The sequence below is a fragment of the Saccostrea echinata genome, unplaced genomic scaffold (assembly GCF_033153115.1).
Source record: "Saccostrea echinata isolate AGI-Se365-2 ecotype Australia unplaced genomic scaffold, CSIRO_AGI_Sech_v1 ptg000008l, whole genome shotgun sequence".
In the NCBI taxonomy this organism is placed as follows: domain Eukaryota; kingdom Metazoa; phylum Mollusca; class Bivalvia; order Ostreida; family Ostreidae; genus Saccostrea; species Saccostrea echinata.
Genome location: NW_026889757.1, coordinates 1607725 through 1846481, shown reverse-complemented (window position 1 = coordinate 1846481; position 238757 = coordinate 1607725). Strand labels below are relative to the sequence as shown.

Below are 238757 nucleotides of genomic sequence, written 5' to 3'. Positions count from 1 at the left end.
ATGATTTGCTCGAGAGTCCTTGTAAAATTTGGTTTTAATCCCTCCTTCAAGATTATTTTAAAATCAGCGAGGGGGAGATACATGCTATTCTTGCAGTTGACGTCAATATCAATGCAAACACAATCGACTTTTAAAATTCGTACATATCAAATATAATATATTGAAATGATTGAAAAATATTTAATGGAGGTCTATATAAACAACAGAAAACGGACAGAAAAAAAAACTTTGATCACAACTAAAATGCTTTACGGAAGTGCGCATCACAGAACACATTATGGTAACATGCTTGAAGAATTCAGACCTTTTCCTTTTAATTATTGAATTACGCAATATATACACTTTTTATGGACAGAACTTGCAATAGACTGTAACTGAATAATATTCATTTATCTGAATAAAAATTACCATTAATATTCTTATTTGAGAAATGAAGCATGAAGAAAAAAGGATGCTATAATGGTTAAGGGTAAAAATTACAAGGTAAACTTTCTTTTATAAACTTTATTTGAATTTCCTTTAAAGTTAAAATACCACAATACAAAGAGAGGGAGACAGATTTATTTGCACCATTAATGCAGATAAAAAAAGATTTTTTCGGAGTGAACTCTGTTACACCGAAAAGAGATAGCGCTCTAAGCATATGGACGATATCTCATACGAGTCGTATTAATTGTCAAGGAAGAAAATTGCAGTGACGGTTTAAGATCAGACGACACGTTCCTCAATAATATAATTTTCCAAAGAATTTGTCCTTGAAGTATTACTACTTTCACAAGTTTCCTCGCAAAAAATTGGGGTGCCTTACCAGGCATTTGTGCAAATAATCTTATCAAAAATCACTTGAATTGTCAATACAACAATTTAAGTTGTATTTATTTTCTAAGACATTTTAAGAAACAGTTTAGAAATCAAAAGATGATGTTATTAATGAATTTTTATTTTTATTACATGATTGAATATTTCCTATCTCTCTGACTGGCTGAGACCCAACAATGTTAGAAAAATACTATGGTATATTCACCTGCACGTGACCTTCCAAGTGAATATAAGGATTTATTTTCTCTACATTGGTCTAAAAATAGATCGGGAAAGTCCAAATTGATACAAATACTTTTGGAAAGCTATTTCACTTGCTACCGACTTCCACTCAGGTGAACATAACATTAGGGAGTATATAATTGGGGAGGGGGGGGGTTGCAGGGGACCCGCCCCAACACTTTTTTTCTTAACGTAAATTTTTACTTGCAATGTAGACTTTAAATATTCATTAAAAGGCTGGTCCCCCACTAATGTACCTTAATTCCCCACCCCTAATCCCACCCCAAAACAAAATTTAAATTTAAAAGAATTCTCTTTTCGTGGGGGTTAATTACAGATTTTTTTCAGCTGTCAGATTTTCCTAATGTTCCCCCCTCCCTTACTTTCAAAATTGATCCTATAAAAAAAACCCTAACCCTAACATTCTTTCTTTCTTTTTTATGCAACTAAAGTAGATTTTTTAAAAAAAAATCCTAATTAATACGACTGGAAATGTTTATTTAACCCTGCTTCTCTCATTGCATTTGGGTAGGACTTCAGCAAATGTAAACAAGTAAGATGGCATGAAGTGCTTAATGAGTTTAATTGTATCATTTAATCATTTAATCATATGATAAAACAATTGTTGTAGTTTTTTTCAGTCAATGCGATGATTTAGCCACTTCGAAGTACAATATTCACCTCGCCCTTCGGGCTCAGTGAATATTTTATTCCTCAGCTGGCTAAATCGTATTGACCTCAAAAACAGCAATAATTGCATAATATATCACGAAGAGAAACAACACAGATATTTGAGGAACGTGTCGTCAGATCTTAAAGATTCTAACTTAGTTTGGCGATGGCCATTAAAGGAAAAAAAAGATGTGTCAGGATGACACGAATGCCTCCGCTGATTTTCCAGATTTAGATATGTGCAAGTCCAAGATTGTGAAAATAACAATGGGTGGAAATGGCATAAAAATACCATATACTTCTGCTTTTGTTTTTTGAAATCAGTTGTCTATATCACAACATACTAAAGCTGCGTGAAATGATGATCACTTACAAGCAAAGTAATAAACAGAGTAAAGAACAAGAGGCCCATGGGCCACATCGCTCACCTGAGTACATTGGCTAGGAAAAAAAGCAAAAATCAGTACAGTATTGAAAAGTTTGCAGGGAGGTGGGGGGGGGGGGTGTTTAATTTTAAACTACCTGATGATGCTTCCATATCAATATAACAAATGGCTTTGTTGTTCTTGAGCAGCAGATTTTTTTCCCATATATTCATTTGTAAAAATTTGATCCCCCATTGTGGCCAAACCTTACCCCCCGGGGCCCTCATTTGAACAAATTTCATTCTACACTACCCAAAGATCCCTCCATATCAATTTGACTACTCATGGATTTTCTGTTCTTGAGAAAAAGACTTTTTCCTATATATTCCTCTATAAACTTTGATCACCCATTGTGGCCCCAACCTATCCCCGGGGTAATGATTTGAACAAACTTGAATCTTCACTATCTGAGGATGCTTCCATATAAATATGACCAATCATGGCTTCACTGTTCTTAAGAAGAAGATTTTTAAAGATATTTTCCTATATATTTCTATGTAAAACTTTGATCCCCAATTGTGGCCCCACCCTACCCTCGGGGTCATGATTTGAACAAATTTGAATCTACACTACCTGAGGATGCTTCAATATAAATATGACCAATCATGGCTTTACTGTTTTTAAGAAGAAGATTTTAGAGATATTTTCCTATATATTTCTATGTAAAACTTTGATCCCTCATTGTGGCCCCACCCTACCCCTGGGGGTTATGATTTGAACAAATTTGAATCTTCACTACCTGAGAATGCTTCCGTATAAATATGACCAATCATGGCTTTACTGTTTTTAAGAACAAGATTTTTAGAGATATTTTCCTATATATTTCTATGTAAAACTTGGATCCCCCATTGTGGCCCCACCCTACCCCCGGGGGTCATGATTTGAACAAATTTGAATCTACACTACCTGAGGATGCTTCCATAAAAATATGATAAATCATGGCTTTGCTGTTCTTAAGAGGAAGATTTTGAAAGATATTTTCTTATATATTTCTATGTAAAACTTGGATCCCCATTTGTGGCCCCACCCTACCCCCGGGGGTCATGATTTGAACAAACTTGAATCTACACTACCTGAGGATGCTTCCATATAAATATGACCAATCTTGGCTTTACTGTTTTTAAGAGGAAGATTTTGAAAGATATTTTCTTATATATTTCTATGTAAAACTTGGATCCCCATTTGTGGCCCCACCCTACCCCCGGGGGTCATGATTTGAACAAACTTGAATCTACACTACCTGAGGATGCTTCCATATAGATATGACCAATCTTGGCTTTACTGTTCTTAAGAAGAAGATTTTGAAAGATATTTTCCTATATATTTCTATGTAAAACTTGGATCCCCATTGTGGCCCCACCCTACCCCCGGGGGTCATGATTTGAATGAATTTGAATCTACACTACCTGAGGATGTTTCCACATAAGTTTCATCTTTCCTGGCCCAGTGGTTCATGAGAAGAAGATTTTTAAATGATGCCATTATTTTTTCACTAATTCCTAATTATCTCCCCTTGAAAGAGGGCGTGGCCCTTCATTTGAACAAACTTGAATCCCCTTTACCCAAGAATGCTTTGTGGCAAGTTTGGTTGAATTTGGCCCAGTGGTTCTTGAGAAGAAGATGAAAATGTGAAAAGTTTACGACAACGACGATGAAGACAGACAACGGACAAATTTTGATCAGAAAAGTTCACTTGAGCCTTTGGCTCAGGTGAGCTAAAAAGTAAATGATTTGATATTTTGAAAGTCTAAGTGACATGACTTTTGTAAAGATGGGTCAATTAATACGATCTTGATCTGTAAGTCATCTACATCAAGAGACAAACCAAAATTCAGCTCATTATCTACAAGCATAGCAAAATTAAAGTTCGGAAAACAGCAGGTGAATAATAAAAAAAAAAGTCTAAGGGCTTTATAACTTCCTTAAAAATGGGCTATAATCAACTCAGAACTCAACTAATCAGCTAAATATCTACAAGCATAGCAAAAATAAAGTCGGGAAAACAGCCAGTGAATTATTTACATAAAATCAAAATCTAACAGATCTAACTTTTGTAAAAATGGGTTAATCAACACAACCCAATGGTCATCTGAGTATAATACAACCCTGTAAAGGATCCATGGAATGGTATATTATAATACCCACGGAAAAAGGATGATCAGGGCTCAACAAAATAGTCTGGTAATCAACAACAACTCAGAAACTAATGCCTATATATGTCAGTGCTATTATATTCCAATAGTGCTTTTTGCATAAAAAGCAATGTTCACAGAGAGTATACAGCATAATGCCAATCCCATAATGGCCTCTCTTCGTCCTTGAATATTTTTAATGTACAAATATATTTTTGTCGTATTTATTCATCTACTATTTTTACAAATCTACCCGAGAATAAAAAAGCTACAAATGTACTTTGAATAAAATATTTTTTTTGTATAATTCTTTTATTCAATTTATCTATCAGTTGCATTATTTACATTGATTAATTACCATAAGTGAATAACAAAGGAATTAACTTCTCTTCTAGCAGATTTGATATTCCCATACATGATCATAATAGAGCCCCACCCTCAATCCAAAACCCCTTAATTAACTATCAAGGATTTTCACAGAATAAATGCATTTTCACTGTATGACCAATGCAGCCTCACCCTAACTCAAGAACCCTGACATGAATTTCACAAATCTTACAGAAGCACTCTCTACTTAGTTTTCTCTGCTGAATACTCAAAAGCAAGGAATATTTTCAAATATATGTATTTTCACTATTTGATCAAAAGAGCCCCTTTCTAACTCCAGAACCCTGACATAAATTTCACAATTTTGGAAAAAGGCACTCATGCTCAAATTATTCATGCAATTTGTTTGTCTGTTAAATATCCAGGAGCAGAGAAGATAATTTTCAAAAAATAAATGCATTTTCACTACATGATCAATAGAGACCCATCCTAGCACCAGTGCCCCTAATCCAGGGGCTATGAATTTCATAATTTTGGAAGAAGGCACTCTTTCTCAGCATAGCTATGCACTTAGTTTGTTTGCTTAATATTCAGGGAGAGAGAAAATTTTTGAAGGATTTATACATTTCCATTATATGATCTATAAAGCCCTGTCCCAAACACCAGGGTCTAGAATCTCTGACCCTGGGGCCATGAATTTCAAAATTTTGGTAGAGGGCTCAATGCTTATTACAATCATGTCAACAGTTTGACTGCTTGATGTCCAGAGAACAGAAGATAGGCCACTGGGTGGGGGGTGGGGGGGGGGGTGGGGGGGGTATCAGGCACAATAAAATTCACAATTTTTCCCCTTCACCCATAGAAGTTACATGCCAAAATTGGTTCAGCAGTTGTAGAGAAGCTTAAAATCTTCAAAAGTTAATGCACACCAGATGACGACAGACGAAAACAAATACCAACAGGTTACCTAAATGACTCAGGTGACCTAAAAACCCAAGGCTTTCTGTGTTAAGTACATTGTTTTACCTATTTTTCACTTTTTGGGGGTCTTTTCTATATCTTGTTCATTTATTTTGAGTTACTTCTTCATTTTATTGTACATATTCCTTTGTAAGTTTCAGTGTCTTTTCTTTACTCCAACACATTTCTCATTTGTGCAATCTTGGAAAATTTTTTATAGTTATTACCTGGTTTTTGCTCAAACTTATCCGATTAATGTCCATTTTAATTTTGTGCTTCCTTTTTCTAGAAACCATTTTTTTTCACCTTCAAGAGCGTTTCTCGCTTCTGCATATTGGCCTCATTTCTGTATGGAATCTGCTATCCATCTATCTATACTCGATGTATGGTGGTGCAATAGTGAACTACGTGCCTCTAAAATTTGGACCATATTTTCAGCCTTGTAGTTGCTGTAACAAGCTAAATGTTTGGGATGCAATAGTTGTTTAAACCTTGCAACCCTTTTTTTTATTCAAATATATGTATAGGGTATATGCATTGCAAACTACTAAATGAATCATTTTTTAAACATAGGTAATCGGAGATTACAGAATTCACCTCAACAAATGTTGTCTTTAAGCAAGGCAAAGTCCCACATTAAACTAATAATCTAGGAGTGTGCATCCCTAGATGCAATATTTATGCAATTTTGGTATGATAGGGCTTGCAGTTACTTGGGAATAGACTTATCTAAAAACTTTAAACTAGTCACTCATCCAGAAAATGCAAGTCAAATCCAGCATCTGAAGCAAGTTTGAGAGTGTTTGCCCCTTGATGCATCATCCATGCAAGTTTGGTTCAGATAGGCCTTATAGTTACTTGGAAATGAGATCTGCTCCAAAAACTTTAACCTGGTCACTCATCCATAAAATATAGGTCAGATCCAGCATCTGAAGCAAATCCAGTAGTGTGCATCTTTAGGTGTATCATCCATGGAAGTTTGGTTAACATAGGGCTTATGAGATGTGAACCAAAAACTTTAACCTGGTCACTCATCCCGAAAATATAGATCTGATCCAGCATCTGAAGCAAGTCCAGTATTGTGTATCCTTAGATATTTCATCCATGCAAGTTTGGTCAACATAGGACTTAAAGTTACTTGGAAATAAGTTCTGCTTCAAAAACTTTAACCTGGTCACTTATCTGCAAAATATAGGTCAGATCCAGCATCTGAAGCATGTCCAGTTGTGTGTATCCTTAGGTGTATCATCCATGCAAGTTTGGTCAATATAGGGCCTATAATTACTTGGAAATGAGATCTGCTCCAAAAATTTTAACCTGGTCACTCATCTGGAAAATGTAGGTCAGATCCAGCATCCGAAGCAAGTTCAGTAATTTGCATCCTTAGATGTATCACCCATGCAAGTTTGGTCAATATAGGGCCTATAGTTATGTGGAAATGAGACCTGCTCCAAAAACTTTAACCTGCTCAAAAAACATTAACTTAGTCATTCTTTAGCTGAAATTGCTGCATATGAAACATTGACTGGTACAATGAAACACACTAGAAGCATCCTCCATGCATCTCTGATTAATATAGGGCATAGAAGTACTTGAAAAAGAAAACTGCTCCAAAAACTTTAACCTTGGACGCCGACCCTAAGGGTATTACATAAGCTCCCCCAACTTCGTTGAGGTGAGCTAAAAATTTAAGTCTGTTTCAATACTATCTGTAGTAATTAATTGTACAATATAGGGGAGACTGATATCTGCTGAGCAAGAATTTAAAACCCCAAACCACAATTACACGTATATTCTTGCCTGAAATAGATTGATTTCAGTAAAGGTACTAATCCTGTATAATGGTTTCCTCTTCAAAGATGTTAAAACCACAAAAACTGTATAATTCCAATTTTTATATTAATTGACACCTTTTTGTCTCCCTTTAATCATTTGTTATTTGCATTACTGCTAAGGCATTAAAGGGAAAAGGGCTAGCTTTGCTTGATCAAACAGTCAAGAGCTTTCAGTGCTTTTAAAAAAAAGTAAACATAATTCAAGTAAAAGGAATTAGAAACAGATGTTAAAAACTTTTTCCTGTATTCATTAATTTCTAGTGATACTTTTTTCTCAAATATATTTCTCTTTCATTCCAAAGAGTAATCTTTGATGCCTTATATACAAGTAAATCTACAAATTAAAATGTAACACCTAAATAATACATTAATCAATATTTATTTTCATAATATCACAGCTCCAGCCCCTTTAAATATTGCCATTACATATGTATATGTAGCTGCAGAACTGTAGCGTTATGGTTTTATATTTTAGTCTACAGTTCTGTAGCTAATGTATATGCAGATGAACACGCAGAGTAGAATCTACAGTTCTGTAGCTAATGTATATGCAGATGAACATGCAGAGTAGATTTGAATTATGACTGAACATATGCTTCAACTTTTGTTTTTTTTACCATCACTGTGCTTAATTTTTTTCTGTAGGAAAATAGGACAACTTATATGAGGATACATGTACTTAGTACATGTGTACCTATCAGTCTGATGATGTAGTATGCCTCATACACTCTGTTTTTATTATGAATAAAGATGACTCCTTTCATGTCTGTGGTCAACTGACCACTTAGGAGGCAGATAGTTGGGTTTCATGGTGTCTACAAAATGTTGTCTCCATCGTCTTTCAAAATTATAGATACCCCCGTTTCTTCTGACATGTCGAAGAACAGCTTTGCCATGAGGAAAATACTCATCGTTGATTGTCCTGAAAAATTCACGTTTGGTTAGTGTACAAAGATTTACTTTATAAAATTATTTACTGTGAAGTTTCTGAGATAAGAGTTAAAACCTCCATGATTAGGATAGAATTAAGGAATTATATACAGGGTTGTTTTACATGTGATCTTTAGATGAAAACTTGTTTCATAACAAGCTAACAATCTAAATGATAAACACGTATCTCTCTTTATCCCAGCACTTTCATTATCCATGATAACTACGTAACTACAATCAAGATAAGGGCTCATATTTACAGATTAGGTTATCCACAATTGTGTACAAGAGGCCCAAGGGCCACAACACTTGTCTTAGTCACACTTTTTGCCTGCAAGATGAATTTGTAAATGAAACCCTTTATAACAAAGAGGCCCATAACATACTACTGTAGAATCATCATTGTTAGTGGGGGACCAATGTTTGTGGATTTTGTGGGTCACCCTTGCCCATGAATTTACATCCCCATGAATGGTTATTTTATCAAGGTATTGATTTGTTGAATCTACCATTAAAACATGTCACCCACAAAGCAGTAAAATTTTGCATTCCCACAAATATTGACCCCCATGAATTAAAATGTTTCCACAGTATGCTTCAATTTATGTGATCACTATATACATATAGTTCAAGGATTGATTGTATGTTGTTTTACGTCCCGTTCGAGAATTTTTCACTCATATTGAGACGTCCCTATTTACCAGTGAAGGGCTTCAAATTTTGACCTTTACCTGGCACTCAGGGCCATTGAGCAGTGAGGGATCTTTATTGTGCCAACGCCTGCCGTAACACAGGGCCTCGGTTTTTAAGGTCTCATCCGAAGGACCCACAACTTTCACTTCAAAGTGCCGAGCCCATGGCAAAGGAACAGTTGCTACCCATTTTTTTCTCAACTTAGGTCAGTTGCGGCCGAGATTCAAACTCATGACCTCCCGATCACAGAGCGAGCGCTCTACCGACTGAGCTACCGTGAATGGTATATAGTTCAAGGAAGATATAATGTCAACTTTGGTACATAGATTTCAATGATTTTTCCATCCTAATGTTTGAAAGAAAGTGCCTCTCCAATGATGTAGTCATTTATTAGAACAAATAATATCTCATATATTTTTCAACTGGTTGTGTCTTTTACAAATGCCCATCTGCAGTTTTGTTAATTGAAATTTTTATGAATAATGAACAATGTTACAGCCTAATAAACATCAAAATGTTAATCATTATTTTTATCTCAAATCCTTGGATATCTGGAAGTTTTCCCTCGGTCCTGTCCAGTTCGATATAACGAGGTTTGACTGTATTTAATTTGACAGATGCTATCAATTGCAATAAATAGGCCAGACTTCTCTGCCCAGTTCTCATGAGATATAGATAACACCTGCTTGGTCAGAGATGCTCTATCAGAAATCTTCTTACACTAAACTCATCAATTAATCTCTAAATTGACATATGCTCTTATCAAAATGCTCCTTGAAATGTCATTGCTTGATAATTACACCCATGGGGCAAGTCAAGCTTCTCTTGTTATTGACACAAAAGAAATTATATTTGTTATATACTGCTGTATACTCTACCATGAAAAAAATGTGTATTTTCTTGATTTAACAATTTTTGATAAGGTTACTACAATACCCTTACACCTGTTGGGACTGTGTAACTTAAAAACATTTTTTTAAGAATTTTACCTTAATTAAACGTCACATTGACCTTTAAGTAGGATGCAACACACACCTCCTACCTAAGATGCATTAATTGACCAAGTTTGATGATTCTAGGTCTAATAGTTTTCTAGTTATGAGCTGGACAGGATTTTGTCTTAAATGGCCATATCATCTTAATTAAAGGTCACAGTCACCTACTAAATGTGCAACATACCTTCTTCCCGAGATGTATCAGATGACAAAATTTGATTATTTTAGGCTTCATGGTATTTTAAAAGTTGTGAGATGGACATCAAAAAGCTAACAGACAGACAGACAGCCATGAAGGTCACCATAATATGTCCCGTTTTAAGACGGTCTTAAGATGGGCATATAAAAAGGAAATCAATACTATGTGAACAGCCCCTATGCTTTATAATATGTACTTCTATAGGGTAAGAAATGTTTCAGCAATTTGAACTAAAGTATGTTACAAGTAACTAATTGTTTAAATTTGTTGCTCTTGAGAAAGGGAGTAGTCCTCAGATAAGGGAAATAGTATCTTCTCAGGGAAATAGACAGTTTTATAGTACTAATTTAGAGTAATAACAGTAGAGGTATAATAAATCTTACTACATGTATTATGAAATCTAGTTCATGTACCCACCTCAAGACAAAATATCTATAAACCTAAATACAAACAGTGCAATACCATTAAAAGTCTGTCTTACTCTAAAGATGCATTAAAACAATATCCCTCCTATAATTTTACATCAGATTATGTAGGTTTGCTTATACTTACATGTATGTGTTAAATCTTAAAATACATATCAAAATTCATAATTGCATAATATAAGTGCCATTTTTGATTTGGTATCTAGCATCAAATATTTTTTTTTATTTACGCTAAGTTTCAAACATTGAGGCTATGCTTAAATAAGCACATCATTCAAAATATCATAACACAGTCCATTTCTTTACCACTCTGCATTAAGAATTGTTACCTGCTTACTCACCTGTGCTTACTGAATTTGTCAATTAAAATAAATGACAGTGGATCAGCTGTACCAACCATTAACTTTTCAGGTCAAGCTATATATATTCAGTTTATAATTTGGAGGTCATTATATTGATATAACTTAATATTTCATTCACATATTCAAGTTTATGTAAACTGGACATTCACTGTAATCAAAACCGACCTATCATCACATAAATCTCACCATGTAAAGTAAATATCCAATTTAGAGTATGATTTTAAGTTGGCTTTTAACATTAACTGTATACAAGAAACATCATTCTTTATTGACATAGTCAGGTAAAAGAAAAAGAGATTTCAGATTATCTTTCTTTCAATATATAATTGCACAGCAGGAGATGACATCTGACATGAATTCTAGAGACTTAGTAATGGAGAAATGGAGATATCCTACCTGTAGTCCATATCAGATGCCTCCTCTAAAAGTTCATCAGAGAGATCACTGACTCCATAGAAATCCTTTACTATTGTTCTCAGTGCTACCTTCCTCTCCACTGGAATTTTGTCCCTGTCCTTTTTTGACAATAAGGCCCTGTTTATGAAATAAAAGGTCAATTACTTAGTTTTTTTTTTTCTATGTAAAAAAAGAATATTGTGAAAAACAATTACTTCCTTCCCCTGGTAATGACAATTCCATAACATTAGAAAACATCTAAGAATTTTATGCAAGGTGGTTAGTATGTCTATTTTTAATACATCAACCATGCAAGTTTGGTGAAGATAGGGCCAATAGGTACTTTATATCTATGCATTGGTCTTAAAAATTTAACCTTTTAAATACTAAGAAGAAAATGTTGGTCAGATGCAGCATCTGAAGTTAGGCACAACATCCCTATATGCAATATCAACAAGTCTGAACCATGAAGGACCTTTATTAAGTACAATGTACAGTGAAATTACTTTTCATGGGGGTTTAATTTTTCAATGTTTTCGAGGTGTGAAAAGATCCACAAATTTAAATCCTCCTCAACCCTCAAAATGTAAAATTTCAAATGCATATCTACTAATCACTTCTTCAGCCAAGAAATTAAATCCCAACAAACCAATGTTTTTTCCTATAACCATGAAAACTTGATCCCAAAGAAATATGTGATTTTAAATACAGTACCCTGGAATGGACTTTCAAATGGCACGCTGATGAAGGGGTGAAATATAAGCTCATCTTGACTTTGTCAATGTGATATAAAACATGAGTGGTATATTCTTCTTCAATCCATCACACAGAATGTTGAATCCCAAACATCCATTGAACAATATACCAGAGATTTCTTTCAAATGAAATATGAGCTATCTACTACTAACAGTTATCACAAAGATCAAAGAAGTGCTGCAGCCATTATTCACCAGAAAAACACAAACATCATCAACAATTTATTTGTAACCTTTTAATCATGATTCTTCTAATTTTGACTGCTCTCACTAGGAAAAGGACTGAGGCATCCTTTGATTGTGATGCAACTTGGTGGGAAAAGGTTTTCATAGAATTTTGAATTACATCACTTTTTTCTAATGCATAAAGTGCAGATAAACAAGGAGTAGCATTCAATTGTAATATCATAAGACACTTCTGTTAAATGAGAAATCTAGCTTCTATATTTTCTCTACAGAGGAGTTTTAAAAATTCACAGTAGGATAATAGAAATCAGTAATTCTCTTGTTGTTGAAGCATGATTTTGTTTTTTATCAACAAAATCCCTTGACCATTTGAGTATATAATTCTCCAATTCCTCTGACACAGGAATTATTTCTTAAATGCATAATTGATTAGATAAATTATTTTGTTTTAAACACTTGTATTTAAGCTACCTGGTAAATGAACTGTAAGAAATATTCCTCTTTTCCCCTCTACCGTTTTCTTTAACTGGTAAACTGCACTATATGTGAATGGAAAATTATGTTTTGTTTTTCATCAGATTTCTAAACCTGAGCCTTAGAAACGTTGATCTGGTAAAATGGGTAAGAGCAGCACCTCTGAGATAAAAAAAATATTGATGTATTTTCTGAAAATTACGGTATATATATTATTCTGACCTTGCTGCTGATCGAACCTTCTGAAGATCCTTGTCTGCATGAACTTTGACTGATGACCCCATGTCAATAGGGCATCCGCTCTCCTCAGCTAGCTGGAATCGCAGGACTGTGTCAAACTGAGTGCTTCTCTGATGACAAGATACACACAGAAGGAGCACATCGTGTGAGGAGTGGTCCTTCAAAGATGTTGGGAAAAACCTGAAAATGTAAAATTTTAAAAATAGGTTGCTTTTTGTGCAATAAAATCATTATGAAATTTCAATATATTTAAAATATGCAATAAAGAAACTCCTTGACATTGATAAATTCAAAATCTACTTCTGAGTTGAATCATTTGAAATCCCACTAAAACATCATTAAAGTCAGAAATTCCTAAATAATATATAATTTTTCCCAATAATCTGTCATTGAAGTACTGCTACTAACAACTTTCTACACAAACAAGAGGCCCAAGGGCCTTGAATCACTCTTCTGATAAACTGTACAACCTATCACTTCTATTTAAAGCCTCTAAGTATCCTGTATATTTAGATAATCCCTTGAAATTCCAAAGGTAGGTCATCATGACCTACATTTTAGATGAAACACTCTGAGAACCCAAGATGATTCTAAGCCAATTAGTACCTGAGAGTTGGTCATGGTGACCTACTTATCACTTGTCATTCTCTGAGGACTCAAGATGCATCAACTAAAGTTGATGATTCTAAGCTAATTAATACCTAAAATATTTTTAAAATTATAAAAATAAAATTTCAAAAGTAGGTCACGGTGACCTACTTTTCAGATGACATACTTTGAGGACCCAAGATGTATTAACTGACAAAGTTTGATGATTCTAAGCCAGTAAGTACCTGATATATTTAAATAAAGCCATAAAATTTCAAAAATAGGTCACAGTGACCTCCTTTTCAGTCAACTAACTCTGCAGACCCAAGATGCATCAACTGACGAAGTTTGATGATACTAAGCCAATTAGTTCCTGAAATATTTAATTAAAGCCATAAATTTTCAAAAGTAGGTCACAGTGACCTACTTTTCAGTCGACTTACTTTGAAGACCCAAGATGCATCAACTGACAAAGTTTGATGATTCTAAGCCAATTAGTACCTGAAATATTTAATTGTAGTCATATAAATTGAAAAGTAGGTCACAGTGACCTACTTTTCAGTTGACCTACACCGAGGACTCCAGATGCATCAACTGACAAAGTTTGATGATTCTAAGCCAATTAGTACCTGAAATATTTAAATTTTCAAAAGTAGGTCACAGTGACCAACTTTTCAGTTGTATGATAAATGTGATGACTTTAACTTTTCAATCGTCAACTTCCCTTACTTATGCAGCAATATACCTTCATCACCTGCATACGTGGTATATATCTCTCAGTTGATTCGATACGCAAGAGCATGCTCTACATATGTACAATTTCTAAAACGAGGTAAATTATTGACAAATAAGTTGATGAAACAAGAATATCAGCTGTCTCGTTTAAAGTCATCATTTCGTAAGTTCTTTGGTCGATACAATGACCTTGTCAGCAAATACAATTTATCATTGAGTCAAATGCTGACTGACGTTTTTCATACTAATTGTTAGGCCATTATTTACACACTGAATTGTCGACGGATTTTTCCGTTATTTCCCGATCATGACAAGGAGCACACAGCGGGTGTGACTGGTCGGCAGGGGACGCTCACTCCTCCATGGCACCTGATCCCACCTCTGATGTTTGGAGGTCCGTGTTTGCTCTGCTCCTATTTTGTATTGTATAATGGACTTTTGAGCTTGAATACTGTTCGTTATCTCCATATATTTCATTGTTGTACTTCGAGGACCCAAGATGCATCAACTGACAAAGTTTGATGATTCTAAGCGAATTAGTACCCGAAAATATTAAATACAGCCATAAAATTTCAAAAGTAGGTCACAGTGACATACTTTTCAGTTGTCGTACTCCAAGGACCCCAGATTATTAATTAAAGCCATAAATTTTCAAAAGTAGGTCATGGTGACCTACTTTTCAGTTGACCTACTTCAAGGACCCAAGATGCATCAACTGACAAAGTTTGATGATTCTAAGCCAATTAGTACCTGAAATATTTAATTATAGTCATATAAATTGAAAACTAGGTCATGGTGACCTATTTTTCATGTGGGCATTTTTGAGGACCCAAGATGCATCAACTCACAAAGTTTTATGATCATAGATGTAAGTTTGGTGATAATCTGCCCAGTGGTTCTTGAGAAGAAGATTTTTTAACAACCAGTACTTTTGTTTCTATTTTCCTAATTATCTCCCCTTGTTTAAGGGTCATAACCCTAGTTTTAGTATAAATGGGAGCACTTGGGCCAAGGATACCCTATGACAAATTTGACAATAATTGGCCAAGGGGTTCTTGAGTTATGGCCCATATTCTAAAAAGTTTACACACAATGCACAAATAGCCATAGCATTAGCTCTTTGCGCCTTAGGCTCAGAAGAGCTAAAAATCGAGGTACCATATCAGGCATTTGTGCAAGACACCAGAAGGTGGTGTTTCCTATATAATCCTGTTTGAAATCACTTGAATTGTCAATATCACAATTTTTCAGCTCACCTGAGCCGAAGGCTCAAGTGAGCTTTTCTGATCGAAATTTGTCCGTCGTCGTTGTCGTTGGTGTTGTTGTAAACTTTTCACATTTTCATCTTCTTCTCCAGAACTACTGGGCCAATTTCAATCAAACTTAGCACAAAGTATCTTTGGGTGAAGGGGATTCAAGTTTGTTCAAATGAAGGGCCATGCCCCCCTCCAAGGGGAGATAATTATGAAATAGCAAAAAATTAATGGCATTATTGAAAAATCTTCTTCTCTAGAACCAATGGGCCAGGAAAGATGAAACTCATGTGGAATTATTGTCAGGCAGTGTAGACTCAAATTTGTTCAAATCATGACCCCCGGGGGTAGGGTGGGGCCACAATGGACGATCAAAGTTTTACACAGGGATATAAAGGAAAAATCTTCAAAAATCTTCTTCTCAAGAACAGCAAAGCTATGATTGGTCATATTTATATGGAAGCATCCTTAGGTGATGTGGGTTCAAGTTTGCTCAAATCATGACCCCCGGAGGTAGGGTGCGGCCACAATGGAAGATTAAAGTTTTAATTAACATAAAAGTATATAGGAAAAATCTTCAAAAATCTTCTTCTCAAGAACAGCAAAGCTATGATTGGTAATATTTATATGGAAGCATCTGCAGGTGGTGTAGATTCAAATTTGTACAAATCATGACCCCCGGGGGTTGGGTGGGGCCACAATGGACGATCAAAGTTTTACATAGAAGTATATAGGAAAAATCTTCAAAAATCTTCTTCTCGAGAACAGCAAACTTCTGATTGGTCATATTTATTTGGAAGCATTCTCAGGTGGTGTAGATTCAAGTTTGTTCAAATCATGACCCCCGGGGGTAGGGTGGGGCCACAATGGACGATCAAAGTTTTATGTAGGAATATATAGGAAAAATCTTCAAAAATCTTCTTCTCAAGAACAGCAAAGCTATGATTGGTCATATTTATATGGAAGCATCCTCAGGTGGTGTAGATTCAAGTTTGTTCAAATCATGACCTCCAGGGGTAAGGTGGGGCCACTATGAAAGTTCAAACTTGTAGAGAAAAAAGTCACAGTTAGTCAAAAAATCATGTAAGCATTCTTAGTTAGTGTAGATTTAATTTTGTTCAAATCATACCCCCCACTCCCTTTTAGGGGTAGGTTGGGACCACTTATGTATTTAAGCTTTTCAATACTAAACAGATTTTTCCTCTTTTCCTAGTAACAGTGCTCAGGTGAGCGATGTGGCCTCTGGGCCTCTTGTTATGTATTTATTTTCTAAGACATTTTAAAAACAATTAGAAATCACTACATGATGTTAATATTATGAATATTACAAGGAAAAACAATACAGAAGTTTGAGGAACGTGTCATCAGAACTGTTCATTAGTTTATAAAGTAGAAGTACCTTCTATATTCTTTTGGAACAACTTGTTTCTTGATGAGCTTCTCCTCTATGCCACAAACAACACAAATATTCTCTTTTTCTTGGAGATAATAGTCATCCCCACTTTCAGGACGACCTTGAGGTTCAAAGTTCAACTTCACTGTCAAGGGGTCATCACCAACTTTTTCTGTAAAAGTAAGTTGCAAGTTGAACATTGTCTCCTATTTCAGATATTTTTTAAAAAAATTCTTCATCTGCCCGTTTGCCTTCATTGCCAGCTAAATTCCAATGTCAAAATGGGAAAAGCAACAGAGTTATCTCTCTTTGAATACTAGCTACTATGTCTGGAGGAATTTGAAATGAGGCAAATCCATTTCAAGTGTTACAGAGTGAAACAAAAAAGGAATAAAAGTTTGTGATTGGGAAAGTTTTATACAGGGCATTAACTTGCAATTTAAAGACTGCATACTGCATACTGTAAATGTATTATATTTGGCCATGTATTCTTTTTAGAACCTTCGGCAAAAAGAAATTTTTGCTAAAACTCGTATACATCAAGTACATCACGAAATGCATTGTATATAGAAATTTATACCTAGTACATTCAGAATGTGCTGATGAGACTGTAGCTCTACTGGTCTGTATGTATAACAAAGAAAAGTAGCACTTGGATTTGAAACTTTGCAACATGCAACAATAAATAGAATTATGTATCTTAATGTAGTCTACTTCCGTGCCAAGTTATATTGAAATCAAACGAAACTGTTGGAGGAGTAGCATTTTGAAAGTATATCACAGAAATTTCTATTTTTAGTAACCATGACAACACCAATCACTGAAATAAAAAAACTGAAATACATATTATGTATCGTAGTGTATTATAATTGTGTGCCAAATTAGATTGAAATCAGACCAAAACTGTAGGAGGAGTAGCGTTTGAAAGGAATTTCACAGAAATTTCTATTTTCAGTAACCATGGCAACACCGTTCACCGAAAATCAAAAACCTATGCATTAAATTATGTATCTTAGTATAGTCTTCTTGTATGTCAAATTATATTAAAAGCAGACCAAAACTGTAGGAGGAGTAGCGTTTTAAAAGAATTTCACAGAAATTTCTATTTTTAGTAACCATGGCAACACCGTTCATCGAAATCAAAAACCGATGCACTAAATTATGTATCTTAGTGTAGTCTACTTGTGTGCCAAGTTATATTGAAATCAGACCAAAACTGTAGGAGGAGTAGCATTTTGAAAAATTGTTCACAGACAGACAGACAGCTAGGCAGACAGACGGACGGACGATGGACACCTTACTATCGCATAAGCTCTTCTGGTCTCTGACCAGTAGAGCTAAAAGTCAACCTCTGCTAAATACTGTACACACTAAATATGATATATTTACAGTATTCATAATATGAATGCTTGTGATAGTATATTTTTTGATAAATTTTTAAAGATACCAAGGAATTTTTTTAGAGGACTCCACAAACATAAAAAAAAAATATCTAAACAAGTACAGCTTTTGTTACATGTATCTACATGTTACAGTATTGGCATACTGGGCTAACATTCACAGGGGCATGTTGAGGTAAATTTAGAATGCTTTTTACATATTTTGATATATTTCTCAATAAATAATATTGAAAAACCACATCAGCTTGCACATGCATTATTATGCCTGAGGACTACTTTTGCTTTTGCAATTGTGACATCACAAGATTTTCCCATCTATCCATTCATAATGACATCACATATATGTACATTTAATGTCACCATTACCTGTTACTAATGTTGTAAGGATGTTTATGATCAGAAATACAGAGAAAATCCATTCATATGAGTAGAAAAAAAATGTATTGCATTAAAATATGTAATAAAAAAGTTACTGACTGAATATCAAGAAATATGCCCACCCTCATTTTTTGCGCGAATGCGTATCTTGCAAGCTCGGTCTGATTTACTGAGTATAAACCTTGGATAGGCATATTTCCTGATATTCCATTTATAACCTATAAATAATTAGACATAACAAATGGATGGCTTGAGTGTAATTGAGTTTATACACAGATTTTGAAAATTACATTTCAGTTTGTATTACATTTAGCTGTCAAAATAGATTACCTGCCAGTCCTTTCTCTATGTACCATTCAGCCTTTCTGACGTCACAGGTACACAATTGTTCTCCATCTGGAGCCAACAGGAGGCAGTTATAGTATAGAGGGCGCTTTCGCACTACATAGGCTCGACTCTCTTTTGTTTGGGATAGTTCCACTGGAACTCCTTTAAAGTCATCTTCATTCTACTTATAATATTTTTATGTATAGTTGATACAGTAGTGTAAACAGGTAGAAATAGAACTCTGGGGATTAAAAACCAGAAGTCTCTGATGAGACTGTAGCTCTACTGGTCTGTTTGTATAACAAAAGAAAAGTAGCACTTGGATTTGAAACATTGCAACATGCAACAATAAATAGAATTATGTATCTTAATGTAGTCTACTTTTGTGACAAGTTATATTGAAATCAAATGAAAACTAGGAGTAGTAGCGTTTTGAAAGTATTTCACGGAAATTTCTATTTTTAGTACCGGTAACCATGACAACACCATTCACCCAAATAAAAAAAACAGAAATACATATTATGTATCGTAGCGTATTCTAACTGTGTGCCAAATTAGATTGAAATCAGACCAAAATTGTAGGAGGAGTAACGTTTTAAAGGAATTTCACAGAAATTTCTATTTTAAGTAACCATGGCAACACTGTTCATCGAATTCAAAAACCAATGCAATAAATTATGTATCTTAGTATAGTCTTCTTGTATGCCTAATTATATTAGAAGCAGACTAAAACTGTAGCAGGAGTAGTGTTTTAAAGAAAATTTCACAGAAATTTCTATTTTTAGTAACCATGGCAACACCGTCCATTGAATTCAAAAACCGATGGAATAAATTATGCATCTTAGTGTAGTGTACTTGTGTGCCAAGTTATATTGAAATCGGACCAAAACTGTAGGAGGAGTAGCGTTTTAAAGGAATTTCACAGAAATTTCTATTTTTAGTAACCATGGCAACACCGTCCATCGAAATCAAAAACTGATGCACTAAATTATGTATCTTAGTGTAGTCTACTTGTGTGCCAAGTTATATTGAAATCGGACCAAAACTGTAGGAGGAGTAGTGTTTTAAAGGAATTTCACAGAAATTTCTATTTTTAGTAACCATGGCAACACCGTCCATTGAATTCAAAAACCGATGGAATAAATTATGCATCTTAGTGTAGTGTACTTGTGTGCCAAGTTATATTGAAATCGGACCAAAACTGTAGGAGGAGTAGCGTTTTAAAGGAATTTCACAGAAATTTCTATTTTTAGTAACCATGGCAACACCGTCCATCGAAATCAAAAACCGATGCACTAAATTATGTATCTTAGTGTAGTCTACTTGTGTGCCAAGTTATATTGAAATCGGACCAAAACTGTAGGAGGAATAGCGTTTTAAAGGAATTTCACAGAAATTTCTATTTTTAGTAACCATGGCAACACCGTTCATCGAAATCAAAAACCGATGCACTAAATTATGTATCTTAGTGTAGTCTACTTGTGTGCCAAGTTATATTGAAATCGGACCAAAACTGTAGGAGGAGTAGCGTTTTGAAAAATTGTTTACAGACAGACGGACAGACAGACGGACGGACGACGGACACCTTACTATCGCATAAGCTCTTCTGGTCTCTGACCAGTAGAGCTAAAAATCACACAAAAATATGAATTACTCCTGAAAAGCTCAATGATTTCATACTGACTGTTTCACTAAGGGGACTAAACTTAGTGTAAATTGAATTTTCAGGGGTTATTTTTCATGTATTACAAATGAAGACTTTAAAACTCCAAACTAAATACCTTTGAGAGGGAGTGTTAAAAAGAAGTGGATTTGAAATTCAACAGTTATATGGGAAAGATTTGAGTTGTGATTTTAAAAAAAAGCAAGGATCACTGTTTACTCTAGAGGAACCAAACATTTTAACCTTGTACCAAGTTTTTACATTTTTTCCTTTTAATACAAGGTTGTTTTCCTCTCCAGATAGCTGCAAAACACAGTAGCAACCAAATTTGAAACTGTGATTATCTGTTAATTCAAATTAGATTTGTGTTTATGTTGGGGATAATAAATGTACATATCAGTCATTATTATGCTAATCCTAGCTGATACTTTCACCTCCCTGGGACAATAATCAAGGACTTGTTGATGAAAGACATACATGTACATTGCAGATTAATTTTCATGTCAATTCAGTCACTGCTTTAGAAAATGTACATTTAAAATATTAACCAAATCCTTCATAAAATCCCCCTTTAGTTTAATTTTATTATTATTTTTAGATGATTATTATCCAATGGGCCTGTATCCAGCAAAATGTAAGGGACAGGGCATTGAATGGTGAATAAACATACTATATCATCTGTCAATCAGGTATGTAAATTAAGTGAAGCATGCAGGTGCATAATAAACTTTTCAGAATCCTATGGAAACCCCTAAAATTTGTTTTCTAATAAATGCCAAGTTAAAACTTTTTTAAAGAAGAAAAATTACCTTCCTACCTACCCACTCTAAATATTGTGGGCTGGCAACTACAAACAAAGACTTTTTACTTGGCCTTGTAAAAGTATATGCTTTGGACAAAAAATTCAAAGTCTTTACAAAGATTGTAATATCACAATGATTAAAATGAAGAATATACCTTGTTTGCTAGTTGTTCCTCTAATGCATGTGTCAATCTCTGAATGGATGCTGGTATTGAATTGCTGCTGGTTTTGTCAGCCATTTGCATAGCACCTCCCTTCCGTTTGTAAGGGAGGTCTACAATCCCCTGACACATTGACCTTGCAGTGGGCCAGAATTTGGGATCAATGTCATTTTTCAGCAGTGTCTCTTCCGATATATTCACTTTTCTTCCCTCAATTTTTGCCATAACAAGGTGAATAAATATGTCTACACCCACCAAGGCATCCTTTGCTGCATATTCTATCTGAAATACAAATTCTTGTGTAGGGCTGGAGTTCATTGATCTATATGAACTGTCTGTGGATGTTTTTTTTTCTTTGCAGGCAAATTTATGAACAATAATGCTAGTGGCAAATAAATAGCTGACCACTCTTACATTTGTTTAAAGCTTTAATGAAGCTATAAAGCAGGTGACACATGCATTCTTTGGAACACTCTAGTTCTTTTCATTTCAAAGGTTTTATTATTTCACTTTGTTGGGGATTCCCTTCAATAAAATGGACTAAAATACCTAATATTTTGAATTGACTGCAATATTTTGTCTTTAAAAATCACATTCATCTGAAGAAAATTAAAATTCTCTTGATTTTATGATTTAATTTTGTGAAGTTGTCTGATCCAAACTTTTTTGCCAGATGCATGATGAATTCATTTTATCTATGAAATATGTCCTACCTGAGCATCTGTGTATACTGGAGCTTCCCAGTTACTTCTGCGAACACCATCATGTTTGTCAAGCTCAATGTCTAATACTGCCCCAGCCATACCCTTTAGTCCAACAGTTTTACTTAATAAAAAAATTACCAGGTATAAAAAATAATAAAAATAAAATAAAAATGAAACTTTTTCCCACAATCACAATCAATATTTTGACGTGTTTTCTTGTATATATGCATATATTTTCTATATTTGCTCATGCACAATTTGCAATTGCAATTAATTTAGTACCAAACAGTACCAACTTGCGTATTTTTGTGAAAGTTGATGCATGAATTTTTTCTTACAATGTAATACAGTAAAACATGTTTATAGAAAAGTGCCTGCCTAGTGGGACAAACAATTTTAATTCATAATAATACTAGTAGTAACTCCTTATTTCTGTCAAGTTTAAAAAACGTTTTAGAACCATTGGAATGAAAATCACTTCACTGTAAGCATGAATTCATTATAAGCATGTTCACTTTATTCATGTTTTACTGTATACGGATATTTCATTTAATTGGTTCATTTGAATGAAAGAGAAACTAATTAGAGCAAATTGCATTAGACCTAAAGGATTTCACTGTTTGTGACGTGCTGACGCTTTGCTTGTCGAGAAGTTTAAATACTACATCACATTGTTACCACATCAAAGGAAGTAACCGAGATCGCTTCTCTCCCAGGCTAAAGTCGGTCAACTGCAATACAAATCGCCGATGTTTAACGGGTTTATAAAAGGGGACAACAGTCCAACCATCCTTTTATCGAATATTTCTTGCACAAATCTTAAACAATTGAAAATAGAGCAGTATGCTTTTTTTAGAGTCCATAATAATTGAAGTAATGCCATTGTATATATGCCACATAAAATGTTGTGCCTGATCAAGCTGGATGTATCAGTCCTGGTCATTCTGGGATTGTAGTAGTTTGTTTCAAATCACTGTTGAAAATAATGATTTTTCTTTCAAAAAATATAAACCGTGTATGCATTAAACCATGAACTGGCCTGTGGGCCATAAAACTTAGACGAGCTCACTTCTGATCTCAGTCTCAATTTTCCACTATTAATTCCTTTGGTAAAAGTGAGACTGAGATCAAAAGTGAGCTCGTCTAAGTTTTATGGCCCCGGACTTTAGAACCAAGTACATATACACATCATGTATCTACATGTATACCCCAAACAGCCTTATCATGCGCGTATCTAGAGGGGGGGGTCGGAGGTGGTCCGGAACCCCCCCCCCCTGGAATTTGCAGAGTTATCAAATTTATATACTTAACCACATAAAAAGCGGATCTGTGTTAAGTTGGTATGGAAAGGTACAAACATAAGAAATAAGAAGTCAACGACTACCCCCCCACCCCACCCCACACACGAAATAGGTTTTTCACGTTTGGGCGAGTTTACGTTATGAATACGTTATGAATACAAGAAGGTCATTCGTATTCATAATTGTAAATAATTATGTCAAAATGCTAAATTAGTATTTGTACATATCTTTGCTTAGCAGTCTGAAAAGAAAAACCCATGTCTGATAGCTTTTTTCTTCTCTCTCTCCCTTTCCCTCTCTAAGAAAAGGTTTCAGACGCTGCATACAGTCATGTATTTCACTCTACTGTATCATTATTGTGTGAAAAATAAATATATGATCTAATATTTTCATTTATTTTGATATTATGTCAAAATGGTTTAGCCTAAGGTCTACATGTCATATACACGAATCAAAAATGAAATCTCCGTGGGAAAATCGTTTTGGGGGGAGGGGGGAAATTTGGCACTCTTATTTCTTTTATTAAATAAATTACAAATTAGTTTATCAGTAGGTAAAGTTTAAGCCCATTCTCATTGCTTATAAACGATAGACTCCGCAGGTTTTTTGAGAAGGTTTTTTTTAAAACAATACTGTGCATTACGTAAGAGAGACACATTTCCGCAATCCTTTATAAAACTGAGAATGACCACAATACGTACTGAGTACTGCGTACACAGAGATTTTGCAAACATTCTCCATTGTGTGTGTGTGTGTGTGTGTCTGTGTGGTGGTGTGGGAAACAGGTGCGATTTCAGCAACTGTTGGACAACTTTATCATATATTAATAAAGTGTTTAATAATTATGCGATGCAATTTGTTTTCTTAGATCTTATGCGTCTTTTCTTACTTTATATGCTTGAATTAACTAATACGACGTTTACAGACTATGGCTTCCTAAATATTTATCACCAATTTGTACTTGAAATGGAGTATTTCTCTTGTTTTAACTCAATCAGACTATGAAAGCCATTTGATATTATTCCACATCTTTGATGTGTTACATACAGCATAGACTCGAGTAAAGGGGGGGGGGCTCTCATTTCAATCCGATTTGTTTTTATAATATCCCTTCAAGTATGTAATCAGGCACATAATATAAGAAACCCCTCCTGGCAACTTTTTTTAAGGAACTCTAAATGGCAGTTTTCTTTAGCCCCCCCCCCCTTTCACAAAAAGTTTTTTTTTCACTGTTATCATTTTTTTTTATGTATTGAAATTTTCATTTGGAGGCTTGTTTCACCAAAGCCCCCTCCCCATCATTTCTTTACAGTCCAATGTAAGCTCTTCCATGTTATTGTGCCAAAAAAGTGACGATTATGAGAAAAGAAACCCCTTCTCCGTCCAATTCTTAATTTCAAGTTCTTTGAAATTTCCTATTTTTAAAACTTATTTATGATGATAACTATTGTTCTAATTTTTGAGCTTGTCAAAGTCTTTTTAGGCTTTTTTTTTCTGCCAGCTATGTCTTCACTACTCTTTGAAATAAAAAAACTACGTATCTGGAATGAATCGTGGTTTTAAAAAAGTAGATTAAAGGAGGGAAGCGGGAAAAGTGAAAGGAAAAAAAGAAGCAGAGACGATTGTTCCTTGTTATAGCCTATATAATATATACATCTTGAGGGAAAGGGCGTAATAAGTTTTTTAGAACTTGTGCCCAATCACTTTGTAATTAGAAATTACAATAAAATATGTTCAAACCAAACCAAACCATACATCTTGAGAAAATAATACACTGCATGTCCAATTAGGGGACGACCATTTGATTTTGAAGGAGGGGGGCTGGCAAGAGTCAAATTATTTATTTTCATATCATCATTTCAGTCAAGGACAGATTATTTATTTTCTTCTTTTCTTCTACTCTGCAATAAGGTAAACAAGCAAAAGAAAAAAGGAAACTCTATTTCGGGGTGGGGGGTGGAGGGGAGAAGTACTAGTCAAGGACAGATTTATTTTCTTGCCGGTCAAGGACAGATTATTTATTTTCAATATTTTCGAGGACAACTTATCTTTTTCCAAAATCCGCCTGGCCCCTTTCTCAGAATCAAGAGGTGCATTTAAATATAGGCTTTACATTCTGTCCTTCGGTATTATTTATACTGTGAATACAAAATGTATGTATTGAACTTCAATCGATAAAATTTGAACGTAAATGTACATGCCTTGCCTCTTTACTATCTCTTTCAAATATACGCGTACAGAGTGGGCTCCATTTTTCAGCAGTAATTTGTAATAATGGGCTCCATTTTTCAGCAGTAATTTGTAATAAATTGCTACAATCTCAGAATGCATTACCTGGATTGATACTGATAAATCAAGTTAATCATGCACTACTTTTTATACGCAAATATGAAAAAGGTAAAATATGTTATGGAATAAAATAATCACCTCAACTTCAATTTATTATGGACTCCTAAAAATGCATACTGCTCTATTTTCAATTGTTTAAGATTTGTGCGAGAAATATTCGATAAAAGGATGGTTGGACTGTTGTCCCCTTTTATAAACCCGTTAAACATCGGCGATGTTTATTGCAGTTGACCGACTTTAGCGTGGGAGAGAGGCAATCTCGGTTACCTCCTTTGATGTGGTAACAACGTGACGTAGTATTTAAACTTCTCGACAAGCAAAGCGTCAGCACATCACAAACTTTGAAATCCTTTAGGTCTGATGCAATGTGCTCTATTCTCAAAGAAATTAGGCAAAATATTTTGAAGAACACCATAACAGTAAGAGATACAATGCAGGCCATATTATGTAAATAATCATCTGACATAATCTCTACTCTGGAATCTTAGTTCATAAGGGACCAATGTTCATGGACTTTGTGGGTCACCCTTATCAATGTGCATCGCCACTAACAAAATCAATTAAAAGGATCTTTTGTATATACAAGTTACCACTGACATTAAGTCCCAACAAACCAGTAAAATTTTGGCTGTTCCTGAACCTAAACCCCCATAAATTTAAAATGATTCCACAGTATGTTTATACTTTAATATTTAAGATAATGGCTGCTGAGTATTTCAGATCTAATATTGCAAGAAAACTACTGAAACTGACTACAAAGTCATTATAGCACACTTCAGTGATTTATCATGAGCCAGTCTATGGTCAAGACTTTGATTTTCTTGCTATCAAAATTGTTAAAACATTTCTCCTTTTTTATGCATGTTTATACTTACACATGGTAAATTCCTCTCACACGTCCCAAAACATAACGCAGGTCAACACAACCTTGAACTTCAATTCCATAGTCTTTATGAAGTTTGTTTCCATCATCAATGCAAGCCACACCTACTTTCAAGATGCTGCAAAAAAAGCATTTAATATATTCCAGGTATACATATATTAACAGAGTATCTAATAAATACTGGTACACAAGACACTAGTCTCCTTGACTGAAAACTTTTTTATGCACTTTTTAAAAAACTTTCTTGCAAAAATTCCCATAGTAACTGGTAAACGTGAAGGATGTGTACAACTTACCTTCGATCCTGCATTATTCTGCGCAGTGAGTCTGGAATTTCGGACATCTGTGACAGACGTATCAGTCCACAGTCTCCTTTAGAGGTCGCCACTTGTAACAGAGACACAGGAAGGGTGTGTCTTCCCTGCGTAACCCACTCACAGTCTATTCCAAGCACCTGCAATGACACAGCACCTCTGACCACTTTTACATTGACAGACATTTCATGTGTAAATCTTGGTGGCATTATTTATTTGATACAACCTAATACATGTATAAACCAACTTTTATTAGCGTGCGAGAAATATTCACGAGTTTCGCGACCTACTTTAACTCGCAAATTTTTAATCGCCACAAACCATTTATTTTGCTTTGTATTTGTAGAGAATGTATGTCTTTATATAATGTAAATGTTACTGATTTAATACATATAGAACACTCAGTAAATACAGCCACTCATAGTAGCAGTGACTTAATTATATACCTCCCTGTAGGGACTTGTATAAGCCCCAATCTTAAACCCCATATAAAACAAGGAACATAACCTAGCAGAATCTAACTTCCCTGATAAACATTTAAAAAAAAAACAAACATCATTAACAATGATATTTCAATGAAACTTCACTCCAGAAAATCGACATAATATTCTTTGGAAGGAAAAAAAGTTACAAACTTACTTTTGTACTTTGTTCCTGTAATTTGCTATAGAATTCCTCCCAGGACTTTGATGAGTCAATCAAATATACAGCCTTATTCTCTCTGTACTTCACTGGTGTTTGTATTAGTCGTCTAAGAAACCTTGTGAATCTGCTATATTTTCTTAGTTGCAGAAACAATAAAACACCCATGCCTATGAAAAACAAAAAATATTTTGAGCTGTTTAATAGGCAACTATTACAATAAATAAAAGTATAAATAAACAAAGTCTGAATGTTTGCAAATTTTCAGCAATATGCCTAAAAACTTACTAAAAACTTACTTACTAACTCAAAACCTAAGAAATTTTCAGCAATATGCCTAAAAACAAGAATTGTCATCACAAGAACAAACAAAAGCTATTTTGCAAGTTAAAACCCCGAATCAGCCGAGACAATCACTGAATGCAGGGTCTTTATTGCTGTTATCATGGGTATGGTCACTATGGTGTGGTAAAAGGCTGAAAACAAATAGCATCTGAAACAGTTCTACACATGTCATTACCAAGAAGTCCCAAACATAACAAACTTCTATGCGAGATCTTTAAATCTCATAATCATATTCATAGTAAGCACTCCTGTATGCAGAAAATTGTTGAAATATAATTTAATGTTAGTAAATTAGCTCAATAGTTTGACAGAAAAAAAGGGATATGCTATCAATAAGGAATTATATTCACTTATAGAGCATAAATTTCATTTATTTCATATATCATATATCCTATGGTTTACATGTGGCCACAAAGTTCAACCAGGGACCTATATACTACTAGTACATATGTCCCTGGTTGGTAATTCTACATTTTGCACCTGAACACCAGTACAAAGAATATAAGAAAGGTCATGAAGATAGGTAAAGGGGGAGGTGTCATCATGGTAAAGCCAACTTATGATTGTAAAGACTGTCCAGGCTCTGGGGCCATAAAACTTAGACGAGCTCACTTTTGATCTCAGTCTCACTTTTACAAAAGGAATATATAATGGAAAAGTGAGAGTACTGAGATTGAGATAAAAAGTGAGCTTAACTAAGTTTTATGACCCCAGAGCCAGATCTTGATCAAGTTAACCACAGATAGGAAGGATGAGGTCCTATTTGGAACTTTACTTTTAAGAACCAATAGTTGAATCAATATTAATATTTCAACAATCATTGGACAGAGGAGAAATACCCCACTGGAAGAATGTAAACATAGTGCAAATTTACAAGAAAGGAGATAGAACAACACCTGCAAACTATAGACCAGTATCACTCAGAGCAGTTATATCCAGAATGCTAGAGCACATCATAGTCTCTCAGATCATGGACCATCAAGACAGAAGAAACAACTTGCTGCATTCTTGCATGAAAATCAACATGGATTTCGAGCTACACAATTATCCAAACTGCTAATTACAACTGTCAGATGGCATCGCCAAACACCTAGATCAAGGAAGACAAGATGATATGGAAATACATACTAGACTTTTTGAAGGCCTTCAACAAAATTCTACACATACAACTGTAGAAGAAACTCCAATATTACAGAATATACACATGTAGCCATCATGTATGATGTATATACTGGGAACAACACATATATGGATCAATAATTTCTTGAAAGACCATCAACAACAGGCAGTAGTCAACAACTCAATGTCTAGCATGACAGCAGTAACATCCAGGGTCCCATAGGGAGCTGTGATTGGGCTAACTATATTTCTCATCTTTATTAACAACATTGCAGACATCACTTCTTCTATCTGATTTTCCCAGTGACTGTGTCATCTATAGTCCTGTACTTTTCCCACAAGACCATGAACAGTTACAGAGGGACTTGAACACACTACTGGACTGGAGCTACATCTGGCAAATGGAATTTAACACCAAGAAGTGCAGTTTGGAACTCAACAAGAGAGCCTACAGTTACCAGGTTTTTTTTCAGGTTTTGATATTAAGGGCCTGGGTCTTTCCAATTGGGAAAAAATAGCAACATTTACTTGAAATTGGGGGAAAAAGTTTCATATAAAGAAGTAGAAAAAAAAAGAAGCCTAAACTAGTGCATTCAGGTATAATTGGACTCCTTCTGACTTTCAATTTGGCCAAAGCTTACCTCATTTAAATATGTAGAGGCCAAAATAAATTATGTTTACCCCTACCAGTTTTGAGGGGAAAAATTGTAATCTGCAGGCCTGTGAAGGAGCTTTATGAACAATAAGAGCACCCTGCTTTTAATTTTTTCATTGTTTGGGAATTTTAAAGCAAAAATTGGGAAAAATACCTGCTTTTTAGCATTGGGAATGGGGCCTTATTTTGGCACCCTAGAGACCCTAAAAAAACCAAATACACCATGAAAAGGGAGCAACGCGAGATAACAGATCACCATCCATATCTAGGCATTGAACTCCGTGAAAAACTTGAAGTATGGTACAACTTACACATAGATAACATCTGCAGGGTGTTGGGATGATTTCTGAAGCACAACCTTCGACTTTGTCCACCAAAAGTCAAGGAAAGAGCATATCAGAGCTTAGTTCAACCAAAGTTAGTGTATGCAACAACAATATGGAATCCACAGCAAAAACAGATAGAACAATTACAATGTAATGCAGCAAGATTCGTTAACAACAAACCTTACAACTCAGAAAAACCTGACAGCATAACATCTATGATGCAGGAACTCAAATGGAACACCTCTGAACAGAGATGCATTTGGACTGAGGTAAAACTCATGTACAAAGTAGTCAACCAACTCATAGCAGTCCCAACAGCATACCAACCTTCTCTAGCAACAGTATGAGGAATTAAGAACAATCAATGCCTGAAGTTTGTACCATACCACTGTTAAAAAAAAATCTACCTACATTCATTCTTTTCAAGAACAATCTAGTACTGGAACATTCTACCAGAATCAGTTGTTCTATCACCATCATTGGAGCAATCCATACCCTCCAACTGTAGTCCACTTATCCTGCATACTAGATACCAACAGTGTCCTGTACACTGGTGTATATAATTAAATTATGGTAACCATTTTTACATCTAGACACTGCCATTCCACTACACACAGCCATGCATGTAAATAGTTTCTTCATCGGTAAATGTCCACAATGGATATTGATGAGTACTTACTTTGAAGTTAAAGTTGGTTCAACTTATAGTCTAGAACCTGTCTAGAGTACACAAGGTTTGGGGTTCAACAGATTCGGATTCATACATCGATATCGTGATTGTCTCTGAAAATTCTGATCTGGTCCATTGTATTTTTCCTTCTTGTTAGCTCACAAGAACTGATAGCATTCTCACAACTTATGATTTTTAACCACTGTTTCCTGGATGTATAGGTGTGAAAGATCAGCGACTTCAATCTGTGTCTACTTAATTTTTAATATTTAGACAGAGGACACAGAGGTGGGTAAATGAACATTACTTGAGTCAGTTGAGAATATTTTATATATGCAAAGATATTTGCTACGAACATTAAAATATTTTATTTTTACAATTATGACCTAAAATGAATGCCCGAAAGTGAGAATTTCCTCGTATATCTACTACTTTCGTGCGTGTCTCGTCCAATACTGTTAGTAATTACCTCCAGCCAACAAGAATCTGAAGGCTCTCGATTCTGATACTCGTGCTGTCAATTTGAGTGACATATTTAGACGCTTTCTTCACTTTTTACTTGAGATACTTATTGCACAACTTTGTCAACATGAGCGCATCCATATTTGAAGTCCCCGGATGTTAACAAAAAGTTAGAGCGACCCTTGAAATATTCGAGGAATACTGAACACATTCATATAAATTTATATATTTATTCCCCAATATCGTAAATTTCTATATCATGAATATTATGTTTATATAATAGAAAAATAAGAAATTTATATTGTTTTTTATCCTAATTAAACTGGAGAAAGTTTGTACTGCTATTAAAACTTTAATAGTTTCTCTCTTACTATCAACTTCTCAAGTTTATTTAAAAAAAAAAAAAATTAAAATTTAATTTTTAATTAGTTTTCATAAATCTGTGGTTTAAGTACAGAATTTATATAAAACCAAAAGGAGTAAAATGTGGCAACCTTACCAGGATTACATGTAATGCTACTAGAAATGAAGAAAAATGTACGAGCCTAATCTGAATTTGAACACTGGCCCGGTTCTTTGCTGCACACACAAAGAACCTTGGTGATTGACCCATCACATTTATCTACATGTGCAAATTCATTTATCTGATTTTTATTTTGTTTTTTCATGTGCATCATCAAGAAAAATCTCATGAGTGCTAACTTCTCTATATCTTGTAACTGGAGAGGAGAAAAATATTGACAGACCAGACAGGGATTCGAACCCAGCCCCCTGAACATAGTCAGGTGCTCTACCAACTGAGCTAGCTGGCCACCAGACATCCTCTGCTTGTTGGCAGAGGCAGAGAAACTGTTTCATGTGGCTTGCTCAGTTCCTTCTCCGATTGAAAAGGATAAAAATTAGAAGAAATTATAAAGATTTCATGCTGTCAACATTTACAGAAAAATAAATTGCTAGACCTTTTGATAAATAAATAAAACTTTTTAAAATGAGAAAAATTTAATCATGATTTTTTACCATACTAACACATACATACACAGAGTACATTTTTGTTTAAAATCACTAATGGAATGTCAGCAGTTTGGACAATGTAAATAAGAAACAACAAAAACAAAACTTGGCACACAAGTAAAATATTATATCCCAATTAGTGATTCGGTTGTATTTTAATCCAAAGTTAGCAAATTTATTTTTTTTCATATATTTTGTTTTATATAATTTTACCAGAATCAATCAATTTTAATAAAATACTTAAGTGAAGAGAAAGTATAGTTACATGTAACAAAGTAAAATTCTGACCAATCAGAATCTCAACTGCAAAAGAAGTTCAGGTATAAAAAAAAAAAAGATCCCTTGTTACTGGTAAAATTCAAAGAAAACTTTTTCTCTTTTTCAAAGTGATACAAAATATTGATCTTTTATTGATCTTTCCAAACAAAGGAAATTCAACATTTACACAAAAATATTTCATATTAAAATCATAGATAAATACCTTAGAAAGTGAAATATCACAATTAAATTGCTTACAATAGCACTGTTATTCATGCAAATATGGTTTAAATTACCCAATGACAAAAATCTGATGTAAATATTTTATCAAAATTAAAAGTTGGAAATCTAGCATTTGTAATTTCCTCTATCTATGAAAATTTTTCATCAATGATTTTTAGGGTGTATTGTTTCTCTTGCATGAAATGTTTGAAATAATTCAATACCAATATGTAAACATCAAATCTCACAAAGTGCAACTTGCAACGAAAAACTCCCCAAAACATTTGTCCATGTGTGCTTCAAATGCTGCCCATGAATAATGCATTCTTTGAGTGAATGTTTAAATATTCAATAAATCCACAACATAAATATGCATTGCTATAAAGCAAATACATATACTTTTAACTCATTGACTATTTCCTTTTTGGAATGAACATCAACATGATGAAAAAAAAAAAATTATTCCAAATGTATATTAAAGAGTATTTTTGGTATAACAAAGCTTAACAACATATGTAAAACCTAATGTGTAAATGTGCACACTGAGACAATGGACGTACAAATACTGTCACACTGACACAATGAACGTACAAATACTGTCACATTAACAACAACTGGTTATTTAGCACTATGGTTACAGCTCCACTCGTTATCCCTCTACCACATAAAGCCTGTCCTTGAGGTAAGGCACTCTTACACCTGTTGGAGTTCTGTGTTTCCTTCTTTGGTGACCAGTTTGACTAGACTACCATTCTCTGGACGGGAAGACCTGTCAGAGGTCCATTTCATAAACAACCTAAAAAACAAGACACAAAAATTTTCAAATTAAAAAAAACAAACATTTTAATTGAAAATTTAACAGGACATAACTGTTTAAAACTGTACACGACTGTTTAAAATTCAGCTATTTCACTTATATCACAAAATGTTTAACAGTAATCCTCAAATGAGCCCTTATTTAAAAGTACATGTAGATTAAAAAAAAAAAAAACTAGAAATATGTCCATAGGACATGAATGCCCTGCCGAGGTTATATTAGTAATGCAACATGAAAATTTGTAATAGTGTATGAAATTTGATGAGAATATCTTGAATAGTTTCTTTAAAATTGAAATCTAAAGTTGGATATAGATGATAAATTCTTGCCAAATTATGTATCAGTGCATAAACTTGCATAAATATATCTTAAATGGTTTCTTTAATATTAAGCAAAATTCAGATCTAAGAAAAGTGAGGTCAAGGTCACAGGAAAGTTCAAGGTCAAATGTTTTGATGCAGTTGAATACTTCTCACAAATACATATCAGCATATTTAAGTTTTGATAAAAATATTTTGAATGGTTTATTTAAAACTGAGCTAAACACTAATTTAAAATAAATGAAATTAAGGTCAAAGGAAAGGTCAAGGTCAAAAAATGTTGATGCAGTTGAAAAGGTTACATCAGTATGTATTAGCATATGAAGTTTGATAAAAATATTTTGAATGTTTTTTTAAAAACTGAGTTAAACACAAATTGAGAAAAGTGAGGTCAAGGTCAAAGGAAAGGTCAAGATAAAAAAATATTGATGCAGTTGAATAGCGTACATCAGTATGTATCAGCATATGAAGTTTGACACAAATTCAAGAAAAGTGAGGTCAAGGAAAGGTCAAGGTCAAAAAATATTGACACAGTTGAAAAGCTCTCATCAGTATGTATCAGCATATGAAGTTTGATAAAAATATCCTGAATGATTTCATTAAAACCACAGGAGATTATATATTTGTCAATTTAACCGAAATTTTCAGTAAATAAAAAAAAAAAATACGTAATACCTATAATAATAACACAAAGAGTGCAACCCGTTCCAGGTCACCGGGGAACCCCTCCGTTAATATCGAGGCTGCTGCGCAATCAATTTTCAATCGAAAATTATAAAACACAAACCATTCTTTTTGGAAGGAACCATTCTTTATGTCTGTTAATGCATATGATTTGAAATGCCTGTTTAACAACAGTAGCAGTGACATTTCTCAAAGACTTCGCTCAAACGTTGGTTGTCCGCGACGCCATTACGTGACGTAATACGGGCGCGTCGCTTTACCCAAAAGGAACATATAATGCCTGAAATGAACAATCATATACAATATGATACCAGAGTAAGCTTTTAACTTGTAATACGAGTACTTGTTTGTCTATTGTGAAATATATATAAAATATATGAAACATTTTACATAATAAGTTAGCAGTGGTATTTAAAAGATTTGTGGGGCATTAGGCGAGGGAGGGGGGGATCAATACACAACTTACAGTTAATAAATCTAAATTTTTATGTATAGATGGAAAAATATGTGAATAATTTGGGGGGATGACGTCATTTTCATTTTTATTCTAAAATACTACAAAAAAAAAAAAATTGCCCGTGAATCTTTATAATTGATTATTAACTTAAGTACATGTATACTAAAGTACTCCTTGTTGTCTTGACCTTTTAGACATTGAATGGGTATATGTTTTCCAACCCTTATTGAATTTATTCAATGTAGTATGTTAAAAATTAAGCATATATTAATACTAGATTACGTTTAAGGTGTTAAAAAAAACTTGAAAGCAGGAAGTAGAGGGGGGGGTTTCCAATCCAAGTTAATGTGTCTTCAATTTTGGCGAGGAAATCTTTGACAAGTAAAAAAAAAAAAGGAAGAACGAAAAGATTATTCAACAATTGTATACTTTGAGAATTTAATCAGTACTATTGCGGAAGATGGCGTACCCATCAATTGTAACGAAATTTTCAGTAAATAAAAAAACCTATTAAATACTTATTTAAAAAAAAATGTAACACTTATAATTTGTGCTCATGCTCACCTAAGCATAAGGCTCAAGTAAGCTTTTCTGATCATTATTTGTCTGTTTTTTTTAACAAGAAAAAAGAGGCCATTTTATAAGTATCTATATATGTGGGATGTATTTACTATGTTGACGTACAAGTTGTCCGGGGGGGGGGGGTCGATATTCAAGTGTTGTTCAATCGCTGGACGTGCGCTTCCATTTTACTTTTATTTATTGGGAGGATATATGATTTTTTTTATTGAACTTTATCACTCACAATTTTGTTCACATGCATGCAGTGTTACATTATTAAATAATTCATTTTACACATACGTGTACAGACCCTCGCACACTTCATGCAAGAATATCAAAAAGTGCCCAAAGCATTTTCTGAAATGATGTTTCAAATGTCAAAAGGAAATGATAATTATCTTTTAGGAGAAACGCACTGCTCAAAACATTTCCCTGTTACGTTCAAATCATTTGTCTACTGGAAGTACATGTAATTCATTTTGATTTCTTATATGTATCATTTTGTACATTTGTATTCTTCATATTATTTACACCTGTATGTAAAAACGGAGAACTGTTGAACTGGTTTGTAGAAGTTTCATATCGTACATGACCTTAAATTATCTAAATTTCCATATTATTATTCATCTCTGGCATTTTTTTTTCTTTTTTGGGTAAATCAACGCACCCATTATAACGTCACGTAATGGCGTCGCGGACAACCAACGTTTGAGCGAAGTCGTTGAGAAATGTCACTGCTACTGTTGTTAAACAGGCATTTCAAATCATATGCATTAACAGTCTTAAAGAATGGTTCCTTCCGAAAAGAATGGTTTGTGTTTTATAATTTTCCATTGAAAATTGATTGCGCAGCAGCCTCGATATTAACGGACCCCGGTGACCTGGAATGCGTTGCACTCTTTGTGTTATTATTATAGGTATTACGTATTTTTTTTATTTACTGAAAATTTCAGTTAAATTGATAAATACGTGAACTCCTGTGATTAAAACTGAGCCAAACACTAATTTAAGAAAAGTGAGGTCAAGGTCAAAGGAATGGTCAAGGTCAAAAAATGTTGATGCAGTTGAATAGCCTATATTAGTATGTATCAACATATGAAGTTTGATTACACTATCTTGAATAGTATCTTTAAAACTGAGCAAAACACAAATTTAAGAAAAGTGAGGTCAAGGTCAAATGGAAGGTCAAGGTCAAAAAATGTTGATGCACTTGCATAGCTCTATCAATATCTGTCAGCATATGAAGTTTGATAAAAATATCTTGGATAGTTTCTTTGAAACTGAGCTCTGAACAGAGCTAAGCGTAAAGTGTGACGGAAAGACAGACGGAAGGACGGAAGGTGGACATGACAAACACTATATGCCCCGGCCATATTCATGGCGGGGCATAAAAAATTGGCTATTCAATTACTCTGCTACAAATGCTAATGGTGTCCATGTTGAAAAATCAGCCTCGGACATAAACTTCCTGTTCATTGGAGTGTCAAGAGTGACTCTACAATAAAGCAATAACTCAAGATCATTAAAGATGGTAGTGGTCTGTCATAAAATCTGAAATACTGAACTCCATTACTTCATCAAGTGAGCTTAAAAATACATGTAGTTGTATAATTCTGATGTTTTTCATAATAATTTTTATTAAATATATCAGAATTAAAAGTTTGCCAAATTGTGAAAGGATCTGAGTGCATTAACAAGTATAGGCTTTATCTTACGGCAACATGGCAAGTGCTGAGCAATCCACGGGTAGGCCACTGCCTTTGGAGGCCAGGCTCTTCACTAACTGGTGGACTGCAGCTTTAGCCATCCCATATCCCATCATGCCTGTAAATCAAAGGAATTCTGACTGAAAAATTTTGTACTTCAAATATATATTTTTTTTAAAGAAAGAAAACCCCAAATCCTGAATTCTAATTGAAAGCACTATGTATATGTAAATGCCAAAAATTACCGGTATATACACTGCTTGCAGACCACTAGTAATACGAAATACAGGTGACAAAGCTTGATAAATTCTTATCATTTATCTCTGCATTGAAAGTAGACTTTTAGGAAAATATTACTTAAATATTACTTTATAAAGGTAAATTGTAAATACCTGAGGTGCCTTTAACACAGGGAGCTGCCCCAGGAAGTGTGATAATCCCTCCTTCTTTAAGGTGTTTAGCTGCCAGGGCTGCTGCAATGGAACTGGTCCAGACGCTCTGTTTCCACATCATATCAGCATTCTTAATAAAATCTGAAATAAATGTACAATGATATTCTGGACATAGTACTTTTTTAAGTAAGATTTTTTCCCTTTGCATACACTTCACTTTTTTAAGTTATGTACAGAAACCCACTATATGCATAAGGATAAATCTTTTGTGCTCTTACAATATCAAGCCCTCAACTTTTTTCATAATGACTTACTCTGACACCAGACATGCTAGAGTTTTCATCAAAGAAGACACTGAGGTCACAAATGCATTTCATCATGACTTACTCTGACACTAGACATGCAAGAGTTATCAAAGAAGATAGATCACAACTACAAACAGAGAGACAGACATATCTCCTTCATATGTGATCTGAAATAAGGCAATGGATTCTATAACTTAATTTTTTTTTTTTAACTTTTACAACCATTATCAGTGATTATCTGAAAATAGATTAAGGTTTGGTAAGAGCTTATTTACAGAATCAACTTCAGTGCCATATTCCAGCAGATATTTCATCATTACAGTAAAATACATAAAGTACTGTAAAGGTACTTTTTTCTGAGGAATCATAATTTATGTTCAATGTGCAGGTAGAAAGTTTTGCAGATTTCTTAGATTGCCTCTGAATGCTTTAAATGTACTTTAAGTACACTGCCACAAATTTCTGTGGAAAATTTGTGACAAAGTAAATTAATACCATGTGGAAAAAAGTACTTCTACAGTATTTAAAAAAGTACTGACATCACTAGTTGGTATGTTTGGTAGAAGTAATTTTTTGTTTCTGATTATTCCATTTACCTTTGGAGGCTGCATTTCCTCCTGCCCATCCCCCCGCCACACACAGAACTGCATCCAGTTTCTCACCCCCGATTATACTTTCTACCCCTTTAAGGACCTCTTCTTCCTGGCTTAACCATGATTCACTTGGTTTTACAACAACATTGGCATCAGCTTGTTCATTCGGCATCAAATCAATGGAACCAACCCACTGAAAAAATAAACAAAATTGGTTGATTGAGAGAAACTTTGATTTTGTGATGCATTTTAACATTCTTTAAATGGGTTCAAGTTTAGAGGCATTTTAATATACCTGCACTGTTAAGACTTAGTTATAAAAATGCAACAAATATATTTTGTTGTGATGTCACAGCTTAGACCAATTGAATTACATCCTGCCTTAATCTTTCAAACGCAACATGCTAAATGAAGTCTTGAGATTCCAAGTTAAAATGTATAATACATGTATATTAATTTAGGTTTTTGGTTTTAAATACAACCATGTCATACTGGGCATTATGGTGTAGAAAACATTTTTTACTGATATGACTTTCAAAGCCTCCTTAATTCTTTATTTTTAATATAATGTAAAGTTTTTTCCCAATGTATTTAAGCCACAACTGTTTTAACTTGATCACTCAAAGAAAACTCACTAAGTTGACTTCCAAGATGGGAAACAAGGGGAATAACTCAGATGGAAAAATATGTTATACAAAAGGTATCTGTTGATATTCCATTTTTAAATGGGGTCTCGGGACTCTGTCTATTATTTTACCATCGGGTGAGGCTTCAAACAGAAGCCACCACTGTAGCACCTCAATTGAATCTACACTTAAGAAAAGAGAAATTCGAACTCTAAATCAAATAGAAGAGAGTACTATGAGTATTTTCTACACAAATAATTAATGATGGTAATGCATTTCGATACTGTAATATTTTCAAAATCAAATTACAATTCATCAATGACAGACTGGTTGTTTACTTCCAGAAATATCAGTTTAATTTGAACTTGTTTAATTTGAACCATGGTATAGAAAGTCCCACAACTATAAATGATTTTTTTGTTTACAATTCTAAATAAAATTCCATGATAAGGATTTTCAATGCTGCTCCAAATTAGCTATAAATATCAAATTTACCTTGTAAATCAGCAGAGCTTTATTATTAGATGCTACTTTTCTTTATAAAATATACAAAACTTATATGCAGAAATTAAAATTTTGACCTGTTTTCCCATAAGATTTATTTCTCTGATTTGACCCTGTCTTTCAGTACTATATCAGGTCCATTGATTACAATCACTAAATTTAGCTACATAGCTTCAATTATCTAAGTAGCTGTATTCAAAATAGCTTCATTTTAAAGCAGTTTATCACAAGCTTCCTTTTTACATGTTTTATTTCAGAATTTCCCAAAACCAAATATTTCCATCAGTTATTCTGACTAATACTAAGTGTGTTCTACCAGTCCATAGCAAATTCCATCAATGTGAATAAATTTTAATATACATAATTTATGTTGTACTTTTTAAAAAAAATGGTGCTGATCTGGACTGGTCATGTCATTTTACTTGAGAAATGCAGAACATCAATATCATCCTTGTACTCCAATTGAATGGCTAAATATCTCTGCAGATCAGTACAACACAGACTGGGGGACATGACAATGGATCAGAGCACAAGTGCTAAGTAGAAAATAAAAAGTGTACTGGCTAAAGCGTTTTTGAGATTACAACGAAAATACAAAAACTTCCTTGGTACAACAAAAAATTCTGGATTGTCAAGGCATTGGTCATGCAGACTGATAGTATAGTAAATTTTTTCAACATTTCTTTTTTCTTTCAGCTTTGGTAGTAGGACCAATGGTTTCTGGAAATTGTATTTAAAATACATTTGACAAAAATTCACAATTATGTCACTACTACTATTTGCACTATGGAGTTTTTAAAAAAGTAACCCAGAGCATATATAGTCTAAACATTGCTGCCTGTAATTGTTAACCATCTTGTGTGCAATGAGGCATAGATACATATGATTTAGGGCTGTGTCAATATATCGAATATTCAATACGTATCGATATTCAGGACTGTATCGTATCGAAAAAATAACTTCCAATACGTATCGGACAGGCAGTTTTCCTTAAAATTCTATAAAAAAGTTGGGAATTTCAGTTACCAAAGATTATTTTAACTGTTTTGAATTAAAACTGGTTAATAATGAAATAAACATTAAGGAGATAGCACATCTTAAATAACTATTACAAAATACATAGACAACTATATTTTAACATGTTATGTTAGACTCACCCAGTTTTTATCAAATTTATGCATTAAATGTCATTTACAAGACATTTTTGAAAGACTTAATAAATAATCCAATATATCGCATATCGCTTTATAAAATATCGTATCGTATCGTATCGAAATATTTTGCTCAATACACAGCCCTAATATGATTACTTCACATTGTGCCGAATTGTAACCAATTAATTACCACGTTAACCAGAATTGGTCTCCTTTGTTATATCATTCAAAAAGTAACTGTTCAGTCACAAATCAACTGTTTTTTTATAGTCCCAAAACTTTTAAGAACTTTGATTGCAATTGTTCTAAAGGAGAGACACCTTGTAAAGCAGTTTTTTAAAGCATTGTTTTCAGAACCATTCAAAGTTGAAAACTATCACTGCATCAAAGTGTGACTGTTTCTAAATGACGAAAAAAAATGCTCACTACAAAAATATGTCTGATAAAGTAGCTAAATAAAGCTACTCTGAATAGGTAAATAAAGCTACGTAGGTATCATATATGTGATAATTTTCAGATCCAAATACTGTACAGGAGCCTTGAAAATACTGGAGTTTAGGTGAAAATACACTGCTCATCAAAAAATTGTACAAAATTGGCCAAAAAAATCAATGAATACAAAAGGATTTTTATTATTAAATTTTTAATTAACGAATGTCCACAGTACAGTGTACCATACGAGGCCGGGTCTTTGTCACCAGTCATCTTCATTTTTCTCATGTCAGATATCAAAACTCTGTATTACAACAGACAATACATAATGGTCAAGCAGAGCAAACAAGTATTGGATTAAATTTCAATTTATGTTATTGTCACACAGAGTTACTCTGATTCTTGTTATTTTCCCTTTGAAACATCTTTCTACGAACATAATTTTAACAAGTCACAAAACGAAAGCCCCTAATAAAACAATTCAACCTAAGAGAAGTTTTGATAAGTCTTAATTACATGTAATTATCATAGAAAATGCTTAACACCTTTGATCTCGATGTTTTGTTTACATTAACCAAGCACGGTAAGTCTTGTCAAACGAGATTCCCGGTGTTATAAAATGAGCATTAAAGAAAAATGGCAGTTTCTGGTAAACAATTTAAAATACATGAAAAAATTTCCTTTCCCGTGAATTTTGGTGTCCTGCTGTGATCCTGGGGTAAAAATGGGGTAAAAAAAACGTCATTTTTTGTACAGCCAGTACATATCACATGTATGAGGTGATTCAAGCTACATAGCTAAATATGGCAAGAAATTGGTACTGCGTTTTAAGGTGCTACTTTTGTACCCTAGGGTACTCCCTTATAAAATGTATGGACAAAAGGTTACAAAAAGGGTACACTATAAATTCCTATTGAAATCGAAAGTATATGTTTCCCAGTAGTGTGGTAGCTTAATTTAAGAAAAAATTAAACAGGGTACAGTGGTTACAAAGGTTACACTTGGGTACAGCGGGTTACAACACTATAAGAAATGGATACAGGGGTTTAGAAGGCTAAATTAATCCAAGTTAAAATTTCAATTAATTGAGCTGATGCACAGAGTACAGTGGGTACACTTGGGTATGTCCACTTATAGCCATTGTATCCACTGTACCTTGGTGACTTAGAGGTACTTTGGATAATTTGCTACTTTCATTTTCCAATGGTTTTGTGCTGTGCCCTTTTTGTAACCTTTTGTCCATACATTTTATAAGGGTGTACCCTAGGGTGCCAAAGAATGTCAGACACCTCGGCCCAATGACACCTCGGCCTCGACTGGTCGGCCCAAAATTTAAGACACCTCGGCCCAAGCAAACTTTTACTAGGAAGTCCAATCTGCGACTTCAATAAAATTTTGACCGAAAAAAGTAAACTATCAAGATTATTTTTAATAATAAAAAGACCTTCCACAAGCTACATGATTGACGATAATCAAGAAATAAAAGGACAATTAATTATAATTTTGAAAGTGCTAACAGATAAACAAACAAGATGCCGCGGCGCATCCTTTGGGAGTCTCCAGTGCGTGTCATATTGGTGGAAATGATCGAGGGAATAATTACGAGCAGGGTTAATTGTGAGACAGTCATTCAGAACATTTACATCCATTTATTTCTTAAGAATTCCACTTACATTAAAAACTAGTTCGAACCCTGATTTTTTAATTTTATTTTATTTTAAGCTATCTGTATCAAACTATGATTTTCAATCAATGAACATGATGAAACATACGATAAAGTTCAGATCAATAATGCAATTATCTTACATATGTAAACTATTATTTAATATGATTATTTATACTGACATAAGTATAAACAATAAAATGTCCTTCCTTTTTTTTTTTTTTTTTGTTAATTCAAGATTAACGACCGCAACCATATAGCAGAATTTCTGAATTTCTTCATTTATCCGATTTATGCAATTTTCCTGCAATATAGCTGCTATTGATAAATTATTGCATTTACAAAAATGTTACTGTTTAAATGAAGTCCATATATATCTTTTCACGAATTATCAACCCATCTCAGATCGTCAGAGAAGTAATGCAAAATGAAACGATAAAATTCCGGCAACTGATTCTTATACATAGTCAAGATCATAACAATGTTGATATATATAATAGTTTCACTTAAGTGTATATATTGGGGATTTTCCACAAGAGATAGATGTTAGTAAACGTGCTGATCTGATTTGCTTAGGGAAGTGAACCAATTTTCTATTATAGACCCCCCCCCTTGACTTTTATTTTAAAAAATCGTTTAACCGTCAAAAAGGATAAGTAAATAGATAATAACAATTCAGACACTGGATTAATTTTTTCATCATAAAACTTCTCCTGGGCCGAGGTGTCTTTTATATGGGCTGACGTGTCAATAATCTTGGGCCGACCTGTCAGGGCAGAGGTGTCAGACGTCACAGGCCGAGGTGTCGTTGGGCCGAATCCGGGATGTTTCACGCCGATTCTGTTTTGCACTGAGATGGTTCGCGCCTGGATGATTCGCGCCGATTTAGGTGCGAAACATCTCACGATTTATTTTAAATATTCCATGACATTTTTATCCATTTTAAAAAATTGTTTATCAATTATAAGATATACATATATAGATGTTGTGTGTTCAAATGCATGACTTAATAATACATGTATGCACTGCCAAAGATTAGGGATCGTGTTCATCAAATATTCCATGAGGATTTAATTGTAATTAGTTGTAGATCGAAAGGTGAGAATTTATTAATTGTCATGTTGGTAGTCAAACCAGCAATAATTACTTAATTAGATGGCGGTATTATAATTAGCATGGTGTTAAAATAATACATAATTATATGCTATGTATACTTCAAACACAGACATAAATAATTATGTCTCTGCTACAAATATAATCTTCTTGAATTAAAAAAAAAATGTTTCAAAAAATATCAAAATTTACACCATATAACATGTTTAAAATCTAAAATTTTGTTAAACGAACTTCAGTAGGCTAGCACATATTTGTGCAACAATGTTGGGCGAACCATCTCAGCGCGAAACGGAATGGTTGCGAAACATCGCAGCGCGAACCATGCTTAGGTGCGAAACATCCAGTTACCGTTGGGCCGAGATGTCTGTCTACCGTGCCAAAGTATCACCTTAAAACGCATGTACCATTTTCTTGCAATATCAGTTCTTTGCTTCTCTTTTCAGATTCAATTCCAAAATAAGGCACTGTTTGAGAATACGTGGTAGTAATCATCAGGTCCGTCACAATCTCCTGATTAAGGTATATAGCTTGATTTAGCTATATAGCTTTATTAAGCTATTCAAAATAGCTTGATTTAGCTATTTTATCACACTTTTTTCTCAAAAGTGTTATTTTCCAAGTATGTACAAAAAGTCGCACCTTGGTGCAGTGATGATATTCAACCTTGAACTCTTATGAAAATAATGCATGTAAAAATCACTCATCAAATTGCGTCTCCTTAAGAGACTTTGTACTCAAAGTTCTAAAAGTTTTGGGGGCTATATAAAGCAATTGATACAGTTACCTCTTCAATGAAATTATAAAGGAGGCCAATTATGGTCAACAAGATAATTGATTGGTAATAATTCAGTACAATGAGAAGCAATCATACTTATCCATGCCTCAACTCACACAAGGTATTGTACAGTTACCCAAACAATGGAAATTCATCTTTTGCTTAAAAGTATTCAAATGCTGCAATGTTAGAACTATCTTTGATTTGGGTTGTTGATTTGATAACCTATATTACATATATGAATAGTCAAATACTTGCGACTTTTTGTCTATTTTGTACAAATAACATTTTTGTGAAAACCTGCATATAAATAGCTTTATCAAGCTATTTTGAATAGCTTAATAAAGCTATATAGCTATTTCAAGCTATAAAGCTTAATCAAGAGATTGTGCCAGACCTGATCATGCAGAAACAACTAACAATTTTGAACAGTAAACACATGGTAACGAGCCAAATTCACCATCGAAAAAAACATACATAGTTTTGAGCCTTGAATGTGCTAACGCATGTGGAGCCTAAAGCACCTTTGCCACCGTAAATTAAAATTCTACCGGCACAAGACATGCTGCTTCCAAGTCGAGTTTGTCCCTTGCAGGTTCGATTACCGATGAAATCGATGTAGAATAAAGGCTTGAAACTAAGTTTTTTCAGAATTTCGATCCCGATGTATGATTCTAAAAAAAAATCAACTGCTTCAACTTGCAGCATCATTTGATGCAGTCAGAGACATAACTTAGCATTTTCTCTCCGCAACATGCACTTTCTTATTTTCTTACTAAATCATAATCGACATACAGTGTACCAGTAATATTTGTTGCTGACTTAAAAAAAAAAATTATTATCGGGTTTGTCATTTCTTTAATTTTAAAATGCTGGAAACGTTTGAAGAACTTAGATTTCCTTTTTTAAAAAAAATGTTATTTGATAGCAGAAAAATAAATTGATATAGCTATTAGGTTTGAGAAATGTACAGGGAAATGTGCTAGAACAATCTAAAAAAAAATTCCAAAATATTTTTTTTTACATGAATATGTCTCGTGCTTCAACGAGAAACTACGTGACGTCATCATAAAACCCACTTGCCAAGAATGTAACCTTGGAATTATCTGAATTAAGCTTCTGTTTGATTTACTACAATCTTTTTTAATTGTATCTGAGAGTAAAATCGTCAAATAACAAAATTGCATTGGTCTAAGAGGCCTTTTCCCCGTCTCAGTATAGAATGTCTCGTCATGAGGGTAAGTCATAATTTCTCAAATATCCAAAATGGCAACTGCACACCGAACTTATGTTTCCTTGTAAGCTGTTACTTTTAACGAAAAATGACTGAACAAAAAAAGTTATGAGTAGTGATAATGGAAGGTTTATCGATCGAAGAAATTGAACGAACACTCTATATATGATTGCCAGTCTCTGAAATTGTGGTATGAAAACGGAAGCTGTAAAACGAAACTAGTACACGACAACCCATTGCGTAGTTGTTTTTATTTAATGTAAATGTATTTATAGACCTTCTGAAAGAAAAAAGAAGGATTTATGGACATTCGTTAATATCCTTTCATGTCTTGTTGCTACTTTAAACATGTATCTTTGGGTCATTATTGTTCTGTTTAACTACATAAATGTCACATTTTGACTGATGTAAAAGAAAAAGGCATCCCAGCCATATATATGTAAAATTATATGTTGTTAGCCTTTTAATCCTTAGAGACATTGGTCATGTTTATGTATTATTGACTGAATATTTGGAAATATGCCCACCCTCAGTCTTTGTGCTGCATCTGTGTGAAGACTGAGGGTGGGCATATTTTTCCATATTCAGTCTATATCCTTTTTATTACATATTTTAGTGGTACCAATACATTTTTTTCCAATTCAAATGAATGGAATCTCTCTAAATGTCTAGTCATAAACATTCTTGCAACATAAGTAACTGCCATTTCAACGGGGGTGCGTTAAACAGTGTAGCTGCTAGGTAAAGCGGAAAGCTAGTCTAGCCACTACGTAGGAAGAGCTAGCATAAATATTTATTTCTAAGTACCAAATTGAAGATGGCCTCCTTAGTTACAACTTCATAGCTCACTAGGTTTTAATAGTATGGGGAATTATTTTCTACATCTTAGTGAATTAAATGTAAATTTACATACACATTTTTGCTTAAAATAAAATTTTTTGTTCCAAAAATACATTTTTACTGTTATTTTGTTAACCCAAATCTTAGAGTAAGACTTAGCAGTAGGCTACTGTCTGTACAATAGAGATAGATATCTATCACCTAGCTGCTAGGTTAGCCGCTACAGTCTTGAACGCAGCCCAGATATTTGTGACATCAAATGTACATGTACTGTATATACTCGCCTATAAGTCGGTCCACCTGTAAGTCGGTTGTGATTTTTGAGTTATTTTGGAGGGATTTGCCATTGACCCGCCTATAAGTCAGTACAACTTTTTGCCAGAATCGGTGGACAATTTCAAATCAATGCTCTAATATGTTAACATGTGTTTCAAATAATATTTTGAGAAATTACACCGATATTTTATCTCTCTTTTTTTCTTCTCTTATAAATTTCATATCAATACTCTAATGTATTTACCTGTGTTCAAATAATGTGTTAGGATATGACATCGGTAATTAATATTTTTATTTTTCAACAAATTAAACCACTATCATTTTAGTTTTCTTTTTATATTGTTTTGTTTAAGCGTTAAATCCCTTGTCTTCTATATTTCATACACTGATCTCGATCATAGGCAGATCTCGGTCTCTTTGTCATGGTGATGAACTATGTAACGAGTCTACCAACATTTTGATGATATTTAATTAGGAGGTGCTTAATGTCCAAGCCATATCTATAGTTTTTAATAACGTTGTGTTTGATCTATTATTGGCATTTATTGTCTCTTAATTACCTGACAGTGTATCCCTTACCTGACACCGTGTTTATTTAGTGGCACGCGCCCCGAGAAAATTGTGTACCCTACTTGGGAAGCATTTTCATAAACAATCCAGTTTTAATAGACTTCAGAATAATATTCTAATATTCTGAATTATTTTTAAAGAATATTATATCTATTGTCAAAAACATTGCAGACGGTACATATAATTATACATTAATGCTGAACGTATTATATCGGGTTCGCAATTCAATTTTACCGATAAACGATAGATCTACAGTAAGTCACAAGTTAATTAAAGGAATATTTTTTTAAATAATTAATCAAATAAATAATATACACTTGAGATCAAAATAAAATCATTAACATGTATATATTCAGAAACTTCTGACACCAGAATAAGTGCAATTTTCTAAGACATGTAAGATAATAATAATTAACCAAAGAAAAAAGCTACTGGGATTATGCAAGGATATTAGGGTTGAGTATGGATATAAACAACAAAACATATCATGATATATTGATATTCTGATTGTGTAATATGATACAGACTAATATGTAACATTTTTTATAAAAAGTTTTTAATTACAAGTTATCACTGTAATACTGTTAGGTATAAGTGCACATTTTTAATTACATTAGGATTTTAGAATCAATAGTGCAATACATGTATTTCATTTCTCATTCTGTACTGATTGACCTATGACCATAATATATTTTGACTTTATTGCAGTATGATGTAACTTTTAATTTCTTGCTTTTTAGGGGTCAGCTGTGATTCTTGCCTGAAGGGAAACTTTCGAGGTCGTCGATATAAGTGTTTGATATGTTACGACTATGACTTGTGCTCAACCTGTTACGAAGCTGGGGCTACCACCACCAGACACACAGCTGACCACCCCATGCAATGTATTCTCACCAGGAATGACTTTGGTAATCATGATTTATCAGCTCTGCAAAATCAGTTTTTTGTGGTGTCAAGCAAAGCTCAAAAGCCATTTAGGATTGTCCAATAGGATGTTAAAAAAATTATGTAACCAAAGGTTTCAGTCCTTGTATCCACAAAAAATAGAATACATATGTGTACATAACAATTTCTGTTGAAAATGAACACAGTCAATATTAACTTCAAAATAAAAGGGCATCAGTTATAAATATAGATCTACAATTCATTTAGCAGGCATGGGTTTTTTTCACTTTAAAGCGGAATTCCACTACCGGTATTCAGATTTGCTTATTCCGCTCTAAAATTCGTATTTCTTTTTTTTAAGTCTCTCGATATTTTCTGATCATACCGTTTTTGTCTGTGTTTGCTTCACTTTATCCCTACTTTATTGATTAAAAGTAACGTGCAATTTCATTGGTTATTGGATTTTAGAAACATAAATTCAACCAATGGTTGGATGTTTTACTAGAAGCATCGATCGCATGGATGCGAAAATTGTACAACGTGAATAAAGTCTAGAGAATCAAAATTGTTAACGTGGTTAAAGATGTCGTTCGAAGTATTTATTCAGCCAGTTGTTGGAAGTTTTATTGGAAATGTCACTTGTTGTAACAGATGATATTGATGAAATAACAGATGAAAGATGATGTGAATTGATTAAAAAAAGTGTCAAAGACTACAGTAAAATGTTGGTAATAAGTAACATTTGTAATTTTTTTCCTTAAAAAGAAGATAATTTCAGAGTGAAAACTAATTGCCACGAAATGCTCAGAATGCAGGATTTTGTACCATTTACCCCAGATCTTCTGGGGGCTTAGGTAGCCCCCAGATCCCTGGCCTATTTGAGGTGGTCTATAAATCCGCTTTTTTCATTCGACTTCAGAATCATGTCAGATTTATTTACAAAACACTGATACAGAACAGGGCTTATAATAACCCTGCATCCTGGTAAAAGGACCCTGTCCCAATTGAAAATTTGCTCTTTTCCCTCCAGATTCAGGTAAAAAAAATTCCCAAATTACAAGTTGATTGAAATTTTCATTGCTTTTTATATTTTAAAAAATTGAACTTTAAGGTTTTAATGATTCAGAAAGATGTGAAAAGGGAATAAGCCTTCATTACAACTCTGTACTCAAGAGTAAAACTTAATAAGACATCAGCATTTCTAAATTTTTCTACCATTCTCGATTTAAATTTCCTGATAAACAGTACAGGACCCTGTCACAGACAACAGAAAATTGTCATCTAGCTGTGGCCATTATTACATGTTTAATAATGCATGGCTTGTGGAAAAAAAAAGAATATACAATTTTGTATGAAACAAATAGCAGTAACCAGATACAAAGCAATGCACAATTTTTAAGTTCTTAAAATTTAGAAAGTATTTTATTTTCATTTTTTGTTTGGTGTGTTGAATAGAATCAGCAGGATTTTAAAAAAGTAGAAATTTGCATTTTTTTTTCTGATTCCCCTGGAATTAGGGTCAGCAGTTCTGTAATCCAAGAAAAAAAACCCAAACAACAACAACAAAAAACAAAAACAAAAAAGGCCCTGAATATATAGAGAGAAGCCTTTCAGGTAATTGATTTACATTGGGTAAATCCTGGACGGCCCTTATCCAACAGAATAATTACAATGATCTATTTTTAAAGTATTTGGAATAAATATCCAATATATAAAATTTTTATTAAAATGTTAAATAGCAGAGCATTAAGAAAGGTAAATTTTAATGGATCACACTAAAAAAATTACACCAGCCAGTATTGAAAAATTATTTTCATCCAAGATATTAATATTTAGTTTACATGGTTTAGTGGCAATTAGTGCAGTTGTATACTGTGGCTGAACTCTAAATGAATTAACTGTTACAGTTCTATTAATTGAATTAATAGTAAATTCACTTAAAGATCCTAAAATGTTTTTTTTTTCAAGGTACAGTCAACTTGCATTGCACATTCACAAATAATTTATGCAAAGCATAACATTGCAATATATTAGTGCAATATCACAATTAAAAACTGGTTGTAAAACAGATTTTTAAAAAGATTTTAATTACTTCTAAGTATCAGGTGGTAAAACAATATGATACCAAGTATTAACATGATTAAGAATGTAAATAATATAGGTTTCATTCAATTTGTATACATACCTTGTGTGATTTGTGACATTCCGTCCTTGTTGATTTATATTTTGTTGCACAGATTTTCTAAAGGATGATGTGACATATGGCCCCCGGTAAATTGACAAAAAATTAAATATCTAAATTTTATTCTAATTTTTGCATGCATTTAATCACGGATATGTATACCCTCATAAAATACTACTTTTACCGAAAATAGAAACATGATTTGGAAGATATATGTCTTTATTTTGAGTAGGGGTACCATGTTTACATCCAATTCCCATTGAATTTTGGCCCCGCCCCACTTTGAAGCCCTTAAAATATACGAGCGCAAGTAGGTACATTTTTCTCCTTTGGCTGGTCACTGTCTTTTATTGAAATCTACCTATATGTGAAAGGAGAAAAATGTACCTAACTGCACTCACGTGTTGTTTTTAAAAAAATTGTAAAATCTAGCTGGCCTTTCCCATTATGAACAGATCGCCGAAGCTATTTTTTCTGACATAAGAATAAATTCATATGCTTATCGAGGCACTGGCGATACTTTCTAACTGACCAATCAGCTAAATGAGTTGCATAACTAGTGAGTACCACAAAAATACTAAGGACATTTTATGCTTGGAAAAAAGATTGGGTTTTTTAACCTGCTTTCCGATAAACATTTTTTATGCATTTGAGTCACAGATTAGACAATTTCCCAGTTCACATTTACAAATAATTGATTTATAAATATACATAGTTAAAAGTTTTGTAAAGCGTTTGGTGGGCAATTCGCTAGGTCTACACCATATTCCCTAGAATCAGTGAATAGAAGTTTCATTCTTGATCCTAAACGGTAAACACTGCGGTTCCATGCGTATTTTTATGTATAAATAGCCTTGGCTGACCATTAAAAGTTTGAAATGTAGTAGAGATATTGTGTAAATTGACCTAAACCAGGTGTCAGTGATAAAATGTAAACATGTAGTAAACCAGCATGTTTTGTCGTTCTGTCATTGGATTGGACAATTGTTCTCGGTAAGCGACTATGTGCGAAATAATAACAATAGCCATATAAAGTAGATTCCTCAAACATGCATATCCCGCTATTGTTCTAGGACCCGCCTATTCTCTTTTCATAAAAGAACGTATTGTCACAAATAAGGCCGAATTTTGCTGTCATAGGGTCAAAAAATTCATAGATAATGCAGTAATCCTTATAATTAAAATTTGTCGGAACTATTGAAACTATTCAAAAGGCGTTGTATTTATTCACTCATGTATGAAAACTATCAATATCGTTGTAGATTAAATATAATTCGTTGTAGAAAAAGGGGCCCCAGATAGCAGTTATGTTACATCATCCTTTGTTTTGTTGAATCTGTCAGTATGTTTTAAGTGACAAATATTGATGTTTCTGTTACAGACTTATATTATGGAGGAGAAGCTTTAACAGCAGAACAACCTCAGTCTTTCACTTGTCCCTATTGTGGGAAGATGGGATACACAGATGCCACGTTACATGACCATGTCACTTCAGAGCATGGAGAGGCATCTACGGAAGTGGTCAGTATCTGAATCAAACTGTTTACCATATATTTACTGTTGACTTCAGAATAGCAAATAAATGGATTTCTGATAATTACATTTTTATGCCCCACCATGAATATGGCCAGGGCATATAGTGTTTGTTATGTCCATCTTCCGTCTGTCCTTCCATCACACTTTGCGTTTAGTTCTGTTCAAAGCTCAGTTTCTCAGAAACTATACAAGATATTTTTATCAAATTTCATATGCTGATAGATATTGAAGAGAGCTATGCAGCTGCGTCAACATTTTTGACCTTGACCTCACTTTTCTTAAATTAGTGTTTAGCTAAGTTTCAAAGATACATTCAAGATAGTGTAATCAAACTTCATATGTTGATACATACTGATGTAAGCTATTCGACTGCATCAGCATTTTCTGACCTTGACCTCACTTTTCTTAAATTAGTGTTTAGCTAAGTTTTAAAGATACCATTCAAGATAGTGTAATCAAACTTCATATGTTGATACATACTGATGTAAGCTATTCAACTGCATCAACATTTTTTGACTTTGACCTTTCCTTTGACCTTGTCCTCACTTTAATATGGCGTCGACCGAAGGTCGAAAGCCAACTAGGGATTGTCACTGGCTTTACACAACAATCGGCAATCCTCGGTTAATTCCATACAAATGTACAAGGTACGAGCAATGCGAGGAGCTCCGATTGTTTTTAAGCAACCAAAGGTGTCAGTCGATGCATCCACAAAAGAAAATAGAACATATCAAAATGAATTCAAAATAGAATTGCATTACGTATATCTACAATTAATTATGATAAAAAATAGAGATACTGTGTTTATTGTAACAATAGAAAAAGTGGCCACCTTCCTGAAAGTTGCTGCGGATTAATTTCTACACATCAAGTATAGCGATGCGTCGAATTACATGAATCATCGAAAGCCATGAAAAAAAACCGGCAAAGTGGTAAAATAATCACGAAACTATTTTAATGGACAAACAAGAAGTTTAAACTAACTGACTTTTAAAGATCAATCTTTAGCCTTACAATTTGACAAGCAGCAAATTTTATCATAAACATCGAAGGGTTGAGCTCCATCACTGGATATACCGTTATACCGATCGTATTTCGTAGCTAACTTGCAATCACTGTAAATATGTTGTGTAAGCTAAAACTATTAAAATAATGATGCTTATAGACATTGGCAAGTAGAATAGTAAAAAAAAATAAATCTTTTCTAGCACTTTATCAAACTGAAAAGAGATTAAAGCCCCCAAACTACATGTATAATTGTGATATTATATGTTTACAATCTTTTAATTTCAAATTTAATTCAAAAAGAACTTTTGAAATTGATTTTAAATGTTTGACGCCATTGAAGCCTTTCAGGCTTTTGATCTTAAATTAGTGTTTAGCTAAGTTTTAATGAAATTATTCAGGATATTTTTATTAAACTTCATATGCTGATACATACTGATGAGAGCTATTCAACTGCATCAATATTTTTTACCTTGACCTTTCCTTTGTCCTTGACCTCACTTTTCTTAAATTAGTGTTTAGATCAGTTTTAAAGAAATTGTTCAATATTGTGTTATCAAACTTCATATGATACATACTGATGAGAGCTATTCAACTGCATCAATATTTTTTTTACCTTGACCTTTCCTTTGACCATGACCTCAATTTTCTCAATTTGTGTTTAATTCAGTTTTAAAGAAACCATTCATAATGTTTTTATCAAACTTCATATGCTAATACATACTGATGTAACCTTTTCAACTGCATCAACATTTTTTGACCTTGACCTTAACTTCATTTATTTTAAATTAATGTTTAGCTCAGTTTTAAATAAACCATTCAAAATATTTTAATCAAACTTAATATGCTGATATGCATTTGTGAGAACTATTCAACTGCATCAAAAATGTTTGACCTTGAAGTTTCATGTGACCATGACCTCATGACCTTTTCTGAAATTTGCATTTTGCTTAATTTTAAAGAAACCATTTAAGATATATTTATGTAAGCTTATGCACTAATACATAATTTGTTGTGAATTTATCATCTGTATCCAAGTTTTTAGATTTCAATTTCAATTTTAAAGAAACTATTCAAGATATTCTCATCAAATTTCATACACTAATACAAATTTTTATGTTGCATTACTAATATACCCTCAGCGGGGCATTCATGTCCTATGGACATATTTCTAGTTTTCTGAAAATTTTTTAACCTTAAAAACCCATATATGTAGTTCATATGATGTAGCCAATAAACTTTTTTTTACAGGTATGTCCCATTTGTGCGTCACACCCAGGAGGAGATCCTAATTGTGTGACTGATGATTTTGCAGAACATCTCTCAATACAACACAGAACACCAAGAGAATTTATATCCTTTTGAACATAGAATGGGTTATAGAAATCTATTTATCAGAGATCATTGTGAGATTTTTTACCATGTGAAATCATTTTGAGATTTTTACCATGTGAAAATGAAAATTGATAAGAAAGTATCTGTATCTTTGGTAATTTTTCCTTAACTTAACTTACGATGAACCAGCAGGAATAAGACATGTCCGTAGAATACCACATCCTGGCCGAGGTGTTAGTGGCACGAGAACAAGAAGAGCTAACATGCATTTTTCATCAGGAGGTTCCGCACTGTCTGGTTTGTCTCCTGGCACCCGTGATACCATGGATCCAATCGCTGAGCTTCTGTCTCAGTTGTCTAGTGTTCGAAGTCGTGCTGCTGCAGCACAGAGTGTTTCTTCACAGTTACAACAACTAGAGATGCAATTACAGTCCACTAGGTATGGATACAAAGTGTTACTAAAGCAGTTACTCATATATTGGTTATTTTCTTGGTGGTTACCCTTCTTTGGATTTGATGAATTCTTTCAATAAAAGACTTGTCTTTTATTGATGCATTTTGGCAATGGTTATCAACCAGAAGGAAAGATATCTACTAGATCATAAAATATTATAATTTTAAACCTGTTAAAGTATGAGTGTTTCAGCCAAATATTTTGAAGTGCTGTTTTCTCCAAAGGGGAATTACCTTTGTTTTTAAAGTTGTGAAATTGTTATTAGAGTTTACTTATTGAAAAATGAAGTTCTACATAGACAGTACTTATTATTGGGGAAGTAGAGGGAGTGAAATCCTACATAACTTTCAATTCTGACTGTAGTTTGGAGAGCTCACAACACTCTTATCTACCCTACAGACAACAACTAGAGAGACTTCCAAATCGTCGTCAAGTGGAGTCCAGTAAAAGTAATGTGACGAATTCAGCTAATTCAGGGAGTTCCACAGATAACCAGGGAGGACAAGTTCAAGCCAGCAGTAGCAATGCGGCAAAGTCAAATTCTCCATATTTATTGGTCAGGTGGGTAAAAAAAATGAGTGATTTTAATTGTAGTAAATAAATGTCAGAGCGATAGTTTATGTTAATGATAATCTTTTATAACTACATGTAATTGTTCCATAGTCTTTGTATAATATAGTATTAAATCATTTGACATTATCTTTAGGTGTATGGAAAATGCTGAGAATTCTAGCAAGAGTGTAGGCCAGGAGGCATATGATAGGAGTATATTTGTACAAGAACTGTTGTTGTCAACACTGACAGAGCAACTTCATGTGTTAGAGGAGGCATCAGTTTGTTTAGAGGAGGAGGGTCCCCGATTAACTCCCTCAAATAACGAGGCGCAAGAGAGTGTATCACCATCAAATCCTACCACACAGAACAAAGTTCCCACTACAAAGCCATTGCCCCCTGAAAAGAGTAGTTCCACAATAGTGGCCAAGACGCAGTCAGCTGGAGGAGGTGGTGCTAATGGATCGGCAGTATCAGCATCACGCGGGGGGTCATCTCAAGGAGCCACACCAGTTCGACAAGGTCACAGTTCTCATGGAGGGGTATCAATGTATAATTCACACCCTGGGGCTAACCCAGTGTCTGCATTAGCAGGAGCCAGCATGGGGTCAAATAACCCTGTACCCCTTCCTGGGCGACCCATGTCAGGTGGACAAAGAGACAATAGAATGAACCCTGCTGCTGTTAAGAAAGCAATGTTTAAGCCAATGCCAACATCTCAAATGTCTGATCGTGAGCCACCTCCACATTGAAGCAGGCCATACCGTTTGACCTTTATTCAGAATTACTAAATCCAAAAGACAGTGGATATGTGTTAGTATAAATAATATTTATTGCTTGTAAATGATTTTTTGTTTCACTGATCTATTAATTCATTGAAAGTTTTAGTGTTACTTGTCATTATTGACAAAATTGATACACTAAGTTCTTGTATGAAACTCTTAATCGTGGCACATGGTATTTCATTTGCTACAGTGTTTTTTTTTTTCTCTAAATGTGTACAATTTATTATATCATGAGAATTCTTGTTCCCCAATATTGGATTTGCCTATCCGCTGTGATATTATAGTATGTGCTATCCATTTATGCTACATGTAGGAGTCCAGTACTATAAGGCCATTCCAAAGTTATGTTCTGTTTTTCAAGTAGCAAGAAAGAGAAGTATGTGATTTATAACCCAAACCATCAGTGCATTTGTGCTCTGCAGAACTATTTTTTTTTTACATGTGTATATCTTGTTCCTCAGCTTAATTTTTTTTTCTTTTGAGGTAAAAGAAACCTTATTGATACTTGCAATTCATCTTTGAAAATGAAAATGTAAATTTTGTTAAAAGTTCCACGTTTTTTTTTTTAAAATTGAATAAAGTATAGTCTGTACACAATTTATTTGTGAGGTCATGCTTACATATCGCTTATGGAAAGTAACATAGGATATGATTTAAAGGAGACCAGTTAATTGGAAATGAGGAATTTTCATAGATTTTTTAAAAAGTTATTTGCAATTACATATTTTACATAACATTACGGAAATGTTTCCAAAAATGATCTAACATATAAATCTATAAAATGTAAGAAACTGGAAGAAGTACTAGTAATTTTTTCTTACATACAGTGCATTAGTTGATGGCATGTATTTCCCACTTTTCATTAATTCCTACATTTGAGATACTGTAGATGACAAAATTTTAATGACACCTTATTGGGTTTTTATAAGGGAGACAAAATGTTGATGTTTTTTGATTATTGTATATATAAGCTTTTACGAAACAAAAATATGTGAGAATAAAATTTTCGCAAGCATAATTAAACAAAAATAAAGTTCTCCTGAATAAAAAGTGATGTACAGTATTTTTTAAAAAAAAACCCTCCATCCTTTTAGTAAGAGAGCAATGAATTCCTTTGGCATGTAAGTCAAACAAATGACCTTAAAATATTGAATAGTCAAAAGTATCAGGACTGATAGATCTTTGGACTGGCATAAGTACTCTAATAGTGTGTCAGGCATAATATCTGACAGTTTTAAAAAAAAATTGTGCTTCACTACAAAGAATTGTACATGTTGTACAGTTAAAAATGGCTTTTCATAGATTTTACAAACTTGTATAAGCAGGCAAGAGTATCTTGAAAATTAAAACAAAAAATAGACATATTATTAAGAAATCAATTTAAAAATTTTCAAATAAAAGTCAAATGTTGCCTTGAGAAATTTTTGATCTAAGAATACACACAATATGCATATATCAATGTGTGTTGATTATTGTTGCCTGTGATTTATAATCTTGATGGCTTTTTCTATATGTCATACACAAGGGAGATCATTTATTGTACCTATAACCCATGTTGTTGCTTTATAGTTACCTTGCATTGACACTCTTTTGTCAGCAACCAATATACATTATACAGACACATACAAATAGGCCGAACGCCAACAATGAAATCAAAAAGTTAAACCATTCAACTCTGACTATTGCTGATTGTTAAATTTGCTGGACTTCAAAACTGGTGTTATCATTGTAAAGGTAATTGTAGGAAGGTTTGTTGAAATCTTTTAGGCATATTTCAGAGCACAAGTCTTTTTTAATGAAAAGTAGTCATCAGGAATCTGTTCTGTACTGTAGACTGATAGCATGTTGTCTTGGGGAATAGTATTATAAAGTTACAATGAGCACAAATCTTGTGTCTGGGTTTAGAGTCAGTTGTGTACGTAAGTGAGTGAGAATTTCAACTGAAATGGAATAAATTCCTAATGTAAAATTATTATGTGTTGTCTGTTTTTCCACCATGTAAAACAAAATATCGGGTTATGTATGAATCTCCAGTTCTTATTTTTTCTGAGTCCCACTTTGTCTAAACAGTGACTTTGTAATGGAGAAGCATTGATCAATGTTTATATCAAGAGGGCATGGATGGACACAGAACCATGCAGGTGTTTTTCAAAAACCATGATGAAGGGAGGGTAAAACAAGTCTTCATTTGATGAAGTTGATACATGATTCATCCTGAATTTATCCTGAACATTTGTTGTTAATAAGCCAATTCCAAAACAAAACATATTGACATTTGACGGATATTTATTGGCTTAGAATACATCAATATATTTCAAACGGTAAGCGGCTTAGGATCTTCAAACTGTCAGTTGATGCATCTTGGATCCTTGGAGTACTTCAAACAAAAAGTCGGTCACTATGACCTACTTTTTGGAATTTCACACTTTTATTTCAATATTTAGGATAGTAAGAGGCTTAAGTCATCAAATTTTGTCAGTTGATTAATCTTAGGTCAACTGACTGAAAACTAAAAAATATGTCACATTCACTTACTTTCGGAATTTCATGGCTGTATCTCAATAGCTAGAGTACCAAGAGGCTTAGAATTATCAAAATTTGTTAGTGGACTCACTTGAGTCTTTGTATTGTGTCAACTAAGAGGTTAGAATCATTAAACCTTGTCAGTTGATGTATCTGGGGACCTTTAAATATATTCATAAAAAGTAGGTCACAGTGACCTACATTTTGAATTTTGCAGGTATTCATTTTTAGTGTGCATATTTTAGGCACTGTGAAGACTAGGATCATCAAACATTGTCAACCGAACAAGAGGTCACGGCGACCTTCTTTTGAAATTTCATGGCCATATATAAATATTTTGGATACTAATTATATAATGCTTGAAATCATTGAACTTTTTCACTTGATGTATCTTGGGTCCTTCAAGTGTGTCAACCAAAAAGTAAGTCACTATAAGTGAACTACTTTTTAAAATTTCATGGCCATATCTTACTACTTTCATTGGATACCAAGAGGTTTAGAATCATCAAACTCTGTCAACTGATGCACCTTGGGCATCATATACACCCATAGTACTTTTGTGAAAACTTAAGTAGTTTTGACCAATGTTTGAATTCGAATGATCATTGTGTGAGCTACCCTAACAAACGTGGTGCTTTATCTTATTTTACAATGAATATGTATAAATAAAAAAAGAAGATCAACTTTCTTGGAAGTATTTATCTTAATTAATCTCAACTGTAAGAAAAAAAGTGAAAAGTCCAATCAAGAGTGATGAATGAAAAGGAAAAGAAATATGATAATACATGTAAATACAAGAAAGAGGAAACACCTACATGTTTGTGTATTTATCAAAATCAAGCTACCGGTATTGTATGTATTATTGAGGAATCATAAAACTCCATTATATATACAAGCACTTGACATGTATTTATCTTATCTCAAAAATATATATACACCCCCATTTAATAATAATTTATTTATTAGAGAGGTTATATTTTTCGTGATAAAACATATAACATTAAGTGTCTGTGATAATATATACATGTACTACAGATTCCTTATATTTCATGAGTACATGTACTTACTAATTCTCAAGCTTGTATTAATTTTTGAAAATATAACATAGCGAGCAGTTTCCTGGGAATTAGAATTTGCAACTTTGATGCACAAGCATATTGTTACAAAAATTGTCACCTTAAACATCACCTTAAAAATAAAAATCAAAAGCCTGAAAGGCTTCAATGGCGTCGAACATGACAAACAATGCATGTCAAAAGATCTTTTTGAATTTGAAGAAAGCAAAAGTCAATTGTATGATTCAGGTAGCCTAATAAAAATTTTTGTAAACAAAATGTCAAATATCATAGTCTTAGGCCTCTATGTCATGATCCGAATAGAGCTGGGTTTGAATTCAGACCAGACACCATTCGACATATCAGACAGGCAGGCCAGTCTAAAATTCATTCTGAATATCAAACTCATCTCTTTCCATGCAGTCATTTGTAGAACTAAGAAGAATTTATATATTATTTTATAAAATTTATATAATATTTTCCTAATTGCAAATTTCTAAGCGCTGTTTTAGTAATTGCATCTATACAACCTAACTCTGTTCTGTTACGATTGAGCGTACGTGGTATATGGGTATACTGGGAAATGGATAAATACAGTAAAACAGGTCAATAACTTCAGTTTTAATGATAAAATTGGTCATTAGATTGTAAAAGCAAGTTCAGATTTTGAAATTCATTATTTAGGTCTTCTTGTATTCGTGTTTATGTAATTTTGTGAATGTTTTACCGCCTATTGGGTTGTTATCGTTCCGAAACCTTATTCATGTCATTCGATGCGCGCTTTCTTTAGAAATTCATCTGCAACAACTATCATGTTTTTCTTGTGTGAAAATAAACATAGTATCTTTGTTTTGTAACAGAATTAATTGTAGGTATAACTGATGCAATTTTATTTTCAAGTTATTATCAATTGTGAGCATGCATTTTCAAAGAAATTGATTTATAGCTACATGTTTTACTATTTACTTTTGCTGATGCATCGACTGACACATTCGGTCACGTAAAATTCGATGGCAATTTTGATCGGGGCCATAACTAGATGACGTTCAAGCTCTAGAGCTCCACGCCATAAAAATTACCTACAGTAAACAATACTGGTAGTCGGCACAAAATAATAAGTTAAATACTTCTCTTCTCTTTGTGTTGCAATTTCTTCTCTGACAATCATTTAATTTATGCATTACAAAATGACCACTCTAAATAATTTTGCCTCTGATGTTGAACGTCCGAATAAAGACAGAATTAACTACATTGTGTGTTGGTTCTAAAAAAGTGAACAGAGTTTGAGCTAACTCTACACTGTCATAAAGCACACATTTAATATTTGTAATAATTTTTCTCACTAATTCTTAAAATCTGTACTAAACATAATTATTGATAGAAATAAAAGTGAGATTTAAAATAGATTTCATGAGATGTGCTTCTTGCGATACATGTATTACTTCAATGCTTATAATAAGGAATTCACAGTATACATTTAGATGAACAAATATCAGAGACAAACTAAAGCTAGGATGCTTCCCAAATGTGCATTCATCTAGTGACTCAAGAAAAGTACACAATAATTTCAAGAGGATCTAAAAAATAATATATTGTGTATTTCCAACATAAATTAGTGAATAAACCCATTGATAATGGTACTGCCACCACCGTTACTTATGTTTCTGAAAACTTCAACAATTTATGTCAGGAACATTGAGAATTCAATATAAATGCATTATGAATGTTTTTCTTTTTACACTTCCTATTTCACACAAGAAAAAATATTTCTTTTTCTTTTAAAATGAACATTGCACATGTCATTGATATTGTGACAGTATTGGACATACCATAATTATTATTCAGATATACATGTACTGGTAATAAAAAGTAATTAATCAAACGGAAAGTATTTCTGAAGGTACATGTAGATAGCCATCTTCTATGATATCTACATGTAATACATACATGTATATGTCTTGTAAATAAAAATTCTAAAACTATGAAAATCAGTAGTTTACATGTCCTTGCATAGTTTCACATTTATTTTCATGGAATGAAAGACAAACGGTATCAATAAAAAAATGATTGTTTTCCTACAGTATATACATGTATATATACAAGTGTAGCATGTATTCTAACTAGGAATTAATCTTTTTCCTTAAAAATACTACACTGATTCATACAAATGCAAAAATTAAAAAAAAAGGTAATCATCTTTACAACTTCACTTTAGTAACAAGTTTCCGACTGCAAATAAAAAGCATTGGATTAACACTCAACTAAACACAATTTGCTCTGTAAAAACTAAGTTACATTCTTGAGGAAATGTAGATAAGGATTAATAATAATTTAAGAAATAAAAATAAAATTGCAACGATATGTACTTCCATATATTAATTTGTTTATAAAATAAAATTCTTCTGGGTCTCTTTCTTATAAAAAATACTTGTATAAAGCAGTATGGACCTCTATACAATGTTTCCTTTTTCAATTTTATCCAATTGAGCAATATAGACCTTTTTCATACTGGATTAATGTTACATAGTATACAAGAAGATGTTGAATGTTTTGTTTCACTTCATTCAATAATGAATCTGAAATCATTAATCCATTCATTATGGGTTTAAACACACCTATAAATCTCACAACCAACATGAACTCATACATCTGTCAGATCACAAAAACATTTCAGGCTTTACATAGAAAAGTTTTAAAGATGGACGTGTAAAATAAAACATGTACACCACATACCAATGGATCCTAATCACTTAAAAAATTTCCTGATTTCTTTTTTGCATTTCACATAATGCTGCATCAAAAAAATTGGCTTGATAAAAGACACAAGAGTTTGTGGACATTGTCCAGATTTTATAAATATATAAAGTGTGTGTGTAATTGATACTACAGTAAAACTCGGTTATAGCGAAGTTTGTTGACCTACAAATTTAATTTCTAATATCCGTAATTCATTATATCTGTATAACAAATTTATTATAAAAGTAGACATAGCGAATTCACAATATAGATTTTATTCATGCAAGTATGACTACCAAATGTATTTAAGGAAGTATAAAATACAAAATTTATTTTGAAGTTGAAAGTTTTCAGATAAATTGAGTTTCAATATAAATTCTTGCAAAATTAATGTCAGATCACTATTTTAAAAAATAAAATCTTTTAGAATTTGCTAAGATGTAAATGTCATTACTTCTAACTTCTATGGGACACAAAATCAGTTCTAGGGATGGGTATCGCCAAAAATTTCGTATCGCGATATATCACGATTTTTTCCCAAAATATCACAATAATATCATGATATTTTAACAAGCAATTTTTGAAATGATTTTTTATGAATATTCTTAATTTTTCCGAAAATATGCTGGAAAATATAACTTCACTTTTTTTCATTTTTTTAATTTACATAATATGAAGCAATTTTGGAGGTTTCAACATTTTTTACACTTCCTTTCATTGTAATTTGAAAGAATGAACAAATAAATGAATAATTTCTGTAATTTATAACTATGTACCTAAATACCGATATTTTACTCTCCGTATCACAATACGTATCACGCAATTAAAAATCACGATATACAGGTATACCGATAAAAGCACATCCCTAATCAGTTCGCTATAACCGTAAATTCACTATATCCAAGTTTGTTATATCTGTAAAATTTTATAAGAAATTGTAAAGAATTTTTCCAGGGATTGCAAAAAAACTTTGCTATATCTGTAAATTCACTATATCCGTGTACGTACTAAACAAGTTTTACTGTAATACTTATTTCTAATGTATTTCACAATCAACTACATTATATTGCAACATAAAACCAGAAGTCTCTGACGAGACTGTAGCTCTACTGGTCTGTACCGGTACATATAACAAAGGAAAAGTAGCACTTGGATTTGAAACTTTGCAACAAGCAGCAATAAATAGAATAATGTATCTTAATGTAGTCTACTTGTGCGCCAAGTTATACTGAAATCAGACCAAAACTGAAGGAGGAGTAGCCTTTTAAAGAAATTTCACAGAAATTTCTATTTTTAGTAACCATAGCAACACCATTCATTGAAATCAAAAACCGATGCACTAAATTATGTATCTTAGTGTAGTCTACTTGTGTGCCAAGTTATAATGAAATCAGACCAAAACTGTAGGAGGAGAAACGTTTTAAAGGAACTTCACAGAAATTTCTATTTTTAGTAACCATGGCAACATCGTTCATCAAAATCAAAAACCGATGCACTAAATTATGTATCTTAGTGTAGTCTACTTGTGTGCCAAGTTAAATTGAAATAAGACCAAAACTGTAGGAGGAGTAACATTTTAAAGGAATTTCACAGAAATTTCTATTTTCAGTAACCATGGCAACATCATTCATCGAAATCAAAAACTGATGCACTAAATTATGTATCTCAGTGTAGTCTACTTGTGTGTCAAGTTATATTGAAATCAGACCGAAACTGTAGGAGGAGTAGCGTTTTAAAGGAACTTCACAGAAATTTCTATTTTTAGTAACCATGGCAACACCGTTCATTGAAATCAAAAACCGATGCACCAAATTGTGTATCTCAGTGTAGTCTACTTGTGTGCTAAGCTATATTGAAATCAGACCAAAACTGTAGGAGGAGTAGCATTTTGAAAAATTGTTTACAGACAGACGGGCAGACAGACAGACAAACAGACAGACGGACGGACGACGGACACCTTACTATCGCATAAGCTCTTCTGGTCTCTGATCAGTAGAGCTAACTAGCAGTGAAAGCAGGTTGAACAGCTTTATCACAGATCAATGTCACATAAGGAAGAGAGAAAACTTGATTATTCTGCTCAGTAAGAAAATAAGGGTAATTGAGGACTGTCTTATTTGACTGGGACTATTATCACCATAGTGTCCAGGGGGGTTGTTGATTCATCATAAGGGGCATCCCTGTTATGTTGAATGGAATGTTAACGATGGCTCCATCCATTCTGTACTTCTCCAGAGTGGCTTTAATCATGTAGCTACAAATAGACAACTCATACACTTAATACAATATGGCCTTAATCATATACTTACAAACAGACAACTCACACTTAAAACAGTGTGACCTTAATTATGTTCCTATAAAAAGGCAACAAGCACTTGATACAGTGTGGCCTTGGTAATCGTGCCTAAAAACAGACAAATCACACTTAAAACAGTGTGGCTTTAATCATGTACCAACCAAATACAAGAGGCTTGTGGGCCACAACATTTACCTGAGTAACTATGGCCCTTCTGTTCTTCACCAGCAGATTCTTTTCCCTCTATTTTTATGTAAAACTTTGATGATATATTTTTGCCCCACACTACCCCAGTGGGTCATCATTTGAACAAACTTGAATCTACATTAACTGAAGATGCTTCCATATACTGATTAAATGACTATTCATGGCTTTGCTGTTCTTGAGAAGATTTTTGAAGACTTTTAAAGATTTTTCTTTACATGAAGATTCCTAAGTAAAATGATGTGAACAAAATAGAGTATCTACACTACCTGAGGATGCTTCCATATAAATATGACTTTTGTGGCTTTTCTGTTCTTGAAAAGATTTTTCCTATGTGTGTGTGTGGAAGGAGGGGGGGGGGGGGGGGTCATGATTTGAACTCGAATCTTCACTACCTGAGGATGCTTCCATATAAATATGATTAATCATGACTTTGTTTCTCTTGAGAAGATTTTTAAAGATTTTTCCTATGTCTTTCTATGTAAAACTTTGATTGCCCTTGTGGCCCCACCCGACCCCTGGAGGCAATGATTTGGTCAAACTTGAATCTACTCTACCTGAGGATGCTTCCATATCAAAATAACTAATCATGGCCCTGCAATTCATCATCAGAAGATTTTTATAGAATTTGCTCTATACATTCCCATGTCAAACTCTGATCTCATTTTGTAGCCCCACCCTACCCCCTGGGCCATGATTTGAACAAATTTAAATCTACACTATGCCAGGAAGGTTTCATGTACTTTTCATCTTTTCTGGCCAAGTGGTTCTTTAGAAAATTTTTAAAAGTTCACCAATTCTTAATTTTCTCCCCTTGAAAAAAGGGCATGCTGTTCACTTAAACAAACTTGAATTCCATTCGTCCAAGGGTGTTTTGTGGCAAATTCGGTTGAAACTGACCCAGTGGTCCTTGAGAAGAAGTAAAAAATGTTAAAAGTTTACAGACTGTTGAAGAGACAGACAAACACAGATAAACATATGGAAGCCCGACAATATGATTAAATGTGATCAAAAAAGCTCATTTCAGCTTTCAGCTCAAGTGAGCTAAAAATGGAAAATTTGTTTAAGAATATAAATACCTGATAAAACATATCAAGTAAACACTTAAAGTTAATCAATAAAAAAAATATAAATGTAAATGAAAACAAGAGGCCCATGGACCACAACGCTCACCTGAGTTACTTTGGCCCTGCTGTTCTTCACCAGACCCCCCCTTGTAATACTTATTGCTGCCCTGTCCTACCCCCGGGGGCCCTGATTTGAACAATTTAGAATCTACACTACCCAAGGATGCTTCCATATAAGTTTCAGCTTTTCTGGTCCACTGGTTCTTGAGAAGAAGATTTTAAAAGATTTTGCCTATGTATTTCAATGTAAAACTTTGATTCCCTATTGTGGCCCTGCCCTATCCCCAGGGGTTTGCCCTTCATTTTAACAATTTAAACTCCCCTTCACCCAAGGATGCTCTGTACCAACTTTGGTTAAAATTGACTCAGTGGTTCTTGAGAAGAAGTTGAAAATGTGAAAAGTTTACAGACGGACCGACAGACAGACAGCTAGACATACGGACGGACGATGAACAACAGGTGATCAGAAAAGCTCACTTGAGCTTTCAGAATATTTAAAAATTTAATTTAATTTTTTATTAAATTTAATTTTAATTTTAAAAATACCTTTACTTGTTAATATTTTTAAGTCATTGGATAAAACCTTCAAGTACAGTGATTTATCTAGTTATTTTATTTGACTACCCTTTTCATGTAAAGAGGGAAATATAAGAATGATTGCTCAACATTAGCACTTGAGGTCTGAATATACTATAGCAGCTGGGTGATGCCTCCCCCCCCCCCCCCCCCTTTTCAAATGTACGATATGTTAAATAAGGAAATTCTTCATCACAAAAATGGAAATTTTAAACTTTTTTTCCAAACCAGTAGTTAAAATTCCATTGATAAATCCCTGAAGAAACATTAAAAAAAAGGGACATAAAATTGCAGAATTTGAGAAAAATTACTGACTTTCATCTTCAAATTGATTACTGAAATTAGTCTGATCAGGTGATAGTAAGTACAGAATCACCTACCCATCCTTGCCCAGTAAGAAGAGACTAGGGATGTGGACCTCTCTTTCCGTGCCATCCTGTACCATCTGTATTTGTGCTTCGTCATTCTCAGCATCGTTATCGGTGATTAATACTGCCACAGCCCCGGAATTCTCGGCATTGATTGTTTTGGTTACAAAAGAACAGTCACTGCAATCATTTTAGGGACTGATTTACAACTGTAATTATATACACAAATAGTGAAATAAGTTGATTTTTAGACCATCTATGCTTTTTGATTCTGTAAAATTAATTTACAAATTACAGTTGAACTTTGTTATCTGGAACTTCGATATCTTGAATATGGGGTGTAACAATGCACTGATGTATAGTGATGCAGAAGGAGTCAATATGATACATGGAAACATAAAATGAAATCAATTTTTTTATACTTCTGGAAGCAAGTACATAATATGCATGTTTTGATCTTAAAACCTTAAGAAAATCAGATGTCTTTTTTCGTTATTATAGAGAAAACTTCAAATATTTATTTCACTTTAATCTTGGTTTTACAAAGTACTAAAGACCATAAGAAAAATTTGCAATATTTTTCTGAAATATCATGATATATTGTGATGCTTTTTTCCCTTATGATATATGGTCTTTCTTGAAACCATTTTAACCTCGTTATCGTGATCAAAGCATTATATATCTCCAAAGTTTTATTCTCAGTCCAACTGGTTTGACATAATGAGGTTTTACTGTATGTCAAAGTTAGTATATGCTCCTTTTTTGATCTCTATTGAAATTATCATCCCATGACGTGAAGTTCCCATTCAGGAATTGTACTAAGACTTTAAAATCATACTGTACATCAGTCAACCATTAATGCTCTTACCCTCTCTGTATTAGCACCACTGCTCCATCAACTTGTCTCTGATTGGCCAATTTACTACAGCCATTGTAAGGATCAGCAACAACAAGGGGTATGTGATGGTAAACTTTTTCCTTGAATAAACACAAAATCATTGATTTCACTGATTATGCATACAAGTATTTATATCATGCTACATAATAACATATCGTGCCAATTTGAGTATCACCCCATTAACACCAAAGAAACTTTAAATCATTCTTTCAACTTTCAATTAATTCTGGCTTTATGAACATGGTGAAACTGGTCCAAGGTTATAGCAATTTGATAGAACTACTGATGTACAAATCATTTGTTAGCTTCAACAACAGTTTATGTGAATTACGATGTGCTCTAATTGTTTATAAACTCTCATTAAAAACAAAACAAAAACAAAAAAGTTACATTTAAAATACTTACAAATTCTCCACCAAAGTTTTTGGCTGGTTTAATTTTGTAGATGTAGCTTATTTCTTCTGGTTCCACTATTTGCATGAAAAGGTTCTCAGAGGTGTACAACAGATTAATGTCTGGGACAGTGGCTAACTTAACATCTGAGCTGCATGCTGCAAAACACAAATGTATTGTACATAATGTGTAGGAATTTAGGCTGGACTGAGGACATCGCCTGGATAGCTTAGTGGTTAGAGCACCTGACTAGTAATGCAGGGGTCCCGGGTTTGATTCCCGGTCCAGCCATATGTTTTTCATTATATATATATTTCTGAATTTTCAATGTATATTAACTCATTCCTCCTTTCCATACTACAGATGGTGCAGTGGCCTACATGGACCTTGTTCAGGCAATATAATATGTATATGTAATTAATGTTAAGTCCTGACAGCGTGAACTTGTGTTGTGTCTTCAGGGGCGAAGACTATTTAAGGAGGGAGGAATGTAGGAATTTAGGCTGGACTGAGGACATCGGCCTGGATAGCTCAGTGGTTAGAGCATCTGACTAGTAATGCAGGGATCCCGGGTTCGATTCCTGGTCCAGCCATATGTTTTTCATTATATATATATTTATGAATTTTCAATGTATATGAACTCATTCCTCCTTTCCATACTACAATGTAAAGATTCAAGATTGTCAAGAAGTGATATCTCTAGTCTAAATATTTGTCAACTATGTAGTTTTTTTTAGGAGTGTATCTAGATACAACTGTCATGTTTATCATTTTAACAAAATCACGCAGCAGTTTGTTGAACTTAGAGTCGATCTCTGATTGATATGATTGAAAGGGGGGGGGGGTTACTAAGTTTATGTACTTACGACACTGTTCATTGCAGTTCCTGTTTACACACTACTGATTAAAAATATCTTTGTCTTTCAAAATAGCTTAGTATCAGAGTGGTCAAAATGTATATAAAATATTATTTGCGACCTATTAATTCATTTCGCCAACAGGGAGAGAGGGTTTGCTACCGGCTTATATTCAGATATATTTTTACATCAATACAAGTTTGAACTATTTCTATGATTTGCTGCGCTTTCGATTAATGATCGTCAGTACTATTGAACTGCCTTCTATAATTTCCAATTAACTTTCATTACCTATAAAACCAGTAACTGCAAAGGTGAAAAACAAACTTAGGAAACTTTTTCTCGTCATCTGCATCTGTCACCATACGTGTCCATTACAATATATTGGAGTTATCTCTCTTTGGGCTAAAAATTAGTTCGTGTCAATTTGTTTCGTTCAAATAACATAATTGTACTTAAGTTGAACAATGATTCGAGGAAATGTATTTAAGTAAACAAACTACAAATCAACCAACTACACTATCTTTGCTGTGTAATGTAATTCTATATTTACCAATACCATCAGTTGACGAAGAAATAAGGTTGAGTGATATTATACAGTTAAAGTATATCATTGAGGGAGTTAGCAAGATTCCAGTTCCCCAAGGCCAGGACTATTTCCCGAGGCGAAGCCGAGGGAAATAGTCCTGGTCGAGGGGAACTGGAATCTTGCTTACTCCCGCAATGATATACTTTTAACTGTTTTATTATACCGATACAAACGTAAGATTTAGAGGATTCAGATAGCGTGATTTCAAAGCAGGGTTTAGCTCACTGAACTAACACACGGGGATTAGTCCATTCGCATATCATACCAATGTAAAAGTAAAATCTAGAGGATTGCGGATAACCGTGAATTAGCTTCCGAAGCAGGGATTAGCTCATTTGACTAACACACAGGGATAGTCCATTCATAATGTTTTCTAAGGGAATTAGTCACATCTAACGATCTAATGTTATAAAAATCAGTAGAGGTATAATAAATAAAGATAACGAACAGTATATGGAGATAACGAACAGTATTCAAGCTCAAAGTCCATTAAAACAATACAAATAGGGAGCAGAGCAACCAAGGACCTCCAAAAACATCAGAGGTGGGATCAGGTGCCATGAAGGAGTGAGCATCCCCTGCTGCACGGTCACACCCGCCGTGTGCTCCTTGTCATGATCGGGAAAATCCGTCGACAATTCAGTGTGTAAATAATGGCCTAACACTTAGTATGAAAAACGTCAGTCAGCATATGACTTAATGATAGATTGTATTTGCTAACAAGGTCATTGTATCGACCACAGAACTTACGAAATGATGACTTTAAACGAGACTGTTGATATTTTTGTTCGAATATTAACTTGTTTGTCAATAACTTACCTCGTTTTAGAAATTGTTCATACGTAGAGCATGCTCTTGCGTATCGAATCAACTGAGAGATACACACCCCATATGTAGCTGAGAAGGGTATATTGCTGTATAAGCAAGGGAAGTCATCACGTTGTTGTTAAATTACCATTAACCTCTTTTTCTAGTAAAATATATCCAAATATGAATCAGATGTGTCAGACTTTGTGGTATCTTTTATTTCAGGCTCACTGGGATATATCATGTCGACATATAAATGGAAATAACTATTATATTGTTAATTGATAAAACGTCGTTGATATATCTAAATGTCGAGTTGAAGGCCGGAGCAAGAGATTTCTCTTTCTCATGCACTGGCGGATTTAGAAGGGGGGGGGGGCAGGGGGCTAGTTACAGCCTTGAATATGTGATAAGCAATATTATTAATAAAAAAATGCTGTTTAACAAATTTCTTTAACAAATATTTTAATATCCATGGCCTTAACTGAAAATATTTCCTCAGGGACTAGAGACTATCGTCAGATACTTAATTCACTAAACTAAATGTGCAGTCAGATGATACATTTTTTAATTTATCGTGGAGAATGGTTGTATAAGGAGTTGAAAAGTCGTAAGTTTTTATGTTATTGATTTTGGTAAAATTTTGTGATTTCAAATTTTCCAAAAGTTCCTTAGAATTTTTTAGTATCCAAATACACAAATTCTCGAATATATTGTTGCACAGTACTCTAGCTTGAAGTTCTCCTTCACTGCTGTTAATATTTTAGTGAGGAGTAAAGAAAGAGGCTTGATAGAACTGGAACCCTATGTATCTTTGTTTGTAAGGATTTTTTTAAATGAAATTATGAATCCAATATGGATATGGTAATTCAAATTCATTTTGGTTGTTGGGAATATTAAAAATATTCAAATCTGATATATGATTTTGAAGAATTTCCTCCTTAGAAAGGGAGCTATGGGTATAAGTTCCATTACCACTTGTAGAATTAAATCCCAGTTCCTCTAAAATACAATTAAAATAATGAGCCTTATAAACAAAAACATAATGTTGTTACCTGCTTTATCAGCTGGGACCAGTACATGCTGATCGTGTAGTCTATCTAAATCTTTTTTCACTTCTGAATAAGTTCATTGGAAAAACAAAATTGTGAGCAGAGCGAACACGGACCGTTAAAAACGCTAAAGATAGGATGATCAGGCGCCATGGAGGAGTAAGCATCCCCTGTCGACTGGTCCCCCCCCCCCCCACGTGTGCTCCTTGTCAGGTCATGATCGTAAAAACGGAAAAATTCCGTAGACAATTCGATGTGAAAGTAATGGCCCAACAATCTGTATGGAAAACATCATTCAACATTGGACTCAACGATATATTTTATTTGCTAACAAGGCCATTGTATCGACCATAGAATTTGCGAAATGTTGACTTTAAACGAGACCTTGTATCATCAAATTATATTTGTCAATAGCTTGCCTCGTTTTTAAATTGTTCGCACCTAGAGCCTGCTCTTGCGTATCGAATTGGGAGTCATTAATTCCATATGCAGGTGATAATGGTATATTGCTGTACATAAACACGGGACGTTGACGAAAGAGAAGTTGAAGTCATCATGTTCATCATTAAGTTTTGTTGTAAGGATGCCACTAAATAATGTTTTTTTTTTCTAGTAAATATCCAAATATGAATCAGGTGAGTCAGACTCTGTAGTGTCTTTTATTTTTAGTTCAAAGTGATATATCAAATCAACGTAAGAGTGAAAATGAATATATACGTCGACGTATCTAAATGTCGAATTGAAGGTTACAGCAAGAAACTTATTCTTTTCATGTAAAAGTTTTTGAAAAAAAATTCTACTTCATATGAATACAAAAATAGGTTTGCTAATAACGGGACAGAATTAGTACCCATGGTAATTCCAACAGATTTTTGGAAGACTTACTGGTCTCCACTTAAAAAACTACACAGATATTGTCAATCAGAAACTCATGCATCTCTTTTATATCAACTTCGGAGAACTTGTGTCTACAATCAAAATGTTTGTTAAACAAAATAATTTTGCACTTGACCATGTAAATATGAGATTTCATTTTTATTGAAAAAAGAAAGCTTTCTATGATATCAAAAAGTCTGGACTTTAATTTGTCGTGAAGAATGGTTGTATAAAGTGTTGAAAAGGCGTACGTTTTGATGTGATTGGTTTTGATGAAATTTTCTATATTTTAGTGCATGAGGAGTAAAGAAAGATGCTTGGTATAACATTCACCTGTGCAACTGATGTAAATTTTTTTCGGTAACTTTCCCTTCTGCCGTGGACGGTCAAGTAGGGCGCTCGCTTCGTGATCGGGAGGCCTGGGTTCTTGTTCACCAAGCCGCGTCAAACCTAAGACGTAAACATATGTAGTTACTGTTCATTCGCAAAGCGCCCGGGGCACTAGAAGTGAAAGTCACGTGTCTTTCGGTGAGACCTAAAAAATGGAGGTCCTGTGTCACGTTAGGCGTTGGTACACAATAAAGAAACCTCACTGCTCAATGGTTCTGCTCTTCACCGGCATACGATGACGTTTCTATATGAATGAACAATTCTCGAATGGGACGTTAAACAATATACAATCAATCAATTTTCTACCGTGAAAGAAACACGATGCACGCAGTTACATGTGCAATAGCTATGTAGAATACATCCGTTCACACCGGTGAAAACTGATTACACCGAACCATGACAAAGTGAACGGCTTATATAGGACCACACAGGTAACGAAAAAATGTAGAGTAATATGGCGGGAAAATATATATCTCTGCCTTTTACGAATAGCGTTCAGCTTAAACTCGCTATTGCAATAAATATAGCACATCTCACCCTAAATGACCCAAACGCTTTAATATTGTTGAGAACTATTTTATATTTAATTTTGCAAAATTTAAAAATTTCCAAAATTAAACTTAATTTTGTTTCAGTCTACGGCAATAGAAGCGTTTTGGAAATTTTAAAGCCCAGAAACACAGGGAGGCACTTGCATATCAATATTACTACAATATGCGTTTAAAATACCTTTAGAGGAAAAAGAGAAATCCCCCCTCCCCCAAGTTTCATTGAAAACAGACCGAAAATATCGGAAGAGTCGTGGTTTGAAAAAAAAGTTGGCAGAAAACAAACAGCTAACAGACGGATAAACAGATGACGACATTAATTCTCTGGTGTCTTACCAGTATAGCTAGAAAGACGCATCATATCAAGGCGATTTTCATTTCATTTTTTAAATTAACTAATTTTGTAATTAATTTAAAAAATTTCAAGGCTTGACTGTAGACATCTTGCCTTTAAATTAAAGCCTATGTAATAGAGATAAAGATAATGCATTTTTGAAACTGCCTTGTGATATACAACAAGAAAATACACGAATGAACGTAAGAACAAGTAAGCACATAAAGGGATTACACGGAATCCTTTTTCGGACAAATCCTTCCAAGGATATTATGACCCTTCCCGTGAACTTATTTTTTTCTCTTTCTAGCTTGATTGCTGATTTAATTTCTGAAAGTCCGCAAGGGGACAAACTTATGTTAACAATTACGGAAAATGACGTTTATGAGTTAATTGGACTCATTATATAAGCATGTTAACAACTGAGCGGGGACATACGGAAGGCAATTTCTCCAACTCGGAATCCTATTATATCCTATTATAAGCAATCAACAAATGGAGTATACTAAAAGCTTCAAAATAAAAGCCTTATTCAGGTTCATATTGAGGTCGGTCGAGGTCAACATCAGATTCTTTTCGTCGCAATAGAAATTGAATTCATTTCAGCAAAAGATGTACTAAAGACGAGAAAAGTTATTTAATGGAAGGGAATATTCCATTCATTTCCGATGAGGAGTAGTGTAAGCCGCACCTCGCGTTATCGTCTGAATAATCTCTGACTGTGTCATCTGGCGATAAACTTTCATTTTTTGGCCTCAGTTGGGAATATTGGCGATGAGAAGCAATTTACGGAAAAATGCTTTAAATGATTTGCTTGTGATGGGTTTTCGTCACGAAACGAAAACAAGGAAGGGACCCAAGACATCATGTATAGGCCCTAATCTCACATAGTCCATGGTATTCAATGCACAGTAGTGCAGAAAAAAAAAAAACGTTTACAACATGAACTTGTTAATATGGCATGTACTTTCCTTTGTACTTTTAGAGTGTATAAAGTGTATAAATTAATTAGTGTCCATAATAATTTTATCTGACACACTACCATAAGTTGATCTATGAATCATCTGGACGATTCTGAATCACAGAAAAGTGCATTAAAAATTGTCCTGATCCTCACTACATTCAATGGTTCGGCAACAAGATTAAAGAAAAAAAATCCAAATCCCTGTTGATGGGCAAATTAACGCGTTAAATATAGAATGCTTTTTATTTAATATTCAAGGAATGTGCGACATCTATGTAAACATCTTTCACATTCCTCATTGCTCTCTCTCTCTTTCTCTCTCTCAAATTGTACAGAAATACAAAGGTAAGAAATGAATATAAATATTGAACATTACAGAATATAACTGATAATGTAAAAATATGTTTGTTTGTACATCTTTATTTCCTGGTCAAGCAATCACAATGAACACTCTGGAAGCATATATAGATTTTTTTCTCTCCATTTGTGTCCCTTATGTAGCATGACAAACAGAGATAGAAAACTTTGTCCGTCGTCTTGTCCACTCAATATGGAGTTTCACACCTGAGTTTCCTGTTAAAATGCGTAGTGCGACCTAATTCTTTCAGATAATTAATTTTCCTTATGAAAATCTCATAGTATTGATGAAATGTAATTACAATCTCTTGTCCCCTTTATGTGTCTAATTCAGCATTTTATCTGCTTTGGTTTCCCAACAAACAAAGAACTAACAGTCATAATGGAAAGTTTGAGTGACAGGAGTTCGTGAGAAAGCGCGAAGTAAGACGGCCTGGTTTAGGTTTCGTATTGATTCAGATCTAACTTTTTCAAAGTAAAATGAAGAAAAGAAAAATCCTTCAACACAGCTAATTTACTTTTTTTTTTAATTCGTTGAATAATTAAAGTAGTATAAGGAAACTATTTTTCTAAATGAAAACGATTCAAAACAAATTCTTGGACATCCAAAAGATTAATGTTTGTGTCATCGTACGTAAACATTCATAATAGAGGGGATTCTAGCCTTAGAACATTTGTCTCAATATTCACTGTAGCGGCCAATTTCCTCGTGTTATATTGACTTCTCCACCCATTATAACATATGATTCTAAAAGAAAAATAGGCACTCGTTCCTCTAAGATTAAACAGTGAAACGAGCAGATATAAAATGTATACATGCAACAGTTTCAGTCAATTATTGAAGTGATTAGGCTTATAAAACAAACAATTAACTTATATCACTGACAACATCTCAAAATTAAAAAAGGACGAACCTCTAAATGGATGAAATCGTTCCTGTTTCTGTTCATTGGCCGATCGCTGAAGTGAATTGCACGACAAAAAATATTTAGGTTAGATTACAGAAACAGGTCCTGAAAAAGGTAGAGTACGGAAACAGGTCCTGAAGTGGGTAGAGTATAGAAACAGGGCCTGAAGTGGGTAGAGTATAGAAACAGATCCTGAAGTGGGTAGAGTATAGAAACAGGTCCTGAAGTGGGTAGAGAAAAGAAACAGATCCTGAAGTGGGTAGAGTACAGAAACAGATCCTGAAGTGGGTAGAGTACAGAAACAGATCTTGAAGTGGGTAGAGTATAGAAACAGATCCTGAAGTGGGTAGAGTACAGAAACAGATCTTGAAGTGGGTAGAGTATAGAAACAGATCCTGAAGTGGGTAGAGTATAGAAACAGATCCTGAAGTGGGTAGAGTATAGAAACAGGTCCTGAAGTGGGTAGAGTATAGAAACAGGTCCTGAAGTGGGTAGAGAAAAGAAACAGATCCTGAAGTGGGTAGAGTACATAAACAGGCCCTGAAATGGGTAGAGTACAGAAACAGGTCCTGAAGTGGGTAGAGTACAGAAACAGGTCCTGAAGTGGGTAGAATACAGAAACAGATCCTGAAGTGGGTAGAGTACAGAAACAGGTCCTGAAGTGGGTAGAGTATAGAAACAAATCCTGAAGTGGGTAGAGTACAGAAACAGATCTTGAAGTGCGTAGAGTACAGAAACAGATCTTGAAGTGGGTAGAGTACAGAAACAGATCCTGAAGTGGGTAGAGTATAGAAACAGATCCTGAAGTGGGTAGAGTATAGAAACAGGTCCTGAAGTGGGTAGAGTATAGAAACAGATCCTCATGTGGGTAGAGTATAGAAACAGATCCTGAAGTGGGTAGAGTACAGAAACAGGTCCTGAAGTGGGTAGAGTATAGAAACAGATCCTGAAGTGGGTAAAGTTTAGAAACAGATCCTGAAGTGGGTAGAGTATAGAAACAGATCCTGAAGTGAGTAGAATATAGAAACAGGTCCTGAAGTGGGTAGAGAATAGAAACAGGTCCTGAAGTGGGTAGAGTATACAAACAGGGCCTGAAGTGGGTAGAGTATAGAAACAGATCCTGAAGTGGGTAGAATACAGAAACAGATCCTGAAGTGGGTAGAGTACAGAAACAGGTCCTGAAGTGGGTAGAGTATAGAAACAGATCCTGAAGTGGGTAGAGTACAGTAAACAGGTCCTGAAGTGGGTAGAGTATAGAAACAGGTCCTGAAGTGGGTAGAAAATAGAAACAGATCCTGAAGTGGGTAGAGTACAGAAACAGGTCCAGTCGGTAGAGTATAAAAACAGATCCTGAAGTGGGTAGAGTACAGAAACAGGTCCTGATGTGGGTAGAGTATAGAAACAGGTCCTGAAGTGGGTAGAGTACAGAAACAGATCCTGAAGTGGGTAGAGTACAGAAACAGGTCCTGAAGTGGGTAGAGTATAGAAACAGGTCCTGAAATGGGTAGAGTACAGAAACAGAGCCTGAAGTGGGTAGAGTATAGAAACAGGCCTTGAAGTGAGAGCTGGATCTGCCTTTGGTTCCTCTACATATTGTTTTAAACATGAAGGTAATATGCCCCCTTTCTTACACCTGTTTATTTCAATTTGGAGCCAAAAAATTTTGTATTCAAATGTATGACTACCGGTCGATGACATTGTCGGACATGTCTCTCAGAATACAACCTCCCCGAAACATTCTACCCACTTCAGGACCTGTTTCTATACTCTACCCACTTCAGGATCTGTTTCTATACTCTACCCACTTCAGGATCTGTTTCTATACTCTACCCACTTCAGGACCTGTTTCTATACTCTACCCACTTCAGGACCTGTTCCTATATTCTACTCACTTCAGGATCTGTTTCTATACTGTACCTGAAGTGGGTAGAGTATAGAAACAGATCCTGAAGTGGGTAGAGTATAGAAACAGGTCCTGAAGTGGGTAGAATGTTTCGGGGGGTTGGGGGGTTGGGGGTTGGGGTTGTATTCTGAGAGAAATGTCCGACAATGTCATCGACCGGTAGTCATACATTTGTATACAAAATTTTTTGGCTCCAAATTGAAATAAACAGGTATAAGAAAGGGGGAATATTACCTTCATGTTTGAAACAAAATGTAGAGGAACCAAAGGCAGATCCAGCACTCACTCGCGCGCGTCGGTATCCCCCCCCCCCCTTTCGAGTTTTTTTTCTTTTTGGCTTTCGTAAATTATGTTTGTTAAACTTGTATACACTTTTAATTTATCAACACGAAGCGATCACGCATGTATATAGTGTCAGGCCTGATTATGAATCTACCCCCAGGAAACCCCCGATTTTCCAGTTTGGACATTTTTTTTTCCGAAGAAAACCATTTGTGTACTGTCCCCACTCCCTCCTTTCTAAAATTTTTTAATCCGCCACTGGAAACTTTACGTTGTAAAATTCTATTCTTAATTCATCTCAGATTTTGAATAAATAATAACAGCGCTATCATGCGATTTGATTAATTCTTATGTCTATATCATTTAAGATACAGATTCACTTTTCCGTCATCGCTAAAAATAAACCGTACTGTATCGTTGATATTTTGCAGATACAGTACAGTTTCTGCTCATTTGCATAAGAAACGCCCACTAAAAGTGTTCTGTATCGCAGATATTGTACGCCTAACTTCAAAGGAAAACTCACCGGGTCATGTCACAATTATATATAAATGCAAAATAGACTGATATAAGGAAGAAATGTTGCCCCAAAACAAGAGAAGTTGGGTGGTCTAGGATCACCAAAGTGTTTTCTTATCTGAATAGTTAAAAAAAATCATTCCAGGCATATTTTTTGATGGAGGTGGTTGAGGTTTAGGACCCTAAGATCACTGTTCAAACCTAAATTTAAAATAATGTTTGTTTGCCCTCTCCCGAATCAGGATGAGAAAATTAGGTCAGTACGTAGATATACTGTAGGTGAGAATTTTTCCCCCCAGAAAATCAATATCAATTCTGAATTTTCAAAATCTTTTTTTCCGGAACGCATAAAAATAATTGCTTTCTGGAGATTAAAAAAGTTTCGAGTCCGTCCATTTTTAGGCAGTTGGTCGGTAGAGGGCAACCAACCGATTTTTTTTGATGGCCCAATGCATTATTAATATATTGGCCATTAAACAGGGATAAACTAGGCATGTAAGTAAGACTTGAAAACCTCGCCAGTAGAAAAGCAGGGAAGTTAAAAATATTGCATCGAAGGTTAAGACGTACATTTATATTCTATCAAGACCCAACCTTTATCCCTAGCAAAAGTAATAACTCCTATGAAGCCTCAAGGGTTTTTCCCCCAATAAGTGATATTTATCAAATCTTGATTCTCAAAAAATCAACAGAACTTTCAGAAAATTTGAATCACAAAATTCAATAACATTAAAAATTGTACACTTTATGCAATCATTCCTCAAGATTAATTAAAAACCAGGCTTTTTGACATCATAGACAACAAATGGAACTCCGAAATTTTCATTTCTTGTGATTTGTCACTTACAAATTGTTTTTTAAAAAGTCTGATTCTACACGCAAGAACTCTGAAGCTGATATTAAGAGGATGCTAGAGTTCTTCATTAGTCAGTCATACCTATTAAATTCATATTAGAAAATATAATAAAGCGCTGCTTCCTAAGTCAGAATATCACAATGTTATATGTGGTTGTAAGAAAAGAACGCATCTGTTAGCAAGAGTCATCCTTCTTATAAATATTTTTTCATTGGGAAAAAATGTAATGCTTATAAAAATTCTACATTTAATCCTTGATACATTATTCAATTTGTAAGGGTCTTAAGACTGGATTTAAATGTGTTTTTTTTTGTTTTTGTTTGTTTTTTTTGTCAAATAAAACAATTAGAAAAGTACAGAAAGTAATATTTCCATCATGTGTTAATTAAGTTTGATCACATTGAGTAATCATGTCTCGATAATTAAACTCTGACAAGCTAAACTATGCGTAATATTGCTATTTTTTACTTGGAAAGTTGTCTTTCTTATCAGAGGGTCGCCCCCTTAATTATAATTAAAACAATCTAACCCAAAGACTACCTTCCTTTTATGCATCATAAACTATATCATTGATAGAATTTAACAATAAAAATGAAAATGTATACATTCGTCAAAGTTCAATGATTGGGATATTTCTCTGATACCCGCACCCAAGAGAAATTAATTGGAGGTCATCATAATGATCTCGATGCAGCCTAACTAAAATATGTTTTATACTTTATTATTTATTATATACAGTATTATCATGTTACAACAAATATAAAAAAGATTATGCGAATTTAAATTAGTTTACAATGACTTTTAAGGAACGCAACATGATGAATAACACAAATCATACAACATCACAAAACAAGAAAGAAACTTTCTGTACTACAGTGGCTGACTCTCAGCTTTTTTTTTCTTCTTTTTTTTTTTAAAGCTAACCTTGTTGACCATATATCTATATGAATTTGGAGACCAGGTCTTCCAAACATCTGTTGGAAATTTCGGTGGGCACAGATTGTGCCCCTTTATGAACCGATATGTTTAGGTCACCTGAGTTTACTCAGGTGACTTATTGCTATCTATTTTCGTTGTCGTGCGTCGTCCGTTGTGCGTTAGCATTTAAACATTTTCAACTTCTTCTCTTGAACCACTCAATCATTTTCAATCAATTTTGGCATATAGCATCTATGGGCAAAGGGGAGTAAAATTTTTGAAATTCATGGCCACTGCAATCTTTAAAAATCTTCTTCTTTACTCCTAGACACCAACCAGTCAAACTGTTGGCATGATTGTAATAAGCATTGAGCCTTCTACCAAAATTGTGAAATTCATAGCCCCAAGTTCAGGGGTTCTGCATGGTGCTGGGGCGGAGCTCTGTTGAATAAATAGTGAAAATGCATTTTGTCTTTAAAAAAATCTTCTCCTCTAATCCTGGGTATTAAACAACCAAACTAAATGCATAGTTATATGAGGAAGGGTGCCTCTTCTAAAAATTTTGAATTTCTGGTGATTCTAGTGTTAGGGCGGGGCTCTAATGATTATATAGTGAAAAAGCATTTATTCTTTGAAAATCTTCTCCTTTGCTCCTGGGTATTAAGCCGATGATCTATGTACAATGTAATGATGGGCAATGGTGCCTCTTTCAAAAATTTGAATTTCATTGCCCCTGGGTCAAGGGTTCTGGTGTAAGGGCGACGCTCTAATGATTATATAGTGAAAAGGCATTAATTCTTTGAAAATCTTCTCCTCTGCTCCTGGGTATTAAGCCGATAATCTATGTACATAGTTATGATAAGCAATGATGCTTTTTTCAAAAATGGGAATTTCAAGGCCCTTGGGTCAGGGGTTCTGGTGTTAGGATGGGGCTCTAATGATTATATAGTGAAAATGCATTAATTCTTTGAAAATCTTCATCTCTGCTCCTGGGTATAAAGCCAATGAACTATGTACATAGTTATGATGAGAATAAATGCTACTTCCAAAAATGTGAATTTCATGGCCCCTGGGTCAGGGATTCTGGTGTAAGGGCGGGGCTCTAAGGACTATATATTGAAAATGCATTAATTCTTAAAAATCTTCTTCTTTCCTCCTGGGTATAAAGCTTATGATCTAAGTACATAGTTATGATGAGGAATGCCGGGTGCCTCTTCCAGGATTGTGAATTTCATGGCCCTGGGTAGGGTTTCGGGGGGTAGGGCTCTAATTATAATATACTGAAAATGATATTTAATGCTTGGAAATCTGCTCCTTGGTATTAAGCAAACAAACTAAACCCATGATTTACGATGGGCATGGATGCCTCTTCCAAAATTGTGAATTTCATGGGTTCTGGTGTTTGGGTGGGACTCTATTGATAAAATAGGAAAATTGCATCAATGCTTTGAAAATCTTCTCCTCTGCCCCTAAGTATTAATCAAACAAACTAAATGCAATAATATAAATGTAAATGTATAAATATAAATTGAGTGAATTTGCCTTTTCTCTGTCACTGGGTATCTAGGAGGTAAACAGAGTACAAAATTGTAACAAGTGATGCAAATGAGATTTACTTTCCTTTGCCAAATTGTTAATCAAGAAATCCTTGAATGTAATTTAATCAACAGAGTATTTGATTGAATAAGAATACAAGAAAGAATGTTCTATATAAAGAAACAAAATAAAAATGAATGTTTGGTTTAAAAAAGCAGAGCACGCAAGTCGGATTCTTGTGTTAAAGCACTTTAAAAGATTGACTTAGAGATTATTTATTTAACAAAATGGCCAATTGTACATTGTATGTACATAGTGTGATTTCCGGTTTGACAATTGATGAGTTACTGTCAGGTAAAGTCATGGAGATCATAGTATAGTTTGCAAATATGACAATTTTTTTTATACATTATCCTAGTGAACAACTTATCAAAGAGAGCCAGATAAGTGAATAATCAAGGGACGGGGTAAACTTACTAAGTATCTCAAAGTAGAGTAAAATTTTTCTTACATGATCAATAGAGCCCTGCCCTAGCACCAGAGCCCCTAACACAGAGGTTATGAATGCTCATTACAACTATGAACTTGATTTTCCTGATAGATGCCTAGGAGCAGAGAAGATTTTCAAAAAAAAAAAAAAAAAAAAAAAAAAAAAGATTAGAGCCCCGCTTAAAAAAACTTCTACAAGAGAAGAAGACAACAGTGAACAATAGTTATTTCCATTCATATGTTGACTCAGTCCAAGTGAACTTGAAATAAAAAAAACTTCACATAGTGTGCTACATCTGTCTCAGATTTAAAAGTTTTACTGATAAAGCCAACTATCAACCAAACTGTACGAAAAACGAGATGACTTCAGCTTTTCCATTGTCATTTTCCTTATTTATGTAGTAATATTCCGCTATCACCTGCACATGGTGTTTATGTCTCCCAACTTATTCCATACTCAAGAGCATGCTCTGAGTACGATCAATTTTTAAATAGGGGCAGGCTACTCAGAGATAAGGATGCTGAACAGGAATTTCAACAACCTCATTAAAAGTCAGCATTTCATAAATTCTATGGTCGTTATAATAACCTTGTAAGCAAATATAACCTATCATTTGGTCAAATTTTGGCCGACATGTTTCAAACCAACTTTTAGGCCTTCAATTGTATACTAAATACAGATTGTTCCATCTCCCTGATCAGTACATAAGGCTCAAAGCGAGTGTGACCGGTACAGGAAATGATTACGCCTCCTTGGCACCCAGATCCAATCTCTGGAGTTTCCAGGGGTTTGTGTTTTATCCCCAGTTCACAGATTTGTATTGTTTGTCGATGTCTTTTTTTTCTTTTTTCCTTTTTTTTTTTTTTTTTAGATCGATCACTGTTTTCTTCACCTTTTTCACGTTTCTCTTTAGGTATAAATGCTATAGAAAAAAAATTGGTGGAATACTAGTACTTTATGAGAAGAAGCTGAAATTGTTCAAAGCTTACAACCGACGAACGACACACGACGACGGACGAAAACAGATACCAATAAGTCACTGGAGTGACCTGAAATCCGTATTCATCAAAATTCCTGTGTCATTATTGCTAACTGGTCAGTTAGGAAATTAAATCAACTTTATTTGAAAAGTTGCTTGCCAATTTGTAGGCAAACCCCCAATCACTCTCGCTTTGATCAAAGCTTTGAACACATTAAGGTTAGAAGACAGAAATCCAGAATATCTTTCTGTGAGAACTCGGACTTCTGTGCCTAAAAGAACTGGTTTTTGTTATGAAAGGCTTGGTTTTGTTTGTCCATGTAGAAATGATGTATTGTATTTTGCAGGCACTGTCGGCCAATTTGTCTTAATTGATGATCAATGTTATTGGAAGACGATGCAGTCATTCACAGATTACAGTCATCCATCATGGTTTGCTGTGTCAACAGAAACGAATTTCGTTTATCATTCTCCATTAAATAGGAAAATTCACGCTATGATAATGTATTCTTGCTGTAAAATAATGGTTTATATGTCAAAACTTGCTATATAAATGGTTAGCTGTTAACTGATGCCGTGCGTCGAACCACATCAAATTAGCTTTCATGTCACTGAAACAGGGGAGAGAAAAGTCTACAACATGTTTAATACTGCTGTCTAGTGTCGCTCCCTTGAGTTTGGTTCAAAATAAGAGTTAATATAAAATGAAAGTATAAAGTATTTGAAAGCAGGGGGAGGGGGGGGGGGTGTTACTGAAAACTTCAGAAGTATAAGTTTCCCCCTCAAATGTGATTTTCCCCTTCACTTCAAAAATCGCTGATGTGGCGCTGAGTATTCTGAACCTATAGTGTTAACGTTACTTAAGTCTAATGAAACAAGGACATATACTCATAAAATACTCCAGGCGTGTGTGACCGGTCTGAAGGGGATGCTTACTCCTCCTAGGCACCTGATCCCACCTCTGGAATTTTCGGGGGTCCATGTTTTACGCCTCGTTCATAGATTTATATTAATATTGTTTGAAGATTTTTGAGATCGATCAATTTTTGTTGTCTTCACATGCTGTATTTGTACCTGTACAGCATACTTACCAGGCTTAGGGCGAATTGCATTGTAAAGTAATGCATTACATTACCTTTACTTCAACAATTTGGGCATTAAATTACCATTACCATTACTCTAATTTCTTTAAGTAATGCATTACATTACCATTACTTTAGTAAAGTAATGCATTACCATTACGATTGCTTTTGTGGGTTTTAAAAATTAGAAATACAAAACTTGTGCTTTTCGTAAACATGCACCTCCCTTCAAAACTAAACTTGAAGAATGTTAATTTAAATTTAACATCCATAATTAAAAGATATGATATTTAAAACACAGATTTCAAGTACTTGTATTTATTACACTGTATATAACTTACATATCTTTTTATTATTCATAAGAAGTTCAATCTTTTTGTGTGATTATTGATTTCATAAAGCAATTTAAATTTTGGGGAACTTTATCCCCTCCCCAAAACTATCTAAATCAATAAGACATCGATTGTTTAGATCTAGTACCTTATGAAAAAAATTAAATGCACTGACAAACTTGAGAAAAGGGTTTGACAGCATGTTCCTGTTGCTCTGCTGAAAGTAGAATGCTCGTCTTCTATTCCTTTTGGATTCGTCATGACAGCTCAAACTAGACCAACTCTTTTAATGTTTTATAAACATAGTCGGGAGAAAGGGATTGGTTTTTGAGCCCTTCTCAAAACAATACTTTGTTTTAATTGTTAAACCATAGAGGCATTGTGTGTTTTGATGATACTCTATTCAAAAGATAGCAATTATCAGTTTACAGTGTACATTAATTAGTGTACCTCAAACCGGAATTATTTTTTAAAAGTAATTTCTTAAAAACCCTTTTAAATATTCTATGAAATTAAATATTATCTAAATTAAGTATGAAAATTTAATATGTGTGGTAATTGTACTTTCAACAGAATATAAAGTGTAGTAGTAAATAGTGCAAATAGATACAGAGATTTTATTTAAACAAGTTAACTTTTTTCATTCATTTCTATCATTTAAAAAGTTATTTAATCTAAACAATAATTTCCATGTCCATTTTAAAATAGGTACACGTATATACAAAATAATGCTATGTAATGCCAGCATTACTCTGGATTTGAGGAAGTAATGCATTACATTACCATTACATGTAATGCAAATATTTTGGCATTACACATTACTAGCATTACTTTGAGTTCAAGTAATGCATTGCAATGCATTACCATTACATTTAGCATTACCCCCAAGCCTGATACTTACAGTAAAAAATAACGAGTAAAATGTTCGTTAATTTGATTACCATAAGATAAAACATAATTTGTTCTTATCTACTTATTTCGGAAAGATGAAAGCCTCTGCACAATATAACACAGTACTGAAATACCGCTAGCTATATATGCCTAGACACATCCTCAGAAACAGGCTTCAATGAGAAACCTTGGCATGAATGTAGAATGTCTGACTTATTCACTTTTCATTTTGATGCAGAGACTGCAAATTGTCAAACAGTTAAAACAAAAAACAACAACAACAACAAAAACAAACAAACAAACAAACAAAACAAAAAAAAAAAGGAAAACAAAACAAATAAAATAAATGAATAAATTAATTGATTAAAAAATAAAATAAACGACTGCCTGAAGCCCTAACTCAAGCTGACATTTATAATATTATCTTGGTACAAAGCTCCTCTTCAAAATCTACGAAATAGAATTAAGACTGAATAAAGGTTGTCCCGATTTATATTGTTTCATTGGACTTTTGAGCTTGATTACTTTTCGTTATCTTCATATTTCATGTTTAATTCTTTTAAAATTATCTAGTATTTTTTTTTAATATCATGCATACAAAGATGGATGATTGGTTCCAAAATTGGAGGAAAGCTCCGATTTGCTTAGTAAACACTAATAATAAAAAAAATCTACAATTATCATTTGCATTAGTAGGTGAATTAGGATTCATTAATGAAATCACTACATCACCTTTATCATTAGAGAATAAATGTGTAGTTAACAAATCACCTTTATCATTGGAAGATAAATTTGTAGTTACAAAATCACTTTTATCATTAGAAGATAAATATGTAGTTACAAAATCACCTTTATCATTAGAAGATAAATTTGAAGTTACAAAATCACCTTTATCATTAGAAGATAAATTTGAAGTTACAAAATCACCTTTATCATTAGAAGATAAATTTGTAGTTACAAAATCACCTTTATCATTAGAAGATAAATTTGTGGTAAATAAAAACAATTTTGTCATATGTCCTTCTGGCATACAACTAAAGATTCAAGGAGACAATATACTTAAGTGATATTATTGGTACGATCAAATTTTACCGTCTTAATTTAGTAACAAGCTCAGGTCAAGGTCACCATCTTTTTCCTTATCTTTAAGGATTTTTTGTTCAGCTAATCATATTCACAGGTACTTGTGGACAGGACCCCCCCCCCCCCGATATTCAACCCCGGGGCTTGTTGGACATTTTTTTTCACAAATTATATTTATTACACTTATTCATCATGTGTACCATAGGAAAAAATCGTGAAAACCCCAAAATAATCGTTCCAAACAAAAATACCTCACTATACATTATAAGATCTCTCTTATAACGTTTAGTGGGGTATTTTTCATATATATTAAATCCTAATTAATTTCAGGTACAATTAAGATGTTAGATAGAAATACAAACAAATATCAAAACAAAAACATTGACCGTTTATAAAGGGAGAGAGATTAGCTTTTACTGATGTTTCACTCAAATGAGTTCATAAATTGATTGCTTACAAAATCTAACAAGATTTTAGTTTTAGTGTAAAATCATATTTATTCAATATACACGTATTCTTAATCTTAACACCCTTTGATAAAAATTCTATTTAGTTCAGAACATCCCTTAATACGCCGATTGTTTAGAAATATTACATAAAATCCTTATTCTGTAGTAAATTTGAATAGCAAAATATGTTATATCTTTCTACGCTGCTATTTTGGTAAAAATATAGTCCCTGTTAGATATTGTTTACCATTTCCACGTCCAGCTGTACAAATATAAGAAGGAAAGAAAAATATGCACTTTTAAACTCTGAAAATCTCAATATAGAGGAATTTATGCAAATATACGTTCAATATTTAGTCAGACCTTGACAAGAAGCTTTCCTTAATGACCGGAATTCGTAAGCAATGATTGATTGATTGATTATTGTTTAAGGCCGAGACTGCAATATGTCAGCCAAATCTCGGCGGTTAACAGCAATGAAAACAAATGAAACTTTTCTGGTGGTAAGTTCGATTAGAGATTCAAAATTTAATTTTAAACATGCCTCATTATAACAACTTCTCTTTAGGGTTTAATATTTTATTTAGATAACAGTTGGAGATTTATAACAATGTTAGTATATAGACTAATTATGCTCAATTCTAATAATGCTCAACACTAATATAAACAGAAAGATGAAAGACCCGGCTACACATTGGATCGCTCGTATATAATTATAATACAAAAATATTTTTATGCAAAATTTACTTGATACTTGATAGAGAATATATATATATATATATATATATATATATATATATATATATATATATATATATATATATATATATATATATATATATATCATTCATCATCATCAAAGCCACTATTATCTTTTAACAAATATTGATAAGATTGAAATAAAGAAGAAGTGTAGAAATTTAAAAAATGAAATAAAACGCTTCATTTCAAAGAGAACTTTGTAAGACAATCCTTCTCCTCAAGATGAATGATGAATAAACAAAATATTTCTTAACACGTGACATTGCTTATGAAAAGTATCTAAATACACAAGTCTTGAATTTATAACGTATATATAATAACACCAGTTAATTGGCTAGTATCTACACATTTTCTAATTGCGTTTTAAGCCAACCAGCATCAAATCATTTCTCATACCTTGTTACAAAAGAGAAATCTTTATATATAAATATATATATATACATGTGTAACTTTTTTTAGCTAAATATATATTCGATTGTTTGCAATTTATATGATTAGATATGTTTAATTTGCTACTGTTATGACTAGACAAAATTGTAAATGAGTATTTTTATAAAGTTTAAATCTAACAATTGTAATTTATTTTAGAAATTGGCTTTTTTTATGCTTTCCTCATTTTGATCTGCTCAAAGTAACCATCTATTAATATTTTCATGTCAAAACTTTATCTAAATTCATTTTAAGGAGCTCTCCCTCTAAAAACCGTGCTTACTAAGAACTTTAAAGCAGACAAATTAAAACATCAAGTCAGGCAACATAAATATACTTTGCACAAATATAACTCCGTAAAAAAGATGTATATTAAGGAATTTCAGTAAGACAAATAATGTTCTTCTCAGTCGATCTGCGATTTGTAGCATCATTAATCATGTACCCCTCATAAGAGATTTGAGATCACTGGTCCTCATTCCGCGCTTTTTCTATTTGAGCCTTGATATCACCTACCAATAATTGTCAAACTCGGGTCGATCTTCTAGACTTCTGCAACTGGGGATAACTTTTTTGTTACTTTGTCTTCGTGTTTGGTGAGGACAGTCATATGAAGTTCTGACGTAGACACTGCACTGGGTTCCGTCTTGATGCTATCTGTCAACGTATCTGAATACTTATTCAAACGATAATTGCTACTTTTCTTATGATCATGCATATTATCTCTCTTGTGTGAAGAAAGAGAATTGCTATGATTGACTGCCTTTCCAACTTGTTTGTAATCCAGCGAATTAGAAGTTTCAGAATGGTCTTCTTGTTTAATATTAGAAACCTCGTTAATGTTGGAGAAATTATCATTTGGGGAAGGCTTTCCTTTATAAGAAACCCCCTTTGTTTTGCCGGGCTTTTCTTTCGTTGCTGAACCATTTCGTTCTTTGTGAGGAACTTTCTGATCTTTAGAGGGAGATATATTCCTAAGACCACCATTTTCGCTAGAAGCAGTGCTGTCTTTTAGGTCCGCCGTCGAGGATGCAACGGGATTTAGTATTGATTCTAGTCTATAATTTTAAAAAACAAATACATGTATGTAATATAAAGAATATTTTTGAAAAGATTGAAACTTAGTGATATGAATAAAGTTAAGTAACTTCACTTACCCGTGATTACATCCACTGGTGGCGTGTAAGAAATACATAGAAAAATTTTGATGAAGGAAGAATAACAGATTTGTTTGATTGGTATCCAGATATTGCGCGGATTTCTAGGAAGCATAAAACCGATAACAGAAAAATTTGAATTGGCTTGTTTTAATTTTATTTACTGTACATATTATATAGTAGATAATTTGAAGCTTTAAGATATTTTGCTTTATCAAAATTAGTTTATATATGAATTATTCAGAATAGGAAAATATTTGATATATATTTCCTTATAACATTTATGAGATTTATGCAAACACTCCTATAATTCTTACAAACTGAAACATGGACAAATCTCTGTCACCTAGACCTAATTGATTTTAGTGAAGTTGTTGTGAATTAAATCTAGATCTAGACTTACTCATTTAATGGCGGGGGCTCTGGAAGAGGTTTCGTAAATCCATCTTTTCCGATCAACCAGTACGTCTTGGCCATGCCTTTACCCTATAAATTGATGTTTCTGTTTATTCATGGGTTTATGAACATGTTGCATAAAAATTTCTAACACTGTTTTCCAATACAGTTATCATACAGGTATAAAACGAGATTGTACCTTTAATTCCACCTCGCCTCGGTAGTCTATCCCATATCCTCCAAGTCCATCAAGAACAACTTTTGTCGTCTGACTGATATGTATCCTAAATGCTTAGATACAAATAGAACAACTCTGATAGACCTCAGTTAATTATTTTGATTATCATAGTACTTAAAACTAGATGGTGACTGAAGTTGGTCTCCTAAAGTTTACATACTTCTACAACTTACCTGCACCAGTAGACTCCATTCTGGAAGCTGTATTAACTGTGTCTCCGAAGAGACAGTATCTTGGCATAGTAAGTCCGACAACTCCTGCCACACATGGCCCTTAATAAATTAAAGAGAAATACTGTATTCTGAATTTCAAGATAATCGTTCATTAATAAAATGGGAAGATACTAAACAGTGATCGCTCTCAAAGTCCATTTAAACTATACAAATTCTGAAGAAAACCAACACAGGCTTCTGAAAACATTAGTGGGACCAGGTACCATGGAGGAGTAAGCATCCCTTGCGGATCGGTCACACCCTCCGTGTGACAACTAAATATGATAAACGTGATGACTTCAACTTTTCTATCGTCAACTTCCCTTATTTATATAACAATATACCATTATCACCTGTGTCTCCCAATTGATTCGGTAGGCAAAAGCATGTTTTTCCATACGAACAATTTCTAAAACGGGCAGGCTATTGACAAATAACATATAAAGATATCAACAACCTCGTTTAAAGTCAATATTTTGCAGATTCTATGATCGATAGAATGTCCTTGTTTGTAAATACAATGTAAAATCTGTCATTAGGTCGAATGTGTCTTGTCTTTCATACAAATTGTTAAGCCGTTATTTTCAAACTACATCCAAACAGATGTATCAGACTCTGTGATGTCTTTTATATCGTTTTTAACGAGATACATGGAGTCAATTTAGAAATGAAACTGAATATTGTTAATTGATAAAACTTCCTCGATACATCTAAATTTCGAATTGAAGGCCACAACAACATACTTTTTCTTTTCATGTAGAATAAAAAATTCTGCTTTATATGAATACAAAAAAAAGGTTTGCATATAACGGAGTATGACAGATTGTTGGAAGTCCTGGAATCTGAACACCAGAAAGATATTGTCAATGAGAAACTCGAGCATCTTTTTAATATCAGCCTCGGATTACTTGTGTGTAGAGACAGAGTATTTTTAACAGTATAAGTTTGCAGATGACCAATGACAAGGTATGCAAATTTACAAGTTCCATTTCTATTGAAGAAGCAGTTGTCTGAAGTCAAAAGGTCTGGTATTTGATTTATCGTGGTGAAAAGTTGAAAAAAGAGTTGAAAATTAGTACGTTTTAATGCCACTGATTTGGTAAATTTTTTGATTTCAAATTTCTGAAAGTTCCTTGGAGTTATGATTAACACCATTTCTCGAATATGTTGTTGTACAGTACTCCTGAAGTTTCTCCTAAACTGCTGTAAATATTTTAATGAGGAGTAAAGAAAGAGGCTTAGAGGAATATTTACAAGAACACACGACGTATCTTTGTTTGTAATGATTTTTATGAAGTTTAGGAATCCAGTATAGGTATGGTAATTCAAATTCAATTTGGTTGCTGAAAATATTTTAAACTAAAGAATTGATATATTAATGAAACTGTATACAAGTATACACGTTGTCAATCAGAATATAAAAGTGCCGGCGAAGAAAAGGTTAACCTATAATGTTCATTTTAATGTTGAAATAAAGGTGATTTAATAAATAGAATACTCAAAAATGTTCTTTCTATTCATTGCAGAAATTCAGAAATTTGTTTTACCAGAGTGAAGTCCAATACGCAGTCGTAAAGGAACTTCCGGCATGTGACGTATAGTGAATGTCCCGCACTGACTAAGAAGATCGAGCGCCATTGTACCGATTTCTCCGGCATGACGGTTTCCATTTGGCACTGGTATACCACTAACGACCATGTAGGCGTCTCCGATGGTTTCCACCTGTCAATGCATTGATGGAATGAATATGAATCGATTTAGTAGTACTTTTATCTAATAATGTTTGATAAACATAAATAAGCAAAAAATGAAGATCAAAATTGTCATTTTCCTAATATAACTGATCTTTTCTTCAAGGTATAAAAAAAACATAATATTGCTGATACCTTGTAGACATCGTAATTGTCTATAGTACCATCAAACATTGTGTAGAGGTCATTTAAAAGGTCAACGACTTGCATTGGTGTACTTCGTGCTGATATCGTTGTAAATCCAACGATGTCGCTGAAGTATATTGTCACCTCAGAAAATTCCTCTGCCTCTATAGGCTGTCCTAACTTGAGTTTTTCAGCCACTGTCCTACAAAAAACGGAGGAAAAAGATTACTTGCATCAATAAATGCCTTGAACGTATAATTAATTATCTTATTAGCTGTAGATATTTCTTACGGAGGTAACATTCTAAACAGGAGGAGGTCAGTCTTTTTCTTTTCCTCCTCTAACTGAATAGTTCGTTCTTTCACTATATCCTCCAAATCATTAGAATACTTCTCCAACATCCGAAACATAGAGTCAACAATGTTTGTTTTTCTGAAACCAGAAAATCTCCAAAGATAAGTCAACAAAAATTGTGAAATTTGAATTACCATTTATTTGAAATGAAATTCTTTTTTAGATCTATTTTCAAAAGAGCTAGTCCATACTTTCCCCCAGCAATTGATTTGTACTGTTGGTAGATGTCCTCAATTGAGGGTCTGAGGTCGGGGTTTTCTGACCAGCACTGTTTCATTAACATGATGTATTGTGGCTGCGCTGCTTGAGGGGACACTTTTGGACGGGTGAGGGGTGGAGGATTCCTCAGTCTTTGTATTAGTTCTACAAAAGTAAGTAAAGAATACAAATTCACCACAGTGGAGTGGTTTCCAAACACCCATTGCGGTATGGATATGTTTATATTTTGGTATGAATTTACCATCGTACCTTTTGTTTTATACTCCAGCATTGCATATGGTTCCTGTCTTAATATAACTTCCTGTGTTATAATAGAAAGGCTATAAATATCGCCCTTCTCAGACCCTTTCATTCCTGGAAATGGGTTCCGTAAATGTTCTGGAGCTGTCCAGAGCAACTCTAAAATCAATGAAAGGCTAATTACCACTTAGCTATTGTATTCAGTGTGATCCCTGCACCAGATTATCGAGTAAAATCTCAAAGTCATCAGCAATCAAGATCATTTTAAAATGCATGCACTCATTTCTGTTAAACGTTCCCATGACCCAGTAATAAACTGACACTTCCTTTAAACATTTCTCTTACAAATTCTTTACAGAGGATAAAAATGGAAACTGATCATGCAATTTGCTTTATTCTTTAAATCGTCATGCGTTTAAATTGAAAAAAAATTAACTTCACGCACGTTCTACATCGTAGTTGGCCGTCATTTTGGCACATTCTCTAAACCCTGGCATTCCGAAATCCGACAGTTTCAACACCCAACGACTATCTATGACACAGTTCCGGGACTTCAAATTTCCATGGTACCGAATGGTGGAGTTTTGGATGAATCTAAGCCCCTTTACAAAAATTATTTAGTAATACTTAACATTTGAAAAACTTTAATATTTTCTTTATCATAGTCGACAAGAAAAAAGCATTATATTTCATTAAATTTGTAACTCATTGGAAATTCTTTTGAATTATATTCTTCATCTCAACCATATTTTCATTCAAATTATGTTTATTGAAAATTGAAATTGAATTACTTGTAAAAATGAATGAATGAATAAATGATTTTGTTCCTTTTGGCAAAAACTGACCTAAGTACTGCAATGCTAAGCAATATATAGCTTCTGAACATGACATTAACGTCTTGATAACATACATTATTTCTTCAACACCGTCTTATGAACAGTAAAGGAAGCTTAAATTGTCATCTTTTCATTCAAGGGACTATCGAGGAAGAGAAATATAGACTAAATACATTCAAATTATAAGAATATTTTTAATATTTATTTGAGATATGTGTACATGGGAAGGAAAAGGGTTCTTTTATATTATTGTCACTGCTTTATTCAAAGGTGGTATTTTTCGTCGGGGAAAAGTGAAAAAAACAAGCAATGGTGACAGAGATAATCAACACAAGAAGTAAATGCACATGTCAAATCACCAATATAAAGGAAAATCGTTCAATGCAAGGCGTTTATTACGTCAAGTATTGCAGCCTTAGTGATTATATTCAATTTCTTGTCGGCATCATCAAAGATTTCTTGAATGACGTTAATATTTTTTCTTAAATTTTATTAGTAATGTAAACCCATAATTCATGTTCATTATCTCCAATTTCACTTTTCCCAGAAAAATTAGAAAAGAAATAGATCAAAATGATTTTCGATTTGCTAACTTCAATAATATTGAATTTACGTTGGACGACACATAACATCCTTGTTATTGCAGATAAATTAAAATCCATAGTATCTCCTTTTAAATATAAAGTAGAAAATTCAAAACCCGTACTAGGAGCCTATCAGTGAGAATAAGGTAACAGGGTTAACTATCTCTGTTCAATTTACTCCAGTAAAACAAAATCCTCAGGAATACAATTCAATGTACAAACATTTGTACAATTTTTTTTATGTATATTTTTTGGTGACCAAATAAAAGTAAGAAATTGAAAATTTTACAACAGTACTAGTACTTGCTAGACTGCATAACTTGACAACAATGATGTGATATTCAAATGATTAAAGACAATGGTCAACGCAAATCCTCTGGCAAAAGGTAACCTATCTGAAAGTCAAATTTGTGCTGTACTTAGAGGTTTGGATACGTTTAAGTATATAGTTTTCCCTTGTTTTAAACATGATATAAAAGTCTTTTATCATAGATTTAGAAAAACTTGTGAGCTTTCTTGTTATCGAGATAATTGGTAGGGGACGTCACCATTTAAACCTCAAAAAATTATATTTGTCAAAGAATGTTGAAAATGATTTAATATAATCTTTTGAATGAGAAAATTATATATGGAAATCATAATGGCTGACCTATTATGACTATATAGCAATAAGACACCATTTCGGTCCCTGCTGGCTGGAAGAGGCTGCTTGTACTTACCCTGACCGCGTCTGTCAATAAGGACACCTTGAAGTCCCAATCTAGTTTAATATTTTCGTTCTTCAGCACATCCTTTGAAAGAGTGTATTAGTAAAGAATCAATTTTAAAAAAGAAACATGAACACGTTTAGTAATTTAGCGCTTTCTTTTATTTCAAATCCTCAGAATCATTACTTTATTCACAATTGGACTCTTGATGGCTTACTCATTTGAAAAAAGAAAATTAAAACATAACCTAGTTATTAGAGACTGCTACTAGTAGGAAAGCAATAATTCTTTAGGATAAGAGACTATCCGTTTCTAGTTTCCAATAATCAACTTATCTAAGATAAACATATCTTGCTGGCTACGGAATACAAAATCTCGCATTGCTATTGTAGTCTATCTACATGCATTAGAAATTGTTGAGCTTTATTAAGATACGATTTCATCTGACACACTTAGAAGTGGATATCACGGAGGGAAATCATTATAGACAATTCTGAACATCATTAAAGTTGCGTTTCACTTAATTTCAACGTAAAATAGTCGAACGGGGAGAAATTTAAACTATCTTGCTTCTGCTTTCAAGTACTATATTCATGAAATTTACAGAAAGAAAACATTTAATCTGTGAAATTAGATCGTCTTGTCAAAATGCAAAATACAAAAATTGTATCAAACAGATTGTAAGAACTAGGCCTATTCATTATAGGAGCAGAAAATGCTTATCATACATGTATTTATAATCAAAATTTCAATTTTGTTGATATGCAATACATTGAATTTCATGAAGTTATATTTCAGAAGAAAATGTTCATTTCTTTTTTTATTCCAATAATTAAGTATGAGTTGACAAACTACAAATGTGGTATTCTAATGAACATCATTAAGTATCGGTATTTATTTTTTCTTAAGGTCAATTTTCATGAGTGAATATTACAACTTAACATTTCTTGGGTGACAAAACTGCGAAGGAAGAAATCTTTTCACAATTCCCCTCTCTTGATCAACAGCTGGTACAGAGAAACACTAGCGGTATTGTCATTTTCTATCCAAATAATGGCTCACATAAACATGGTATATTTATCATGTACGGTCCCAAGACCAATCACTTACCCAGAGGCTCCCCCGGCTACAATACTCTGAGACGAGAGCCGGCCTCAAAGGATCAATGAGGAAGCCGTATAGAGGATTCACGTTTTCATGGCGTATGTCTCGCAACTGCAAATGAAGGATAACTAAAGAATGAACAATGTAATTAAAAATCCGCTCACGCCTCGACTTCTGATGAACTTGGTAGGATGAAGCCATACCCTTGATTGCGGAGGTACACTGAAAGTGATTTCACGGATCGATTGCGAGAATCATGTATCATTCTTTTCCTGCGAATGTTTAATTCAAAAGGTTCCTTTAACAAGGAAATATACTCTGTAACTGCAGCTTATTGCTGTTAAATGGATTCTGATAATGAAATACAGGGAGGACATGATAAGAAACAGCACTTAAATTTTGAATAACTTTACACACAAGTTACTTTACACAGTATTGAATTAGGTACAAATGTTTATATAATACTATTTTTGTATAAAAATTTTCATCCAAGTCAAATGCAAACTAATGTTTAATGGTGTTTATAGTTTATTTAGCTGTGAAAAATTCCCAGAATAGAAGTGAAAATAAATATCAGTCTGGTTCGAAGAAATATTAATGTTTTCCAAGTTTTGGCAGGTGACAATGTCATCTCGTGATAAAAGCAAACTTTGAGCTTATTAATACGCACCATATTATTAAAGATTGCATGCTCAATTTCCGCAGATAGAAAATGGCAAAGAACCAAATAACCTTTTGGTTTTATGTTGCCACAACATGTTACAATATAGAAGAATTTATATATATATATATATATATATATATATATATATATATATATATATATATATATATATATATATATATATATATAACTCTCAAAATGCAGGGGCAAGCACAGTATTAACACAAAGTGATGAGACAAAAATAAAAAAAAAGAAAAGAACATGAAGGTGTTAAAAAAATTAAGTGTATAACGTGTTATTTTAACACAAACATGACCTACTTGAAGACATTGTGGTTAAAAACAAAATTACACTTTGTACCGCGATCTTTTTCAACCCTTCGTTAACCTTTGCAACTGATAAAGTTCATTAATTGGTTTTATTAATGGAATATCGATAAAAAAAGATACAGAATGTTTTATTCATTCATCTAAATTGCCTTAGCACATCATATTATGGTCACTCAATAACGTTTGTTACCTGCAATATCTGGAGATAAATGTGCAGCCTACTTTATAACCAATCGGCTTCAGAGGTTTATTGAATTTTCTGAATATTACCACAGAAATGACATTCTTAACGAGTTCTACATAGTAAAATCGTTATTTTGTAGACTAGAATGCTTAAATCCATTTTAATGATGTATGGGCTAAAAAACAAAGCTATTTTTTTTTTAAACTTTCAGGAGAAATCACTGTCTGAAGTGTTTCAGGATACTGTATATACCTATTTTAGATATGTTATACTTTTTACTGTAACCGTTATGAATCTTGGTAGAGTTAAGATTTAATTATTCTTGATTTAATTTCATTGGCTAGCCCATTCCCCCTCCATTTCAAATCTTTGGCTAGCCCACCCCTCCCCTCTGCCCCCACCCCCCAATCAAACTTGAAGGACTGCTATATTTTTGAGTCGATGTATATTTGTACTATCAGTTATTCGTTAGCTTACATGTAAGGCTATCTGTCCAGGTTAACAACACGTAATCAAAACATCCTGGCCGTCCGAACAAAAGTAATTTCACGAATTAATTAAGCCAAATTCAAAAAGCATAGATTTTTGTCTGAATTCGGAACACGCTGTTTTAATCACGCAAATTAAAAAAAAAATTGGTTGAGAAATATTCTAACTCTAAATACAAACACTCTGAAGTTGATTTTAAAAAGACTAGACTTCCTCAATGACTAGAACTATGTAGTCTATGGATATATTCCAGTGAATTCGTAATAAAATACACTACCACTACAGAGTCTGCCACATCGGTTTCATATTTGGATGTTTTCCTTATTATAGACAATAATGGCCAACTAAAAACTAAACTGTGTGACAAACGGGATGACTTCAACTTTTCCATCGTCAATTTCCTTTATTTATATAGTAATATTCTAACATCACCTGAAAATGGTGTTTGTGTCTCCCAACTAATTTGATACGCAAGAGCATGCTCTTAGTACTATCTATTTTTAAGTCAAGCTACTGACAAATAAGTTGATGCTAAAAGGATTTCAACAACCCTGTTTCAAGTCAGCTTTTCGTAAAATCTACATAATGTCGTTATGATGCCGTCAAAATGACATTGTTTGTAAATATAACCTTTCCTTGGGTCGTATTTTGTCTGATATATATCATACCATTTGTTAAGTCATTTGTTAGGCCATAGATTTCATATAAATCGCCCGCATGGCGCAGTGGTTAGAGCGGCTGCTCTAGAGTCTCGGAATAAGAAGTTGATCCTTAGGCCGAGGATTTGAATCCCACTGCGGGACGTGGCGACCGGTCCTTCGGATGAGATCGTATAAACCGAGGTCCAGTGTCGCAGTAGGTGCTGACACAAAAAAGATCCCTCACTGCTCAATGGCCCTAAGTGCCGAGTATAGGTCAAAATATGTAGCCCTCCTCCGGCAAGTGGTGGCGTCTCCATATGAGTGAAAAATTCTCGAGAGGCACGTTAAACAACAAACAAAAAAGTTTTCATATTAATTTTGACAACAGAATTCTCCGTCTACCTGATCAATATATAGAGCTGACGGCGGTTGTAACCGGTCGATAGGGGATGCTTATTCCTCCTAGGCAGCTGACCTCACTTCTGGTATTTCCAGGGTTCCAGGCCTTCACGATTCGTTTTGTCTACTATATCCATTTTCAACTGTCTCAAAAATCAGTGCACATTGCTTTTATATTAATGGAAAAAGAGTGTGGTTTAAGACAGTTTGTTCTCCATTTTGAGGACAATCTCTATTACAAATATGCGCTCGGCAATTTAGCAGCACCAATTAGTCAACGTCAAAGGCTATAGGAATTACTCTATCAACTAACGAGCCTTTAACCGAGAAATAAGCATTTTAGGAAAATTGCTTGTATACATGTACAATGATTTTTTTTTCAGACGGGAGGTATTGTTTATTACCTTTTTATAAATCTTTTGATTTTTACACAATGAATTAAACTCATAATAAATTTTTATTGTCGTTTATAGGAGCTATTTTTAGATGTCACTCTTTTCATTCCCTGTCTTTGCTTTATTTGGGGAATTAAAGTGTTTTAATCAGTTTTGGTGATGTGTTTCTTTATAATATATTTACTTGGGAAATACGGTCTGTCAGTATAGAATTGTTACTCTATTAGACAAATAAAGGAGTGACAAACTTCTGGTATTCTGATGTTTTCTCACTCAAAAAACAAACAAACAAAAACAAAAACAAAAAAACCAAAAAAAAAAAAAAAAAAAAAAAAAAAAAAACCAACAACTTTAACTTAAAAGTACTTGAACTTACTTAAAGAAATTATAAAACAAAGAAAAAGAAAAACTAAAATCAAAACAAATAAAAAAAAAATACATACTGAGTGACACACACACACTCTTGTCAAAAAGATACCGGTATTAGTGATTGGTTTTTATATCACTTTTTTATTTGTTGCTAAATGATTTGTCCCTCAACCTGTATTGTCCTTGCAAATGAAATTGATAAATTGAAAGAAAATCAATCGGGATTCAGGAAAAACTATACTACACTAGATTATATTTTGACATTACAGTTTCTATCAAATATTTTAATGCAAAGAAAGAAAAAAAATTATTCTGTGCCTTCGTTGACTTTAAACAAGCGTTTGATACTGTATGACGGAATGGGGATATGAAAATCTTGAAATTATTGAACGTTTGCACTTGAAGTTTTTAAAGCATGTATTTAATTTGAAAAGTTCCATGCCATCGTACTTGATCTCTATGGTGAAACAGGTCGCTTTCCTCTGTATATATCGGTATATTGTAGAATGATTTCATATTGGGCAAAGCTTTTTTCAGGCCCTCAAAATAAAATTGTAAATGTTTTATACAAACATATGTTTAAATTGTACTGTGTTCGAAACTTAACAAACCTATGGTTAGATTGCGTACAGAAAATATGTAATATGTGTGGTTTATCGAATGTATGGTACGAACAGGGTGTCAATATGAATTACAAATGTATAACTGCTACTGTAAAACAAATATTACAAGATCAATTTATTCAAAAATGGTCTAGTGATGTAAATAATTCCTCAAAAGGACAGGTTTACAGAATATTTAAACAAAAATTTGGATTTGAAAATTACATTGATAAGTTATCTCCTAAATCTAGAAAAATATTTATAAAATTTCGTACCGCAAATCATCATCTACCAGGGAGACTGGAAGATGGTATGGTATACCACTGTGTGATAGAATATGTACACTTTGTAATAATACTCAAACTGCAGATGAATTTCATTATATCTTAGAACGTAAAACTTTAGCTAATGTAAGAAAAAATTACTTGGGTAATTATTATTCTCACAGACCGAATGTTATTAAATTCATGGAACTAATGTCTACTCAAAGCGAAAGAATGCTGAACAAGATATGTTTGTGAAACACTGATGCCCCCGTATGGCAACTTATAGCAGAGGTTAAACTTTCTCAAATGCAAATCAAATATGTTGGTACCCTAAGTAAGGTCTTGTCTCGAGGAATATACCTGTGAAATATGACAGCCCTAGCAGCGATCATTGAAAAGATATGGAAAAAGTTAAAGTTTTTCAAAAGTAAGTCAAACATCAAGGTCAAATGGAAAAAAAAAATAATGGTGCCTAAGGAAAGGTCTTCTCACAAGAAATATACTGATGAAATATGAAAGCTGAAGCAGCAATCGTTCAAAAGTTTTTACAAAGGTTTAAGTTTTCCAAAAGTACGTCAAACTCCAAGGTCAAGGTCAATGGATTACAATTGTTGGTATCCAAAGGAGATCTTGTCACAAGGGTTACATATGTGAAGTACGAAAGCCCTAGCACCAATCGTTCGAAAGTTATGGCCAAGGTTAAAGTTTTTAAAAAGTAGGTCAACATCCAAGGTCAAGGTCAAAGGGCAAAGTTGTTGGTATCCAAAGGAAGGACTTGTCACAAGGATTACATATGTGAGGTATGAAAGCCCTAGCACCAATTGTTCAAAAGTAATGGCCAAGGCTAAAGTTTTTCAAAAGTAGGTCAATCTCCAAGATCAAGGTCAAAGGGTTAAAGTTATTGGTATCCAAAGGAAGATCTTGTCACAAGGATTATGTATGTGAAGTATAAAAGAAAGGTTTAGCACCAACCGTTCAAAAGTTATGGCCAATGTTAAAGTTTTTCAAAAGAAGATCAAACTCCAAGGTCAAGATCAAAGGGTCAAAGTTGTTGGTATCCAAAGGAAGGTCTTGTTGAAAGGATTACACATGTGAAGTATGAAAGCCTTAACTCCAACTGTTCAAAAGTTATGGCCAAGGTTAAAGTTGGGTAAAATTTTGTAAAACTAGGTCAAACTCCTAGGTCAAGGTCAAATATGGTGGTACCCAAAGAAGGTCTTGTCACAAGAAATACACATGTGAAATATGAAAGCCATAGCTCCAACCAATCAAAAGTTATGGGCAATGTTAAAGTTTCTGCGGACAAACAGATAAACAGACAGACAGACGGACGGACAGGGCAAAAAATATGTACCCCCGAATCTTTGATACGGGGGCATAAAAAACTATGTATGTTTATCTTAAAAATTAATGATGCTGTCTGTCCTCCTTGATATATTTTCCCCTCTTATATTATTTATTTATTTCCTCAATCTTCTGTCATGTTATGTACCTCTGACCAGTTTTGTATATAATGTATATATGTTATTAATGTACCCCATGTACCAATATTTTGGTTTGGGTGAATAAATTGAGCTTGAACTTGCCCTTTCGGCATTTCCCGACTTCTCCAGAAGCCTTTGGCTAATTTCAACCCATCTCACCTCAAAGTAATTATAGGTGAAAGAAATTAATTGCCCTAATGTAGGTTCGTGTTCCCTTTCATTGTTACATGTATCCCCAGGCAAAATGAAGCCGAACTGAAGGTCAATACTTTACATAACAATAATAAGAAAATATATTTAAAAAGATCTTGTTCTCTAAAAAGCCATGATTCTTATGATTTAAGTATTTGATAAGTATCCTCGTTTAGGGAAATCAATAACTAGTATTTCTTTTTCAAGTCTTGGCCACAGGTCAAGAATAGTGTTCCTCGGGATGGGTTTATAATGTATTACATGCGTATACAGGATTTATAAAGACATAGAAGAAATAGAAAAGAAATGTCTCACAAAATGGTACAATATGTGATTCAGGTGAGCGCTAGAGCCCGTGGACCTCTGCATGATTTAGATATGTTGATTTTGAATTATTTTGTAATGCTTACCGTACGTATATATGACAGGAGTTTGCCTTTTATTTCAAATCCCTTTACTTTGATCTCCTTCACAAAGACCACATCTCCCTAAAAAGATAAACATAGCTAGTCATATCCAGAACTACACTGTATATACCTTTGTTCAAAATATATCCAATGTATTAGTGAATAAAAAGTTCAATATACTTTGTAAATATGACGTGCGCTTTGCTTATTTAATAATTTTAGCATGATTTGCATTTTCCCTCTTTGTTTTAATAAATTGCAAACTATCAAAATAGACCAATGACATTTTTCTTTGCAATTTTAAAGTCATTTGTAGGAATATTCATGAAAATCCACCGATAATTAAAATTCGCGAAATATTTTTTATAAAGTAGAAAATGTAAAAATAAATAAATAAATAAATAAATAAATAAATAAATAAATAAATAAAAATAAATAAAATTTTATATTTTAAAATGCATGCAATCAGTTTCATTATGTAAATAATTCAGCTAAAAATGTTTTTATAAAAAAAAAAATATCCGGCAGATATAAAGATATTTTTTTATTCCTGTTGGTAATCAACGTGTTATTACTATAATAGGATTTTGTTTCTAAGACGCTATTATTTTCTTCCGGTATAATCTCGTACATTTGAGGTCAATAAATTCAAGACTATCTGTCTTAAGAAGAAATAAATTATTTTCAGTGTAGTAATTTCTTCCCACTGACCATAATAATCATGTACATGTAAATCAAAAAAAAAAAAAAAAAAAAAAAAAAAAAAAAAAAAAAAAGGTCGCGTGATCAAATTGTGAATTTTGTATATTTTTGCATTACCATATTTATTAAGAAAACATTAAAGAAATTCATGGGAATATAAAAAAAATACAGAATTACAGATACAATTGAAAGAGCGGTAATGTTTTATCGTGTTATATGTGCTTATTCAAATTGAAACGCTAAATAATGCAATTTGTTTTCCTTAAAAAGTCACACATTAAATTAAAACCAGATTTTTAATTTGTATTTGACATGGCAAGTAGTTACTATATATACTCATTTCATAATTGTGCAACACATATGTCGGTTTAGGTTAGAAATCTAATAAATTGTAATTATCAGAATTTACTTCGAAAGACTTCGTGGTTTATACTAGTACATGAACCATCAGACTTCGGCGTGTCAAACCATATTGGGTTCGGCGCAGACCATCTCTTTTTGCGGGACCAGCGTACTTTGGAGTGACAATCGTACTTTGTAGTCCTACATTTATGTATATAATTATTAATTTTGCTTTTTCACACAAAATGAGCATGGGGCATATGCATTTTTTTTATTCGGTAAAGTACAGGACCAAGAATTTTTGTGCGCCGTACGTAAGACAATACAATGTATGAAACATAAAATGCCACCTTTTTCTTATCTGAGCATATATCGATATGAAATTAGCTAAATGTATCTTGTGAAATTATATGCTAATGAGTTGTGAAAATTTTAGAGAGCAGCGTTGATTATTTTTCACTCTAGAAAAATTGTCTACGATTTTACCGGTGTCGCATAATTTACGTTCCGGATACTTCACGTTCCGGCCGGAACCTTAAATTCATAATATTGGTTCCGGATTTTACTGTAAGTTTGGTTCCGGCCATGGCTGCAATCTTCGAATCGCGGTTTCTCTCAATTATTATCTGCCAGTTTTCATTCTACACTGAACCATAGAAGTAGTTTTTTCCTTGAGGATTAAGCATGGCGCAGCGGCATGTCATTTTCATGTGGCGCAATGTTCTTTTTATAAGGCGTCATGCCCTTTTTGTACAGATATTTTTAAAAATAATTGAATGAATAGCCCAAGTAAAGATCGTGAAATACGCTTTCTGATACATATACACCGAATAAAATTTGGTCAAATGAAAGGCCTTGTTTATCTAATGCATACAAATTAAGTCCCTTTGTTTATTTAGTGCATGTCAGGTGTGAAATTCTCGCTTGAATGCACGCAGACCCGGTATTTACAGGGTAAAGAGGATAGAACATAAACTAGACTGAAATCAGAAACCTTGAAACTGTAAATGCTTTCAAAAAAAGACTTCTTAAATGTGAATCTCCTCCAAAATATTTTTCTTTTGGTGAAAAGAAAATAAACTCAATTTTAACTAGAATGAGACACAATGTGAGTCTCCTTAAGTCAGACCTGTTCAAAGTCAGGCTTTCAGATAACACTCATTGTTCTTGTGGATATACCAATGAAAACACTGACCACTTTTTTTTGTATTGTAAGAATTATGCTGAAATAAGATTAGAATTATTTCACACTATAAGAAATAACAAAGGAACAATAGACCTTGACATAATTCTATTTGGGGACTCAAACTTGGGACAACAAAATAATATGAACATAGTTAAAGCCGTACACAAATATATTAAAAAATCGAAAAGATTTTTATGAATACCCAGCGTAACCATTCTGTATCTATTACAACCCCTTTCCTTTCTTTCTTTGCACCCCCCCTCCCACTCTTTTCTTATTTCCCTGCACTTTTTTTGTATTGTACATTTGTTGGTTGTACATCACGTGTATATGTATATGTCATTTTGTTTGTGTTGGAGAGGACAATTCTAAGTTGGTAAAACTTGTGTCCAATCCTATTGATTATGTTTCAATAAAATATGTTTAAATACAAAAAATACTAGACTGAGATTACAAAAGCCTAAAAAGAAACACAATGTCAAAGATAAATTTGATCAGTAAATTTTAATTTTATAATCTGATAATACGAAATGGTATATGTATTTATAGAGATGCATTCTCTGTTTAAATGACATTACAAGTGTTGCAAATTCCACAATGTCGAGCCTCGAATACATGGCTTCCATTCCATTAGATATTATCACTTGGCATGAAAATATGATTTATATTCCATTAGAAATAAACAAACATAAAAAATTTAATTCACTGATGAAGATAGTTATGTAGTTTTTGTGATAAATTAACAAAGGATATTTTATGAATATGTGGTTTATTCTGCAATGAAACAAACATGAAAACATAACGATATGGTTTATTCCCTTAGAATAAACAAACACAATATTAATTAATGAAAATTATGTTACAGTTGTTGTTCTTTAAAGACCGTAGGAACAAAAAAAGCAAGGTTGAAATATGAAAAGTAAGGACCAGCAATGTTGATTGTGAAAATAGCAGTCAGCTAAACTGAATTAGCTCAAAGATTTTAGTAAAATCAAGGTTTAAGCAAATTTTAAATGATTTTTTTTTATGTTTTAAAGGCCTTGAAATGCACTTTTCTGTAACTTCGATGCGTGTCCTACCCACCCACTCCTTAAGATATTTTGGAAATATCTTTTATTCCTTGGTGTTTTTTGTACATAAAACGCAATAAGAAAATGACAATTTTTATGACACTTTAAAACTTTATCGTTTTATACATACCATTGTGTTTAATGAATATCAAAATTTGTGGAGAAAAAAATTCAAATATATACATGTAGGCAGAAGGCAAGCTGCAATAATGTAACACCCCTCCATTTTTTTAAAATCTCAGCCCCCTCCCCCAAATATAAAAAAAGAGGAGGTTATAACAGCTCCAAAAATTTAAAAAAAAAAAAAGTGTTAGTTAATTATCTGAGCCCCCCCCCCCCCAAAAAAAAAAAAATTGAGGAGTTTAAATTGTAGCATCTGCAAAAATGTAAAATTGTTAATTCATTTTTTTTATCATTTGCAAATTAAAAATAATTATTATTCCAGGTTACAATTTCTGAGAGTAATATCAAACATTTTTGTTTCTTGTTCATTGTATTCTACCTTATAAAAAGATAATAATAAAGTATTTTCAAACATTGTTGTAACTAATTTGTTTCTGTTCCACTTTATAACGAAGATAAAGTAGCCCGGAACCATAGTTATTGTCAGAATTAACGTTCCGGATTACATTTGCTGAGAGTATTTTCAAATATTTTTGTCATTAGGTTGTTTCTTTTCCACTTTATTACAAAGATAAAGTAGCCCGGAACCAAAATTATGGTCATAAATAACGTTCTGGGTTACAATTGCTGTGTGTTTCCAAACATCTTTTGTTACTAGGCTGTTTCTTTTTCACTTTATTACAAAGAAAAAGTAGCCCGGAACTAAAATTATGGTCATAATTAACATTCCGGGTTACAATGGCCATAATTAACATTCCGGGTTACAATTGCTGAGAGTATTTTCAAATATCATTGTTACTAGGTTGTTTCTTTTCCGCTTTATTACGAAGATAAAGTAGCCCGGAACCAAAATTATGGTCAGATTTAACGTTCCGGGTTACAATTGCTGAGAGTATTTTCAAACATCTTTTGTTACTATCTAATGCTGTTTTTTTTTTACTTTATTACGAAGATAAATTAGTCCGGAACCAAAATTATGGTTATAATTAACGTTCCGGGTTACAATTGCTGTGTATTTTCAAACATCTTTTGTTACTATGCTGTTTTTTTTTACTTTATTACGAAGATAAATTAGTCCGGAACCAAAATTATGGTCATAATTAACGTTCCGGGTTACAATTGCTGTGTATTTTCAAACATCTTTTGTTACTATGCTGTTTTTTTTTACTTTATTACGAAGATAAAGTAGCCCGGAACCAAAATTATGGACATAATTAACGTTCCGGGTTACAATTGCTGAGAGTATTTTCAAATATTTTTGTCACTAGATTGTTTTTCCTCCACTTTATTACGAAGATAAAGTAGCCCGGAACCATAAATAATGATCCGGGTTACAGTTTCTGATATTGTACTTTCATGTAAATTAGTTGAAACTGATTCGCCGAAAAGCATTTGTTAAAAAACACGATTACCCACTGAAGGTGTATTTCTTGTGACAAGACTTTCTCTAGGATACCAACAATTTTGACCTTGACCTTGGGGGGTCCCTCTACACCTATGCCCGGCCTGCACTCGGGCATCCCCTGTGGGGAGGGTAGTGTATTACATGGAAAGTCAGGAAAAGAGGTAAGGTTTGCCCAGTCTCAATTTGGCTCACCAGGGATGATGACCAGTGATTCCCTGGAGGCCTCTCTAGGTAGCCCGTGTAGGTGTGGCTCACCGAGTATGATCGTCTACATGTGAGGCCCGTAGATCCTGTAGGGCTCACCTGGGACCCTGCACCCATACAGAACCAACCTAGACTAGCAGATTTTGGTGCGCCCTCTTTCCCTGGGGATGACTTGCAACCCCGGAGCTCAATGCACTATATCTGCCCCAGCCCCTGTCAATGTTGGAGTGTCACCAGCAATGGTTCATTCACAAGTATATGCTTTAGACACTGGTATGACTGCTGCCAGACCCCAACCTACATCATTGTATGCTAGTTCCTCAAGCACACCTTACCATGCGCCCCAATCAGTGTACATCAATCCTGGGGGTAGGCATGCCCAACTCCCAGTACCCGACCACGCCCAGTCTGTGTTGTATCGAGGCGAGAGTACTCCAGCCACACTCCATGGTATGACTATGCCCAGTGCACTGCAGCACCATAGTGTTCATGTGTCAATGACTTGTAGTCCTGCCCATCCCGATACCCCAGCCTGTCATTTTGGAAGGGAGGGGGAGAGGATAGCACATGTTCAACCTAACATGTATGGGGCAGCCCATCCGGGATACTATGCTAATCAGTCAGTCCCGGCTAACCAGGCTTGCAACTTTAGTACACCAATACATTATGGCTCACCTGGTTACCAGGGCACCACACCATACCCAGGTAGGGCAGCCACGGGGGGTAAGCCCCGGTATAAGGACCTTAGGTATGATGGTAAGACCAGCTGGAAGGCATTTTTGCACAAGTTCGTTAGGTTATCTCGCAGCCAGCTGTGGACAGAGGAGGAGCAGCACGACCAGTTTTGTTTTTCCCTTGAAGGAGCAGCAAGATTATAAGATGAAAGCCTAATTCGACTAACTTGAAATGGAGCTGTGCAGTTTTAAACTGACGAAAACTACACGCCGCATTTTCGTTTCACGGGGGAGGGGGATATTTTCCATTTTCCACTGTATTATATAGCGGAAAACATGTTTTAACAGAATTACAGAGTAATCTCTTCTTCTTTCCAAATAATTATTGTTTTGAAACTTCGTTTATTCATATATATCATTCAGATATGCCTTTTGAAAATTGAGGTACATGTAAGTGACAAAACAGTTCTGAATACATGGTATATAAATCTCGGTGTTCGACATTTTAGCGGGGAAAAATGGACGTTTTATAGCGAAAAATGTGACATTTAAGCGGAAATTAAAATACATATGGACATCAACAAATTGTTAAGTAAAATATAATTATATCTATGCCTCTTCCAGTAGCCAGTCGGGCTAAGTTTTCTGCCCCCTGCGGGGGGAGGGGGTAGAATTTTGCGCAGACTTAACAATACTATTCATTTCTCAGGATTGTAAAATACAAATCTGTATCTGTATTACATTTCCTCTTCAAAGTTATTATTACAAATGCTGATACCTGCACTTACCTGTATAAATAAAAATGAGTTGAGTTTTATTCAATAGTTTTTAGCTGTGCCGTCGAAACGTTTGCTAGAGTCGAGAACTTAGAAATTTTAAAGTTCGTCATATTTTGCTGGCATTACATTGATTGTTTAAAAAATAAATTTTATCCGAGAAAAAAAAAATACACAAATTTTTTTATTGAATTATTACAGGAAATTGTTTTTCTTCATATTAATTGCATTATAATTTTTCCGCTGAAATTAATGTCTATTCACACCTTTGGAGGTCCTTCGCCCACACATCTCCTATAATGTTCATTTATGTATTGTGATTTAATTATATACGAATACTTGGCTTTACAAAAACACAATGGGTGTTTGAAAAAATATATATAAAGATATTAAAATATTATCCAATAATTTTTTTAATCCTAAATATAATTCATCTATTAGCATTACCAGCTGACCAGGGTGCCCTTTGCATAAACTCATTTCAAATTGCGGAAATGACACAGCGATTCGCATGACTGCATATTGTATCGATAGAAGGGAGTCATAAAACAACATGATGGGGTATATCAATGTAAACAAGTTTCACACCTTTGCGTTCTGTTGTTTACAAAGAAACAACAATTACGTATAATTCCATGTATTATAGTATTGGTACATGTATTATAGTATTGGTACATGTATTAAGACCATATTTTGGGACTACTTCTAAATCGATATACGTTTAAATCCTGCTGCATCGTATAACCCGTTAAGAGAAAGAAAAAATTCAAATCACTTGTAAATATTAATTATAAATAAAGTTTTTAAAAGAGTGCTTGGATGCCCGGAACGTTTATTATGGCCGGAACCAAACTTACGCGGGTCGGAACGTTTATTATAGCCCGGAACCAATATTATAGGTATTTAGCGTTCCGGCCGAAACGCTAAGTTACCCGGAACGTAAATTATGCGACACCGGACAACCCTCGTATAAAGAGTTTATAACAAAACAACTGTGTAAGATGATAATTTCTACATTTCAAACCTCACACATAAATACATGTAGTTATAGCATTCACAGTTTTGTGTTTCATTTGATAAAAAAAAATTGATTTCAGAGAGTTATAAAGATGCGGTGCCAAATGTCTCTGTCACGAAAGATCACCGACCTTTTCAAATAAATAAGTTCATTCACTGATCAAATCTTAAGGAATCTGTCTTAAAGTTCGGTCTCAATTTCCATGTGAGACTACCGAGCACGTGTCACATTCTTTGCTAATAAGAAAAGGCCATCCAAGCGGCTTATTTTCGTTATAAATAGTTATTATGAAGTGAATACTGATTAGAGAATGAGACAATGTTTAAAACAAGAGGCCCATGGGCCACATCGCTCACCTGAGCACATTGGCAAGGGGGGGGGGGCTTGAATTTTAAACTACCTGATGATGCTTCCATGTCAATATATAATTTGTTTTAACAAATGGCTTTGTTGTACTTGAGAAGATTTTAAAAAAAAATTCCCATATATTCTTCTGTAAAAATTTGATCCCCCATTGTGGCTCCTCCCTATCCCAGGGGTCATCATTTGAACAAACTTGAATCTACACTACCTGAGGATGCTTCCATATCAATATGACTAAACATAGCTTTTCTGTTCTTGAGAAGAAATTTTTTCTATATGTTCCTATGTAAAACTTTTGATCCCCTTATTGGGCCCCACCTACCCTCGGGGGTCATCATTTGAACAAAATTGAATTTACACTACCTGAGGATGCTTCCATATAAATATGACTCATCATGGCTTTGCAGTTCTTCATCAGAACATATCTTCCTACATATTTCTATTTCAGACTTTTATCCTCCATTGTGGCCCCGCCCTACCCCCAGAGGTCATGATTTGAACAAACTTGAATCTACACTACCTGAGGATACTTCCACATAAATATGATCAATCAGGGCTTTGCTGTTCCTGAGAAGAAGATATTTAAAGATTTTTCCTATATATTTCTATGTAAAACTTTGATCCTCCATTGTGGCCCCGCCCTACCCCCGGGGGTCATGATTTGAACAAACTTGAATCTACACTACCTGAGGATGCTTTCATATAAATATGACCAATTAGGGCTTTGCTGTTATTGAGAAGAAGATTTTTAAAGATTTTTCCTATATATTTCTATGTAAAACTTTGATCTTCCATTGTGGCCCCGCCCTACCCCCAGGGGTCATGATGTGGACAAATTTGAATCTACACTACCTGAGGATGCTGCAATATAAATATGACCAATAAGGGCTTTGCTGTTATTGAGAAGAAGATTTTTAAAGGTTTTTCCTATACATTTCTATGTACATGTAAAACTTTGATCCTCCATTGTGGCCCCGCCCTACCCCCGGGAGTCATGATTTGAACAAACTTGAATCTACACTACCTGAGGATGCTTCCATATAAATATGACTCATCATGGCTTTGCTGTTATTGAGAAGAAGATTTTTAAAGATTTTTCCTATATATTTCTATGTAAAACTTTGATCCTCCATTGTGGCCCCGCCCTACCCCCGGGGGTCATGATTTGAACAAACTTGAATCTACACTACCTGAGAATGCTTTCATATAAATATGACTCATCATGGCTTTGTTGTTCTTGAGAAGAAGATTTTTAAAGGTTTTTCCTATATATTTCTATGTAAAACTTTGATCCTCCACTGTGGCCCCGTCCTACCCCCGGGGGTCATGATTTGAACAAACTTGAATCTACACTACCTGAGGATACTTCCACATAAATATAATCAATCAGGGCTTTGCTGTTCCTGAGAAGAAGATTTTTAAAGATTTTTCCTATATATTTCAATGTAAAACTTTGATCCTCCATTGTGGCCCCGCCCTACCCCCGGGGGTCATGATTTGAACAAACTTGAATCTACACTACCTGAGGATGCTTTCATATAAATATGACCAATTAGGGCTTTGCTGTTATTGAGAAGAAGATTTTTAAAGATTTTTCCTATATATTTCTATGTAAAACTTTGATCTTCCATTGTGGCCCCGCCCTACCCCCAGGGGTCATGATTTGGACAAATTTGAATCTACACTACCTGAGGATGCTGCAATATAAATATGACCAATAAGGGCTTTGCTGTTATTGAGAAGAAGATTTTTAAAGGTTTTTCCTATATATTTCTATGTACATGTAAAACTTTGATCCTCCATTGTGGCCCCGCCCTACCCCCGGGGATCATGATTTGAACAAACTTGAATCTACACTACCTGAGGATGCTTCCATATAAATATGACTCATCATGGCTTTGCTGTTATTGAGAAGAAGATTTTTAAAGGTTTTTCCTATATATTTCTATGTAAAACTTTGATCCTCCATTGTGGCCCCGCCCTACCCCCGGGGATCATGATTTGAACAAACTTGAATCTACACTACCTGAGGATGCTTCCATATAAAAATGACTCATCATGGCTTTGCTGTTCTTGAGAAGAAGATTTTTAAAGGTTTTTCCTATATATTTCTATGTAAAACTTTGATCCTCCACTGTGGCCCCGCCCTACCCCCGGGGGTCATGATTTGAACAAACTTGAATCTACACTACCTGAGGATGCTTCCACATAAGTTTCATCTTCCCTGGCTTTGAGGTTCTTGAGAAGAAGATTTTTAAAAGATGCTACTAATTTTTCACCAATTCTTCATTATCTCCCCTTGAATGAGGGTGTGGCCCTTCATTTGAACAAACTTGAATCCCCTTCACCCAAGGATACTTTGTGGCAAGTTTGGTTGAAATTGGCACAGTGGTTCTTGAGAAGAAGTCGAAAATGTGAAAAGTTTACAGACGGACGGACGGACAGACAGACAGACAGACAGACAGACAGACGGACAGACGGACAGACGGACTACAGACAAAATGTGATCAGAAAAGCTCACTTGAGCCTTCGGCTCAGGTGAGCTAAAAATATGGTCATCTACACAACGTCCCTTTTAGTTTTGTAAGTCATTTAGGTAACATCATAAGAGGATAGTTCTGAATCCGAAGCTCTATAAACCAGATTATATTTCATCGACGCATAAGAATTAAGACGTGTCTACAACATAAGGCTTGTATATCAAATATCGTAAGTAAGTAAGAATTTATCAACCTATTCAAGAGATTCTAAAAAGTAGATACATTATAATAGTGAAAGTATAGCTTTACAATATACAAAGTATACTTTTGTCTTTATGGATAAAGAAAATGATTTGTGCAGCTTAAATTGAGTAAATAATGCTAATACGTATTTCATTATCATTCTGTCCTTGTATAAATACTTGTATTTTGCTAAAATATACCTTGTATTTTGCTATTTCAGAAAACTCGGAGAATTCGTGAAGGCTGGCCAATGAACGATTGGATTTCTCCGAGGTTTTCACCAAATCAGGTTTGTCAAGAAATGGACCACTGTTAATCTACAAATAAAGTAAACAGAGTTTAACATGATTAAGGTTTAATATCCAGGGTAAATATTTAAAACAACATTGTATTTATAGAGGATATTCAATGTTTTATTAAGAATGAAGGAATATCATTTTTATTCAATAAATCACAAAATTTCACTGTTGAAAATGTAATAAACGTATTTAGTTTCAAAATAACAACTTCGCTTTGGTACACATGTACACAAGAAGCTATTGATGATTTCTGGGTTTAATACAATTTACTCCGAGGACGTTCTGTTCTTATTGTCCACTAAGCCTCTACAATTCAATTCTGCTGCTGAATGTATTGCTAAATGACATACACAATTATATTGACGATAACCACCAACTCTTGTCCAATACCCCGACTTGACCAATGATGGAATAAAATGAATTACCGTTTATAAATAAATACTTGCTTTGACAGATTTTGCCTCTTTTTTATGCAGATAGGTAAGGTCGTCCGTTTCAAGAAGAATCTTATTAGGTCCTTTGGTCATGTTGATCTTTCTTTGCTTTTTCCTGAAAGTACAAGTATGAATGCAAAACACGGGTTTTTTTTTAAGATTTTGTTGCGTTTCCGTGATATTGTATTCTTAAGTTGTCAACGATAATTATAAAGATCCAGAAAAGCAAGATGCTGTTTCTGATTAAGTAACAAAAATGCACACGTCAATTAAAAAATAATGCGTCCTCCATTCATAAAATACCAATTCCTTGTGAGTTGTGTATGGATATATTACGTATCTTTTAAAATCAATATACTATATCATCTCATGAAGCAAAACAATTTAAATTCTTACCAAAGCACAATAAGTATAAATGATCCTACTCCTACAATAACTAGTAAGGTAACTGGAACAGCCACGGCAACAGCGAGATTTATTTCTGAAATAAAAAAAGCAAAATACTTTTTTTGCACAATAAAATTAATGACTTAAATACAGAAGACATGTTTTTGGACTCTTTGGTAGACATATGAAAGTTAAAGAAAATAATTCTGTAATGTGTGCTGTGCAAAATTTCGAAGAATTGAAGTGGCAAGAAATGACATTATGGACATAGGAATTTTCTTTTCGATAAAATTCACAAAACATTGTGTGTCCATCTTCTGAGGATTGTAATTAAAAGCAACAATTCAAACATTTCAAGACAATTTAACTACATGTATCAAAACGTTTTTCGACTTATGCAACTCGTGTATATATTCGTAATATAACTGTTTGTTTTTAATTGTATGTCCCAACTGGTCAATCTCTATTTAAGTGTGGCAAACTACTATCTGTACTTATTGTCAAAATAAACTGACTGGATGTTAAATATATCAACCAGTACTAAGTCTTTGCATTTGCATAGATTTACATTGTGGTCATGTTGAATATCTAAGCACTGCTTGGGAACATTGGTCTAACTTAGTTTTATTTGCATCTATAGCTGTTCAGGACTTGGTAAATCTATTGGCAATTTGTTATGCATATTATTTCGTTCCGATTTTATGGTGTTTTAGTACGGTTTTTTTTTTGCCAAGTTTTCATAATATCGAAGGGAAGATTTTAAAAATATAACTTTTCCTTTCTATACTTAGCAAAATTCTTTTGAAATTCCTCATAAAATTATTTTTACGGAACTTTGGTTTTGAAAGCATATCGTTGTGTGAACACTGTACACATTAAATGATTTTTATGGTGCAATTAAATGAATTTGCACTGGAAATCCATCATCATAAAATGAAAGACATGCATCAGTTATCAACTTAGATAATTAACACCTTCTTAATATACTTGATCCCTTTTTGTTGTCTTCATACTATTACTTTACTGAAACTAAACAACTATAGTGTATAAAAAGTTTAATATTGAAATCATATAGCGAGTATACTTCAAAGAAAATCTCATCAGAAGTCTGTGTTTGAAACCGTTTGATAACGTTTATTTTTCATGTGATAAAGAAAACTATTTGGTTAGGGTTACAATCATGCGTGCAGAGAACAGGAATATTTTTAGCAGATTAAATTGTAATATGCTTTAGGAAGGGCTTTTTGTATCCAAGTGTGTACTACACGATTTTGTTACAAGACGAAATGATACACCTGAAAAAATGTATTTGCATTCTATATTTTAGGAATGAATGTCTATTTTTATGATATTTATGAGGTTTTAACTTATACTGAAACATCTATTTATGCAAGAAGTACCACCTTTTCCCAGGTTACTTATCCTCCTTATGACCCATTAAAAGTAGACACTCTTAGCAAATTTATCATATGACTTCAAATATTTATAAGAAAAAATATCTGGTAGTGTTGATGTGTGCACCTTTTATTTCCCATGCAATGACGACTTTTTGATGAAACATTAGAAATTTGAATCAACAACTTTTTACAAAGTCGAAAAATATATGGAGTTTCATTAACAGTTGTAAATGATCATGATTTTTCATGGAAAATCTATTCATTAATATTTTTATGGCCCATAAGCAATATACAACAAAAACACTGCTAGACCATAAACATCTTTATTTCATCATTGTCGCTGGTTCTGAGGGATAGGACTCACTTATTTGCAAATAATTTCCTAAATCTGTTTCTAAAAATCCATTTGATTAAATACGATTTATGAAGAAAATATATATTATTGGTATTTAGCCTGTCATTTTCAGTGATAGCACAGACAATTAAGACAGCTATTGCATGTCTGCTTTTACTTAAATTGAGAGCGAAAGAAAATGAAAATGACGCAGTAAACCTGAGGGATAAATCTTCATGCAAGCGGCTACTTTATACAGATTAGTGTAATGTTCACAAAAGAGAACAAAACCTTTAAATTGATTGCGTTTTGCAAGATGCTCTCATTAACTGCACTTCATGCTATTCAATATTCTCGTCCTTTTCTTCTGACTTTTCCCTTCCAGTTTTTAGTGTCCATCCATTTTTTGTTTTATTTATATAAAATATTGCTTCCGTATTAACTAATTCAGGACACACAAAACTTACATTTTATATCGATTATGTCAAACTGTAAACTAGAGTAATATTTTTGCAATAGTAATACTTTTATAATACAGAAAGACTGCTCAAAACAATCACCCAATCTGTCTGTTTTAACACTTTTGTATCCGTGCGATAATTCGAGAAGCCTTTGAGCTTTTGCAGTGAAAATTTATATCACAACTATCTATGGCCTAAGATCAAGGTCTTAAATTCGTACGTTTAGTCTGTGTGTAAAACTTTCATTTCCGGACGACATTGAAATTTTATACCATAACTCTCTATAGTCCTGCCCGCCCTTCTTAATATGTCCCCCCTTTAAGATCCGCGCATGCTCATCTTTTTTTCCTAATCCCGGGGGGTAGGGGCACATTTTCTAAATTAGCTTGTTTTTTTTTATTTTTTACGCTGAACCCCTCTTAGATATCAGGCCTAAAATATCATTTACCTACTTCATGCCACCGAAATGTGTCATCATATTTTGTTTCAGTAGATATTTCTTTCTTTAATCGTGCTATTCAATTGTCCATGCATTTGACTATAATCCGGCCATTCAACGTCAAACGTGAAAAGTGCTACAACATTTGGAACTGCCAAAGTAGAAATTACGGAAGTGATGCGAAAATGACACCTAACGGATAACTCTCGAGTTCCGAGTTTTATGGAAATCAAGGTCTACGAAAAAGTTCGGGAAATTTCGATACAGAAGCCGAAATATTGATTCATAAGAATTATATTTTGCAGGGAGAAGGGGTCCTGTCCACAAGCACCTGTGATTTTCACCTAATTTTTATGGTTTAGGTCTCCCTTTTGCCATGTCGTCAAATTAATTACGCTGCACTGCAGCATATAACGCCGTTAAAAATAGTACGTAATGAAATAAAAAAGTGTCCTTTTCAAGGATTTGAATATCTGTTGTTTCAATGATTTTATCAATTTAAAATTCTACCTCGAATTTTATGTTAACAAATGTACACAGATTACTCCAACTGTAGTTGTAGTATGTCTTTTATTACGTATTCTATGTGTACGGCAAACTGGTCAACCAGCAAGTTGGTTACAAGAAATAGAAACCTATAAATTAACAGTTACTCATAGAGCAGGAAGGAAGCACTCAAATACAGATGCTTTATCTAGAAGGCTATGTTGGTCATGTGAACGACAAGAGCAAAGAAATATGCGTAGTGACAGTGAATATGAAGCAAGTGAGGTTAATCCAGAAATACAAGTATGCGCAGTAGCCGGAAGTGATGCATTAAATAATATGATTTCGCCTCATAGTGGATTAGTCCTAGATGGTTGGCAGCTCGACTCGATCCATCAGTCACAGCTAGATGACAAAGAAATTTCACCATTACCTTTGGCAAAACAGTCCAATGAGCCTAGACCAGCCTGGAATCAAGTCTCAAATAGCTCCGGTATAATGAAAACCATTTGGAGGATGTGGGATATACTGTTGGATGTTATACTATACCGACGTTTCATTCATGATGATGGTCAAACTTGTCATCTTCAACTTATTGTTACCAGTCATGGTACATGTAGTCTAGTGGTAGGGCGTTCTCTTCGTGATCGGGAGGCCTGGGTTCGATTCTCCTTCGTGCGCCGCGTCAAACCTAAGACATAGATATTGGTAGTGACTGTTCCTACGCCAAGCGCTCGGCACTAGAAGTGAAAGTTACAAGTCTTTCGCATGAGACCTTAAAAAGCGAGGTACCGTGTCACAGTAGGCGTTAGCACGATAAAGTACCCGTACTGCTCAATGACCCGTAGTGCCGAGTATAGGTCCAAATTTGAAGCCCTTCAACGGGATATAGTGACGTCTCTATATGAGTGAAATTTCTCGAATGGGACGTAACCAATATACTATCAATCAACTTATTGTTCCTACATCTCTGCGAAGTCAAGTGCTGAAGCATTTTCATAATCTTCCTTTAGGAGGCCACTTAGGTGCAGAGAAGACCCTTGACAAAATAAGACATTCGATGTACTGGTCCAAAATGAAAATGGACATGGAGAACTATTGTTCACAATGTGATCTCTGTGCAGCAAAGAAACCCTCTAGGACTTCCTAGAGTTTTTTTTTACATCAGTATTTGTTTGGAGAACCTATGGAACGGGTAGCTGTTGATATCCTTGGCCTCCTCCTCTTACAGAGAATGGCAATAGGTATATTTTAGTGATATGTGACTGCTTAGTAAATGGACTGAGTCATTTGCCATGCCAGACCTAGTATAAAGCACAATAGCAAAAGTCCTTGTAAATGAGTTTATTTGCAGGTTTCTTACCCCCCCCCCCCCTCTTTCAACTCCATTCTGATCAGGGGAGGTCATTTGAAACTAACCTATTTAAAGACATTTTGTCAATGTTTCGGGTCGAGAAAACAAGAACTACCAGTCAGCGACCTCAAGCTAATGACACTATACAGCGCTTCAACAGAACTTTGGTAAGCATGCTGACCATGTACTGCGACAAGAACCAGAGGTACTGGGATAATGTTTCACCAAAGGTGATGATGGCTTACCGGTCATCTATTCACTCTAGTACTGGTTTCTCTCCAAATAGAATGATAATAGGCAGAAATATAATAATGCCCATGGAAGCTATCATCCCAAGGCCATATGAATCCAGTGATAAAGACTTCCCTGATGCAGATGATTATGTACAGAAGCTGCAAGAAAATTTGTCAAGCATTTACAAGTTTGCCAGAAAATAGCTGAAGCAAAATGCAGATTACCAGAAAAAGCCCAAGTTAGAAAATTTGAGGAAGGAGATACAGTCTGGCTGTATGATGCATCAAGAAAAATAGGAGTACGTAGCAAGTTGACATGTTAATGGTAGGGCCTAAGGTAAGTATTATAATGAAGATAGATGACATCACGTTCTTAGTCAAGAAATTTCAGAGGCAGACGGGCGAAGTATACCACATTGATAGATTACTCCATTTTAAAGGAAAGCATCCACCAAAATGGGTTAAGAAATAGAAGGAAAACTTACAGATGCAAGTATAATTATGATGCAGATGTCCATGTATTTACCAATTTTTTTTTATCCTTGAGCCGATTTAGGGAAGGGACGTGCGCAATCTAGGGCCCACATTGTTGGTTGACACAGTGATGTGAGTGACGGATGTCTGCAGTCTATGGCCCTCGCCGTTGTAAAAAGGCCACTACATCTCAGGGTGTAACCTTAGCCGCGTATATGTATGGTAGTTTTAGGGAGCTACCTGATATAGGTGACAGGGTGATCATCTAGAAGATAGCCATAGGCTGTTGAGGTAGGCAACAATGGAAGTTGCTGAGGTTTTTTTTATTATTATTTTTTTGGTTGTCTGCATCACATTTTATGATACCTACCAAAATAAAACCATTAAAGTCATTGTTAAGCATTTTTGTTGTTTCTTATTACCATTGGTCGGTGGCGTCCAATATTCCAATATCCTGTGCTTTTCTTTTTACATCCAATAGTCGCATATCCATCCCCAATTTTTATTTTCATTACATGTTTGGTCATGTTCCATGAGAGATCCCCAGTGTGTCTTATCTATATGAATATTACCAAAGTAATTATAAAATAGATACCTGCCATTACAAATTTATTTAACAAATTCCATGACTGAACTGAAAATTTTTGCCAATGCCATGCCTATATCCTGAGAACTAATGTCAAATTTTGTCCTTATAGAATGCCATTTAATTATCATCTTGAGGTTGATGGACAGTCATGCAATAAAATCTTTGAATGTAGGCGGAAGCTGAAGAAGCACCTCTCTCCGGCACCACTACGAGGATTAAAAATATGCCCTTTCTGCCTGGAAAAAGAAATTACCTTTAACCGTAGGTACATGTGATTGATTGTATGTTGTTTTACGTCCCGTTCGAGAATTTTTCACTCATATAGAGACGTCACTATATACCGGTGAAGGGCTTCAAATTTAGACCTTTACACGGCACTCAGGACCATTGAGCAGTGAGGGTTCTTTATCGTGCCAACGCCTACCGTGACACGGGGCCTCGGTTTTTACGGTCTCATCTGAAGACCCGCAACTTTCACTTCAGAGTGCCGAGCGCTTGGCGAAGGAACAGTTGCTACCTATTTTTTTTTATCGACTTAAGTCAGTTGCGGCCGTGATTCAAACATACGACCTTCCGATCACGGAGCGAGAAAAAAACTACTTTACTGAATGAAATACCGTGACGGCTGGTACACGTAACAAAGCACCATAAGGATGCTGCAGCTGGAGTTAATGTACCATTAGACGAGTTGTTTTCAGAAAACAATGCCTTTTGAATATTCTATCAGCCCGCCCATTATCGTGCCATTGTAGATCCCACAGACAAGAAAACTAGAGCCTCTATGACACTAAGGGTCATCGTCCTTGAGGCAACGAGGAAGATTTCCTTTAGACCAAGGAAGACCCGCCAGGATTGGTTGGAAGGATGGGAGGGACCAGCTACCAACTTTCAGCAAACAACACGTGCGCCACATTCCGAGTTTAGTCCCACTTTTACAAGCCTTTTTTCAGTCACTTAAATGTCCTTGGGACCTGGAGGGATATCTCCTTTCCTTGAAGATGAAAAATGTCTATTACATGTTATTCTAAATGACACCATTTTGTTCGATGCAAGGTCTACAACAAGCCTGACAACGAAGATGGCATTACAGAAGCCTTCCACACTGCCTTAACTGGACCATTTGAATTGCTGGATGGATGGCACTCTTGGGCAAAACACCTAGCTTTTGCACTTGGAGTGGACATTCAATATCTGACTGGTGTCCTCCAACAACAAGCCAAAGGTACCTAGATCCCCAGTTCCTGAAATTGAACTGTATGCAGAATCTGACTTTGATGTTGATCCTCTGAATACTGTGGATACCCCAGTAAAACCCCCACCTATAAGCCTTCAACTACACTTCTAGAACCATCTGCTTTGCCCACCCACAGCTATGAACCACAGCAAAAGATAAAACGTGGAATCACTTGTTCAGTCCAATCTTCCCAGGTCAGATGTTTCATTAGCCTTGCCAATGAGTGTGGAGACCTCTGTCGTCCCCTGCAAATCTCCTTCACGACCTGTAGGATCCTAGAGACCCCAGTCTGTTTCCTCTTCCCAAACCTCCGGTCTAGCATCCCTGGCAGAGAGAGAGCGAGAAATTTGCAAGCAAGAGGTTGCATGCCAGTACTTCCACCTGCAAGAAGACATTGGGAGAAAGAAGAAACTGGATCTGTTAGCATTACATGGCCACCCGAAGAATTCTATTCTATATCACCACACAGAAAGTTGTTGGAACTGGAATGTACAGTTTTGCTGTTAAAGAGGAGTAGACAAGATGGTGGAGAAATTTTGGACAGGGCCACTTTTATAGACGAATTTAATTATTGGCCTTTCCTGGCACTCCCACTCTATCACCTAAGACAATTAACAAGCCACAGGTTGAGAGCAGAGTCTATCTTTATCAGTCTATACGGGACATTGCAAGTAAATGGAACCTCTCAAACTTCCCAAGATGAAGCACTGTTGGAGTTCCTAGAATATGGAACCTGCAAGAGACAACACCTTTGGGATGAACTTATTGCTGCCATCGATACTGCTGGTGTCACTTTAAGACTTAGTGATTGAAGATCAGATAGTTCTCTATTTTGCAAGTTAAGACACTGTAATTCAGGAGAATGAAGATTCTTGGGTGGGGAAAGTGTAAGACCTCTATAATGTACATATAATATAAAATTTAACATCATTTAACTCTGCCATACTGTATTTATTGTGTAATTTATTACTGCATCTTTTCTAAGTCATTATTTCAATTGCTCGTGAGGCGGTTTCTGCTTGTAAGAACATGTTTATGTATTTATTCTTTTTATAGCACGTGCTGATATGTAAATAATCTATTTTCTAATTTAATTCATTACTAGTATATCATGAACTGGTTCACATACCTATAAAACTACGTTTTTTGTGATCACATGTATTCATGAAGTGGGGTGGGATATTATAACCTACATCAACTGTAATAGCGCCATTATTTGTTCTGAATATTCTTGTATACAACCCGCTACCATCTTTGTTGAAGTGACGTACATACTAGCCAGAGTTTCGCACATTGTTTTCCTATGATTTTCTAATTGACCATTATTAGAAGTAACTCAGATTACTGCTAGAAGAATTGTTAAAAGTTTTTCATTATTGTCATACAGTCATTTGTACCTTCAATAGCTTATCATTGTGTTCGTGTTTGACAATACTTAGTTGACATCGTCTGCTATACGATTCGATCTTTTTATGACAATTATATTTCTAGGAACTGAATATTTACTGACAAATTAGGATAATATCCAGCATAATCACATTAATTTAATCAATGTGTATTTGTTAAATCACGGTATGTTTTTAATTATTTATTCTATGTGTACGGCAAGATTGTTTGGCACTGTACGGCAAAACTCATGTTCTGCGGTGCCGTACATTGTCAAGATTGCTCGAGTGTCACCGTACAGTTATCTTATTGGGTAATCCCTATCACGTGGTATCTCGGAAAGTCTATATATATATATATATATATATATATATATATATATATATATATATATATATATATATATGAGTCGATTAGCCAATAATGGCAGATAATTTTGTAAGATTATCCAGCGCCAAATACGAAATTCTAAAGGCTCTTCATTTGTCCAATTTAGGTGAGAGTTCATTATGACAAATTATCTCTCAACACACCTATGTATTATTTGGAAACATTTTTGTTATATTTAATTATTTTACTATATAGATTTAACGGTCACCTTGATGCCCCTCCCCTTTTTGCCATGTTTCTTTACGGTAAACGCCACCGACCAATCTCATGTTTTATACCTGATGCTGTGTTAATAAATTATTGTTACCTTTGAGAAACTCTCGTTCTGTTTACCATACCGAAGTAAACCAGGACTGAAGTACCACCGTACTTGTGTGTGTACAGTATGATGTTATATTTTGTAACCCCCGTTAATGAAAGGCCATCCTTGGGGAGCTTATAATACGATAGATGTTAATAACTTAAATATTTCTAGAAATATTTCTAGATATTGAATCTGACATTGAAGAATATAAGTACAGTAGTATTGTTACCATCTGTTGGGGTACAGTCTTGGCCCATGAAACACGAATCTGGTTGTACAGCTTTGTCGTCTGCCCAGTCAATATCGCTAATAATCCCTTGTATCCAGCCACCATTTTTATTCTGTTTGTATATGACCCTGCTGAATGTTAATCTTCCAAGATTTTCCTCGATGTCTAGTAAGCCAAAGTGAAAGTAACGCTCTCCCGTCGCAGAATAAGTAAATGTTTCATTACCATTTGTAAACTGTGCCCCTACTAAATCCAATACACTTCTTTGATTCCTTAGAGAAATATTCCTGTAGCTGTTGTACATTCCTTGAAATATACAGGTAGCAGCATCGTACAATGATTTGCTGACGTAATCATATCTTTCCGGTTCGTGGGTTGTTGTGTTATAAGGTCTCACCGTCGAATTGAACACTGGATATAAAACGAAAAGGGATTGATAGGTGTGAGATCCCAAATTTTGCACACCTTTATTGATAATGCTTGTGTTAAAAAACGGAGATCTGGCAGGCAGAAAGTAGACATGACCCACAGTCCCCAGGCTATCTGCAATGTCCATTAGAGACACTGCATCGGTTGGATTCATGGCCAAAATTATGGCTGAAAAATACATAAATAGAACAAAATACATTATATCTGCGATTTTTAAAATAAGAATGCAAGTTATCGAAGAGGGGAAGCAATGGAAAAAAAAACAACTTAATTCTTAGTCTCTTGTATCTTTTTTTATTTTCTCTGAGTTGTGATACCAAATTCCAATCTATATTTTCATTTTTTTAACCTAAATATTTGCATGTCTGATAGATATGTTCTGACCGTATTTCTGTACAGAGCACTCCTTTTAATTATATTTGGTTACATTCTATATTTTGCAAATATAATTAATTTTTTTTTAAGGTAATAATCGATGGAGTGTAATTACATTTTGTCACTTTTCTAAACCTTACGTTAGATAGGAAAGAAAGGTTTGGCAGTTTGAGAGGATGATTTTACAGACGAACAAATAGAGGTCATGCGAATTAATACACATTTATCATGCAGTCACAAACGCTTCCTAAATGAACCTCCTCATTCAATTATAAAAAAAGGTTGTTCCCGGCTTCATATTTTTTTAATTGGTGTTAATAATTGTTGTGCGGAGAGATATTTATGTCTGCTGTTGGATCCAATTCATATTTAATTAATAAAATATTTTTAAAACAATTTTTTTTTCGCTGGAACTAATATTGTATTAAGGAATCTCACTGCTCACAGAAGAGTTCTAATTCCTTTTAGGTTGATGCATTATGGTGATCTAGCCTTTAATGTTAAATGGAATAAAATAGAAATGTATGTAAGTGACACAATTTGAAATATATCGAAGTATTCTGAACATTATATCAGACAAAGATTTGAGTAATTGGAAACATCCTTTGTAATTTTTTTCCCCAAATCAAATAAACAACAGTGATTTAGAACTGTTCACTAATAATTCATTGCCTTTGAACATTTTTTTTCTTGGAGAAATATGACAGATACCCATGCTGAAAATAAATTAAATGCACTCAATATCTACGCTTTTATATAAATAAAATTTTCTAAAAATTTAGTGTTTAGAGCCTCTTTAAAGCCGACAAAATTTTGATAATTAAGCTTTGACATCATTTTGGGTATGGGATTTCTGATCGGTAAGGAATTAAGATGGGTTTAAAAGAAAAAAAAAACATGATAAATATGTGATAAGCGATGCTAATGATAACATGCTACTGTTTAACAAATTTTTTTAACAAATATTTTAATATCCATGTCCTTAACCGAAAATATTTCCTCAGGGACTAGAGACTATCGTCAGATACTTAATTTGCTAAATGTGCAGTCAGATGATTCATTGTGGGAATTTATATCGATTCAAGGGACACGTTGTATCATTACCTTTCTTGTAAATTAGTCATTTCACATTTCCAACATCTCTCTTATTTAATTCTTACACTGTCACAGTCCCCTGATAATATGCAATCTGTCGTGGATTTAAACAGACGATTCTACGGCTCAGAGAAAGATTAAATGGATGTAGAATGTCTGCATGATTCTGAACCCAAAGAAAATCTTAAGATAAATGAACACATTCAGTTGATTGATAAAATATATTTTGTTCGACTTCGTGTACATAAAGCATAACCATATTGTCAGAAATATCACGAATTCACCAAGAAAAGACGTTGTGAAATTGACTCAGCGTAAAATACGATATTATTTATGAGTCTTCTAAGCGCACCTGTCCTCAAGTTAATAACACAGAATCATATAAGGCCAGTAATCTTAATGCTGCAAACTAAATGTCATTGCCCAGAGCTGACCAATTCGGAGGACTTATGATGGACAAACCATGTCTATACAGGAGACCTACTGTACTCCTGGCTTAATGGATCAATCCCGGTATTTTCTTAAATACGATTATTTTGCACATTTCATACTTTTTTAATGAATCGCTTTATGTGCTTTATGTACATATACGGCTTCTATTATTATTTTTTCTTTTTTTAAAGTTTTAGTAAATATTAAATTATATTGAACGGTTTTGAGGTACTTTAGTTTACCTGGATGTCGTTTTATGCATACTACATGTGTTCCTCTTTTTGCCATTTCATGAAAAAAGGAGGCAAAGGCAAGATGAATATATTTAATGAGCTTCTACGTCAGGCTACTCAAAATAATGAATTTCTGACCAAAAGTATTATTATGTCACCCCGAACGAAGTCAAGAGGGCATAATGTTATTTTTCCTTCTACAAAATTGTCTACAGGAGATGTAGCAGATGGCTAAGTCAATATTAATGAAACTTCATAGTAATGATAAGCATATATAATGTGTAGTTGTACATACATCATTAAAAGGCCCATCGTTGCCATGGAAACTGAGGACAGTGGGTTCGGGTCGACATACTCTTTTGTTTGCAAATAGCAAAGTTTCTAGTTTTATCTTTCAATCTTTTACAGAAGCATGGGTGCCTCGAGTTTTTAACACTGGATCAGAAATGAAACATGTAGGATGTGTATAACAAATGCATTTGAAAATACCACGAGCGACATGTATTTTCATATGTTCAACATCTCTTAGTACAGGGTGTTTCATAATATATGTTACATTTTGAATCTTCAATTTGACAAACACAAGAAAAAGATACAGACGAGTGTTTTAATCAATTTGATGCATGTATCCATAAAATGTATTATGTACAATTACCAATTAAAATATTAAACACTGGACGAAATCTCAAACATTGATGAAAATTAGCGAAATTTCAAATTAACTTACATCACTTTTGTTACGTTGAATTTCACAACGTCAAAAGCCCAGATTACATGTTCTAAATGATCTCCACTATTTCAACTACAAATGAAAGTTGTTTCATGAAATTTATATAACCTTGTCACAGTGTTTTGCTTAGACACCCCTCATTTGAAGTTTTATTTTCTTTTGAGCTCATTCAGTATCTGTGGTCTAGGATTGTAGACCCTGTTCCTAAAGAACCTCTACAGAAAAAGGCCCAAAAATTGAGAATGGCAAATGCAGAGGTCAAACTCTTTCCTTGGGGTATAGCATTATTGAAAATTTGTACGCTAATATCTTCACATCATATTTCAAAGTTCAGTAGGTATATGCTGGAAATGCTGATATTGCCAGCATAAATTTCTAAAACATCCATCTGACACTTTTTTCAGGAGTTTGCTAAACTAGGAGTCTCCACTTCACCAATTAAATCTTCGGTTCTTGAAGTCCGTAGGCTTTCTGGAGCACAGTGCCCGTCCCTGTCCTTTAACTTTGTTACTAGCCTTCCTTTATAAGGTATCTTAACCTTATTTTTCTGAAATACTCTTATTTACTTCAAAAGCGAATCTGCACTTTATTCTCTCTAGCTGATGGTATATTTGAGGAGCAAGGATTATTAATACAAATTAAGTGCTTTGTGGCAACGCACTTTGAAAAAATTACACACTTAAAAAAATTATCAAAGTGCGTTAAAATCGGAACAAAATCAACGCACTTTGAGTTAAATTTGGGAAAAATTTTTTTCAAGGTGCGTTAAGAGTGTACATCAACATTTTTTACCATGGAGACACTTAACCCACTTTGAAAAAATATGTATGAAACAAAAATTCTAGACTTAAATTTTAGTGATAGAAGCATTATCTTTCGCAAAACTGTTGAATTTATCCTCATCAATCACGAGGAGAAGACAGATAGAAGGTCCCTTAACCCAACTCTTCATTTTCTACCCAATTATATGTATTTACAAAACTGGTATGACATTGATCTACAATAAATTTTGGTGAGCGTAAAATAAATGAAAAAAATTGAGATGAGCTTTCCTAAAAACACACACACAAAAAATAAACAAAACAAAACAAAAACAAAAAAACGCTTAATTAAAGAAGAGGCTCAGGGGCCATATCGCTGATATAAGCAACAATTAACAACTGACTATACTTTGGCCAAAGTCAAATACAATACAAATCAAAATACAAAAAAAAAATTAAAAATTGTGTGAAACGTATAAATAAATAATTTTTTCATACTTCTTAATACTAATCAAATAACTGTAAAAAGACCATCATATTGCGCGGGAAAATTATCTTTAATGTATACAAACTTGGACCCAAATTTGTCGCATTTCTCGTACCTCTTTGAAAAAAACTAGAAAATTCGAAATACAGTAAAAAGTATAAGGAAGTCCTTAGTAAATTGAATTTTAGTTGTTTTAAAATTGATTGATTGATTGTATGTTGTTTTACCTCACATTCGAGAATTTTTCTCTCATATAGAGACGTCACCATATACCGGTGAAGGGCTTCAAATTTTGACCTTTACTCGGCACTCAAATAAATTACCTTTTAAGACAACCCTAAAAGTTATTTTTAAAAAAGTCTATATCTCAGATCCTGAAGTGACGTAATCCCCGAAAAGTTACCCAAAAATGTTTAAGTAATTATTTATCATAATTCAAATTTGCAAGAATATTGACCAAGCCGTGCACATTTTTTTTTCAAAGTATGTTAATATGGTCGATATTAACGCACTTTCAAAAGAAATATTTTTTCTTTCAAAGTGCGTTAACTTGGTCCCAAATTTAACGCACTTTGAATTTCTTTTTCAAATTAAAGTGCTTAATTTTTCAATGTGCGTTGTAACAGTGCTCCGAATTTATGTGTGTTCGATGATATTATCCATTAAGTTATGCTCCTTTAAATTAAAATGCTACATTAGTTAACGGGGGTTGAAGCACTGTTTACATTTCCAAATTTCTTGGCTTCAGTCTCTTGATATTTTATGTTCAATATTTGGCATGCGATACACTCAACTATGTATACCTTTATTAAAATCTGAAATAAATAAAAAACACGAAAATTCATAGAAATTTGACTTTCAAAAGAGACTGATGGGGAACAACACTCACCCGAGTCACCTTGGATCTTTTGCTCTTCATTAGAAGATGTTTAAAAGTTTTTTTTCCTGTTTTCTCCCATGAAAAGTTTGACCCCCTATTGCTTTCCTCCCCAGCAACCAAACATCCCCACAATATGGAGATGCTTAAAACATGGCCTTAGTGTTCTAGAGAAGCAGATTTTTCATCAGGTTGTCCACTGTATACATGAAGATTGATTGATTTTGTTTTACGTATACCTTGAGAGAATGTTTACTCATATGAGTCGTAACCACACACCAGAGAAGGCCTTTACTCGGCATTCACGGTCATTGAGTCGCCCGCGCGGCACAGTGGTTAGTTTGCTCTAGAGTGGCGGAGTAAGGAGTTGATCCTTACGTTGCGGGCTCGAATCAACTGTGTGATGCAGAGATCGGTCCTTCGGATGAGACCGTATAAGCCGAGGTCCTGTGTCGCAGTAGTTGCGACCGGCTGTAAGTGCCGAGTACAGGTCTAAATTTGCAGTCCTCCATCGACAAATGGTGGCATCTCAGTATGAGTGAAAAATTCTGGAAGGGACGTTAAAAAACAAACAGAGCAAATGAGTAGAGAGGGTTATTTTTCATGTCGACGCCAGCCTTTAAAGGTATTATACCATGTTATAACGTGTGAATAAATTTACAATATAAATCAATTTTCTACGATCGATGTTTCAAAAAATTATTTGAAGATATTTTTCCTTGTACATTTACTTTCACATGCAATGGGTTGAACATATATACCCACTCCCGCTCTTTCTCCCTCGCCTCTTCTTTGACCGAACATGCTATTAATATACATGTATTCATTGCCAAAAACAATCTAGCCCAAATTTGAGACATATGTCAATAATTGTTTTTGTATTTATATTTGTTATGTCACCTCTGTCATCAATATCTGTCATATTATTTCACGCCTTATTGGCTTAGCCGGCGTTGATGAAGTATTAGTATTTGTCATTTTGATTATATAACTGCATAATGTCCAGCTTCACTTACACTTATTTCGTATTAAACTAGCCTCTAAACCTCTAGATTAGTACAAGAAAGGGATTCATATATAACAAACATACACTTGTATATTGAATCACGAACGTTTAATATATGTTCCTGGAAAAAGTAATTGCGCATTAAAGTTCTTAGATAAAATGAGCATCAGTACAAATTGTGCAATGCTATATTTGGTAAGAATAACATTTGTAAAGAAATTATAGTGACCATTTTGTGTTTTTGTACTTGTTTAGTACAGGGTTTATTGATTTAAACCAGAATAATGTTTATGCCCCCGTATTTGAAGATATTTTAAGCACTGAGCTTCTTTTATACAATTTTGAATTACTATGAAATTTTATCCTGAAACATTTTGGAGTTTAACAGCATAATATTCTACATCAATCATGATAAATTGTGTTGTAATATTTAGATATCACAGAATTGTATATAAAAATTGGAATTAATAAAATACATGTAAATTGATTTAAAAATCAAATATTAAAAAAAAACACTGATTTACATTGGCAAAAGCCATGATACTTTGATCTACTAGTAAATCTGAAAAACTTTAATTCAATATGAGAAAAAAAAACCCTAAAGAATAGTAAACGTATTATAAAAAGCTATAGAATAGCAAACCACAGTTTATTATAGAAAACTATAGAAAAGTAAACTACAATTTATTGAAGAAAACTACATGTATAGAAGAGTAAAACCACACTTTATAATAGAAATTTATAGATAGAATGGTAAACCATAGCTTATTAAAGAAAATAATACAATTATAGTAAACCATAGCTTATTGTAGAAAATTATAGTAAACCATAGCTTTTTGTAGAAAATTATAGAATAGTAAATCATAGCTTATCATAGAAAACTATAGAAAAGTAAACCATAGTTTGTTATAGAAAACTATAGAAAAGTAAACCACTTTGTTATAGAAAACTATAGAATTGTAAACTATAGTTTATTAAAAAAAAACTAAACTTTATTTAGAGTTTGGTTTGTCAAGGTTATCGCTTTTATGTATCTAAATAACAGATAATTTCCTTCTTATAAGAATTTTCTCTAGCTGTTATTTTTATATATATCTGGAAGAAGAAAAAACATGGAGAAACCTTCATCATGAAAAGTAATGATAAAGATAGAAAGATGCTGTGATCAATCCCTTTTCTTAATTGTATGCCAAAATATATCGACAAACAGTGTTCATAAATCAATCAACAGAGCAAAGTTAAAGAATAAGAATTCACTCCCTCATTTGTAAGTTTACGAGGCCGAACAATCTTGTTTCATTATTCTGATAAAGCAATACCAAGTTTGTTTATATTTGTTTTCGGTTTGAAACAGAAAATGCGTTTCTTTCTAATGGTTTTCTTCGTAGTTCTTTTCAATTTTATTTTTACATTTAATTTGTCACTTGTTTTCTTGACAAAAAGAGACCGTAGTGTAAGAAACGTCAAATTCTTTTCGCTAAAATAACACTTCGTAGATTTTAGTATGTAAATAAGGTCGTTACTAAATTTTTATGACGAAATCTAATATGAATTGAGTGGCCCATATACTCCAGCTAATGTTTACCAAAAAAGGTTAATAACATTATGCTATAGATTTACTAACGCTCATTTCCTATTGATTTTATAGACCCTGATGCAATTTTCCTAACTTTTTTTTAATAATAACGTGTTTTTCATGAATTTGTTTATGTATTTTCCCCTGATCTTTATGATAATCTTGATTTATCTAATTCAGTACGAAAATTAAGATGGAAAAAAGGTCAAGAAATGCCAGAAAAGTCAAAATTAATCTGTATGATTTAAAAAATAGGACCGTCACTGTAGCTCAGTCGGTAAAGCGGTCGCTCCGTGATCGGAAGGTCGTGTGTTCGAATCGTGGCCGCGACTGATCTAAAATTGTTAGCAACTGTTCCTTCACCAAGCGCTCGGCACTTGTGAAAGTTTTGGGTCTTTCGGATGAGACCTTAAAAACCGAGGCCCCGTGTCACTGTAGGCGTTGGCAAGATAAAGAACCCTCACTGCTCAATGGCCCTGAGTACCGAGTAAAGGTCTAAATTTGAAGCTCTTCATCGGTATATGGTTTCGTCTCTATATGAGTGAAAATCCTCAAACGGGACGTAAAACAATATACAATCAATCAATCAACCAAAAATATGAGTAAATCCTAAGAGCTACGGTGTAATTGATTTCATTACAGAATTATACAGAAATTATTAGAATGGCGGAGTTTAATGTCCCCTTTAAGACATTTATTGACTAAATAATTACTTAGGAAAAATAAAATTAATCATTGTATATCAGCCATAAAGGAAATCTAATGAAAAGATACTGGATGCTTACATGTTTGACTTGCGTCAGACGAAATAATGTACATGTAACTTTTCATCTTAATGTTCACGTGCTCCAGAATTTGAACTAATTAAGAGCATGGATTCTTTAGAGAATGGGAATATGAAGCAGTAGATAGATATACCGTAAGTTTAAGTTATAATTGTATTATCGCCCAGCCAATTGTTTTGAGACATTTAAAGTTTATTCATTGCATAATGTTTTATCGCAGAAAACTGGGATAAACAATATAATTACAGTAAGTAAACGTACATGTATTAATCTTTCGTGGTTTACGACTTTGAAAACGCGACTTTTTTATTCCTATTATAGTTCCCTTGTATAAAGAAATTTGTATTTTCCCTCTGTTCTTCTCTCAATTTGATAAGTTAAAGCTTGATGGTACTCTTGTAAATCATATATTCCTAATGTTTACTTTTGTAGATGAGTTACTTTCTTAATCCTTACTTTGTGGATGAGTTTCTTTCTTAATCTTTACTTTGTGGATGAGTTACTTTCTTAATGTTTACTTTGTGTGTGAGTTACTTTGATTCTTAATCTTTACTTTTGTGGATGAGGTACTTTCTTAATCTTTACTTTGTGGGTGAGATACTTTCTTAATGTTTACTTTTGTGGATGAGTTACTTTCTTAGTGTTTAATTTTGTAAGTGAATTACTTAATCTTTATTTTTGTGTGTGAGTTACTGTCTTAATCTTTATTTTTGTGGATGAGGTACATGTACTTTCTTAATCTTTACTTTTGTGGATGAGGTGCTTTCTTAACCTTTACTTTGTGAGTGAGTTACTTTCGTAATCTTTATTTTTGTGGATGAGGTACTTTCTTAATCTTTATTTTTGTGGATGAGGTACTTTCTTAATCTTTATTTTTGTGGATGAGGTACTTTCTTCTTTACTTTGTGGATAAGGTACATGTACTTTCTTAATCTTTACTTCTGTGGATGAGGTACTTTCTTAATCTTTACTTTTGTAGGTAATACGCTTTCATGAAATTATACTTTATCCTAAGTATTTTTCTTTCCTTTACGTTTATACAAGAATCACTTTCATAACTTTTATTTTCGTTTCCAAATTGCTTTCTTAATCCGTACTTTTCTAGGCAAGCTACGCCCACGGACTTTACTCTGTAGGTGATTATGTTTTAAAACCTTAACCTTTACATTTGTAGGTAAGTCTTCTACAAGACCTATATTCTCGGATATTCTATTTAATATATATATATATATATATATATATATATATATATATATATATATATATATATATATATATATATATATATATATATATATATAATTCATCAATTGGAATGGAAGCCAAAGTTATTTATTTGATTTACATCGTTTGTAAACAGTAATTCTCAGAAAATGCATAACTCTTTTTGGGGATAATATGATTAAACCTATACAAACAAAACCATATTCAGCTTTTCTGAAAGGTACAAGACACCAACATCGAATTAAATGATGCTTCTTTGTAGAGTTGGAGCTTCATTGACAAACTGATGCAAACAAAAACCTTTTTCACTTCTTTCAATGGATGTAATTCTGGCTCTGAGTTGTTTGGTAACGAGACACCAAATATATAATAAATCAAACCGGTAGTTAATTTACAAAATAATTATCCCTATGCCAGATAAGAAAACGAGTTTGTATTGAGAAAGTCATCAATATTGTGACAGTTGAATCAATATCTGCTGACCTCTTTGATAGCACCTGCAAATAGAACTGCATCTGCTCGGAGATCGCTTATAACCAACGGCTAGAGTGAATATGAATTAGCTGACATGATTATATTTAACGAGTAAGATTTACGATTTAATGAATAATATGCGTTTGCATGAGCGGGTCCGAGCACTTGTCATAGTCAGGAAGTTATTCTGTGTATAAAGCAATCGATCAATGGTTTACAGATTTTTTCGAACCTACAGAACAATTTCTAGAAATGTAAAATTTCTCAGAATCTTACAGTTTTTATGCGTATGCTCGAAGTGTTTAGTCATTATTGTTTATTATTTTAAGGTAATTCCACCCTCACAATTTTATGGGTTCAAAGTAGAAAAAGTATATTTATTTTCATTGAATATAGTCTAAATCAATAAATAATCGAATAAATGTATAGGTTGCCATAGTTTTTAAGATGTCAGACATAAATAAACAGAAGTATATGTCAGCATAAAAATTTGAATATTTTTAGTCAAAAGTATTACTAAAATTATGTAAAAACTGTTTCAAATACACAATTCTGATGCTGGGAATTCCAAAATAATTGTTACTTTATAAATATGTTTGAAATGTGAATATCAGGAAAACAATTTTACATTAAAAGTACAATAAAGAAAATGTCTGAAGAAGATACATGAGAAGGAGTTATTGGCCTTAGCATCATTTTTTTCAAAGATTAAATAACTGATTTAATAAAGAAAATATTTAATTTTGAATTCTTTTCTAAACAATATTTGTCATTATACCTATTGAAAAGCATTCTTGCAAAAGATATATTTCTATTGGGTATAAATTTAAATTAATAACATATTTTGCAAAAACCTATGACATCACAGGAGGGTGGAAATTCCTTAAGGAGGTTCGATCCTGAGCTTTTGAGCAGATTTTCGTCTGGACCTTTATTTCTAAAATTCTGCATCATATTTAAGTTATTACATGAAAATTGGATTTTACAATGCAAATTAAATTATTTTCAATGAAAAAAAAACACGATTAAATTCAATACAAATAGGATTAAGCCAGGAATTATATTTTGTGGCGGACTTTTTTTTTTTTTTTTTTTTTTTTGAGAAGAAAATGATCAATTGTTCCCTTTTGAAGTATATACAGTACTGTTAAGTTTAAATTCCTATTTTTCCATGCTGGTTACAAACAAAGCTATTTTTTGCAGTGAAATGTTTCCTGCTAGTTCTGAAATATCTATTAAATTAATTTTTATTAATTTTATCATCATATTGTGACAAATATAGTAAATATATTCTGAAAGTTCAGGAAAAAAAATTGAGCCAATTTTAGCATAAAATGAACACTTTTTTACTAATATCTAGACCCTAACTTTTGATTTTCTTTTCTGAATATATAAGATAACTTTGATCAATCTACTTAAATTCAGTAAAAGTTTAAGACTTTAAAATAATTTTCTTCCTTGTTAAATTTTTAATGCCAGAAAAATGACATTTTGTGAGTGCATAAAGGTCAAATTATTGATTCTGCGAAGCAATTTGAAATTTTTCTTTGTCACCATTTTAATGTGTCTTTTTTAAGAAGGAATAATAGTTTATTTTGTCCCATGATTTATTTGGATAAAAAATATTGGAGGGAAAACTTCGAAGATGTGATTTATGATAGAGACACAATTTCAGTGCAAAAAGGTCATATCAAATGTACCGTAGCGCCAAAAGAAGCACATTGACCCCCATTTTTTGTTCTGATTTTAATAAAGCTATGTGGGTAGATACTTAAAATATACTTGACAAAGAATTCTTAAGACTTTAAATATCAGGATTCAACCTCGTTAACTTTGATAGAAATCATTGTAATAATTAGACAGGAAAACTGGTTTTAAAAATCTTAAATATTATTGAATACAAGGTTCTTTAATTGTAATATCAGCACATTTCAGCAAGCATAAACAACGTCCCAGTTATAAAAATTTTAAAGTTGTAGTTGATACAACTCGGTAACTCTGGATACAAAATATTTTGAAAATGTACATTTATTGAGTTTCAGAATCTGTTCTCTTTCATACATGTACCTGTTTATTCCACGCAATAGATAAGGCGTTCAGGACATCAGGCTCCAGGATCATGAAAGAGACTTAGACTTAAGTCAAATTTTCAATCGCCTGTAAAATGTTTATTATTTATTGAATTAATCTCTAATTTTGCAGATAACAACACTTTTGTAAAGCAATATTGTATAAAGTAGTTTAATTCTGGCCTGCTTGATTTCTTCGACATTTTAGTACAACATAAAGATTTTGACTTAAGCTTAAGATGATCCCGGGGCCGGATTTCCACTTGTCATAATTCGTATATTGCTTAAAAGTTCTATTAAAGAAAACATTACAGTTTATCAAAAAGTGTAAATCTGTCATGTCGTTTACTACAAGGATTCTAGATGAACAAAATATATTTTCAAAATGTTAGTTTAAAAAATATCACGCCATACATGCAGTAAGCATTATTTCTCTCCTTCAAAAATCAATTTTGAATCGTCTTAAAATATATGGCGTGTTTCCCTTAGCTTACATAAAAGGGTTATTTCTAACATATTATACTACTAGCAGCCAGGGTTTTTTTTTTTAGAATTATAAAACGTAACCTATAGATATTCTACTTCCTGGTTTTATGATTTAATATCTAGTATATTTTACAGTAATCTTGTTAGACGTATCTGTTAGCTATAGCTCTAATGATCTAACGATCTAAAAATGAAATTTTATCGCAAAAACGGAAGATATTGTGATTGCTTGTAGAAGTATATCATTTTCCTGACGCTTCTGTAGTTGTCTGAAGCAACAAAGGCGCACAACTTGCATGTGGTCTGAAAGTATATCAAAACGGAGGCTTTGGTTGATTTCTTTAATATGAATATAGTCTCTATCACGTAGTATATGAAACAAAATTTTAGTACAATATCAACAATGAAGTCTATCCATTGGAACGTCAATTTGAAGGTTTCTTACGCCCTTCCCTCTCTCCATTCATCGTTCTCTATGTTATATTTTCTCACCCGCCCCATATATATATATATATATATATATATATATATATATATATATATATATATATATATATATATATATATATATATATATAGTAAGAGGTCATCACCTGGCCGAATCACTTGCTGCAATGTAGCAAATTGACATCAGGTATTAGTTGGAGACTTGTTGGGACTTTCGAACATCACCGGACCTTAAATCTTCGAAAGCCCAAAAGATTTTGAATGCAAAAATAGGCTCATTGCATTGATTTTTATATGTATATCATACAATTCTTTGTAAAAAAAAGTCTTTCTTCCAAAAGTCGTTAAAGGTAATCTAGCACTCAAGCTTTATGATAGACGTGATGACTTTTAACTTTTCAATCGTCAACTTCTTTTACTTATGCAGCAATATACCCTAATCACCTGCATATGGGGTTTATATCTCTTTATTGATTCGATTCGCAAGAGCATGCTCTACGTATGAACAATTTCTTAATCGAGGTAGGTTATTAACAAACAAGTTACAGTCATGATTTTGTAAGTTCAATGGTCGATACAATGACTTTGTCAGCAAGTACAATCTATCATTAAGTCAAATGCCGACTGACGTTTTTCATTCTAGTTTTTAGACCATTATTTACATACTGAAATGTCGACGGATTTTTCCCGTTATTTCCCAATCATGACAAGGAGCACACGGCTGGTATGACCGATCGGCAGCGGCTGCTCACTCCTCCATGATACCTGATCCCATCTCTAATGTTTTAGAGGCCCGTGTTTGCTCTGCTCCTGATTTGTATTTTTTAAATGGACTTTTGAGCTTGAGTACTGTTCGTTATTTCCATATATATCATCAAAGACTTTTTAGATGAATTTTTAAAAGAAAGTTCAAGCCCTTTTAACTAGTGACTCATTATTTCAGATACTTTATCCTTTGATTAATCCTTACCTTATATCGTATATTTCCCCTTTTCTCTTGCTATTTCTCCTCTATAGAAGAAATTCTTAAGATGCTATCAACCCATGTTTTGAAGTTAACTGCTATTATAATAATTATTCTGTTCCCTTCTTGCAAATGATTCCTGTTCTAATCAAAATATACCATTTTGCTTATCGAAAGTTGATTTCTATATTAATTTGTCTACAAGCCTTATCTTTTGGTGTCGATAAATTTATCGTGGAAAGAATTCCTTACTTTGATGACAGAGATATCCAAATGTAATTTCTTTATTAATTGGATGGTCTATTACATTCTTGGAAGAAATAATGAAATGGATCAGACAAGGTATACTCAATGATACAACATAAGCAAGCAATATATAAAATTAACAAAAGAGGATTAAAAGCTGTGATTAAATTTCCCACAAAAATTGATATTAAGAGTTACAGTGTATAATGGAATTGTCTTTTATTTAATGATAATGAAAACCATTATATAATCACACGATATCAACTGGCTTACTGGATTTATTATCCTTAATTAAACTACGATCACATGTTATTTTAGAAGAAATTAAAATATACGATGTATGACAGTTAAAGAATCAAATTCAAAATTTAGTTCGTGATAAATTAACGATGAGGGTGATGCACAAGCTTTGAAAAATGTTTAATTTATCCCCTGTTTTTTTTTAACCCTATATGAAATATGCATGTATCGCAATACATATATATATTTTTAAAAACAGTTGGAAATAAACATTTGCAATGGAGAAACATACTTATGTTCAGATGCAGCATTTCTCATACGGATATAATGCCCAGCATTGTCATATCTTAATCTTATTACCGAAGCAATAAGAAATAGATATCATTTTATGAGTGCCCTACCGGCCTTGCGGAGGAGGATTACCCCTCTAAAACATACCCTCCCCCGGAAAACTGGCTAAAGACTAGGATTTCTCACCAGAAAATAGGCTTTAGAGAAGGCTTTCTCTCACGAAAAACTGACTCTTAAGTAGGATTTCCACCCCCAGGAAATCTCTCACTTAGATTTAATTTTCCAGGGAAATTTTTTTATCCTATTCTGTTTAATAGTTAAAGAGTACAATCTAACCCAGAGTCAAATTTACACCAACTGAAATATTATTCATTTATCCAAAAGTGCATCTCTTTTTGTGTAAATTAAAACAAATATATTGAAATATCATAATCACTGGCTATTACTGCCACTAAGAAATTATCAAAATGGCCTTAGAAGTTCAATTTTTTATTATTCTTGATTTTTGATCGAGAACAATTTTTATTTCATTCGGATTTGATCTAAATTTAAAAAAGGGTGCATTTTCTCTTAAATGTCACAGTTTTATTCAATTTTCTTTTCAAAATATGACTGTCTAATGTTTCCTCTCTTTGATGACCTGTTTCATAAAGATCTTATTTACATTTTGACATATTAACAACCAATATGTATTTTTTTTTTTAGGAAAAAGTAAAGCTCCTCTGAGAAATTTCGAGAAATTTATTTCAACATTAAGGATTACATCCCTCATGCATAACTCTGACCCTTCGACGTTTTTGGCTCCAGTCTTTGCCCCCACCCCACCCCCTTTTATGCGATTCAAGTTTTTTTTTTCCCTTTTTTTCCAAACGTTTCTCGGCATGAGCATCACTGAAGAGACATGATTTATTGCAGCCCGGAGGATCGGGCTGCTCTATACATATAAGTTTAAGTGTTGGTATATGGGGATTGAGGTGGGAGAAGTTATTCAGAATTAAAGGTTTTCTAAACATTAAAAAGATTGTTAATCAGAATGTTCTTTCCCTTTATAAATTACGAGATACACAATATATTTACTTCCATAAAGTGAATATGTAAAAATATATATGTTTTTCATATTTAATATATAAAGTTGCTTATCATTTACTATCGAAAAAACGACAGGTCCCTTTTTTAGAACATCGAATTTCACTTATCGCATAAAAACGTACTTTACACAGCTCGTGTTTTATATTCTTAAGGTGAAAGACATTTTTGAAAATACATGTAGGTGATGCATGTGTCTGGTTTCAAATTATATTTTATGCAGCCAACATTTACTTGAGGAATTGATGAAGTTTAAAAGGGTATCGTTTTTGTTCGATTTTCATCCGACTATAAGTTTTCAAAATATTCTCGACTATCGTCTCCATCATTTAGACGCATGCCTTTTTCACACATATCGAAGCGGTTTGATGATCAAGACTCATTTCCGTTGTTTATTCAATTGATGGTTACATCAATGTTTTCTTGTCATCTGGTGCATAAGTGTACAAGATTTACATTGATATTATGAATTAAAAGCAAATTTTAAGTTCTACAGTGTCTTATTTGCAAATAGACTTTAACAATCTCTCGGAAAAATATTTTAAAAAATCTTATGAAATAACTAAGAGCTCATCTTAAAATCTGATTGAAATCAACAATTTAAAAAAGATGGTTTAAAGATCCATGCCAGTAAATAAAATATTGGTGTGGTATTTTCCCTTAAAATCTTAGAATAAAACTCCATGACTTGAATATATTTTAAGAGTTCATACTACCATAGAGCATTATATTAGGTTTGAACAATGTCGAATGGTTTATGATGGCTCCAAATCTTCAGATTTAGTTTTTATAAGGTTTGGGATAATCGTACTTTTGGATAGGACAGATGGTGGAAATTTGGTTCTGATGTGAGATCTTGTCAATGGGAAATTTTACTCTATAGAGCACAGATTCCGGAAAGGGGGAAGAGAAGGTGCAGGTGGCTATGGAGAAATTCTAATTTACAACACCGGTAAAACTAGAGGAGAATATTAGTTTTCTCTCCATCTGTTCATCCCTCTGTGTGTCAGTCAGTATGTCCTAACTGGTTTTACGGACTTTTCCCTACACGCTTGCCGATATTGAGCATTTGCATTTTGTTTCGCTTCAACAATTTTTGACTTTAATGGAACCAAACTAGGTATTGTAGTAGGGGACTAGTATTGCCTATGTAATTCTCTCAGAATGCTTGTTCTTAAAGCTTATTAAAACGTTCCATTCATCACCTTGACATTAATGTACTAATCTCTCGATAGGTTTCTGCTATCTAAGAGTATCACTTTATCGTCACTTTATAAAAAGGGGGTTTTGCAAATCTACTGAAACATGCATGGATATAGGTATTAAATTTGTCTCTTTTTATAGAGCAGTAGTTCCTCCCAAGAGAGTCTAAAAGGAAGCTTGGACAGATAGGACACTAGCGACTATGCATTCAATATCATTGGGTAATAATTAACTGATGCATCATGTACCTTATGGAGAAGGCATAAACACCCAATGCCGGCTGAATAATTTATATATCTTACATATCAAATATTTTCTAGCAATATAGGGATTCGCCTATATATGAAATAATAAGAACTTGTTATATATTTCTTAATGGCTTGATTCAAAAACACTGATGTTAATTTCTTTATTTCTTTCATAATGATATGAAATAATTTTTCATTTAATGAAAAAGATGACGATAAGAAACAGTGATCAGTCTCATACAGCAAAGAGTATACAAATCATGTTCAGGGCAAAAAACACGGACCCATGGAAACATCAGAGGAGGGATTAGGTGTCAAGGAGAAATAAACATCCCCGTCGATCGGTCACACCTGTTGTGAGCCCCGTTATGGCTTTTTCTACCTTCTTTCATTTTAAATTTATTAAATTTCCTAGTATGCTAGTAATACTAGTATTAAGATAATATGACTGTATTTTTTATGTACAATGTTTTCAGTCAATTTTTGTACATACTCCAGAATGTTTAATAATTCAAAGTGACAATGAGAAATAAATGAAATCAGAGAATGGATTGAATTTAAAGATATCCAGCTTTTCCAGGCAAAGATATGTGCCTATGAAGAAATATTTATTTTAGGAAATGCAATAACATTGATTATACAGACTGAATTAAAGAAATGTAATTTAATGGTACTTTATTTCAAATTTTAATGTTTTTAAGAAATGTCGGTATCCTGTCATAGCTTAAAACTAAATGACATAATAGATGAGAATTTCTATGCATTCAAACCTGGGTTCAGAATGTGTAAGTGGCAATGGTACCGTAGTATCAATTTTCCCTTAAAAATGTGACTTTTTGGGAAAACAAATATTCATAATTAACGATAAAAGATAATGATAATAAAGAACATTTTCGAGTTGTTCAGAAACTATTTCTTGCAAAATCACCTTGTTAGTGTCCTTATAATCTTATACCATGCATTAAAACTATGTCATTTTTGTTTATAGAAATGCTTCCACAGCGTCAATTATTCTAATTAAAAAACATATATGAATATTAACTCTCTGTTTTATACAAAGAACAATCATATTCTAAGAAAGACAAGTTGATTTTTCCATTGAATTGAACTCAAATTGTTATTTGAAGGACATAGAATGATAATGTAGAAAGATAAAGTACCCTGGCGTACATGAGAGTCATTACCCTCATGTCAAACAGGACAGGATGAAAGGTCTATTGAAGAAAAAATCTTCAAAACCACTTCATCAACAAAGCAAAAAGGATGCAACAAGTTACACGATATCGACAGCTGAGACGCAAAATGCCGACAGAAATTCAATTTCTAATACCTCTAGGGATTTTCTTCGAGTAAATACTGATAAGGCTTCTTCAGATGGGGTCCATAATCTCGCAAAAGCTTCAGTAATTAGACATTTTATCACATAAACATGATTTTAAACCTTACCTTTTTCCGAAGAAGAGATGTCACTGAGAATACTTCCAACAACACTCGAATCTGACAGGTTGGTGACGAGGTGAGTGCGTTTTACGTTAAAGCCTTGTTTCATGAGCTCGTTTTCAAGTACAGGTACCATCTGTCGCCAAAACATATCATCTGCTGCAATAATGGCAACATTTTGCCATCTAAACCACTCCAAATATTCCACCATGGCTTCTGAGGTAACATCAAAACCACTGGACATTGATAAAACAATGCGATTATCTTGATGAGGTAAATAATTATTGGCTAGCACCAAAGGTTTTGAGTAGTCCATTGCAAGCGTGTTCAGAACCTGAACATATTTATCAGGTACATAAGCAACCAGAACACTTAAAGACGTGTTCGAAAATATGTTGTCCAATTCATGGAGTAATCCAGACTTTCCAAAAAGCTCATAAATTTCGATATATACATTAAAGGTTACATTAAATTCATTTGTAAACGTTTCCTGAGATTTGGAAAATGACAAATCCACTAAGGTTTTGGTAACTGTAAGAAAAGACTCAAGATTTAAGATTCCAACATTAACATCGACAGACTGCAAAGAATGCAGGCAGATCAAAAGGGTTAAAATTCCTATGAGAATTTCAAAATTAAGTTTTCGGCCTCCTTCTTTGTTGTAAACCTGCGCATTTGAACATGTCATTTTTTAAGATGAGGAATGGTCTCATTTCCGAGATCATCAGCAAGTGATTGCGTTCCATATACCAAGAAGCAATTCATTTATCACTCACGGAATTAGGAGCAGAAAAATATCATTATGTCTCATTTTCTATAGCAGATCAAAACTCGTAAGTCACAGCGCTGCTTTGTGGTCCGCCCAGTGAAAGTAAACATTGGTTGTCAAAAGTCATCGTCCCCGAAGCAGCTCTTCAATATCCAATCAGCGATTAACACAGACCAAATCCTTCATCTTTTCCAACTATTTCGTTTTTCCGTGAAATGCCTTTCCCAAGCAAATAAATTGATCAAGTGAATATGGTGAATAATGACAGTCGCTTTAACAATATTACACAAAAAATACTTTTCAACAATTGGATTTTCCCAGTTATTCAAAATATCGAATAATTATGATGAAAAGATCAATATGTAAATATACATTGATTGAATTAAAAAATCAAAGCCATTAAATAATCTATATCGCCTATGGCTCCTTATCTCCTTTGTATGAGGTTAACTCCATCCATTGTTGTATATTTTTTCTCATATCTGATATTACCAATATCGATAAGTTGACACCAGTTCATGTCTTAGCAACACTGCATTTCCTGCGCAGATCGTGCGTGAATACACAGGATATGGTACAAGTTTCGTCTAAACGCCCATTTCATTAAAAGTGTCTAACGACTTCGATGACGAGAGTTAATACGCCATGAGCCCACCTTCATCATTACTCAAGAACTTCGGAGTCACGAAAGGCTCATCGGACTTAGAATTGAAATATGCTGATTAATTTCTCTCTGTTGAGGAAGAAAGGCACTGATCAAAAGCTTGTGAACGTTTAGAAATGAGTATACGGATTTAATGTATGAAAGAACCAGCGATAGTTCAAGCGAAATCAATCGATTTCAGAATCATTACGATTTTTCAATTCAATCGTAGACAATTATCGTCTCTAATGACTCTTTCTGTCTAACATTAAGATACTCATGCAATAAATCTCGTATTATGGACTCGGCATCTAATTTCAAGAAGTAAATGAGAAATGTATTGAAGAACATGTAAATCCACTCGTTATAAATTGAACGGTACCAAGAAAATCTCACTGAATTGCCATGATGCTATAAATTTTGGCTGAATTATTCATTTAAATCTAAAAATAAACAGTTTGATCAGAGAACCATAAACGAGAGAAAGCAAATGAACCCTTTCCTTTTGATAAAGAATTATATAACTTTTTTTGTCAGGCAATCAATAAAATGCAAGTGATGTAAGCGACGTTTCCCAATCGAAAAAAAATGTCACATGACTTACTATATCCCAGAAATCAGCTTTACAGAACGCCAGCAAGATTAATTCTCGACTGCAGTCAAAACATCACTATCGTATATGATTGCTTATTTGATTTGTTAATATTTAGAAATAAGATAAAATTTACTCATTTCCATAAAGGGCAATGTTTTATAAAGAAAACACGAGTAGTGAGCAGTAAATGGGATAATAAACATCGTCTTTGATCGGGTAAAAATATCAATATTAAATCAATGTATCGCGCTATAGCTTTGAAATTGGAGATTAAATAATATCTGGTTTTATCATTAACAGCAAAGTGGATTAATTTAAGAAGTTAGAAATTGGTTTTATGATTGTATAAGAAGATATATAATCATATTGAATTTAAAAGATACAGTAAAAATGATGTTGTTATAATTTTCACCCACATACATATCGTATGAAATGCCCATTTTTTTTTTTTATTTTAAAAGGTTTTTTTATGTATTAATCGAGACTACAATGTTGTAGGGAATTACTCTCAAACTGAACAGTCCAAGTAAGTAATCCTTATGTTTTCATCAATAAAGTCGTTCCAACAACATGTAGCAGCCCTATTTGATTTTACAAAATAAAAGTTCTTTCTAAACATTTTAAAAACTGAATGTGAAGGAAAAATCAGGTATTTTTAAAGCATAGTCTAATGGCTTTTGTCTTTCCTTATCAGGTTGAGGTAAAAGTTTTTGCAAACTTCCAAACGGGTGTATCACGTTTCGAAAATGTACAACAAATTTTCAAACATAAAATAATTCGAGTTACAAATGAGGTTATTCACGTCAATACAACAACATATTGATAAATACAACAATCTTATTGAAGCGGATTCAGTCCTTTTCATGTGCCAGTGCAGTTCAATTGCTTTGCAAGTGTGTCTAGTGAAATATGGCAGAGTTTCTATACATTTGTCCTTTGTCACTGTACGTTTGTTCAAACTTTAACTTGTGATTTTAATATTTCAAAAGACACTTGAACCCTGTGATATATATACGAGGGCTGTTCGGAAATTACTGAGACATTTACTCCATAAAGGAAAGAGATAAATTCACGAAAGTTCGTCAACTTTTTATCAGGAACAAATAAAACAAAAGTGCAAAATTTCTAATTAATAGAATAATTAGATACGTCCCGGTGAAATTGTGTATTGACCTGGAGCAGCATCTCTACGTCATTTTAACGTCACGCCAGCTGTAGATTTTTTCTGGACATGTTGAAACGATCGGGAAGCGCTGACTATGACAAGCCTTTCTACTATTTATTCGTGAAATAAAAAAAATCTTTCAGTTTCTTTGAATAAATGAGATATCTCTTAAGCTTAGAGAGATATCTCTTTAGCTTAGAGAGATATGTCTTTAGCTTATAGACATATCTCTTTAACTAAAAGAGATATCTTTATAACCGAGAGAGATATCTCTTTAAACAAAAGAGATATCTCTTTTTACAAGAGAAATATCTCTTTTACTTAGAGAGATATTTTTTAAGCTAGAGAGATATCTCTTTAAATGAGAGAGATATTTCTTAAAGTTAGAAAAATATCTCTTTAACAACTTTCATATCAGCCCAATTTTGAATTTTGTTTAGACAAAGCTGTAATTTTCGCTCAATATAATTCATACTTTTGGATTTAAAACAAAGAACAAAATCATCGACATATAGACTTCCATGCATATCATTTTTAACCACTTCTGCTATACTGATAATTTTTATGCTAAATAATGTGACCGATAAAATACTTCCTTGTGGTACACCCATTTCCTGTTCAAAATTGTCCGAATATGTAGACCCCAAGCGCACTCAAAAATGTCTATCATTCAAAAAATTCTTTATAAAATTGGGCAAGTGTCCTTTAAGGCCCATACTGTAAAGATCTTTCAAGATGCCATATCTCCATGTACGTGGTATCACATGCTTTTTCTAAGTCAAAAATATAGATACAACATGCTCTTTTTTTAATAAAGGCATCTCCAATATAGGTTTCCAGTCAAAAAGTAAAACCGCTTGCGTGCATTCCTGCTCCAAACAGAAAGCCCATGATGAACCACATTTGCTACTAGATGGAATCCTATAAAATAGTAAAAGAGATAAAATTTTTAGGTATTATCTTTGACAGTAAACTCTCTTTTATCTCGCATATTAAAACACTTAAAGAAAAATGTACAAAGGCATTAGATGTATTAAATGTTATTGCAAATACAAAATGGGGGGGGGGGGGCGGAAAAAATACTCTTTTAAAACTCTATCGATCTTTAGTTAGATCTAAATTAGACTATGGTTGCATTGTATATGGTTTGGCAAGAACTTCATACATGAAAGCTCTTGACGCAGTCCATCATCAAGGCCTTCGACTGTGCTTAGGAGCTTTTCGAACTTCTCCTGTAAATAGTCTATACGTTGAAGCAAATGAGCCACCGCTGAATTTAAGAAGAATCAAACTCACCTTACAGTATATTCTCAAATTAAAAGCACATATTAATAATCCTACTTACGATCGTGTTTTTCATCCGCAAAACGAAAACTTATATGATAAAAGTAAAACATGTATAAAACCTATTGGTCTAAGATCTAGAAAACATACAGGGATTTTGAACTACATGTACCTTTGGACATAATAAAACCTACAAATTTCTCTGAAATACCGCCAAGGAAATTAATTAAACCAATTGTAGACACATCTTTAACTGAATTTAAGAAATCAGAAACCAATTCTCTTGTTTTTAAACAGAAATTAGCCGAAATAAAACAATCTAAAAATTCTACAGACGAAATTTATACAGATGGTTCCAAAGACAAAAATAAAGTAGCAGCGGCTGCAGTCAATAAAAATAATGGGTTTTTTTCTTTAATGCTTCCAAATGAAGCTACAATATTTACGGCAGAAGCAAAAGCCATACAGCTTGCATTTAAATATATTAAATCTTCTAATGACAACTCTTTTACAATATTTTCGGACTCGCTTTCTTTGAACGAAGAAAGAAATCTCTATACAGTAAAGAGGTATCTCTTTTCGCTTGAGAGATATCTCTTTTGGACACTTTTGAAAGATATCGCTTTCACTTTGAGAGATATCTCTTAAGATAAACGTAGAGAGAGATCTCTTTTACTTTAAGAGATATCTCTTTAACTTGGAAAGATATCTCTCAAAGTAAAAGAGATATCTCTCAGGTGAAAGAGATATCTCTCTAATTGAAAGAGATGTCTCTTTATTGTTAAGAGATATCCCTGTTTACGAAGGAAATATCTATTAAAGGGAAAGAGATATCTCTTAAAGTGAAACAGATATTTCTCTTGTAAATGATTTGGAACGACTTTACCGATCCCCAGAAAAACGCGAAAAAACGCCAAAAAAAAAAAAAAGAAAAAAAAAAAAAAGAAAAGTATGAGGTTTTAAGCCTTTTTGAGCCCAAAATCGAATTCTATTTCGAAAAGGTTAGTTTAAAACTTCGTTTTTAAACAAATTTTTTTACCTTGTTCTCTGGAAATAAATAATATTGTTTATTCAGTGAAAAGACGACAAAAATTAAATGTCAACGAAGCGCGTGCCGCGCATGCTGAGTGCCGTTTCTTTCGTACTTAGACATTTTTTCATGCAAACAAACCAACGAGATGTCGTTGAAGCTGAATTAAGCTGAATAAAGATCTTGCAACAATACAGAAGCAACTTTATTTTTAATTAATCTAAAAGAACAAGACACTAACCCTAATCTCTCGGATGGTATGCAAGGACTAACCCAAATCTCCCGAGCGGATGCTAGACTAACCCATGTGCGAGGACTAACCCTAATCTCTCGGATGAATGCTAGACTAACCCTAATCAGTAGAAAACTTGTGCAAGGACTATTCGTAACCTTTCAGGTGGGTGTAAGACTAACCCTAACCAGTCGAAAAATGTGCATGACTTACCCTTATTAAATGAGTGACGTAAATCCTTCCTAATTATCGGACTCCTCCGGGTAACTTTTGGACATTTAAATAGCAATGTTTTAAGTAAGATATATGCCTCATACAATTCTATATGTAAAATTATCAGACTGTTTTCAGACTGTTTTCGGCCCTAACGGGCCTCAAAGTCTGATAATTTTACATATAGAAGTCTGAACAGTATTCGGCATATATCCATTACTTATGATTTTTGACACTGTGGGAGGTATTTTATGAGATTACAGATATGTACATATTAAATATGTTCTATTTCATTGCAGAAATTTAAAATCTTGAATTTAATTAATTAAGTATCTGCTAATAACATGACCAGTATGATAAAACAAGCAAAAAAGATATTGGCTTTAAATTGAAAGTTTAATACTAGAACTAATATGTTACTTATAACCATCAAATACTGTATCCATATTTTATACATTTGCCAAAAACAGACCCAAAAAAGAAGAAGAAAAGTAATATTTATTCTCAGAGGATTTTTTAAATTCTTTTTTTATATGTTAATCTATATACTAGCTATAGATTAGGCCCAATGTGTGTTTATATATATATATATATCTTTCAAATCACTAAGGTTAAATAAATTAATATTTGTAGGAGTTCATTATTATAAGGGTGAAGTAATGAGATAAGCCTATGTAACAAAAGCCCGCAACAAACGTTACGGGGCGAAAAAGTGCCCTCCTCTTGCACCCCTCCATTTTCAGATCCTAGCTGGAACACTGCTACGTCATAGTGCAATGAGCGCGCGGATCTTGCGGATCTGGAGACCGGTAAAATAAAGTTTACCCAAAGATTTATCTCTCTAAGTGAAAGTGATATCTCTCTAAGTGAAAGAGATATCTTTTCCTTAGTGAGACATCTCTTTAAGTTGAGAGATATCTCTTTAAGTTGAGAGATATATCTGTTTTTAAGAGATATCTCTCTAAAATAAGAGATATTTCTATAATTTTAAGTGAAGTTTTATTTTCCGATTAAATTGCAAAAGGGCTTGCAATCGTTGACTCTTCTTTCTCTGTCATAACATATAACAAAATTTTAGGAATATTCGTTGCGCTGCCTTGATGACAAAATTCATTTTTTCGTCGTTATGAGATTGCTATACCGTGTTTTAATTTTTTTATTATCTTCGTATCTATCAAACTTGCACGTTATGAAGCACTGATTCTCTGTCCAGAGTTCTTGTTCCCGCTACGCTCCCTGACGGATAAATGAAACTTTCACTTTTCGAGTACGCCTAGATTCCTGCCAAATTCAAGTGAAAAGCGTCCTCATTTTTTTCAGTTTATATTTGTACGTCGTACGAGGTCACCTTTGTGGCTCTATGATATATCTTTTGGCTCGTGAGCAAAAGGTGGGAAGTTTAACTCTAGACTACATTTAAACTATGACGAAATAAAAGTGTTCCAATAATCAAATGATTGTGAAAGTCATGGGAAACTGTCAAACCGAGTCATCACAAAAGTGAAATTCTAAGAATTTTCTTATATTCAACTCAACTTGATAGGTTTCTAAACCTTGTTTTTAACAACTATTTGGCATATGCCTCCATAAAATGTTTTTTTCTATATTTTTTTTATAAAAAATAAAGAATTAATTTTCTTTTTTTTTTGTAAATTCATTCAAAATTCGTTTCTTAAATGAAAGAGATGAATCTCTATGAGAGATTTAAGAAGTTAGCTCAGCTTGTGAAATGTCAATAGAGAGAAGAAAGTCAAAGCGGGATAACTTTATAAAAACTGTTTTTGTCAAAGGCATTATGGAAAATTGAAATAACGTGTCTTTTGATAAGTTTTGCTTACCTAATAGTGAATTAAATCCATTTGCCTTATCGTAGTTTATCATTTTCGTTTCTGGGTGTTTTCTCATTTTAGTATCTAGGTGTTTTATCATTTTAGTTTCTAGGTGTTTATCATTTTAGTTTCTGGGTGTTGCGTTGCTCAACTAATTATTCCAATGTAGATTTCTTATGGAATGTTTATAAAGCTTAGAATACTTACGCACTTGGTTAACTACAAAATAGCAAAAAGTACTAAACTTAAGTGTGGTTTGTTCCTAGATTATTTTCTGAACTTCAAGCCCGATACAAAATGTTGTAAAATGATCGATATGAAAAAACTCTTATACTATATAAACCCGTTCGGTTGTCTAAATATTGCAACATTTTATGTATAAAACACAAGTTACAATACTATGCATAAATTAAAAGGACTCCGTATTCTAAAAAGAATACACAAGTTAGTAACCGAGTGATTAGAATTCTTCAACTTTTTCTTTAACTAAAGATTTTTTTTAAGAAGAAAGGTAAAATGTTTAATGCATAAGTACATATCAAGTAAAAAGAAATTCTATTTCAATTTATTTGAAAATCTGTTTATTTAATTGTGGGGTTTGTCTTTTGTTGTTACGCAAAAAATTTTACCCTTGTAAATAGAAACAAAAATTTTAATCAAATAAATAAATGTACACACAAATGTTATGTCAACCTCTGCCAGTTTTTACAAATACATTTTCCTCCAAACTGACTTCCTGCATTTTCTTTTCAAAAGCCATTTGGCAACGTATTTTCAGTTTTGATTTGCATCAATAGAAACTGAAGTTAAAAGTATGAGAATTTTCTTAGTATATTGCATTGACGGAACAAGATGTACAGAGTAAAATTTTTTTTTTTCAATAATAAGAATCTTTAAAATATTGCAAAGCGCAACATTAGTGCTTGACAGATATTTTGTCAATTTAAACATTTTTTTAATTAAAAACTATAATTGCTTTCGTATGCAAATTCTGGTTAAGAAGGAATACAATGAAATCAGGTCATGATGTCAAACTTTTCTCTTTAATTCATGAGTTGACTTCTTCTTAACCCTTTTAAAGTGAAAAGATGAAGTGATATTAAATACTTGTGGTGTGACCAATGCCGGTAGGCGATTCTTGACCGTCTAAAACGAATATTAATTAGCCTTATGATGGATATCCATTCCAATGTTAACGAATCATAACGGCAACATTGCAGCTTGCAATCTTAATTTATGTTTTTCATCTATCACTTTCTTTATTTTATAAGTTTGCTGACACTTGGCTGAAGGTTAAGATTATAAATTGTGTTACAAACTTACAAAAATTTCTTCATGACAAAAACCGGTGCGAGCTAAGTTTGTGTTAACAAGAAGAAAGAGTTCAATCAGATAGACAGTAAGTAGAATTGTGTTTATTGTTATATTTTTACTCTAGTTATAAAATACCTTTAGCGTAGACATAGCAAAGCCTTGATAGGTTTTGAATTTTCTTTTATGTGAAACCCTAAGAGTCAAAGAATTAAATGACCTTTAAATCGAAATCAAAACTGTAATCTTATTTCATATATTTGCAGATACTTTTGGGAGCAATGAGGGCATTGAGGAACACCCTTGAATTTTTATTTCTGTGTTGTTTGATAAAACATGGATTTGCTGATACAGCTACTACAAACACATTTTCCGGACCGGAGACAAACTCAACCTCAACATTTTTTGATATATTACTGGATAGTTCATTGAACAATAAGAATCTAACTAATGGAGGTTCAGGGGAAAATGCAGCCCAATCCAGTAATCGATTTGATGGACTCAATTATTGGACACAAGAAAATGCAATCCAATCAATTCATGGATCAAATGGACTGTGGACACTCAACAATGCATTTCAATTCAAACCAAAAAGAAATAAATTTCAAATGTATCTAGAACTTTTACTGATGAGGAAATTGTTGGAGAGATTTGAAATGGAGCCCTTGATGATGAATTTGATGATGAATATGATGAATATGTAGATTCATTGTGAGTATCAAATTTAAACTTCAGATGAATTAAATTCAACAGGTGAATTAGCGCAATAAATTGTTCATTACGAATTGTTCTTGATTCTGTAGGAAATTATATAAATGCTGTGGAATAATGTTCGTTATCTCTATGTATTTCATTGTAGTACTCTGTATCTTTAAACAAGACAAATTTCTTTTGTAGGTAAACCTGGGATGCCTGCAAAACCAAGGGATTTCAATTTTAGTGTGTATGTTTTCTTCGTGCATCAAATGAAATATATTTTTTCGTCAATTAACATTCAGATAGTTCTTCAAAGAACTAACGATTGAGACCGATATAGGCATTATCAATCTGACTTACGGAAGAAAACTCCATTAACTTTGTAATGTTATTTATGGGAAAATCATTGTATAACACAATTAAAAATCAGTGTTTTCTAAATCAACATACTGTAAGAAAGTAACAGAATAAATCCAGTAATAAAGGTTTTTAATATTATTGCAGGATTGAATGGTCTTTATTACCTTTCCAAGTGATTGATTGAAAATGTTTTTGGATTTGACAATGCGCCGTGCATTATTTGAGTATGAAAAGACAATACCCAATAAACCACAAAAAAAAAAGCTTTGGTTTCTTCAAATGTAAAAGTTGAAGATAATGAACAGTGATCAATCTCATATATCTAGTAAACAAAACGAATAGTGAACAGGACAAAAACACGGACACCTGGATACACAAGAGGTGGATCAGGTGCCTAGTGGTAGTAAGTATCCCCTGTCGACCGGTCACGCCCGCTATGAGCCCTAAGTATATTTATCAGGTAGGTCAAAATGGTAAATTGCAATAATTTCAGTTAGTTTCCTTCTAAAAGGAATAATCTACCACGTATGAATTCCACAGGACTATAATATGCAAGCGTTTAAGACATGAATGCAAGTGCATAACCAATGTTTTATTACTCAGGGAATATGTTTTGAACTGGATATTTTATTCCTTTAATTTTAGCCACAAAACCATGACATTGAACACCAATATCCAGGTAAGTCATCAAATGTTACATGAAATGAAATGGTTAATACATGGTTCACTTGAGATATCGTATATGTTATGTATTTACCATTTAGACTTTTTTTAAAAAAAAATTAAGATATATGCATCAGGTCATTTTTCAGCCTGTCCGACCAAGTAAAATGTACTTTTCAACCTCGCGTCACCCTCATTTATTTCATGTTTTTAGTTTGTGGGGAAGTTATGTGGATGAGATTAAAAGTTTATGTGATATGCCTGGAGGAGACATATTTTCCTGACAATTGAAAAGTAAATACATTATGATTGATTTAATTAAAATGATATGACCGTAAATCAATCTTATTGAAAGAATAAAGCAGATAAGGCAATGGTACACAAAACAAAATATTTGTCCATGAATGATTTCTAGAGAAATCTTAAGCCCGTCAAAGATTACCAAAGGAGATTTTTTGTTTCACAATTTTGATACTACAATGTATATATTTTTTAATCACGAGAAAAAAAATCTGTCGTCTAATATGTAAACCATGTACTTATATAATCTGTTGGACAACAAAAGGGACATATATTTTACAGAAGACCAGGAAACGTTTCTCAAGGACTTTGATACAGGATTGATTTCTCTATTCAAATTAAAAAATCTAATTTTCATGCCAGGTCAAAATAATTTTCATGAACCTTGGTTGTAATATGATATACGAGTAGAGAAGATGCAGCAAAGTATGACGGTTTTAAAATTTTGTATACTTGGACTTCATACTGAGGGACACATTGGCTAACATCGTCTTAAAATCATTATGCAGAGACTAACAATTTGTCCTCAAAAGGCGCAAGCAAAATTTAGTTTACATAAGAAACCATGCAATGTTTAAGACAATGTACATTTTTAATCAAATTAATCAGCATTTTCTAAATGTCAGGATCATTTACATTTTAATAGCCATTCTCTGTAACCACTTAAACTTTTGTGGCACGCATAGTCATAGATTTTTTTCAAATTTGGCTGGAATTCAGCACCTCATAAACTACTCCAAAAAATATTGTTAGATCATATGAATGTTGAGTAGTTACCATGGAAACAGTGTCTAAAGTTGATTTTTTCTGAAAATATGCAATTTTTAGGAATGTTATTCAATGAAATGCGGCTACTTCAATTCATGATACTCACAGAAATAAAAAGTATGACATCTGATTTTAAAAGACATTTAAAAACATTGTTGTTATTCAGTCTATAAATATGAGAAATCTATGATTAAAATAGCAGACATTCATTTAAAAATTGAATTATCTCCCTTTGATAATTGTGAGCTCTTTAGTGTGAGAGATAAAAAAAATCATTGGACAAAACTGACTGGAAGTTGCTTACAATTGTCAACATATATCCTGGATTTCAAGTAAAATCAAGTGTTTTTTCTGTTTATTTAATGTGCATACAAATTTTAACCTCTTTGTTTATTTCCTGGATGCAAAAGAGTAATTTTGATGTGTGAACAATGGCGAAATGTACATGATAACACTATTATGTGAGAGAAGTAGGCTTTTGATTTTACCTAAATGATTAGATTCAAGCTACATTTAAATGATCATACAAAACTGGAAGTTGAAAGTTGGATAAAAAATAGACTTGGCAACAACAAAGTACAGGTGTATCAAGTTTATATTGAATGAAGTGATGTAAGTTGATGCCTGTCATTAAAGGGAGGACCATTTGATTTGTTGGGGGGGGGGGGGTGACAGATTTTAGAAACTAATAATCTGTTCTTGAAATTGTTGAAAATAAATAATCTGTCCTCTACTGACAGGAAAATAAATAATCTATCCTTGATAAGTGCTACAACCCCCACCCCCACCCCCACCCAAAAGCACTTGTTTCGGTAAATAATTTTTTTAACCCATAGTATAATAAGTATTATTATTATACTATGGGTTAAAAAAATTATTACCAAAATAAGTGCCCCCCCCCCCCTTCCCACGAAATAGAGTTTGGGCGTATTCCTTTTTTTTTTTTTTTTTTTTTTTTGGCTCTTCAGACTTTTTTTTAAGGTGAAACAGAAAATAAATAATCTGTCCAGGATCATCTTGGAAATAAATAATAAGGATTTCACTACCACGAAAATAAATAATCTGACTAGGAAAAAACAAACGCTCTTTACACCCCCATCTAAAATTAAAGAACGAAAAAGTGTATTTTATCTCTATTTAAAGGCTAGATGTAGAAAAAAATCCACACCTAAAAACCAGTTTTTAGTGAAGGATGTAACAGAAAATTTAATCTTTTTAATTCTTCCTACTGTTTGCCTTTATCTGTATCACAAAGAAAGAGAAAAGTTATGAGTGTATATTTCAGAATTTGCTTTTTTATTCAATGATTTTGAAAACATTTAGAAAGAAATTGATAATTTTGCTGAAGCAAGAATTTTCTTTAAAGGAAAGGTCTTTACCCAATAAAAAAAGAATAAATTGTTAAGGCCAATAATAAAAATATTTTGTTTGATTCCTGTCGAACAGTCAAAATTATACTTTCATTTTTTTTTGGAGGGGGGGGGGGTGCATAGAAATACAGATTGTCTGAATCATAGTTAAAGTTAACGGTTTATCATTTCTCTAGACTAAGATACATTTAGATTGAACCTTGTAGCAGTAAGATTAATTTTAAATCTGTCTAGCTGTATTTCATTTACAACGAAAACATAAATAAATTTCTGACAAGCCCCCCCCCCCCTTTCTACCAAAAAAAAAAAAAAATCATAAAATTAAATTTAAAAAATCTATACCCCGGGAATGGGGGCAGGTTGGGGTTTTGTATCACTTATGAATGAATCACTTCGGAATCCTTTAATATTTATAAATAACGCTTCTTAACGTTTTACAAGGGATTTTTTTTTTACATGGTACCTGGAAGGGATGGAGTAAGTCCTGATCATTGGTTACTTTACTATATTCATTTTTTTAAATAAAATGAAAACCGTAGGAATAAGGCAGGGACATATTATTTATTTTCAACATTTTCAAGGACTAAACTTTGGAAATTATGTTTACATTACACACCATAAGGTGTACGATTCCATCAAGCTTACCAACCAACTCAAATTAAGCAACCGACATAAATTCAAGAAAGCACAAAAACAGATTATTAAATTTTGGGAAAAAGCAGATATATTATGTGTAAACCTATGCATATTTGGGTTGAAATATTCATCATCAATGTCTCTAAATTTTCAAGTTTTTAAGAATAATTTTGCAAAGTAATTTAAAAATGGATTTAGGCTTTTTCTGTCAATTTCTCTGAAAAAAGTCACAGGAAAACATAATTTGATTGTCACTGGAAAAGTGTGGGCTGTTGAATAGGTTCAAAAATGTACATTTTAGAACAAGGACTTAGTCTACAAAAACAACAAAAGAGTTCTTACATGCATGTAGCACAATTCTCTACGTACAAGTCATTCAATATGGTAAGTGTATAGGCTTTCAATATTTTGACTTGGCTACATTTTTATCAATAAATGACCTTTAAAAAACATTCTCATAGCATTTTCACATTATGTATGGATCAAGCTAAAGGTGAGAATGTAATTTATTTACCAGTTTCAGTATAAAACAGGATACGCTTTCACAATATCCAAGTATAAATGCAATACTAACAAGCTAATTCAGAGAATCTGTGTCCCCTGCTTAAGGAAAAAAGAAGAGCATGTACGGATCTAGAGGGGTGGTGGTCGTAGGGTGGTGGGGTGGGGGACGGGACACTTTCAGAGGAGCGGGCTGGACCATAGGGAGTTATGATATAAAATTTCATTGCAAAAGCTTAAAAGCTTCTTGAGATATCGCTCGAATATGAAAGTTTTACACACAAACAGAATGTATAAATTTTGACATTGACCTTTGACCTTTTGACCTCGAAATCAATAGGGGTCTTCTTTAGTTCATAGGGAGTTGTGGTTTAAAATTTCAATGCAAAAGCTCGAAGGCTTCTTGAGATATCGCACAGAAATAAAGTGTTTAAACATACTGAATTTATGAATTCATGACCTTGACCTTTGACCTTAAAATCAATGGGAGTCTTCCCTAAGCCATAGGGATTTTTAATGCAAAATTCAATTGCAAAGGCTTTATTGTTTCCATTTCATTTCCAGGAGCTCAAACCAGTCTTTAAATATAGATTTTAAGAAATCGGTATCTTTAAAGATCACGTCATATACATGTACACGGTATAATCTGAGTTGCAGCAGTTTACGCTTTATAAACTGCGAAGCGTCAATGAAGAATGAATGCATTGAATATTACATTTTGAACGATTGTTATCCCAAAAATATTTTAAATAACGAACTTACCGGCTCTCTAATTTTGTCAAATCATTGAATGATCAATACATGAGATATTACAGCTAGGATGATTGAATTATTATGTAGTTATTGCCCACCAGAATGGTAATTTTGTTTATTCATGCTGTTTAAAACAAAAGTATTAGTTGGGACACAGAAAAAAAATGTGTTCAGTTTCCTTAAATTTCTATCTAAATCGAGCCATTTTGACCTTGACCTTTGACCTTTTGTCATGAAAATTGATTTTTCTCTTTGTTTTTGCTATTGTGTACCACATAACTAGATTTGTTTTCAATTCATTTTAAAATACTCAGGTATTTATATGGAAACTGATTGTAAATACCTATTGCCCTTGTCTAGAATTCTTTAAAAAAGCATAAGTTTGTAACCATGGTAACACGAAAACAAAATATGAATACCAAGTGTTTCTTTGCAGTTTATATTAGAACTATATATGGACTTTCAAACCAATGTATTTAATTTTTCCCATATGTCCGCAAAATTTTACACCAGGCTTTTCAAAAGAGCATAAAATCTACAATTTTTCCACAGAAAAATCCTACCTAAAAACGGGCGATATTTTTTCTATTAGGTAAAGTTACTCAAATACTAGAAATTATCTAAAGAACTATAAAAATGATGTATTTTGGTAAAAAGATGAAGTCATGTAAATATCTTGTTGTGTTAAAGACTTTTAATTAGTCAAAAAAGGTCATTTTTCATCAAAATTTAGCCTTTTTTAGGCCATGAAAAATGTATGTTGGTTGCCATGGTAACCATGGACCATAGCAACCATTTTATTATGAATTTTAGTTTCATACATCAATATAGGAATGTGTGCCAAGTTTCATAAAAATCTAAGACCTAGCGTGCCACACTCCCTATATAAGAGTTTAAATGCTTACAGAGAATGGCTATTAATTTAGTACATAAATATATGAATTAAAAGTTAAAATACGAGAGATTTTAAGCATAAATTGACCATTCAAGGCCATATTTTCTCTTAAAATCTCATAACTCCAACGACGTGTTCAAATTTTTAGGTCACCTGAGTCACTCAGGTGACCTATTGCTATCTGTTCTCGTCCGTCGGCGTGCGTCGTGCGTTAACATTTGAACATTTTTAGCTTCTTCTCTGAAACCGCTTACCAATTTCAACCAAATTTGGCATATAGCATCTATGGGTGAAGGGGAACAAAAATTGTGAATTTCATGGTCCCTGCCTCCCTGGGGCCTGAGGGGTTGGGCTAAAACCACCAAAAATAATGCAATCTTTAAAAATCTTCTTCTTTACTCCTGGACATCAAGCAGTCAAACTGTTGAAATCATTGTAATAAGCATTAAGCCCTCTACCAAAATTGTGAAATTCATGGCCCCAGGGTCAGGGGTTCTGGCCCAAGGGTGGGGCTATATAGATCATATAGTGAAAGTGCATTATTTCTTTTAAAACCTTCTCCTCTACTCCTGGGTATTAAGCCGATGAACTATGTACATAGTTATGATGAGGAAGTGTGCCTCTTCCAAAATTGTGAAATTCATGGCCCCAGGGTCAGGGGTTCTGGTGTTAGGGCGGGGCTCTATAGATTATATAGTGAAAATGCATTTATTCTTTGAAAATCTTCTCCTCTGCTCCTGGGTATTAAATAAAGCAACTAAGTGCATAGTTATGATGAGCAAGAGTGCGTCTTCCAAAATTGTGAAATTCATGGCCCCAGGGTCAGGGGTTCTGGCCCCAGGGTGGGGCTATATAGATCATATAGTGAAAGTGCATTATTTCTTTGAAAATCTTCTTCTCTGCTCCTGGGTATTAAATAAGGTAACTAAGTACATAGTTATGATGAGCAAGAGTGCCTCTTCCAAAATTGTGAAATTCATGGCCCCAGGGTCAGGGGTTCTGGTGTTAGGGCGGGGCTCTATAGATTATATAGTGAAAATGCATTAATTCTTTGAAAATCTTCTCCTCTGCTCCTGGGCATTAAGGTGATAAACTAAGTACATAGTTATGATGAGGAGGTGGGCACCTTCCAGAATTGTGAAAGCCATGGCCCCTGGGTCAGGGGTTCTGGTGTTAGGGCAGGGCTCTATTGATTATATAGTGAAAATGCATTAATTCTTTGAAAATCTTCTTCTCTGCTCCTGGGTGTTATTTAAACAAACTAAGTGCATGGTTATGATGCATAAGGATGCCTTTTCAAAAATTGTGAATTTCATGGCCCCAGGGTCAGGGGTTCTGGTGTTAGGGTGGGGCTCTATTGATTATATATAGTGAAAATGCATTGATTCTTTGAAAATCTTCTTCTCTGCTACTGGAGATTATTTAAACAAACTAAGTGCATGGTTATGATGCATAAGGATGCCTTTTTAAAAATTGTGAATTTCATGGCCCCAGGGTCAGGGGTTCCGGTGTTAGGGCGGGGCTCTATTGATTATATAGTGAAAATGCATTGATTCTATGAAAATCTTCTTCTTTGCTACTGGAGATTATTTAAACAAACTAAGTGCATGATTATGATAGGCAAGGATGCCTCTTCCAAAATTTTGTAAATACATGGCCTCAGTTTTTGGTGTTCTTGAGGAGGGGGGGGGAGGGGGGCTCTATTGATTATATAGTGAAAATGCATTAATTCTATTAATTAATCATTAACTAATCCTGTCTGCTCCTTAGTGTTGAGCTAATAAATAAATTGCTTAGCTATGATGAAGATGGGAGCTTCGAACAGAATTTTTAAATCTTGTGGTCCTAGGGTCAGGGGTTCTGGCATAACGAGGAAGGGGGGGGGGGGCTTTTGATAATATAGTGGAAAAGTGTTAATTCTTTGAAGTCCATAGTTATGATGATGAGGGTAACTCTTCCAAATTTGTAAATTTCTTGACCTTTGGTCTTGGGTTCTGGTGTTAGGGTAAGGCTTTGTTGAATCTGTAGTGAAAATGCATTGTACCTGTGAAATTCTTCTCTGCTTCTGGGCATATCGAAAGCAAACTGAGTAAAAGTTTAAATGATATAAATAAGCGTATTTCTACCAGATTTTTGAACATCTGGACAATTTGTCTAAGCATTCTGGTCCTGGACAGGGCTCTATTAATTTGTATTCTACTGAGAGAAGTTATTCCCCTTTTCCATTCACCTTTGATAATTAATCACTGTAAATAAGGTATTTGAAAGATTAATAGAATAAGATAATTATGCAAGAATGTTTATCGTATAATTCAAAAAGTACTTTCTTAGTTTTAATAATCAGGCAGACCTGTAAGTAATAGATAAATAAAAATGAGACAAAAATAACTTATCTTATTAAAAGTTCTTCAAAGACCATAAGAGAGGTCAATGCTAAAGGTCTTAATATGGGTTTAAAAATAGTACAGAAGCACTAATAGTTTGTTAATAGTCTGCATGGTGATAATTTTAAGTGGGGGGTAGATTAGAACCTAAGTTATGAGTTGATACTGAATACTAGACTAATTATTTTGTTGATCCTGATCTTCCTACTTCTCTTGCTTTAGGGCAACAAAGCTTCATCTGTCAGTGTATTTAACTTCTAAATTGTTGTATTATACTCAGGTGACCGTTAAGGACCTTGGGCCTCTTGTTATTAAGTGCTAACGCATATTACTCAAACTGGTTGCACACAACGTTACAGTTATGAGACCGCATCTTTCAAAAAATAAGTCAATGCTTAATTTACACGCTCATCTAGTATTTATCTACACTTGAAGCAAATTATGCAATGTATCCGTGGTTGAAAAAAATTGCATGCAAATCACATTTTTTGAAAATTAAATTAAATTTATGAAAATAAATTTTTAGAAATACTTGATAAAAATTCATTTTAAAAGTACATCGTTTCATAGTTGTTTTATAACATCTGCCTATATGCTTTGTCAAACATTTAACCTCATGGCCATAACTCGGTGCAAAGCATTCAAAAATGTCAATGTTATACCTCGCTCTATCAAATCATATGCTTCTGCATTTATATTTTCTTAGGCATGTATTTAAATAAGTAGCGACTATGAGTTTGTCTTGAGAAGGGAAAATATTCCATAGAAAAAAAACAATGCTTTTATAATTAATTCAATCAACACGTTTGAAGTTGTATAACAAAACAACAATTAATCCAATAACTTGCAATATCTGAAATCTAATTAATCCTGTAACATATTCATTCATTCATTTACATCTAATTTAGATACGTTTCTAAAGGTCAATTAATTTCAATTTTTCATTTCCGATTGACCACCTTTTCGTGATTTTATGTTTTGTTTAGTCGTCTAAAAGGCAATATACTTTTAATCATTGTGTTTCATTAATCTACTCTATGTTGTTGATTGATTAAGTAGACCCGATTGATTGATTAGAAATGATACTTTGACTACTTATGACCTACGTCATCTTTCTTTTTTACGATATTTTAATAAAATGTCTATCGACGTTGGAATAACAGTTCATAGGGGTGTGTAGAATTAGTAGTGGACTGACCTGAAGATACAAGAACAACGCAGCCTGCAGAGGAACTTTTGAGGTAAGTTTTCATTTGTTAGAAGTCACAATAATACATGTTATGCTTATTTTTAAAATATTATTGTCAAATTTATATTTTGCTCCAAATGGAAAGTGGTATTTATCTAGTTTATTTTTCCTGAAATCCCAGAGTGGAAATTTATTTTTAATTCTTACAAAATCTAAAATTCAAAGTTAAAATACTATCATGTAATAAAATAAAGTTAAATATTTGCATTCCAGTGCAAATGACATTGTATAACATTTTACTTACTTATGTACTTCAAATAGAATTTCACATTCAGCTTATCAATCGTGGAAAGTTATAAAACAAATATTTTAATCTAAAAGATTAATTTTTTTCTGGAGGCCAATTAAACACATACGTTTATGTATATCACATCATTTAGTTCTTGATTATCATTTGATCGCCATTATGATATATTTATCTAAAAAAGAATAGAAAACCAGAATTTGTTTTTATATAAATAACAAAAACAATTTTAAAAATATTTATAAAATAGTTCGAACGCTATTACTATAATTGCAGTGAAGAAAGATTGAAAATATTTTATAACATTCAAAGCAAAACATAATGAACATATTTCGAACGGAGTTGTTATTTTCTTTTAAAGGGGATTCTTAACAAATTACATCACATGCTTTGTTTACGCATGCCGTCCTCTCAGACTTGTATATAAAGTGAAGCAATAATATCCGGATTAAAAAACATTAAAACTTAATTAAAAATACATATGAATTAATACGATGAGAAAATACATTTGCAATTCCAATTGTGCTTTTCTAAATCACTTGCTTTAACGAATACTCCATGCTGTACCATGTCGTACGTTTCCTGCCAAACGAGCACCTTGACAAATTTCATCTTTTTTTCATTCCATGTCAGTTCTCGAAATTTTTTCTTTTTCCAGACATGTATACATGTATATCCTTGTTACAATATTTAATTTTATTATATTTTCAATTATAATTTCAATATTTTTAATTTGATTGCCATTATAATTAAATTATTTGAAATAAGACTTTGAATTATTCTTCAGCAGCAATAGGTTAGAGTGCATATACCTTGAATAACTTAAGCATGATTGTAATTTAATTATCGTTGTATATGCTCCTGTTACATGTAATATATTTTATCACTTTTAGTTGGATTACAGCAATGATAAAATATGTCAACATTTAATTATTGTTTCAGAAAGACAGGTCAAACATCTGCCGTTGGAAATTGTTGAAAATTTTAGATATTTAGGAGTAACATTTAGTAAAAGTGGATCTTTCAATTTGAATATTAAGGAAATGTATGAAAAAGCTACAAAAGCAATGTATGGCGTTCTTGAAAAATGAGGAAAACATAATCTTTCAATCGATTGTAAATTAGATATGTTTGACAAAATAGTGAAACCAATTTTGTTATACGGCTGTGAAGTATGGGGATTTTGTAATATCGCTCTTATTGAAAGACTTCAACTAAAATTTTTTAAACATATATCAAACCTTAGGTCTCCCACATCAAATTTTATGGTATATGGAGAACTTGGTAGACATCCTTTATCTATCAATGTCAAAACTCGGTATGATTTCTTTCTGAGCAAAACTTGTATCACAAGGTACTAAAATGTCATCAAAATTATTATATGTGTTAAAAAATTATAATACACCATGGTGTAATGCTGTTAAAATATTTTGAATGATTGTGGACTTGCTTATGTATGGCAACAAAACTCTGTTAATATTACATGGTGTAAAATGTTCTTGTAAATCAATTTAAGCAATCGTGGTATAGTGACCTGCATGATTCACCAAAAAGTCTTAATTATAGATTGTTTAAAAACTCATTAACTTTTGAGAAATACTTGTTGAATTTACCCTCTAAACTTTCTATGAAATACTGTATTTTAAGAACTGGAAATGCTAAGCTTCCAATTGAGGCAGGAAGATGGTATAATATTGCAAGAGAAAACAGAATTTGTCACTTGTGTCCATATAAGGAAATAGGAGATGAATTCCATTATTTATTTAAATGCACTGACCAATACATTAAGAATTTTAGACTTAAATGTTTGCCCAAGTATTATTATACAAATCCTAATGTTTTTAAGTTCAAACAGTTATATAATTTAAATAGCAAACATCAACTGATTAAACTCTGTCAATTTAATGGGATTATAATTAAGAGAGTTGGCTCTCTCAATCTATGACACTGTCGTTTTTCACTGTTTTTCACACATGCTTTATTGTAAATATTTCATGTTTGAAATATCCTCTCTATACTGTTTATGTACAGTTTATGAGAAGAAACTATTGTGTATTGCTATTTGTGCTTAAAGTAGATCTCTTTTCTTTTCTAGCTAAGAGAATAATCAATATTATACATCTTATTCATATATATATATATATATATATATATATATATATATATATATATATATATATATATATATCCCCAACTACCCAAACTCCGTCACCATAAGCGGAAAACACGTCAGGTTACTCTCTGCATTATTTTTTGATTTGTTTCATGTTTGCTACACTTAGTAATGAACTTAAACATTGTTTTCAGAAACATTTAAAAAAAATTCAGTTATTGGACTTATACAAAACTACTATAAATAGAACGCGTATCAATCCGTGTACATTACGTCCACTGAACGCTAACTCCGTCACCAGGGCCCTCTGCAATATGTCAACGTATTAATTAGAATTTTTTCCAGTTTAGAATTTTCCCCCTTCATCTTAAACTTGTAAACATAGAAAATTAGTTTTGACGATTTAAAAAAGTATTAAATTGTATTTTAGGAAAAGTATCAACAACAGAGAAAATAACGTTAATATAACGTATTTTATATGTAATAACGTCACGCTACGTTATCTCTAAGGTGTAGCGTATTAGGGATAATTGAGACGAAAAATTAAATATTTTTAGCCGTACTCAATATGGTATGTCATGTTAATCCTTTGGCAAAGACCTTTATAAATATGACTGACATGTAAAAATGAGCATATTGACGCACCTGTTGGAGGTATCGATGGAATAGCGCATAAAGGAAAAAGTACTTACTGATTTCCCATAAAATATGATAGAAACAATAGATCATGTGTAATTGTTTTTATTTTTGACGCATTCTTGAACTTGACTGTAAAAATTTATCAGCATTTGATTGTAGATTTTCAGCATGTAAAAAAAGACGTCACAATCGCATTCGTTTACAAACAGCGCGGAGTTTCCCGAAAGTGACGGAGTTAAGGTGTTTGGCGATATATATATGTGTGTGTGTGTGTGTGTGTGTGTGTGTGTGTGTGGAAACAAAAAAAATATAATTCTTATAAAAACACATTTGAACTGACTTGACCACGGCTACACATAAACTAAATTCAATCATGGCGATCAATTTATAAACTAAGGCAGGCTACTGGCAGATAAAATGATATTACAGGACATTCAACAATCTGGTTTTTCAAGTCAGTATTTCATAAATTCTACAAACAGTCGTCGGGTCGTATTTTGACTGACATGTTTCCTACCATTTGTTAAATCATTGTTTTTAAAATATCATTTTTGAATACAGATTACTCCGTTCTCCTGATCAATATAGAGGGCTTAGGGCGGATGTGATCTGCCGATAGGGGGTGCTTACTCTTCTCATTCACCTGATCCCAACTCTCTGGTGTTTCCAGGGGTCCGTGTTTTTATTTGTTCACGATTCGTATTGTTTACAGGATATTAAGAGATTGATTACCCTGTGTTATCTTCAACCTTTTCATTCCCAACCTTAAGGAAACGTGTTGATGCGATTATCATCTAGATATTATTAGTTATGTAGACACTTAGAGGGATACTACGGAAATATATGGGGTCCTTGAAAAATGCATTTTGGGTAAGTCGAGCCCAGTATACATTTTTTTTCAAGGACCTCATATGTTTTCGTATTACCCCTCTAAGTGTCTACATAACGAAATAATCCAGATTTTTTTTAAATAAAGTTCATTTTCCCTGAGTTAAGCAAACCGCTCCGTTTAATGCTTATGTGACGTCAGTTATTAGGCTCCTTGCGTGGTCAAATGAAAACATGATCTGGACAGTATGGCACGTGGAGGGGGCATGTTGATTGGATGTGTGGTGGGTAGGTCACGTGGAGGGGGCACATTAACAATGTAATGTGGGTAGACAGCATAAAATGGTTTAATACAGTATTCTACTCGAGGCAGGATAAATACATGTATACCTGTTCCTCCAATCATGATGTATCTTTAAAGTTTCTGCATTAATTCTGAATAGAATTTCAAGTTATTTTCATTATAAGTTTTTAATAAAGTTTTTCTTTATGAACAGAAATCACGAATTGATTCATTGAATTTCGTTACCAAGAATTCATTGCTTAAATTGAATTGTATCAATTCATCACTTGTAGATTCGGTACTTTCAATGTATTCCTTTTATACAACCGTAATTGAAGATTCGGGAGCATATAGTTTTAGTCTGTCCGTCTGTTTGTCTATAAGTCTGCAAAAACATTAACCTTGTCCATACCCTTTGAACGGTTGGTGCTAAGACTTTCATATTTCTTATGTGTATTTCTTGTAACAAGACCTTTCTTTGGATACCAACATACTTGACCTTTTGACCTTGAAGATTGACCTACTTTTGCAAAATTTTACCAAACTATAACCTTGGACATTAATTTTAAACTGTTTGTGCTATTGCATTTACATTTCACATTTGTATTCCATGAAACCAGACCTTTGCTTGGGTACCATTTTTTACCTCATGACCTTGAAGTTTTACCTAAAATTGAAAAACTCTAACTTTCCTTTAACTTTTAAAAGGTTGTTGCTAGGACTCTTGTATTTTCCTATGCATTTCTTGTGACAAGACCTACCCTTTGTTATCCATATTTTTGACCTCATAAACTTGGCCTTGGAGTGTAACGTGCTATTAAAAAACTTTAACCTTGCCCATAATTGTTGAGTGGTTGGTGTTAAGGCTTTCATATTCTATATGTGAATTTCATGTGACAAGACCTTTCTTTGGTTACCATTGACCATAACCTTGAAGTTTGACTTACATTTGAAAAAAAAAACTTTAGCACTTCCTTAGCTGCCACAAGGGGAGCATCAGTGTTTCACAAACACTCCTTGTTTCCATTTGTTTACATACTGTCTTTAAAGGAGTTCTAATTACAGTTTTTCTTTCCTTTTTTTTTTTACTTTTGACATGGAAGAATATTTATGTTTAAATATCATTCAAAAGATATACACAGAGACAAAAAGGCACAAAAACGATTTCATCTTAGAAACTGTTTCCTCTTTTCTAAATTACAAATGTCATCGTATACATTTGGACACAGTAGGTAAATTTCAAACAACATTTGTTGCAATTAAATTGAAATTTCCTCCTAATCTTGACAATGACGCCCGAGGGTAAAAAACATGATTGAAATGCAGTCGCTAAGATACCTATTATAATATTTTGAAGACCGAATTTTACACCCTTTATAAGTAATGTATTAACCAAGAAAATCTATTTTAGTGACAAGTACACATGCGTGAGAGGTAAATAAAGGCCACATATAGTACCTGGAAGGTTATAATCATTTATTCAATCACGAAATTCCACGGTTGTTTGGGCTTTCTTTCTAAATATATAAAACCAGTTTACTACTTGTTTCAACAATGGTTAGATGTAGATTTAAGAGTATATGTAGAGACAAGATAAATTAGTTTTATGTGCAGGTTATCGGTAAATATACTACTGAATGCGAACAGAGGCCCATAGTTCCATAAGCTCAGTAGTATTTAATTAAATGAGAGGAATTCACCTTAATATCATTTTTCCTGTAATGTAAGGTCTATTCAAAGTAGAACAACCACAGAATAATGTTCACAATGTTCGACTTTTATGTTTGTTTGTTTATTGTTGTTTAATGTCCCTCTCGAGAATTTTTCACTCATATGGAGACGCCACCACTTGCCGGTGGACAGCTGCAAATTTTGACCTATACTCGGCACTTAGGGCCAATGAGCAGTGAGGTATCTTTTTCGTGCCAGCACCTACTGCGACACGGGGCCTCGGTTTATACGGTCTCATCCGAAGGACCGGTCTCCACGTCAGAATCAATTCCTTACTCTGCGACTCTAGAGCAAAAACTCTAACCACCACGCGGGCGACTCGACTTTTATGAACTGAATAGATCAGTCATATTTTTTCTGTGTTCATAATGTGATTGCTGTAATTCTTTAATATTTAATGATATATAGAGATAAATACAAATGCTACAATCGCTTTGAGGAAAAGCTTTCTTTAAAAAGTTTCTTATAAAAATATTAAATGCAGCATTAAGTTCATTTATGAGTAAAATGCCACAGTAAGTCGCTCTTCTTTTCGCCTTACAAACTTTACAGATTAACTTTTCAAAGCTATGACATTATTTTTTAACATCTTTCCGAACACGTTGACCATCGAATTGTCAGTCGCTGACATCCACGTTTCATTTTATTTAAAATTTAAGACAAGTGCTTTTATACCTACATGTACTGGTAATGATTTATTTTGAAATTTTATTTGTAAATATAAAATTCACACATGCTTTTGTAGTTACACCTGCGTAGTAAATTCTGAATTGTATCATTGTTAATTAGTTCAGGAAATTTTGGCAATTGTTATTGTGAAAGAAAAAAAAATACTCCCTCCACCCCACCCTCCAAAAAAGAGAACAAACAAGCGAGATAAAACATTGCAAGTCTATTCAAAACACAATATATGAAGTTTTTAACTTAGAATACTACCTTCTCTAAAATATACTTTAGTGACTTTAAACCTTGACTTTAGACATGCTTTTGTATTTTGAACCATTTTTCAGATAAAATCATCAAAGCACTTTAAGGGCTTTAATATAATATGTGATATTTTCACATAGCAACACGGTCTCTCTGAATATGCCAACCAAAAAAGAAATATATAATTATAAAATAAATAAAGAAACAAAGAAATAAATAAATAACATGGATATTTGAAGTAATTGTCAATTTCCTGACATATTTTTTTACATTCTTTATGATAAATACATGATATTATTTTTACATGTGCGATATGCCGGACATCACAATATCTGTATCACCACCATGCATTACTTATGAATAGTCGTAGATTATTGAGTATAGTGAAATATTTCCATTCCAAGCAATCTTGTGAGGTCCGCATTCGCACAAAGACATAGGCATAGGGCATATTTCCCGATATTTAGTCAAAAACCCTTTCATTTCATATCTTAATGCCATTTTAAAAAAATCAAATGAAAGGAGTCTCTCAGTTTTGGTAAGAAACATTCTTACAACATATGCAACTGTCTGTACTGCGGATGATTATATTTCTGATGTCACTATTAAGTCTCCTGGTATTTATAATGTGGGCTGATATGACTTTGTCCCAGTCTCTCTTTTGAGAATTTATTGAGAAATATATCAAAATATGTAATAAGGAGTCGTAATGCCTGCCTCAGATATGTATTACGAGGCCGTAATGCATGGATGTTTGTTTGTACAGATACGCAATGAACTCGAAAGAGTTTCTTTATTTCCTATGTGAAGTACATATAAGTTGACTAGAGATGAGAAGTGTTAAACGATGCATTACTTTTGCCTTTGATGTGATAAACTATGTAAAAATTTCCTTTTTATATTAAATTTGTTACAAGAAGTTTTTTTTTTTTAGAAATGATTAAAAAATAAAATTGTACGGTATCTGAATTATTCATAGTATTATTGTTACTAAACATGTAATAAATACCAGTAATTAAGCATTGAATCATTATTTTTTGAAATATGTAGTCTCATATCTGCAACAGTGTGTGCAAACAAATTGAGTATCGCGCGTTAGCGAGATATGAAAATTTATTTGCACACATCGTTGAAGTTATGAGACCATATCTTTCAAAAAAGCTTATATTTACATTTTTAACGTCTTGCCTTGATTACAAATGTGATTTACATTTCAATATCCCTGTATTATCCTTTGGGTAGGTTACAACTAATGGAAGAGCCATTGCATTAAGCATTGAATGATTTTTTTTTTTTCTAAAGATATAGCTTCATAACTGCAACGGTATGTGCAAACAAATTGAGTAACGCGCATTAGCGCGTTTTGAAAATCTGTTGCACACATCAATCCAGTTATGAGACTATTTCTTTCAAAAAATAATCATTCAATACTTATATTTACATTTTTAACTCCTTAAATTGTCTTGACTGCAAATGTGATTTCTATTTTAAAATCCCTGTATTATCCTTCGGGTAAGTTACAATTAATGGAAGAGCCGTTGCAACAGCTTCTGTTCAATGTGAGTGTGAATTTGATTTTCGCTTATGACGTTGCTTTTCCACGGCGTTAAACGTTTGTGACGTCAATATAATAAACGCATACTTTAACCTTTTGACCCCCTTGTCGGTGTTGTGGTGTTTTGAATGCCGTAGCTTTTCTCACACTTTATAAGCAAAATACAAGTGGAATGTAAGTATCATAAAATAAAATAAAGGGTTTTTTTCTACAATCCCTCGTATCAGGTTATTGGTCATTGTTGTCTAAGGGTCATATGGAATGAAGATAGGGGAAAATGTTATGCATGTTCTCGATTTAATTGGAGTTGATACGCATTGAAAATTAGCATGTTCAATTTTTGTTACGAAATCTATAGAATAAAAATAAATCCATTTACTTATTCTTAAGATCTTATAATCTTTATTACTTTTCATGAAAAAGTGTTATGAAAACAAACTATCCGTACCTTTTATAACAATAAATATTTACAGTGAAAAACTACGAGAAACTCAGCAAAATTGATATCTTTGTTCCACCCACGTTCTCTCAAGTATACTAAGTCATAAGTTAACATAAAAATGCGAATTTTAGTAGAAATTTATGCCATGACCAACAGACATGCTGGAATGCATCCAGTATTTTGCACGAATAGTGTAGAATAGTGAATTCCACTATAGATAATAACCAGGTGTCGTGGCTGTCCGTAGAAATTTTTTTTTATAAACTTGACTTTCTGTATAAATTTAATGTTGCTAACGCAGAAAGGGCATGTTGTTAATAAGACATTAATTCGCATTCATTTTATAATTTATACAGCTCATGTGTTAACTGCTAAATAAAAATTACTTTGCTGTGTTTGAAGTCAGTTAGCTGTCATATTGTTCTTCATAAATTTGCAAAACTTAGTTTTATATACCATCTTCATTCATTCTTTTCTGCAAAAAGGTAATTTCTTAGTATTAAAGGCGCAATCATCAAACATTGCATAAAGTATTTATGTCTTTTTTCATGTTTCCGACCTTTTAAGATGGATGTTTATATACATATAAAAGGTTATCCAAAAAATCTAAAAATGTCAATAGTCTGCAAATCGTTTATATTTCTATTGGTGGGTTCTTTGCCAATACAAATAGCTACTTCTCTTTGTAACTATGTTATGGATGTAAAAAATGCATGGCCTAAAAATGCTTATTGACGTCGAAAAAGAAAAAAAATACCTTGCATATAAAATGTTTCTGAACCAAAGCTATGGTGAATCTAATCGCCTTTATAGCCTAAGACTTGACTGATTATCGCTCTATTCACAGCTATATTGTCACATGTCTACCGAACACTTTTGATAATAACAATTTGAGATATTTTTGTAAAAAGACAATTTTTTCTGAATAGTTTATAATTCTACCATTTCAAACATTTAAGGTTATCATTATTATTATTATTATTTTGCTTCAACTTAACCACTGATTTTTTTGACAACATACATCATTGATAATGTTTGAAAAAGGTTTCCATTTATTAGAACATCAACAACTGAGAAACACTACCAAGGATCTCAATGACTAGAGTAGGACCAAAGACAACACAGAGTACGCAATCGAAAGTTTGGCTTTGTCCTATCGGTGCCGTCTGAAATCTTTTATGATAGCCTTCTTTAACACAAAATATTACACATTCCCTTATTATGAACATTTTCTAATTTTATAAAAGTACAAGACAAGGTATGACTACGAGAGTTAATCTAATTAGTCAAATTCAACTCTCATAGATTTCCTAGGGGTAAAGTAACTTTACAGTAAGCTTGCTTAAGGATCTCTATTCGAGAATGTAAAAAATTAACTCGTTATAATAAAATAATCATCTCGTCATAAATAGTTAACATCTACTTAGAACAAGTTAGTATCTCGTTATAGGAAGATAAATATCTCGCTTTAACGAGTAAGTTACCTCGTTATAATGAGTTTGTTATCTCATTATAACTAGAGTTATCTCGTTATATCGAAATAGTTATCTCGTTATCGTAAGTATCTCAGTACGAAAAGCTAGTATCTCGTTATAATGAAATTGTATTCTCGGTTTGCTTAGTTAGTTTTCTCATTTTAACATGTTACTATCTCGTTTTAACGAAGTAATATCTGGTTACTTGGGATAACTAACTTGTGATCAAGAGATATTTTTTCCATTCATGTGTCGACACTAAATATCCCAGTGAGCTTGAAATAAAAGATACCACATAGTCTGACAGATCTGTTTCATATTTAGATATTTTATTAGAAAAAGACGTTAATGGTAATCGAACAACAAAGCTTTATAATAAATGGTGACTTAAACTTTTCAATCATCAACTTCCCTTACTTATGGACTAGTAATATACCCTTATCACCTGCATATGGGGTGTATATCTCTCAGTGGATTCGATACGCAAGAGCATGCTCTACAGATGAACAATTTCTAAAAAGGCAAGTTACTGACCAACAAGTTGATGAAACAAGAATATTAACAGTCTCGTTTAAAGTCATCATTTCGTAAATTCTATGGTCGATAAAATTACCTTGTCAGCAAATGCAATCTATCATTAAGTCATATGCTGACTGACTTTTTCATACTAATTATTAGGCTATTATTTACACACTGAATTGTGGACGGATTCTTCCGTTATTTACCGATCATGACAAGGAGCACAGAGGGGGTGTGACAGGTCGGCAGGGGACACTCACTCCTTCATAGCATCTGATCCATCTCTTACGTTTTTTTGAGATCCGTGTTTGCTCTGCTCCAGATTTGTATTGTTTTAATGGACTTTGAACTTGGATACTGTTTGTTATCTCCATATTTCATTGTTAAAACAAGGTAGTTGTCTTGTAATAACGAGTTTGTATCTTTTTATAATCAGATAACTAGCTCGTTATAACGATCGGGATAATTAATAATCTCGTTATAACGAGATACGAATTGCTATTGTAAGTTGATTTCTCTTTGCAAATAATAATAAAAAAAGAATACCAGACTTGGAACTAACTAGATGAGTTCATCAAATTTATTCGTTGGTCTTTAAATTGTGCATATTGAAGCATTAAAGAATATTGAAAAATGTTTTGGGGCATCCCACAAAAAATGTTCAAAGACAACAAAGTGTTAATGACCAAAAGTCACTGTTGCCTACTTAAAGAAATGAATACATGCAACGTATGTATCCAATTAATCTAACTTGGCCTATTAAAATGTTGAGAAAGCTTAAATTGATTACTGATAAATAATATTATTTAAAGGTCAATTAAATAAGAAAATCATACTAAGAGTTTTATTATATATATAATATGATAAGTATTTGCATAGACTTGTAAATAATCGATAAAATAATAGATGAAAATGTCTTCTCTTTTTACAATATTGTTCTTCAAAGATCAAGATATTATGCCAATATGGCTTAGGGAAAAGAAATGAGATGGGTTTACTAATAGTGCTCAGTCATTATTGTTTTGTTATGTCTGCATGATGAAAGTGTCAAATGGGACCAAGTACAGGCAAGTAAATAGATCTTCTTTTAGATTTGTTACTGAATACTAGACTAATGATTTTGTTGATCCCTGATCGTCCAACATTTCTTGCTTTTGGACAACATAGTTTTATTTATCAGCTTATTTTGTTTTCTTTCAAACTTCTATGGACCCTTTACAGTGTTGTATTATATTCAGGTAACCTTTTAGGCCATTGGGCCTCTTGTTCATCTAGAGCCACATACATTAATTTCACTTAAATAACCTCCCTAATTTGACATACTTTAAGAAAATATAAGCACTTATCTGCAATTATAATTACAAAGGCGTCATGTAATATACAGCACCATTATTACTAATTGTAGATTCGTTTACAGTGTATATGATTAAATTGAAGGTTGTGGGATGATGTTTTTTTAAAGAAATGCGTAACATTTGAAATCTCACATCCCCGACATTAATAATTGTGATTTCATAGCTCTGATAATTTTTATAGCTATTTTCAACCTTTTTCTTTCTCTCGGTAAGAAACTTCTGAAAATAAGGAAAAGTTTTATTACTAAAGCATACAATAAATGGTACTATAATTTTGAGTCAAATGCAACACTCTTGACATTTTTTGACCTATACCTATAACAGCCAAATTTTCATTTCTAATAATTATTCAGTTTATAGAATAACTGAATAATCATAACTTTTATTTTGACTAAACCATGTACAACTATTAAAGTTTGATTTAACGTTTCTACAATTTTTCAAGTTAATTTTATTCGCATACACTAATTTTAAAATCAAGTAATAATAGTTTTTCCCCAAATTGTATAGAGTGTTAAAACATTAAATGTTTGAAGTGGAATAATAAGAAATCAGAGATTATAATATTTTTCCGTATGTTATTTCCATTGTTTTGTTTAGCAAGATAAATGATTTTTTAAAGATTGTCGTACTAAAAATGCAACTCTCTTGACAAATGGCAGGTTTTTGGAGAAGACGGTGGGATCATTTGGATTAGAGATGTCAAGATTGTCAATAATTCATATTCAAATGTTCTGACAGAGTATTCGAACATATTCGAATAAAATAATTCAACGTTTTGAAAATAAAAATACTAGTAAACACGTTGAAAAGCAATTTATCTTAATTAATGAATTTTCTGATAATGATTTTAATAAGATACATCTAAACTAATACTTGATATTTTTATTTTAAAGTGATCCCTTTCAACAATACAAACTGACTATGGTCATAAACAAGTCAATGATCAGTCAAAGAGGTAGGTACGGTTTTGGCCTTATTGTGTCCTAAAAATATTATGTTTTCAAAAAGTGTTGACATTGGCTTAAATATGAGTTGAGTATATAAGTGCGATAAATCATAAAAGAATATGGCATAAAGGAGGACCATTCTGGAAATATGACTCATTAAATTGGTATATATTTCTAAATTTCAAACAGAAAAAGCCTAAAAATGACTCATTTCAGGGGGTATTTTCCTTCAGAAACTAGTGTCTACAGCCATCGCCCACTTCAGTATTAGAATGTTGTGTAAATTTCTTTAAAAAATGACTTTTACAAAATTGTTGAGGACGATGCATGTGGTCTATATTATCTGAACGAAAATTCCACTGAAAATTGATGTCTTTTACAACTTCTTAAGAAAATACGTTAATGACGTCACAATTAGCATTTAGGAGGTCATGTGTGAAAAACGATTTGTTTGATCGTAGTTCATGGACGTTTAACAATTCAGAAAGCATGGATTTTAATTTTTACTTCACTTAGGTATTTTAGAAAAATACTGGGCCAGATTTGTATTAAAACCATACCTTGTTCTTCATTTTAAGAAATACTCACTTCCCTTTTTTAATTAGTGTAAGAAGAATTTCTTTTTGTTTGAAACATGTGCTCGATTTTGCGTTGCAAAATTGGAATTTTTCGTATTTCGCACCCTTCCGATAAATGTAAAAGGATAACGAACAGAAATCAGTCTCATAAATCCAGTAAAAAAAAACAAATTGTGAACAGGGCAACAACAACAACAAACAACAAACAAAACAACAAAAAACTGGACTCCTAGAAACATCAGAGATGGGATCAGGTGCTTAGGAGGAGTAAACACCCCTGTCGACTGGTCACACCCGCCGTAAGCCCTATGTATTAATCATGTAGACACAATATACTTATCTACATTTTTAATTTCGTCCTGGTTTGTTAAAACTAAGGTTTTAGCCATTTAAAGTATCAGCCAACCAAATTGCAGCACACATGCATGCGAGTGTTTTCAAGAATTTCAGTACATATCATTTTGTAGGACCTCAAAATATATTTTAAATTTCAATGTTATTTGTCAGCAAAAACAAAAAAAAAACAAAACAAGGAAGTTATTGGTATTTTTGTTTCAGCCATTCAGAGCAAAGCGCACGTGCATGCGCATGAATCCATGCTAATATGTCATCTTATCGAGACCACTTATATATCTATATACTTTGAGTTGCAAAGAATTCATAAAAATATATATGTTTTACGTCCTGTTCGAGAATTTTCACTCATTTAGAGCATAAGAATATATAAAAGTTACGGCAATATCAAGTGTATCAATCATTTCGCTCATCGCATGCGCGTGCACGTGTATGCATCTGCTCGCAAAATGACAATCGTTCAGCATATCTACACAACAAGCCTCTTAACCTAATAAGGTTTCATCTCGATCGGATTAGTAGTTTGCCAGAACACTTCTGCTCGTGTAAATAAAATTCTCGTGTATAATTGTATTGATAAAGATTATATACCATAACAAGAATTCGTGAAAATCTCCTCTCGCCTATACATACCACACAACCCTTGTAAAATTAAGGTGTCGCGGGTTTTAATCTACACTATTACATTTTGCATTGAAAATAAAACAGAAAGTAAGTACAAAAAAAGGAATTATCTATTTTGGGCCAAATATTAAAACTATTAACCATTATTATATGTGCACCAAATTTCCTATTTATTGAAATGTAGGAAACATAATGAGTATTTCTTTTCCATTGATCCCTCTCCAGAAAAGGTTATTACATTTTCCATTGCAAAATGATATAATGCAAAATGCCATAATTGCTGCCAAATATCCCCCTTATTCTAACTTTTCACATCAGAACTGCCATATTCACAAGAATACAAAGTAACTCTCTTCCGTGTAGAAAACTTGCCATGGTAGGATTGTATATTTTCAATCCCATGGGAAGTCCCGGTCATTCTTGTGTGCTTTATTCTGTAATCAATACGAATCGTAAAAAAAGGCAAAAACTGCCCCTGGAATTCAGGAAACACGAAAGGTGGTAAAGTTTGCCTAGGAAGGAAGAGTAAGCCTGCCCTGAAGATAACGAACAAAAATCTATACACAATATAAATCTGTGAAGAGGGCATAAAAACGATCGAACCCTGGAAAGTCCAGAGGGGGGATCAGGTCCGTAGGAAAAGTAAGCATCCTGTGTTGACCCGTTACACCCGCCGTGAGCTCTGTGTATTGAGCAGGTAGAGGGAACATTTCGTAGTCAAATTCAGTATTTAAAAAGGCCTAACAATTGGTATGAAACACTTCAGCCAAAATACGACCCATTGATAGACTATATTTGCGAACAAGGTCATTATAAGACTGTAGAATTTACTAAAATGCTGACTTTAAACGAGGTTGTTAAATTTCCTGTAACATCAACTAATCTGTCAGAAGTCTGTCTAGGTTTAAGAATTCGTACTCAGAGCATGCTCTTGAGTATCGGACAAGCTGGAATTTGTAAACATCATATGCAGGTAATAGCGGGATATTACTACATAAATAAGGAAAGTTGCGTTTGTCATGCAATTTAGTTGTAAGTTAGCCCTTATCGTCTTAAGTCAGTAAAACATCCAAATATGAAACAGATGTGGCAGATTCTGTGGTATGAAACATGTCGGCTAAAATGGATCCAACGATAGGTTATTTTTGAAAAAAAGGTCATTATAACGATGATACAATTTGTGAACTGCTGACATTAAACGGATAAGTTTGTGTATAAGGCCCTGTCATATCAATTTATTTCAGTAGCCTTCTTCGGTTTAAATATTATTGTGCTCTGAACAAACTCTAGCGTACAGAACCAAAGAGACAAATAAAAATGTAATTTACTTACCTTGTCATTGGTCATTTGCAAAATTATTTTGTTAAAAACATTCTGATTGTACACACAAGTACTCTGAAGTTTATATTAAAAATATTATTAACAACATATTAAAAATTAACAATAGTTACTTCCATTCATATGTCGAATGGATATATCTGAATGAACTTGAAATAAAAATACCACAGAGTCTGACACATCTGTTTCATATTTGGATATTTTACTAGAAAAAGACGTTAATGGTTACCTTACACCAAAACATATTGATAAGCGTGATGACTTCAAATTTTTTATCTTCAACTTCCCTTACTTATAAAGCAATATACCGTTATCCCCTGCATATAGGGTTTATGACTCCCAGTTGATCCAAACGCAAGATTGATTGATTGTATGCTGTTTTACGTCCCATTCGAGAATTTTTCACTCATATAGAGACGTCATCACCCTAATAAAAAATACTGTAGTTAACTATAGTTAACTATAGTAAATCAAAGTGTCAAAGTTATCACTATAGTAAATCAAAGTTATCAAAGTGATCACTATAGTGTCATAGTTATTACTATAGTAAATCAAAGTTTTTACCATAGTAAATCAAAGTTTTCATAGAGATCACTTTAGTAAATCAAAGTTTTCATAGTGATCACTATAGTGACATAGTGATCACTATACTAAATCAAAGTTTTCAAAGTTATCACTATAGTAAATCAAAGTGTCAAGGTGATCACTATAGTTAAATATAGTTTTCATAGTGTCAACGTTATCACTATAGTTAACTATAGTAAACTATAGTTAACAATAGCTATTTTTTGTTAAGGCATATACTGGTGAAGGGCTTCAAATTTTGACCATTATTCGGCACTCAGGGCCATTGAGCAGTGAGGGATCTTTATCGTGCCAATGCCTGCCATGTCACGGGGCGTCGGTTTTTAAGGTCTCATCCAAAGGACTCGCAACTTTCACTTCAAAGTGCCGAGCGCATGGCGAAGGAACAGTTGCTACCCATTTTTTATCGACTTAGGTCAGTCGCGGCCGAGATTCGAACTCACGACCTCCCGATCACGCTGAAACGCAAGAGCATGCTATTGACATTCAAGTTGATGAAACAAGAATATCAGCAGTCTCGTTTAAAGTCATCATTTTGAAATTTTGCAAGTTCTATGGTCGATACTATAACCTTATTAGCAAATATAGTCTATCATTAAGTCGAATGCTGACTGACGTTTTTCATACTAATTATTAGGCCATTATTTACATACTAAATTGTCTACGGATTTTTCCGTTTTCCCGATCATGACAAGGAGCACACGGTGTATGTGACCGGTCAATAGGGGATGCTTCCTCCTCCGTAACACCTGATCCCGACTGTGATGCTGTTAGAGGTCTGCGTTTGCTCTGCTCCCGATTGATAGCTTTAATGAACTTTTGAGCTTGAGTACTATTCGTTATCTCCATATTTCATGCACATCCTCATGCAGGTGATAGTGAAATATCATTGCAAAACTATGGGAAATCAACAATCTAAAACTTCGCCAGCCATCTTTTTAATTGCATATAGTTTAGTTGTAAATGGGCTATCAATGTCTACAGTCAGTAAAACATCAAAATGTGAATCATTGAAGATGTTGAAGACTCGGAGGTGTCATATTTGGAGTACACTAGGATATATCGAGTCGACATCAGAATGAAAGTAACTATTTTAATTGAAAAAAAGTTGTTGATATATCCAAATGTCCAATTAAAGGTCTGAGCAAGTTTTTTTTCTCGTAAAATATTTTGAATAAATTCAGCTTCATAAGAATATGAAATCACGTCGGCTTACCAAGGAGAACAATTTGTACCCATTCAAATTCCAACAGTTTATTTGAAGACTTAGCCTTCAAAGGCTATGTAGATATTGTCAATAAGGAACTCCAGCATCTGTTAAATATCTTATTCAAAATACTTGAATGTACAATCGGATTGATTTTTAACATAGTTATTTTGTAGATGAATAATAGTAAGAAATGAAAATTGCCAAGTTCCATATTTATTGAAGAAGCAGTTGTTTATGATGTTAAAAAGCCTTATTTTTGTTCATCTTGGGACTTGATTGTATAAAGTTTTAAAATGTCATACGTTCGATGTTATTTATTTTGGAGAAGTTTTTTCTTCAAATTTTCTAAAAGTTTTTTTTGATCTTTTTTATTTATTTATTTATTTTTTTTTTGAGCTTTGAGAATCCACATTTAAATTACACTACTTCTTAAATATTACGTCTATGTTTCTGTCCCAGAGCAGTTAATATATTTGTGAAAGGTAAAGAGAGGGGCTTGGTTGAATATTTATTGGACCCTCCAATATATCGTTGTTTGTTAGAAGTTTAGTATAGGTACGATAAATCAAAGGAACCATACCTGTTAAATTATTAATCAAGTGAATTTACACGTGAGAACAAAAAGTAAGCTATATCAACTTTGGAATAAAAATGACTGATTATTTTACATAAAATTAACAGTTTAAAATTTAACAATAAATAATTGTTTCAGGATCAGGGAACCAGGAATTCGTTATTTTGACACGTAAGACGGGGAAAAGTGGCTACAGAGAGCAAACCGAATTAAAAAAAGTAAATAGATTAATATTATGCGCCAATTTACGTCAATGATCTATTTTTATTTTTGTGCATGATATATGTTCAGCGTATTGAATATTTGACGAAAACAAATATTCCTAGCACCACCTTGCGGATGATGACGAAAATTAGCAATGATAAAGGATATTTGATTTTTTTTTATATCTTAAAGTTTTATTTGTACATTTAGTAATATAAATATATTTGCATTCTTGTTAGATGAGGCCTCTGGAATGACATTTAAGATTGTTGAATATTTCTTAATATGACATTTTCCTGAGAAAACAGTTTGCATTATCCAAGATTATATAAAGTATGTCCATTTTTGTACATTATACATAATACATTATATATAATGAGGAGTACATTGTTTAACGTTTTTGAATGAAGTTCGTAACAGAACTCTTTTGAGATAAGTCGTATGTCGGAACTTTTTTTTAATCTTAAATATTATGATGTAAAGTTTATTAGTAACTGCTGGGTTATATATTGGAAATGTGTCAGGAATTAATTTAAAGGCTACCCATTATATAATTTTCATTCATTTAAGAAAAAAAAATGATTTTCCTTAAAAAATCGTTTCGAAGAACATGTTCTATAAAATTTACAAAAATTATAAATGTAACGTCAGGCAGATTGATACGTTTTTGACGCAAGTCATTTAGACGTAGGCAACCCATTTTTATACGATATATAGTAAATTTTTTATCCAAAAAAATACTGCGATATAACAAGAATTAAATTATTAGAGTATCAAATGGCTTACTCTTTTAAATACGCAGAATTTCGGTGAAAAAAAAGAGGACTCTGATTCAAAAATAAATTGTAGTAAGAAAATAGAAAAAAAAATACTAGATACATTTAAAATCATACAGTGGAAAGTATTGAAAAAAAAATGCCTTTCTGAACAGAGGGATCATAAAAAAATAATCGATTTATTGTAGTTGGATATGAAATTTATAACTATTTCACGAGTGGGACAGGATGTATTGAAATTTTCACGAGTGCCAAGAACGAGTGAATATATATATATATATATATATATATATATATATATATATATATATATATATATATATATATATATATATATATATATATATATATATATATATATGAAAGTCCTGTCTCATGGGTGATCATATCCAGCTACCAAACATCCAAACATTGAATTTTCTGTTTATTGCATTTTTAAATTTCCTCTTTTCCTTTGTCTTTTCGTTACGCAGTGTAATAGGCTGTGAGGTCATAGTTGAGGGGTTGTGAGACGTCATAACTAGGCGTTTGGGAGACTGTAAATGTGGGTTTAACATCAATATGAAGAATCTTTGAGAGTTTAAGTTTCTCTCAGGATGGTTTATTTACCATCACTATCTTCACTTTTATGCATATAGATCCCAAGTTTTATTATTCCTAAAAATTTCAGGTTCAAGGATTTCGTCTTTTGAAAATCCCATCCTTTTTTTCATTTATAAATATTGCATTTCATCGTTGCGATTCAAGAATGTAAAACATTAATTATATCATTCCAATTACACAATAGGTGGGGCAAAAGTCACTCATTTGCATTTTGAACGAAGTTCTGTCAATTAAGCATAAGTATGCGGTGAAAGACTAACGAGGGTTATTTATCATATTTCCATAAATATATAAGTAGGGAAATACTGTTTTTCTTACGCCATTTAGAAACGGAATACTCTGATTAAACATCAAAGGTTTGTCTCCAATTCTATTTTTTTCTTATAAACTTACTATTATAAATAATTAAACGCATCACCAAAATCTCAGAGCAATGTCACCTTTAATTTTTAGACACCCATTACATTTGAAATCATTCGTTTGAATTAGTTTAAAATTGTTCTACAATTTTTTTTTTCAAAACGAATTACCAGCAAAACAATTATTTAAAAAATCAATAAGGTCAAATTTCACAAATTCTGTACATTTCCATTTGTGGCATTCCGTTTCAGCGCTTTTGTTGAATTCATAGCTTTGTTCCCGAGTTTCTTTTGCAGTAAACAAAAACAGGGAAAGGGGAAATACTGCAATAACAAAATGCAGGTCTAAATTTTGATTTTATTAATATTATGATAATATACATTTGCATCATTTCAGTACTTAAACAAACTACTACTGTAGATTCCTAAATATACGCGAGGAATAAATTATCGCGTAATTACGCGAGGAACACCGCTCGCGAAATAAAATTACTCGCTTTTATTTTTATTGTGCTTTAATGTATGTAAAATCTCTAGATAAATCACCCATTTGCGAATTATTTTTCTCGCGATTCGACGTCATTGGGCCATTTCGCGATTTTAAGTACTCGCGTAAAATAAGGAATCTACAGTAATCACTGATAAGGTTTCACCATCTTTCACCTATTATAAATACTAGTAAATGACCATTTATCATTTAAAACCATTTTGTTGCCCAGGTGTACTCGATTTTATGTTCTATAATGTCGAAATGCTTGTCATTGTTTCATTGTATACTGTGACCTGTCGTACAATGAAAGGTGAAGAAGTCTTCGAAAACAAATTGTGACCCATCATAATTTGGCGGCAGTTCTATACCATTTTATCAATGCACTTATTGTTTGTCCGCATTCTTAATGAAGAATTTCATCATTTATGCCACTGCGACTGACATAATTTATTGAAAGAAATTAAGAGTAACATCAAAACTCAGAAGTTACCTTTATATTGAAGCGAGGATGTTTTCAAAACGTAAAACAAAACCCGATATTTTATATTATTGTAAGATGTATATATACACATTTAACAAGTTAACATGATGGCTAACAAAGCATGAATACTTTATATGAGATGTGAAGAAAACGAACAGTCAACACGCTCAAAAGTCCAGGGAAACAGAACAAATTGTAAGCAAAGCAAACACAGACCTCTGAAAAAATCAGACGTGGGATAAAATGCCATGAAGGAGTAAGCATCCCTTGTCAACCAGTCGCATCCATCGTGTGACTCTTGTCATGATCATGTGAATGAAGAAATCCGAGGTTAATACAGTGTGAAAATAATGGCCTACGAATTTGTATGAAGGACGTCAGTCAACATTCGACCTAATGACAAACAAAATTTACAAACAGGGCCATTGTATCGACCATAGAATTTGCGATATGTTGACTTTAAACGAGATTGTAGATAACTTTGTTTCATCAACTTATTTATTAGTAGTCTGCTTCGTTTTCGAGATAGTTCGCACGAAGAACATGCTCTTAAAATTGCTTTGGTGTATCAATCTGCAGGTTAAAGTTAATTTTCTCAGAGTTCTTTGGCGTTTTTAACATTCCACATTTGATAAACAGCACCTTTGAATATGTTGTATTACATTTCTACATTTACCGCTGAAGTTTCTCCTCTACTGTTGTTAATATTTTCGTGAGGAGTAATAGTAATCGGGTTGTTCGAATATTTGCTAGATAATACATAAGTGCTTAATCTTGAACTCGGGACTTAATACAGGTAACTCTTGATGGCTCGAACTTCGATCTCTCGAAGTTCTTGATCGCTCGAAGTGAGTCTCCGGTCCCGAATTTTCCCCCTATATAACTAAGCAAATTTACTCTTGATTTCTCGACCTCTTGATCTCTCGAAACCCTTGATCCCTCGAAGTCAAAATGCAGTCCCGCTATGCATATTCTATTACACTTTACCCTCGATACTTCGAAGTGGCTATGTGTATACAAGGTTATATAATTAGCACCTTAACCTGGACATTTAAATGGTCCCAGGCAGAAGACGCGGGTCTCGAGGAACGGGATGTTTATTCAGGTGACACTTATGCTGCAAGGTGATAATTTGATTTATAATTAATCATATTTTACCCAAATGCTAGTAAAATATTTATCATCGAATGTCTTACGATAATTTAGAGACTCTGTGTCAGTGAAAAGTAGAAATTGATTAAAAGACGAAACACTTATTTAATTTTTATTTCGAGTCTGCGTCAAAATTAAACGAAATATGAAAAAGCAGAAACAGCATCAATGTCAATATGACGACTATTATTGGACAAATACTTACAGAACTGCTTTCAATAATCATGTTTGGAATAGTCAATGCCATGTACGACGCTGTAAAATGTCGTTTTCATGTAACGAATGCGTAGTATGATGTCCGTATTACAAAGAATAAATAAATGTACACGAAATGACGATATACATTTTTTGCTTTACTCAGTTTAATGCAATATTCATCTAAATTGCAAAAAAATATCGTTGTTTTATACAAAGCACGAGTAAAAGGTTAGCACTGCATGAAAATCATTACGTCCGGTAAGACTATTTTTAAAACCTGTCAACAAACCCGGAAAATTCCGGACTCTTGAAAACTCGAACTCTCGAAGTTTTTCCTCGGTCCGGTGGACTTCGAGGTATCGAGAGTTATTTGTAATTATAAATCCATTTATCTCTGTTTTTTGTTTGATAACATTGTTGCTACCTATTTGATACGGAGTTCAAAATACCTTGCTGATGATATAATATCTAGACTCATAATTATTAAGATAAAGGCTTAGGGCAGTGATCTGACTTGACCTGTACAATTACTAGCATATGATATAATATCTAGAGTCATGTTTAGATAAATAGTAAGGGCAGTGATCTGACTTCACCTGCACATTTAGTGGCATTTTTTGACTTGACAAATAAACGATGTGAAAATATAGGTAATAAGCTACATTTTCGTCACCGAAACAAGATATTGGCAAGAAGTATAATTATATTTTTTTTAATCAGATTAATACAAAGCGAAGAACTATTAACAATTTCAGTATTTGAAACTTCATAAAATGCTATGCAAGGTCAATTAAAATGGTCCAACAAACCCTTATCGTTATTCCTGAGAAAGAAATCAACTGCTGTAAAGGAGAAACTATAGACTACTTTTTACTATTAGGCTAAAACATATTTTAGAAATGGTTTATCAAAACTATAAACTTTAAAAACTTTACGAAAATTTTAAAGTAACTTCTTAAAATAAATAAATAACTTCAAAACGTTTGACTTTTCAAAACTTTTTACAACCATTCCCCAAGATAAATTAAAGACAATATTTTAAGATATCGACAAATTTTCTGTTTCAGTGGAAATGGAACTCAAAAATTTTAATTTCTTGTGATTGATCAACTAAAAATTAGTCTGTTAAAAATATTCTGACTCTTTACAGGTACATGTACTCTGAGGTTGATATTAAAAAGACAACTAAGTTATACATCAACCAGGATTTTTCCGTCGTCAATTTCTATATGAAAAAAAAATTCCATAATCATATGCATACTTTGTATGTTTCCCAAAGATTCTATACACAAGAGCAGAGTATGTTCTACGCACGAGCAAGTTGCAAACCGAGTCTGGCTACTGACAATTAAAATGATACTACAGAGCGTTCAACAGTCTCGTTCAAAATCAGGCTTTCACAAATCCTATGGATGTTATATGTACATTGTTGGTATTGCATTGTTGAATCGAATTTGACGAAAATGCTTCATGCCAAGTGACAACATATCGTTTTGAAGTTTTGACAACAGATTGCTCCATTTAATTAATCAATCAAGAGGACTCAAGGGGTGGCGATTGGGTGACCCAATGACTCGTCCAAGACACCTGGTCCAAACTGTGGTATTTCCAGGTGTCCCTTTTTGTGCCCTTTTCATATTTACATTATGGGATTTGTGAGACAAATCAGTTTGGTATTTTTACCTTTTTATTATAATAACAGATAAAAAATCTTAAGCATAATTCAAGATTCATTTTATATCCAAGAAATCGCTATAATGTATCGGCTTTATGAATTACCATGTACTCCATGTAGATATAGGACAACATAGTAAATGCCAATATCGAACAGCGGTTTGTACGATATGCTTCATTTCACAGCATTTTGTTTTTGACTTGCAAGATAATTATTCAGGATCCATGAATCATTTGTTCGTGACTTCATTTCAAATTAAATATTTAAACATAAAAAATGTAATTATTGATGGGTTGTAAATGAATTCATCGCACTATGGTATATTGACGATGTTTGACTAAAATTAATTCGACAGATCTGTCAGTAAATTAATAACCTGCAGCCAGTGAAAGCAAAAATTAATGTTTTTGCAGTTGCGTGATTAATAGACATCTGAATGTCTGTAAAGGTTCTTCGTGACACTTTATACTAGGAACAAGGAAACAATTCGCTGCCATTAGAACATTTCATTGTTGGCATCACTTGACCAACATTAACCTTGCAGATTGATGCACGAATAAATTTTTAATAATTTAATTACCTATAATAATCGTTTCCTTTCGTGTACTTACTGGATAAGAATATAACCTTTAAGAATCAACATCACTTGTTCATTTTATTTTTCTTTCATAGGCAGCCGTTTCCTAGATCAGTCATAATAATGCCGAGATTGGTTCTACTTTTTGTACTTGGTTTACTCTTGGTCAGTCACATAGATGGACAAAAGAGCAAAAGAAAGTCGAAGTTTAAAGCTCTACTACCTGTCTTTGAGCCTCCGAAGCCCAAAACGAACAGCATTGCAGAGAAACCGAAAACAACAGGTACTGCATCATCATCAACCATTGAAACTGTTGCAACAATTGAAATTGGAAAAGAAAAACCATCTCAACCAAGTAATCCTTCAAAAATGGACTTACCACCAGAACCTTCAAAACCAGTTCAAGAACCAAAAGCAATCATCCAAAGTCCTCCATCAAATCAGAATCAAATTGCAAAGAAAAATGTAAAAGCTTCACCATACAGTCTGTTTCCAGAAGGGATACCACAAAACAAACGATCGAACACTCCAGTACAACAATATAAGCCTCCTACACGTGCATTCTCCATGAAGAAAACGAAACAATCAAGTAAGAGTGCTCCATCCAAACCAAGACTAGGGAATGCTAATTTCTTCGGTTTCAAACCCATGACATCATCAACGCCTACACCAACCACACCAGCCCCACCACCTCCTGTACAACAAAGCTTATTTAACTTTTTCAGTGGACAAAATGGTCCTTCTCCAACCCAACAAGCAATTCCATTCCCTCTTCCATCCATGCCACCATACCCAGGACTGCCGAACAATAACCCACAACTGAAAAATGTTTACCGAATGATTGCAACGTGGCTAGTTTCTCACGCTATGAATGGAAATAATAACGCTGCTCCTCGTCCAGTAACAACAACGAAACAAACCCCTCCAACTCCTCCGATGCGTCTTCCAAATACACAAAGACAACAACAGCAACAAAGACGACACAATTTGTTGACACCTCCTCCACAACGAAACAGAAAGCAAATGAAAGCATCTAAACGTTCTCAGAAAAAAACACAGACCCAGAGGAACAAGAAACAAGAAGAAGCATTACGCCGAATGAGGGAGAAAGCCTATAGGGAGTACATGGATGAAGTGTTTGACGTGGACGTCCCAGATACGGCTTTTGCCAATGGTCGTATTCCATCATTTCAGGCACCTTCATTTGAATTCCCTTGGTGATCCGAGAAACATTTTATAAGTAAGTTATTATAAGTAAAACATCATATCCACTTCCTCTTTTTAATGTTTACTCAATTCATATATAGGCACTTAAACTACAAAAAGTATACAGATGATAATTGGAAAGGAAAACGATTAAAGCATTTGTTGTTTTATTTTAGATAGATCGTGAAATTCCAATTGAATGGAGAATCCAGAACGAAAAAAAACTTCATATATTTATTTTCTCGGATTTACTTCATTACGAGAAACAAAACATGTTTCGTCCCTCATCTGCTTCAGGTGAAAAGAACTGCGCCTTTAGAAGATTAGGAAGATCGCAGATGAAGCAACATACATTGTAGCAAAATAAAGAGTTTTCCTAATAAATATTTATATCTCGATGTAAACAGTCAACAGATTTCAGTCCAAAAATAGTTGTACATGTATATGAAATATTCATTGTTTTTTATACTCAGTTTAATTGGCACTTTATTGCCTATTCCACGTGTTCAGAAGACATAAGGTGACAAATATGAGTAATTAAATGACATTAATTAATAAAAACTTGATTACGTTACACCTAAACCAGGTCGTACACCTATATAATGTGTACATCAAAAATGCGGATGATATTCATTATAGATGTACATGTAGCAGCTAATTATGTATCATATATAACTGTAATAAATACAATAACCGTCTTCTGGAGTAATTATTCTTCTTACATAAAGTAATGAGGCAAACAGAGACAGGACGGGAAAAACAGGGGTTGTAAATATATTGTGATATCGAGTAATTTTAGAGGTATGAAGAAAGCATTGACAAAGGCTTGGGAGAGGAAGTCATGTTGTAGGCTGGCCTATGGATCATGAACATTACTACTGGTGTGCGACTATATTTCAACACTCTCGTAGCAGATCTGTTCGATATTTTAACATTAGTATGACTTTCTAGTGAAGCAAAACAAACATCTTTTAAAAACATTGTCATACAATAATCTTACAACTGCAGTAAGACTAACATATACACCTTGAAATTTCTTACTTCATTATCTTCCAAGTAATTCTAGAAATTGTCAGAAGATGAAAATCATTTCACAATACAATTTGCAAACATGAATTATTTGTTTCATTGAGAGAAAAAGAAAAGATTTTAATGAGTTCAACATAATTTTATTTATTTATTAATTTATACTGACAGAAAGGTCCGATACATCATAAAGGAAACTGCTCAAAGTCCTAGAAGTTTTATTTGTGCATAATGTGAAACTGGAATCTATTGATATATATCTTTAATTATTTTTACCAAAAAATGTTAATTGCCTAAAAACTAAAAACTATCACATAAATATGTTGAAGGTGAATATAATAAAAGTACATTGGATATATGAAAAATACATCATATCAGTTTTACCAGCTCTATTCGAATTCTACTTGAAAATCGATTCCATTCATTCTCTCTGTGTATGCTTTGTCAAAATCTTCATTCATTTTCACAGTGAAATAATTCTTCCAGTCTCCTATCTTTCCTAAAAACAAAAACAAAAGTACATCTTTATAAGAAATCAATCAACAATTTGGTCTTATTTAAGATTCTTAGGTTACTGGTATTTTAATAAGAATGCAGTACAGATTCTGAAGATCAAGCATGATTAAAAAGGTCTTTAAAGTTTTTCGACGTGTGCGAAAATTGATATGGAACAGAGACTGCTCCAAACTACTTTGATTTATTCAACCAGAATTTACTCAAAACAAATATAATCGTGAATGATGCTATAATGAAAGTGCTACCCCATTATAAAAAACTTAAAGTAGTTAACCAAATGTTATATTTTTTTTCTCCATTCATGTTACAAAGAAATGCTGTTGTGCTCCAATAACATTTAATTACAGAGAGGCAGAAGTAGTCATGATATTATTGGCATCGCATTCAGCATTCAGAAAATAACGAAAACTACTTTGAGTTCCATTCTCCTAAATGAGAGTCAACATTTAGCTGACACTACTATTAAAAGGATACTATTCTCAGTTTTTGTTATTATAAAAATTGTGTCATTTTACTTTCTGGGTTTTCCTTTTAAACCACCTTTAAGAAAAAGAAATTATCGTTGTTTAAGTAAATAATAACAAAATATTTTAGAATTCTAGAGACCTTTCCGATAGACTGTAGGATTTTCGTTCAATTGGAGTTCATTCATTAGATCTGCCATTTTCTGGTCCTCCCTGACACTTTTGTCTGCCTGCTGAAGGTTTTGAAAGCTGCACCTCTCCGTTACCTTTTTGACAAGTCCATTTTCATCTTTAACACCCAAGAAGTTAGCCAACCTCCGTATCTCTGCTTCTGTGTTCTTTGAAGTAAGCAAAAGACACACAGACGTAAATTATCGAGTCATTATTGTAATAAAATTAAAATGCGAAAATAATCATTGGGTAATTTAAAGTAATATTAGCTGCTTTAAGGCAAAAATTCTTTTTAATACTACCTCTCATTTAAAATGTTCCAAAACTTTAACGTATACTGTAAATTTGATGTAAGTTTCAGAGAAAAAAGGCTGTGATCATCCATGATAATTGCACATTCAGTGACAAATAATGGCAACTTTTAAATTTAATAACTGAACACAAGTCATCAATTTGATAGAAGATATTTTCATTGAAGAAGACATCTCTTTCTCTTTGGAGATTCACCCTAAAAAGAGATGTATCTCTCAGTTCTAAGGATATATCATTCCAAGGCAAAGAGACGTGTCAAGAGGCAAAAATAGGGAGATTTTTAAGAAGTTGAACATCCATTCCTGCTCAACGATATAGAACTGGCGTAAGCTTCCTAAACAAGTATCGAAATGAAATGAATTATTGCAAAACCAAAACTGATTACCTTGTTTTGGAGTCGATATTTTCCTTGTTCAACAGATTCAAACTTTTTGAAAAAAAGAATTCCAATACTATTTACTTACTCTGTGAAGTTTCTCGTACTGTATCATTAATATTTGATCCTTCCGAGCAGCTGCTTCTTTGATAAACCGTTTATTGTATTCAAACCATCCCCCATACATTGCCTCTGAATGAAAAGAAAGATTTCTTTCAAAGATTAAATCAATTGCAAAGTAAAAAATAAGGAAAAGATCCTTGAAAACCCCACAAAAAATGTATTTCTAAAATTCTTACTTCGTCCAAGATAAAGCTCATAAAAATATTCCTCAAAACTGTCTTCTTTTATATATCCGCACGAAGCAAGAAATTTAAACAGAGAGACGGCCACATCTTTAGGGTTCCGCACAACGTATATTATTTTCCCGCCGTTATCCACGTGTTGTTTTGGGAGCTATTGAAATGGAACATGGGTGCTTATGTCACCATTATAAGACTGCATCTGACTCATGTCAGACAATCCCTCCACGAAAACTTGTTCTCTGGACACTGTAGAATACTCCGCTTTCCCACTGAGTAGCATACCAGTTATCTCCCATACCCAATGTGTCCCTTCAATAAACATGAACTTTAAGTATGACTTTTTGAATTTTGTTGAAATGGCGATATATTGATTAATAGTTCTAAAAAATATGACAAGGAAAAAGAATATTAATTATAACCCATAGAAAAAATCAATCTATGTTTAATGTCATTTTATTTTGAATTTAATTAATATTTTAAGACAGAATTAATTTCATCAAGTTAGAGCGCAGTAACCTCTGACTGAAAATATTTAGGTTTGATAAGTACATAAAGATATGTTTATCTTGTGATAATATTAGGTTATATCTTATTCATAACTGACTTAATACGATCTATTTTATCTCTCTCTAAGAAATGATGAAATTTTATGCTAAAGTAGATGACGTATTCTTTTACTATAGTATACTCAAATGTTTTCAATTCAGTTCATAGATGATTGAGTGTATGTTCTTTAAGGTCCATTTGGGAATTTTGGCACTTATGTCTCCTTTTCTTAAAACAAAATTGACAATAATTTATTTTAAAACAGCTGTTTATTTAAATATAAAAATTGTACATGTCCCACTTATACCCAGGCTGGATCCAGGAACGTGAACGCAGGGATCATTTATCACATTTTGACATTTTTTGTAAAAGACTTTAATTGCATATGATAATTATGCCAACATTTCGGCTTCTTGATAACCAGAAGTAAAAGAAGAAAATCGCATTTTAAGGCCCCAGTGAAGTAGAGACCATGGAATGTTTAAATGCTGCAAACCAACATTGTTAAAATGGTTTAGATGTTCCCGAAAAGAAACCGGAAATTATTACATTTTTCAACCGAGTAATGATGTACGACAACGGACGAAACGGATAGCGATACGAAGGGTTATCAAAGTTTCTTGGTCTGGCTCCATATAAGTTGTATTAAGTCGACATAGAAGTAGAAAGTTCAAAAGCTTCAGAAGACTTCATCTCAACACTATCAAAAATTCCTTTATGGTCAAATGAATTAGGTAAGTTATGATCACCTGGCTATTCGCCTGGTGTCTTGCATCGTATTAACTTCTCAAAGTGTAGTACTCTCTCTCTCTTTCTCTCTCTCTCTCTCTCTCTGTGTGTGTGTGTGTGTGTGTGCTTCCACTTTTCATGACGCATTTCCCGGAAGTTAAAAACAGATTAATCCATCTATCCAAGTCTACCGTTATTCTAGCCCACAAGAAAATGTTACTCTCTGTGGTTACAAACTCCGGGTCACCCTGTCGCGACTCATCATTATAGGCCTAATGGTGCCATGTCACATGGTAAAAGTAATAAATAAACTAGATTAAAAATGGGCATTGCAAAAGATTTCTGCATTCATTAGGTACATTTTCAGGTAGGAAAATGTCGTATATGAGGTTGCTGAGGAGGTAAATTATTTGAAAATAAGAAATGCTTGATTAAAAATTCTTAATCAATTCCCTAAATTTGAGGGGTATTAATTCCATACCCACGAACTATTTAATAACTTATAAAGTAAACGTATTCTTTCTTTATCATTCGTATGTAAGGATATGAATACAGACCTGATCTTGGAAAAGTTGCCAGAATAATTGCATCTTCTCCGAGTTTTATGTCCCTTATGTACTGTAGTGCATGTTCCGCGTCTTTTAAGAATGGCACGTGCACCAGCTTTGGCAAGTACATTTCTCCATAATTGGGCCAATCAAGATCATTTACATGTGTGCCGTCCATGGTCGTTAATCTTGAAGCTGCAGTGTTATCTCTGGGAATAATATTACGTGACAAGGTATAGCAAATAAGGGGCGCTTTATATAGGTCGTTTCGGCACAATTATTTTTATCGATTGTCAACAGATTACAGCAGTTTTTTTTTCACTGGCTTAGTAAAGACGTAAATTGTGATGTCATGAGACAAGCTAGAGACCTCTCATCGCCATGGCCAGCGCACAGTTGCTTATAGAGTTAACGTACGTTAACAGACTAAATATTTTACGGAAAGCGCGTGAGCCTTGGCTCATACATACTAATAAATAAATAAATTTTAATAAATTTTGCAAATAAACTCCGAAACACCTGCACCATAGTTTATACTTAATCCTCTATCATTCCACTAGATATGAGATGAAGTCCTTAGACTATATTCAGATTTCATTCGCATACTAATTATTATAGTAAATTTCATTAAAAGTCTACTTTCATTTTCGATAAACAGTCTTGAAATAGCAAAAAATAGAGTACGGTGGTGGTTGTGGTTGGTGGATATAAGTAACCTGCAATTTTTAATGGAACTGACGACAAGGAAGCGTTTGATTATTTGATAAAATGTCATTGAATTATTCCGTGAAAGCTTGATTTACGTTATACAGAAATTGATTATGATTACTGATTAAATCAAAGTACTGAAAGTACTGAAAGCCGGGCTTTAATATGTTCGAGTGTATTGTCTAATCCAAATTAGTACATATTTGAAAATCTTTCTTTCTGACCATTGATATTTAACAGGTAGAGTTTGTATGATTATGATTAACAATAACCCATCTACCAATAATTTACGGTCCAGAACCCAACGTTAAGACCCCAGGATAGGACTTGGTGATATTTTTCATGAAAATACATTTATACCTTTCTAAACATTAAGCTCACAATGGTTATGCATGGTAACAGTGCACTTTGAGTGGTTTTGCTGATTCATACAGGCACATATATAGTATCGGAGGAGCTAGGGGTGTCACCATTTTTCAAACATAAACTTTTACAATGGACAATGTACATTGAAAGGTTGATTGACTCTTCGCAATCAAATTTAAATTGGAACTTTCAACTCACTCTTCGTAATATAAACCAGGTATTTATCACGAGCGACGAACAGATTTACTAAAAGCAAAATGGATATAGTCTAATTTTAATTAGATTGTACCATCATTTTATTGTAGCATATTAAAAGTACGGTAATTTGGTAATGAATTAATGAAATTCGAAATGTGAAAGTAAGTTGTAGCCCACCCCTACTCCTTCTCCAACGGAATAGGATTTTCGGGTTTGGACAATTCTCCTTTTTTCTGATAATGATACTACATGCCTGTATTAATCAGAAAAGAAATATTCTTTATTTTTGGTCCTCTAGGAAACCAGCTGCACGAAAATTATAATTATCTAATCTTTATGACATGAATATGAGTCTAGTTCTAGTTCCAGGTTCGGCCATAATGGTCATTGCCTGAGAAAATCATGATGTATTCAGGTCTTTATGGCTCGTACATAGATGGCTCTTCATTCTGAACAGGAAGTTTTGAAGCAAAGACTAACCAACTTTTTCTGAAAAATTATAATGTGTTGTACTTAGATAAAGACTAATGAACATTTTTATATGTTGTTTTCTTTTAATTATATATTAACATAAACGAATTTTATTTCCGAGCACCCTTGAGGGCTTGCATGTGTTTTAAGACCTTTTTTTTTTTTTGGAATGCGCGCGCACGCTCAATATACTGTAAAGCGCTTTGGGAGCACATGCGAGATGAATCCAAGGTGAGAAGTCTCGAACAAAATTTTCACATTCAAAACATACCATTGACTTTTCACTAAAAAATTGATCTGAATTTGTAAGCATAAAAATTTTCGACGCTAAATTGATTGTTAAATGGGTATAAATAATTTATATATTATACATAAACATATTCACATGAAATTTCTATCTTAAAGTTTACATTTTTATTTATTTATATTCCATGCTTCACAGAATATAAATCTTTATCCCAGTCATTTAAATTAATACTATTAAATTAAAATATTAACCAAATGGAATCGCATTGTTTATTTCATATTATGAAAGAAAACAAATAGTTTTGAACTTCATTTACATCACCTTTACACAAGATCTTAGCCGCTCGCGTGGGGCAGTGGTAAGAGCGTCTGCTCTAGAGTCGCGAAGTAAGGAGTTAATCCTTACGTCGCGGGTTCGAATCCCACTGTGGGACGTGGAGACCGGTCCTTCCGTTGAGACCGTATAAACCGAGGTCCCGTGTCGCAATAGGTGCTTGCACGAAAAAGATCCCTCACTGCTCAATGGCCGTAAGTGCCGAGTATAGGACAAAATTTGGAGCTCTCCACCGGCAAGTGGTAGTGTCTCCATATGAGTGAAAAAATTCTCGAGAGGGACGTTAAACAACATACAAACAAACAAACACAAGATCTTAACCATCATAAGGATTTTTTTTCGAAATTATTTATTAGAAAGGAGAAAGTTATTTTAATTGCATTCAGGGTTATCGAAGTAATACCATATTTTCAAACCCTTTTCTTTAAACGCATTCAAATTTTAACTTATTTATTTGAGTAGTAATATATTGAAAACATTACAGCATTACCAGTATTACAACTGTAAGATTAATCTTCATGAATATTTACATACATACATCATTAGGCTAAAAAAAATTGTTTGTTTCCGGTTATACCCGACTGACCTCCTACACATTTTTTTTCAGAAAATTACGAGTATCCGTAACTGTCTCTTTGTTTTACGAATTCGTAATGGCGGCGCACTTGTTTGCTGCAAGTAGTCGGTGTTCGCTGTTATTTTATGCCGTTAATATAATCATAAAATCATCATCTTTTTGCAATTATTTTGAAAGGAAAAATTTAATAAATTGTCTCCTGTTAAGCCGTTTTCACAAGATCAACCCTGAAAATATCAGCAGAAATTAACACGGTATCGTACCAAATTACATCTGATAAATGACCACTGATGTTTTTAAAATTCATTATTACATTAAATTTCTTGCCATTCAAGACACCTTAATGCTATACTGATCTTAAAAAAACAATTACAGATATCACGACATTGTCAGTGAGCTTACTGTTTATACATGCATCACGGACGTAAATTCAGACTAATTATACTATAATATCAGTAAACGAACAAAAAATGTCATACAATTTTTTTTAATTCTACCAATAACATATGGCTAGTGAGGAGAATATATAAGTCATTTGTTTTATTTAATGTCACTAATTTAAACATTTAAGGTCACTAATTTTAACTTTTAAGAAAACAATTTATTTTTTACAAAAAATGTTTGTCTGTCAATTGCCAAACTTTTTTTTAAAAGAATGTTGAACCATATGGTTTGCTGATTTTTCTTTAGATATATTTGAATTAGAAATTTATTTTAAAAAATTATATTCATATTGGTTTAATAATTTATGTAATTCATAGTTAAAGAAATGCACATATTTTTAGAGATATTCTTAAAGTTTCAAACAAACAGTACTTTTATCGCCGACTAGATACACCAGATACACCATGTACAATTGTCAGGCGACCTAATTCAGGCATAACGCACATTAATTAATTCTTTAAACTCCAATTTACTTATCTATTTATTTGCTGAAAGACAAAACAGAGAATATAACCACTCACATAACATCGACGAAAACGATATGAAATATAGGCAACCTGTCGAAAAGCCCGCGCTTATTGAAAATAGTTCGCTTACAATATGCATTCAGTAGCGTATGTGCACAAATTGTTATATCACGATTACCCTAATAAAGTAAATATCTAATTCCTCTTTCAATTTAATTCTCAAACAAAAATATTGATCAATTAACAATTCCGTAGATTGAGATGTAAAAAATATTTGTTTAAGTATCGTCTTTCAATGTGACTATTTTGTTTATCGGAAGCGTCTGCTTTGACGCTGTTAGGCTTTTTGTTTACTTTTCTGAACATGTGCTATTTATAGTAAGGCAGTCGATCACGATGCCTACAGCCAGGACTTTGCTTTCAGCAAAGCCCGGCTAAAAACAAAATGTGTAAATCGTTTTCGCCAGTATCCGATCTTAGTTTTATACGTCTATATCTTCACACGGAAATTTCTAGAACATCAGATGGCATCGAACCCAATGTTAAAAAAAAACTAGGCATTAATAACACTACATGGATAATAAAATGTTTTTCATGTGAATGGGCTTGGAAATAATGGTAAAGTGTTACACCGAAACTTTTCTTTTTTTAAATAAAAACGCACGAAGTTTCCAACAAAGTTTATTTTGTACTCCCGTGTAACACTTTACACACAGGACCTGACTGAGTAATTAATTGAACACACAAATTCTACACTAAATTCTAAGAACTGCCCAACCTACAGACTGTCAATCACTGCTAAATTAACCAGTTAATTGTGAACACTATGAATTCTGCATTTTCTCATGGTCAGCACTTCAGACATTCAATCCCCCTGAGACTCGGGTGATAAAAGTCAGTAATGCTGATACAAGAGCTAAATTTCCCAGTAAAAATCTTAATGAGCGGTCATGACCTTATCACATAAACAGATCACTGCAGTCTGTAACTTACAGCAATTACTACAAATCAACAAGATTAAGATAATATAAACATAGCATTAATTATACAAACAACTTCACACAAAATTTCACTTTAACATAAAGCAATTGATAACACTACAAGTTGTGAACATATTTATATATCGAAAGACTGTTAGTAAGTTGTCGTAACAAATTTACCAGTAAAAAGTAAAATTTGTATATTCACCACTGAGAGCATCGTGGCAACAAACCCAAGTACAAATTAATAAACTTGCAGAAGAGAAAATGTCAATTAATCACCATGATGAATACGGCTTTATGGATGAATAAGCTTTTAAAAATTTATGCTTTAATCAATTTTTCTGCATACAGTCTTTTGTATTATATATATTGGGACTATACATAATACATAATTTAAGGTGCCAAAGGTAACACCCCCCCCCCCAAACAAAAACAAATTCAAGTAAAATGTGCACATTCACTTCTTTTATCTTTGATTGAAAATGGAAACAGAGCTCCCTCAAAATACAATACGTATAACATGACACATCAGGTATCAAAATAAAGTTGCTAACACGTAAAGAGAACACGTCAAATAATTAGTGAAACTGAGATTTTAAAGAAAAAAGACGGGGAGGGGGTATATCTACGTTTGCTCCTAAACCAACTGCGGGATTTTGAACAAAGTATTCTTCTTGCTATATTTCTGTAATTAATTTTCAGTAGAAACCTTGATATATTACTGGAATTATTCCGTCAGATCCAGCATTAACCACGATTTATATGATTCTAAAACTATGAAGTCTTTTCCCCCATTTATTCTTCAATAAAGTATGGATTAAATGTAAAGATAAAACAAAAATACGGTTTGAATAAAGGTAACTAACTCCTTGAATTAGGAATGAACATCTGCGAAGAAAACATCTCAGTACGACACATTTGCATTAAAAGGTATAAATTTGAAACCATCCAAAGATACCAGATTTATGCTGAATAATAACTCAATCCAAGTCAAACTGCCCATAACATCAGATGAGGTGACAGAATATCTGCTTATCCAAAGACTTGGATCGGGAACCGCTTTTATGGATACGCATACGAATGACCCGATCCCAGACACAATCATAATAAAGTAGAGAGAACTTTCCAATACAGCAGTAGTGAAAATCATGAATCCCGATTCTTAAAGTAAACAATTTTAATGTTTTTTTTTTTTTTTACGAAGTATATAAATTTTAAGTAAAACTATTTACCAAACTTTTTTACTTACTTTAACCATACATTTTTATATGAAATTATTTGAATGCTCTTCACCAGTGAATCAGTCCCAGCATGCCGTCATATAAATGCATATTGTATTTTTACAGTGTCTATCATCCATGGGTTTATGGGGAGCAGAGCGGACCAAAACCCCTTGGCTAGCGAAGATGATTGTATGTAGATTCTCAAACATTCATGATTGATATTTATGAACAATAACCTGACTTTTAATTTTGACTACCTCACAGTCTCTATAATTGGATGCAAGAAACTACCAAATAGAGTTCAGTATCACTATGAAGTAAACAAAATTAAACATTTTCCCTTCTTGTAACCGTAGCAACAGTGTTATTTTCTTCATCAAACTTTATCAATATATGATATTCAACTTTGGTTCTATCAGATAAGTACATTAAACCACTGGTACTTTGTGTCCATTGTTACACTACATTGTAATCCTAATTTTTCTTCTGCTTTCTGTGTTGCAAGGTCCTAACAATGTATACAGGTATTTGCCATTCTTTTGTTCCATATTTTTCCTTAAGGTAGTACATTAATAAAAACTTAGCAACAATGTTTTGTGGCTACACTAGCTCTGTTTCCATGGCAACCATGAACTGATTGTATGTTGTTTAACGTCTCTCTCGAGAATTTTTCACTCATATGGAGACGCCACCATAAAATTTTGTCCTATACTCGGCACTTACGGCCATTGAGCAGTGAGGGATCTTTTTCGTGCCAGCACCTACTGACACACGGGACCTCGGTTTATACGGTCTCATCCGAAGGACCGGTCTCAACGTCCCACAGTGGGATTCGAGCCCGCGACGTAAGAATGCAACCATGAAAGTCATTTTATAATAAAATTGTCAATACCTTATTACGTAATATCAGATATTTTAACTGTTTGTGTGTGTGTGTGTGTGTTAGTGATTGAGTCTGAACATGTAAAACCTTTCACAAATGAATAAAGAGTGACTTTTAGCATTTTTCAGCATTTTGAATTTCTAAATGCACTCATGGTTACCACTTACTTATAATTAGATATGTTCTAAATAGTTTCTTTATAGCATGAGTGGCAAAAAGGTAGAATGTTTTTGTAGGAGTGGTTTGTTTGATTTTCTTAGTCTTTATTAAGGTCAATAAAGATTCAAGGGGCTAAAAATTCCCAATTTTTTCGGCTGTAACTATAGCAACCAGGACACGGAAAAACCAAATTTTAGTTGACATATGTTTCTTGTGTTATTGTAATAATGGGCCAAGTTACATAAAAATCGGTAACCATCGTGCCAAAAATGTGGTTACAGAGGATAGCTCTTACTCTAAATTAGTTTAATTTACATTACATCAAATTATTTAAGGAATTTTTAAGTTTAGTGTGAAAATTATTGGTGAGTTAATCACCAAGACTTGCATCTAAGCATATTTCATAAATGTGCTGTTCTTTATATTTACACTGTACATGTTCAAAAGCAAAAATATACTCAATGTTACATCCTTGCTCTTCATAACCATGCACTTAGTTTATTTTCTAAATACCCAGAAGCAAAGAAGATTTTCAAAGAATTGATGCATTTTGACTATATATTCAATAGAGCCCCACCCTTACACCTGAGAGGCTGACCCAGAGGCCGTGAGATTTACAATTTTGGAAAAAGGCACCCTTGCTCATCATAACCGTCTACTAAGTATGTTTGCTAAGTACCCAGGGGCATGAAGGAAGATGTCCAAAGAAATAATGCATTTTCACTTTATAATCAATAGAGCCCCACCCTAATACCAGAACCCCTGACCCAGAGGCCATGAAGTTCAAAATTTGCGAGGAGGTACCATTGCTCATCATAGCCATGCACTTAGTATGTGTGTCAAATATTCAGGAGCGAAGAAGAAGATTTTAAAAGAAATAATGCATTTTCATTACATAGTCCATAGAGCCCTGCCCTTTCACAAGAACTACTAACCCAGGGGTCATTAATGTAATAATTTTGGAAGAGGCACACTTGAACATCATAACCATGCACGTAGTATTTAGTATGTTTGCTTAATACCCAGGTAGAGGAAGAGAGGATTTTCAAAGAAACTATGCATTTTCACGTAATAACCAATAGAGCTCCGCCCTAACACCAGAACCCCTGACTCAGAGGCCATGAATTTCATACTTTTAAGAGGCACTTTTGCTCATCATAACCTTAGTACTTGTACTTAGTACTCATAACCTTGTAATTAGCATGCTTGCCAAACTCTCAGGGGCAAAATGGAAGATTTTCAAAGAAACAATGATTTTTTACTAAATAATCAATAGATCTCAATCTTTACACCAGAGACCCTAATCAAGGGGCCATGAAATTTACAGTTTTGGAAAAGGCAACCCTGCCCATGCACATAGTTTGTCTGCCAAATACCCAAAAGCAAAGATCTTCAAAGAAATAATGCACTTGCTCTATAAAAATCAATAGAGCTCATCCTAACATCAGAACCCCTGACCCAGGGGCCATGATATTTACAATTTTGGAAGAGGCACCTTTGCTCATCATAACTATGCACTTAATTTCTTTGCTTAAAATACAGAAGGAGAGAAGAAGCTTTTTAAAGAACTTGAGCAATTTCATTTAATGATCAATAGAGACTCACCCTAACTCCAGAACCCCTGATCCTGGGGCCATAAATTCCACAATTTATGTAAAGGACTCATTGAATGTTGTAAGCCAACAGTTTGACTGCTTGATGTCTAGAAGAAGAGGAGAAGGCTTTTGAAAATTGCATTAATTTTGACGGTCTTGGTCCCACCCCTCATGCCATATGGAGGCAGGGGCCATGAAATTCACAAATTTTGTCCCCATTTGCATAGATGCTCTTTGTCAAAATTGGTTGACATTTGGTTCAGCGATTGATGAGTAGAAGCTGAAAATGTTTAAAAGTTTACGAACGACAGACGTCACACGTTAAAAGACGAAAACAGATTACAGTAGGTCACATGAGTGACTAAAGTGACCTAAAACGCATTTCATGCCCCTTGAGGATAAAGACCTAGACAGCCACCATCATAACCATCAACGCTTGTTACTACCATTCACATTCGCTCTCTTTATTTGAAAGGATTTGGACACAGATTTGAAGTTAATCTACTGATGGAAATTAATAAGGGAATGCATAGTTACGGTTACCTAATGTTTGGCATGTTTCGTTTGTTCGAGGCTGTATGTAGCTATTGTAAACTGAGAATGTAGAAGCTTACTTTAACTGAAAAAGAAACTGGTGTTAGTTACCTAGACGAAGTGTTGCGGCCTGTTGTTCTTCCTTTCCGCCGTAGAGTGGGCGTACATTTCGTACATTTTGAGTTTCAACATGACAATGCTCGACCCCACACGTCTCACGTCAGCAGGGATTTTCTGACATAGAACATCATCAGAGTGTTGCCATGGCTATCCAAAAGTCCAGACCTTAATCCCACCTTTGGGATGTTCTTGTACGTCGGGTGAGAGATCGTGATGCCCCACCCCAGACAGTTGATGCCATGGTCCAGGCTCTCCAAGAAGAGTGGACATCAATTCCTCGAGCTGAGATATAGAAGTTGATACAGAATGTTCCACCACGGTGTGAGGAAGTGATAAGGAAGCAAGGAGGACACACAATACTAAAATTTCACTTGGGATGCACATATTTAATGAAATATACTTCATCAAAATCCACTAACATTAAAGCAAATTCCGCCATTAATACATGCGTTCCCTTATCAATTTCCATCAGTATATTTTTAAAATTTTCAGCATAATATCATGACTTTTATGTTGCTAAAGCATGTCACGCCAAAATATAAGAAAAGCGTGTTTAGGAACTTCTTTTATCTAGAACATTTTGAAACTCCGTTTGATTGACACATATCTATGCACTTTCAAGAAGTAAACTTTATCCTCAATACTTAGGAAAAGTAGATATTTTGTTGTGTATTACTGAAAAATATTAAAACTTTAATCCAGAAAAATTCAGAGTAGAAACGTGGGAAAGCAAAACCAACTCACAAGTATTATCAATCCGCGCTCAGTGATGTGTACAGAGTAAACAAATTGAACACGCCAGGTAAAATGTAAACATTAACAATAACAGAGCTCGTGCCCTGTTTACAAACACAAATAGTTGACATAATGCGTAGAATGTCGTTGTCGTTGAATTCCAGGAATATTCATGTAAGTTCAATTCATTAAACTGAATTTATTTTTTTTTAATAAACACAGAGATTTAAAATGTAAACAATGCAACTGTGTTCAGACCCCTTGAATTTGTTGCCTACCTATAATTGTCACCATAGTACCATGGTTATAAACCAAGCATCAGTTCTACGAAATACAGTTTAGGTATTATTTACATTCCCACTACCTTGTTTCGGCGCATAATAAAGTTTATCTTCTCTGGATGAACTAGGTTATTTTGAGCATATATTTCTCACTATAGTAAGAACGATAGCTCGTTCTTTTCACAATTATGCAACTGGGCTACTTAAGGGTAACTTCCTTTTCCTGCTGAACAAGAAAGCTGCTAGGTGCCAGAAATTTAACTCAAAGAACCCTCCCCTTTCTCCAAGTTAAAACTTCTGCGGAAAAGCTTTAAAATTTGATGTTTGTTTTAACTTATACATTGTATGTACTGCTAGGCTAGTTAAGTGTTGATCGCGATTTACATGTTTGCAATATTTGTAGAAGGGAAATTTTTGGGTTTTTTTAATTTATATTTTCAGCGTCATGGACCATTACATTGATTGATCATATGCATATCAACAAAGACTGAAGCTAGAACCGAGAATGATGCGCCAATGACTGTAAAGAATGCTGTTTTGTGACGATGATTGATTGATTGTTGTTTTACGTTCCATTCGGGAATTTTTTATCGATATAGAGACGTCAAAATATACCGGTGAAGGGCTTCAAATTTTGACCTTTACTCGGCACTCAGGGCCATTGAGCATTGAGGAATCTTTATAGTGCCAACGCCTGCCGTGACACGGGGCCTCGGTTTTTAAGCTCTCATCCGAAAGACCCGCAACTTTCACTTCAAAGTGCTGAGCGTATGGCGAAGGAACAGTTGCTACTCATTTTTATCGACTTAGGTCAGTCGCGGCCGAGATTCGAACTCACGACCTCCCGATCACGAAGCGAGCGCCCTTTAAAAAAAAAAAAAATCTTTTATTGGTTTATCAAATAAGAATAATTTTACAAACATTTCTTCCTATTCTTTAAAATTAAAAAGAAAAATTTTTAAGCATAATCACAAAATAAATAATAAAACATCATTAGTCAGTTTAAGTAACGAATTTCTATGCAAAAAATTCTTTGAAAACATTTCCTTTTTCTTTTCAACAATACATAATTGATAATATTGATATGAGACGTAATGCTTTAACATGTACTTACAAAGCATTATCAAATCCATTTTATTAGAACTTTATAAAAATATTTATCGTCTTCTATAAATACAAAATCTACAAATGGATATAAAAAAGTTCACAAAAATATATTAACATTCTTTACCTCACGTAGAAATGTTAAGAGCCATTCTCTATAACGACTTGAACTTTTATATAGGAGCTGTGGCACGCATAGTCTTAGAATTTCTCCAAACTCTCTATGATAAAAGTCTTTGATACCGTAAACTCAAATCAGGCAGAAATTGGTTGCTACGTGTCATGGTTACCATGGTAACATGTCCTAAAGTTTAAAAAATGGCATTTTTTAACATGTTCAGAGTCCCCCAGTTAACGTTTGCAGCAAAGCAAACAAGTGGCAATGATTGTTTCTGAAAGTTGAAGGCCTGATGTATTAAATGCATGATAAACATGTTTGGTAAATCAACTATTACATACGTTACTATGGAACAAAGTATTCAAAAGTAATAATTTTGCTCATTTAATTTTATAAAATCATACACTTAAGAATAAAAAAAAATTATAGGTTGAAATGCAAGCAAATAATAGACAAGAGATCCTGGTAACATATACCAAGGACGAAATATGATATTTCTTACAGGTTGGCAATGGTTGCCATGGTTTTAATACCAAGAAGGGATTGAAAATTTACTCTCTTAGTGTTTAAATCTAATCCTATCTTTTTAAAAAGCATATTTTTATATAACTGATGATCAATTTTTAAAGACGTTCATGTGACCCTACTTTTCACATTTCAAAAAATTCAAATTCAATTCTTTAAATAGAGCGTTGCTATGGAAATAAGCCGAAAAAATATGCATAAAAATCTGAAAAATATTATGTTTCCTTGGATACGTACCCTTGTATGTAGATTCCCAAAACTTTTATGATTGATAATTATGAACAACTAACCTGACTTTCAATGTTGACTGCCACCCAATCTGGAACTGGATGCAAAAAGCTGGCACATAGGGTTTAATATTGATATAAAATTAACAAAATCGAACATTTTCCGTTCTTGGTTACCATAGCAACAGTGTTGTATTTTTCAACAAATGTTATCAATATATAATATTCAACTTTAGTTCTACCAGATAAGTACTATTCAAGGTGAGTCAAATAATATGTTTCTTGAATAAAAGGTTAGTAAATTCCTAAGGCAGAAAAAAATATCACTTTAAACAACTGGTACATTGTTTCCATGGTTACACTGCAAAGTAACAATTAATCCCAGTTCTTCTTATGTTGTCGGTGTTGCTAGGTCCTAAGGATGTATATGTGCCAGTCATGAATTTTATCGATTTTCCTGAAGATAGTAGCATTAACCCAATCTTAGCAACATATTTTGCATAATTACACTGTGTTACCATGGCAACCATTAAAGTTATTTTTAGAATAATATTGCCAATACCTAATTACTTAAGGTCAAATATTTTTATTGTTTTTTCTTAGGTTGTTGATTGAGTTTGATCATTTAACACCTATCATTAGTGAATATTGAGCGTTTTTCTGCATTTTTCAGCATCTAAAATGTATTCCAAATGTACCCATGGTTACCACTTACTTAGAGATAAATTCTAAATAGTTTCTTTAGAGCATAAGTGGCAACAAGGTGTCAGGTTTTTGTGAGAATGGTTTGTTTGTTTTTCTTAGTCTTTATTAAGGTTTAATAAATATTCAAAGTAGCTGAAAATCTCAATTTTTCCATCTTTTCTGGCTGTTACCATGGCAACCAAGACACATAGCAACGAAATTTTATTTGAAATATGTATCTGGTGTCAAGTTGTAATGATGGGCAAAGTTTCATCAAAATCGGTGACCATGCGTGGCAAAGAAGTTTAAGTGGTTACAGAGAATCGCTATTAACATAAATATACTTTCAAAGTCTAAACTATTGTACACACCAATATCAACGTCTTTTAAAAGTGACTCTAAATGATAAATCACAAAATTGTTTTTAAATTCTACTAATTCATCACATGTTAAAAACAAATGTAAAATATCTTCATTTTCAGATCTACAAATTGGACATAAATCTATTTCTGATATTCCAATTTTTAACAATTTCTCATATGTAAAAATAGCATTGTGATATATTTTAAAATCTAATTCAACTATATAAGGGATTTTATGCGATTCTCACAATGAAATCCACCTTTTTGAGACAATTATCATTTACCATTCGTTTGTTTTTCCAGTATGTATCTGATACAGGTAATTGAAAATGTTTTTCAACCAATATTTTATAAAATATGTTGGAAGTGCATGAATTGAACATAATTTTTTCTTGTTTAAATGAAATAATAAACTCGGGAATAAAAACATCTCTCCTGTATTCATTCTTTAAAACATATTCCTTCCAATCATCTGGTAAAATAGATAGTAGATTTGTATAATTTTCTTAATCAATGATACACTTATTTCTGAATTGTCTTCATGTATAATTTCAACTACTAGTATGCTGGACAACGGTAAAACACCAGGAATAACTTCGTATGATATATCTTTCACATGAATTATACCAGCATTAATAAAATGATTCCAATATAACATTTTGTTACCATTCATTATTTTTGGATTACAAAATAAGCAGTAATTAAAAATGTCATTTCCTTTTTCGGGACTATAAACATACTCTTTTACAGCATACCACACACTAAATAATTCTACATAAAAACTAGGTAAGCTTTTAAAATCTTTTTTGTTAAACTGTAGTAAAAATGCTTCCATACCTCCTTTTAAATTGCCAATCTTTGTAAAAAAAATAATTGAATATATCGTTCCATACAAATTCTTCTGTGTGACAGAAATATTTGGCTAACACCTTTAGTCTAAATGATAACATTTTTAAATGAATATCACTTATTTTCAGGCCACCATAATGTTTTTTTTACCAGTTATAGTTTTATACGAAACTAAGTGAGCACCAAAATTCCAGACAAAATCAGAACACTCTTTTTGAATAATTTCTCTTGCCCACTGAGGGATTGAAATAACTGTCAACGTGTACCATAATTTAGACATAAGCAAACAATTAATTACAATAGCTCTTCCTTGAATTGATAAACGTCTTTGTCTCCATAAATTTATAACTTCGTTTGATTTTTTGCACTTTATCTCCCCAATTCAAATGTTTACATTCTTTTCTATTTTTACCAAAATAAATCCCAGTATTTTCATGACATTTGTTTGAGAAATAATTATTATAATTTTTTCATGTTCGAGAATATCTCCAATTCCTATGCATATTATTTCAGACTTCTGAATATTAATTTTGGCCCCGGATGCTTTTCCATACAAATCAAAAAATTTTAAAACTTCACAAACAGATGTTTTGTCTGGGAGAGTCAATGTTGTATCATCTGGAAGCTGAAACATTAGTCCTGTTTTATTTGACATTGGAATTGGAATACCCCTTATTAATTCGTTATTGATAAAACATACAACAAAGCAGATATTGGACAACCTTGTCTCACTGAATTCTTGATTGGAAAATATCTAGTTAAAAATCCGTTACATTTTACACTACTTTATATGTCAGTATAAAAAATACGTATCCATTTTCTAAAACATGGTCCAAATCCAAATAATTCTAAAACTTCAAACAAATATTCCTGACTAACCCTATCAAAGACCTTTTCCTGATCAATTTTTACCACATAACCCTCAATATTATCCATATCAACTAAATCAATAACATCTTTAATACTAATCAAAGTGTCAGCAATACCTCTTCTCATAATGCAACAAGTTTGATTTTCAGATATAATAGAGAGGTTAAGCAGATGACCATGTACGTCTACGTGTACGTGTAGCTAGGGATATTCCCTATTTTACCGCGATTTACGTCATCAGTTTTGCATACCGCGTAATTCTACAAGTTGTACACAACGTGTAGATTGATAAGTACACGGATGTAAGAACTTGTAGCTTCTTAAACTCAAATTATAGAATATATATATTTCAGGCGGTGTTTGTTGTGATGTTGAGAGTTTATTACGTACATTTATGTATCTCTTTTAATCAAAGTTATAGAATTATTTGATACGAAAGGATTGTAAATTGACTTGTTGAAATGACGTTTTACACGTACCGGTACACGTACAGTTTGCTAAACAGAACGTGATGTTAGTTACGCGTATTTGAAAAAAAAACACTTTTAGGTTTACACGTACATGTAGATGTACACGGTCAAATGCTTAACCTTCCAAATGTTGTAATCTATTTGACGTCACCCTTGCTATTATCTTGTAATCGACGTTTAGAAGACTTATAGTCTCCAATTTTTAAAAAGTTTTTTATCACCTTTTTTTTCTTGTATAATAATGTTAAAATACCCATTTTCATTGAATGTGAAAGATTACCATGCTCTTCAGCTTCTTTGAATACCTTAAATAAAATTCCACTCAAAATTATTTTGTTAAAAAACATTCTGATTGTTCACACAAGTACTCTGAAGTTGACATTAAAAAGATGCTTGAGTTTCTGATTGACAATATCTATGTGGTTTTTGGAGACCAGGTCTTCCAACAATCTATTGGAATTCCCATGGGTACCAATTGCGCCACGTTATTAGCAGACCTTTTTTGTATTCATATGAAGCAGAATTTGTCCAAAATCTTGTACGTGAAAAGAAGAAAACACTTGCTGTGGACATTTAGATATATCGACGACGTATTGTCAATTAACAATGGCTATTTCCATTCTTATGTCGATACGATATATCCTTGTGAACTTGAGATAAAAGATACCACAGAGTCTGACACATCTGTTTCATATTTGGGTATTTTACTTGAAAAGACGTTAATGATAATCTAACAACCAAGCTTTATGATAAACGTGATGACTTTAACTTTTCAATCGTCAACTTCCCTTACTTATGCAGCAATATACCTTCATCACCTGCATACGTGGTATATATCTCTCAGTTGATTCGATACGCAAGAGCATGCTCTACGTATGTACAATTTCTAAAACGAGTTAAATTATTGACAAATAAGTTGTTGAAACAAGAATATCAGCTGTCTCGTTTAAAGTCATCATTTCGTAAGTTCTATGGTCGATACAATGACCTTGTCAGCAAATACAATTTATCATTGAGTCAAATGCTGACTGACGTTTTTCCCACTAATTGTTAGGCCATTATTTACATACTGAATTGTCGACGGATTTTTCCGTTATTTTCCGATCATGACAAGGAGCACACGGCGGGTGTGACCGGTCGGCAGGGGATGCTCACTCCTCCATGGCACCTGATCCCACCTCTGATGTTTGGAGGTCCGTGTTTGCTCTGCTCCTATTTTGTATTGATTATGGACTTTTGAGCTTGAATATTGTTCGTTATCTCCATATATTTCACTCAACTGTGGCAAAAAAGCTTTATAAAATTCTACTGTCAATCCATCAGACCCTGGGCTTTTATTGTTTGCCATTTCTTTTACTGCATTATTAATTTCATTTTTATTTATAGCATTTTCACACAATTCAATATCATTTTCATTCATTTTTCTACTCATAAATGATAAATAATGTCTTCTGCTTTCATCATCTGCTTTAACTGATGAATATAACTGTGTATAAAAATTGTATTCTATATCTAAAATTGATTCTTTGTCTGATTTTATAATACCTTCATCATCTAATAATTCTTTAAATGAATTTGGTTCTTGTCTAGATTTTCTAGGTTCAAAAAATATTTGTACATATGTCAGATTCATTCGCCCATTTTGCTTTTGACCTTAATATTGCTCCTTGGCATTTCTCTAATTCAAAATCAGACAGGTCTTGTTTTAAAGCTTCATATTTCTCTATATTAATATTCCTACCTTCTGCAATATTTTGTGACAATCTTTGAATACTATTTTGTAATCTGTAATATTCTTTATTTCTTTCTTTTGCTCTACTTTTACTAAAACTCTCTGAAAATTTTTAATCTTCTATTTCAAATTGTCCCACCATATAAGTGTTGTTGAGCTTTCAAGTAAATGGAAAGATTTTTCTCTTTCAACTATTTCAATTATTCTTGATCGGTATATTTCATCATTCAACAATAAATTACTGTGTATCCATAAACCAGGTCCACGTTCACATGTTACATTGTCAAAATATAATACAACCACTAAGTGATCACTTATGTAGTCTCAACATAACATATACTTTTAACAAAATCAGAAATACTTTGTGAAACTAAAATATAGTCTATTTTACTCTGAACCAAAAAACTTTTCTATAACTACATGTAACTTCCTAGAAAATGTTTTTACCTTACTTTTCCTTTTCCTCCATAAATCAACAACATTGTGTGTTCACTCATCAAATTATAAAGGGCTTTATAGAACTGATCATAAACATGAGTTGCCTTTCCTGACCTATCTTACTCTTAAAGAGAATTATTGAAATCTCCCAATATCAATAAATTATTAGACTGAGGAATAATGTGTGAAATAGATTGAAAAAATGCTGCCCTTTCATTTGTATAATTTGGTGCGTTAATATTAATAACATCTATGTTTTCATTATTTTCATTATAAGTTATATGTAAATATCTACCATCAAATCCTTTAATAAATTAGACTTTATCTTTTACTTCATTTCTAATCAAAAATCCTACACCCTTTGATGCTGTGTCAAAATTACTATATAGTACAATACCATTCCACAATTGTTTATATTTTTCGATAAAATCAACTTTCAAATGCGTTTCTTGTAAACCAATAATGTCATTTTTTCTTTCTCCAAATAAAGCAAATACCATTTTCATCTTATTAACATCACACAATCCATTACATTTCCAAGATGTCAAAATGAACATTATAAAGAAAGAGAGAAGAGGGTTTATTATCATTACAGAAAATCAATACATGGTCGATACGGAGTTATCGTTCTTTTGTAACGTTCGAACAACTCGAGTTCACGCGATTTGCGGAGTGTCTGTTGACAATGTTACAGTTAACTAATGTAAGTAACGAAGATGGAACCTTTTTCTCCCTTTACTGAAAGTCTTCAAAACTGTCAGTACGTTATTACAGCACGAAACACTCGCAAAACAACATTACGTCACACAACGTGACGTCATAATAGGCATTGTATGAGTGATGAAACATATATATAGTGAGAAAAACAATTTTACAAACCACAGACAATGCATAAATATTTTATCGGTGTGGTAAATTCGTTACATAGTTTTGTAGTGACAGGGTACGGGATGATACCTAGTTAGTAAATTTCATACCTGGCGAGGCGAAATTTACTAACCAGGTATCATCCCGTACCCTGTCACTAAAAAACTATGTAACTAATAATACTGTGCACTGTCAGTGTTAAAACATATACTGTGTACTGTCAGTGTCAAACATATATACATGTACTGTGAACTGTCAGTGTCAAAAATAAATACTGTGTACTGTCAGTGTTAAAACAAATACTGTGTACTGTCAGTGTCAAAACATTTACATATACTGTATACTGTCAGTGTTAAAACATATACTGTGTACTGGCAGTGTTAAAACAAATACTGTGTACTGTCTATGTTAAAACAAATACTGTGTACTGTCAGTGTCAAAACATATACTGTATACTGTCAGTGTCAAAACATATACTGTGTACTGTGTCAAACATATATACTGTGTACTGTCAGTGTCAAACAAATGTACTGTGTACTGTCAGTGTCAAACATATGTACTGTGAACTGTCAGTGTTAAAACATATTCTGTGTACTGTCAGTGTTTAAACAAATACTGTCTATTGTAAGTGTCTAAACAAATACTGTGCACTGTCAGTGTCAAACATATATACATGTACTGTGAACTGTCAGTGTCAAAAATACTGTGTACTGTCTATGTTAAAACAAATACTGTGTACTGTCAGTGTCAAAACATATACTGTATACTGTCAGTGTCAAAACATATACTGTGTACTGTGTCAAACATATATACTGTGTACTGTCAGTGTCAAACATATGTACTGTGTACTGTCAGTGTCAAATATATGTGCTGTGTACTGTCAGTGTTAAAACATATACTGTGTACTGTCAGTGTTAAAACAAATACTGTCTATTGTAAGTGTCTAAACATATACTGTGTACTGTCAGTGTCAAACACATATACTGTGTACTGTCAGTGTCAAACACATATACTGTGTACTGTAAGTGGGGTTGGCAAGGTTTTATTGGGTGATTGTTTCGGAAACGTTCTATACTATGCCCAAAACGTGTTTCCTTTAGGCCTAAATATCAAATAAGGTTGCAAATCCTTTTTACATAACAATTTATTTGAAATTATTAAAGGTAAAATGTCGACTTAATGAAAGACAATAGCATAAAATAATAGGAGTTTGTAAAAGTTATTCGTTTTTTGGTATGTTGTGAGAGAAAGATACACATTTTGACAAAGTTTTTGCACTCTATTTCACGAGTTATACAGTCCATCCGCTAGTGATGTGTCTTTCTTCTATTTCAAATTAGAAAAGGTGCCACTTGAATTAGAAATTGCATTTCAACTAATACACAGTTAAATTATTTTCGTAGCATCTATGTTTTTATTTGGATAATGCTGTACGTGTGCACTATGTACATTCAGTGAAGTTTTTTTATTATCATGCTCCTGTCAGTTTGACTCTATATAATCAATACCCAACTATTTTCGTATAATATAAAAGATATTTAAATAGCGTAAGTATACTATTCCGAAATAGTGCACGGCTGTCTTTTCTAGAGAATACCTGTTGGCACCCACGGTTGGGATCGAAGTCCCGATCCCGAGAACTTCAGTCCAACGCGCTACCGATCATGCTACAAACACCATCATTATTAATTTTTGAGTATATAAACTTTTTTCCATATATTTGACATAAAACAAGGAATAAATGAATATCATTTCCAAAAGACTATCACTAAATACTCAGTAACAACACGTACCTAAAAACAATAATAGAAATGATAAACAATAATAAAAAGTGATAGCTTCATAATTATGCTATTCAAATTCTATTTGGAGGTCGACGTCATTCATTCTCTCTGCGTAAGCTTTGTCGAATTCTTCATTCAGCGCCACTGTGAAATAGTTCTTCCAGTCTCCTATTTCACCTGAAATGAAGAAAAAAACCTCACTGTAAATAAAAACATGGCAAATATTTTCAAATTTAATGAAGTGTTCATATATGTCAACTGTTACCGACCCACTGTGATTACAAAACAGAAAAAAAAATTATTTACAGCTTGGCTGTAATTTAAAAAAGTATATATAAAAAAATCTTGAAGCAGAGACCTTCTAAACGAGTAGTTTGTAAAGAGGTAATATTCTGGTTTTTCTCCCTAGTCATCAGAAAAATAATATAATTTAATATTTTAGTTCTACAACTTCAATGATCAGATGACCATCAGGGAAAATCAGTCGGTAGAGTTCTCGCACCGCAGTCGAAAGATTTTGGGTTCAAATCCCAGCAGCGACTGCATGACCTAAGTGGATAAAAAAGTTGTAACTGTTCCTTCGACCAGCATTCAGCACTCTGAAGTGAGAGTTGCGATTTTTTCTGTGAGACTTTAAAAACCGAGGCCCCGTATCACGACAGGCGTTGACCCTGAGTGCCGAATAAAGGTCCAAATTTGAAGCCCTTCACCGGTACATGGTGACGTCTCTATATGAGTGAAAAGTTCTTGAATGGGACGTATAAAACAAAACACAATCAATCAATTGCCAGATGGTTATTTAATTTTATTCACAATAATGATAAAAAACGAATCACAATGATAAAAAACGAATTTCAAGTGGCATCATCAACATTAGAAATACATGTACTAAGATTATTATAGAATGTAATTTTTGACGTGTTGATCATTGCTGTTTTTTCCCTGAATTTTAACGATTGTCCGATGTTCTTGCATAAACATATATGATCAACTTTCCTGGCTTACCATCAAATTCCGTGTACTGTTCCTTAACTTATACATACATGTATAATGAAAACACTTTCAAATGTCCTTCATCATCGGATACCCACGGCTGATCTCGTCTTTTACTCCTCACCCGTGGGAAAACGTGCCGAAATATCGTCGTAAAATAATCTAATTTGTTGATTATGGACAACCAATCAGAAAATTGGAATTCTTCAATTTTGAAAAAAAAGTTTATTAGTTTGCTTTTTATGCTTGATATGTTGACGCTCGTTAAAAGGTGCAAATTTTCTTTTAAAACGATTAAAGACAAATCGTACCTGTAGGTCACTTACGTCAAATACCAGTAAGAAATTATATGGGAGTACCTTTCTCAAACTTCGAAATGCACCGGTGAGTAGATTTATTTGAAATCCGTGTGTTAACTACGGATAAGTTTTTGTCATTGCCGAACATACATACGTAATGTAAACTTTAATTTGTTGATTTCCCATCACAACTCTTTGAAGCAGTCAATCAAAGGACCCGCGCATATTAATTACTTACAGCGATTTTTCGGCGAGTTTGCCCACGGGTGATGAGTAAAAGACGAGATCACACGTGGGTGTCCGACAATGAATGCACTCTGTCATCTTAGTAAGATGACTGAATGCTGTTCTCACTCACATTCCTATTATCAAATATTAATCACCACAGGCAAACAGATAAACACATGAATTTTCCTCTTAGTTTATTTGAAAGGGCATTCAGAACTGAATTTACGTAACAGTCTTGAAGAGTCTGCCTACTACGGTTAAAATATTAAAAATAAATAAAGTTTTCACATACAGAAAGACATACATGTATACACAATGTATAGGACAAAAACATTGTACCCCCAATATTTCAAGAGGCATGAAAATGAATTTATACCTTTTCGATATACTGTAGGAGCTTCATTTAGTTGCAGTTCCTTCATTATATCTGCCATCTTTTTATCTTCCCTGACACTCTTGTCTGCTTGCTGAAGTTTGCTAAAGGAAGTCAGCTCAGATATCTCTGTGATAAGTCCTTCCGTACATTTTACACCCAAGAAGCTAGCTAACCTTCGAATCTCTGCCTCTGTGTTCTTTAAAGTATAGACAATTTATTTTATTAATGAATTATTAATGAAAAACCCATATTTATTCATTGTATGAGGAATATTTTTTTCTGAATTTACACATGCTTCGTGAGATATTTATCTTTTCGGTGTCCATGTTTTGTACACACCAGCTCAACAGATTTTTAGTAATTTTACTACGTCAAAAATTAAACTACTTTTTACATGTAAATCTACTCACTCTTTTTAGTTTCTCATAACTAAGCATCAAAATTTGATCCCGCCGACGAGCCTCTTGTATGAAACTCTTGTTGTACTCAAACCATCCTCCATACATTGCCTCTAAAGAGTTAATGCTAAATAACTTCACATTTTACCTTATAAAACATTTTAAAAAGATTACCTGTATATATTTGTTTTATATTCCCTTTGAAAAAATTAACAAAATGTGTTTGGAATGATTCTTACTTCGTCCCAAGTAAAGTTCGTGAATGAATTCCTCAAATGTGTTGCTTCTTATCAATCCGATTGAGCATAAGAAACTATGTATAGAAACAGCGGTGTCTTTAGGGTTCCGCACAACGTATATTATTTTCCCGCCGTTATCCACGTGTTGTTTTGGGAGCCATTCAAATGGAACATGGGTGCTAATGACGCCATTATAAGACTGCATCTGACTCATATCAGACAATCCCTCCACGAAAACTTGTTCTCTGGACACTTTAGAATACTCCGCTTTTCCCTTGAGTAGCATCCCAGTTATCTCCCATATCCAATGCGTCCCTTCAATAGATATTTAAAATCAAAGTACATGATGTACTCCTTAGAGTTTAACTTTTAATCATAGGAAAAAAAGTATCATTAAAGGATTTTTTATATAGTTTACGAAAAGTCAAAACGCACTGAGTCATTGCTACATGTACATACAAGAATTAGTACTTAATTCACTCAATGGCTCTACTTCATAAGCGTTGGGCTTAATAAGTTCAATTACAAAGTAATTGTCGTAGTATATAGATGAAAGCTAAATGAATAAATAAAATAAAAATTCATTTATGTATATTTCACAGGCACGTGGAGGCTGGACCCCCCTTTTCCTTTTTTTTAAATTTTGAAATCTGGGGTCGACACACCTTTTTCCTATTTTTGTACTCTATTATATATGCGATAATGTAACCCTTTTGTCTCAGTAAGCTGCTTTTAAATATATCGTTTTCGACCGATACATTAAAAGAGAGCTCTCTTTTATTGAGACAATAGGGTTACAGCATTGATATCAGGTAGTGCATATTACAGTACAAAAATAGGAAAAAGGTGTGTCGACCCCAAATTTAAAAAAGAAAAAAAATGGAAAAGGGGGAGGGGGATCCAGACCCCGAGTGCCTGTGGTATATTGATCCTTTTTTATTTATTTACTTTAAAAAGTCGAATGAAAACCTATAATAATTTGGTTAAATTCCTTTTGCAAAGGCATATTGATGTCTACGATTTGTCATGGTACACTGCTGAGTAAATTGGCTCACACAGAAGAGATGCTATATAACCTTTACAAAAATATCTCTAGCAATATTTCATGAAATGTTTGAATTTGCCTCTATATTTGGCACTGCAGATAGTGAGAAACTTTTGGTAGATGGCTCTAAATTTACGTTATGGAAATTAATTTAGGAGTGTAAAGTGCAGTTATTAGCTTCGCCTTCTAAACTTAATTCGATAGTGATTTGTCTAAATGTTGTTTTGTTTGTTTTAATCCAATGAGCTCTCATGAGAACAGCCAATGAACTCAAGTGATAGAATCTTGCATAGGATTATAGCTCAGAATTTGACCCAGTGTGAAAAGGAATACATTTCGGTGATAGTAATTGATAATAACAGGCCACCGGCGTGGCACAGCCGTTAGAGCGTTTGCTCTGTTGTCGCGGAGTAAGAAGTTGATTCTTATGTCGCGGGTTCGAATCCCACTGCGGGACGTGGAGACCGGTCTAGATCTTTCGGATGAGACCCATAATCCGATAACCCGTATCGCGGTTGGTGTTGGCATGGAAAAGATCACTTTCTGCTCAATGGCCGTAAGTGCCGACTACAGGTCTAAATTAGCAGCCCTCCACCGACAAGTAGTGACGAAACAATATGAGTGAAAAATTCATGAAGGGACGTTAAACAAACAAACAACGAAGATTTAAAGTTTTTTAATACTCGTACTCCTTTCCGTAGACAACGAAAAGAATACTGGATCAGGAAATTAGGCAAGGTCTTTCGTATGATTGAAACGACCACATAAATGATTTAAGGAATCTTTCAAGCCGGCAATGTGCCAATGTAAAGAAATGGGCTTTTTTAAAACAAATCTTACGGTGCCTGGATATTGAACACCCAATACAAAATCCTCGTAAGTGATCTTATTTTAACTACAGTCCCACTGGACATGTTCTACTGGTGATATTAATAAGTTGAAAATGAAGACCTAAAAGCAATCATCTAAGAAGGTCCTAAATACAGGTAGCCCCGATCTATCAACTGGCGACAGAAATTGATTCCTATTATGGATTCTGTTGACGATTACGCCAGACGTCGGGCTAAATCTGAAGGAGAAGACAGAAAACTTTTTTCAGAATGGATTTAGTGTTCTTGAAATATATATAAAGAATCGTTTAAAAAGTTAAAAGTCAATATGCGAACCATCTATCCTTCCGTTTTCACCACATCGAAGTTAATAAAAGAATTAGAAAGTCTAAATGAACATTAGTATTATGACCCCATTGTGACAGTAATATTTGTTTATTAACTTTTTTATTGTTGATGTTGTTAAACTATTGAATGCAAATTATTCCCGAGATATGAATTTACAATCGTCGCCAGTGTGGCGCAGTGATAAGAGCGTTTTCTCTAGAGTCGCGGAGTAAGGAGTTGATCCTTACGTCGCGGGTTCGAATCCCAGTGTGGGACGTGGAGACCGGTCCTTCGAATGAGACCGTATAAACCGAAGTCCCGTGTCGCAGTAAGTGCTGACACGAAAAAGATCCCTCACTGCTCAATGGCTCTAAGTGCCGAGTATAGGGTCAAAAATTAGCAGCTCTCCGTGGTGGCGTCTCCGTATGAGTGAAAAATTCTCTCGAGAGACGTTAAACAACAATAAACAAACAAACAATTGTCATGTGTATTGATGTTACTTTTTGTGGTACTATACTATAGTGCAGGTAAACAATGTTTGGACAATTCTTGTATCCAACTAATTCAACAATTTGTTAAGATGTTGCTTTTTTTGCTGTACTATACTATAGTAAATGTAAACAATGTTTGGACAATTCTTGTATCAAGCTAATTCAATAATTTGTTAAAAGTGCAAAGACAACTATTTATATCGCTTGATTTCAGACAGGTACAGAAGGATTCACACACTTTGAAAAGACTGAAACCTTTTCCTTATAGAACAGTTGGTCATTATCATACTACCACTGGTGTCAGTTTATTTGCATTTGCGATTCAAATGTTATTGGCCGCCTGCGTGGCGCAGTGGTTAGAGCGTTCGCTCTAGAGTCGCGGAGTAAGGAGTTGATCCTTACGTCGCGGGTTCGAATCCCACTGTGAGACGTGGAGACCGGTCCTTCGGATGAGACCGTATAAAACGAGGTTCCTTGTCGCAGTAGGTGCTGGCACAAAAAGGTCCCTCAATGGCCCTGAGTGCCGAGTATAGGTCAAAATTTGTAGCTCTCCACCAGCAAGTGGTGGCGTCTCCATATGAGTGAAAAATTCTTGAGGGGGACGTTGACGTTTTTCATACAAATGTAAGGCCTTTGTTTTTATACTAAATTTGAATACCGAATATTCCATCTACCTGATCAATATACAGGGTTCACTGTTGGTGTGACCGGTCAACAGGGGATGCTTACTCCTCCTAGACAGTCAATTCCATTCCTGGAATTTCCTTGGTCGATCGTAGTTGTTTGTCCTGTTCACAGATTTGTATTTTTTTTTTATAGATATTTGAGATCGACTACTGTTCGTTATTTTCAACTTTTTCATTATTTGCTGTTAAATTGTTTTCTAGAAATTCTATGATACGTTGATTGGAATCAAACTAGCTCTGTATTTTTACAATCGTAAGACGTCACCATATCAATTATTGCCTCTGAACTTTTTTAATTACAATGCCTAAACATCGAACACCTGAAACATAATCCTCTAACGTGTTCATGTTCTTCTTCCCCGTACAACTTTAGTCCTTCTGGACATGCCATTACAGGTGACGTAAATGTATTCAATAAGGACCTTAAATCACTTATAAGGACCAAAGTTAAGGTTAACCTGATCTTTCAACTGGCATCATGATTTCATAAATATTATGAATTCCGTGGAAGATTTCGCAAGGCGATGGGCTAAACATAAAAAAACAAGATTTTAGCACTTTGTCAGAATGGATTGAAAGTATCAGTTGGATGTTGAAATTTCGCATTAAGCGATTGAGGGGCAATATGAAATCCATATATCCTTCTTTAATGATTCAAAAGTGAAAAAAGATGTGCTGAAACACTGATGCTCCCAATATGGCATCACTAAGCGAGGGTTAAAGTTTCTCAAATACAAATCGAACTCCAAAATCAAGAGATCAAAAATGTTGGTAACCAAAGAAAGGTCTTGTCACGAGGAAAACACCTGTGAAAGATGAAAGCCCTAGCACATTCAAAGTTAACGTCAAGGTTAAAGTTTTTCAAAATAGGTCAAACTCCAAGGTCAAAGGTCAACATTAATGGTGCACACGGGAAGGTCTTGTTAGAAGAAATATACCTCTGAAATATGGAAGCCTTGACACAAACCATTGAAAACTTGCGGCCAAGATTAGAGACTTTTAAAAAGAAGGTCAGACTCAAAGGTCTAGGATAAAAGGTCAAAACTTTTGATACTTAAGGAAAGGACTTATCACAAGAAATACACTTGTACCCAAAGGAATGTCTTGCCACAAAGAATATACATATGAAATATGAAAGCTCTTGCACCAACTGTTCAACAGTTATGGCCAAGGTTGAAGTTTTTCAGATGCAAGTCAAACTCCAAGGTCAAAAAATGTTGGTACCCAAGGGAAAATCTTGTCAAAAGGAATACACATGTAAAATATGAAAGCTCTAGCACCAACTCTTCAAAAGTTACGGCCAAGATTAAAGTTTTGCAAAAGGAGGTCAAATTCTAAGATTAAGGTCAAAATTTTTTGTACCGAAAGGAAGGACTTGCCACAATGAATATGAAAACCATATATTCTTCTTCAGTAATTCAGAAGTGAAACAAGATGTGCTGAAACACTGACTCCCCCGTTTGGCAACACTTGGTAAGGGTTAAAATTTCTCAAATACAAATCAAACTCCAAGGTCAAGAGATCAAAAATGTTGGTACCCAAAGAAAGGTCTTGTCACAAGGAATATACACCTGTGAAAGATGAAAGCCCTAGGACCAACCATTCAAAGTTAACGCAAGGTTATATTTTTTTTCAAAATATGTCAAACTCCAAGGCCAAAGGTCATTATTAATGTTGTATATAATGGAAGAACTTGTCACATGGAATATACTTGTGAAATATGAAAACCCTGACACCACCCATTCAAAAGTTATGGCCAAGGTTTAATTTTTTTAAAAAGAAAGTCAAAATCCAAGGTCAAGAATAAAAGGTTAAAACTATTGGTACTTTAGAAAAGGACTTATAACACGAAATACACTTGTGAAATATGGAAGCCTTAGCACCAACTGTTCAAAAGTTATGACCAATGATAAAAATTTCTTAAAGTAGGTCAAACTCCAAGGTCAAGGTCAAAATTGTTGGTAACCAAATGGAAGGTCTTGCAACAAGGAATACACATGTAAAATATGAAAGCTCTAGCACCAACTCTTCAAAAGTTATGGCCAAGGTTAAAGTTTCGTAAAAAAAAAATGCAAAAGTGGGTCAAACTCCAAGGTAAAATATTTTGCCCCCTCCCCCCTTTGTCTTTGTAAGGCTTATTATTATACCCCACGCAACAAGTTGCGTGAGGTATAATGTTTTTGATCCGTCCGTCAGTCAGTCAGTGTGTCAGTCAGTCAGTCCTGTTTTTTTGTCAGGTAACTCCTCATAAACCGCTGCACAGAATTTCGTCAAACTTTGCAGATATTTAGAACACAATGTGTAGATGTGCATATAACCAGAAAATTCCGATTCCTTTATTTTTTCTTGGAATTTCGGCACTTTTCAACATAGATTTTTGGCAATATCTTAAATATAGAGATGAACAGTTTGTCAGCGCAACCCCTCATAAAGCGCTGCAAAGAATTTGGTCGAACTTTGCAGATATTTAGCACACAATATGAAGATGTGCATATTACCAGGAAATTCCGATTCCTGTATTTTTTTCTGGGAATTTCGGCACTTTTCAACTTAGAATTTTGGTCATATCTTGAATATACAGATCAACGGTTTGTCAGCGCAACTCCTCTTAAACCGCTGCACAGAATTTCATAAAACTTTGCAGATATTTAGGACACAATGTGTAGATGTGCATATTACCAGAAAATTCCGATTCCATTATTTTCTGGGAATTTCGGCACTTTTCAACATAGATTTTTGGCCATATCTTGAATATAGAAATCAACAGTTTGTCAGCGCAACTTCTCTTAAACCACTGCACAGAATTTGGTTAAACTTTGCAGATATCTAGTACACAATGTGTAGATGTGCGTATTACCATGAAATTTCGATTCCGTTATTTTTCTGGGAATTTCGGCACTTTTCAACTTAGATTTTTGGCCATATCTTAAATATAGAGATGAACAGTTTGTAAGTGGAACTCTTCTTAAACCGCTGCACAGAATTTGGTTAAACTTTGCAGATATTTAGTACACAGTGTGTAGATGTGCACATTACCAGTTGGACATGGACGTACACTCATGAACAAATCAAAATCACTGAGGAATTTAAATAACAGTTTGTCAGCATAACTCCTGCACTGAATTTCCTGAAACTTTGTAAGTATTTCAGACATAATGTATAGATTTGTATATTACCAAGAAATTTTGATTATTTATCTAGAAACTTCAGCCCAATAAAATTTGTAACATACAAAGATTTGAATGTCCTTATATGCAAGAAGTTTTGATGTGATGATTTTTTGCAAGAAATGCCCCTTTTTGAATTATATTGTGTATGTAAAGTGCACTGTGCCATTCATTATGTGTTGCATTGTCGAGTTTTGGGGGAGCGTGGGGTATGTGAGCTTGCTCACTTTTTCTTTCATTTTAATTGTATTTTAGAAGAACTGAAATTTATTCTGCAAGTGGTTATTCAACTTATACCCATAGCTCCCTTTCTAAGGAGGAAATTCTTCGAAATCTCAAGTCAGTTTCAAATATTTTTAATATTCTCAACAATCAAAATTTGAAATGACCATAACTATACTGGATTCGTAAACTTCATAAAAATCGATACAAATATATAGAGCGGGTTCTAGTATATATTCTACCAAGCCTCTTTCTTTACTCCTCACTAAAATATTAGCAGCAGTGAATGAGAAACTTCGGGAATACTGTACAACGATATATTCGTGAAGTATATCAGATTTGGATACTTAAAAACCCGACGAAACTTTTCGAAAATTTGAAATCACAAAACTTTAACAAAATTATAACGTACGATTTTTCAGTATTTTATACAACCATTCCCCACGATGAACTAAAGTCCAGGCTTTTTGACATCATAAAAGCTTCTTTTTCAATAAAAATGGAACTCGTCAATTTACTTTCCTTGTCATTGGTCATTTGCAAAAGTATTTTTTAAAAAGCATTCTGATTGTACACACAGGTACTCTAAAGTAGGTATTAAAGGATGCTTGAGTTTCTGATTGACAATATCTAAAGTATGTAGTTTTTGGAGATCGGGTCTTCCAACAGATCTGTTGGAATTCCCATGAATACCACTTGCACCCCGTTTATAGCAGACCTATTTTTGCATATACATGAAGCAGACGTTATTAATAGAAAACATATGCACGAGAAGAAGACACTTGATGTGACCTTTAACTCGACATTTAGATATGTCGACGACGTATTATTAATTAACAATAGTTACTTCCATTCATAAGTCCACTCGATTTATCCCAGGGAACTTGAACTAAAAGATATCACAGAGTCTGACACATCTATTTCAAATTTGGATAGTTTACTAGAAAAACATTTAATAGTGACCCAACAACAAAACGTTATGATAAACTTCATGACTTCAAGTTTTCAATCGTCAAATTCCCTTACTTATGTAGCAATTCACTCTTGTCACCTTCATATGGGGTTTATATCTCCCATATGATTCGATACCTAAGAACATGCTCCACGTACGAACAATTTCTAAAACGAGGCAAGCTATTGACAAACAAGTTGATGAAACAAGGACATCAACAGTCTCGTATAAAGTCATCATTTTGCAAATTCTATGGTCGATACAATGACTTTGTCGGCAAATACATCCTCTCATTAGGTCGAATGCTGACTGACGCTTTTCATACTAATTGTTAGGCTATTTTTTTTTTAAAAACTGCATTGTCTACGGAATTTTCCGTTTGCCCGATCATGACAAGAAGCACACGGCGGGTGTGTCCGGTCGATAGGGAATGCGTACTCCTCCATGGCACCTGATCCCACCTCTGATATTTTAAAGAGGTCCGTGTCTGTTCTGCTCCCGAATTTTTTTTAATTTAATGGACTTTTGAGCGTGATTACTATCTGGGCCATTGAGCAGTGAAGGATCTTTATCGTACTAACACCTGTCGTGAGACGGATCCTCGGTTTTTAAGGTCTAATTTATTCGAAAGACTCACAACTTTCACTCAAAGTTTCGAGCGCTTTTAGAAGGAACAGTGCTACCTTTTTTATTGACTTTAGTCAGTCGCGGCTGGAGTTTGAACAACACTACCGACTGAGCTACCGTGACGTTATACTTCCCATCTACAGGTTATTTTCGCTAGCCAAAGATTTCTAATCCGTTACGTTCTTTACGTTACGTGAAATGGAATCTTACAGCATACAAACAGCTTGCGTCATCGACAGAAATATAAAAAAGCGTTTTTAGAAATTAAAGTATTTAAAAAATTATATACTAGCAGGTATCAAGCGATGTTTGTTATTTAGGGTGCAATTATATATCTGCAATGTAGGTTCCTGATCACATTATCTGCACATCCGTTAAATGTAGGACGATACCATACCTATTTATAGAATGGCAAGTTATCGTACGGATCGTTGTTTACATGAGTTTTTCATTCTCGAGACTATAGTGTTAAAGCTGAACACGATTCGTAAAAAGGTATGTGTCCGCCATATTTGATTGGTCTCTTGCTATCTGAGGGCCCTATATAAAGCCGCGCACTTAGTCACTGTTCAGTGTTATCAATCGTCACCAGTGTAAACGGACGTATGCTATACAGCACTCGGTAGCGACATAAAATAACTTCTTCTAATGCAGGAGAGTACGGTACCAAAGAAACTTACAACAGTTGCACAGGTCAGCGCAGTATACAAACAAACTCAAATAAACGTTACTGCAAAAAAAATGTAAACAAAGGTAATGCAAGATAACCAGCATATATTCGTGACAATAAAGCAGTCAGGTGTAACGAATGCGAAGAGTATACCCCGATGATGATATCGTAGATAATAATATCGAATATGGCGTATGCCTATTTACGAGTCGAGTTCAGCTTTAAGATATACCCCAAACGGAGATATCGTCATTTACAAAAGCAATTGCTGATTGTTCGAACCATATCAATATACTCCAATTACAGCTCAAATTTTGATAGCACCCGAGGTCAAAGGTTTGTGATGAGAGTAGCAGGTCAGAAACCTAAGTGGCTAGCAAAGATAAATATATATTGAGTGTGATAACCCATTGTAATTAGACACCTATAGGGACTACTTAGGCCGATTTTAAGTAGGCAGATAAAATACTTTAAAAGGTGTTCGTGTTAATGATTATCGTAATTTTTTTCATTCATGGATTTTATTTAAGGTTTCGGGAGAAAAATGTATGTCTACAGTTTATTATGAATACTTACTTGCCGTTTTTTACCGGTCACGGTAGCCAAGTGATAGGGCTTTCGCTTCGTTATCGGGAGGCCCGATTTCGATTCTCGTTCGTCGCGCCGCGTCAAACCTAGGACGTAAATAAACTTAGGTAGTGAATGTTCCTTCGCCAAGCCTCGTGAAAGTCACAGGTTTTTTTGGGGGGATAAGACCTTAAAAACCGAGGTCCCGTGTCACGGTAGGCGTTGGCACGATAAAGAACCCTCACTGCTCCAAGGCCCTGAGGACTTAGTATACCTCTAAATTTGAAGGCCTTCACTGGTATACGGTGACATCTCTATATGAGTGAAAAATTCCGGATGGGACGTTAAACAACGTACAATCAATCAATCCTTATTGTTTCACATTTTATATTTAACATCATAGATACAGAGTATCTATTGGAATGCCACAAAGACAATTTACCATGGACTTAAAAAGATTGATTGATTGATGTGTTGTTTAATGTCCCATTCAGGAATTTTTCACTCATATAGAGACGTCACCATATACCGGTGAAGGGCCTCAAATTTAGACCTATACTCGGCACTCAGAGCTATTGAGCAGTGAGGGTTCTTTATCGTGCCAACGCCTACCTGACACAGGACTTCTGTTTTTTAAGGTCTCATCCGAAAGACCAATGACTTTCACTTCTAGTGCCGGGCGCTTGGCGAAGGAACAGTCACTACGTATGTTTATGTTTTAGGTTTTACGCGGCGCGGCGAACGAGAATCAAAATCGGGACTCTCGATAACGAAGCAAACGCTCTACCACAAGGCTACCGTGACAAAGTATAATCACATTGGCATTGTTATGACTCCTTTAATGTGAAAAATCTTATAAAATCAAGGAAAGAAAAGGGAGAGGAAAAAGGAGAACAATATTTAAAATGTGCTGCTTGTTGATCTTATATCTTTAATTATATTACATGTTACTTGATCAGTGGATTGTTTGAACTGATATAACTAGTATATATAATGTAGTAGCCTCTAACTATCCTTCATATTACGACCTCCAGAGTGACCCGCATAGATCAATGCCTATACAAGTCTCAGTTCGATCTAGACTCTTGTCCTGTGAGTGTACTAGAATCCCATTACTAAACTGTGTCAATTGAGGTCCTTTGTGACAGTTTGTTATAACGGAACCTTTACTGTTCAATGACCATGAACTTCGAACGCAGGTCTAATTTTGTAGCCTTCAACCAGCAATTGGTGGTATTTAATATGAGTAAATTTAAAATTCTTAAAAGGATGTAATGCACAAAAAACCCAAACAAACAAAACAAAACTAGAAAAAAAAATACACAAACAAAACAAATGACCCCTAGAATAAGGGACAGAGGCATTTGATTACCAATCAGTTAGGTTAACTATGGCATTTTTTTGTTTTCAAACTAATAATTGTTTCATTAGAACTGAGAGTTAATCCGAGTACAAAATTTTATTCTCATTGCAGCAAGATATATAGATATTGAATCCTGATAACAATGACCTTTTAGAGCTTTCTTGGTCTCTCTTTCTCCAGTACACTTTCTATAAATATATATTACCTATGACAAATCAGTCATTCAACGATAAGTGGACCAATTCAAGGTATAAAACATGAAAAAAATAATTGTTTCAAATAGCAAAATGAACATCATAATTCTCTAAAGGACATATCGGTGAACTTGAAAAAAAAAAAAAAGAATTGTCCACAAATCTAGTATCGTTAACTTTTTACAACAATTTTAATATACCATCGAATTTAAGGTTATGTGTCGGAAGTTAATGCTTGAACAAGTCTTATTATTTTTTAAATAAAGCTGAAGTTAACCAATTTTTCGTTTCTGATGTTCAGTATAGAACGCAAAATTATGATTCATGAAGTCTCGCATGAATCCGATATTACGTTAAAATTTCGAGACAAATATCGTTACGGAAGTTAATCGTTACGGAGGTTAATTCCCAGCAATAAAAGTTAAAATTCCCGGCAATAGTTAAAATTAAAGTTTGTTTTAGGATATTAAACAAAAGTATGAAGCATTCGCTCCCAAAATAATAAAAATCTTTCAACCTTTAATGCATAAACTTTCCTGGATTACCGTTACGGAAATTAAATTAAGAGAGACAACTGTTTTTGTCTAATTCATTTTGTTATGTCGAAAATGTAATCGTCTAAAATAGCTCACTCGCAACTAGAATTGATGATATTAGGTTCCGTGGTCACTTTCAGTTAAGTTTCAGTTCTTTTTGAAATCTGCTTTAAATTTAAAACAGGATCGTTTCGGAAGTTAATAGATTTTTAGCGACATGCTATAATTTCGCATGAAAGAAGATCCATGCATTTCTTTGCGAGAAGTGGTTTGATTTCTTTTTTATATAGGATAAAAAAAACTTTTTTAACATTCACTACTACCTATTCGGAACGCTTTCACGGCTGAAAATTCCATCTTGAAATATGTAAATAAATGAAGCGACATTGAAATTTGCAGTGGAATACGTTTTTCAACATCACATTATGTTCATATCAAAACTGTGGAATACGTTTTTCAACATTACATTATGTTCATATCAAAACTGTAACTGCAAATATATCGGTAAATATTTACAAAACCATGTGTGTTTGTTCAGTCTTAGAGTTGAAATCGATCTTTAAATTTATAGTTTAGATATTACAACTGTAAATTTGTAAGTGACATGGAGAATTCTTAATTGGTCACGTTTTTGTGGAATGACTGAAATAAGATTTTTGTGAAACTCTCATAGTGAAGGTTCACGTTTTAAACTCCATATTCAAGATATTAAATAAATGAAAAAGATACGTCTTGTCACAAGGAATACACCTGTGAGATATCAAAACCCTAGTTAGATTAATCTTACTGTGTCTCAGGACAAGCCCATCACAGTTAGAATACGTCCCATATAGTTGCAATGTAGCAAATCGGAGCAGATCCACTCCGAAATGAGTTTTCAGAAGACAAAAAGAGTTGTACTGAAAATAACTACCAAATTTATCATAACAAACCTTATATATATTTCTTTTAGCCTAAAAAAATAACCCGTATAAAGACAAATATTCAACTCCTTTTCTCAACGTTTTTCTCGCTTTAAATTTACACGCCAGGTTGACTTTCGGAACTCTTAATTGTTTGTAGTAAGTGCACTGAGTTGGAGCTATCGCCCGTGTTTATTTTGCTACATTTCTCATACAGGGAACGAATTTTTACGTTAAACCGGGTCCGTAGTACAATATCCTTTTAAGGATAGAACGTTATATCTCTATGACTCCTCGTAGCAACCATTCAGGAACTATGGACAAGGTTAAAGTTTTATAAAAGTAGATGGAACTCCAAAGTCATGGTCAGAAAGTCAAAATTGTTATTGCTAGTACCCAAAGATTTTTTTTACAAGGAAAACACATGTGACATATGAAAGACCTAGCATAATCTATTTAAAAAAATAGATACCAAGGTTAAAAAATTTTACAAGTAGGTTAAATTTCAAGGTTGGTCAAAATTGTTGGTACCAAAAGGAAGGTCTTGCCACAATGAAATATATGGAGATAACGAACAGTATTCAAGCTCAAAAGTCCATTATACAATACAAAATAGGAGCAGAGCAAACACGGACCTCCAAAACATCAGAGGTGGGATCAGGTGCCATGGAGGAGTGAGTATCCCCTGCCAATCGGTCACACCCGTCGTGTGCTCCTTGTCATGATTGGGAAATAACGGAAAAATCCGTCGACAATTCAGTGTGTAAATAATGGCCTAACCATTAGTATGAAAAACGTCAGTCAGCATTTGACTCAATGATAAATTGTATTTACTGACAAAGTCATTGTATCGACCATAGAACTTACGAAATGATGACTTTAAACAAGACTGCTGATATTCTTGTTTCATCAACTTGTTTGTCAGTAATTTACCTCGTTTTAGAAATTGTACATACGTAGAGCATGCTCTTGCATATCGAATCAACTAAGAGATATAAACCCCGTATGCAGGTGATGAAGGTATATTGCTGCATAAGTAAGGGAAGCTGACGATTGAAAAGTTAAAGTCATCACGTTTATCATAAAGCTTGGTTGTTAGATTACCATTAACGTCTTTTTCAAGTAAAATATCCAAATATGAAACAGATGTGTCAGACTCTGTGGTATCTTTTATCTCAAGCTCACCGGGATATATCGTACCGACATAAGAATGGAAATAACCACTGTTAATTAACAATACCTCGTCGATATATCTAAATGTCCAGTTGAAGGCCACAACAAGTATTTTCTTCTTTTCGCGTATAAGATTTTGGACAAATTCTGCTTCATATGAATACAAAAAAGGTCTGCTAATAACGGAGCGCAATTGATACCCATGGGAATTCCTGGTCTCCAAAACCCACATAGATATTGTCAATCAGAAGCTCAAGCATCTTTTAAATGTCAGCTTCAGAGTACCTGTTTGTACAATCAGAATGTTTTTTAAAAAATAATTTTGCAAATGACCAATGACAAGGTAAGTAAATTTACGAGTTCCATTTTTATTGATAAAGCAGCTGTCAATGATATCAAAAAGCTTGGACTTTAATTTATCGTGGAGAATGGTTGTGTATAAAGTTGAAAAGTCGTAAGTTTTTAAGCTGTTGATTTTGGTAAAATCTTGTGATTTCAAATTTTCCGAAAGTTCCTTGGAATTTTTAAGTATCCACATCTGATTTACACCACTTCTCGAATATATTGTTGCACAGTACTCTTGAAGTTTCTCCTTCACTACTGTTAATATCTTAGGGAGGAGTAAAGAATGAGGCTTGGTTGAACATTTACTGGAACCCGCTATGTATCTTTGTTTGTAAGGATTTTTATGAAGTTTCGGAATCCAGTATAGATATGGTAATTCAAATTCATTTTGGTTGTTTGGAATATTAAACATATTCAAAACTGACATATGATTTCGAAGAATTTCTTCCTTAGAAAGGGAACTATGAGTATAAGTTGGATTACCACTTGTAGAATTAAACCCAAGTTCCTCTAAAATACATTTAATATAATGAGCCTTACAAACAAAGACAATGTTGTTACCTGCTTTGTCAGCAGGGACCAGTACGTACTGATCATGTAATCTATCTAATTCTTTTTTCACTTCTGGATTATTTAATACAGAAGGAAAGATGGTTCTCATATTGCCCCTCGATCTTTTAATGCGCGATTTTAACATACATCTGATACATTTCATCCATTCTGACAAAGTGCCAAGGTCTTCTTTTTCATGTCTGGCCCATCGCCTGGCGTAATCCTCTACAGAATCAATAATATTTATGAAATTCCGACGCCAGTTGAAGGATCGGGGTTCCCTATATTTAGGACATTTTATAATTAATGATCTAAGGTCCTCATTATTAACATTTACGTCACCAGTAATAACGTGTCCAGCAGGACACAAGATATACACATAAGAAATATAAATGTTGTAGCTCAAACCCTTTAAATCGTATAGCTAAAATTAAAGTTTTTCAAAAGTAGGTCAAAATGATTAAAAGTTATTGAAAGGTTAAAGTTTTATCGGACAAACAGAGCAAAAACTATACACCCCGATTCTTCGGTTACGAAGGCATCAAAACTTTTGGAATTTAAGTGGGGGAGAAAACAAGGTAAAAAAAAGGAAAACTCAAACACTTCATTATCAATAAACAAATTTACAGACACCACGCCTTACTGGACTTTTGCGAGAAGCGCTGACTTTACAGTCGACGGCTTACTTTGACATTTAAACTGCGTTATGTACGGAGGTAAGGAATTGATAATGGATAAGAAAACATTAATAGTGGTTATAGGTATGGTGTTAGGGGCGCTTATATGATTTACCTGAATACAGTCAACACAAGAGATGATGGGATGCAGAATAACATAACTTAAAATGTGTTTTTCGTGAGAATAGTATCTCCTTTCAAATTCATTTGCTAAAGGAATTAAATAAGGAAGAAAAAACATTTTGAAAGGAAAACTTGACAGGGGTTGGCCAAGTTGGAAAGGGAGGGGGTTGCAGATAGGATGGTTGCAGATCCCTTCCTAGATGACATAATATGTGCTTTGAAACTGCCCATTATTATCTTTTAATTAATTATTCAGCTAAATATTTATATCGCAAAAGAGCTTCCGTATATGTCTTAGTGTAAAGGTAAGCCGTCGACTGTAAAAGTCAGCGCTTCTCGCAAAAGTCCATTAGTAATTTATATTTACATTTCTTTTTTTATCAAATGAACTAAAACAAGTTTAGTTTCTCAAATCTACATTATTGACAAATCTGATTTTTACGTATTTCTTGTTTGTTGTTCGTTGTTGAGTAAAAAGTACTTACCTGACAGAGTAAAAAGTACTTACCTGACCTAGGATATGTTGCTAGAATTATTGCATCCTTTCCTAATTGTAGGTCTTTTATGTACTGAAGAGCTTGTTTTGCATCTCTTAAGAATGGTACCAGTTTTGGAAGGTACAAATCTTCATAATTTGGCCACTCGAGATCACGTACGTCAGAATAGGCCATGATTTTTTCATCTATGATAAGTGGGATGTATGGTGGCATATTTTTGTTATCAGTTCAACTTATTCAGCATAAGATCAAGATAACTATCTCGTCAATTAAGTCAACTTACTGGTTTTGTCGAGATATACCAAATACTATGTCGTTAAAGCTGAACATGATTCGTAAAAGCAATGTGTCCGCCATTTTTGTTCGGATTCTCGCTATATCTGAGGACCCCTATATAAAGGGCCAGACTTGGACACTGTTCAGTATAATCAGTCGACACCGGTGTAGACGGACGTATGCTATACAGCACTCGGTAGCGACAAAAATAACTGTAATACCTCGTCAAATGCAGGGAAGTAAGATACAAAAGAAACTTACAATTATAGTTGTACAGGTCAGTGCAGTATACAAACAAACACAGATACACGTAACTAAAATAGAATGTAAACAAAGGTAATGCAAGAAAACCAGCACGAACACGGGTCGCCATTCCACGCCGATACCCGTGACAATAAAGCAGTCAGGTGTAACGAATGCGAAGAGTATACCCTTGTGTTGATGTATCGTAGATATACGAGGGTTGTCCGGTAAAATCGTGGACAAGTTGTCTAGATTGAAAAATAATCATCACTGCATTCTAAAACTTTCAGTACTTTTAATTACATTTTTCATCAATATATATAGCAAATTTCAAATAGATATCTGCTCAAATAAACAAAATATGAGACTTTATGTCATGTGTGGTATCGCCTTACGGCGCACGGATGATAAAGTCAAAGTGTCTAAAGCAGCGTCACGTTTCTTCTTTGCTTAATAAAAGTTAGATAAGCCCTACTTAAATTCGGGGATTTCATTGATGCACAAACTTGATTTTCCCTTTATTCCTCCATAAACAGTCGATAAACCAATCCTGCACACATATGGGACCTTCTGAAGATTTATAAGTAAGTTATGGATAGTACTCTAACTATCATTCAACTAAATAGGCTATCTTATATCGACGATCTATGTACAGTGACATCGTCTTTTGCTATTGCCATTAGCTGTTTGTCCGTATGTTTTGTACTACCCGGGGACCCGATCAAAAAGCTTCCGCTTAGAAAACTCCCATTTCACTGTGTGTTCGATGTGTACTACGTTTTATGAATAACTGACACTTAAAACTCCTTTTATTTCGTGCTAGAGACAAAATATAAGCATTTTAGCATTTGCAGGGTCGCTAGACGAATCCTGAAGCTTCCCTTTATTCAAATTAGGGATGCATTTGTGCAAATGTGTTCATCCAGTGACTTTTTATCCGATATGTATACAGGTCTTTTTATCGCTCCGTATTTCAATTTCTTTCCCTAGGGTTTCTCAATTGGAAGTTTGCATTTGTGCACTTATAACAAACAGTTTATTTTTCTAAAGATATGATGAATTAGTGTTTATCAAATAACAGTCTATAAAATTAATGACAGTTTTAATGGGAAAAAAACTTTTCTATCTTTAAAGAGTCAATGAACGCAGCGCTGATGTATATTGAGGAAAAAAGGCAAATGTAATATATATCCCCACAGTAATTTGAATTTCAAAATTCTGTGAGACACAAGAAGTAAGTGCAAGCTATATCGATGCTACAGGTTTCCAATATAGATACCAAAAAAATCAAACAAAGTCGACTGAAATAGCGTTTAATAACAAGTAAATAAAAAATCTTAGCACATCTTAATCATAAATAAGTTTTCTCTCAGAATTTTAATTACCCACTTGAAAAATGATTTGACGATCGATAGCTCGCAGACACCTATACATGATGTCGCATAGGTGTGATCAAAGCGCGAAAGTGAATAGATTTGAGTCACGTGTTTAGTGCTTTGTTATTCATGTGGACAAAGGCGGATTGACATTTGTAAACAAGATGCCTTTACTATAGAGACAAGTACCCGTGAATAAATGAGCGCAAGACTGTTTCAATTTCTTTCATGAATGTAAATGACTAGTATAATTCTTTACATTGACCGTATTTACGAAAACTTGAAACATCCATGCGCTCATATAAAAAAAAATTGGCTTGCAAAATGGGGGTGTGGCCTAAAGTCTATGAGAAATGGATGTAAACAAAGTACCCCTGCTATATTAATCAGACAAATACCTAATTACAGCGCATGGAAGTAAAAATCGAAATTGAAATTAATAAACTACAATGTTTGATGGAAAGATTGAGGTAAAAATATGTTAAAAAAAAAAAATCTTTGATTTAATTTTTTTGTAAATTATCGGGGGCCAGATTTGGACGTTTAAACGGTTCATTCTTTGTTGGCATAGATCATGGTCAAAGTTTTAGTTACTCCCTGTTTGTATTAGAAGTCACGTGGGACTATTTTGGATCATGTGGAGAGTTATAACATATAATACAGGTTGTCGGCAGACTTTACATGGTAAATCTACGAGAACTGTAGAGTAAAGGCTGAAATAGACACCATGTGTTGTGTTAGATTTTAAAAATGTCGAACGTGTCAAGTCTAGAACGAAAAAATTGGATGTTATAAGGTATGGCATGTCAAACGTTGCAATATTCGATCTTTTCCATTTGCATTGTATAATTTTCCATTTGTATTGTATAATTTTTATTTGTATTGTATAATTTTCTATTTGCATTGTATAATTTTTCATTTGTATTGTATAATTTTTATTTGTATTCTATAATTTTCTATTTGTGTTGTATAATTTTCATTTGTATTGTATAATTTTTATTTGTATTGTATAATTTTCCATTTGCATTGTATAATTTCTTATTTGTATTGTAAAATTTCTTATTTGTATGCGATAATTTTTCATTTGTATTGTATCCGCGGACTGTTTATTTGTTTCGTTACGAAGGATTTCATTGGTCAAGTTTCAGCCTGTATCGGGTTGAAGATGTTCCGGATGCTCAAAGCAAACTGAGCTCATATGTATTTGCTTGATTAATTGATTGATTATTGTTTAACGCCGAGTCGGTAATATTTCAGCCATATCTCGGCGGCATATGTATTTGCGTGCATGTTAGACGGTCATTGGATTCTAAAAAGGGAGCGCTGGTAGATGGCAAATAAATAATCTGTCCTTAGAAATGCTGACTGAGAAAATAAATAAATTGACCTTGAGCGGTGGTAACTATCCCCACCCCCCAAAAAACTGAGTTTTCGGGTTTGGGCGGATTTTCTTCTTTTTGTTTTTCTCCTTGTCTCTGGTCATATTGGAAATAAATATTCTCTCCTGCGAGAGAATGAAAATAAATAATCGGATTCGACACCCCCCGAGAATCAAATGGTCGTCCCTTAGAATGCACCGCAAATAGAGGAGCCGAGTTTGTGTTTGTAGAGAGTGCGCGATCGGAATTGTGGGGAGGGTACCAGACTAAGTTTGTGATGGGCACCTGAGACCTTTATACAGACTAAATTTTATGACCAATGACATCCTTCGTAACGAAATAAATAAACAATCCTCGGATACAATACAAATGAAAAATTATCGCATACAAATAAGAAATTGTACAATACAAATAAGAAATTATACAATGCAAATGGAAAATATAGAATACAAATGAAAAATTATACAATACAAATGATTTTTTTACAACACAAATGGAAAATATAGAATACAAATAAACATTATACAATCCAAATGGAAAATTATAAAATCCAAATGGAAAATTATAGAATACAAATAAAAATTACACAATACAAATGGAAAATTATACAATACAAATGAAAAATTATACAATACAAATGAAAAATTATACAATACAAATAAAAATTATACAATACAAATGGAAAGTTATACAATACAAATGGAAAAGATCGAATATTGCAACGTTTGACATGCCATAATAAGGACTGTGGAAAATTGTGATATTTTCAAACAAAGCACAGGTATTGGGTGGTCAAAGGAAAAATATATATTTAGAAAAAGGCCAATGACAAATTATGAATAAAGCACCAATATGCACAACGTATTTGGATCCGCGCCAAATTACATACAAGCAGTTATGTGAGGAGTGTACAAACGTTCTCATAAAATCATTATTACAGTGTGACAAATATTTTATATAAAATGAATCTTCTGTACACATTTTAAAGAATAAGCAATCAATTCTTTATATCCATATTGGCATTTACAATGTGAAAATAAGTTTTGTACAAGAAGATCGTTGTGTAGATGTCTACAGTAATAGAAAATAAAAATAAATAAAATCTGTCCCCGATTTTTAAGCAAATTAGGATGACAATCTAAACTTTAAATTTCTATGGCATTAAGGCCAAAAGCTGAAAGGTCAAAGGTCACCTTTTTCCTTTCTCCATCTGCAAAATTTTTCCATTTATTCCCTCTTTTTTCTGAAGCGGGGGACATAAATTCTCTGTATTAGTTTGTTGAAATAATTCTTCCACTTCATCTCTGCTATGAAATCAATTTAGTTTTAGGATTTTCATATAGGAAGAACTTAAGTTTTACAGATAAAGATTTTCATATAAACCGTTTCATATACTTTCTCTGTTAAATATGAAGCAAAATAACCCATTTACTAAATTCAAAATTTCCATTGTGGGATCTTTTCTGAGTTACAGGCATGGCATATCGTGAAACAATTAATGCATAGTCATTCATTTCTTTTAAACTGCCTATAATAATATCAAAGTCAAGTATTTATCCCTGACAAAGAAAACAAATCGTTAATTAAATTGAATAGCAATTCTATTGAATTATTAATTGCAAGATTACATGTAATTAAGTAAAAACGCCTTTGTTTAATTTACTCGTATTTTATTTTACTGAAAACATAAAACGGTTTGAACACATTTGACCAACTGAAATTCATTGAAATTAAGCGTACAGTACTTACTTATTAGAGCAACAACAGAGGGGAACAGCGTATTTCATTAGAAATAGGGCGAGGCACGCCGTAGAACGTCATCTATTTATATACAGTTATCGTGACTGCAATTCTGAAGAGGTAGTGTTTGATTTATAAGTTATTTAGATTCATGTTTACATACAACATTCAATATATTTTTTAACATGCATAGTTTATGTAATAAGATAATCTTTTTGACCTTTGGTTCCATTGTATTTAATTTTTCAAACTTTATTTAGTGTAATTATCATAAAGGAGAGGACGTTCTAAGCATTAAGAACTTGTGTGCGATCCTTGTGGTATAACACCTAAACAATATGTTCAAATCAAATCACTTATCGAGATAGTGATCTTGACTTGACGCGATTTTCTATGTTGTCAAAACATTGTAGATGGCATAAATATGCCACCATACATTTTACTCCGAAATGCCTGCACCAGAATTCATATTTACTGCTCTAATAATTACATCAAAGTACTCAGAAGTACAGAGAGTCGGGATA

General features: G+C 33.4%; 6 protein-coding genes and 1 pseudogene across 9 annotated transcripts in view; 2 read left to right on the top strand and 5 right to left on the bottom strand.

Moving 5' to 3' along the window:
* Nucleotides 1–7752: 7752 nt before the first annotated feature.
* Nucleotides 7753–45703, bottom strand: LOC133181130 (exonuclease 3'-5' domain-containing protein 2-like). Its single transcript, XM_061315672.1, has 16 exons — nucleotides 45591–45703; nucleotides 38847–39036; nucleotides 37946–38086; nucleotides 37563–37671; nucleotides 37259–37342; nucleotides 33704–33804; nucleotides 27938–28110; nucleotides 27281–27438; nucleotides 26977–27102; nucleotides 22461–22572; nucleotides 21742–22029; nucleotides 19125–19302; nucleotides 17023–17188; nucleotides 13030–13227; nucleotides 11393–11530; nucleotides 7753–8314 (listed from the first exon to the last, which is right to left on the bottom strand). Exons 1-16 carry the CDS (start codon nucleotides 45675–45677, stop codon nucleotides 8131–8133), a joined length of 2433 nt encoding a protein of 810 aa, XP_061171656.1. The 5' UTR covers nucleotides 45678–45703; the 3' UTR covers nucleotides 7753–8130.
* A 462-nt stretch (nucleotides 45704–46165) lies between these two features.
* On the top strand, nucleotides 46166–58739 carry LOC133180917 (E3 ubiquitin-protein ligase KCMF1-like). Of its 2 annotated transcripts, none has more exons than XM_061315370.1 (7): nucleotides 46166–46351; nucleotides 48774–48941; nucleotides 52482–52621; nucleotides 54893–54994; nucleotides 55156–55415; nucleotides 55830–55991; nucleotides 56137–58739. In XM_061315370.1, exons 1-7 carry the CDS (start codon nucleotides 46336–46338, stop codon nucleotides 56732–56734), a joined length of 1446 nt encoding a protein of 481 aa, XP_061171354.1. In that variant the 5' UTR covers nucleotides 46166–46335; the 3' UTR covers nucleotides 56735–58739. The 2 variants fall into 2 exon arrangements, with proteins under 2 accessions (XP_061171354.1, XP_061171353.1); XM_061315369.1 differs by having other exon boundaries at nucleotides 55794–55991.
* A 5008-nt stretch (nucleotides 58740–63747) lies between these two features.
* LOC133180918 (protease-associated domain-containing protein 1-like) lies at nucleotides 63748–70183 on the bottom strand. Its single transcript, XM_061315371.1, has 5 exons — nucleotides 70092–70183; nucleotides 68956–69101; nucleotides 68521–68630; nucleotides 67665–67832; nucleotides 63748–65335 (listed from the first exon to the last, which is right to left on the bottom strand). The coding sequence occupies exons 1-5, from the start codon at nucleotides 70153–70155 to the stop codon at nucleotides 65215–65217; spliced, it is 609 nt and encodes a 202-aa protein (XP_061171355.1). The 5' UTR covers nucleotides 70156–70183; the 3' UTR covers nucleotides 63748–65214.
* A 19011-nt stretch (nucleotides 70184–89194) lies between these two features.
* LOC133181231 (retinal guanylyl cyclase 2-like) lies at nucleotides 89195–144467 on the bottom strand. Its single transcript, XM_061315766.1, is given in 20 exon segments — nucleotides 89195–90194; nucleotides 90294–90308; nucleotides 90697–90779; nucleotides 90889–90980; nucleotides 91101–91199; nucleotides 92687–92861; nucleotides 93026–93218; nucleotides 93308–93448; nucleotides 93562–93733; nucleotides 93839–93988; nucleotides 94275–94431; nucleotides 95969–96040; nucleotides 97067–97171; nucleotides 103486–103563; nucleotides 114269–114385; nucleotides 114814–114916; nucleotides 115198–115282; nucleotides 124499–125095; nucleotides 143709–144395; nucleotides 144398–144467. Coding segments are annotated over 20 exon segments (3705 nt in total). The 3' UTR covers nucleotides 89195–89680.
* Nucleotides 144468–183592: 39125 nt separating this feature from the next.
* The window catches only part of LOC133180914 (uncharacterized), a 157397-nt gene continuing 102232 nt past the window's right edge, over nucleotides 183593–238757 (top strand). The window contains exons 1-3 of one of the 3 annotated variants that reach the window (XR_009720414.1): nucleotides 183593–183611; nucleotides 188283–189427; nucleotides 189570–189865. Coding sequence is in view for 2 of the 3 variants with exons in the window: in XM_061315367.1 (XP_061171351.1) it covers nucleotides 188311–189408 (1098 nt within the window). In the remaining variant the exon portion in view is untranslated. Of the gene's footprint in view, nucleotides 183612–188282; nucleotides 189428–189569; nucleotides 190092–238757 lie in introns of those variants that run through there. The other 2 variants (XM_061315367.1, XM_061315366.1) reach the window with 2 other exon arrangements.
* LOC133181230 (sulfotransferase 1E1-like) lies at nucleotides 190601–194582 on the bottom strand (annotated as a pseudogene).
* Nucleotides 212653–233451, bottom strand: LOC133181229 (sulfotransferase 1E1-like). Its single transcript, XM_061315765.1, has 5 exons — nucleotides 233231–233451; nucleotides 217274–217588; nucleotides 217047–217147; nucleotides 216637–216832; nucleotides 212653–214917 (listed from the first exon to the last, which is right to left on the bottom strand). The coding sequence occupies exons 1-5, from the start codon at nucleotides 233430–233432 to the stop codon at nucleotides 214808–214810; spliced, it is 924 nt and encodes a 307-aa protein (XP_061171749.1). The 5' UTR covers nucleotides 233433–233451; the 3' UTR covers nucleotides 212653–214807.

Excerpts from the sequence above, each read along its gene's own strand:
- LOC133180917 (XM_061315369.1), top strand. Across the intron at positions 48,942-52,481 it reads TCTCACCAGGAATGACTTTG|ACTTATATTATGGAGGAGAA; the intron begins GTAATCATGATT and ends TTTCTGTTACAG. Across the intron at positions 54,995-55,155 it reads ACAGAACACCAAGAGAATTT|GATGAACCAGCAGGAATAAG; the intron begins ATATCCTTTTGA and ends AACTTAACTTAC.
- LOC133181229 (XM_061315765.1), bottom strand. The coding sequence starts at position 233,432 with ATGCCACCATACATCCCACTTATCATAGATGAAAAAATCATGGCCTAT. Across the intron at positions 217,589-233,230 it reads AGCAACATATCCTAGGTCAG|GGACGCATTGGATATGGGAG; the intron begins GTAAGTACTTTT and ends TATCTATTGAAG. Across the intron at positions 216,833-217,046 it reads GTTATGAGAAACTAAAAAGA|AACACAGAGGCAGAGATTCG; the intron begins GTGAGTAGATTT and ends TATACTTTAAAG.
- LOC133180918 (XM_061315371.1), bottom strand. The coding sequence starts at position 70,155 with ATGCAGATGACGAGAAAAAGTTTCCTAAGTTTGTTTTTCACCTTTGCA. Across the intron at positions 68,631-68,955 it reads AAAACTTTGGTGGAGAATTT|GAAAAAGTTTACCATCACAT; the intron begins GTAAGTATTTTA and ends TGTTTATTCAAG. Across the intron at positions 67,833-68,520 it reads GTGGTGCTAATACAGAGAGG|TGACTGTTCTTTTGTAACCA; the intron begins GTAAGAGCATTA and ends AAATGATTGCAG.
- LOC133181130 (XM_061315672.1), bottom strand. The coding sequence starts at position 45,677 with ATGTCTTGTGCCGGTAGAATTTTAATTTACGGTGGCAAAGGTGCTTTA. Across the intron at positions 27,103-27,280 it reads AGAATAATGCAGGATCGAAG|CATCTTGAAAGTAGGTGTGG; the intron begins GTAAGTTGTACA and ends CTTTTTTTGCAG. Across the intron at positions 11,531-13,029 it reads AAGGTTCGATCAGCAGCAAG|GGCCTTATTGTCAAAAAAGG; the intron begins GTCAGAATAATA and ends TTTCATAAACAG.